Source organism: Muntiacus reevesi, chromosome 19 (assembly GCF_963930625.1).
Source record: "Muntiacus reevesi chromosome 19, mMunRee1.1, whole genome shotgun sequence".
In the NCBI taxonomy this organism is placed as follows: Eukaryota; Metazoa; Chordata; class Mammalia; order Artiodactyla; family Cervidae; genus Muntiacus; species Muntiacus reevesi.
In genome coordinates this window covers 28,180,892-28,469,249 of record NC_089267.1, presented here as the reverse complement: position 1 = coordinate 28,469,249, position 288,358 = coordinate 28,180,892, and the positions used below count along the sequence as shown (strand labels likewise).

Below are 288,358 nucleotides of genomic sequence, written 5' to 3'. Positions count from 1 at the left end.
AAACTGGTGAATGGACAGCCGGCTTTACTTATCGAGGAATAAGAAGGAAAATAACTTTTCCTATAACATACCAAGAGCCACGTGAAGCATTTTATATGTTTAATCCTACCAAGAATCCAAAAAAAAGAAGTTATCATTACTTCTATTTCTCATATGGAAATTCCAAATCATAGAACTTGCTCAAGCGTGTCTGACTCTTTGCAACCCCAAGGAATGTAACCCACCATGCTCCTCCATTCATAGAAATTTCCAGGCAAGAATACTGGAATGGGTTGTCATTTCCTTATTCCAGGAGAATCTTTCTACCTCAGGGATTGAATCTGTATCTCTTGTGGTTCCTACATTGGCAGAGGGATTCTTCACCACTGTGTCACCTGGGAAGCAACAATCTTCTAAAAATTATAGTTGCTTTATTCATATACTGTTTCACTTTCTAGTTTTGTGTTCATTCTTTAAATACTCTAAAGAGAGATCCTTCAAAAAATTCACAGCTGTTCACGTTACTCATGTATTATAAGCATTTACTGCTTTTCATAAAAGGATGAAGACCAAACTCATAACGTGATCCTAAAGCTCTCTCTACCATCTCTCCATTCCTTTCCTTTCTAATTTCCAGATAACTCCTTCTGCTTCCAGTTCTCCCAGTGTGCCTGCTCCTTCCTACCTTAGGGAGTATAGGCTGTCCATTACATTCAGGAAGATCTCTCCCATCCTCTCCACTCCCAATTCTACAGGCTAACTTTTATTCATTCTTTAATTATTGGAATAAGTAACACTTCTTCAAGGTAGTTTGAAAATACAATTTCTGTAAGATGATTGAAATTAATACTTTAATACAATGAGGTCACATACTAAACCTTGTTATACATCATAAAACAAGATGCCCTCAAAAATCCCCTAGTCTCCAGAGAATGTATTCCCATTGCAATTAATTAACATTTTAAATCATATACTTTTCATGTCACCTAAAACCATAAGATTTATTAAATGGGCATGAGTCATCTGCTTCATTCACTGCTGTGAATGACCTAGAAGAGTGTTTGGCACATAGTAGGTGCTCAGTAAATATTTATTAAATGGCCATTCCACAGAACTAGTTTTCTATTTCACTGTAAAAAAAAAAAAATCTTACATGAGTTTACTCTGACTTAACATTTCCAAAGATCTTTTTTCTTCAATTTTCTTCTATATCTTAAAAGCACTTAGATGCCTTTCAATGAAACTGGGAATTCACAAAGTTGTAACGTGCTAAAAAATAAAAGACTATTTCTCAATCTTGAGGCCCCAGATTGCATCTGCATCTGTATTTATTAATAATGATTATATAATTTAACTGACATTCAATATCATTTTGCTTCTTGACACTCTCATTTAATGTACATTTGTTGGTTATGATAAATATGTACTTTGGAGGGTTAAAAGGAAATTTGAGGTTGAGTAAAAGGAAATCCATCTACTAAAAACATAGCCTGACATTCATTCCACTACTGTTAGGAGATGTAAATAACAATGAAATACATGTATCTGAGTTTCCATACAAAAGAGCAGCACCTGTTCTGCTTTTACAGTTTCTGTCTTGTGTGACCCCTTTGCGGCATTAAACACTGTTGATAAGTCCTTTCTTAAATCTCCTCTCTGAGTTTCAATGACACCAAGCTTTCCTCCTAATCTTCCTCCTTTTTCTCTCATTGTTCCCATCACTCAACTCTGGCTTCTCTTCAACTACGTTCCTTAATCAAGCATATATTAAAAGTCAGTATGTATGTTGTGCTGAACTGTGCACTGCAAATATGAGGAGGAAGACAAATATAATCCGTATCCCCACATAAATCTTACTCGTTTCATCCCACTAAATTCCTTGAAGAGGATCAACATAATTTTTGCAAATATCTCTATGTCAGTAACTCCAAAATCTCTATGTAGCAGACTGCTCTCCTAAGCTCAAGGTTCACACAAGCACCTGTGTAACCACTTATAGTCTCAGACAGCTCAGACTCAGCATCCAAACTGAACTTATCCTTCTTCTCCTAAAGCATATTCATACTCTCATTTCTAACTGGAAAACAGTTCCTAGCACCCAATCTCCCAAGCAAGGAACATGAAATTCATTCTGAGTTTCCCTCTCCTTTATTAGTCAAATGCAACTTATCCTCAAGTCCTGCCTATCTGGTTAACCTTTCCTTATAGCCTTTCTCACTGTCAGTGACCTAATCTAAGCTCTCTTTACCTCTCTTCTGTATTACAATATTTACCTAATATCTGGTCTTCTCTTTTTCATTTATCTGTAGTCCACTTATCACACTGCTACCAAGTGGTATTTCTAAAAATTCAAACACAACCCAAAACCCACTGATCGCTCTACATTTGCTAAGCATTGTAGCAGCTTATGTCCTAATCTGATCACAAGTTCCCCAACTTCCAACTCTTTATCTATCACATTATATAAAGTTCTCTCAATGAGTCAACACTGTAGATTTCTGTACTTTTCTAATGTCTTCCCTCTGTCAGAAATACATTTCCCACCTGGGCCACCAGTCAATGCTAATTTCCAATTAGCATTTCTATGAAGCCTTCACCAAGATCTTCAAAAAATGCTTCATCGCCACAAATTTTTACAAATACAGAACTCAGTATTTTCTTCTGCAACTTAAATTTACACATTTAGCTCCTGTAACTAAATTCTGCTCAGTTCAGAATTTAGGACCTAGCATCATGAACCACAGCTGTGGCTGCAGGACTGGAAAAGGTCAGCTTCATCCCAGTCCCAAAGAAAGGCAACGCCAAAGAATGTTCAAACTACCGCACAATGGCGCTCATCTCACACTCTAGCAAAGTAATGCTCAACATTCTCCAAGCCAGGCTTCAACAGTACGTGAACTGTGAACTTCCAGATGTTCAAGCTGGATTTAGAAAAGGCAGAGGAACCAGAGATAAAATTGCCAACATCCGTTGGATCATTGAAAAAGCAAGAGAGTTTCAGAAAAACATCTACTTCTGCTTTATTGATTACGCCAAAGCGTAAGTGCAGATCACAAAAAACAGCAGAAAACTCTTAAGGGTATGGGAATACCAGACCACCTGACCTGCCTCCTGAGAAACCTGTATGCAGGTCAAGAAGAAATAGTTAGAACTGGACATGGAGCAACAGACTGGTTACAGATTGAGAAAGGAGTACATCAAGGCTTTATATATTCACCCTGCTTATTTAACTTCTATGCAGAGTATATCATGTGAAATGCCAGGCTGGGTGAAACACAAGCTGGCATCAAGATTGCCAGGAGAAATATCAATAACCTCAGATACGCAGATGACACCACCCTTATGGCAGAAAGTGAAGAAGAACTAAAGAGCCTCTTGATGAAAGTGAAAGAAGAGAGTGAAAAATTTGGCTTAAAACCCAATATTCAGAAAACTAAGATCATGGCATCTGGCGCAATCACTTCATGGCAAATAGATGGGGAAATAATGGAAACTGTGAGAGACTATTTTGGGGGGCTCCAAAATCACTGCAGATGGTGACTGCAGCCACGAAATTGAAATATGCTTGCTCCTTGGAAGAAAAGCTATGATCAACCTAGACAGCATATTAAAAATCAGAGACATTACTTCGCCAACAAAGGTCCATCTTGTCAAAGCTATGTTTTTCCAGTATTTATGTATGGATTGAGAGTTGGACTATAAAGAAAGCTTAGTACTGAAGAACTGATGCTTTTGAACTATGGTGTTGGAAAAGACTCTTGAGAGTCCCTTGGATTGCAAGATCAAACCAGTCCATCCTAAAGGAAATCAGACCTGAATATTCATTGGAAGGACTGATGCTGAAGCTACAATACTTTGGCTACCTGATGTGAAGAACTGATTCATTGCAAAAGATGCTGATGCTGGGAAAGATTGAAGGCAGGAGGAGAAGGGGACAACAGAGGATTAAGATGGTTGGATGACATCACCAATGCGATGGACATGAGTTTGAACAAGCTCTGGGAGTTGGTGATGGACAGGGAAGCCTGGCATGCTGCAGTCCATGGGGTCACAAAGAGTCAGACACGACTGAGTGACTGAACTCAACCATGAATCACAGCATCTAATGGATCCGTAAAAAATGTTTGTGAAATGAGTGAATTAATCATCATGAATAAAGTGATAAAAGATTAGAGTTCTCCTCAGACAAAATGTCCCTGCAAAGTGAAAATCAACTAGGGAAGTAAAATTGGTATCATGAAACCATATTTATGCTAATTCAAACTAATAGTTTATTGACTATTATAAACCAGAAGAGAAGCTGAGGAAAAGGTTTTTATATTTGATCAAGAGGAGAAGCAGCCATCTTTGGGTATTATAGTGTATTAAATTTTGGTGTTTTGTTTCTGAAATGCCACCTACTTTCCATCATAGTATCTGAATGATTACCTCTAACCTCCCTTGGACAGATCTTAGGTGAGCCTTTTTTTTTTTTTTTAAGACTTACTGTGTTCTTGATTGCTTATCTCTATGTTCCTTAACCCCAATATCAGCCTGATTCTTTTTTTATTCCAGTTACATTGAGATATGATTAACACACAGCACTGTAGAAGTTTCAAGTGTTCAGCATAATCTGACTTACATGCATCATGAAATGATGACCATAAGTTTAGTGAACATCCATCCATCATCCCAGATACATAATTAAAGAAATAAAAAAAATATTTTTCCTTGTGTTAAGAACTCAGGATTTACTAACTTTCATATGTGACATACAGCAGTGTCAATTATATTTATCATGTCATACATTACATTCCTGGTACTTGCTTACTTTGTAACTGTCACTTTGTACCTTTTGACTGCCTTGATTCAACTCCCCCTGCCCCTAACCCCAAGTCTGATTCTTGACTACTGCATTACTTGACCTTATGTTATAGCAGAGGATATCACTGTTTGTCTACCCAAAAATCCATCCCTCTTTCTTCTTTCTTTCAAACACGGAGCAGCTTATGGAAAAGGTTCCTTAGTGGTAAAAGTCGATATCTAGAAAGTTTTGCTCCCCCTTCTTCTAATGTAGATATATATAATATTTTTATGTAGGAGATAATTGTTTCTATATGAACATTTTTTCAAGATTCAATTTTCTAGAAGATACATATCATTTTCTGTTACTATAAATCACATTACAGTCTTTTCCATAAAGATGATGACAGCATGGTTTTAAGAATCTTTAACTCTATAAAAGAATCTAGAAAAGAACTCTGTGTTGATTTTCTTGTCCAAAAGTTATAATTAGAGTATTTTTGTTTTTGAAATTGATGTTGTTTGTATACAGAAAAAGTCATAGTGAGAAGTCATGATTTTCTACCCCCAAAAAAGTGACTTTATCTCACTTTGGGAAAACTAGGAATCATGATAGTTACACTTTGGTTTGGAACCTACTTTTCTTGGAAAATTCATTAAAGGCAATCTTATTCTGGTATGGGCGACAGGAACACAAAATGCTAAAGTTCTCAGTATTAGTGAAACTTTGTATCCCTAAGCATGAAAGTGATTTAAATTCACAAATAATTAGACCTACACTTTAAAAGATCAAGGGAATATGAGAAATAAACTTTAGCTTCTAATGTTTCAGCCTGGAGGAGATGGACCAGTGGGAAGCTGACCTTGCCCTAATGGACAGGAATGAGAGAATATGATATAAGGACTATTATGAAGTAGAATTGCTGCTACTGGCCAACACCACCTATCTTGTTTGGATGCCTCCACAGGCTCAAACCTTTTCCTCTGTTCCCAGTCTCTCTTATGGCCAGTCCAATACAACTCTAGGGGAAGAGTTCCTAGAACCTGAGAGCATCTTCCCTGGGAAACTAGGATGGGTAGATTGCTAAGGACTCTTCCTTCCTTGTGCATTGTGCTAACAAATTTGCCTTTTTTCCTTTCTTAAAGGCAAAATATAGAGTGTGCTTTATCTAGTTAGAATATCTGAATGGCTTAAGAAGGATTAAAACAGGCTGTCCTGAAAATTTCAGTATAATTTAGAAATCTGTGCAACAATGATGAAATGATGGTGAATTTCTAGGTTACTGCTTCAATCTCAGGACAGTGATTTTTCAATGTTTTAAAATATAGGTGGAAAATCCCACTATAATTTCCCCAGGAAAGGGTCCCCAGGGATTCTCATGAGTTTTTCAGTATCTTCCAAATTTCTTAGTATTGTCTGTTTATTTATTTTGATTAGTCAGATAAATTAACCTTGAATGTCTTTCTGTAAGGAAATTTCAGTTAGTTCTAGTACTCTTTTATTTTTTTAAGTATAAAAACAAAAATAGAAAATATATACCAAATAATAAAGATTTCTTCTAAAACTTAACAGGGAAATCTGCTGTTAACAGAACTCTCCAAAGCTAAGATTTAGTAATCCAGACAAGCATATTGTAGACTAGAGATCAGAGCACAGCTACCACAACATATAAAACTAAGTTTCATTATGTAAATCCATATTAAATATACTTTATCATAATAAGATCATTCTCTAAATGAACAGCATTACAAAAGGTATAAAAGAGTTACTACGCATTCAGAAAGAATCTAAGTTCAGTAGAAATCTGACAAACTTTTGTAACTTTAAATTGTCTGAGTGTATTACTAAGACACTTGAAATCTTTGTAATTCTGCTCTCATTTCTCTAGATCCCCTAAGAGCTGTCAGGTGCATCCTTGGAAACATCATTGCTTTTGTTTTCATCAGTTCACATATTCCTGGCATTTCCCCATTGCTTGTCAAAATAATTAATATCTGAAGTGGATGAGATAGGTATACTGCATTTTAATATAAACTTTTTGAGGGAAACATCGTTAAAGGAACAGTCTATTAAAAGTGAGCTTCCTGTCTTTGACCTTTTGTTGCATTGCAAAACACTTCTGATCTACTCAAAAGAATTGTAGACCTGGCTGTCATTTCTGTAGAGTTAATGAAGGGCTTATTTTCAAGAGACTATCTTGCCAAGTCTTAGAAAAGTTTAGAAATTAATTAATTTAGGGTCCATTTCACAGTCAATGAGAATAAATAAAACAAAACCATTCTATGGAATACAAGTGAAAGCTTATGAGAACTGAAGTGTCTATCTCTTTGAATTTTTGCTCATTTATCAATAAGCATATGTAAGAAATTGTATATTCTTGCCAGTCACAAGTAGACTATTGATCACTTCACTGTGTGACCGTGGAGCCAGAGCATCTTGGGAAGTCAGCCGATCTAACTTGTTCACAATCCACCATAAGGCACGATAGTTCACTCTCCTAGGGTTATGACACGTACCTGACATCTTGCATCCTTCCCTCCAGAGACAAGGTGGATTTAGCATTACTTCATGCTCCACACCTGGAGGTTTTAGGCCCTGATGCCTCTGCCATTAGTCCATGGTTAGTAACCTTTGTCCTTTTTGTAAAGTTATCTTCCGTAGTCATTGAAATCAACACGAGTACATGGTCCCATTAAATGGGTAGACATCAAAAGTACTAATGGGATAACAAATATTTGGAAAAAAGGACAGAATGTATGTTTTTCCTATTAATATACTACATTTTTCAAATCCAATCTTGTACAAATTGAAAGCAATTAAATAATGAAATGAGTTGCAAATGTCACAGATTCTTAAGTGTATGGAAGGTCTTTTCTCCATTGGAAGATCCAATGATGCAAGGATAAAAAAGGTGCTTGATGCCTTTAAAAACTCAATTTTATACAGTCTGTAAAACTTTGCTTCAGAATTTCAGATACCAAAAAGAATGTTTTATAAGAACAACCTTAATCTCTAGAATAATTAAATATAATTTATGGGTCATTTTTAAAAAAGTAATTATTAGAGTGAAAAAAATGTATATGAAAGTGTCTATGAGAGTATCCAGCACAGAGCAGACACTCAGGATTATCAGCATTCTCATTCCTTATCCCTCTCAACAAAAGAATATGGATAAAATTTTTCAATATACAAGCATAGACACTTTTCAGAGATGTTAAACTCTCTTCTTCAAATGGTAGCTTTCATACCCTGGAATTTTGTTTGTTTTTTATTTTGCTTACTGGCTATCTTTAAAATTCCTGATTGGTATTACAAATGGCAATTACCTCAAAACACACAATAATTTTATATGTGTTAATGAAAAGGTAAATCCATGTGGAATTCAAATCAGTCTTCTTTTTGGAGTACATAATTTCATATTTCTGCACAACAGCCCAAATAATAAACCTTCTTCCAGTTGCCTGTTGATGCCTAAAAATCTTTTAATGGAAGCAAATCTTTTACTCCATAATTATAGATTAGACTTAGGTATGCAAATATAAATGGGCTTCCCTGGTGGCTCAGCAGTAAAGAATCCACCTGCAAATGCAGAAAACGTGAGTTCGATCCGTGGGTCAGAAGATCCCCTGGAGAAGGAAATGGCAACCTACTCTAGTACTCTTGCCTGGAAAAATCCCATGGACAGAGGAGCCTGGTGGCCTACAGTCCATCAGACATTACTTAGAGACTAAACAAAAACAACAAAATGCAAATATAATTTGAATGGTGCAGCAATTTAGCTTCTATTCACTTCAAAGTTGAAGAGACTGATTTGTGAATCTCTCCAGAGATCAGTGTTGACAGAAGTGGGAGAGAAAAGAAGATTAAAGAATACTATGGGGGGCAGGAAGAGTACTATGGAGTCAGAAGAGAAAGCAGGTGAGGGGATGAAGGGGAATGAACTACCAAGAGAAAACTTTTGTCTTATACCAACTTTCCTCTTCTGCCCTTCCATTTTCCTCCCTCTATCTTACATCTCAGACACTCCTTTCCTAATGAGGGTGACAACCGTGTGCATATTTTCAGGATTGTGAAGTTCAAGAGACACCAAGATAGACAGTTCTCCATGCATTCTTTTCAGGTGTTTTAGACAAAAGAGTTGGTCTAGTGGTAGGATTTAAGAGACTGAAAGAAAAAGAACCACTGCAATTTCTCTCGTGTTTTATCCCTAGCCCTGGAATTACAGAAAGTGGTTCCCCATCCATCCCCCTTTTGAAAAGCTTCACTACTATGGTAACATTTTTAGTCTAGTCTTAATATATAGAATTCATAAAAAAGTGAAGTCATAGACATTGTGTCCGACTCTTATGTGACTGACCCTATGGATTGTAGCCCCCCCGACCCCTCTATCCATAGGATTTCCCGTGCATGAATACTGAAGCAGGTTGCCAAGCCCTTCTCCAAGGGATCGTTCCAACTCAGGGGTCAAACCTGTATCTCTTGCATCTTCTACACTGGCAGGTGGGTTCTTTACCACTAGGCACCACCGAGGAAACCCTTGTTTTTCAGGACTGTAACATAATTTTTTTTAACTTAAAAGCCAATTTCTTTTTATAATTCTCATTCTCTCCCTTTCCCAGTTAAAATAAGACAAAAATTACATTTATTCCTGTTATTTACAAGACATGGTCTCTATTTTATTTCCTCTCTGCATGCTCTTACCCTTCTAGTTTTCTTGCAGTTTGCTGAAGGAACATTTGCTTCTTCTGATTAGAATCGACTAACCAGTAGGTGGTAAAGTTGAGTAAAGTTCAGAAAACTGCACTGCAGCCACAAGCCAGTGATGCAAGGTGCAACAAATTTGCAGAACAGCATGGGCCTGTGTAATTTAGCATGACCTTTCTGGTTTTCTATGCGGGAGTGTGCTATTCATTGGCAATTAGAGGAGTTTGGTATGAACTGTGTGAGGCTTATTGAGTCTGAAGGTTTATACTGAATTTCTTGGCCTGATTGCATAATAGCTACAAAGTTTACTATCAAGAGATATTTAGATTTTTGTCAATAAAAAAAAAAATTATCTTAGATCCTAATCTCTCCTCTGCATCTTTCTTTTTCTGCTCCTTTCCTTACTTCCAGCACTACCACCTATGGTGGAGCCATTTAAATAATTTCCTGAAGATTAAAACTCCTTCAAGGGCATCTTAGTAGTTTATACTTATAATGAGAGAGTTCTTTCCTTTTTGGTAACAAGAAAGATCATACCTAGAAATAACTAAACATTAAAAACTATTGAAGGAAGGGAGAGATGAAGAAGAAAGAAGAGAAAGAATGTACATAATTTCAGACTTTTTTTTTTGTCTTCTAGGAAGGTAGATCATATATCTTGTAAACTAATGCTTGTAGTATAAAATATTTTGGGTTAAATTTTACCTTAACATCTATAAATACAAGTCGACTGCTTTTTAGGGTTCTCTGTGACTGACCACATTTCATTTCCTTAACATCAACAGTCTTACTTTAGCTATTCTTTTCAGTGGATATTCTCAAACTCTTTGGTATTATGAACTCATTTAAACAATGAGTTTTTCCGTTTGAAATTTGGGTATTAATTGCATTAAAACATTAATAGCAATTATTTTCTAAAGTACATATTTTTAATTTTTAAAATAAATCAAGATTCTCTAAAGAATAATTATTCCTTCTCAAAAAGTTCAAAAGTAGGTAGACAGGAGCAACTCTGTGAAGAAGTCATTTGAATGAATTTACTATAATGTCTCTTTTCTATTATTCCAAATGAAAAGTACAATGATGCTGAGTCATTCAGAGAAATACTGTGCATAAATATTTAAGAAATTTCAAAAAGAGGGAAATAATTTTTTTTCTTTCATTGATACTTCAGAAGTTGAGTCCAAAAGAACTACAGTTGTGACATGAATAACATTAGAAATGAAAATCTGTACAGTTAATTAATCTTTAAAGATGTTCAAATGATATTATAATGTACTGATACTGTGAAGGTAACATATGCAAAAGAATTAAGTGTCACTTTCCACCAATAAGTTAAATGAAAATTTGGATTACAGATTAGGATTCCATGTATGCTAACAGATCTTTATTTAAATAGTTGAAACTTTTAAATTTTTATTTCTAATATTAGAGAAAAGAGTAGCAGCATCTATCATCCTGAAATTCTAGTGATTCCTTTAATTTAACCTTGCCATCAAAAAATTAGAGACTAATTAGAATTCTGGAGCCTGGAAAGTATGATTTTTTTTTCCCAAAGCAGAAACAAAATTACTCTTTTCTAAGGTCAAATTATGAATATGGTTATTTCAACTGGTCACTCTACAGTCCATTTTGTATACTGAAATTAAAGAAAAATCTTGATTTAGGGAATGGTAGAAAATAAGTTTATAGATTCCACAGACTGTATCTAAGTTCATACTAAACTTTTATTACTAATTCAAGTAAAAAGCAATTGAGTTTTGAAATAAGTCATACAAAAAATCTGGTCTACTTTGAACGTTTCTGGACTGATTTAGCAGGGCATACTGATCAAGCAACTCAACTTAATTGTTAAAGATAGTGAACAAGAGAGTCTCAAGCAGTTGCAGGCTGATACAGCCACAGTTCTGTTTTGTTTTTTTTTTTTTTTTTTTTTTAATTTTATTTTATTAGTTGGAGGCTAATTACTTCACAACATTTCAGTGGGTTTTGTCATACATTGACACGAATCAGCCATAGAGTTACACGTATTCCCCATCCCGATCCCCCCTCCCACCTCCCTCTCTACCCAATCCCTCTGGGTCTTCCCAGTGCACCAGGCCCGAGCACTCGTCTCATGCATCCCACCTGGGCTGGTGATGTGTTTCACCATAGATAATATACATGCTGTTCTTTCGAAACATCCCACCCTCACCTTCTCCCACAGAGTCCAAAAGTCTGTTCTGTACTTCTGTGTCTCTTTTTCTGTTTTGCATATAGGGTTATCGTTACCATCTTTCTAAATTCCATATATATGTGTTAGTATGCTGTAATGATCTTTATCTTTCTGGCTTACTTCACTCTGCATAATGGGCTCCAGTTTCATCCATCTCATTAGAACTGATTCAAATGAATTCTTTTTAATGGCTGATGGAATATTATTATATTTTTTTAAAATCAGGGGTAGGGGATGTGGGGGTCATGAGAGGAGTGAATTCTGATGTAGAAACATTAATTCCTCACCTGCCTACCCAAACAGCCCTGCTTCAACAAGTTATACCCACTGTCACCGAGCAATGTTCTTTCCTCAGCACCTGGAATAAACTTCCAAGTAGTAATAAGTTAAGGCTTCACAGACGGCTCTAGTGGTAAGGAACTCACCAATGCAGGATATGTACGAGGTATGGGTTTGACCCCTGGATCAGAAAGATCCCCTGAAGGAGGGCATAACAACTCACTCCAGTATTCTTATCTGGAGAATCCCATGGACAGAGGAACCTGGAAGGCTACAGCCCACAGGGTCACATAGTTGAACATGATCGAAGTGACTTAGCACGCACACAAAATGAAGTAACAGTTGACTTCAGTAGAAAGAACACGTGTTGCAGCCATAAGGACTGCTCTTCACTTTCACCATTAAATAGCTTTACACCATTAGATAAAGGGCAACATATCTTACCCACATCTTCTCTCTCAGCTCTAAAATGAAAGTTTAGACTAAATGACTATTAGAGATTTTGCAGTTCAAATTCCTGTGACCTGTCCTAACCATACTGTTTTACTCAATTCATCCTTGTCATTTGTAAGAGTACTGGCTGGACAATATTAGAAATGAAGACAAAAGTGAAATCAACTTAATTTTTATTAGAAAAATGAAACTAGAATTTCTATTACTGTTTTATTATTATGTGATCAATGCAGAGAGACAGAGCAGGCAAACGAAACAGAAAGAAAGAAAGAGAAGTCACTCAGTCGTGTCCAACTCTTTGGGACCCCATGGACTATCGCCTACCAGGCTCCTCTGTCCGTGGGATTTTCCAGGCAAGAGTACTGCAGTGGGTTGCCATTTCCTTCTCCAGGGGACCTTCCCGACACAGGGATCAAACCCTGGTCCCCCGCATTGTAGGCAGACGCTTTAACTGTCTGAGTCACCGGGGAAGTCCCAAAGGAAACAGAGGCAGCACTTAAAAGTTAATTTTCTATATTTCTTCCTCATAATTTCTAGAAATTAACTATTTTCAAAGTCTAGTCTATAAGCATGCTCAAGAGAAAAATCAACATATAAAACGATCTTTGTAACTGTGTAACAATTTATAAGACAATTTATAAAAATTATTGGATATAAACTATTCATATATAACTGATTTTTAGTACAGATGATTGATCAAATGTGCACTTTAGTTTTTAATCCTAATTTTCCTAAAAATATTAAACTAAAATATAGACAGTCATAACTTTTATTAGGTTCAGTGTGTTCCTCATTATGTATTCCTACTAAAGACTTGAGTAGTATTTAGTTATGAGGCTTAGGGTACTTAAAAGAGCTCCATTAATTTAGGTCCGTGAACTGATGAGAACATTCTCACACCATCATTTCAAAGTGTCCTCTTATTGCTAACACTAGTTGTTTCATTACAGTTAGAATTAAAGACTAAGGAAGCTTGTTTAAGTGAGCTTAATGTGATTTTTTTCACACCCAAAGACTGCTAATTTGCCACTGCAAATATATGACTAACTACAGCAGTTATTCATCATTTTGACTCTCCAGGAAAATGAGACCATTTTGTGTTCATGCTTTCAAAAAGCACAGAAGGCATCATTTAATATCTTTTTCTCTTCTTGGACTTCCAGATACATTGAGATACTAAAGAGACACAGTCTTGTAGCTTTAGAATATGCAGTGGTTTATAAAAAACAATTCTGCGACTGTTTCATCAGAAATGATGAACAACCTATTAATAAGTCAATCACTGACATGAAAGGAAATAAGAGTTATCTTCATAATAAGCACATAGGCATTGACTCTAAAGAACAATGAGTATTAAACAATGAAACTATATAAATATTTAATTTCTCTATTTCTTGGAGTAGTAGAACTCCTAAGATTCAGTTAATATATAAAGACTTAGGAAAGCTATACCTTTTGTTGTTGCTGCTTTTCATAACAGCCGATCTTTTAAAGAGTGAAATCAGCAGGTACTATCTATTGCATGACAGATGCTTATGTTGTTTGTTTGCTAATGTTAAAAGGTAAATTAGGTTGAAAAAAGGAAAGGAACTAATCTTTACTGAGCTTCTAGTGTGAGTCTCTCCCTATACTGTGTTCTAAATGAATCCATTTACTTTGAGTTCATCAAGGTACTATGAGGTAGGATTTGGTCTTTAAATTCATAGGTCAGAGCTCTTACAATCATGTGGAATCAAAATGCCTTTGACTGATTATATGCTGACAGCAGGAATAATTTAGAAATGTCCCTTACACCACATCCTGCCATTCATGGGGTCACAAAGAGTTGGACATGACTTAGCAACTGAGCAATCTACACCATAGGCTCAAAATTGTAATGGGGAAGGTTTGGAAGAAAATACCAGGACCACATTAACTATAACTTTAGCCATTCTACATAGTTCTCCTTCACAACATGGGATTAGTCACTTTATTCTTTAGCTGTAATGAATTTTTCAGATCTTTTTTTTTTTTTTAAAAAATGACTATCTATGTCTTTTTCTGCTCTGATTGCTGTGGCCAAAACTTCCAACACTATGTTGAATAGTAGTGGTGAGAGTGGGCATCCTTGTCTTGTTCCTGATTTCAGAGGAAATGCTTTCAATTTATCACCATTGAGGGTGATGCTTGCTGTGGGTTTGTCATATATAGCTTTTATTATATTGAGGTATGTTCCTTCTAAAAGGAATCCAGATAGGAAAAGAAGAAGTGAAACTCTCGCTGTTTGCAGATGACATGATCCTCTACATAGAAAACCCTAAAGACTCTTCCAGAAAACTACTAGAGCTAATCAATGAATATAGTAAAGTTGCAGGATATAAAATTAACACACAGAAATCCCTTGCATTCCTATACACTAACAATGAAAAAACAGAAAGAGAAGTTAAGGAAACAATACCATTCACCATTGCAACAAAAAGAATAAAATACTTAGGAGTATATCTACCTAAAGAAACAAAAGACCTATACATAGAAAACTATAAAACACTGATGAAAGAAATCAAAGAGGACACAAACAGATGGAGAAACATACCGTGTTCATGGATTGGAAGAATCAATATTGTCAAAATGGCTATTCTACCCAAAGCAATCTATAGATTCAATGCAATCCCTATCAAGCTACCAACGGTATTTTTCACAGAACTAGAACAAATAATTTCACAATTTGTATGGAAATACAAAAAACCTCGAATAGCCAAAGTAATCTTGAGAAAGAAGAATGGAACTGGAGGAATCAACCTGCCTGACTTCAGACTCTACTACAAAGCCACAGTCATCAAGACAGTATGGTACTGGCACAAAGACAGAAATATAGATCAATGGAACAGAATAGAAAGCCCAGAGATAAATCCACGAACCTATGGTCACCTCATCTTTGACAAAGGAGGCAAGGATATACAATGGAAAAAAGACAATCTCTTTAACAAGTGGTGCTGGGAAAACTGGTCAACCACTTGTAAAAGAATGAAACTAGAACACTTTCTAACACCATACACAAAAATAAACTCAAAATGGATTAAAGATCTAAATGTAAGACCAGAAACTATAAAACTCCTAGAGGAGAACATAGGCAAAACACTCTCCGACATAAATCACAGCAAGATCTTCTATGACCCACCTCCCAGAATATTGGAAATAAAAGCAAAAATAAACAAATGGGACCTAATGAAAATTAAAAGCTTTTGCACAACAAAGGAAACTATAAGTAAGGTGAAAAGACAGCCCTCAGATTGGGAGAAAATAATAACAAATGAGGAAACAGACAAAGGATTAATCTCAAAAATATACAAGCAACTCCTGAAGCTCAATTCCAGAAAAATAAACGACCCAATCAAAAAATGGGCCAAAGAACTAAACAGACATTTCTCCAAAGAAGACATACAGATGGCTAACAAACACATGAAAAGATGCTCAACATCACTCATCATCAGAGAAATGCAAATCAAAACCACAATGAGGTACCATTACACGCCAGTCAGGATGGCTGCTATCCAAAAGTCTACAAGCAATAAATGCTGGAGAGGGTGTGGAGAAAAGGGAACCCTCTTACACTGTTGGTGGGAATGCAAACTAGTACAGCCACTATGGAAAACAGTATGGAGATTTCTTAAAAAACTGGAAATAGAACTGCCATATGACCCAGCAATACCACTTCTAGGCATACACACTGAGGAATCCAGATCTGAAAGAGACACGTGCACCCCAATGTTCATCGCAGCACTGTTTATAATAGCCAGGACATGGAAGCAACCCAGATGCCCATCAACAGATGAATGGATAAGGAAGCTGTGGTACATATACACCATGGAATATTACTCAGCCGTTAAAAAGAATTCATTTGAATCAGTTCTAATGAGATGGATGAAACTGGAGCCCATTATACAGAGTGAAGTAAGCCAGAAAGATAAAGAACATTACAGTATACTAACACATATATACGGAATTTAGATAGATGATGGCGATAACCCTATATGCAAAACAGAAAAAGAGACACAGAAGTACAGAACAGACTTTTGAACTCTGGGGGAGAACGTGAGGGTGGGATGTTTTGAAAGAACAGCATGTATACTATCTATGGTGAAACGGACCACCAGCCCAGGTGGGATACATGAGTCAGGTGCTCGGGCCTGGTGCACTGGGAGGACCCTGAGGAGTCGGGTGGGGAGGGAGGTGGGAGGGGGGATCGGGATGGGGAATACGTGTAACTATATGGCTGATTCATGCCAATGTATGACAAAACCCACTGAAATGTTGTAAAGTGATTGGCCTCCAACTAATAAAATAATATTTAAAAAAAATAAAAATAAAAATAAAAATAAAATTTAAAAAAAAAAAATAAAATAAAAATAAAAAAATGACTATCTAAACCAAGTGAATACACCTGATAATTATCGTCAGAATACTAACTCCTAGTGTAAGCACAACAGGTGGGTACTTCATCCATCTTGCCTTAATAAAGAAACAGTAATTTTGTTTGGTTCTACCAAAAATGCAACCATAAAATCAATCTTTTTTTTTTTTTAAGACATCAAATCCCTGGAGAATAAAGGTAGGGAGAAGGCTATGTGGGAAGAAATCAAATTAATTGTTTGAATGTACTAACAATTAATTTGATTTAGTGGCTTGACTAGTTCATATATTGATTGGTTCATTCATCAGTAAATATGAATGGAGTCCTACTCTGTGCCAAGCGCTCTGCTAACTTCTAGATAACAAGTGTGCATAAACTAATCATGTTCTTTTAGAGTTCAGAGTCTACATGAGATATAGACACTGAATAAGCACCCTCTCAAAAACTTAAACTGTGATAAGTTCTATAAAGGAAAATAAAAGGCCTATGAAGGAGTAGTCTGGAGACTGTGGGTAAACATAGCCTGAGTCAGAAATGAATAAATCAGGCATATATGTGATTTGATGTCATAGAATAATTTTTAAAGCATAACTGAGTTTTGTATTTCTTAAGAATATGTTTTACTTTTTGGAGATTTTGGTAGAAAAAGTCACTTCACTTAGCAGTTCTTTTTGTCTCTCACTGGTCTTTAAGTTTCATATGAGAGTTTGCCATTTGTCTTTTTAAAATCTTTTTCCTCAAAATCTAACAACTTAAGATTTCCCAAAGCATTTTACAGGGCAAGAGGATGATATAAATTAGTCACTTCATAATGTGTTTCTAAGAAATACTGCCAATACCAGCAGAAATATATATTTTGGAAATTCTTTTATGTCTCAGTAAAAATTAGTTTCTACCTGGAATTACATACATCATTCATAACTTACCCATAAGATAAAATGTGTTAACATTTCCAGGGTGGATGCTGAGATTATGCTTAGGTAACTAATATCTTTAAACAAGAATAATAATAATAAAGTATCTCATAAGTTAATACTTATTTGAAAATTTATATGATTATATGCTTTTAACCAAAGGAGCATATTCAGTGTAACAGTATGACCTAAATCAAATCCCTTAAGATTATACAATGGAAGTGACAAATAGATTTAAGGGATTAGATCTAATAGAGTGCCTGAAGAATTATGGAAAGAGGTTCATGACACTGTACAGGAGGCAGTGACCAAAACTATCCCCAAGAAAAAGAAATGGAAAATGGCAAAATGGTTGCCTAAGGAGGCCTTACAAATAGCTGAGAAAAGAAGGGAAGCTAAAGGCAAAGGAGAAAAGGAAAGATATACCCATCTGAATGCAGAATTCTAAGCAATAGAGAGAGAGATAAAAATACCTTCCTCAGTGATCAATGCAAAGATAGAGGAAAACAATGAAATGGCAAAGACTAGAGATCTCTTCAAGAAAATTAGAGATACCAAGAGAATATTTCATGCAAAGATGGGCTCAATAAAGGACAGAAATGGTATGGACCTAACAGAAGCAGAAGATATTAAGAAGAGGTGGCAATAAACCCACGACATCTATACAAAATAGATCTTCATAACCCAAATAACGATGATGGTGTAATCACTCACCTAGAGCCAGACATTCTGGAATGCAAAGTCAGTGGGCATTAGGAAGAATCACTATGAACAAAGCTAGTGGAGGTGAGGGAATTCCAGTTGAGCTATTTCAAACCCTAAAATATGATGCTGTGAAAATGCTGCACTCAATATGTCAGCAAATTTGGAAAACTCAGCAGTGGCCACAGGACTGGAATATATTAGTTTTCATTCCAAACCCAAAGAAAGGCAATGCCAAAGAATGCTCAAACTATGGCACAATTGCACTCATCTCATATGCCAACAAAGTAATGCTCAAAATTCTTCAAGCTAGGCATCAACAGTTCATGAATCATGAACTTGCAGATATTTAAGCTGGATTTTAAAAAGGTAGAGGAACCAGAGGTCAAATTGCCAACATCCATTGGATCATGGAAAAAGCAAGAGAGTTCCAGAAAAACATCTATTTCTGCTTTATTGACTATGCCAAAGCCTTTGACTGTGTGGATTACAACAAACTGTGGAACATTCAAGAGATGGGAATATCAGACAACCTGGCCTGCCTCCTGAGAAATCTGTTTGCAGGTCAGGAAGCAACAGTTAGAACTGGACATGGAACAACAAACTGGTTCAAAATTGGGAAAGGAGCACATCAAGCCTGTATATTGTCACCCTGCTTATTTAAATTATATGCAGAGTACATCATGAGAAACGCTGGGCTGGAAGAGGCACAAGCTAGAATCAAGATTGCCAGGAGAAATATCAATAACCTCAGATATGCAGATGGCACCATTCTTATGGTAGAAAGTGAAGAGGAACTAAAAAGCCTCTTGATGAAAGTGAAAGAGGAGAGTTTAAAAAGCTGGCTTAAAACTAAAGAGTCAAAAAACAAAGATCATGGCATTCAGTCCCATCACTTCACGGCAAATGGATGGGGAAACAGTGGAAACAGTGACTAACTTTATTTTGGGGGGCTCCAAAATCACTGCAGATAGTGACTGCAGTCATGAAATTAAAAGACGCTTGCTCCTTGGAAGAAAAGCTATGACCAACCTAGACAGCATATTAAAAAACAGAGATGTTACTTTGCCAACAAAAGTCCTTCTAGTCAAAGTTATGGTTTCCAGTAGTCATATATGGATGTGAAAGTTGGACCATGAAAAAAGCTGAGCACCAAACAATTGATTCTTTTAAACTGTGGTGTTGGAGAAGACTCTTGAGCCCATTAGACTGCAAGGAAATCCAGCCAGTCAATCCTAAAGGAGATCAGTCCTGGGTGTTCATTGGAAGGACTGATGCTGAAGCTGAAACTCCAATACTTTGGCCACTTGATACAAAGAACTGACTCATTAATAATGACCCTGTTGCTGGGAAAGACTGAAGACAGGAGAAGGGGATGGCAGAGGATGAGATGGTTGGATGGCATCACCAACTCAATAGACATGAGTTTGAACAAGCTCCAGGAGTTGGTGATGGACAGGGAAGTCTGGCTTGTTGCAGTCCATGGGGTCACAAAGAGTCGGACGGGACTGAGCAACTGAACTGACTGACTGATGGAGGCTTTTCTCGTCTGTGTGCATTGAGGATCCTGATCAAATACAGTTGATTTGTCGGTGTTTAGTCGTGTCTGACTCTTTAGTCGAGTCCGACCCCACGGATTGTAACCCACCAGATTCCTCCCTCTGTGGGATTTTCTAGGCAAGAATACTCCAGTGGGTTGTTGTTTCTTTCTCCAGGGGATCTTCCTGACCCAGGGATTTAACCTGCATCTCTTGCATCGCAGGCAGATTCTTCAGCACTGTATCTCCTGGGAAGCACACAGTTTGATTACTTGAGCTTAAAGATCTTGATTTTTCATGTGAGCAGAGTGCCAATATTTCAAGTGTATGTTTGAGTATGGCTGTATGTGTGTGTATATTTAATAGGAGAATTCTCTATAATCACATTTAGTGTAATGATTGAATATGATTGAATATTTGATTTCATTACCTCCATTTTATTTCATTTATACTTATTAGCTATTTTCAGCATTTTTTCTCTTGTTGAAAGTGAAAGTTGCTGAGTCATGTCCTACTCTGTGACCCCATGAACCATAGAGTCCGTGAAATTCTCCAGGCCAGAATATTGGGGTGGGTAGCCGTTCCCTTCTCCAGAGGATCTTCCCAACCCAGGGATCAAATCTAGGTCTCTCATACTGCAGGTGAATTCTTTATCAAGATAGCTTTTATTTCAGACTCCTGGAATACAATTTCAAGGAGATTTTATTTCAGCATTATGCAGATGGGCAATGTTAGACATACATAACTCAGTTTATCAAAAAATCAAGTAAAAATTCAATGTAAATAATTATTAAAGTGTGACGTATATTTGATAAAATTTAACATGAAATTCTAATTGAAGTATTTCTATAAATTAGAAATATATTTTATAACATAAAAATGTCAAATCATATTCAAAGATTAAGAGCTCAAAGCATTATCTTCAAAAATTAGAGTTCTTCCATTTGACAGTGGATATAATAATGCTACATTTTAGAATTGCTCAAGAGAGAAATGGAAGCACTATAGAGTCCATGGAATTCTCCAGGCCAGAATACTGGAGTGGTCAGAGTATGACAGAGTCTTGATATGAGCCATGTTTTCAACTGCATTATTTTATTAGCACTTTTATACCTATAATCATGAGAGAAGTTGGTCTTCAGTGTGCTTTTTGTTCTTTCTCCAGTTTGGATTTCAAACAAGTGGGCCCTGTAGCATCTTCAAATGAGTTCTTGCTAGCTGGCATTGTTCTGTGTAGGGCTTTCCAAATAGGTTACGAGTTATATTCAACACCCTCTCAACTCACCTCCCTGAGCAGGTGGCTCCTGGGCAGGGAACATCTGCAGGAAACTACCTGGTAACCCTGGCATCAAAGTCACATTACCTTCCTGAAAAGTTTGGCAACTGCTCTACCTTTGTGTTGACTCGTTGGAAAAGACCCTGATGCTGGGAAGGATTGGGGGCAGGAGGAGAAGGGGACGACAGAGGATGAGATGGCTGGATGGCATCACCGACTCGATGGGCATGGGTTTGGGTGGACTCCGGGAGTTGATGATGGACAGGGAGGCCTGGCGTGCTGCGATTCATGGGGTCTCAGAGTCAGACACGACTGAGCGACTGAACTGAACTACCTTTGTGTATGTTCTGAAACATTTTATATAACATTAGAGCTGTTACTTGACTTTGAATAAAAAGTGACTGTGTAACTATTTTATCCAGTGTTTTTCTTTGACTAATGCTTCCATGAGCTTTTATATTTCTTCAATGATTTGGATTTTTTAAAAAATATTTTTAGACACAGAAAATTTGCAAGAATAGTACAAAGAACACCCAAATAGCACATAAACCAGATTCAAATATTAATATTTTGCAGAATTTGCCTTGCCTTTCTCTAACTATATCATTTTTTCTGGATCTTTGAGAATAGATTACATACATCAAGCACTTTACCCCTTTAATGCTTTAGCATATATTTCATAAGAACAGGAATATTCTCTTATGTCACCCAAAAAGAGTGGGAAATTTCAGAATATTTAACACTGATACGATATTTTAATCTGATCTGTAGTCTCACTACTTCAACTGCCCCAAATCTTTATAGCACTTTCTTTTGGCACAGAGTCCAGTCAAGTAACAAGTGTTATACTTAGAATGCCCCTTTGTCTTTATTCTTTATCTTTCATGGCATTGACACTTGTGAAGAAAATGACAATTACTTTACAAATTTCTCAATGCGGTTTTTTTTTTTTTTTTTTTTTTTTTTTACTTTTCTACATGATTACATTTATATTATACAACTTGCCTGGAATAAAATGTAAGTGAAGCCATATCCTTCTCAGAATATCACATCCAGAGGCACAAGATACTAACTGCTTCTTACTGAGGATGTAAATTTTGACAATTTCTTGTTTGTCTTTTGTTTCCCAATGCATAATTACTATTTTTCTTTATTTATTAGTAAGTAATATATTGAGAGAGATTTTGGGACTATGTAAATATGTTCCTCATTAAAATGTCCCATCTGCAGAATCTACTAATTATTCTTGCCTGAATTCTTATCATTACTTTTGTCATTTTGCTCTTATCATTCTCAAAACTTAAAAAACTGAGACCTTTTATTTGATCAAGAGATCAACCTATCTATACTTTAGCTTCCTCATCTCCAGAATGATAAAGAATTTTATTTCTTAGGTTTCTGTAAAATGGAAACAAGCAAATTAACATGATGTCTAGTATAAAGTAGCATACAATAAATGTTAGTATCCCTGATTGGTTCTGTCCAGGCAATTTCTTACTTTAAAATTCCTGCCACATTTAATGCATAATAAATACTCTAATAAATGATAATATTCTAATAAAGTGATTTCTAAGTAAAAGTAATTCTGCAAATCATGCAGTTTTATCCCCTAAATTAAGCACATTATTGATATGACCATTTTACTGAGACAACTTCAATTTTGCCTGATACCAATCTGTATCTTTCTGATTAGTAGATATGGGGTTTCCATCATTCTATAATGCAGGTATTATTAGAAGCATCAATACAAAGTTCAGTTTCAATCTTGGAAGTAAATTTTATGTTTTAACTTTAGATTTTTTAAATTTCTGTCAGCCTTTCTAAAAGAAGACTCAGTTACACTTGCCTTGGTATATATTATTCCCAGTCTCAATACTTTCTGTTATTTATTTTCCAAGGATAAAACTTCATTTGTGGTAACCCTTCAGGGTCCTGGTTATCAGATATAAAAAGACTGAAAGAAATGTGTGTAAAATATTGCTCTCACATACCATCTTGGTCAGAAAACTTCAACAATGTAATAAAGGACTCTAAAGGGAACAAATGTTTTAAAGGTCCCAGAACCATTATAGATGTCAAAGACTTCCGACTCCCCTTTCAATTTGCCTTGAGCTGTATGCTAACATACCACACACACAAGTTAACACTGCACACACATCTTTGAACCTTTGCTCTTCTCTGGGTTTATAAATACGAGTCGTGACAAGCCTGTGGAAGACAGGTTTCTCCCCCAGCTATGTGTCCCTTATCTTAATAATCATACCTGTTTGAAACAGAGTGAACGCAATGCATTCTCTTTCTAGTAAAAAAAAAAAGAAAAGTATTTTGGGGAGTGACCTCAGCAAAATGGTAGCACAGGAATGTCTAGTGCTGGTTCCCCTGCCACCCCCCACTAAACATAAATCTGAACAATATATTCACATAAAGTATCCTCACAAGAACCAAGGATTCCATGTGAGGGATTACAGTACATGAATGAAGCACAGAAATAAGAAAAGATTCATTAACGAGGGTAGGAAAGATAGATTCATATTATCCCCATTACCCATCCCTCAAGCCCTGGGGGCCCAGATCACAGAAAGACACACACTGTCTGGGAAAAGGAGAGTGACGTGAGCACTGCACTTCGCCATGGACCCACATCAGGATGCCCCAAGTCCCCAGGCCTCAGGCTCACCTGAGCATTAGACTGGCCCCCACAATGTAGACTGCAGATCAGGCGCCTCAGATCCAGGCTCCTGACTCAGCCCAGTGACAACCAGGCCCCATAGACATCACTGGCACTGTGCTCCTGGCTGGCTCTGGTCTCAGATGGAACTCCAGTGGTCCCTGCATCTGGTTGGCCCCTCTGGATCCAAAATAGGTCCACCCACCCCAGACCCAAGCAACAAGTCTACTCACCTACACACTCACTCACCACACCTGCCCACCAAAGGACTCCACCAGCAAGCCCTCCCTCAAACACCACTAGACTGTCCATCTACAATCTCTGGACTGGCTGACAGGTGAAGGTTTTGTCTGCTGAAGCCAGTCTGTAAAAACAAAAAGAGGTGTCCACTCCCTCAAATGCTCTATAAAGTTGTAGGATCCAAAATCAACATATAAAAATCAATTGTGCTTCAATACACTAATATGAAGACTCTTGAGTCCTTTGGACAGCCAGGGGATCAAAGCAGTCAATCTTAACAGAAATCAACAATACATATTCATTGGAAGGACTGATGCTGAAGCTCCAATACTTTGGCTACCTGATACAAAGAGTTAACTCACTGGAAAAGACCCTGATGCTGAGAAATATTGAAGGCAGGAAGAGAAGGGGGCAACAGAGGATGAGATGGTTGGATGGCATCACCAACTCAATGGACATGAGTTTGCGTCAACTCTGGGAAATAGTGAAGGACAAGGAAGCCTGCTGTGCTGCAGGCCATGCAAAGAGTCAGATATAACTTAGCAACTGAACAACAACAATGAGCTATTTTAAAAGAAATAAAGAAAACAATCCCATTCACAATAGCATAAAAAATAATAAAATATTTAGGAATAAATTCCACCAAGGAAGGCAAAGTCTACACATAGAATATACATGTGGAACCACAAAAGATCCAAATAGCCAAAGCAATCCTGAAAAAGAAGAACAAAGCTGGAGACATCACACTTTCTGATTTCAAATTTTACTATAAAGCTATAGCAATCAAAACAGCATGATATCAGCATACAAATATAGACACAGAGACTAACGAGAAAGAATTGAGAACCCAGAAGTAAACTCTCATAAATAAACTATTCAACAAAGGAGCCACAGAATACTCCAAGGGGAAAGAGGAAGTCTCTTCAGTAACTACTATTGGGAAAACCAGATAACCATATGTAAAAGAATGAAACTGGGCCACTCTCTTACACTACTTACAAAAATCAACTTGAAATGGATTAAAACCTTAAATTCAAGACCCAAAATTGTAAAACTATTAGAAGAAAACATAGGGAAAAACTCCTTGACATAGGTCTTGGCAACAGATTTTTGGATATGACACAAAGCATAAGCAACAAAAGCAGAAATAAAAAAGTGGAGCTACTAAACTAAAAAGTCCCTGCACAGCAACAGAAGCAAAATAAAAGAGTCAACCTATAAAACAGGAGAAAATATTTAAGTTATTTATCTAATAAGGGGTTAATAGCCAAAATATACTAACTCATACAACAGCATGAGTTGTTGTTTTATACATATATATATATATATATATATATATATAGAGAGAGAGAGAGAGAGAGAGAGAGAGAGAGAATTTTAAAATGGGCAAAGGACTTGAATAGGTATTTTTTAGAAGAAGATATACAAATGGTCAACAGGTATGTAAAAAGATACTCAGTCACTAATCAGGGAAATGAAAACCAAAACCACAAGATATCATATGACATCTGTTAAACTGGCTATTATCAAAAAGATACAAAAGTCCAAAGCTGTGGAGAAAAATAACTCTTGTGCCCTGTTGCTATAAATGTAAGTTGGTTCAGCCATTATGGAAAAGAGTATGAATGTTCCTCAAAAATAGAAGCTTCGCATGATCCAGCAATCTCACTTTTGAGTATATTTCCAAAGAAAATGAAATCACTACATTGAAAAGGCTATCTGCAACCCCATGTTCCCTGCAGCATCATTCACAAGAGCCAAAACATGGAAACCACCTAAGCATCCACTGATGAAGAATGGATCAAGAATACTTCAGAGTGAGATGGATAAGAAACTGATAATCTGGTTGGAAAGAGGTTGTCCTTTGAGGTAACATGTCAGAATGTCTGTGTGGGAGGGAGCCCCTCTTATGTTTCTTTTAACAGGATATCTTAGGAAGGTATCTGATGAAATGGTCACAGGGGCATGTATTTCTTTTACTTTTAGTAATTTTAGCTTCTGTTTTTTAAAGTGTAAAATAGGAAATTTTATTTCCAACTTTATTGAGATATTGACAAGTAACATATTTGCTGTTGTTGTACAATGTGATAATTTGCTACAAGTGTATATTGTAAAATGATTACCACAATAAAGTTAGCTAACACCTCCACCTCATCACATGACCACCATTTTCTGTGTCTGGTGATAAATTTAAGCTCTATTCAACAACTCTCAAATATATGGCACAATATTGCTAATTACAATTACATGCTGTATGTTAGATTCCCAGAACTTATTCATCTAATTGCTTGAAGTTTGTACCCCCTTGAAAAATGGCTCCCCTTTTCCCCATGACCCAACCCCTGGTAATGACCACTTTACCCTGAATCTATAAGCTTGGCTTTATTTAGATTCCACATATAAATGATATCATACGTATTTGTCCTTCTCTGTCTGACTTATCTCATTTGCATAATTCCCTCAAGGTCCATCCATGCTCTTACAAATGGCAGGCTTTTCTTCTTTTATATGGCTGTATGGCTAATAAAAGCTGAAGATATCAAGAAATGGCAAGAATACACAGAAGAACTGTACAAAAGAGATCTTCATGACCCAGATAACCAGAATGGTGTAATCACTTACCTAGAGCCAGACATCCTAGAATGTGAAGTCAAGTGGGCCTTAGGAAGCATCACTATGAACAAAGATAGTGGAGGTGATGGAATTCCAGTTGAGCTATTACAAATCCTAAATGATGATGCTGTGAAAGTGTTGCACTCAACATGCCAGCAAATTTGGAAAACTCAGCCTTGGCCACAGGACTGGGAAAGGTAGTTTTCATTCCAATCCCAAAGAAGGGCAATGCCAAAGAATGCTCAAACTACCACACAACTGCACTCATCTCACTTGCTAGCAATGTAATGCTCAAATGTCTCCAAGCAAGGCTTCAAAAGTACATGAACCAAGAACTTGCAGAGGTTCAAGCTGTTTTTAGAAAAGGCAGAGGAACCAGAGATCAAATTGCCAACATCCATTGGATCATAACAGTGATCATAGCCAAAATATCATAGCCAAAGCACGAAAGTTCCAGAGAAACATCTACTTCTGCTTTATTTATTTATTCTGCTTTATTGACTTCAAGAAAGACTTTGACTGTGTGGATCACAACAAACTGTGGAAAATTCATAAAGAAATGCAAATACCAAACCACTTTATCTGCCTCCTGAGAAATTTGTATGAAGTTCAGGAAGCAACAGTTAGAACTGAACATGGGACAACAGACTGGTTCCAAATTGGTAAAGGAGCACATCAAGCCTGTATATTGTCACCCTGCTTATTTAACTTATTTGCAGAGTACATCATGAGAAATGCTGGGCTAGATGAAGCACAAGCTGGAATCAAGATTGCCAGGAGAAATATCAATAACCTCAGATATTCAGATGACAGCACCCTTATGGCAGAAAGCAAAGAAGAACTAAAAAACCTCTTTATGAAAGTGAAAGAGGAGAGTGAAAAAGTTGGCTTAAAACTCAACATTCAGAAAACTAAGATCATGGCACCTGGTCCCATCACTTCATGGCAAATAGATGGGTAAACAGTGACAGACTTTATTTTTTTGGGCTCCAAAATCACTGCAGATGGTGACTGCAGCCATGAAATTAAGACACTCCTTGGAAGAAAAGTTATGACCAACTGAGACAGCATATTAAAAAGCACAGACATTACTTTGCCAACAAATGTCCATCTAGTCAAGGCTATGGTTTTTCCAGTAGTCATGCATGGATGTGAGAGTTGGACCATAAAGAAAGCTGAGGGCCGAAGAATTGATGCTTTTGAACTGTGGTGTTGGAGAAGACTCTTGAGAGTCCGTTGGACTGCAAGGAGATCCTACCAGTCCATCCTTAAGGAGATCAGTCCTGAATACTCATTGGAAGGACTGATGCTGAAGCTGAAACTCTAATACTTTGGACACCTCATGCAAAGAACTGACTCATTTGAAAAGACCCTGATGCTGGGAAAGATTGAAGGTGGGAGGAGAAGGTGACGATGGAGGATAAGATGGTTGAATGGCAACACCGACTCAATGGATATGAGTTTGAGTAAACTCCGGGAGTTGGTGATGGACAGGAAGGCCTGGCATGCTGCAATCCATGGGGTCACAGAGAGTCAGACATGACTGAGCAACTGAAGTCACTGTGTGTGTGTGTGTGTGTGTATATATATATATATAAAATCACATCTCTTTATGCATTCATCAATGCATATCTCAGTATAGCCATAATTTCACTCCATCAATGGATACTTGAGTATGCTTAAACTATATAACTTCTTTTACTCCCTTATCCCTGCTAGCTATAAAGAGGAAAGGGAAAGCAAGGATGTAGCACTAAATTACATCTTAAAATAACAATTCTTCCCTGTGCAATAATAGGACAAAACTCAAGCCCTTCCTACAAGTGCAAATTAAGGGAGACAAACAATAATGAGACTAATTCAGTCCAATGTGTGCACACATTAAATCTGTATCTTTTAACTGGTGATAGGAACTACTTAAACAGACACTAGTTCAGCACATGTTACTTTCTACTCCAATACATTTCCTTAAAAGGATAGCAAAACATTCATCAATATATCTCAATATACATAACTCTACAATTGTCAAGTTAGTATTCTGGTCCCTAAGTTTTCTGCAGTCAGCTTCCTTTACAGCTCCAGCTTCCAACAGTGCAAATGCAAGTAGTTTACTGGCAACCTGCTAAAAATTTCCTGTGGCCTTTGCCCTAAGAAAGCAAAGTCATTAACTTTAGCCCTTGTACCAGAATATCACAAGCTGGAAGTCAGTGTCTCCCCAGGTGGAATGAGCTATTGCTTTGTGTCTATCCTTTAGGAGGAATAATGCAGCTCCCACAAAATCCATGGGAGTTAAATATTTACTAAAAATAACACTGGTATTTGGAATTCATTATTAGGAAACTGTTCTAATGGATTTCTCAGACTGTTCCTTAGATAAACCTTCTAATACCCCCTGATGAGCAGGAGAAATGCAACAACTCTTACCTTGGCATGATTAACCTGACTTTTAAGTTGACAACATGTTTTGTGCCATATCTCTTTTTCAACTTTGAAGCTAACAAACTTTTCCCATAAAAAAATGCAAGAATCTTATACATTTTACCACTTTAATATGATTATCATATCACTTCACTTGATCATCAAGAGATTTGCATACATAATTCTAGAATAATCTACAGAAACTGTAAACTGGTATACAAATATGTTAGCATCTGCATTGCTATCACCATCAACCTTAACAATGTGTCATTTTCCTCTCCAAAATTTCCCTGTGAATCATTATTTCCTCTCCTGTTTATAATCATGCTTCTAGACACTCATTGCCTTAGGCATGAATCTCACAAAGTGTTTATAAACATATGTAACTCCATGATTTCCCAGTCCCTAATCATTCTATATAAAACCACTAATTTATCTTGCTTAAAAAAAAATCATTCACTATGTTTGAAATACTCTTAATTCAAGTCAATATCCACCTATTGAAAACATAACATGTATAAACATTTGTTATGGAGAAAGCAAAGATAAACAACACAGGAAAACAAATGTATACACAAAATATTATAGTCCTAGGAAGAACTAATAGCTGACATAGCAGAATTTAAACACAGTGCTATGGAAACTCAGAGATAAGAAAGCTTACTTGGTTGAGTATATTTGGAAAGATTTAATCAAGGTGGTGAGGTATGGAGGTCGCTTCACAAAAAAAAAAAAAGGGATGAAGTTTTAAAGGTAGAGGTAGGTTGGGAAAGCTGCTGTTGCCGCTGCTGAGTCGCTTCAGTCGTGTCCGACCCTGTGCAACCCCACAGACGGCAGCACACCAGGCTTCTCCGTCCCTGGGATTTTCCAGGCAAGAGCACTGGAGTGGGTTGCCATTTCCTTCTCCAATGCATGCATGCATGCTAAGTTGCTTCAGTCATGTCCGACTCTGTGTGACCCCATGGACAGTAGCCCACCAGGCTCCTCTGTCCACCGCATTCTCCAGGCAAGAGTATTGGAGCGGTTTGCCATTTCCCTCTCCAAGAGAAAGCTAGAGGAGGAAAAAATTGTCAGCAGAAACACTCAAGCAGAAGAGTGCATGTTGTATCTTGCAAACAGTAACTGAATGTAGAGTGTGTGAGGGGCATTATCCATTTCCACTGTACATACAGAGATCAGTGTCCTCAGGCCATCTGTCATTAAGCATCCAAGTTAGATATCACAGGGGGAGAGGTGAAGAATTGAGGAAAAATTAGAGCTCCTTTACTCTTTATTTAGGTTTTCCTTTTGGGGCGGGGGGTTGGCCACAAGGCAAGTGGGATCTTAGCTCCCCACCAGGGATGAAATTTGCACATCCTTCATCAGAAACCCAAGTCTTAACCGCAGGACCACCAGGAAAGTCCCTAGCATTTCTTGACCCATAAGTGACCTGTTGGATGAGGTTTTTGTGTTGTTTTAATATTATCAGACCAAAATTGTTAACTTATCTTAAAATAGAACAAAGCAGTTTCCAAGAGAAAGACCCTCAGTTCTTGTTGAAGAAAACAAATAGTGACTCAGATAACTAATAAGGAAAATGTTGGGGATAGTTATCTTCCTTATACCTAACATATGCATAATGTAAAAGAAGAAATTCTTTCCTCCTAAAATCAGAAACAGGCAAGGTTACTGCTCTCATCATTCCTAGTCAACATTAACTGCAGTAAGATTTTTTTGAAAAAGCATATATGAGTAGAAAGGAAGAAGTGAAACTGTCTCTCTTCCCAGACAAGATAATTATTTACATTATAAATTCTAGAGAATGCACAAAAAAGTTAGCAGAACTGATAACTGGATTTAGCAAAGTCTCAGGATGCAAGGTAAATATTCCAAATCAACTGTTTTTCCATATACTAGCAACAAACAATTAAAAATTAAAATTTAACACACAATATAACTTAGAATACCATCAAAGCAATATGAAAAAGATAAATTTCACAAAATATATGCAATGCCTGTACTCTGAAAACTAAAACAATGCTGAGAGAATTTAAAAACATGAATAAGTGGAGAGAGACACTGTGTTCATAAATTACAAGACTTACTCTGCTAAGGTGATTTATCAGTTGATAGACGGTCTCTCAATTAAATGTAATCCCAATCAAAACATCAGTAAATATTTTGTTTTAGAAATTAACAAGCTAATTCTAAAACTTACATCAAAATGCAGAGTACCTGCACCTATAATATTCAGAACAATTTTGAAGAATAAGTTGGAGGCCTAAAATGCCTGTTTCAATATTTCATAAAAAGTTACAGTAACTAAGGATAGACATGGAGATCAATGAAAAAAAGGGTTCATTAAAAACACTAACATACATGACCAACTGATTTTAAATAAAGATGCTCAAGTAACTCAATGGAAAAAGGACAGTCTTTTCAACAAATAGTGTTGGAACAATTGGACATGAATATGCAAACATGAACTTCAATTCATATTTCCTAACAGAAAAATTAACCCTAAATGTATCACAGACCCAGTTGTGGTAGCTCTAACTATAAAGTTTCTGGAAGACAAGATAGAAGAAAACCTTTGTGACCTCTAGTTAGTCAAATATTTTTAAGTAAGATAAACAAATCACAAGCTGTAAAAGAATATAGATAACTTCAACTTCATCAAATTTAACAACTTTCTTGTTCGAAAACTCATTAAGGGAAAAAAGCAAACCATAAGCATGGAGAAAATATTTGCAAAATTCATGTGATAAATAGTCTGTATCCAAAATATGTCAAAAACAACTAAAAGCCTCTTATAACTCAGTAATCTAAAGTACAGAGAATAGTCTAGTACCCATCATACAGATTTGAAAACTATCAATATTTTGCTCATCTTATTTCATCTCTTTCCACATTCTTCATGCAGTCTTAAGCATCATATCATTTCCCTAAAAATATTTCAGTAGGTATTTCAATTGATGAGGACTTCTTAGCATAACCACATATCACTGTCATCTCAAACAAAATTTATGGCAAGTCCTTAATATCATCCAATAGCTAGTAAGTTTTGCTTTGTTTTTGATTTGGAGGGAATGATAGGGTGTTTCTATGATAATGAAAATAATCTAGTAGAAGAAACAATGATGATGTAAGACAGACAAAATAATATTGTTGGAGCAACATACTGGAGCAGTCAATAGAGACATGGGATTGAGTGAACAAGTAGAGGAATGAGCTTTAGATAAGAACAAGGATAGTTCATCTATTGTAATAAATGAGAAGGCATGATATTTGTTGTGATTAGAGATGATGGGTACCTTGACAAATAGTGTAGTAAGAGTGTGTGAAATTTGTCTTCCATTTGCATCTATTCCCAGTGAATAAGATTTGAGTCATTGTAGAATGGACTGGATGGTGCTGGGGAGTGACCAAGAGAAAATTGTCAAATAGCATCCAAGAAACTAAGAAAGTGAATAACAATGAGCAACCACTATGATTTTAAGAGCACCCTTGAAAGCTGTAGACATATACTTAGGATGAGACTAATCAACTTAATAGGGCGTTTTCCTTCACCACATTCAGCTCCATAATGGTGGAGCTATCCAAGAATATTACAGATTTATGTGGCTCTCTAATCCCAATAGTCAGATAAAATGCATTTTGAATGATGGAACACCAAATCTGAGTCTAAACAGTAAGTAGGGATTGTCAGAAAAATAAAAGCGTAAAAGGGTCAAACTCAAAGTGTTAGTCACTCAGTCGTGTCTGACTCTGCCGACCCCATGGATTGTAGCTTGCCAGGTTTCTCTGTCCACGGGGATTTTCCAGGCAAGAATACTGGGTTGCCATTCTGTTCTACAGAGGATCTTCCCGACTCAGGGATCGAACCCAGGTCTCCCGCATTGCAGGCGGATTCTTTACCACCTGAGCCACCAGGCTGCACTAAAAATAGACACAGAGAGGCACTAAAAATACACAAAAGAACAGAGGTGAGAAGTGAGTGAGTTAATAAAGTACTGCCCTTTGCGCTGAAGATTAAAATGCAAAGAGTGGAAAGGGTAACACATCTGGCTACAAAGGGATATAGATCATGGAAAGCTTTAAACAGAGCTTAGTTTTATTCTGTAGGTAATTAAAGGGTAATGAATGGTCTTAAGTAGTAAAGTAAAAAAGGTTTAATTGTAGAGTTTGAATATTAAAATAAAATACCACACATATAAAGATTTGAGGAAGACACATGCAGAGTCAAGAAACCACAAATTGAGTGATTTGCAGCAGTTCAGGCAAAGGGGGTCTGAACCAGAGCATGAGAAGAGGTAAGAAATGAGAGGAAACCAATTAAACAAATACTTCAGAGTCTAATTAACAGGATTTAACATTACAATATATTGGTTGTGGGCAAAAAATATTAGAACTTTTTAATTTTTATCTTAAAACATAAAAAATAGGCTTTCCTTATATTTAAGGAATAATAATACATGAATAATACATGGAAATAATATCTAAATTAACTCATTTTGGAGTGCTTGATTAGTATATTTTACTAAGTAAGAAGACCGAGAGTTTAAACACATTAATTCAGTAGATGTAAGTAGGAAGCAGAAGGGGAAAGTAATATGGAGGACTATGGTTTCTACTTAAGTGATGAGATGCCTTTGAGCTGTTGTTGTTACCAAATGTGACTGAAAACTGTCAGGAAGCATTTAACAAAAGGCTTCCAGGCTTCCTGTGTACTGTTTCAGATCTGTCAGGAACCCTCTGGCCCTTATTAATTCCTGAATATTCAGGAATTAAGAGGAGAGGCACGCCTTTCCCCGGGCTGAGGAATCCAGCCTTTTCTCATTATGGTGTTAAGTACCCTCTTCCTTTTTATGGGCCATACAGTAAAAGGTGATTGTTTGCAATTCTCTCTTTGATAGAGATCCTCTTATGTTTTGTAAGTCTGGAATTTTAATCTTTACCTTTGCTAAGAATAACCACCTTGTAAGACAGTATACATGCTCACGCCTTGTTGATTAAACACCTTTGCTCCATCAGAGCTTTGGTCCCCGTGTCATTCTTTCTTTCTTTCTATTCCTTCTTTCTCTCTTTCTCTCTCTCTCTATTTCTGGCTAATTCCTTGGAGCGCGGAGGCCCGCTGAGCTCACTTTCTTGCCCGGGCTTCTAAGACCCTCTGGAGAAGGCACACTGTGCCTTCACCCACTCGAGAGGGCACCCGGTGCCTACGTGCAGCAGCGCGAGCGGTAAGAACAGGACACTATTGGCTTTCCGTGTAAACAAGGGGATATCAGCCTCTTTCTCTCTCTTCCTTTCTTATCGTCGACTCCGGACCACCAAGTTCTGGTCCATTAAAGGACCAACAGAAAACAACAGATCAGAAGCCCGTTTTAGGCAGAAATGAAAATAGATTTCCTGGAGAAGGAAATGGCAACCCACTCCAATATTCTTGCCTGGAGAATCCCTGGTCAACTACAGTCTATGGGGTCACAGAGAGTCGGACACGACTGAGCGACTAACATACACACACAAAATAGATTTAATTTTAATGTATGTGGAGGTATCTGAAGGACACCTTAGTAGAGCTTTCCTGATAGTTGAATTAATAGACTTAAATTTCAGAAACAATATATAGATTTAGAAACTATAAGTAAGTAAGTGGAAGAACAATGGGTGGGGTTAATAACAGTATCTGGTTGCAGAGGTGGTAGCATTGTTGGTGATGAGTGGTGCATGAAAGAAAAGATGCTCAAGATAGAAACAAAAAAGAAATTAGAGACCCATGAAGAGAACTATAAGAGATGGATACACAAATGGAAAGTGTAGAGTATCTGATCAGTATACTCAGTGCAGGAAAAGGCCAATGAAAATAAGAAGTATCAATGGGTTTTTTGCAACTGGTATATTTACATCCTTTATGAGAGCAGCAATGAAGGAACAGTAATTGATAGCAGAAAGAAAACCAGTTGGCTGAGAAGTGACTGGGAGTAACAAAAGGGAGAGAGTAAATATAGACCTTTTCAGGGCATTTTGGATGAGCAGGGGAAGAGAAAGATTAATTCTACATATGCCTCCTTCATCATCTTGCCCATTAAATGTCCATGCCCATAAATCCTACTCATCTTTAACTGGATTATTGCAATAATACTATCTCCTAGCAATGAAAAAATGAAGAACATAGATAAGCAGTATCAATGATAGCAATAATAAATACAACAAAAATATTTAACATTTAATTCTCATTTAGGTAGAGAATTCTTCCACTTTTGTAGATGAACAAACTGAACAGAGTAGTGAAGTTATTTGTCGAAAGTCACACAGTGTTATAGAAATGATTGCTGAATACCCTGAGATCAAACCATGTGTAACACAGTGTCAGCTTGGTTCCCTTTACCCCCCAGAATCTAAAGATTGGACTGAAGGCCCGGGGATTTTACCAGAGCCATCTCCGGCTGAAATCTTCTATTAAGTCTACTGAATTTTTAGTCTTGGTTCTACGTCATGAAGTTGTTCTTTTCTGTCCACTGTGTGTGCTATGCTGTTACTTCAGTAGTGTCTGACTCTGTGTGACCCTATGGACTGCAGCCTGCCAGGCTCCTCTGTCCATGGGATTCTCCAGGCACAAATACTGGAGAGGGTTTTTGTGCTCTTCTCCAGGGGATCTTCCCAACCCAGGGATCAAAACTGTGTCTCTTACATCTACCTGCATTGGCAGGTGGGTTCTTTACCACTTAGTGCAACCTGGGAAGCCCTTCTGTCCTCTAGGTACTGGCTAAAAATGAGGAATTCAATCCCTCCTCTTTAGCTTCCACAAAAAAGGAATTCCATTTCATGTGTTGAAAGTCCATACTTCAGAGAAAATTCGGCTAAGTGGAGAGCAAGAAGTTCAGCAAAGAGAAGAACTTCACACTCAGTATCATTTTTTATTATGCTCCTTTGGAAAATTATTTCATGTTGCTTGATTTCATCTCTCTCCCACTCCTCTCATTGGTTCTCTCAAGACTCAAAATGTTGGCATATATATTTTTTACACAGAATAATTTTGCTCTAACATTAGAACAACAACAAAACTCCTTCAGTCCTATTTCCCTGGTATCTTTCCTTCCAATGCTCAGTTTATCAAAATCATTTATCTGTATTTCTTTTTCTAGGCAAAGAAAGTTCATTTCCTAAAAGGAACTCTATTTCCAGTGAATAAAAATATACCTTTTCCCCATTCAGCTATACATATAAAAGGTTTTGGGTGTGCATGTTTTGATCTATGATCACAGTTGATTAAGTCAGTTGTTTATGCTGAGTATAGCCATATTTAAAAATTAACAACTACAAATGTAACTTCAAAATAGCTAAAGCAAAGTTGAAAATATGCCAAGACTCATGGTTAGCCACTTAATTATTTTCTAATTTAATATGTTTGATGTTATTTCCAATGAATGATTTAGTACAAAAATGAATTTTGCAAGAATCCACCAGTTCATAATTTGAATAGAAATATACTTAATATAAACTGCACTGTAAGAAAGTAAAAATTAAAACAATACCATTTTTAAATTGTGAATCACTATTTTGTTCACCTGAAACTTTTATAATATAGCACATCAACTATACCTCAATAAATAATAAAAAAAATAATAAACTGTGGAGGAAAAAAATTTTACTAAGAGAAAGTACTTGTTAAGCAAATAACAGTATTCTCTCTTGATTATTCCATTTTTCATCATATCACATAAGGAATAAAAACAAAAAACTATAACATACCTGAGTTAAATTACAACCTACATGAAGGCAGGCATTGTACCGACAAAGTTTCAAGAAAGTTAAATAACATTCCTTAGTCACACAACTATAGATGACTGAATTTTCTGATTAACTTTGTTGTTCTAAATACCACACCTAACTTGGACATTAGTGACTGTATGAGAATTAGAATAGTCTACTAAATTTTCTACTAAAAATCTCATTTACCTACCCACTTAACAAATTGCCTTCTTTAAGCTTCTAAGAAACAGCTTAGCTGCATTTTAGTAGCATTTTCCAGGGTCCTTGACAGTACTAAATCTTAAATCAAGAGAGAGTACTTCCATATCAACTACTTGTTTAAACTTAATGTTCTATTCTTTCTTGATTCAGTTGTCCCCAGAATCCAAGCACACGCATATTCTCCAGACTCCTGCTGGTACGTGTTGGCTAAGTCCTTCCTTTTACAGAGTAAGTCCTCTGTCATCCTGCTTGGGTTATGTTGATACTTGATAAGTAGAGAAGAGGGGAGAATGCTATCTTTAAGAAGAGGTGGAGTGCTAGTTTTCAAAAAGAGGGAGTCACATTCAAAGCTTCAGAGTGCTTAGGGAATGTGAGGATTCAAAGTTTCCAATTGTGTGGGCCCAGATATCCCCACCACAAATATTAAGGTTCCACATCTTTCCAAAAAAGTCTTGACCTTGGTATGAAAGACTTGCAGGGTTGAAAAGAAAGCAGTCTCTGAAGATCTGTTTCCTTTAGTCAAGTCCTAGGCCTGATTCTCAGCGTATTCTGTGCTCCATCTGCAGAAAACGTATCTACTCCTATAGAGTTTACCATTTACCTTCACTCAACAGTGAGTGATAACCCTGAGAATCATTATTACCCTTAACATATATAGCCCACACTTCTTGAAATATTGAAATTCCCTTTTCTAAATCAACTTCCTATTCCTACAGTTGGACCTACTAATCTGTTCTAAACTCAACATAATTTAATGCTGAAACTACTATCCCTTCCAGATTTCATTTCCTTCCCTATCCTGTCTAAACTCCACTTCTCTTATAAACATTCACAAATCCCAGGTCGTTCCCAACTTGAAGCACACCAACGTTTCTAATCAGTCCTGGAGAACCACAATGTTCTTTTTTTTTCTTTATTTCCTCCAGACTATTGCACATGTTGGAGAAAATTCACATAACAGTAGAGATCAACTACAATAAAATTGTGATTTTCATCTTCCATAATCCTCAGGGTTTTCCATCTACCATTGTACTCATCAATTTCTCATTGTCAATAAAGTTGCTTCAAGCCAATCAAACAGGATTAAGCCCTCGTTCTCAATATATATTCCCTTCTTTGTTTAAAAAAAAAATAAAAGCAAAACAAAATCTGAGTTCATGTGATATTTTCTCCTTCAGTTTCAGCTTGCCTCCTAGGTGTTATCTATAACATCAGTCCCATATTCCTAAGTGAGGAGAAATGTTTCTGGTTCCACACACCACCACCTCCATCTATGATTTTTATTTAGGAGCTTCCTAACAATAACATTAATAGCTGTTACCTATTGAATGTTAATGAAGTGCCAGGCATTAGAATAAACACTTTAACTGTAAAATTTAATATTCACCATAATCCTAAATTGAGCTTCCCTGATAGCTCAGTTGGTCAAGAATCCACCTGCAATGCAGGAAACCCTGGTTCAATTCCTGGGTTGGGAAGATCCACTGGAGAAGGGATAGGCTACCCACTCCAGTATTGTTGGGTTTCCCCTGTGGCTCAGCTGGTAAAGAATCTTCCCACAATGCAGGAGACCTGAGTTCGACCCCTGGGTTGGGAAGATCCCCTGGTAGAAGGGAAAAACACTCCAGTATTCTGGTCTGGAAAATTCCATGGACTGTATAGTCCATGCAGTCGCAAAGAGCCAGACATGACTGAGCAACTTTCACTTTCAAAATCCTAAATTACCCCCACTTAATAAGTGACAAAACTGAGGCTTGTATAAGTCCACACAGCTTTTATATACACACACATACATATGCATATAAATTCAAACTCTAAGAGTCTAGTACCAAACAACATAAGATTAGCAGTGACTAACCTTGCTTCCTCTCCTACTTATCCTCACTCTATTCCTATCCTCTTATTTCTCTTGCTCTCTAAACATGCTCAGTATTTTTATCCTAAAATTACCTTTCTTTGGTCTTGATTTCCCTTCAAACTACCACTCTAGCCTCTTCCGTTCCTTTATGATCAGGCTCCTTAACAAAGTATAGCTTACCTCTAGTTTCTCCTCTCCAATCATTTATCCTCTACAGTCTGCCTTATTCTCTTATCACTCTAATAAAATTGTCATCAATCATTTCCTTGAAAACCAGTAGTCTCCTGTCAATCCAATCCTGTTCAACCTCTCTGTGGTATTTGATTCATCTCTCATTCATCTCATTCTACAGTCTTCTTTTCTTGACTCATGATATCATTCTCTTTGGCTTTCTTCTTACTTCCTAAGTCCTCTAATTCTCAGTATTATTTATTGCTTTTTTTTTTTTTTGCTAAAATATTGGCCTCTTTGCCCTTCTTTCCATTATCCCTCCCCTACATGCACCCCAATACAAACACTTTAAAGAGCCGAGCACTATCCTGAAGAAGCTCATTAACCAGTTCACTGAGCCATACTATACATAATACTCCAAATACATTTACAGAACTTGTAGTGACCAGATATAAATTACTGTACAAAGCATTATGGTACATTAAGTGTTTGAAGAAGCACAGGATAGAAGATTTGATTGTTAAGGTAATTCATTAAGGTAGATTTCTCAGAGGAGCTATATGTCGAAGCTGAGGAAAATGAATTCTCTCTCATCTACTTAACTTGGAAAAGATGATCATTCATTTTCCCACATCCTCAAAGAGAGCCAAAGAAAACAATTCAGCAAGCTGCTTTAGTAATCAATCCTGTGTGCTTAATGATCCTTCAGCTATTTAAATTCAGTCATCCATGAATTCATGAAAAAAAATGTCTGGTTAAATTCAAATTCATAGACTTTACCATCACTTTGTACATGATCCACATCATGACTAATTAAGTAAAACTGTCTCTGCTTTTATCAAATGCTGGAATGGATAAATTTGAAGATGCTGAACGTTCTTTTTATAAATGGCTTATTAATATGCTCAAAGTCACTCTATGGATTCCATTCCCCCTCCTCCAGACCCTGCAGCCACTGCATTATTATCATCCAGTCTTGGTGTCACACAGGTTAGTTCAGTTCCTTTCATGACCTTTTATTAGCAATGCAGCCTTCTGTTTAATACTTGAGTCTTTGTTCATATATGTGGTAGAGATAGTGGTATACACATACAATAATTAGAGGAGATTGTTGTAAGAATCAGTGAGATAATTTGTGTGAAAGATCTTGACCTAAAGAGAGTATTCTTTAGGATACTCTAAAGAACAGGACCCTTTCTCTTTCTTCCATTTGCATCCCATACCAGGACTATTTTTTTTTTTTTTTTTTTTTTTGCCTACTTTATGATTCATTTACAGAGAATAAAGCATTAGTTTTGAAAAAATTTCATAATCAAGTTGTTTTCCATTTGTTGGTATTATGAATGTGCAGCAATACGCTCTGCACTCTAACATACAGTGTTTGACATTCCCAAGAAGACTTAAATACATATATCTTCTGTTGAAGTCACTGTGTGCTATCACTATAAGAGTTATGATAGAAATAATTATAAAGATATTACCCATCTATCACTATGATGGCTCTGCACACTTTCCTGTTCCTTATTCTCTCCTTTCCATTCTATTTAAAGAAATATTATATGGTTCTTTTTACTATAGAGAAAGTAGTGAAAATTAGAAATCCAAATAGGAAAATATTCAAGGAAAATTATGTGAATGAGAATTTAAAGGACATTAAAATTTGAAAAAACTTGTTGTGAGTCCACAGTAAAGTTAATGTCTCTAACATGCAGTAAGAATAAGATGTTATGGAGAAGGCAGTACTGAGACTTTAAGGTAGACCAAGGTTAATTTAATGATAATCTATAGTGATTCTTGGGGGAAAAAGGTATGTACTTTTTCCTTGTCCACTAAAAATAGCTATATAGGATACACTGAAGAAATGAAGATATCTATGTTTCTAGATTAGAAAGAAATGGATTTGAAGGAGATCAATAATGCTTGAAGAGCAGAAGAAACTGTATAAAATTGTAAAATCAAGTCCATTTGGGATTCATCCCAAAGGTGAAGAAGTGGCAAATATTAGGAAAAATCTTTATCAGCTATATTTCATATCTCCCTATAAAGTGGTGAGGGAGCTACAATAAATAGGCATAGCTCTATATAGAAACACATCTTTAAAAACAGTAATGAAAGTCTTACTTTCAGAGAGCAGCAGTGTTAAAGAATGTGCTAGAATCTTTTTCTGACCCATTTTGTCTCACGGTTTTCATTTATTGGCTCTAAATGGTATGTCTCCTTCAGCAATTTCTAAATTTTTAAAGTTAAGATTGCTTTGCATTTAAGATAATTTGGCAAGGACTCTAATGAGAATTTTAAATCTGAGCAAAATCTCTTGAAGTTCTAAATGAGACCATCAAAGAGAACATTCACCAGATGGAACCAGTGATTGATCTAAAGCCTGGAGTCTTACTTTTAATCTCTTGTTTCCAAGCAAAGAGAAATTTTACAGAATCTTCTTTCTCTTAAAGATTTAAACTAAAATACATAGTTAAAATAAAGGCAGTATACTTTAGGTATATTTATAGAATGGGAGTAAAAAAATCTTGCACCACATTCCAATCAAGAGATAGGATACTCTCAAGAGAATGTGGATACTTCCAATTGGGGTCCCTGTTCTGTTCCTACTCCTAGGTTCATTTGTCATTGCTGGATAGAGGGCAGCCTCCAGAGTTCCCTTGCTCCAAGGTGATGGCCTGTGTCTGAGCCTAAGATTGCTCACCAAGATCTAGAATTACCTTGATTCCTTGCAACAGCACTAGATGGCGTTTCTTAGCTCCTTCCCACCTAGGAAGGATTTATCCTCATTTTCTCCTCTCCCCATGTACTAGCTGAGTAGAGGATGTTGAGAATGTAAAAAATGCACAGAATAGTCCAATGAGAAGGAAATTGTTAAATACAGACAGTAGCTGTCTGAGATAATTTCACAAGTAAAATTGGTTTAAAGGTTTTTAGCATTCTTAGTGAGAACAATGATAACAGTGAGATCATCATTAACATCTGTGATGGTTAATTTTTTTTTTTTTTTTTTTTTTTTAATATTATTTTATTAGTTGGAGGCCAATCACTTCACAACATTTCAGTGGGTTTTGTCATACATTGACATGAATCAGCCATATAGTTACATGTATTCCCCATCCCGATCCCCCCTCCCACCTCCCTCCCCACCCAACTCCTCAGGGTCCTCCCAGTGCACCAGGCCCGAGCACCTGACTCATGTATCCCACCTGGGCTGGTGGTCCGTTTCACCATAGATAATATACATGCTGTTCTTTCAAAACATCCCACCCTCACGTTCTCCCCCAGAGTTCAAAAGTCTGTTCTGTATTTCTGTGTCTCTTTTTCTGTTTTGCATATAGGGTTATCGCCACCATCTATCTAAATTCCGTATATATGTGTTAGTATACTGTAATGTTCTTTATCTTTCTGGCTTACTTCACTCTGTATAATGGGCTCCAGTTTCATCCATCTCATTAGAACTGATTCAAATGAATTCTTTTTAACGGCTGAGTAATATTCCATGGTGTATATGTACCACAGCTTCCTTATCCATTCATCTGCTGATGGGCATCTAGGTTGCTTCCATGTCCTGGCTATTATAAACAGTGCTGCGATGAACATTGGGGTGCACGTGTCTCTTTCAGATCTGGATTCCTCAGTGTGTATGCCCAGAAGTGGTATTGCTGGGTCATAAGGCAGTTCTATTTCCAGTTTTTTAAGAAATCTCCACACTGTTTTCCATAGTGGCTGTACTAGTTTGCATTCCCACCAACAGTGTAAGAGGGTTCCCTTTTCTCCATACCCTCTCCAGCATTTATTGCTTGTAGACTTTTGGATAGCAGCCATCCTGACTGGCGTGTAATGGTACCTCATTGTGGTTTTGATTTGCATTTCTCTGATGATGAGTGATGTTGAGCATCTTTTCATGTGTTTGTTAGCCATCTGTATGTCTTCTTTGGAGAAATGTCTGTTTAGTTCTTTGGCCCATTTTTTGATTGGGTCGTTTATTTTTCTGGAATTGAGCTTCAGGAGTTGCTTGTATATTTTTGAGATTAATCCTTTGTCTGTTTCCTCATTTGTTATTATTTTCTCCCAATCTGAGGGCTGTCTTTTCACCTTACTTATAGTTTCCTTTGTTGTGCAAAAGCTTTTAATTTTCATTAAGTCCCATTTGTTTATTTTTGCTTTTATTTCCAATATTCTGGGAGGTGGGTCATAGAAGATCTTGCTGTGATTTATGTCGGAGAGTGTTTTGCCTATGTTCTCCTCTAGGAGTTTTATAGTTTCTGGTCTTACATTTAGATCTTTAATCCATTTTGAGTTTATTTTTGTGTATGGTGTTAGGAAGTGTTCTAGTTTCATTCTTTTACAAGTGGTTAACCAGTTTTCCCAGCACCACTTGTTAAAGAGATTGTCTTTTTTCCATTGTATATCCTTGCCTCCTTTGTCAAAGATAAGCTGTCCATAGGTTCGTGGATTTATCTCTGGGCTTTCTATTCTGTTCCATTGATCTATATTTCTGTCTTTGTGCCAGTACCATACTGTCTTGATGACTGTGGCTTTGTAGTAGAGTCTGAAGTCAGGCAGGTTGATTCCTCCAGTTCCATTCTTCTTTCTCAAGATTACTTTGGCTATTCGAGGTTTTTTGTATTTCCATACAAATTGTGAAATTATTTGTTCTAATTCTGTGAAAAATACCGTTGGTAGCTTGATAGGGATTGCATTGAATCTATAGATTGCTTTGGGTAGAATAGCCATTTTGACAATACTGATTGTTCCAATCCATGAACACGGTATGTTTCTCCAACTGTTTGTGTCCTCTTTGATTTCTTTCATCAGTGTTTTATAGTTTTCTATGTATAGGTCTTTTGTTTCTTTAGGTAGATATACTCCTAAGTATTTTATTCTTTTTGTTGCAATGGTGAATGGTATTGTTTCCTTAATTTCTCTTTCTGTTTTTTCATTGTTAGTGTATAGGAATGCAAGGGATTTCTGTGTGTTAATTTTATATCCTGCAACTTTACTATATTCATTAATTAGCTCTAGTAATTTTCTGGTAGAGTCTTTAGGGTTTTCTATGTAGAGGATCATGTCATCTGCAAACAGCGAGAGTTTCACTTCTTCTTTTCCTATCTGGATTCCTTTTATGTCTTTTTCTGCTCTGATTGCTGTGGCCAAAACTTCCAACACTATGTTGAATAGTAGTGGTGAGAGTGGGCATCCTTGTCTTGTTCCTGATTTCAGAGGAAATGCTTTCAATTTTTCACCATTGAGGGTGATGCTTGCTGTGGGTTTGTCATATATAGCTTTTATTATGTTGAGGTATGTTCCTTCTATTCCTGCTTTCTGGAGAGTTTTAATCATAAATGAGTGTTGAATTTTGTCAAAGGCTTTCTCTGCATCTATTGAGATAATCATATGTTTTTTATCTTTCAATTTGTTAATGTGGTGTATTACGTTGATCGATTTGCGGATATTAAAGAATCCTTGCATTCCTGGGATAAAGCCCACTTGGTCATGGTGTATGATTTTTTTAATATGTTGTTGGATTCTGTTTGCTAGAATTTTGTTAAGGATTTTTGCATCTATGTTCATCAGTGATATTGGCCTGTAGTTTTCTTTTTTTGTGGCATCTTTGTCTGGTTTTGGAATTAGGGTGATGGTGGCCTCATAGAATGAGTTTGGAAGTTTACCTTCTTCTGCAATTTTCTGGAAGAGTTTGAGTAAGATAGGTGTTAGCTCTTCTCTAAATTTTTGGTAGAATTCAGCTGTGAAGCCATCTGGTCCTGGGCTTTTGTTTGCTGGAAGATTTCTGATTACAGTTTCGATTTCCTTGCTTGTGATGGCTCTGTTAAGATCTTCTATTTCTTCCTGGTTCAGTTTTGGAAAGTTATACTTTTCTAAGAATTTGTCCATTTCATCCAAGTTGTCCATTTTATTGGCATAGAGCTGCTGGTAGTAGTCTCTTATGATCCTTTGTATTTCAGTGTTGTCTGTTGTGATCTCACCCTTTTCATTTCTTATTTTGTTAATTTGGTTCTTCTCTCTTTGTTTCTTAATGAGTCTTGCTAATGGTTTGTCAATTTTGTTTATTTTTTCAAAAAACCAGCTTTTAGCTTTGTTGATTTTTGCTATGGTCTCTTTAGTTTCTTTTGCATTTATTTCTGCCCTAATTTTTAAGATTTCTTTCCTTCTGCTAACCCTGGGGTTCTTCATTTCTTCCTTCTCTAATTGTTTTAGGTGTAGAGTTAGGTTATTTATTTGGCTTTTTTCTTGTTTCTTGATGTGTGCCTGTAATGCTATGAACCTTCCCCTTAGCACTGCTTTTACAGTGTCCCATAGGTTTTGGGTTGTTGTGTTTTCATTTTCATTCATTTCTATACATATTTTGATTTCTTTTTTGATTTCTTCTATGATTTGTTGGTTATTCAGAAGCGTGTTATTTAGCCTCCATATGTTGGAATTTTTAACAATTTTTTTCCTGTAATTGAGATCTAATCTTACTGCACTGTGGTCAGAAAAGATGACTGGAATGATTTCAATTTTTTTGAATTTTCCAAGACCAGATTTATGGCCCAGGATGTGATCTATTCTGGAGAAGGTTCCGTGTGCACTTGAGAAAAAGGTGAAGTTGATTGTTTTGGGGTGAAATGTCCTATAGATATCAATTAGGTCTAGCTGGTCCATTGTATCATTTAAGGTTTGTGTTTCCTTGTTGATTTTCTGTTTAGTTGATCTATCCATGGTTGTGAGTGGGGTATTAAAGTCTCCCACTATTATTGTGTTACTATTAATTTCCTCTTTCATACTCGTTAGTGTTTGCCGTACATATTGCGGTGCTCCTATGTTGGGTGCATATATATTTATAATTGTTATATCTTCTTCTTGGATTGATCCTTTGATCATTATGTAGTGACCTTCTTTGTCTCTTTTCACATCCTTTATTTGAAAGTCTATTTTATCTGATATGAGTATTGCGACTCCTGCTTTCTTTTGGTCTCCGTTTGCGTGAAATATTTTTTTCCAGCCCTTCACTTTGAGTCTGTATGTGTCCCTTGTTTTGAGGTGGGTCTCTTGTAGACAGCATATATAGGGGTCTTGTTTTTGTATCCATTCAGCCAATCTTTGTCTTTTGGTTGGGGCATTCAACCCATTTACATTTAAGGTAATTATTGATAGGTGTGGTCCCGTTGTCATTTACTTTGTTGTTTTGGGTTCACGTTTATACAACCTTTCTGCATTTCCTGTCTAGAGAAGATCCTTTAGCATTTGTTGAAGAGCTGGTTTGGTGGTGCTGAATTCTCTCAGCTTTTGCTTGTCTGTAAAGCTTTTGAATTCTCCTTCATATCTGAATGAGATCCTTGCTGGGTACAGTAATCTAGGTTGTAGGTTATTCTCTTTCATTACTTTCAGTATGTCCTGCCATTCCCTTCTGGCCTGGAGGGTTTCTATTGATAGATCAGCTGTTATCCTTATAGGAATCCCTTTGTGTGTTATTTGTTGTTTCTCCCTTGCTGCTTTTAGTATTTGTTCTTTGTGTTTGATCTTTGTTAATTTGATTAATATGTGTCTTGGGGTGTTTCGCCTTGGGTTTATCCTGTTTGGGACTCTCTGGGTTTCTTGGACTTGGGTGGCTATTTCCTTCCCCATTTTAGGGAAGTTTTCAGCTATTATCTCCTCGAGTATTTTCTCATGGCCTTTCTTTTTGTCTTCTTCTTCTGGAACTCCTATGATTCGAATGTTGGGGCGTTTCACATTGTCCCAGAGGTCCCTGAGGTTGTCCTCATTTCTTTTGATCCTTTTTTCTTTTTTCCTCTCTGCTTCATTTATTTCCACCATTTTATCTTCTACCTCACTTATTCTATCTTCTGTCTCCGTTATTCTACTCTTGGTTCCCTCCAGAGTGTTTTTGATCTCATTCATTGCATTATTCATTTTCAATTGACTCTTTTTTATTTCTTCTAGATCTTTATTAAACATTTCTTGCATCTTTTCAATCTTTGTCTCCAGGCTATTTATCTGTACCTCCATTTTGCTTTCAAGATTTTGGATCATTTTTTATTATCATTATTCTAAATTCTTTTTCAGGTAGATTCCCTATCTCCTCCTCTTTTGTTTGACTTGGTGGGCCCTTTTCATGTTCCTTTACCTGTTGGGTATTTCTCTGCCTTTTCATCTTGTTTAGATTGCTGTGTCTGGAGTGGGCTTTCTGTATTCTGGAGGTCTGTGGTTCCTTTTTATTGTGGAGGTTTTACCCAGTGGGTGGGGTTAGACGATTGGCTTGTCAAGGTTTCCTGATTAGCGAAGCTTGCGTCAGTGTTCTGGTGTGCGGATCTTGATTTCTTCTCTTTGGATAGCAATGGAGTGCCCAGTAATGAGTTTTGAGATGGGTCTATGTGTTAGGTGTGACCTTGGGCAGTCTGTATGTTGACGTTCAGGGCAATGTTCCTGCGTTGCTGGAGAATTTGCGTGGTATGTCGTGCTCTAGAACTTATTGGCTCTTGGGTGGTGGTTGGTTTCGTTGCAGGTATGGAGGCTTTTGTAGGGTCACTTATTACTTAAAGATTCATGTAGTCAGGAGTTTTCTGGTGTTCTCAGGTTTTGGGCTTAAGTCTCCTGCTTCTGGATTTCAGTTTTATTCTTCCTATAGTCTCAGGACTTCTCCAACTATACAGCACTGATAATAAAACTTCTATGTTAATGGTGGAAAGTTTCTCCCCCGTTAGGGATACCCAGAGAGGTTCACCGAGTTACATGGAGAAGAGGAGAGGGAGGAGGGAGATAGAGATGGGCAGGAGGAGAAAGAGGGGGACTCAAGAGGAGAGAGACAGATCTACGAAGTTGTCTGATCCCAGAGTGTTCTCCGTAGCCCAGACACCCACAAAGATTCACAGAATTGGATTGGGAAGAGAAGGGGGAAGGAGGAAATAGAGGTGTTCTGAGGTAGAAAACAGAGTCAAGATTGGGAGAGAATAATCAACACACTCGTGAATAAAAATGGGAGCTGAATATTGGATTCTTAAATGTTCACAATTTATATCATATACTGAAAAACAAAAATTAAAAATCTAGAGTAGAGGTTAGACTCTTAAAAATACTATATTAAAAACAAAAACCAAAACACACAAAAGAAATTTTAGAAATATATATGAAGTTTGGTATAAAAATAGGGCTTCTCTTCTTTTTTTTTTTTTTTTTCTTCCCTTTCTCTTTCTTCTGTAAGGTTATAGTGGATTGAAAATGAAAATTAAGGCGTAGTAAAAGGAGTGCTAGAGGGCTTTAAAAGAAATAAGAGAAAAAGAAAAAGAAAATAGAAGAGAAGAAAAAAGAAAAGAAAAAAAGAAGAAAAAAAAAAAGAAAAAAGAATGAGAAAAAAAATTGTTTTGCGTAATTAAAAAAAATCGTAAAAATCTATGAAAATGAAAGTTAAGGAGTAATGGGGGAGTAATAAGGAATTTTTAAAGGAAAATAAAAGAGAACCAAGAAAAAAGAAAGAAAAAAAAATTTTTTTTTTTCCTTACTTAAAAAAAAAAAAAAAAAAAGAAAAAAAGAAAAAGAAAAAAAAAAAAAAAAAAGAAAAAGAAAAAATATATCTAGGAGTTTCCCTGGAGCTGTTGCGGTCAGTGTGGGTTCGGCTCAGCTTCAGATAGCTCCTCGTTCCAGCTTACACTTCTCGATATCTACAGGCCCTTCCGGTGTAGTCAGTCCGTGGTTTCTTCGGGGATTTTAATCTGTTACACCGGTCCCTTTGTTTATTTGGGTTCTGTTGCCGGTCTCTCTTCCGCGCCTAATTTCCGCCCTGACACACGGGGCGGAGGTGGATTCTTATTCAGGTAGCTAGTTCCGTCGCGCTGCGGGGAGGGGCCGTGCGGGGAGGGACCGGCGCTCCCGGGAGAGGCTTGCGCTCTTTTCTCGGTCTGCGCTGCTCAGGCTCCGGGCTGCTCCGTCTGAAGCGCGCGCCACGCTGTGCGCGGCTCCAGCCCTCTGGCGATTCACAAAAGCGCAGCACACAAAGCTGGGCCCGCGCTCCGGCCCCACGCCGCCCGAGCGGCCCAGGCAGCCAGGCGCCTGTCGGGCGCTCTCTCCCCGGGTGCGGCGCGTCCTCTGCCCCGCGCGGTCCCAGTCTCTGTCCCCGCCGGCGCCAGTCGGGCGTGCGCGCCCTCTGCCCTCCGTGTCCCCAGCCGCAATTCCCGCCCGCGCCGGTCGGGCGCCCGCGCCCTCCGTCTCGCCACGACCCTCCCGGCGGGCTTCGGCCGCCCAGAATCTCGGTCCCTTTGTTCTGCGAACGGCCGGCAGTGTGTTCGGGCCGGTTAATTTTCTGTCTCTTTTGCTGTCCCACAGTTCAAGTTGGCAACTCACAAAGGCTCCCTCTGATTGTCCTCAGGGTGCTCAGGCCCGGATCCAGCCCCAAGTAATGCCGCCCGCTCCTCTCCGTTCCGTCCCCACTTGCTGGTGGCGGATGCGGGCGTCTGGGGTACTTTTCTGCTGGGAGTTGCTTTTAGGCTCTTAATCTGTGGGTTTTATTTATTGTATCCCTCCCAGTCAGATTCAAACTCTTGAGATTCCAACACTTCCCCCAGGCCCGCCAGAGCGAGGGTTTCCCGGTGTCTGGGAACGTCCTCTATTAAGTCCCTTCCCGGGACGGATCTCCGTCCTTAGCTCTTTTGTTTCGCTTTTTATCTTTTATATTTTGTCCTACCTCCTTTCGAAGACAATGGGCTGCTTTTCTGGGCGCCTGATGACCTCAGCTAGCGATCAGAAGTTGTTTTGTGAAGTTTGCTCTGCGTTCAGTTATTTTTTTGATGAATTTCTAGGAGAGAAAGTGGTCTCTCCGTCCTACTCCTCCGCCATCTTGGCTCCTCCCCTGTTTCTCTGTGATGGTTAATTTTATGTTATCTTTGCTATGCCATAGTCCTCAGATATTTGGTCAAACACATATCAGCACATATCTGTGAAGGCATATTTTTAGATGAGATTAACATTTAAATCAGTAGAATGAGTAAAGTAAATTACCATCCATAATGTGAGAAGTCAAATCAGTTGAAGGCCTTAAGAAAAAGAATAGCCTACCCCAAATATAAGAGAATTCTGCTATCAGACTGCCTTTCAGTTCAGTTTGCATCAACTTTTCCCTGGCCAACCTTACAAATTTTGAACTTGCCAACACCTACAATCACAGAAACTAGTTCCTTAAAACTCCTCTCTTTCTGTCTTCCTCATCCCTATGTGTGTGTTAATTAGCCAATGTCAATCAGATGGCGTCTTTCATTTTGGAATTAATATACTTGTCACAGAAATGTTTAGATATTCTTCATGAGTCTTGCTACTGCTTTCTGTACAAGTGTATCTCAACTTTTCAATTACAATTATAAAAAAATAAGTTAAAATTTTAAAAAGCCTGTCCCTAACAGGTTCAAATGGGAAAATACATACATACACACAAGTAATCACTCTATTTGAAAGCTGCTTATTGGACACCTGTTCATACTGGTCACTGTTAGGCATAAGGAATATAAAACTTAAAGGAAACACAGTTCCTGCCTGTAGAAAGTCATGTTTTCCAAAAATAGCAGTAACAGCACCTTCTAACTTTCATTCTCTCCTGTGATTTTGATATTCCTCCCATTGGAAGGCAGAGTCTATGTCTCCTTCCAGTGAACCTGCGTCAGCTTTTGCGTCGACAAACATAGTATGTCAGAAGTGATATAATTTTCAAGGTAGGGCCATAACAATGCCATCATGTTCTTCTGCCTTGCTCTCTTGAGACCTGTGCTCTGGGGAAAGCCAGATGCCATGTAAATAGTCTAACAACCCTCAGATTTCTATGCTGAGGACAAAATAATTCTCATAGAGAGACCACAGAGAAACATCCTAAGAAATTTGGGGAGAGAGAGAAACTCAAACAGTTCCCATCTGCTGCAGCCCTCTGTGTTTCAGCTCCATCCACTGACTGACTAATCTCCACGAGAGACTGTTAGGAACTCAATTGTGTAATCCTTGCCCAACCTTCATATGTTGATGCTCTAAACCCCAAAGTGACTTTTAAGGAGAAAGGGCCTTTAAGAAGGTAATTAAGGTTAAATGAAGTCACAAGGGTAGACCTATAATCCAACAGAACCAGTGTCCTTAGAAGAGGAGGAAAAGGCACCAGAGGTCTCTCTCTCCACGTGTGTACAGACCATGTGAGCACAGTGAGAAGTCAATCATACGCAAGCCAGAAAAAGAGGCTCGACAAGAAACCAACTCTGCAAGCACCCTGATCTTAAACTTCTTGCTATAGCAGCCTGAGGAGAGTCAGTCAGAAACTTTGGGTCAGAACCATACAGTCAAGCCCTCCCCAAATTCCTGACCCACAAAAACCATGCAAGGCAATAAAGTGATTATCCTTATTTTAAGTCACTAAGCTTTGGTATGATTTGTTATGCTGTTACAGATAATTGGGACACTGTCCTTGAGGCACTCAGGGAGATAAAGCATATAACTAATTATACATCAAAATGTAATACCAGTTATATATGAAATTCTAAGAGCTAGGAAGTAAGCAAAGGGAGAGCAGAAGATATTTTTGAGCTGGAAGTTTTTAAATAGTAAATCATTAATCAGAGGTACACTTAGGATGATAAAAGCTTAAACAAGTTTAAACTAGAAGATGGTAGGTTTCACTGAAGGAAATATCACTCAGATATACTATGAACTGAACTATGTCCTCCAAGTTTCATATGTTGAAGCTTTAACTCCCAGGACATGTATTACAGATAGGGATTGTTAAGGAGGTGATTAACGTTAGGTGAGACCCTGAGTATGGAGCCCTGATCCAGGAGAACTAGTACCCTTATAAGAGGAGGAAGACACCTAAGGTCTCCAAGCCAAGAGACCTCATGAGAACCTGATCATTCTGGCACCCTGATCTCAGGCTTCCAGCTTCCAGAACCGTGAGAAAACAAATTTCTTTTGTTTAAGCCAACCAGTCTATGGAATTTTGTTATGGCAACTTAGCTTACCAATACAGGTACTTCATATGTTTTTCAGGACGATTAGATGAGGCATCAAACACTTTGTATATGTGGAGAATAAAAGCATGTGTATCATTTATCTGATCCACACATTAGTCTATGAACAACTCCAAAGTAGAAGTTGTGTTCCCTGAAGTATCTCCAGCACCCAGAGATGCTAGAGATACAGATACAGCACATGGCCTGCGTCTGAGCCACAGCAATTGCTAAAGCAAAGGAGGAAAAGGGGAGAAAGCTGAATGTTTTTTTAACTGAAAGTCATAGAACTGCAGTACAAAGAGTTACTTGTCAAACATGACACAAATCTCTAAAATATTGCCTTCTGTAGCCTGGCACATCTGAAGTAGTTTTCAACTTTGTTTTAGTTGGATCCTTTATGATGTCCAGGAAGAGATTAGCACACACAGTACCTGAAACTGTCCTTTCCTACAATAGGAAAGACAAATGTGGCTGTTCCTCCTGCAAAGCCAAATTTGAAAGTCTACATGTACTTCCTTTCAATCTAAATAATTACACATTTTAATCACATTGACAATAATATGGTAGTATCACTCAAAAGAACTTAACAGACCATGGAATTATAATAATGTAAACCCTCCTTCTATCAAATGTGAAGTGAGGACATGACAGATTGGAAGTGCAAGGGGGTATCACTACCTTATAAGTAGTAACTTATAACTATGATTTTTATTCAAAAGACGTTTAACCCACTGGGAAAATGTTAACATTTTCACATACTCTAAAGGAGGGAAACAAGTTCCTCACTCAGAATTTTCTGAGAAGCCAAGTAAGTGTTACAGGGTCAATACCCCATGTTATACAAATGTCATGAACTGTCAGGAAGTACTTAGACTGTGCAGGACGCTGGACCCTGAGTGGCAAGGACCGCCAGTAAAAGCTCCCTGGCTGTGGGAGTGACCACAGCACAGCTCTCCACTGGGATGCCTAGGTTTCAGCTTGAAGGTGTTTGCTCTGCTACAGTGAGGTGCAACCCTTCATTATTCCAACACTGAGGTAAAGTCGGCTACACACATAAAAACTAGATGACAGGTAGATGGAGAAAATGAATGGGAAAACAAAATGGAAGCAATATTTTGTTCTGCTTTGAAGCAGGATTTAGGATATGATATTGGTGAGATTCCTAAAAACTATATAAATTTCTCCCTCATTCCTTTCCAGATTCTGAATAAAGTCCTACATTTGAGAGACAAAAACCTAAACTCAAAGGCAATCTTTCAGATAGACTTCCATGATATCAACCTGTGATTTTCTAAATACAGAAAAATCTTCTTAACTTAGCCTTTCATTACCAAAAGCAAAAAGCAATAGATGCTAGATTATAAAACTAATGCCCCAACTGATATAGATCCACACACACACACACCACACACCCCACATTCATATACAATATAGTGCTGTGATTCAATAATTACACCAACTTCATCACACTACCGAATGTAGCTTTAAGTAGCTCAAAACTAAATTCTAATATGTAGTATATTCCTGGAGAGTAACAACTCCCAGAGCAAAACAAGAGCTCATACCTAAAGCAACAAACTCCTGAGGAACTGCTAGGTCTGACCTTGGACCATATCTTCTATCAGATTCAGTCAAGATGAATTCATCTGATAAGGTCCACACAGCTCATCAAGAAATGACTAGAAAAAGGTGAAACTGTTTTCATCTTCCCATCAGCACAAAGTTCTGTAACATAATAAGCTCTGTACTCTGTGCTCAAGTGTTTTGACTTGGTCAAAGGCTAATACACAATTTTGATGAAGAGGAAAAATTAATTTGGAATGGATTAATTGATTCAGTTCTTTTTATTCTAAGAAAAATTAAAAGAAAAAATATCACTACTTTTCCTTTATTAAGCAGGTGCGTGCTAATTCGCTTCAGTCCTATCCATCTCGTGCATTGGCAGGCGAGTTCTGTACCACTAGAGCAGCCTGGGAAGCCCCTTGTTAAGCAGGCACTTTGAGCTAATGAGTCTTCCCAGGTGGTGCTGGTTGGGGGAAGAACACCCCCACCCCACAGGTGGGGAAGATCACCTGGAGAAAGAAATGGCAACCCACTCCAATATTTCTGCCTGGGAAATTTCATGGACAGAGAAGCCTGGTGGGCTACAGTCCATGGGGTTGAAAGAGAGTCCGATATGACTAAGCACATTTTGCTAATGAGCATGCTTAACTACTAGGGCCTAAGAAAAAGAACAGATACACTTCATGTGTAAACACAAAGAGTTACACATTGCCCCTTAGAACGAAATGCAGGAAACAGCATCAGGACTCAACGAAAGTGTTTTTAAAAGAGTGTAGGGCTTCCCTGGTGGCTCAGAGGTAAAGAATCCACCTGACAATGCAGGAGATTCAGGTTTGATCCCTGATCTGAGAAGATCCCACAGGCCTCAGAGTGAGTAAGCCTATGCACCATGACAATTGAGTCTATACTCTAGAGCCCATGCATCACGACTACTGAAGCCGTCAAGTCCTAGAGCCTGTGCTCTACAAGAGGCCACCGCTAGAAGCCTCCACTTTCTAGCACTCCACAGCTAGAAAGTAGCCCCTGCTCACCACAACTACAGAAAAACCCACCAGCAACAAAGACCCAGCATAGTCATAAATAAATAAACTTTTAAAAGCTCAAAAAATGAAATTAAAAAAAAAAAAACCGTGTAACTTACTTTTACCATCAGGCTAACAGGGCTGTGTCTGGTGCTTCTTGGTCTGCACTTGGCCACCCACAGTGAGTCTTCTAGTTAAACCAATGCAGAACAAGCAAATACATTGCATCCTAGCCGCATAAAGCTCTTCAGGATACATTTCCCTTGGTCAGAAGGTGGAAATTCTTGGCAGAAGTGATTTTCTCTGCCTCTTCACAAGAAGAACATGGGACGCTTGCCTGGATGCAGCTCCATGAAGTGTAACTATGTGTGCACCACTCAAGTTCTGTTGCAGGAAGGGGGATCCTTTCCAGGACCTTGAGAGTGGGCTCTTGTCTAACACTCAGCAGTGAACTGCCCAGGGAGACACATGTGCTGATAAAGCAACAGAACATTATGGGGAAGAGGCACCCAGGCAGAGAGCAGCAAGGTAAGGCAACCCAGGAGGAGTGCTCTGCAACAGGGCTCGCAGTCCCAGGTTTAATGGTGATGGGAGTAGTTTCCGGGTTGTTTCTGGCCAATCATGCTCGTGCAATGCTCGATCAAGGTGGATTCCAGCAAACTCTTTCCAGCTGGTGGTGGCTTGCTAGTTCTGTGTTCCCCACTAAGACCTCCTGTCATAAAATAACTCAGGCAAATGGTTACTATTGTGCCTGGCCAGGGTAGGTGGTTTCAGTCAGTGTGTTTCCCCTAACAACCAGAAGAGTTTGGGAAAGGTCAAAAGGAGATGCCACATGTCCTACCACCTCCCAGAATTCTTCTCCTTGGAATCAATCTTGGCTGAGTGATGCATAAGCCACCAGGAAGGACCCTGAGTCAGGATGATTGGTCAGAGACAACCCAGAAACTAATTCAATCACTGAAAAACCCGAGACTTCAAACCCCGTGGCTGAGCAGTCCTCCTAAAAGGACTCTGTGGGAGAAGGTGAGGGTGGGATGTTTCAAGAGAACAGCATCGAAACATGTCTATTATCTAGGGTGAAACAGATCACCAGCCCAGGTTGGATGCATGAGACAAGTGCTCGGGCCTGGTGCACTGGGAAGAACCAGAGGGATCAGGTAGAGATGGAGGTGGGAGCGGGGATTGGGATGGGAAATACATGTAAATCCAAGGCTGATTCATGTCAATGTATGACAAAAACCACTACAATATTGTAAAGTAATTAGCCTCCAACTAAAAAAAATAAATGGAAAAAAGAAAAAAATTCCCTTAACCTGCTGGTCTCTGTCTGGGCACCCCTTCCCAATAAAATCTCTTGCTTTGTCAGAACATGTGTCTCCTTGGACAATTCATTTCCAAGTGTTAGCCGAGAGCCACCTCTTGGGCCCTGGAAAGGGTCCCCCTTCCTGCAACAGTTCCACCAGGGCTGCAGTCACTGCGTTTGTCCCAAGAGCACCAGCCTGTAGCTTTTCAGTTGTCTTTTGACAAGTCCATTTGCATACCTGTTTATACTCCTTAGCTTTGTATTCAGACTGATAACCTGCACCTGCATGCAATAAGACAAAGCCCCCTGGCTTCTATTTATGGGACTCCTTTGCTTCCAACTCTTCAGCTGTTATTTTAACAGCCAGAACCTGAGAATATCTGGAAGGCAGCCCTTCTCCAGAACCATCCCCTTTTCCATGGTCAATCTCCAAGATTACCATCTTCTATTGGAAAAACAGCATGCTACTGCTGCTGCTGCTAAGTCGCTTCAGGCGTGTCCGACTCTGTGCGACCCCATAGACGGCAGCCCACCAGGCTCCTCCGTCCCTGGGATTCTCCAGGCAAGAACACTGGAGTGGGCTGCCATCGCCTTCTTTGGGGTAAAGAGCATATGCTCATCCAAAAGTAACTGCAGGAAAGGAACTACCCCGAATCAGCCCCAAGCCCTCAGCACCGGAAACAGAAAACATGAAATCTTTCCATGATAGAGAACCTAATACCATCTGGTGGAATCTCTAAGAAAACTGAAAGAAAGTAACCTTCCAGAGAGAAAAAGTGGAACAGATCACTTAATGGAATGGGACCTGCCAAAACAGAGAAAACTTCCATGAATCACTGGGTTTACCAGTGTTGGCAGTATGCAAAAGGCTGATTTGATTTTTGGCCTGGGCTTTAGGCCACAGATTCTTAAAACTTTATTCCTACTTATTATTCCCTAATAATTATTCAGTGCCGGTAGAATCATTTGTTGTGACCAAACTAGGGTACATGGCCTCCTGCTAGTCTATATCTTGCTTTCTGATCTCCAACAGCTCTTTCTCTGCTGACTCCATTGTTACTCCATAGGCCTCCTCTCACTCACTGTTCAATTCCTAACTGTTAATATGCATCTAGGTTGGAACACTTTTAAATGCAAAGAGGGTATATAAACGCAAGTCATTTTAAAAAAATTTAAAATGTTTTAAAGGCTGAATGCATGCAAAATAATCATCAGGAAGGAAAAGAACATTAATTGTGTACTTAATTCAAAAGGGAGTGTAAGCAGGAAGTGAAAGATAAGCAGAAAAGGAAATTCAAATCCAAGACCTCTTAGTACAACATTTCTCTTTGTCTTTGTGATTGTAAACACTCATTTATAATAAGTGAATCTTCAGTGAATCTTTAGTGAACTTATTCTAGACTCGGTTTTCACCAGGCCTTTTTACTGTAATCAAACATGAATGTAGGAAGATAGATCAGGCCAATGCTTAATGCCTGTGGGTTCTGCTCTTTGATTCCATAACCCTAGGGCAGACTTGGATTTGCCTGTTTGATAATGTATAGGGTTTCCTAGGGGGAAATTTTTTGAACTGGAACTTCAATTTCTGTTAGACTGAATATTAATTTATAAAGGTTTGCTGCCTAATCTTAGGTGTAAATTGACCAGTTATACTCCACAGTTTCCCTCAAGGGAGCTACTTTTTATTGAGATGGGACTAGATGTCCAAATTTACTTTTTGTTTAGACGCATATATCCTACTGAATCTCTTATAGGGTAGGTCTCTGCAGCAGTGGAACCTGTTGGAATGTGGATTATGTACAAAGGATTCATATTTCTGAAAATGACCCAACACTAAATGTGTGATAAGAGTTGAGTACTGCGCTGCAAAATAAGCTAGCATATTATCATTTATTTTATTATGCGTTAACTATAAGCCACACAACAACTCTATGGTACAAACAAACCCTGAGAGAAAATAGGATTGAATCATGGATAACGAGCATTACTTTCTAGCTAGAAGGCAACACCTCTGTGTTTCAATAAAACTAAGTGACATCTATCTTATATTCCATGACAACTTGCAGAACCATTCTGATTACAGCCCATTTTCAAAAGCAACTTCAAATACAACTGGACCACACTTTGGCCATAAATTTTGACTGGTCTGAATTAAAGACCAGCAATTGGTTCAAGAGGAAAAACTTTTCTTACACAATTTTAATAGATATATGTAATAGATATAACTATAATTTTTTAAGTTTCCACAAACAAAACAGTGAAATCAATATATTACTTAGCAAGTGACATGTTGCATCATATAATTCATATTTAACATTTAAGATTTTCTAATGTTTACAGAGTACAGAATAATCCATAATATAATATCATAGATGGAATTATGATCATTTCAAAGTTTATCTCTGACAGAAATATTTTAACATGCTATTTAGCGCTGTTTCAGGTTTATAATTATTTTTGTCCTTGAGAATTTTGCAAATAAGTTGGCATGAATTTTTATTTACATCCTTAACGTAACTAGATTTTAACTTCTGGAAAACAAAATAGTTTCTGGGCTCTGACGACTTTTCATGGATTTAATCTCCGTAGCACTGATATATGCTAATTTGACAGTGACTCCTTTGCAAGTTTGTAGCCCCAGACTTCCTGTTTACCCTGCTTCAGCTAAAATTCTTACTGCACTTGGGTTTCTGGGCATGCAGCTCACTCATTCCACGTCCTCACTCCTTATCCCCTGTTCCTTGACAATCTCTGAATAATGAGTGAGTCTTTACTGGGTGATTGCTTTGTGAAGAGAAATGAATAATTTACCTGGCAATCATGGTCATCTATCAGACTATGCATTTTTTCCTAATAAGTGATTTTGCTATGTTTGCTTAAAACTTAATGTTGAATTTTTCATGAATTGGATGAGTGCTTTCCAGCATCTGTTTATAATGTCAACCAACATTTTTTATGAGATGAAACCTTGGGAGATGAGAACAGGAAGACTGGGTGTTTAAAAAGACATATTACCTTTCAGAATGGGGGCTCTCTCTACCTGAATTATAAGAAGGTCTCCAGAGGTTTCAGAGTGCTTTTGCTGTTTTCAGATCTTTTGTTCATGCCATTCAGCATATTGTGCATCATTTGCACACTTCTTGAAAGATCAGCTTGTACTTAATGCTTTGGAAAGGGGGAATCATGGGAGCTAAGTACTTATACTCAAGTATTCTTGCTGAGTAACATCTGAAGGTCTGAACACTGAAATCTTCTATTTAAAAACCTAGCTTAAAGCTTAACAAAGAAACCAATGTATCAGTTTGAGAGTATTAAAGGCATAGAAGCATATTTTATTTGCTGTTATTACTCCTTAAGAAATGAAAAATTAAATAGAATACACAGTAAAGAAACTTTAATTATCTTATAAAATAAGATACAATTTATACATCTCTAAGGAAGAATTAATATTGTAAAAGAAATCTGCATAGTACTTTATAGTTTCAAAAGTACTTTGAAAGTGATTATCACATTTAATATATTTTTAAAAATTGGAAATTCAGAATTTTACCTTATTAAAAAACATATTCAACTTAAATATCATTAATTTTAGAAGATGAGTAGAAACAAAATGCATTTAATTCTTAGTATGTACATGAGAATATATTTGGTAAATGTGTTTGTTTTTGTTGTATTAACAATCATTTTAGCTTCTTTTATTTAAAGAAAAGTAGGACACTAGAGTAATTGTATCACAATTGAGTTACTGACTAAAATATCAATATAAGGGAAGAGATAACATCTTATTTAAATTTATATCACCAATGCTTGGGGAAGTGTTTGGCATATATTAGGCATGTAACTATTTCACGAATGTTTGACAATGGCAAATGAATAGAAATACACAATTTTTCCACTACCAATGGAACATTGCTATTGATATTTTAAGAATATTTTAAGATACTTTATGATTGTAGTAAGGCTAGTCCAAAATGGACAGGATTTATGGAAAATGTGGGTCTAACTGTGTAAATAATAATGATCAAACTTAAAATATACTCTTGCTTTTAGCAAAACTTATAGAATTTACTTAGAAAATGATAATATTTGAAGTTTGTATAGTTTTATAATTAAGGGAAGAATTTCACATTATTTTATTTGCTCATCCCTCCTGAGATTTGGATATTAAGGCCTTATTTATTCTATTTAATTGAAGGATAAGATACAAGAAAATGCAAAAAGAACTCTCATCATAAGTATATAGCATGATATTTTTTAAGGTATTTATAGACCTGATTAACTAGGCTTCCCAGGTGGCTGGCTCAGTAGTAAAAGAACCTGCCTGCCAATGCAGGAGCCACAGAAGACACGAGTTCGATCCCTGTGTTAGGAAGATCCTCTGGAGGAAGAAATGGCAACCCACTCCAATGTTTTGGCTGGGATAATTCCATGGACAGAGGAGCCTGGCAGGCTACAGTCCATGGGGTCGAAAAGAGTCAGACATGGCTGAGTGACTGAGCAAGAGCAAAAACAGGAGACCTGATTAACTTACACCAACATCAAGATATAAAACATTTCCAGAATCCTATATGCTTTTCACTGTTCTTCATCTATTGTTATTGACTAGTTTTGCGTGTTCTTGTACTCTATACAGATAACCACAGAATAAATATGTCTCTGTGCTTAACTATTTTCTGTCAACATAACATCTGTAAGTTTCATCCATATTGTAGCATGTAGCAGAATTCATTAATTTTTATTGCTGCATAGCATTTCTTTGTATGAATATACAATATTCATTTAACTACTCTCCTATTGAGGTTGGTGTCATTATTAACAAAAGAGTGTATATTTTGTATATACATTTTTGCTCACATATGCACTCATATGTCTTTTGTAAGTAACTCGGAGTGGAATTGCTTGCCCATAGAGTACATGCATGTGCAGAAGATGCTAACAGTTTTCCAAAGGTTTTATACAATTTTATACTCCTACCAGTAATCTACGTTCCATTTGCTCCACATGCTTGCCAATACTTCACACTGCCAGCCATTTTTAATTATCAGGTGGACATGTAGTAAAATTTCATTGTAGATTATGCCTGTTTTAAAAATGAGGATACTAAATTCAGAGCAATTATATGGCTTATCCATAACTGCATATATAATAGAATCTATTATCTTCACCTTGGTTTCCTGATTCTATGTGCATTGCTTTTTCTGTTACACAGTTCTAGTGTTTTTACTTTTATCTTCCCATTCTGTCTTTTCTTGTCACTGTAATTTTCATTATGAAAAATTTCAAACATGCAAAAAAGTAGAGAGGAGTATAAAAAATAGCCATATACCATTGTTAGATAGAACAATTGTTTATTTACCCTCTGCCATATTTAATTAATGTATTTTTTGCTAAAAACTTAAAAGTAAATTGTATACATCATACCATTTCAGCCCTGAATATTTCATTATGAATTTTTACAATATAAGGATATTTTCTTACATGAAGTAAAAAGGTTCAGTCTCAAGCAAAATAATTAACAGTGAGTTCCTAATAATAATGAACACCTACTCCTTAATCAAATTTATCCAATTATAATAAGTACTTTCAGCAGCTGTTTTGTTCAAAGTAAGATTCAATCAAGACCACACATTTACTTGCTACAACTCTGTGATACTTTTAAGAATTCAAAGGTAAGTTTCATACTTTGAAAATAAAATAATTATTTTATTATTGTTATTATTAGGCAGAGTATATTAAGCCATACAAGTGTTTTTATCTTCATAAACCCCTTTTTATTCTAGGTAGTATATGGAACATGGCATAGCTAAACATTCTCTTATTTAACATTTATTAAAACTCTGATACATGGAGACACTGAATACAGTGAAAGACAATCAATGTATATTACTTGAGATACCAAATATTTTATCTTAAAAAAAAAAACCCAAAGATGTTCAAGTGAAAATATGAAAAATTCAAGTAATCACTGAGCTAAAGAATTAGTAAAGTCCCTGCCCAGGTTAAGCTATGACATGCAGTGCCAGTTCAACAAAGATAAAACTACAGCCAACCACAGAAAACATCAGTTACCCTTAGATGGACACCGCTATAAGGACTCTGAGGCCTGAGACTAGCAAGAGGGGGAGGCCCAATTCCCCTCGCCGTCCCAGTTCAGCAGGAAGTAGCCAGAGAGACCTCGACGCCCCTATTCCCAAAGAACTGGGCTTCCCATCTCTTGAGGGGGGAATGTTAGTTAGAATAGGGAAAAAGAGTCCAAAATGGAGGTGGCTAAAAGACCTGGAAGGGAAAGCCCACGAAAATAGAACAAAGGAAGGTCCGAGGACCAGAGTGAGAACCTCAGGTAAAACAAACAACACTCCTGCCTAAGCCCAATTTACAGAAGGCAGGCCCAGGGACAGAGAAACATATAAAAACAGGAGCCAAAGCCCTCTTCTGTCCTTTTTTGCTCCCTCTCTACCCCGGGCGATGGGGCGATCTTCTCTTCGCGTCTCTGGATCGACGTGCCCTCACGCCTCAAAGATGGATTTTCCTGCTATTATCTAAATAAATAGAGTTGTAACACTGACAAAAAAAAAAAAAAAAAAGAATTAGTAAATTAAAGAACTAATTTGGTCTTTGCTCGTTAAAATAATTACTATTAATAATTACTCCCAGTCTTTTTCTCACATATAATTTCCATTCTCAGTAGGAATTGATTAACCTTTTTTTGCTACTATTATTCCTAATGGGTAGAACACCAGATGAAAGGACTCTACATTCATTCTGAATATAAAATCAAACGAAGAATATACACCATTCTCAGTGCAAAATTGCACTAGATTTTTCTTGTTGCTTCAATTAAAATCCGAGTGTGTTTAAATACTCATGACATATCTAGAACAAATATGTGCAATATAGGTACTGTATTTTGAGGTATCTATTCTGTATAAGACCTCAAGTCAATTAGTGTGCCAGAAAGAGCAGCCCCCATGCTCATAAAATAACATGGGGTTGACCAACTGTTTTGATGTGGCTACTATTTTTTTATCCCTACTACTTTTGAAACTGCTGTCTACCACATCAGTTCTGTTCAGTTCAGTTACTCAGTCATGTCTGGCTCTTTGGACCCCTAGACTGCAGCATGCCAGGCTTCCCTGTCCATCACCAACTCCTGGAGCTTGTTCAAACTCATGCCCATCAAGTCGGTGACACCATCCAATCATCTCTACCATATGTGGTAGTAATATGTCTACCACATATTACTGCTCAGCTACTTTTGGATTATTTAGATTTGTATTACCCCCATCTTAAAAAGGAAAACAAAAAATCAAGGATTCCTACCTCCTGGATAGAGTTCCTCTAAAAAGAAGAGAAAGATGAAAATGATTTCTTCTTAAGAAGGAATTCTTCATGGCCCCTTTCACCTCGATTACATGTCTGCCACCATCTCAAAGTATTGCCAATATCAGTTCCTTCAACATTTCCTCTTTTCTAGAGGCTGTACCAAGAGCAGAACGGGAGCCAACTTGCCAACCTGAGGAAGTGAATGCCCAGCTACAGATAAGGAAGAGAGTGGGCCTCAACTTTCAAACAGCTGGTTCAGTATCTGATAGGAATACAGTCAATCCTGGTCAGACCCAAGATAGAAAGTATTCCAAGAGCTGAAGACAGGTCCAGAAAGCACATGGTTTGTTTATAAGAGTCACGGACTCTCCCCAGGTGTTCAACATGTTGAGAATTGTGGTTGATTGCTCAGTCCCTGGTTGGTTGGTTGGTTGGTTGGTTGGTTGGCTGGTTTTGAGACGGGAGGTTAGGATATGACATTCAAGGGAAATGAAGTCTCTACGAAACCAAATTTTGTTACTAAAACTTCTGCATGATAACCAACATCCAAACTGTATTTTAAGAAGAAACCAATTCAATCAAAACACACTGCTTCAGAATCAATAGCTTCTTCAAAGCCACAGTAAGTAGCATGAATTAAATGCCTATTTTTGGTTGGCTGGGAAGCAAATTACTTCCAACTTGCTCAAACAGAATTTCAAAAAACATGAAGAGTCCACCGAAATCAGCATTGGAAAGTTGTTAATATTTAATCTTGCGGTAACAAGGAACACACCCATCGTCCCACAGTCTTCTACCTGTTCTTCCTGCTTAGCTCCATAGTGTGTGGAAATAAACCAGCAATAGCAACTGTTGCCTAGATGCTGACCCAATTCTTACTCACCACGAACCGTCAGGTGCAAGTAAGGAGGGGATAACATCTCAATGTATTTTTTAACTGCTTTTTGATTTGCACAATGCCTCCACCGTGAGGGTCTCTGGGACGATGCCCAGTGCCTGCGCAGTGGCGGCTGCATGCGTCCTGCCATAACTGGGCGTCCCATGTTTCCCGTGCCCAGGACCGCGGCCCTCAGAGGGCTCCCATGGGACACCACCCGGCTTGGCTTTCAGGAGTCTGTTCCAGTCTTGCCGTCATTTCCATTTCTGCTGAAACTTCCATGAGCGAGGGAGGCAGAGAAAGCCCTCGTGGAACACCCACTGCCTCCTCCTCTGCTCCATGATTCATGCCTGTGCTCCTCTGTCTTCCTGCTCCCTTCTTCCAGAACTGAGGTTTGGGAGAAAAAGATTGCAAACTCTCCCAAAACATTATGAATAGATGAATCTGACGTATGATTCATTTATATAGAGAATCTAATATTTTCATTTCTCCATAGCAATAATATTTTAACTTACAAAGTTAATATTATGTTCCCTTTAAATTATGGAATGTGCACCAAACATGATGCAGGTCTTTTAGCTCTTGCCAAAATTTAGAAAAGGAGCACCAAAGTTTAGAAAAGTCAACTATGAGAAACCATAAAGGGAAAAAGTGTTAGTCACTTAGTCGTGTCCTATTCTTTGCAACCTCATGGACTCCAGACTCCAGCCCACCAGACTCCTCTGATCATGGGAATTTTCCAGGCAAGAATATTGGAGGGGGGTGCCATTCTCTTGTCCAGGGCATCATCCCCACTCAGGGATGGAACCTGGGTCTCCTGCGTGGCAGGCAGATTCTTTACCATCTGAACCCTCAGGGAAACCCAAAGGGAAAAAAGATATCTAGAAATGAGGATAGGGAACTCATGAAAAATCTTGAGAGAGATTAAAGGTGGATTCAACTACTAAGTGTCAAAGTAACCTCAGGTTGAGTTTGGTTTGTGGCATGACAAAATAAAGTCTTTTAAGTTTTATTTTGACTACTCCCTGCTATATTAGTTTGGAATTAGGCCTACATTTTTTCTACAGAAATAAGGGAAATTGATCATATTGATGAGGTTGTCCATCAGAATAATATGAAGGGTGTGCACAAGTTCTACTTGGGAGCTGTCCATTAAAATGACCATTAGAATTGACAATCTGGATACTCTCTTCTTCTCCTCCCTCTGTAAAGTATTAGGCTATTAGATTACAAATAATTCTCCAGGAGGGAAAAAAAAAAAACTGGTGAAAGTGTTAGGGAACATAATAAGAATGTAGTAATACGTGAGTGCTCAGTCACGTCCAGCTCGTTGCGACCCCATGGCCTGTAGCGCACCGGGCTGCTCTGTCCATGAGATTTTCCAGGCAAGAGCACTGGAGTGGGTTGCCATTTTCTATGCCAGGAGATCATCCCCACCGAGGGATCCAGCCCGAGTCTCTTGCGTCTCCTGCACTGGCAGGCAGATTCTTTACACTGTGCCACCTGGGAAGCCAGTAAGCGTGTGCTATGAGGAAGAGCAGGACAGAGAAGCCTGGTGTCCTGCAGCCCATGGGTAACAAAGAGTCGGACACGCCTGAGCGACTGAACATCAGGCAAGACACTGAGAATTGTAGGTTCAGTCTGATCCTGTGAAAGTCACCACACCTCAGAGTCCTCCTGACTCAAGGCAAGATAGGACCTTTTATAGTCACATTGTTTATGGGGAAGAAAGGAGAGGAGAAGAGCAATTTACACCTTTTCTGGATCTCCATAGGCAATGGACTCTGATATCTAATGATAATTCTCTGTAAAAGAACTGTGGGTGCTGCCTGTTAGAAAAGAAACTCGCCAAATACTAGGGGATCTGAATGGAGCTCTAACATCATCTACTTAAATCCTCCTCTTGTCTTGAATACCATTCATGCTATGTTTACTGCATCCTATTATGGATTGGATTTTTTTAATTTTTACCTCATATTAAAGTATATTTGCTTAACAATGTTTTGTTAGTTTATGTGTACAGCACAGGGATTCAGTTAAACATATACATATATCTATTCTTTTTCAAATCCTTTTCTCATTTAGATTGTTATAGAATATTGAGTAGAGTTCCCTGTTTTATACAGTAGGTCCTTGATGGTTATCTATTTTAAATATAGTAGTATGTATATGTCAATCTCAAACTCCCAAGCTAATCCTTCCCTCCAACCTTTTCCGTTGGTAACCATGTTTGTTTCCTAAGTCTGAGTCTGTGAGTTTCTGTTTTGTAAACAAGTTACTTGTATCATTTTTTAAGATTTCACATGTAAGCAATATCATATGATATTTGTCTTTCTCTGTCTGACTTACTTCACTTAGTTTGATCATCTTCTGTTCCCTCAATGTTGTTGCAAATGGCATTGTTCCATTCTTTTTAATGGCTGTGTAATAGTCTATTGTGTATATGTATATCTTCTTTATCCACTCACCTGTCGATGGACATTTACTGCTATACTTTAGCCATTGTAAATAGCACTTGGAATAAACAATGGGGTGCATGTGTTCTTTCGAACCATGGTTTTCTCTGGATATATGCCCAGGAGTGGGATTGCTGGATAATATGGTAACTCTATTTTTAGTTTTTTAAGGAACCTCCATACTGTTTTGCATAGTGGCTATACCAATTTACATTCCCACCAACCGTGTAAGAGGGTTCCCTTATCTCCACACCCACTCCAGCTTTTATTTTTTGTAGACTTTTTGATGATGGCCATTCTGACTGGTGTGAGATGATATCTCATTGTAGTTGTGATGTGCATTTCTCTAATAATTAGCTATGTTGAGCATCTTTTCATGTGCCTCTTGGCCATCTGTTCATCTTCTTTGGAGAAATATCTATTTAGGTCTTCTGCCCATTTTTTGATTGGGTTTTTTCTTTTTTTTTTTTTATATTGAGTTGTATGAACTGTATGAACTGTATACACTGTATTACTGTGTATCCAACCACACTGTAATTCAAGTTGGGTGAGATAAAGAATTATTCATTATAATAGGGGATTAAGATAAAGAATTGGCTAGTGGAAGCAAAGAGAATGCTGAATAATATAGGAATGCCAAAAATAAGGAATAACTACTACTACTAAGGCTGAGATAGAGCTCCAAAGAAAATCCTACTTAATAGAAATTCATGAGCATTTGGGAGAAGATAAGGAAGCATCGACACATTTAGAAAATGCTAAACTGCTTTTTGCTAAAAGAAATATAAATATTAATTTTCAAATAGACAAGAAAGTAGAAAAAACATTGGAAGAATGGGATAAATTAAAATAAAAATATAAGATTACAAATATGCAAATACATAATCATTGTCAACTTACATTGATTTACTTAAAAACACAAGCTCTCAGATTGTATCTTTTAAAAATATGGCTATATGCTTTTTATAAAAGATACACCTAAAACATAGATTATGTAAAGGTTGAAAGTTAAACAATGGAAAAGTATGTAACAGGAACAAATGAAAGAATGATATTGCCCAACTAACATGAGAGAAAGCAATTTCAGATCAAATAAGTTCATTTGAATCTCTAAATAATACTAAAATATTTAATTCACCAAGAAGATAAAAACTATTCTAAATATGCAGGCATAAAGTAAAATACCCTCAAAATATGGAAAGCAAAAATTGAATTCTAGGAAGAAATTAACAAATCCACCATCATGGCAGGTAGGTGATTTCAGCATAGCTCTAAATCACTGCTGTGTCATAAAAAGTTATATAAGGAAATTAAAAATACATTTATAAGCTGCTAAAAAGCATAATTTTATATACACACATTCAACAAGTACAAGTCACATTCTCTAATGACAACAATTAAAGTAGAAGTTAATAACAAGATTAATTTTAAAAAATCTCTATGCATATTTAAAATTATAAAAATTTTAAAACTCTAATCAAGCTATTATAATTTTTAAATGCATAGAAATGAATGATAATGAAATACTAACATACCAAATCTTTAAAGGTACAGCAATAGCAGACCTCCAGGGGGAAATTTTAACCGTAAATGTACATAATACACAAGAAATTCTGAAAATTAACGAATTAAGTGTTTCATATATAACTTAAAAATAGAATAAGTCTAGATAAAAAGAGAAGGAAAGAATGTAGTTTAGAGCAGAATTTTTTAAAAAACTGAAAACAAAACACATTGCAGATGATCAACAAAGTCAAAAGTTGGGTCTTTGAAAAGAATAATATACTAGACAAACATCTAGTAAAAAACATGAAAAGAGGAGAGACGGCACAGATAAAAAGAATTTTAATGCAAACAGGAAAATTTTAATGCAAATTTCACCAAATTTTCAGGTAAAGAGCATTTCAATTTTGTGCACTTCCAAAAAAAACATAAAAATACAGTTTCAATGTTTAATACGATGGGGTTGCAAAGAGTCAGACATGACTGAGCGACTAAACTGAAATGAACTGATCTAATAATTGTATATTGTCACCCTGCTTGTTTCACTTATATGCAGAGTACATCAAGAGAAATGCTGGGCTGGAAGAAGCACAAGCTGGAATCAAGATTGCCAGGAGAAATATCAATAACATCAGATATGCAGATGACACCACCCTTATGGCAGAAAGTGAAGAGGAACTAAAAAGCCTCTTGATGAAAGTGAAAGAGGAGAGTGAGAAAGTTGGCTTAAAGCTCAGCACTCAGAAAACTAAGATCATGGCATCTGGTCCCATCACTTCATGGCAAATAGATGGGGAGACAGTGGAAATAGTGGCTGATGTTACTCTTTGGGGCTCCAAAATCACTTAGATGGTGATTGCAGCCATGAAATTAAAAGAGTCTTACTCCTTGGAAGGAAAGTTATTACCAACCTAGATGGCATATTAAAAAGCAGAGACATTACATTGCCAACAAAGGTCTATGGTTTTTCCAGTGATCATATATGGATGTGAGAGTTGGACTGTGAAGAAAGCTGAGTGCCGAAGAATTGATGCTTTTGAACTGTGGTGTTGGAGAAGACTCTTGAGAGTCCCTTGGACTGCAAGGAGATCCAAGCAGTCCATCCTAAAGGAGATCAGTCCTGGGTGTTCATTGGAAGAACTGATGCTGAAGCTGAAACTCCAATACTTTGGCCACCTCATGCAAAGAGTTGACTCATTGGAAAAGACCCTGATGCTGGGAGGGATTGGGGGCAGGAGGAGAAGGGGACGACAGAGGATGAGATGGCTGGATAGCATCACCGACTCAATGGACATGAGTTTGAATAAACTCCGGGAGTTGGTGATGGACAGGGAGGCCCAGCATGCTACGATTCATGGGGCCACAAAAAGTCAGACACGAATGAGTGACTGAACTGAACTGAATCTAATAATCTTAATACTAAATTGAAAAAACATGTTATAAGAAAAAAAGTTCTGACCAATCTTTCACATAAACATAAAATCAAAATCACAAACAATATTTTGACAAAGTCCAGAAATTTATTGAAAAAATAATATGTATATAAAGTAGGATTTATTCCAGGAATTCAAAAATGATTTAATATTCAAAAAAAAATCAAAGTAGCTCACCTGATTTATAGAATTAGGGGAAAATATACATCAGTTGATGAAGAAGAACTTAATAAAATAAAATATATATTCCTGATTTTTTTCAAAAAGTTTACCAATTAGGGAAAAACTTGGACTTCTTTAAACTGAGATATATATATATATATATATATATATATATATATATATAAAATCCTATTATAAATATTATACTAAATAGTGAATGTTTAAAATATTTACTTTTATAATTTGAAGCAAGAATATCCACCATTACCAGTTTTATTCAGCATTATATGAGGTACTCTAGCAAATTATATTACATGTCCTAGCTAGAGCATAAAAAGAAAATAAATAAAAAGTACAAAGACTGGAAAGTTAAAATTGAAATTTCATTTCAAATCATATCAAAGATAATTTTATATAAAGGAAATCTCCCCAAAATACAGACAAATTGTTAGGATAGATGGTCAGACAGAAGATTGCTTTCCACAAATTATTTGCATTTTTACATACCAACAGGAAACAGAAAATTAAATTTTAAAAAGAAATTATGGTTACCATGAAAATATTAAATACCTAGAAATAAATAGACCAAAAGTAATGTGAAACCTTGATGCAGATTTTTATAAAAAGCTATTGAGATTAAAAGAAAAAAATAAAGAAGGGATTAAAAGATTCAATATAATTCTCCCTAAATTAATCTATCCATTCTGTTCAATGCCAAACACAACCTTATCAGATTTCCATGTTGGAAATGAGATAGAATTGATAAGCTTGAAATTTGTTTGTCATACAGAGAACTAAAAATATCCAAGAAACCCTTCAAGTAGAAAGTCAGATAAAATTACTTGCTCTACTCCATATTAAGATTATATTAAAGTATAATAACTAAGGCACTATGATATTGCTGCAAAAATGGGCAGATATACAAGAAAAAGCAAATAGGGAGCCCAGGAACAGAACTTAAACATACAGAACCCTTGATAATTTACAAAAATGTCACTTTAGAGCAAAATAATTTCTATAAATCAATAATAGATAGGCAACCCAATTATAAACAACAACAAAAAAGGCAAGAGGCTTTCACATGCAATTTACAAACAAAAATATACAAACAGCCAGTAAATATATGAAAAGTTTCTAACCTCAATAGTAAACAGGGAAATACAAACTAAAACCATAATATACAATTCCAGTTTGAAAGAAAAGAACCATACTCTTCTCTGTATCCTTCAATGGATACAGCTATAAAATGTTGAAAGAGTGGGTGAAACAGCAAGACACATAAAATTAAATATCAGAGGAAGATTACAGAAGACCAAATTAAAAGTGCTACTGAATTGTCAGTGACTTTGATGTTTTGTTCTTTCAGTATTCTCTGAAAGTGAAAATGAAAGTCGCTCAGTCATGTCTGACTCTTTCCGAATTCTCCAGGCCAGAATACTGGAGTGGGTAGCCTTTCCCTTCTCCAGGGAATATTCCCAACCGAGGGATTGAACCCAGGTTTCCCACACTGCAGGCAGATTCTTTACCAGCTGAGCCTCTCTAACCTGAACTCAAATCACCAACCACCCCCAAAATGGGCGCCTGCCACAGAATGCCTCTGGTTCTGGCTCAAGGAGCTGGAAAGGAAACACCTAATGCTCAGAGAGAGAGAGAGCAGAGCATTCTAGTTTCTTTCTCTTTTATCTCAAGTATTGTCTGGTATTCCAGCCCCCAAGCACTTTCCTGATGATGCTGTGGTAGCAAGGACTGGTAAAGAGAATCCACAGAAAACAAAATCTGGTAATAGGTAGCTTCCTGTCCAGTTGGTAAAGCTGGGGTTCCAAGAAGATGGAGACAACCTGCATTGTTTTTGTTTTTGTTTCTCTCTCTCTCTATTCTCCCTCCCATCTATCACTTAACCCTAGGTGTGAACACAGTTGTGAAATTACACAGTGTAGTAGAGGGGGAGTGTTAGTTAAACCCCAGACTTCTAATCAGAAGATCAAAAACAGTATTCGACTACCATAGTAAAAGTAGTAGCAATAGAGTAAAATGTGTGGCACCATTGCAGAAAGGATGGGAGGAACTGGGAATACATGGTCATAAAATTCTTATACTATATGTGAAAGCAGTATATTGTTGGAAAGTAGGTGGTGATTATGGATAAAAGGTACATATAATTGTCATATAAGTTATAATAGCTATATTATATAGTATATATACTATACATACTGTATATTGTGTATATACTATATACTATATATATATATATACATATTATATATAGTTATGATAGTTTTATCTGTTATCAATAAAGTGTTTTATCTTTTATCACTACCTACTTTCCAATAATATACTGCTTCACATACAGTATAAGAATTTTATGACCTTCTATTCCTAATTCTTCCTATCCTTTCAATGTTGCCACACATTTTACTATATTGGTACTCACTTTGTTATTGGTAGTCAAATACTGTTTTTGATCTTCCGGTTAGAAGTGTGGGATTTAAGTAACAATGCCCCTCTACTGTGTAATTTCACAGCTGTGATATATATCTAGTAATACAGCAATATTTATATACGTATCTATAACTACCTGTGTGTGTGTGTGTGTGTGTATGTGTGTGTGTGTGTGTGTGTGTGCTTTCGCTTAAGTCCTGTCTAACTCTTTGTGATGCTGTGGAGTGTAGCCCGCCAGGCTCTTCTGTCCATGGGGTTCTTTAGGCACGTATACTGGAGTGGTTTGCCATGCCCTTCTCCAGGGCATCTTTCCAACCCAGGGATCCAAACTGCATCTCCTGCATCTCCTGCATTGCAGGTGGATACATTCCTGCTAAGCCACCAGGGAAGCGCCACTGCTATGTAGATAACTAATAATGTGATGATAGTGAAATTAAATGAAACATAAAAAATATTCAGTTAACCATAAATAGCAGAAAAAGAGGTAAGTTAAAGAACAGAAATAAGAAATAGAAAAAATAGCAGGAGAGTAGGTTTCTATCAAATTATATCAATAATTCACTTCAGTTCAGTTGCTCAGTCATGTCCGACTCTGTGACCCCATGAGCCGCAGCATGCCAGGCCCCCCTGTCCATCCCAACTCCCAGAGTCCACCCAAACTCATGTCCATTGAGTAGGTGATGCCTTCCAACCATCTCATCCTCTGTCATCCCCTTCCCCTCCTGCCCTCAATCTTTCCCAGCATCAGGGTCTTTTCAAATGAGTCAGTTCTTCACATCAGGTGGCCAAAGTATTGGAATTTCAGCTTCAACATCGGTCCTTCCAATGAACACCCAGGACTGATCTCCTTTAGGATGGACTGGTTGGATCTCCTTGCAGTCCAAGTGATTCTCAAGAGTCTTCTCCAATACCACAGTTCAAAAGCATCAATTCTTTGGTGCTCAGCTTTCTTTATAGTCCAACTCTCCCATTCATACATGACTACTGGAAAAACCATAGTCTTGACTAGACAGAAAACTTTGTTGACAAAGTAATGTCTCTACTTTTTTAATATGCTGTCTAGGTTGGTCATAACTTTCCTTCCAAGGAGTAAGCATCTTTTAATTTCCTGGCTGAAATCACCATTTGCAGTGATTTTGGAGCCCCCCAAAATAAAATCAGCCACTGTTTCCACTGTTTCCACATCTATTTGCCATAAAGTGATGGCACCGGATGCGATGATCTTAGTTTTCTGAATGTTGAGTTTAAGCCAACTTTTTCACTCTTCCCTTTCACTTTCATCAAGAGACTCTAGTTCTTCTTCACTTTCTGCCATAAGGATGGTGTCATCTGCTTATCTGAAGTTATTGATATTTCTCCCAGCAATCTTGATTCCAGCTTGTGCCTGTTCCAGTCCAGCATTTCTCATGATGTACTCTGCATAGAAGTTAAATAAGCAGGGTGACAATATATACAGCCTTGACGTACTCCATTTCCTATTTGGAACCAGTCTGTTGTTCCATGTTCATTTCTAACTGTTGCTTTCTGACCTGCATGCAGGTTTCTCAAGAGGCAGGCAGGTCGTCTGGTATTTCCATTTCTTTCCGAATTTTCCACAGTTTATTGTGATCTGCACATTCAAAGGCTTTGGCATAGTCAATAAAGCAGAAATAGATGTTTTCCTGGAACTCTCTTGCTTTTTTGATGATCCAGTGTATGTTGGCAATTTGATCTCTGGTTCCTCTGCGTTTTCTAAAACCAGCTTGAACATCTGGAAGTTCATGATTCATGTATTGCTGAAGCCTGGCTTGGAGAAATTTGAGCATTACTTTACTAGCGTGTGAGATGAGTGCAATTGTGTGGTAGTTTGAGCATTCTTTGGCATTGCCTTCCTCTGGGATTGAAATGAAAACTGACCTTTCCAGTCCTGTGGCCACTGGTGAGTTTCCCAAATTTGCTGACATATTGAGTGTAGCACTTTCACAGCATCATCTTTTAGTGTTTGAAAGAGCTCAACTGGAATTCCATCACCTCCACATTGGAGATGGGAATGGCAAACCACTTCAGTCTTCTTGCCTTAGGAACCCCATGAACAGGATGAAAAGGCAAAAAGATAGGACACTGAAAGATGAACTCCCCAGGTTGGTAGGTGCCCAATATGCTACTGGAGATTAGTGGAGAAATAACTCCAGAAAGAACCAAGGGATGGAGCCAAGGCAGAAACAATACCTGGTTGTGGATGTGACTGGTGATAGAAGAAAGGTCTGATGCTGTAAAGAGCAATATTGCATAGGAACCTGGAATGTTAGGTCCACGAATCAAGGCAAATTGGAAGTGGTCAAACAGGAGATGGCAAGAGTGAATGTCGACATTCTAGGAATCAGTGAACTAAAATGGACTGGAATGGGTGAATTTAACTCAGATGACCATTATATCTACTACTGTGGGCAGGAATCCCTTAGGAGAAATGGAGTAGTCATCATAGTCAACAAAAGAACCAGAAATGCAGTACTTGGATGCAGTCTCAAAAATGACAGAATGATCTCTGTTTCCAAGGCAAACCATTCAATATCACAGTAATCCAAGTCTATGCCCCGACCAGTAATGCTGAAGAAGCTGAAGTTGAACAGTTCTATGAAGACCTACAAGACTTTCTAGAACTAACACCCAAAAAAGATGTCCTTTTCATTACAGGGGACTGGAATGCAAAAGTAGGAAGTCAAGAAACACCTGGAGTTTTAGGCAAATTTGGGCTTGGAATACAGAATGAAGCAGGGCAAAGGCTAATAGAGTTTTGCCAAGAAAACACACTGGTCATAGTAAACACCCTCTTCCAACAACACAAGAGAAGACTCTACAATGAACATCACCAGATGGTCAACACCAAAATCAAATTGATTATATTCTCTGCAGTCAAAGATGGAGAAGGTCTATACAGTCAGCAAAAACAAGACTGGGTGCTGACTGTGGCTCAGATCATGAACTCCTTATTGCCAAATTCAGACTTAAATTGAAGAAAGTGGAGAAAACCACTAGACCATTCAGGTATGACCCAAATCAAATCTCTCATGATTATACAGTGGAAGTGAGAAATAGATTTAAGGGACTAGATCTGATAGAGTGCCTGATGAACTATGGATGGAGGTTTGTGACATTGTACAGGAGACAGGGAGCAAGACTATCCCCAAGAAATGCAAAAATGCAAAATGGCTGTCTGAGGAGGCCTTACAAATAGCTGTGAAAAAAAGAGAAACAAAAAACAAAGGAGAAAAGGAAAGATATAAGCATCTGAATGCAGAGTTCCAAAGAATAGCAAGGAGAGATAAGAAAGCCTTCCTCAGTGATCAAGGCAAAGAAATAGAGGAAAACAATAGAATGGGAAAGACTAGAGATCTCTTCAAGAAAATTAGAGATATCAATAATTACATTAAATATAACAGATCTGGGGCCTCCCAGGTGATGCTAGTGATTAAGAATCCACTTGCCAATGCAGGGGATATAATGAGTCGTGGATTCAATCCTTGGGCTGAGAAGATATGGCAACCCACTCCAGTATTCTTGCCTGGAGAATCCCATGGATAGAAGAGCCTGGCGGGCTACTGTCCATGGGATTGCAAAGAGTCAGACACAACTGAAGCAACTTAGCACACATGTACATAAAATATCTGACCAGTAGCTGAAAGATTGGATCAAATGCAAGACTCACCTACATGCTGTCTACAAAAAACTCACATTAAATACAAAGATACAGGTTTAAAGTAAAAAGAGAGAATAAGATAATACCTTAAAAAACTAATTAAAAGGGAGCTGGTATTTCTATATTAATAAAAGGCAATGTAGACTGAGAACAGAGAATATTACCAGGGATAAAGTGAGATATTTCATACACATAATGGGGCTAGTTCACCAAAAAGACATAAAAATCCTAAATGTGTATGCATCTAAGAACAGAACTTCCAAATGCATGAAGCAGAAACTGATGGAATTAAAAGCAGAAATAGGTAATGTATAAGTATAGTAGATTTTACCATTCTAACTCAGTAATTCATAAAGCAGGTAGATGAAAATCAGTTAGAATATACAGTCCTAAATAAGACTATGAACCAACTTGACCTAATTAATATTTATAAGATACTTCATCAGTAACATTAGAGTACACAGTCTTAAAAACTGTACATGAAACAATCACCAAATAGTCCATACACTAGACCTTTAAAAAGGCTTAACAGATTTTAATGATTAATATTAAAGATGTTCTCTGATCATAATGGAATTAAGCTAGAAATTAATAACGAAAATATCTGGAAAATCCTCAAATATTTGGAAATTAGATAGCACAGTTCTGATTACCTCAGGGGTCAGAGAGGAAGACATGGAAATTAGAGAATACTAATTCTGTTTCTTGAGTTGAGTTGTGGTTACGCGGTGTTTCACTGTGAACACTCATAAAGTGTACATTTGGTGTTTTGCACTTTTCTGTATATATGTTATATTCTCAACAAAATGAAACAAAAATGGACAAATTCCTAGAAAAATATAATTTAACAAAACAGAGTCAAGAAGAAATAAAAAGGGAAGTTGGAGCAAGACTGCAAGCTGTAGTGGGCAGCCTATTTGGGTAAATTCTGAAACCCCACAGAATCCAAGTGAATAAGATAGCACAGAAAAACCCACAGACAAAAGCTAAAACAAACGAAATGACTTGCTTTCATCACAGACTCCAGGATACAAGTGGGTGCAGTCAAACAGCTGCAGCAAGAAGACAAGTGTGGCATTAGTGAAATCCCCAACAAAAACAAAGCTAAGGCAAAAAGACTTGTAAGAACCCCAGAAACCAGATTGTCAATATGTAGTCACTTCTAAAGCAGAGTTCCTACTCCTCATAGAAGGCTCAGCTGAGATGAGCAGACAGATCTACAGCAGAGCTGTAAGTGAGAAGGGAAAACCAAATTAAATTCAGGTGGTGGTGGGGTGATGTGGGTCATAGGAACAGTTAGCCAGGTGAAGCTCTCTTCCAGGACAGAGCCTGACAAACAGGAGAGTTTACTTAGAGAATCTAAATTGAGAAAGAGAAGGATAAAATGGCTAAGAAAATGAACATTACAGATAAAGCTGGGGAAGGAGAGGAGACACATCTCAAAAAGGTCAGACTTTTGAACAACTCAGAATAACCACAGGGGAGGAAGCTGGAGTCGTGAAGCTAGGTATGTCTCCTTGCCCACACTTCCCTGCTGAGTTCAGGAAAATCATTTTGCTTTATACTTGAGCAACAGAAAAAGATAAGTCAAATCCTGAACAGAGTTATTTAACAAAGTTATGGAAAAGCCTCCTGTTTAAGAAGACTAGAACATTATTGAACCAAGCCCTTTATTAAGTGGTAACAATTGATTTTATTAGAAGATCATATGGTATATGAGAGAAAGATGATGTTTTCTGTGGGCCTTATTTGCATTAGTTGTTCTCAAATTTTGCCAAAAAAAAAAAAAAAAAAAAAAGCTATACTAATATAACTACCACAACATACATAAAACTTAGAGAGGTGGAATTTTTTGCTTGGTGGTTTCTCATAGTTAAAATGCATCACTGGGTCAGTAAAATATCTTAAAGCTTCAAGAAACTTTTCATGATATTAGAGAAGATAGATGTTTGCACAGTGATGGATGACAACATGAACGTAGATCTATTAAATTCAGGAGCTTGCATCATTAATGCCAGTAATTATTTCAAGCAGTGACTGCCCAGGGGAAAAGTGGTCTGAGCCACTGCAAAAAAACAACTTAGCAACAGCTTTTGGGCATTGAACAGATTTACAACTCTATACACACTCATTACTTGGGCTTTTCTCTTCTTTTTTCAGACACCTATGGTGAGTATAATGAAACTGGACTAAATGGCCAAAAGAAACAGGCACACACTTGTAGTGGCAGTTACAGATAGAGTACAAGTTTTGATTAAATATGAAGCCTTTAACCCTTTTTCCAGCTGGACCCTAACTGAACTTTCATTTTTCTAGGCTCAGCTTCTGAAATTTTCAACTGACTTTTTTCTTTCCTCTTACATTTTGTTGATTGGTACATGTTTAGTGAAAAAAAAAAAGTATTTCGTTTTGTTAATTGCACCAATATGTGCCTATTTGGCATGACTGCAGCACTTATAAACTGCCAGAGACAAGCTTGTCAAAACTGACGTTTGAGATAATTATATAAATGCAGATAACAAACATATATTAAAATATTAAATATACTAATAAGTCATAACATCAACAGTAACATTTTTAACTGAGGAAGACAGATACCATTTTTACAAATAAATCCAGTGATAAAAATTCTGAATTGACACTGCACTATTAAGGTTTGGGTAAGGTAGTAAATTACTCTTTGCAACTTTGTTTTTTTACTGTTTAACTTTTTCCAACTCCAATTTTCCATGGATTTATTAAGATAAAAACTTCTGTTCAAATAAAAAAGAAAAGCAACAGAACAAAAGAAACAGAAAAGCCAACTCTGGGCTTGGATTGCTGATGTAGCCTGTTTCATCTCCTCACCTCCCCTTCTGCCTCTGCTCCATACTTGACCACCATCTATTCTGTGACCAAAATATCTTCCTGTCGCATTTATCATCCTTCCTTCCAAAGTCCCATCAAAATGTTATAGCAAATGGGTGGGAAAAAATAGCCTGCAACAGGTTTTTGCATTGGATTTGGGAATATCAGAAAACCAAAGGATCAAGATGATTTCTGCAAGATGGAAAGAAGGAACTATTGAGAGATAAGCCAGGGTTGGAAGTAGATCTTGAATAGATACAGAGAAAGGGGCCCATCAAAAATAGCTATTTGTCAGGGAATGTTTGATGGGAGGATTCCTACGTGCTGTCTCTCATGAGTCCTTTGCCCTCTTCAAGCGGAACAGCACGCTGCTCCCAGGACTGAGGTCACTGTGTGAGGCAGGCTTGGGTCTCCTTTAGTAAACATTCTCTTTAGGACAAAACTGCTTAGTCCCGTTCCCCTTTCTTGAGATTTGGATTGTCTCCTGACCTGTGACTAACATTACCCCTTGTTCCCTTGGTAACGGTTGCTGTACGCTTGGTTTTCTGATCTCTATCATTCCCGAAAGAAGTTTCTTGTACCACAGCCTATATATACTCATAGAAAAATCATTAAAGCACCTTTGCTCCATCAGAGCTTAGGTCCCCGGGTCTTCTTTTTTTATTTTGTCTCTCTCTCTCTTTCTTTCTTTTACTTTCTTATCGTCGACTCCGTACCACCAGGTTCCGGTCCATTAAAGGACCCCAACAGCTATTCCTGCTATAGTCATCAGGTATGGAGGGCAGGTTAGGCAATGGGGGCAGAGGTCAAAGCTGGGTACTTTCTGAGAACAAGGAACATTATACTCAGGAAGAGCTAGGGCTCAGATTGGGGGGTCCAAGAGTTAATATACAGTCAGTCTACCTGCTTAGTTCATACCTGCACAAAGTAAAATCTACCAGTGGACAATATGAACACATATTTGTTAAACGAATTAATAAACAAATATGGAATGATTACTTCTGTTATGATCAAAAGTAACCATAAGGAAATTCATTGACTGAACTGCATTCCTGGAAGCCCTCAATTCCAGACCCAGTTATAGAAATTTCAACTCCACTCATTCCTCAGATGCGACTGGAAAAATGAGGGGAAAATCCTCATCAACAACCTTTTTCAAGAGTTCACACTTTCTCAGCCCCCAATATCAATTCATGATTGCTCTTAAGCTTCTACTCTCCAGTCTCAATCATCATTGCAATAGTAGGTTTTGACTCCTCTCCAGCTGTTCGTAATTGTGCAGTGTTGTAAGTGCCTGCCATCCTTCTCCAGATCACATGGGAGCTTTAGCTCCTTCCACTGCAACAGAGAAATTTCTCAGTGACATTCATTTCAGTCACCTTAGACAATTGGATTTCTAAATGATGAAACTCTTTTGTTCCACCCTAAATAGCTATATTTAGGTATAGCTAAATATACCTAATATTTATATACACCTAAATTGCATGATATTGAATGTGGTATTGGAGAAGACTCTTGAGAGTCCCTTGGACTGCAAGGAGATCCAACCAGTCCATCCTAAAGGAGATCAATCCTGGGTGTTCATTGGAAGGACTGATGCTGAAGCTGACACTCCAGTACTTTGGCCACCTCCTGCGAAGAGTTGACTCATTGGAAAAGATCCTGATGCTGGGAGGGATTGGGGACAGGAGGAGAAGGGGACGACAGGGGATGAGATGGCTGGATGGCATCGCTGACTCAATGGACATAAGTCTGATAAAATCTGGGAGTTGGTGATGGACAGGGAGGCCTGGCGTGCTGCGATTCATGGGGTCGCAAAGAGTCAGACACGACTGAGCGACTGAACTGAACTAAACTGAAATAGCTATATTCTTTTAGGAAGTTATGTCACCTGCCTTAAGAACTAGGCTTGAACTCTGTTCTGGTCTTGGCCAAATTTTTTTACTCAAGACACTTCATCCTGATATTTGCACACATGATCATCAGTTTTAGTCTTGCTATCTCTTTGAACTGCTTAGTGGATCTTATGCACAGAGAATTCCAGTGGCCTACTAAGATGATTCAGATTTCCTGAAATGAATGGACCCTCTAAAATGAATAGTCATCATTGTCATTATCTACTTAAGGTGCTGGGACATTTTCTATTTGAGTAGCACACTAACTATTGAATATGTTATTTGTTAATGAAGTATTTTAGTGTCTGACAGAAGAAATTTTCACATATAGAAGTAGAGGGAAGTTATTCTGGCTTATATATGGTTTAACTTGAACTTTATGTTTATTGGAAGACTCTGTGACCTATTAAACATGTATGGTACATCTGCTTTAACCATTAAATAAAACAATATATTTAAAAATTAAAATGGATTAACTGTGGTTCAGACATTCAAAATGGATGTGAGTGGCCATTGTGGATATGGTTTTAGACACATTCCTGCATCACTGAGATTTTAATTTTCTGAAGCCTATCAGACTCAAGGGCATCACCAGCCATTCTCAAAATAGTATCTGCTAGTAGCTGCTAATGCAACCTTATGGTCTCAAGGTCCCCCTGTAACTACACAACTATTTCAGATCCCAACCAATCCTTACTTAACGTGTACCTTAATTCTTGACTGATCAAATCTTATTGACAATTTATGTAATACTGTAGGTTTTGCCTTTATAAGTTTCCCCATTTTGTAGTCTGTTGTTTAGTCTCTAAGTCATGTCTGACTCTTTGTGACCCCATGGACTACAGCATGCCAGACTTTCCTGTCCTTCACTATCTCCTGGAGTTGCTCACTCATGTGTCCAATCGTCCCATCCTCTGTCGCACCCTTCTCCTCTTGCTCTCAATCTTTCCTAGCATCAAGGTTAATGAGTCAGCTCTTCTCATCAGGGGAACAAAGTACTGGGGCTCAGCTTCAGTATTAGTCCTTCTAGTGAATATTCAGGGTTGATTTCCTTTAGGATTGACTGGTTTGATTTACTTCTGTCCAAGGGACTCTCATGAGTCTTCTCCAGCACCACAATTCAAAAGCATCAGTTCTTCAGTTCTCAGCTTGCTTTGTGGTCCAACTATCACACTGGTACACAACTACCAGAAAAACCACAGCTTTCACGAGATGGACCTTTGTTGGCAAAATGATGTCTCTTACTTTTTGATATACTGCATAGGTTGTCTTTGCTTTTTCTCCAGGAGCAAGTGTGTTTTAATTTCATGGCTGCTGTCACCATCTGCAGTGATTTTGGAGGACTCCAAAATAAAATTTGTCATTATTTCCACTTTTCCCTATCTATTTTCCATGAAGTGATGGGGCCAGATGCCATGATCTTAATTTTTTTAATGTTGAGTTTTATGCTTTTTCACTCTCCTCTTTCACTTTCATCAAGAGGTTCTTTAGTTCTTCTTCACTTTCTGCCATAAGGGTGGTATCATCTGCATATCTGAGATTGTTGATATTTCTTACGGCAATCTGATGCCAGCTTGAGCTTCATCAGCCTGGCATTTTGCATGAGGTACTCTGCATAGTACATCACTGAGGATGGTGACTGCAGCTGTAAAACAGAAGATGATTGCTTCTTGGCAGGAAAGATATGACAAACCTACATTTTGTTGAAAAGCAGAGACATTACTCTGTTGACAAGGCTCCATATATTCAAGGCTATGGTCTTCCAAGTGGTCATGTATGGTTGTTAGAGCTGGACTATAAAGAAGGCAGAGTGCCAAATAATTGACACCTTTGAGCTGTGGTACTGGAGAAGACTCCTGAAAGTCCCTTGGACAGCCAGATCAAACCAGTAAACCTTAAGAGAAATAAACCCTGAATACTCATTGAAAGGACTGATGCTGAAACTGAAGTTCAAGTATTTTGGTCATAGGATGCGAACAGCTGACTTATAGATTGCTGGGATAGATTGAGGGCAGAAGGAGAAGAGAGTGTCAGAGGATGAGATGGCTTGATGGCACCAACAATTCAATGGACCTGAACTTGGGCAAACTTCAGGAGATGGCGAAGGACATGGAGGCCTGAAGTGCCACAGTTCATGGGGTAGCAAAGAGTTGGACATGACTGAGGGACTGAACAACACTCTTCATAGAAGTTAAATAAGCAGGGGGACAATACAAAGCCTCGGATGTATTCCTTCCCCAAAATGGAATCAGTCAGTTGTTACACATCTAGTTCTCTTACTTCTTGACCTGCATACAGGTTTCTCAGGAGGCAGGTAAGATTGTCTGGTATCCCCATCTCTTTAAGGATTTTCCAGTTTGTTGTGATCCATACAGTCAAAGGCTTTAGCCAAGTCAGTGAAACAGAAGTAGATGTTTTTCTGGAATTCTCTTGCTCTATGACCCAATGGATGTTGGCAGTTTGATCTCTGGTTCCTCTGCCTTTACTAAATCCAGCTTGTACATCTGGAATTTCTTGGTCCACATACTGATGTAGCCTAGCTTGAAGGATTTTGAGCATTACCTTGCTGACATATGAAAAGAGTGCAGCTGAGTTTTGAACATTCTTTGGCATTGCCCTTCTTCGCGATTGGAATGAAAAATGACATTTTCTAGTCCTGTGGCCACTGCTGAGTTTTCCAAATTTGCTGGCATATTGAGTGCAGCACTTTCACAGCATCATCTTATAGGTTTTGAAAGAGCTCAGCTGGAATTCCACCACCTCCACTAGCTTTGTTTGTAGTGATGCTTCCTAAAGTCCCTTGACATCACACAGCAGGATGTCTGGCTCTAGGTGAGTGACCACACCGTTGTGGTTAACTGGGTCATTAAGACCTTTTTTGTATAGTTCTTCTGTATATTCTTATCACCTCTTCTTAACTTCTTCTGCTTCTGTCAGGTCCTTGCTATTACTGTCCTTTATTGTGCCCATCTTTGCATGAAATATTTCTTTGGTATCTCCAATTTTCTTGAAGAGATCTCTAGTTTTGCGATTCTACTATTTTCCTCTACTTCTCTGCATTGTTCACGTAAGACTTTATCTCTCACTATTCTCTGAAACTCTACACTCAATTGTGTATTTCTTTCCCTTTCTCCTTTGCGTTTCATGTCTCTTTGCTCAGCTCTTTGTAAGGTCTCTCAGACAACCACTTTGCCTTGTTGCATCTGTCTTTGGGATGGTTTTGGTCACTGTTGCCTGTACAATGTTATGAACTTCTGCCCATAGTTCTTCATGCACTCATCTACAAGATTTTGTAGTCTGGTGGAACACAATTCAAGTGCTTCTTGAATCTCTCTTCCAGGCTACAGTCCTCAGTGGTTTAAATAAAACTCTTTCCTATTCCTATTACAGATTAGTTTGCTGATTATTTTAATTGACATATCAATTATTTTTTACTCTTGAAAAGCAATTATATATTATGAATTTATTCACTTGAAGATGTCAGTTCACTTGGTTTACCTAGTCATACCATGTTATTTTGACCTCAGATCCCTCACTGCCTTTTTCTCACTTATCTAATTTTTTCCCACCATCTCCCAAAGGTTAAGATTGGTCTAGCCATACTGGTTGTGGCTAATTCTCAGTTGTTTAACACTGGGCAGTCAAAACAGGAATTTTTAAAACTTAAAAAGTTGCAAGAATATTTGTGAGAGAAATTTGAGCCAAAAAATTTAATTTGATGCTGTGTATTTTGTTTCTTGATCTTTTATTCCACCACTAGAGACATTTTCGTCATCTCTTTTATCCCCCGTCCATTCATATGAGAACCCCTGTACCCTCCACCACATTGGTGCTAACAACCTAATTTGTAATTTTCTGTATTTTTGTGTTCATATAACAATTTACACACACACACACACGTGTACACATATACACGTTGTTTAACAATGGAAGAAGCTCATAGATATATTTTTGGTTTTGTTTTTGTTTTTGCATTCAAGAATACTTCTTGAGAATCTTTGAGGTTAGTTGATAGATTTCTAAGCCATTCATTTTAGCGGTACAGCATGTAGATGCACTTTTTAGTTAGCCCTTCCATTGATGGACATCCACTTTGTTTCCAGTTTTTCATCATTAGAAACAATGCTGCCATAAATATCCTTGTACCAATGTCTTTCATATGGGTATCTTTATTCCTGTGAGAATCAGCTCCTAGGAGAGGAATTGCTGGGTCTGCAGGTATATATATTTCTAATTTTAATAGGTGTTGCTGAATTGCTTTCCAGGACTTTGCTTCTCTGCCAACTACACACAAAAAGTATTGCTCTAGAGGTTTACCTTCTTACCAAGTACAAAATTTTAAAGGTCTATCTTACTAAACTTCAAATGCTCAATATTTTAAAGGATGAATTGTTACCAACAATATTGCTTTTCATTAAACATGGTTCAATATAAATTTTATGAACCCAAGCACTATAGTTTCTCTTAATTTTCCAACCTTATCTGCCCTAGCAATTTAACCATCAGATTTAGAAAACAAAGGAGACTAAACAGATGTTCTTTTCTACTATTTTCCTGGGTACTCAATATCCTTGAAACTCAATTTACTGCCAAATTTACTTTAATGTTTTAAAATTTTGCCTTGCAGGATTCAAATAAAGAATTCGCTCCCCTTCCTACCTCTGTGCTTAACATGGTTTTCCTGTTGGTTAGGGATTTTGTTTAAACTGAAATTAAGGAGGATGGGAATAAGATGAGGCCACATAAGAATATCTCAGTCATAATGAATTCTCAATAAGGGATTCTAATAAGCAGAAGTTTTCCTGCTGTTGTCTCTACTGTTTTAAGACAATCTTTCTTGCTTAATACCCGGGTATAATTTCTGAAGTGTCAGATGCCCATCAAGTACTGGTTAATTATAATTATAGACCAGATTCAAAAAGTATTCACTTATTTCACTGACACATCTGTAGATAAAAGAGTAGCTCAGGATTATAATACTCTCACAACTAATCTTAAAATAATGTTTTATTTAAACTAAAAATATGTGTATTCATAAAATAGGTCGTTTCCATGACTGACTGCACAATAAAGGTATCATCTCTGACACTATTCTACATTACTTAGAACTCCTGAGTATGTTTTTAAATGAGAAAGAACAAAAGAAATTTGTATTTTAGTACTTAGTATGTTCATAACCCTTGTTGCTTTGTAATCTCATTTAACAAGTTTACTTGGAAAACGCCAGTGGAATCTGGGAATGATCACTTGAAACTTTTGGTCAGCAATCTCACTATGAATTACACTGCAGTAATATGGCACATAGTATTATAGGAAAAGTTAGAGTAGGATGACCCTAAGAAGTCATGTACCCTTGACTACACCAGAAGAAATGAGGTCTACAAACATTCAGGTGCTGAGATGACCTGGTTAGTTGTTTATGGTACCAAGGCGAGAGTACATGGTTACTGACATTCTACTCTAGTGTTCTTCACTGCACAATGTAATATATGTGAAGAAATTAAAGTTAGGTAAAGTTCTAGACTGTGAAATACAGAATAGAGGTGACTTAAGAGGAGAACTGATAGGATTAAACTAGTTGGTTCTCTTAGAAAAATTGATGGCAAATAAAGAGGTGGAGGGTGATGGAGAAGAGATATTGATAACAGGATTCCTAAGTGATAACTTTGTTCAGGGTCTATGCTGTAGACATACAACACTTTAAATCAGTAGTAAACCTATTGTCAAGACCCTCTCACAAAGTAAAAGTAGCATGGATAGTTGCTTTCAAGGTTACATCCTTTCATCGACTCTCCAAGGCTGTTTTACAGCAGTCAAGAGGATTCTGTATAGGCTTTATTTTAGTTTTTGCTCTCATTAAGGACTTATAAAATTAATTACTTAATATTCCTTAAGAAACACAGCTTGAAATAATTACTTCATTAGAAAAATTTAGCAGTGCTCATTCAGACTCTCTTTAACAGATTCTTGTTCTAGAACTGCTAAAGGTTTTATTTATCCTTTTGTTCTGAACGTAAACCTCTTAACCTTCACATGGTTTGTAGAATTGCATTTCAAATACCATTTAAGGAGAAATTTTTAAAAATCCTACATGAGGTCACTTTGAAGGATGTTCCTTATTAGCATAACTGTGTGTGTGCCCGCGCGCGTGTGCACGCTCAGTTGCTTTGCAATCCCATGGACTGTAGCCCACCAGGCTCTTCTCTCCGTGGAACTCTCCAGGCAGGAATACTGGAGGGAGCTACCATTTGCTCCTTCAGGGCAATCTTCCTGACCCCAGGACTGAATTCCCCTCTCTTGCCTCTCCTGTGCTGCCAGGCAGATTCTTAACTATTGGGCCACGTGGGAAGCCCTATTAGCATAAATCACAGCTTAAAAGTTCTAGAGATGTGAACTATTGGTAACTACTTTGAGGTATATGCTATATGGTAAAAGAATAAAGAAAAAAATGGTCTTAAATAAATGGTTTTAAGCATAGCATTTCATTCATAATGGATCAATAAAATTTGTTGAATAGATAAAATACAGAATGTTACTCTACTGCTGGAAAATTTTCAGTGTTATAACCTACAGGAGAAAGTCTGAATTATGTGGCCAATCAAGCTTATCTTCTAGTACTTTCTCCCTAAGCCAAGCCTTCATTCTGACCAGAGCTCTCTACTGAAGTCCCACCGTCCCTGCAGTCTCACTCTGCCCAGGCTGTTCCCTCTGCAGCTCCCTCCCCTGTGCTCCTGGTGCTTCTCTTTACTCCTGTCCCTTCAGATCAGAATCCTGCCCCTCCCACAATCAGCTGGAAGCATCTACTCCTCCCTCTGAATCTTCCTGTCACCAATTGCTCTTGATATTGCTCAAGATTTAAAAAGTAGGAACTTGTACATTTGCCTTTTCGGTTGTATGAGTTTTATCCCTCTCAGTCATATTATAAGCATCTTGAAGGTAGAGACTAATTGTCTTATATTTGATGTTGTAGACTCTCAAATACTCATCAGTTTGAAATGTATTTTGTTATCAAACAATCCTATAATATGGAAGTCAATAATTTCCATGTATAGCACATGAGTTTAAATATTCATCACTGCTTATATTAATAAAAATAAGCAAGAATTTTCAAATGACTATACAATATGATCACAGTTTTGTCCATACATAAAAATTATATTTCACTTCATGATAAATATTGGACATATATATATATATATATATATATATATATATGTATATGTATAATGCTAAAAGATTATATTTGGGTGGTAGAGTTGTAAAGATGAAATATGAATACAGGTATACTGAAAACAATAAATTACTATACAAAACTAATTTTGACACTTATTCCTTGCATTTATTCTGTCTTTTCAGTGATGGTATTAGATGTATTTTGTTAATTCTTCTAGATTTGTCACTTCTATTTCCTGTTTTTTCTTTTTTTTGCATTTAACTCTTTGGGTAAAATCAGGCTTTCTGAAATCCCGGTGAGCCTAAGGATGTGATGATGTTCAAGTATGCCTGAGCCCTGTTTCAGATTTTTTCCCTAGGATAGACATGTAGTTTGGGTCAAGAACCAGCAAAACCAAAGGTTGTAAATATTTCTTTAACCAGAAGAATATGAATAGTTTGAGCAAGCTCTTCCTCAATAATGATATGAGCTCCAAGAACAAAATACTGGTAATAAAAGAAATTGAACTTTTTGGAATCTTAGAACACATTTTGCAGATTCACTGGCAGGTAAGCTCCCTTTGTTATTGACTAATAAGGGGCCAAGAAAGTAGAAATAGGTTATAAATGCTTTAAAAAATATCAAAAGAATAATATTCAAAATACCTAACTCTGGTCAAATTTGAGTTCAAGGATGACACTGATACCCGAAATGGCTGTATCTTTAGATGTCCCAGCCTTCATCTATAGAAACAAGGCTTCCTTGATAGTACACCTATCTGCTAGTCAGATGGTATTATATCTAGAAAACTGTTTGCTAATTGCTAAAATATCAATGAAGGGTATGATGCAACATTCTTAATTGTATTTGTGCTAGACAATACACTCAGATTTTCAATATGAAATCTCATAAAAACTGTGCAACTAAGATTTTACCTATCTAGGGACATCAAAAATTATTGTGAAAGAGGAGCAGAAATGGGGAAATCAAAGAAGAAGCTGACAGGATATTTAATGCTAGATACAATTTAAAAAATATATATGATTTCAGTCACTTAAAACAAGGTTGATTTCTTCCTCAGGTCACTGAGGAATGTGGGCTGATAGGGAGGATTTTGCTCTTCAAAAATTTAAGCATCCAGGCTTCAGGGGCACCAGGAAAGAGAAAAGAAAGCTCACCTGCTCCTTAGGCTTTGGTTTGCTCACTTAACACTAGTTAAGCTGATTAAGTGTTCTGTAATATATTTAATCCAGGAAGTAACTGATTGGTGAACTAGTTTCTGCTATATCCATCATCTATTCTAATGAATACTTTTCAAATCAAAATAATTTGATAGTAAAATGCTTTGAAAACTTTTCTTCGAGAAAAATAAGGAAAACGTAGTTATGGAGATCATTTTGGTTTGGAGCATTTTAGTTTCCATTATTTGATGATTTCCAGTGAAACTGTTGGAGAAGGCAATGGCACCCCACTCCAGTACTCTTGCCTGGAAAATCCCATGGACGAGGAGCCTGGTGGGCTGCAGTCCATGGGGTCGCTACGAGTCGGACACGACTGAGTGACTTCACTTTCACACATTGGAGAAGGAAATGGCAACCCACTCCAGTGTTCTTGCCTGGAGAATCCCAGGGACGGGGGAGCCTGGTGGGCTGCCGTCTATGGGGTCACAGAGGGTCGGACATGATTGAAGCGACTTAGCAGCAGCAGCAGTGAAGCTGCAGTTAATTACATTTGATGTTGTAAGAGGAATCACTATATTTTAGAAAAGGCTAAATATTAAATGTGTTATTCAACAGAGAACAGCTGACACATATCATGGTAGCAGATAAATGCTTAAATCCTGGATTAGATGATCAAACAGCCAACATTTTAATAAATGTCTCCCCCAATGTATCTCAAAAGCACTCTATTAGCAAACACGACAGTCCAGTTATTTCTGTGGTGCTTAGTATTTCATGGTGGCCTATTGCTAGTGGTAGAATATGGGGTGGGAAATGTTCCAGTGGTGTTAACTGATTTTAAAAGCTAAAATATTGCTAGCACTGAAAATGCATGGCTTATGTGAGGCTAACTGCCCTGACCCAGGTTTAAATTCATCAGATAAGTAAATACATCAGCACCTACTTTAATAACTTTCTCTTAATATTCTGCTGAAAAAAAATGTAGGTAAGTTAATTTTGCTACAAAGAACATGTGAATAAAAGTTTATGTCACAAAAAAGGAAACATTTATCTATCATTGGAGAATATAAAGACAATTCAGAAACATATCAATAATTCCATATACATTCATCTGGTCTGCACTGATATATCTACAGTATAAAAAATTAACCTTTCAAAATAGAAAAGAAACATGGGAAAATTGAATAAATTACAATAAATGTCTTGCCTTGGACTGCACAGAACTTCTATTTTTTTTCCTGCCATTCTATAACTAGTAAGGAAAACATAAGTAAGAAAATATAAAATTACTCTATGAGAAGTCTGAATGAGGGACAACGTTAGAACCATACCTAACAGCGTGCCTGATCAACAGGAGGAATTTAATAAAGGTACACTGAATGACTAAATAAAGGATTAAACAATAGAGCTGAAAGAGGACTGAACTCTGAAGGACAAGGCTCAGACCATGCTATCACTAGCTAGCCACTAAGTAGCAAGTAATAATCAGTTCAGTTCAGTTGCTCAGTCATGTCCAACTCTTTGCGACCCCATGGACTGCAGCACGCCAGGCTTCCCTGTCCATCACCAAGTCTCAGAGCTTGCTCAAACTCATCCAATCGAATCAGTGATCCAACAATCTCATCCTCTGTCATCCCTGTCTCCTCCTGCCTTCAATCTTTTCCAGTATCAGGGTCTTTTCCAGTGAGTCAGTTATTGGAGTTTCAGCTTCAGCATCTGTCCTTCCAATGAACACTCAGGACTGATTTCCTTTAGGATTGACTGGTTGGAACTCCTTGCAGTCCAAGGGACCCTCAAGAGTCTTCTCCAATACCACAGTTCAAAAGCATCTATTCTTCAGCACTCAGCTTTCTTTATAGTCCAACTCTCATATTCATACATGACTACTGGAAAAACCATAGCTTTGACTATATGAACCTTTGTTGGCAAAGTAATGTCTCTGCTTTTTAATATGCTGTCTAGGTTGGTCATAGCTTTTCTTCCAAGGAGCAAGCATCTTTTTTTTTTTCAATTTATTTTTATTAGTTGGAGGCTAATTACTTTATTGATATTAATTAATTAATATTGTAGTGGTTTTTGCCATACATTGATACATTGACATGAATCAGCCATGGATTTACATGTGTTGCCCATCCTGAACCCCCCTCCCACCTCCCTCCCTATCCTATCCCTCTGGGTCTTCCCAGTGCACCAGACCCTAGCACTTGTCTCATGCAGCCAACCTGGACTGGCGATCTGTTTCACACTTGACAATATACATGTTTTGATGCTGCTCTCTCAGATCATCCCACCCTCGCCTTCTCCCATAGAGTCCAAAAGTCTGTTCTATACATCTGTGTCTCTTTTTCTGTCTTGCATATAGGGTTATCATTATCATCTTTCTAAATTCCATATATATGTGTTAGTATACTGTATTGGTGTTTATCTCTAGCTTACTTCACTGTGTATAATGGGCTGCAGTTTTATCCATCTCATTAGAATTGATTCAAATGTATTCTTTTTAATGGCTGAGTAATATTCCATTGTGTATATGTACCACAGCTTTCTTATCCATTCATCTGCTGATGGGCATCTGGGTTGCTTCCATGTCCTGGCTATTATAAACAGTGCTGCAATGAACACTGTGGTACACGCGTCTCTTTCAGTTCTGGTTTTCTCGGTGTGTATGCCCAGGAGTGGGATTGTTGGGTCATATGGCAGTTCTATGTCCAGTCTTTTAAGGAATCTCCACACGGTTCTCCATTGTGGCTGTACTAGTTTCCATTCCCACCAACAGTTTAAGAGGGTTCACTTTTCTCCACACCCTCTCCAGCATTTATTGCTTGTAGACTCTTATTTTTAAAGCAAACTTCATATATATTTCTTAAATTTGTTTTTAATATTGTATTTTTAAGCGTCTATGGCTGATTCACATCAATGTATGACAAAACCCACTGAAAAATTAAAAAAATAAAAAAATAAATAAATTTAAAAAAAAAAAAAAAGGAGTCTAACCTCTACCCTAGATTTTTAATCTTTGTTTTTCAGTATTTGATATCAATTTTGGACATTTAAGAATGCAACCTTCAGTACCTATTTTTACTCAGGAGTGTGTTGATTACTCTCTCCCCCTTTTGACTCTCCTTTTTCTCCCCCAGCTCACCTCTATTTCCTCCCTCACCCTTCTCTTCTCAATCCAATTCTGTGAATCTCTGTGGGTGTTCTGAGCTATGGAGAACACTTAGGGAACAGAGTATTGTGTAGATCTGTCTCTCTCCTCGTGAGTCCCCCTTTTTCTCCTCCTGCCCATCTCTACCTCCTTCCTCCCTCTCTTCTTCTTCATGTAACTCTGTGAACCTCTCTGGGTGTCCTTCACTGTGGAGAATCTTTTCACCATTAACCGAGAAGTTTTATTATCAGTGCTGTATAGTTGGAGAAGTCTTGAGGCTATTGGAAGAATAAGACTGAAATCCAGAGGCAGGAGATTTAAGCCCCAAACCTGAGAACACTAGAAAACTCCTGACTATAGGGAACATTAAGTAATAAGAGATCATCCAAAAGCCTCCATACCTACACTGAAACCAACCTCTACCCAAGAGCCAATAAGTTCCAGAACAAGACAAACCACACAAATTCTCCAGCAACGCAGGAACATAGCCCTGAGCGTCAACATACAGGCTGCCCAAAGTCACACCAAACACACAGACCCATCTCGAAACTCACTACTGGACACTCCATTGCACTTCAGAGAGAAGATATCCAGTTCCATGCACCAGAACACCGACACAAGCTTCCCTAACCAGGAAACCTTGACAAGCCAATTGTCCAACCCCACCCACTGGGAGAAACCTCCACAATAAAAAGGAACCACAGACCACCAGAACACAGAAAGGCCACTCCAAACGGAGCGAGCATCTTTTAATTTCATGGCTGCAGTCATCATCTGCAGTGATTTGGAGCCCAAGAAAATAAAGTCTCTCATTGTTTCCATTGTTTCCCCATCTATTTGCCATGGAGTGATGGGACCGGATGCCATGATCTTACACTTTCATCAAGAGGCTCTTTAGTTCTTCTTTGCTTTCTGCCACAAGGGTGGTGTCACCTACATATCTGAGGTTATTGATATTTCTCCCGGCAATCTTGATTCCAGTGTGTGCTTCATCCAGCCCGGCATTTCACATGATGCATTCTGCATATAACTTAAATAAGCAGGATGACAATATACAGCCTTGATGTACTCCTTTTCCTATTTGGAACCAGTCTGTTGGTTCATGTCCAGTTCTAGCTGTTGCCTCTTGGCCTGCACACAGATTTCTCAAGAGGTAGGTAGGGTGGTCAGGTATTCCCATCTCTTGAAGAATTTTCCAGTTTGTTGTGATACACAAAGGCTTTGGCATAGTCAATAAAGCAGAAGTAGGTGTTTTTCTAGAACTCTCTTGCTTTTTCTATGATCCAACAGATGTTGGCAATTTCATCCCTGGTCCCTCTGCCTTTTCTAAATCCAGCTTGATCATCTGGAATTTTGAGCATTACTTTTCTAGCGTGTGAGATGAATGGAATTATGTGGTAGTTTGAACATTCTTTGGCATTTTCCTTCTTTGGGATTGACAAAGAAAGGCAGTCCTGTGGCCTCTGCTGATTTTCCAAATTTGCTGGCATATTGAGTGCAACACTTTCACAACATTATCTTTTAGGGTTTGAAATAACTCAACTGGAATTCCATCACCTCCACTAGCTTTGTTCATAGTGATGGTTCCTAAGGCCCACTTGACTTCACATTCCAGGATGTCTGGTTCTAGGTGAGTGGTTACACCATTGTGGTTATCTGGGTCATGAAGATCTTTTTTGTACAGTTCTTCTGTGGATTCTTTCCACCTCTTCTTAATATCTTCTGCTTCTGTTATGTCCATACCATTTCTGTCTATTGTGCCCATCTTTGCGTGAAATATTCCCTTGGTATCTCAAACTTTCTGGAAAAGATCTCTAGTCTTTCCCATTCTATTATTTTCCTCTATTTCTTTGCACTGAGGAAGGCTTTCTTATCTCTGCTTGCTATTCTTTGGAACAGATATTTGAAGATGGATATAAAAATATTAAAAATTTTTCACAAATCTGTTTACATTGTAACAAAATATAATAAATCCTGTAAAATATATAAGGTCCTCCTTCACAAATAAGTCCTAGGAACTTACTTTAATTAAAAATAAAATTGAGAGGCAAGACAGGGTTATATTTATTTCTACTCTAAAGAGTAATTTTAAAGTAAAAAAGGTACAAAAGTAATTCACAACGGTAGTTACAAATAATACTGTTATTTTATGTTATTTCACCAACCTGCTGAGTCATTGTTCATAAGATATTCATCAAATAAAAACAAAAGCCTTCTGGCTTTAGCTGAAGTCACTTTTGCAAAATGTAATTACAATCTAGATCTTAAGTTTCCGATCAAAATCACCAGTGCATATAAAATTAAGTTATAGCTCCTTCTCCATTTGTATTTCCAATTACCATGTTAGAGCTTCTAAAAAGAGATGAAGCTGCAAGTTTCTCAAGACCAGTAACAGTATCTCAGAAACAGAACGGGAAGAAACATAAACATAATCATGTATTACAGGTTCTCGGGAACAGCTTTTCAAAATTAAGTTTAAAAGTAGACAAAACTTGGTGTTTTGAGTAACCTGGGGCTTTCTTACTTAATTCATTTCAGCCAGAGCTAAAGTGAGCAATATGTCAAATTAACTTGCTCAATTTTCTTTTCTCAACTTTTTCAATGCCCTTTAGGAACATCATTACTGAGAAGCTATTGTTGGCATTTACTGCACAAAACCTGATTCTGGAAGGTTGATACTGCAATAGCCTAAATATCACAAAACTGGAGAAAATTGTATGGTACCAGTTGTTTCACTATACTAAAAGGAAAAATAGTCTGGAGATAAGTCATTTTTGGTTGAAAAGAAAAAAAGCCTTTAGAATGGTTTTAATGGTTGATTTACATTTAAATATAAGCCATGAATACAAAATGACCTTTACTAATAATTTTAAAAACCTGTTGAAATTGCCAACTGAAAAATTAATATTTTTGTGTCTTATCTTTCACATATTAGATGTGATGGTTATAAGAAAAGAGACCCTAGCATACTCTATTAATCTCAATGGAGCAGAGCCTTCTATTTAAATAAAACAAAACACCGTGTTGGTAATTTAAAATAATTTACAAATCTATTCTCTTTAATGTATTTAAGTTCAGTACAAATCAAAGCTATCACTAAGGAAACCGCGTAAAAAATGAGCATTAAATGCATACCAGTATGAAATAATCTATCTTTTAAATGAACCATGTTGAGACTACATTTCACATGAAAAATTATAAATTGATATAGGTGTCAAAAGCAATTCCTAGAAAAACAATTATTTCTGATGAAAATAATTTTCCTACCACTTGCCATGATAAATATGATTTGTTCCTCTATATGTAAAATAAGCAGTTATGGTTTTGCCTATTTTCTTTTATATGTACAGACATAAAAACGAAGAAAGCAATTGTCTTGTCTCCATGGACTCTCTTTGGATGGTCAGCTATTTACAGTAATGCTGCTATTTCCAAGCTCATTGAAAAGGATATATTAATCATCCTGGGAAGAAGGAAATGTAGGTTAAGGTTAACTCTTAAACATAAAGAACTATAAGTGAGCTGGATTTGATTATAAAACAACCTTGTGTTAGTTGCTCAGTCATGTCCAACTCTGCAATCTGAAGGACTATAGCCTGCCAGGCTCCGCTGCCATGGAATTCTCCAGGCAAGAGTACTGGAATGGGTTGCCATTCCCATCTCCAGGGGATCTTCCCAACCCAGGTAAAGCCAAAACAACCTTATACGACAACAAACTTAAAAAATGAATTCACTTCAGTTGAGCCGATACCTACTTGAATATATTGTTATATTCAAAAACTCTCAGTACTGATCTATAATATTGTGTATTCACAAAGCATATGTTGTTCTGGACACAGAAAATAATCAAACCCTCGTTTCCTTTAAAAATAAACATAAAAATAAATTGTGTGTTCCATGATCTATGTGCTTTGCACTCTAATGTTCCGCATGTCTCTCAGCAACACTGGTCGGTAGTTTTGTTCCAAAATTTCCATGTATTCAAAGTAATCACTCACTCGAAATCCATGCAGTGCTTCTTCCTGTCAAAAGATATAAAAAGACATCCATTTGCTTGGGTAAAGACACACAGTTCTAAGTTAATGGGTTTTAAACAGTTGATATATCATTTTTTTCAGCAATAGATGGGGGTTTTATGTTGCTAGTAAATGCTTTTTATTTAGTAAGCTATACATATATTTGTGTGTGTACATATATGTGTGTGTGTGTGTGCATATATATATATGATAGCAAAAAATCATGTCCCTATGATAACTAGGTTGTCTGTTTTCAAAACCAAAACTGCTTTATAGCTAACAACAACAAAAAACAAACAAACTCTTAGATAATGAAACCTTCCTAATGTTTTAGATATAATAGTTCCAATTATAGAATGATTGTTTACATCTGTAATTAGTAAAGACTTTAAAGCTTTATCAAAGGACACTTACAATATTGCAAGGAATATCTATTCTACAGCTATGTTCATAAAATCTCCAGCAGTCTGCAATTCATAATGTTGGTACTATGCATATCTATACTAATTTGGAATTTAATGGTTAGTGTCCCAAATGCGGCACTCAAGAATGAAAAATAACAAAGCATCCATTTAGAATCTTATACACTTTTAGGAAATTTTAGGATTATTTATTTTAGTATCTACAAATACTAGCTGTGGAATGCCAACCTTTCAAAATAACAACAACAAAATTCTGTGAAAGAAACTTGATCCTTGATTCAATGTAACATGTTAGAAATTTTGGATGTTATGAAAAATTTTGACAATTCATGCCTTTCTGGATATAACAGCTTAAAGGCAAAAACTACTAACAATAAATAAAAACAATTCAAAAGAATAAAAGATAATATATTATCATATACCAAATACTGCGTTTAGAGACAAATCAGTTTGTAGATGAGAGACATAAATGTAGGGTACTTAGGAAAACATCACAAATTCTCAGTAAGAATGGATGTTTTTAGGGATTTCCCTAGAGTTATTAAGACTCCACGCTTCCAATCCAAGGGGTAACGGTTTGATCCCTGCTTGGGGAACTATGATCCCAAAAGCCGCATGGTACAGCCAAGAAAAGAATGCATGTTTTTACAGGCCTCGGATGTTACCAGTGATGACTAGATTAGTAATAGTTCACAGATAACTTGGGAGAAGAGTATATTACTTGCCACATGTCACCAAAAATCTGGGCAATCTGTGAGAAAAGTTAATTGGTAGCTTAAAAACAGAAATATTCTTAGTGATCTATAAAACTGATATCATAACTAAGAAATTAAATGATGTTAAGTTAGATGCATAAGATTATGCCTTTAAGACTAAGAGTTAATACCTTCGAACATAAAAATTTGAGCTACTTTTAATTTTAAAATACTTGTGACATTATCCATTTCTTCATTCATTAACCTCCTTCACTCCCTTAGTGTATGTAAGGTTCTTGGTTATATAGTGAAGACCAAAAGATGAACGAAACAGGTCTCTGTTCCAAAATATTAACAGCTAAGGTATATATTATATCTCCAGTTTTATGTACAAGCAACTGAATCAAAAGGAAGATGTTCATTTTAAAAACAGCAGAAATACTACATCTTTGTAACTTTCTCTATCAAATATATTTCACTTTTTTCTTTGGGGTAGAAGTAGGACTGAAGTAAGACTAATCTTGCTATTCAAGAATTCACTTTAACTGCTGTAGTCATGGAACTATTTAATGTGTGATCTGACATTAATCACCCCTTCACTAAAACTATACCTAAGTTGGAAAAGAATTATAGTAATGAGTTATTCTAACCAGAAGGAAAAAAAAAAAAAAAACAACTTAATGCCAGAAGAATTGTCTTTGAACATATTCATGATTTTTAAAAGAATGCTTATTGTTCATTATATGTGAATTACAATAGGAAATGACTGCATTTGAAAAACAGCACTAATAATTCTTCCTGGGCAAAAGTAAGCAAAACCTACTTTAACATCTTTTAATTATTGCTCCACTTTAGTTTAAAAATAAAACCTACCTATGGAGGACCATAGCTATTACTTTGTTTAAAAATACCTTTTCCTTAAAACATGTTTTTTGAACTTTGGCTCCCATTTTAGACATTAATATTAAAATAAAGAGAAAATACTCTGATAACTATACTGAATAGACACCCATAAAAATGGCAAATAAGTTATTAAGGCCTTATTTCATAAGAGAAATATAAAATATTCATTTTAAAAGAAAAGTTTTAAAATTATATAGATTTAAAATTCACAGGCAATTTTAACTATGAATAAAATTTCAGAACCTCTGAATTCTACTTTGTCTTCAAAGTGGAATATTTTCCATTTTATCCTAAATATTCTCTAATTGCCTTTTAGTGAATTACTTTTCTTTGTAATTATGACCACTTAGACTGCCAGCTAATCATTTACGTTTATAAAGGGGCCATTTCCTCAGACTACTGTTTTATTATCATTTTATAGACCAAAGTATATTGGACTGTGGATAAAAATAAGAATTCCCTTATTCTTTAAATAGGCAGACATATATAATTATATAAGGTAACATTATCACATTTTATACAGACAGTACTCTATTCAAGTTTTTTCTTTTTAATAAATTACTTCTGGAACAGTCTATATCTTGGTTGGGGAGTTCATTTTGAGCATATTGCATTCTCTTTTTCTATGCAGTGGATTTCCAAACAAAGTGCCTTAAATGATTTGCTCTTTTCATTAACGTTGAGTTTCAAACGTTGAACCATGAAAAAAGTACTAAAAATTACCATCCTAAACCACAGTGCTGTGTGTGTATTCAATATTCTACAATATGGCATATACACAGCTTCCCGCTCTCCTTTGTACACAGAATCTAGTTTCAAGTATGTATCCACTGGTTTCCTTTTACTAGTGAGAGCATTTAATTAGAAAGTCCACTGAATTTAGGTTTTTTTTTTTTTTTTTAAGTAAACAGACTAGTCAGTGATATACTAGAAAGAGCATAGGATTTGGAATCAGACCAAAATGGGTTCAAACTCACCTGTGTTAGTTACTAGACAAATGAACCTGGGAAAGTTTACAGATTCTCTAAGCCTCAATTTTTCATGTGTAAATATAGACAATAACAGCATAAACTGTGTTTTCTAAACTCTTTACTGGGAACTAGAAAGCCCTATGTGATCTGACTCCGGCCTCATCCCTGACCACTCTTAGCCTCTCCCCTCGTTTTGGCCACACTGGTCATCTCGACACTTTATAAGTGGGCCAGGCCCATTCTTACCTCTGAGACTTTACACTTGCCTTTCTTCTCATTGAGAAGGATTTTGCACAGAAGTCTTTGCATTGCTTTTCTTTTTCCTTTGCTTCATGTAGTCTCAGGATATCCACTCACAGCAGCCTTTACTAGACACTTTATCAAAATAGCACTTATGAACCTGACTCTCTGACTCCCCTACTGTGTTTGATTTCTTCATATTTAAGATCTATCAATACCTGAGATATTATATATTCATTCACATATTGTTATCTACTAGTAGAACTAGATGGGGAAAAAATGGCAACAGCGGCAGATTTTATTTTCTTGGTCTCCAAAATCACTGCAGTGACTGCAGCCATGATTAAAAGATGCTTGCTCCTAGGAAGAAAAGCTATTACAAACCTGGACAGCATATTAAAAAGCAGAGACATCACTTTGCCAACAAAGGTCCATATAGCCAAAGGTATAGTTTTTCCAGTAGTCCTGTATGGATGTGACAGTTGGACCATAAAGAAGGCTGACTGTCAAAGAACTGATGCTTCTGAACTGTGGTGCTGGAGAAGACTCTTGAGAGTTCCTTGGAGAGCAAGGAGATCAAACCAGTCAATCCTAAAGGAAATCAGTCCTGAATGTTCATTGGAAGGACTGATGCTGAAGCTGAAGCTCCAATACTTTGAACACCTGATGTGAAAAGCTGACTCACTGGAAAAGACCCCGATGTTGGGAAAGATTGAAGGCAGGAAGGGAAGGGAATGACAGAGGATGAGATGGTTGGATGACATCACTGACTCAACGGAGGTGAGTTTGAGCAAACTTTGGGAGAGTAGAGGGGGAAGCCTGATGTGCTGCAGTCCGTGTGGTCACAAAGACTCAGAGGTGACTTTGTGACTGAACAACAGCCATTAGTAAAACATTAAAGTCAATGTGGTAGGCCATGGCCTATCTGTAACTACAATGATGCTTGGAACACAGATGCTGGGCAAAGGTCAATGAGTGAATGAGCAATCCTTTTGCTCAGTGCCTGTCATTCAATGAGCATTCACAGTGTCAACGGTGGTCCTAATAGTTTTTTTTTTTTTTTTTTTTAATATTATTTTATTAGTTGGAGGTCAATCACTTTACAACATTTCAGTGGGTTTTGTCATACATTGACATGAATCAGCCATATAGTTACATGTATTCTAATAGTTTTGTTAAACTACATTCTCAGAAATGATTGAGCTAGATTTTCTTGATTGCACTGCAAATTTATAATGTTAAGCATGGATGGGCTCACTAAAAGGAGGATGAATAGAGATGGGGGAAACAAGTAACTACTAACTTTTTTTAAAGCACTTGCAATGTACCAGATAATGTTGTAGAAGTATTTCACAGATAGCATCTCATTTCATTCCTCCACAACTCTAAGTAATAGGTATTATTTCATACTCAATTAACATATGAGAAAAATTAGGCATACGGAGGTAAGCAACATGCCCAAACTTACACAGAGTGGCAGAATTTAACTTGAGGTGGGCTCAAATGATGTAAGGTGAAGGCAAAAAACATAACCGAAAACCACCGTTGAATAACACACTGAACATGTTGCATCTGTTCCTTCAGATGGTGAATTCTTTTTAATACTATAAACACTTCTGCCTTTTAAGAGCTACTATACAATTGGTTTTTTTTTTCTTCCTTCAGTCTGATCTCTATTTCTTATGCCAACATGTTCGAGTAACCACAGCTGCAAGTAGAAACAACAAAAAAACCCACTTGACAATTTACTGATGGGATGAAATTAATCTGATTTTTACATAATTATAAATTGATTTCTCCCTAATATGCAGGATTTACTTGAAGCATTTTAATTAAGTATTTTGAGTCTTTAATAATTTTCACTGGAAGGCAATCTTTTCCCAGCCTGGCATTTCAGTGATGTTTTTCCCCGGGTTGAATTCATAAACTAAAACTAAGATCACTGCCAGCCTATTAGCATGCAGAAAGCAATGAAATACAGTTAGTCTGCTCAAACAGTGGGTCTTCTTAAATACCATCAAAGTGAGTCTACCTAAACTTGCTTTTGTGTGTGTCTGTGTGTGTGTGTGGGGGGGGGGAGGGTGGGGGTGCATGTGAGAGAGAGAAAAAAGATAGAGATTCATTAAAAAACAAACCAACCCAACTTTAGATTTTCAAGTCTGAGATATTGAGGAAATTAATTTTGTCAGATGATGTTTTTGTTTCTGAAAGTTTGATGCCTAAAGATTTTCTGAACTATCATCTGTCACAGAAAAATGTTAGGTCCAAGGGCTAAGATTTTCAGCACACCTTCAGAAGTTGTCTTCTAGCTCAGCAGTAATTTATCCAATGCCACAGTGTGGGAATAATGCACTTAGTTGCTCTATTATCCAACCCACATTTTTGTTGTGTCTAAAAAGATACTGCAAAATACCTTGCTGATAAACTTACACCCATGGCATTCATCTAATCCTTCAGTGGTTTAATCAAATGAGGAAATATAAACAAATTATTCTGCTTGTTTTTTTTTTTAATTAGATGAAACTTAGTTAAGAAATTCCAAGTCATCTTTTTTAACATACTGATCATGAAGAATTATTCAGGGGGTTACCATAAATACAAACACTGAGTCTAGACTCTATTACTTAATTTCAAATCTTGAGCCTAAACCAAAGCGAATACAGAATAAGTTGGTATTTTCTCTATACTATATGCTTCAGAGAGATTTTTATTCCTAAAGCAATGCTTCTATCATATCTTTTTCTGTCAATACATGAAATTAAACAGGGAAAATAATTTCGTTTTATTTTCAATCTTCTGCAATTATCTCATTTTCTCAAGTTTCTCAGGATAACTGATAATACTGTAATTGAAAACATGTTTGTGGTTTTTCAATATTTTGAAAACTATTTCAATTGTGTCTAATTATTTGAACTCATTTAGCACAGTTGATGTTTGTTCTATCTATTTTATATAATGATTAATATCCTTTTAATTTTTTTATTTTTCATCTTCACACTAATTTATTCTTAAAAGAACCATAACAGGACTGAAAATTCTATGCTTTCCCATTGTGTTCTATTTAAAAAAATTTTTTTTCCATTTATTTTTATTAGTTGGAGGCTAATCACTTTACAATATTGTAGTGGTTTTTGCCATACATTAACATGAATCAGCCATGGATTTACATGTGTTCCCCATCCCTTTCCCCCCTCCCGCCTCCCTCTCCATCCCATCCCTCTGGGTCTTCCCAGTGCACCAGCCCTGAGCACTTGTCTCAGGCATCCAACCTGGGCTGGTGATCTGTTTGACCCTTGATAGTAAACTTGTTTCAATATTCTTCTCTCAGAACATCCCACCCTTGCCTTCTCCCACAGAGTCTAAAAGTCTGTTCTGTACATCTGTGTTTCTTTTTCTGTTTTGCATATAGCGTTATTGTTACTATCTTTTTAAATTCCATATATATGTGTTAGTATGCTGTAATGTTCTTTATCTTTCTGGCTTACTTCACTCTGTATAATGGGCTCCAGTTTCATCCATCTCATTAGAACTGATTCAAATGGATTCTTTTTAACGGCTGAGTAATATTCCATGGTGTATATGTACCACAGCTTCCTTATCCATTCGTCTGTTGATGGGCATCTAGGTTGCTTCCATGTCCTGGCTATTATAAACAGTGCTGCGATGAACATTGGGGTGCACGTGTCTCTTTCAGATCTGGTTTCCTCGGAGTGTATGCCCAGGAGTGGGACTGCTGGGTCATATGGCAGTTCTATTTCCAGTTTTTTAAGAAATCTCCACACTGCTCTCCATAGTGGCTGTACTAGTTTGCATTCCCACCAACAGTGTAAGAGGGTTCCCTTTTCTCCACACCCTCTCCAGCATTTATTGCTTGTAGACTTTTGGATAGCAGCCACTCTAACTGGGGTGTAATGGTACCTCATTGAGGTTTTGATTTGCATTTCTCTGATAATGAGTGATGTTGAGCATCTTTTCATGTGTTTGTTAGCCATCTGTATGTCTTCTTTGGAGAAATGTCTGCTTAGATCTTTGGCCATTTTTTGAATGGGTCATTTATTTTTCTGGAATTGAACTGCAGGACTTGCTTGTATATTTTTGAGATTAATCCTTTGTTTCTTTATTTGCTACTATTTTCTCCCATTCTGAAGGCTGTCTTCTCACCTTGTTTATAGTTTCCTTTGTTGTGCAAAAGCTTTTAAGTTTCATTAGGTCCCATTTGTTTATTTTTGCTTTTAAAAATAGCTTTGTTACAAAAGTAGGGGCTCATTCTTCAAAAATTAAAAAAAAAAAAAGAGCCCTCATAAATACATACAATAAACAGTAAAAGTCCCCTGAACTACTCTACGTCCCCTTTCTTCTCAGAAACAGTCATTACTAAATATGTAGAGTCAGGGCATAACATGTAATCTATGTAAGAATATCATTATGGCTCTGGTATGTAGTTATATTGAAAATTATTGATAAGTTTTTTTCCCCTTTGTACAAGTCTGAGCTTTTGGATCAGAAAGTATTAAACATAACTTCAAACGTTTAATCCCCATAACAACAGTTTAATGAGGACTTTTAAAGTCTTTCTGACTTGGTGGATTTTCTGAGGAAAGGAAGAATAAAATCACTTCCTTAATACAAATTTATTATTGATTAATACATGAATAACTGAAAAATAGTGTACATATGTTTACATACTTTTCAAAGAAGGCATTTTAACTGGGCTTAATGGAGTAGTTAAAGGGGTATGTAAATGCATACTTAATAGAGTACACTGGAATTTATCTCACAAGAAAAATAACTGCTCATCAAAAGAGATCAACGGCCCCAAGATCTACTTGCTGGAAATAAAACAAAAAATAACATGAAGTCATGGTATTAGAAAGGCATTTTTCCTAATACCTCAGATGAATGCAAACAGTAGGAGTAAGAAGTAAGGTTAGCTCCAGGACAACTGCTTAGATTAATTCTTTGCCAATATGCTCTTACTTTGGATTTAAACCAATTCAATTAAAATTTTAGTAATTTAAGTAGGACTTAGCAAAGATAATCTTTTATCTTTAAAAAAAAAACTCATTTTAAAATTCTTTAGTTTTAAATTGAAAGCATTATGCCTAGAGCATAACAGACTTTGGGAAATATTTAAAGAGGTCACCACTTGTAAACTCTATTATTTTTCCTGACAGTAATCGGGAAGAGGCGAGACTGCAATAATCACCAGCATCTATCAGGTTTAAAGATGATGCAATGTATGGACAACCCTCTGGTGGAAAGGAAGGTGTTTAGTAATTTTTGTTATTCAATGTGAATAAAATTAAGGCTGTTAATCTTTCCTTTTATGTTTATTAACATGCTTTGTTTACTCTAACAAGTGTTTATTGAGCACCTGTTATGTACCAGGTGCTGTTCAAAGCACTGAAAAATACACTAGTAACTGAGATAGACAAAATCACAATCCTCGTGGAGCTTACACATTATACTGCGGAAGACTGACAAAAATATATTTAAAATAATTTCAGTCAGTGACAAACACTATAAAAGAAACTAAAGTAGGATATGAGATTAGATAATTATAGGTTAGGAGGCATTCAAATGTTAAGTATTTCGGGAAATTTCAGGCCCTGAAATCTCTTTAACTGACGACTGCAACTAATGAAAATGCCCCTTAGTGAAAAGGAACCCACATTTTGTCCTCAATATAATTCTCATTTACGTAACCATCCCTGTTCTCCAAATTACCTTTAACAGATAATTTTTTTCTTTTTCTACCAAACTTTTCCTTCTGCTTGTATGACCATTGTGTTATACTTTATTTCATTAAGAATGTTTCTAAGATCATAATTCTATGATACATGTAGGAAGCTTGAGACCTTTTGGATTTAGTATTTATGAAATAAGAATGATTGACAGTTTATCAATCTTAAATGATCAATGACATTTACTTACAAAAGACATCATCAAATGACAAGTGAATCAGAAAGAGAATGAATAATACCATATTCTAACGTATATATACGAAATCTAGAAAAATGGTACTGAAAAATTTATTTACAGGGCAACAACGGAGAAAGAGACAAAGAGAATAGACTTAAGGACATGGGGAGAGGGGAGGAGAGGGTGGGATATATGGAAAGAATAACAAGGAAATTTGCACTATGATATGTAAAATAGATATCCAATGGGAATTTGCTGTATGTCTCAGGAAACTGAAACTGGCTCTGTGTCAGCCTGGAGGGGTGGGATGGGGAAGGAGATGGGAGGGAGGCTCAAAAGGGAGGGGATACATATATTCCTATGGCTGATTCATGTTGAGGTCTGACAGAAAATAGCAAAAAGAAAAATAACTGAAAAATATCTAACAATAAATAATAAAAATAAAATTAATTCACATGGAAATTATTTGTCCACCTAGAAAAAAGCTACATATGACAAATGTTGGTTCTGGGGTAAGTGTGTACATGCAAGCGTATGTATCTGAGGGTATCAGGGGGAGGGAAATATACTTTAAATTCAAGGAAATATTTCAACTTAAAGTTGGATTTATAGCAAGAATCACACATAGGGAGGTATTTATATATCTTATATTCTCTAAAGTCCAGAGTTTCAAAAGTCACATTATTGTGAGAAAGAAAGCTATTAGATCTTGCTTTAAAATATTAACTTTCGTGTAACTCTATGGCTGATTCATATCAATGTATGACAAAACCCACTGAAAAATAAAAATTTAAAAAAAAAATAAAAATAAAAAGCAGAGACATCAAAAAAAAAAATAAAAAAAATAAAAGTCAGAGGCATAAAAAAAATAAAAAAATAAAATATTAACTTCTGTACTTCTATATAATAATGACTTTAAAAATAGTGTTATGATAGATTCTTTCATGGAAACCTTTCAAAAAATATTTCAAAGTTTAGAAAAATAGAGTATGAAGGTGTAAGAAATTAATTTTTTTTAAAGTTTCAAAGCTGTGTATTAATACATAGTAACTTGACTTTTATTAGCTAAATAAGATACAGGAGTACAAAAAAAAAAAAGGCCTTTAAGCACAGCATACTGGTTAAAAGCAAAATTTTGTAGCCAGACAGCTTAACTTCATATCCCAGCCCCATCACAGTTTAGCAGCATTCACCAGCAGTAAAATCTTGGGCAATGTACTTAACACCTGTTTCCTCATATCTAAAATAAAGATAATAATACCTACCTCTCAATGTTGTTTTTAGGATTGAATGAGCATATAGAAAAATATCTGGCACTAGGCACCCCATCAAAGTTGATAACTTTCAACCAAAAGTTTTCCTCTAGAAATAAAGTCACTCACTTTTAGGAAAACCTGCAGATCTTGAGTCTGAGTGTGCTGTAGAATGTCTTGCTGAAGATGTTTGAATATAGCTATACAGATATACACTTGATAATCTGGACCAAGGAAAACACAGGTAGCAATGTAATGGCAGATTTCTACCCAATCTAAATAATTCCAAAAACACTGAGTTATCCATTGCAGGCAAATCTAGGAAAAAAAAGAAAAAGTTAGTTCATCAGAAAACTGATATAGCCATATTTGACTTTTAAAAAGCAGTACTCAGTAACTCACATAAAACCATTCAACCAAAATAGACAGTCTGACTACAAGAAGCCTAATTAAGGATATAAGGATGCTTCACCTACTTGCCTAATGTGTGAGAAAATGCTAATGGCCTTGGGACTCAGGACTTAGGGGTTAACTGATGGTGTTCATACTGTTCCTATGCTATTTGTAAATGCCTTCTTGATTCATATTGTCCTTCTCTTACCTATAAAACCAGTCTGCTCTCCTCAGATAACAAATGCTGAGACTATTTTAATTCAGAGATGGGAGCATCTTCTATCCTACCTAGAATCACAGATGTATAATTATGCAGATGACAGATTGCTAAATGTTACATTAATGCAAATGGACTCTTGCTGAATAATAAAACAATTTAAATCAACCAGAATTATATAACACAGAAACTGAGAGTTAATGTACAGAATTCAAAAATGAGACTTTTTACAAAAATCATTTGTTACTTTCTGAAAAACATTTTTCAGATTATAAAAGCAAAACATGCAAACTAAAAAACAGAAAATTTTTAAAAATGATACAGTGATTAACATTGCTAATGTTTTGGTACATTAATGCTATGGGTGGAATTGTGTCTCTCCCCTCAAAATAAGTCAAAGTCCTAACTCCCAGGACCTATGAATGTGACATTATTTGAAAACAGAGTCTTTACAGAGGTAATCAAGTGAAATGAGGTCATCAGGCTAAGCCTTATTCCAACATGACTTATATCAAAGAAACTGAAAATGTGAACACACAGCGGGAAGGCCCTGAAAAGACACACATGGAGACTCTCACGGGAAGACAGAAGATTGGAGTGATGCATCTATAAGCTAAGAAATATCAATGGCTACCAGAAGAGAGGAAAGAGGCATCAAACAGTTCTTTCTCAGTGCTGTCTAAGGGAACACTGCCCTGCCAACACTTTTATCCTCTCAAACTGTGAGATGATAAATTGCTATTGTTTTAAGCTACTGAGTTCGTGGTACTTTGATATGACAGTCCTGGGAAACTGAGACAATTACTTTCAAATATTTTAATTTTCATTTATGATTTAAAAATTACCACTGAGGAGAATTTTCTTTTATTTAACCTCTCTTCACTACAGTTTGGATTTTTAGGGGTGAGGAGCGAGGAATGGGAACAGATATAGTGTCATATCTCAATCTGTCATACAAAGATAAAGAAGACACACACAAATTTTCCTGTTTTGTTCTATTGTTTTGACCTTTAAAAAATGCATTCTCCAATAGCTTCTAAAATTTCATTTTATATCCCTGACTCAATTTGGAGGGAATGTTGATTCTGCTTTTAACTGCCTTTAACATGGGTATTAGTTTGATAAGGTTGTCATAACAAGATAACACACTGGGTGACTTAACAGAAATTGATCGTCTAATAATTCTGGAGAAGTCCAGGATCAAGGTACTGGCAGGGTTGGTTTCTTCTGAGGCCTCCCTTCTTGGCTTGTAAATGGCCATCTTCTCCCTACATTTTCACATTTCATTTCACAGAGGTCTTCCCTCTGTACATGTCTGGTATCCATATAACTTTCTGTAAGGATAATGGTAATATTGGATTCAGACCCACCCTAATGACCTCTGTGCGGTGCTTAGTCACTCAGTAGTGTCTGACTCTGTAACCCCATGGGCTGTAGCCTGCCACTGTTCTCTGTCCATGGGGATTCTCCAGGCAAAGATACTGGAGTGGGTTGCCATGTCCTCATCCAGGGGATCTTCCTGACCCTGGGACTGAAGCAGGTCTCCCTCATTGCAGGCAGATTCTTTACTGACTGAGCCATCAGGGAAGCCCATTTTAATGACCTCATAATTAAGTTCAATGACCTCATTGTAACTTAATAACCCTTTTAAAGCTTCCCAGGTGGCACCAGTGGTAAAGAATCCGCCTGCCCATGCAGGAGACGTAAGAGACATGGGTTCAATCCCTGGGTTGGGAAGATCCCCTGGAGAAGGGCATGGCAACACACTCCAGTATTTTTGCCTGCAGAATCCCACAGATAGAAGTGCCTGGCAGGCTACAGCCCATGGGATCGCAAAGAGTCGGACACGACTGAAGTAACTTAGCACACACACACTGCTTTAGACTCTATATCCAAATATAGCCTCATTCTGAGGTACTGAGGCTTAGAATTTCAACATACGATTTTTTTTTTGCAGGGAGGATACTGTGGTTTTTTTCAGTAGTCATGTACAAATGTGAGAGTTGGACCATAAGGAAAGCCGAGTGCCTCAGAACTGATGCTTTCAAATTGTGGTGCTGGAGAAGACACTTGTGAGTCCCTTGGACTATAAGGAGATCTAACCTGTCAGGAAATCAATCCTGAATACTCATTGCAAGGACTGATGCTGAAGCAGAAGCTCCAATACTTTGGCCACCTGACGCAAAGAGCTGATTCACTGGAAAAGACCCTTATGCTGAGAAAGACTGAAGGCAAAAGGAGAAGGCGGCAACAGAGGATGAGGCGGTTAGACAGCATCACCGGCTCAATGGACACGAATCTGGACAGACTGCGGGAGACAGTGGAGGACAGAGGACTGCATGCTGCAGCCCATGGGGTGGCGAAGAGTCAGACATGACTTAGTGACTGGACAACGAATCAGCCCATATCAGATGGTATTACATTTTTGTTTTCCATTCATCATTACTCAAGTCAACCATTAACATATTAACTCCAGTTATTACAGGCATATCTTTTTTTTTTCTCATCTTCTGGTCATATTTCTTATTATTGATAATGCTGACTATATATAACCAAGTATTTTTTTTAACTGTAGTTCTGTTCTCAGGATCAGAATTTTCTTTACAAATATGTTCCCTTCTATTATGCACCAAAATATTTTTATAGAGCCATGGGTTAACTCAATATTGAATTAGAATATATACATGAACATTCAATATTTGTCAGTGGAAGGATATATTTAATTTATTTTGGTCCTAACTTTAAATTTCATTTGGTAGCAAAAGGATTCTTCTCCTAAATCTCGACCTGGAGGGCAGGTTGGCATGCAAAGTTAATTACCAAACTTCCACTGCCCAATCAAGTATCTACACAGTATGGCTCTAATGCATTGGGGAGGAAGTAACCCTTGCTTGTACTTGACTAGATGGGTTGAAGCAGTCAGTGACTCTTTGATTAGAAGCAAAACTTTTAATTCCCAAATGCACTGCTGCCAGGGTTCTGTCCATACTTTGTTACAACTATAAATACTAGTCAACCAAGGGCCATGCTTTGTTAATGAAAATGAAAGACTCTAGATGAATGAATAAAGAGAAACAATTGAAGAAGGAAAATTAATGAAAATGATCTGGGTAGCCAGAGAAATCAGTTCCCATTCAGCTGTAGCTTCATGGGTGACTAGCAAGTCGATAATGATGAAGGGATAACAGTTCCCATCTTCTTTCTAGTTGGTCTGACTATTCAACAGGTTGAAAGGTATGAAACTGTTGACCACTGACTCATTTTGACCTTTAAACCTATCAATTTTATGATTCAAACAAAGACATCTGAAGTCAAAATACTTATTCATAAAGCTTTATCCATAATGGTTAAAAGAAAGCTGTCCCCAAATCTGTAATTACTTACTTACTTATACATGGTTTCTAAAACAACTGTAATTTTCTGGGATTTACACAACATTCAAGCACTATTTTCTATGTTTTTTTTTTTCTTCACCCATTAAACAGAGAATGTGCAAGTGTGCTGAGTCACTTCAGTTGCAGCTGACTCTTTGCAACCCTATGGACAGTAACCAGTCAGGCTCCTCTGTCCATGGGATTTTTCAGTCAAGTATACTGGAGTGAGTTGCCATGCCCTCCTCCAGGGGATCTTCCTGACCCAGGGATCGAACAAGCAGCTCTTACATCTCCTGAACTGGTAGGCAGGTTCTTTACTTGAACCATTTGGAAAGACTCAAATGAAGAATAATCCCAGCCTTTTCAACATGTGGGAAATTTAAGAGAGGAAAAATGAAAGATTATAATTGAAAGCATTTTGAAAATATATCAAGTGCTATGTAAATGTTATTCTATAACAAAGGTACAGATGTTTATTATTCATTTAACAAACACTTATGTACCTAATATACAACAAGCATTATTATAATTCTTAAGTGAACAAAAGACATTTAGTCCCTGTTCTCACATAATTTGCACTTAAAGAGGAGACATACACCTTTTAAATATATGAGCTTCTTCATTAGGCAGAAATGATACCAGTTACTGCTATTACATGAGCAAAATATTCCAGAATTATTCAATTGTAACAGAATTCAAAACACTATATCCCTGGAAGAATACTAAACTATGAGTTATGTCTTTTAAACCTTAAGCAAATAGCTTCTCTATTTTTATAAGATGAAATGATCTATATATTAGCTGATAGTCCAGGGTTCTAACAGGACAAAAGAAATAATATGTATCCAAACAGACATGATGAACTCTTTTCTTTAACATTTTTATTATGGAATTATTCCAAATACACATAATAGGAAGAAAGCATTATATAAACCAGAGCCATCACAGTTTCAAAATTTGGATTGATTGACATGTCTCTGAAGTCCATTTTCCTCTACAGGTTTCCCTTCTTAAAGCTTTTAAGATAAAACACATTATAAATTGCTATTTATTATATCTGTGCTTGCATTAAAACAAACTGAAGATCTGAGTTATCAATGGTATCAATTTTTTGTTTCATTTACTGAACAAGACAAAAATAAGAATCCAGAATAATAACACCAGCACTACCATAAGCAACATGAATACTTAAAACAGTAATATTTCTGTTGTTTTGTCATTTAGACAACATATCACTTGGCATGTACAGTCAAATGCCTGTGTTTTAAAGTGCCTTAAAAAAAATTTAAGTGCCTTTCAGGGTGTGGAGAAAAAGAAACCCTCCTATACTGTTGGTAGGAATGTAAACTGGTGCAGATACTCTGGAGAACAGTATAGAGGTTCTGTAAAAACTAAAAACAGAGTTACCATATGATCCAGCAATCCTACTCTTGTGCATATATGTGATGAAAACTCTAATTTAAAAAGACACATGCACCTCAATGGTCATTGCAGCACTGTTTACAATAGCCAAGACATGGAAGCATCCTAAGTGTCTATCTAGAGATAAATAGATAAAGATGATGTAGTATATATATACATAATACAATATCAATCATAAAAAAAGAATGAAATAAAAAAAAAGAATGAAATAATCCTATTTGCAGCACATGGTTGGACCTAGAGATTATCATACTAAGGGAAATCAGAGAAAGACAACCATCATATGATATCACTTATATGTGGAATATAAAAAAATGATATAAATGAAATTATTTACATAACTGAGAATCAGACATAGAAAACAAACTTTCTCTGGTTACCAGAGGACACAATAAGGGTGTGTGGGAGATAAATTAGGAGTGTGGGATTAACATATAAACACTACTATATATAAAATAGATAAATAACAAGGACCTACTAGAGAGGACACGAAACTATATTCAATGCCTTGTAATAATCTATAATAGAAAAGATTCAGAAAATAACATATGTATGCATAACTGAATCACTTTGACATACATCTGAAATTAACACATTGAAAATTTACTATATTTTGAAAATGATTTAATAATTAAAGTGTTTCTTACAAGGTTATATTGTCAAGTAGGTACTGTTCAGTCAGTCATTCAGTCAGTCAGTTCAGTCGCTCAGTCAGGTCCGACTCTTTGCGACCCCATGAATCACAGCACGCCAGGCCTCCCTGTCTGTCACAAACTCCCGGAGTTTACTCAAACTCATGCCCATCGAGTCAGTGATGCCATCCAGCCATCTCATCCTCTGTCGTCCCCTTTTCCTCCTGCCCCCAGTCCCTCCCAGCATTAGGGTCTTTTCCAATGAGTCAACTCTTCGCATGAGGTGGCCAAAGTATTGGAGTTTCAGCTTCAGCATCAGTCCTTCCAATGAACACCCAGGACTTACCTCCTTCAGGTGTTGTTAGGGTCATTTAATTATATGTACTTATAGTATGATATGAACTATTTAAATGACCCCAAAGTAAGGTATATTTCCTAACTCTTCAGCTCATTCCTTACTTATCCCTATAAGCAATCACTTAACAATATATGATACATCCTTTCATTTTTTAATACAAGCACACTTGAACTTGTATTTATATTCCCACCCTTTCCCATGTAAATAGTAACATACTAAACACTTTTTTGTTTTTGGTCTCCACCTTTTTCTCTCTTAACAAAAGATCCTGAGTATCACTCCATGGCAATATACAGAGGTATTTCTTATTCAGTTTTATAACTGCATAGTATTACCCTATAGATAAACCACAACTAACTCAATAAGTCCCTATTTTCAGACACGTGTATTATTCCTAGTCTTTTGATAGTTACTGTTGTTGTTTAGCTGTTAAGTCATGTCTGACTCTTTTGCAACTCCATAGACTGTAGCCCGTCAAGCTCCTCTGTCCATGGGATTTCCCAGGCAAGAACGCTGGAGTGGATTGCCATTTCTTTCTCCATGGAATCCTCCCGATTCAGGTATTGAACACATGTCTCCGGCATTGACAGGCGGATTCTTTACCACTGAGCCACCAGGGAAGCCCTAATCTTTATACTATATGCTCTTATATGCTATAAAACATATTTGTACACATGCATTTTCAAAATTGTTGTCAGTGTATCTCTGGGATAGATTTCTATAAATGAAATGGCTGGATGAAAGGGTAAATGCATGTGTGCTTCTGCTAGAAACTGCAAAATTCCCTCATATAAGCCTCAAAAATATACTATTAATAAAATTGCTATTAGCAATTAATGGAATAGATGACAGAGAAAGTAAAATAAACTAATTATGTTTTTATGGTAAACCAATATTCCTTACACTTAATTATATTTGAAACATTTATATGACTTTTTGAGCCACTAACACATTCACTTTAGGATAAAAAGGTAGGAAAATTCCTTACACAATATGTATCAAAATGTACCATAGCCCTCCTAAAAAGTTTGCTCCTTATACTTAAGCTTATGCCAAAGGACGCAGACTTCCCTGATAGCTCAGTTGGTAAAGAACCCACCTGCAATGCAGGAGACGCTGGTTCGATTCCTGGGTTGGGAAGATCTGGTAGAGAAGGGATAGGCTACCCACTACAGTATTCTTGGGCTTCCTTTGTGGCTCAGCTGGTAAAGAATCTGCCCTGTGGGAAACCTGGGTTCGATCCCTGGGTTGGGAAGATTGCTTGGAGAAGGGAAAAGGCTACCCATTCCAGTATTCTGGCCTGGAGAACTCCATGAACTGTATAGTCCATGGGGTTGCAAAGAGCTGGAAACAACTGAGAGACTTTCACTTTCATGACAAAGGACATATGATGCAACACTGATAAAAACATCATTATTGTATCTAAGGTACATTATTTTCAGTAAATTTACCTAAGGTAAATTTATTGTACCTAAGGTAAATAAAACATCATTATTGTACCTAAGGTAAATGTATCTAGATATAAAACAATCTTCAAAAAATGTACCTAATTCTTTAGTAAAAACATTAGTTAGAACAATTACTTAAGAATACCTGATTAAGTCAAAATAGGTATGCCCTAAATGATTAAGTTTCATGATAAAAAGAAGCTATTTTTAACAACTCTTCTGGCATTATTTTATCTATTTATCATAGAAAGAATGCTAGTAAAGTAAGATGTGGTTTCAAGTGAAGTCTTTGCTATCAGGGTTATATCAGTAAGTCAATTCACTCACTTCACTTATCCTGAATTTCCCTGAATTTCTCCATCTGTCAAATGAAGTTAAAATTTTAAATGAAATAAGATCTGAAAACACACTTTTATACTGCAAAGCATTGATATAAATAAAAAAGTATATTTATTGCACTTCTAGACAAGACACTATGTTGAGATACTTAAGACTTGAAGATATATCAGGCATACATATCTTTAACAAACTTCAACTAGTAAGAAAGAGGTAAACACACAAATAATGATTCCACAAAGCAAAAGATATATTTCTACTAGAAGAGTAACACAGAAACTGCATACAATTCAAAGCAGAATCATCTACTTGTAAGTGATCCTAAAAGTTTCCATTTGGATAGATATCAAAGATAAATAGACAAGTAAAGATGGGGCACAAAGAGGGAGAAGGTATCATTTCAAATAGCAACATCAACAACATAAAGAAAGGGGAAGCTTGGGGACATGCACATACAAGGGGCATCCTAGTCTTGAAATCTTGCTTTACATTTGTATACTTTGTGTTTTCAAAAGGCACTGTCACAAAATATGAAACAATAAAATAGTTTTCTTTAATCCTGCTTTCATGGAGGGGGGAAAAGCAGCAATGAGAAGAATCAAGACATTTTTCTGGAGTATATTTGGAGGATTATCCATGTGAGCTCACTTGCTGACACAATATAGTACAATAATCAATGATATGCAAAATGATGACTCCAAGGAATTACAAAAGTTAAGTCATTAAAGATATGGGGTACTTCTTAGGAGAGGAAAATTAGTAAAATACAATAAAGCTTTTTCTTTTAAAGAATAAAATTCAACATTTTCATTAGAATATGTGATTTTCTGTTCATTTTAAAAGTATATTTTCATTTTGATTTTCCTTCTGATCTCAAGTGCTAATCAACAAATATGTATTTCTAACTACATTTAATTTTTTGTATTCTAGTTATTATTTTTAGTCTAGAGATCTGTATATTCTATTTAGCAATCTGCTCACAAATTCTTTCATTAATCAACCAATCCCTTAATGTCTATAAGTATGCAATTTTACTCCTAATGAGATCAGAATGGGTAAACTTTGAAATACAAAATTTGATTCTAAATAATTACTTAACTACATATACCAAGTTATTTAAATGTTGTTTTCATATTTCATAATTAGCAATAAAATGGTGAATAATAACTAAGCAATGATACATACTTCTTAAGATGCACGATGATTAGCTCACATAAGGAGCCATAGAAAGGCATTTTTACATTAGATAATTTAAGAAATATAATAACATTACTACTCAGAAATAAACTGAAAGTTTTCCCCACAGTTTTTGGTCATCCATTCTTAAATGTTTGGTGCAGATGGTAAAGAATCTGTCTGCAATGCAGGAGACCCTGGTTCAGTCCCTGGGTTGGGAAGATCCCCTGTAGAAGGGAGTGGCAACCCACTCCAGTATTCTCCTCTGGAAAATCCCATGGACAGAGGAGCCTGGCGGGCTACAGTCCACAGGGTCCAAAGAGTCAGACACAACTGACTGACTGAGTACAGCACATAATCTAGAATGACAAAAGGAACTCTCCTTGGCTTTGTTAGGCAGTTAGAATAGGAAACAGGAGTCCAGAATGGTGGTGGCTAAAAGACAAGGAAGAGAAAAGCCTGCGAAAAGAGAACAAAAGAAGGTCCGAGGACCAGAGTGAGGACCTCAGGTAGAACAAACAACACTCCTGGCTAGCCCAATTTACATAGGGCAGCCCCAAGGGGAGGAAAAAACTTATAAAAAGAGGAGCCAAAGCAGGCTCTCTCTCCCCACCCCGCCCTCTTCCCCCGCAAGCTGGGGCGCTCTTCTCTTCAGTCTTTGGGTCAATGTGCCCTCACACCTTGAAGATGGATTCAAAGTATCTATATTTTAACATAAAAATCTAAATTTCAAACTCAAATGCCCACTTTGACCTGAGAAAAATCTCCTTAAAGTGCACATAAGAGGAACCAATAGGTAGAGATAGCTAAATTGACTTTTTTAGGAGAGCATTAGGAAGTAAATAATAGGTTTATTTACTCTTACCCCATATTAAGATGCAATAATAAAGTTCAATAAGCAAAACAGAATAGTAAATACAAATATAATAATAAACAAGTAGATAGGTCAAATTACAAAATAAGTAAAAAATTATTTTTCAAGAACTGAAGGGATTTGGATAGTGGAGGTTACTTTTAAAGGATAGTTACAACTCAATAGGAAGTCCACTACGACAGATGGGCAATGAATAAAAAGATACAACTAGCTAACAAAGCTGTGGAATTATAATCAACTTTATTAATGTTCAAAAAAGCCTCAAACCCTGCAAATTTTAAAAATTTAGCAATTAGTTTTGAAAAGCCCAAGTACCCAGTCCTGGAGAACAGACACTCTCTTCATTTCTATTAGAAGAATACAAAATCAAAGCAACTTAGTATGTATCAAGAACCTTAAAAGTGTTCATATCTTTTGATTAAGTATCTACCTTCTGGGACTCTGACCTACAGATTCAATTCTAAAAACAAAAGAAAGATTTAAGTTTTAATTAAATTTTAGCCTGATAACATAGTAAGGAAGCAATCCACACTCTACCACTGAAAGACTGACTAAGCATAGGAGGGAGACATCTTTGGGTACTGCAAATAACCATATGCTCAATTCCAGGCCCTCAAGACATCATTAAACCTTCCCAGACTCCAAAAGAGAGCTTACTGTAGATAAAATACAATATCTCACATATCAGGTACTCAGTGGTGGTAAGAATTCTTGCCCTCAGTTAGTCTACTTAATCCTTGCAGAAGCCTTATGAAGAAGACACTATCATCTCCATTAAAAAGTCTACATGTCATAGATTTCCAGAATGTCTATGTCTTGAATAGCTGAAACAGAACTCAAAATCTGTGAATACCAGAGATCTACTATAACGGAAATGCATATCCTGCAAGGCCTAGGGGAAAAAGCCAGCTTAAAGATTTAAACACATATAGACATATAACTTGGCGAAGGAAATGGCAACCCACTCCAGTGTTCTTGCCTGGAGAATGCCAGGGACGGTGCAGCCTGGTGGGCTGCCATCTATGGGGTCACATAAAGTCAGACACGACTGAAGAGACTTAGCAGCAGCAGCAGACATATAACTATTTACAAAATATGTGATTAATTTTAACGTATTTCCTGTATTTGATGATAATATAATTTTCTTTGCAAAGACACTGAGATCTGGGAGTTGAAGAAATAGTTTTCCATGAATTACCTGTGATGGTGCAAAACCAGACATGTGAAAAGCTGAAAATACAAGTGGCACCTCCGCTTTCAGTAGCATTTCAATATAGTGAGTGCTGCAAAAATACACTGGATGAATGCCAGATTCTATAGTGTCAACAGGTAGGTACCTCTGCATGAAAGAGAAAAATCGAGAATTAATGAATATGCAGTCAATTTAAAAACAAACTCATTTAAATTTATGCTTTAAATTACTACTTCAAAATTAACATGGTGGCATAACAACCTACTGCAAATTTTATGTAAATTTAAAAATTAGAACGTTAAACACCACAGATTCTCAATAAAGGCAGTATGATATACTTTCCTTCTGAGAAAATGAATACAATTAGCACTTTGTAATTTTGACAAATTCAATCTCTATGGAATAATGGAGATGGGTATTACATGAAACAATAAATATATAAATAAGTACATGAGTAATAAATGCTTTACATTTTAATTCTAAGCATATTTCAATATATGTATATTGTCCTTGGCTTTAGTCAATGACTCTAAAACATCAAAAGAGCTTATTTAGTTTGTCAGCTAAGATATTTGCCTAATCGGCTTTTTCTAAGCTCATGTTAAATAAACCAAAGACTTTATTTTTGGGGGCTCCAAAATCACTGCAGATGGTCATTGCAGCCATGAAACTAAAAGACACTTAGTCCTTGGAAGGAAAGTTATGAAAAACCTAGATAGCATATTAAAAAGCAGAGAAATTACTTTGCCAACAAAGGTCCATCTAGTCAAGGCTATGGTTTATCCAGTGGTCATGTATGGATGTGAGAGTTGGACTGTGAAGAAAGCTGAGCACCGAAGAATTGATGCTTTTGAACTGTGGTGTTGGAGAAGACTCTTGAGAGTCCCTTGCACTGCAAGGAGATCCAAACAGTCCTAAAGGAAATCAGTCCTGAATGTTCACTGGAAGAACTGATGCTGAAGCTGAAACTCCAGTACTTTGTCCACTTGATCTGAAGAACTGACTCATTAGAAAAGACACTGATGCTGGGAAACATTAAAGGTGGGAGGAGAAGGGGACGACAGAGGATGAGATGGCTGGATGGCATCACTGACTCCATGGACATGAGTTTGAGTAAACTCTGGGAGTTGGTGATGGACAGGAAGGCCTGGTGTGCTGTGATTCATGGGGTCGCTAAGAGTCGGATATGACTGAGCAACTGAACTGAGCTAAAACCTGAGTTACAAATAATTGAAACTGAGAAATCCATAAGAAATTCATCTCTAAAACTTGGTGCATCCTCATAAATGAATTCAAGCTATCCTATCTATCTACATATATATATATAATTTATTTCATATATTTTATATTTATATGTATATATATCATATATGTATAGATACATACACACATATATTTACAAATGCATTTTTCAGCAATTTCTTCATAAAGTAGATTATTTCAATTTAGTTCTTGGGTACAATTTATCATCATGAATGCTGTATGTTTTAATGTTACTGTAAACTCAACATCTAACCACAATACATTTTTTAAAGAAGAACAAACTTGAAGATGTAATTTTGAGTTAAGAAAAATTATTTGACTAGCAATTATATCCCATAGACTGATAAAAAATTTGATACTCAAATTGGATCTGCTCTCATAATGAATAATAAAACATGAAAACTACTGACAAATCACTGATCTCAGAAATTTTCATGTATAACTCAAATTTAAATTTACCTTTGTATCTTTATTGGGCAGCTCAAACTTCTATTAATAAAAGAAAGTTAATACTTTAAAATCAAAACAAATTGAACTCACATGTAACAATTACATGAGTTAAAATGAGAATTTTTGCAAATTTCACTGCTAAACTGTTTTTAAGAGTTTATGTTTGAGTTATATAAGAAAATCAGTGATTTACCAGTAGTTTTCAGGTTTTATCATTCATTATGATAAATAATAATTTACCATTTCATATTGGAGAAATATGTATTTGTGGAAACATATAAGTATAAATATATATTTTATGATAGGTTCTTAGGGATTTATCTCACAGCACTCACAAAAATTAATATTACTATTACATATTGATGACTGAAGACATGCATCATATTAAATGAACATCTTGTAGTCAACTTCATATGGATGTTCAGACAAAGAAAATTACTTTTTTATTAAATAGCTAAGAATAAAAATATGAACTGGATGAGAATTAGCATCCTTTGATTTATCTTCTTTTGTTGAGTACACAATGTGTTTTCACTGATTACTAGTTGCAGAGTAAAATTAATGAATCTAATAAACATATCTAAGAGCAAAAAAATCAACTCATACATATACAATACTTTAATTCTCAATGCAAATTAGATAACAATTTTCTGAATATATACATAATAAGAGTGTAAAAATAATATATTTGAGAAATATTATTACACGGTGTTCTCTAAGTTGCTTAATACAATATATTTAGGTTTGTATAGACATGGGGACAAAAGATTAATTAATTCTCTCAAAGGAAAAAAAACATTATTATGTAATGGATTCCCAAAGATAAGGCAAGAATTCTTCTACTTTTATGAATTATACACTGTTGGAAGAAATTATGCCATAAATTTTGGTAACTAACAAAACTTCTAGCACCAAGTCCTACACAGAATAGCTACTCAACAAACTGACTGAATGACAGTAAGATACTAATGATTACACCCTGTAATTACCAATAAACTCTCTTATAAGAGAAGCTTTGTAAACTGGTCTATTATCATTTCATAACTCTAACTTAAAGTTAATGATATTCATAAACCAGATCAGTGACCTCTCTGAGCCACATGAATATAACAAAGAATCTTCTGAATCATCAAATTATAAATTATATTTGTTATACTTCTAGTGTTCTGATATATTTTGGGTAGTCACAACTCTTGGAAAGGATGGTAACTCAATAAAAGGTAACTCTAAAGGAAATTTCAGAACATAGAATTAAGCAGAACACATACAGGATCACATCATTTAACAGATCACCTAAGTAACATATAAACTAGTCTAGTATCATGGAAAAAGTTATCAGTAAAATTTTTGGTTTGGGATATACTAAAATTGGCATGACATGAACCCATATGTTCATGTTATGCCGTTTCTTAGAGTATTTGGCTTTAATAAAGATTAAAATGAAAGACATGTGCTTAAAGAAAAACACAGTATGCAGTCAGTTTTTTTTTCTTTCACTACAGCCAGTTGTGATCAGTCATTTTATTTCTAACACTAAGGAAAACTTATGTATATTAAATAGAAAGACGCTAGTAGAAAGACAAACTTTCCAAACCCATGCAACTGATCCAACCCAATCCTGTCCTCCACTCTAGGGATCTGTAGGCCGAGAACAGGTCATATTTGATTGGCATTGCTGCAGTTACGCTGTCAAGCGTCTGCACCACGCACACCATGCAGAGGCCTGAATAAAAAACTCTGAATAGAAAACATTTCGATTCAATTAATTCGAAAAAACAATATTTCTCCTCTCAGACAAAAAAGAACCATGCATAGGAAAAAAGAATCTTCTAAGATTCAGTCACATATATGAAGGGAAAAAGACTTAACACTTTTCCTCTTCCCAGTAAGTGATTGGTTACATGACTTACTACTGTTAATGCCTTGCAAATAGGTTACAAGTGTGCAATGACATGCTGATGGTTATAACGTTTAAATCTAAATGAACATTTCAATGCTATTAGAATTTTTAACTTTAAACCTCCTGTGTTGGATTATTAATTTATTTTATGAAAAGGAAGATACAGATATTCACATACTTATCTATATAAAATAATTAAATGAATATAAGTGACTATCCTATTCCATGATACTTTCTTGCAGAACTATACTAGTAATTACAATGCAACATTATCCTGATTTATCATCAAGGAAGTTTTGTTTCTAAGTGAATTAAAATACTTCAGTTTTTATTTCAATTTAATTTGTTATCCTCTCTCATCTTTCAACTAACAGAGAAGGCATACATGATTATTATTTTTATTATAATTATTATTTGAGATTAGGTATTCCTCCATGGAAATAACTGATTTCTTGATCTTTATTAATCTATACTTATTAACAGCTTTGATGTTAACAATTAGTCAAACTGATTCTTGATGAAATTCCATAAAGAATGATTGTTTTATCATTCAGGAAGAATTTTCTTAAAGACAAAATAGGAAGATAATTTAACTAAATCAGTACATTAAAGGGTTCTTCTTGTCTAAATGGCTTAAGGACACATTTTTTCAAATTATTTTATCTCACAGTAATAGAGTTTATAAATTTTTAAAACTTTAATATTTCATTATTTCCTATATTGTTTCTAAGCCAAATTTTAAAATCTTTTTGATGCAATTTATTTATAACACTTTTAAGAATGTAGGGAGCTCTCTTAAACACGTTTTCTAAAGTAATAAAAGCCTACTGTCTTTTACATTTGTTGCTATTGTTCAGGCACTCAGTCCTACCTTACTCTTTGCAACCCCATGGACTGCAAAGAGTTGGACAGAACTGAAGTGACTTACTGCACATGTACACACACGGACTGAAGCACACCAGTCTTTCCTGTCCACAACCAACTCCCAGGGCTTACTCAAATTCATGTCCATTGCGTCAGTGATGCCATACAACCATCTCATCCTCTGCTGCCCCCTTCTCCTCCTGCCCTCAATCTTTCCCAGTATGAGGGCCTTTTCCTATCAGTCAGCTCATCATGTGGCCAAAGTATCGGAGCTTCAGCATCAGTCCTTCCAATGAATATTCAGGGTTGATTTTCTTTAAGATTGATTTGATCTTCTTGCAGTCCAAGGGACTCTCAAAAGTCCTCCAGCACCACAGTTCGAAAATATTATTCAGTGTTCAGCCTTCTTTATGGTTCAACCCTCACATACGTACATGACTACTGGAAAAACCAGTTTTGACTGGTTTTTTGGCAAAACCATCATTTTGTTGGCAAAATGATGTCTCTGCTTTTTAATATGCTGTCTAGGTTGATTATAGCTTTTTTTCCAAGGAGCAAGCGTTTTTTAATTTCATGGTTGCAGTCACCATCTGCAGTGATTTTGGAGCACAAGGAAATAAAGTCTGTCACTGTTTCCACATTTTCCCCATCTATTTGCCATGAAGTGATGGGACTGGATGCCACGATCTTAGTTTTTTGAATGTTGAGTTTTAAGCCAGCTTTTTCACTCTCCTCTTTCACCCTCATCAAGAGGCTCTTTAGTTCCTCTTCACTTTCTGCAATTAGGGTGGTATTCCTGAGGTTATTGATATTTCTCCCGGCCATCTTGATTTCAGCTTGTGCTTCATTCAGCCCGGAATTTCGCATGATGTACTCTGCATATAAGTTAAATAAGCAGGGTGACAATATACAACCTTGACATACCCCTTTTCCAATTCTGAACCAGTTCATTGTTTTGTTGCTTCTTGACTTGCATACAGGTTTCTCAAGACAGGTAAAGTGGTCTGGTATCGCTTTAAGAATTTTCCACAGTTTGTTGTGATTCACAAAGTCAAAGGCTTTAGCATCTTCAATGAAGCAGAAGGAGATGTTTTTCTGGAATTCCCTTACTTTTTCTATAATCCAACGGATGTTGGCAATTTGATCTCTGGTTCCTCTGCCTTTTCTAAATCCCGCTTGTACATCTGGAATTTATCAGTTCACATATTGATAAAGCCTAGTGTGAAGGATTTTGAGCATTACCCTGCTAGCATGTGAAATGAGCACAACTGTATGGCAGTCTGAACATTCTTTGGGATTGCTTGAACATTCTTTGGCATTGCCCTCCTTTGGGACTGGAAAGAAAAGTGACCTTTTCCAGTCGTGTGACCATTGCTGAATTTTTTAGATTTGCTGGCATACTGAATGCAGCACTTTAACAGCATCATCTTTTAGGGTTTAAAATAGCTCAGATGGAATTCCATCACCTCCACTAGCTTTGCATGTAGTAATGCTTCTGAAGGCTCACTTGACTTCACACTACAAATGTCTGGCTCTAGGTGAGTGATCACACCATCATGTTTATCCAGGTCGATAAGATCTTTTTTGTATAGTTCTTCTGTGTATTCTTGCCACTTCCTAATATCTTCTGCTTCTGTTAGGTCCATATCATTCCTGCCATTTATTGGGCTCATCTTGGCATGAAATGTTCCCTTGGTATCTCTCATTTTCTTAATGAGATCTCTAGTCTTTTCCCATTTATTGTTTTCCTCTATTTCTTTGCACTGTTCACTTGGGAAGGCTTATCTCTCCTTGCTATTCTTTGGAACTTTGCATTCAGATGGGTACATCTTTCCTTTTCTCCTTCGCCTTTCACTTCTTTCTTAGTGATTTTAAGGCCTCCTCAGACAACCATTGGAGAAGGCAATGGCACCCCACTCCAGTACTCTTGCCTGGAAACTCCCATGGACAGAGGAGCCTGCTAGGCTGCAGTCCATGGGGTCACTAAGACTTTTGAGACGACTGAGCGACTTCACTTTCACTTTTCCTTTCATGCATTGGAGCAGGAAATGGCAACCCACTCCAGTGTTTTTGCCTGGAGAATCCCAGGGACGGGGGAGCCTGGTGGGCTGCCGTCTATGGGGTCGCACAGAGTCAGACACGACCGAAACGACTTAGCAGCAGCAGCAGCAGCAGACAACCATTTTGCCTGACTGTATTTCTTTTTCTTGGGGATGGATGGCTTGGTCACCATTTCTTGTGCAATGTTATGAACCTCCGTCCATAGTTCCTCAGGCACTCTATCAGAACTAATCCCTTGAATCTATTTGTCACTTCAACTGTATAATCATAAGGGACTTGAATGACCTAGTAGTTTTCCCTACTGTCTTCAATTAAAGTGAATTTTACATATATGTATCTAAATATTAATTCATACATTCAGCATATTTACTGAATAATTATGGTGGGGCATGTCAGTGGACAAAACCTTGCCCCAGAGAGATTACATGTAAGTGCATAAGTAATAAATAAATACATAAATGAAGAAGCATATTCTGAACCGATATAGGCCATGGAACAAAAGGAAAAAAACAGAACAAGGGAATGGGGTTCAGGGCAAACAGGCTGAAGCTTTCCTGAGGTTAATTACATTAACACGGTCCTGTGCTAAAGATGGTGGAAAAGTTAGTGCTATTAATGGCTAAAGCTAAAGTGTCTTTAACAGGTCTTTTGGCAAATGCGATTAGCATATTTTGTCAACCTGCATAGAAAGTATCAGTATAATGTTTAGAATCAATGGAACAAATATTATAGAAAAGGGCTACTTTTAAAGTAATATATTAAGTCTTCTACCACATGCACTAACAAGTAAAGTGACACAGCAAAAAAAAAAAAAAAAAAAAAATCCAAAAGATTAAATCAAAAGTTTAAATCAAAAACATTTAAACTATGGAGTGGTGACTATACAGACATTAGTAACTGCACTTAGCTAACAGTTCTAGACAGAATCCTGGAAGAGCAATGTTAGCAGAATGTTATTTGCTTTACAAAGACAGTAAAACAAATTACTGGTAATAAAATATTCAACTTGGTATATCTGTAGTTGAAAAGAAAAAAATGATACTATAGAAGGCACGGCATGAGTCTTCACTGACAATATAGCTGCACTAACAGAAAGGTATAAAGCTTTACACTGAGTTCATTCTAAAACCCTTGAGTAATGTCACTCCATTCCATTCACAGATCTATATTACATATTATATGATGCTATCAAAATGGTTAATCTAATAAACTCAAAGTTATTAGAGTACTGCCTGATTTCAGCTGTAGGGGAAGAAATGCTATTAGAGCACATCACTCGTGTTAAAAGTAAAATAATGTGTCAGAAAAAAGGTTTAAAGAGTCAAAGCAGAAATGCAACTTTATAAAATTATAGTTAAAAGCAGTTCATTGGTGATGTCTGGCAGGGTCACAATCTGAACATTAAAGTAGAATACTTAAAACTAGTGGCATGTAGGTATCTTTTCAAAATACTTGACATGAAAGTGTGTGATGGACTTAAAGATTTTTTCTCTCTTCATTTACAAATGTAAGGTTACAAATACTTTTGATAAGCATTTTAAGATATTCTAAACCTTCATGTACAATTTAAAGAATTGTCCAAATTCTGGTTAACAGAAGGAAAATAGTTCCACTGATTGGAGAAAAGCTAGTACATACTCTTTTGTCTTTGGTTCCTCCTTTTATGTGAGCAAATTTTTAGTTACAGTTAAGTACAAGCAGGAGAAAGTCTTATGCAGGAATTGCATATAGCTATTTCAGACATAAAATTATAAAATTTTAACATTTAATGTATTCATCGGTGCTTTGCTTTTATTTTTTTTTTATCACAAATACCTATTTTAAGAGCATGTAATAAATGCTTTCATTTAACTTGACACGGATACTCTCTAGTTCCCTTAACAACTTATTCTTGGGTACTGTGTGACTCTGCTGTCCAAGTTCAGTCTGTCATGAAAAGCGTTAGCATGGCTTATAATGGACACTTGCCCCAAGTTGGAGGTCTTAAATGCAGCAAGTAAGTAAAACAAAATGCAGAATCATGAATAAATTAGTGATACACTTACCTCTAAACTAAACTTGGATCCCATACAACTAGTAAAATCTTTAAATAAAAAAATACACTATAATACCTTAACCAATACTCATCATAGATTGGCAAAATGTATATAAAATAAGTATGCTTTTCCTCTATACAATATGGATACAATTTCAACATATTATTTTCTTATACTATAATTTAACCAGAGATTATAACAAAGTAACAATAAAAATATCCATTCAAAGGTTTTCTATTTATATAAGGAATTTTCCAATTAAAAGACAAGTTTAAAATTTAATAATGCACCCATTATTATTAATCCTTCATTCAGTTATCATTAGGTAAGACAGCAAGTATTTGAGAAAATACCAAATGTGTATCTTCAAAACGAATCACTCAAAACTGCATTCAGATAGAAAATGAATATAGAGTATATAACACACTCTACAAATAAAATAATAAGATCCTATTGAATCTAAAGAGGATTATCCTTAGAATTTAAAATATTCCTATAAAACAGACTGAAAAGTCTTACAGAAATATGTAGTCTTGGCAACCAAAGGAAAGCTGAAGTCAGAAGCCTGGAGAACTGCTGAAGAAATTGGAATGTTTTCTCTTTGTCCCCCAACATTATGATGAACAAAGAAGATACAAACCAGTCATGGCCAGTGTGACTCCTCTGCAAGCAGACTGAAAGGCACAGTTAAGAAACTTCTATAATATTTCATCTTACATGGTGAAATATGAGAACTCCGTAAATATTCATTTCCAGAATCTCTATCAAGAAAGATATTAATGATACTTAGCCCTCATTTTGTCTTCAACCAGCTTATAAGCTATGTATGTAAACGCCTGTGTGCATGCGCAGTTGTGTCTGACTCTTTGCCACCCCATGGACTGTAACCTGCCAGGCTCCTCTTTTGCCATTTCCTTTTCCAGCAGATCTTCTCAACCCAGGGATCAAACTTGCATCTCTTGTGCCTCCTACATTGGCAGGCAGATTCTAAAATTAAACTTTATTAATAAAAAAACTACTTGCGCAGTAACTAATTTAATATACTATTTGTTGACACGGCCAAAATCACCAGCAACTAGAGGAAAAAACTATATGCTTTGTGGAAACAGACTGTTCAAGCCATTGACACAACAGTAACATCCTTTCTCTAGATTAGGTTATCTGTTAAATTATTAGTATAATAAAGTATTTTAAAAGTCCACATATTTTTAGAATTCAGTAATGCACATGATTTGTATAAAGTTTTTTTTTTCTTGAAGTCAAACTCTATTTCTGAAAGATAACCAATACAAATAAAATAAATGAATGTTTTATTCTTATTCTAGATTTACTAAATCTAGAGCATTATTTTGATTTACTAAACCTATTTTAAAGCTTCTCTATATATACCCAAAAATATGTTCTAATAACTAATTATTCAAGATTTAATAAGGTTGAATTTAATAATTACAACTCAAGCTAATAAAATACCTATTTAAAATAATAGAATAAAATACTATAAAAGATATAGCAAACCACTAATATAGGTTAAAGTATTATTTTCCTACAAATATTTTAAATTATTCCCTCCAAGAATTCTGAAAAGCATATGAAGAGAGTTAAAGTACTGTCAGTCATTTAGAAAGGATATGAAGAGAAGATTTTACAGAAGCTTGCTGCTGTTTCAGGAATCTCTCACAATGCTTCAAAACCAAGGTAAGATCATTTTCTGCACCATCTTTTAACAGGTTGAGGAACTTGCCATACCTAAATGTCATACATTAAATGTCCAGAAAATATACAAAATGAAAAATGTCAGGCCTTGCATAGTAAATTCATTTTTTAAAATTCATCAAACTGTAGTTCTTTTGAGATCTCATAGTTTTAAGTTTTCAAATTTCTACTTTTGGCATAACTATTATACAGGGCACTCATGAAAGAATAACACCCAATATATGGACCTGATAATTATGATATATCAGAATTTGCAGTATTCATCTGGTAAATACAATAACTTTAAAGGAAAATGAAGTAGTAGTGAAAGAATAAAACACGGATACTATAGATGAGTAGTAGAATATAAGCATTTTTTTCTTGAATTTAATCTACAACATGGAATGCTGACAGGCTAGCTTGACAGAATGCTAAGTCTAGAAGCAATTTTAGGGTTCATTTAGTCCTGATTCTACATGAGCATGGCACTATTTTGGAAGTTTATGGGAGTGTTTTTGTCTGCCACAGTGACTGGAGGACCACTGATACTTGATGAGTGAGCGTCAGGAGGTTAGACATGGGACAGTCAGCCCTGCAGAGTAAAAACTTATAAACGCCCTACCTATTATTTGTATTTTATTTTATTTACAATTATCTGAAATTAATTGCGCTTCATACAAAATCATAATATATTAGTCTTATTTATTATACACTGAACGAAACCAAGTGTAAGATAGGGAAAGACAGTTCCTTCACTTTGCCTGAAGCCTTCCTAAGACTTTTCATCATTTTGCAAAGTCACTTTTCTAGTGGCAACCCTCTTATAATATTTTAAACACCAAAATAAAATTCATCTCCATTTGTAGCTGCCCCACAGCTACAATGATTCATAGGTGCCAGCTATGTCTCATACTGTAGCTGTATATAAACATTTCATTATAAATCACTTTCTGATTATGTCTTAACAATAAGACATGATGCTGAATTAAAAAAATATGTGACTAGCTTGCTCATATTATCTATGGATTCCATTTTAGAATGGAAATAAGGTCATTACAGTATAAAAGGCAGGTATAGGGTCACAAAACATAATCAGTAGGTTATATACCCTATGTGATATAGGTGGATGTGCTAGAATCACTATCATAGTTTTTATTATAATGTTATGGATTTACAGTCTTTTTTAAAAACTTTCACATGCATCTTTTTTACATTTAATTCAGAAGATGATCCAACAGAACGGATAGAATGGGCCTGTCAAGATCCCCATTTAATTATGAAGGGCTCATAGCTTAACTCCCAGTCCGTTTAGCTTTTCCATTTCTTTTGAAAAGTATAATTTGAGTATGAAAAGTTCAAATTACTATAATTTATTTATTCTGCTTTTACTTATGCATCTGTCATTAATATACTTTTATACTCATAACTATAGTTATAACCTGAGAATAAAAACTAATCATATTTTCGCAAGTGGTATAATTGTGCTACCAATGCGCTGATACTTAAAATGTTTTTTGGAAAAAACCTGATCATCATAGAGACTTAAATATGCTGTAATTAGCCTCTGAAATAATAATGAACCATAACTGATTTACCTGCAGGGGTAATTTAACCATGTGCCAATATCCTCAAAACAAAGTTATCATTTTTTGAATGATAAACTCTGCATTTAAACCATACAAAATAGTTGATTGTTAACTTAAATATTATTAAGCACATATTAGCTAGATAAAAACAAATTCTAGAAATGCACAGGGAGATATTTCCCTATAATATACCTGACAGTCATTTTAATGCCAAGCTGTTGCACAGATGAAAGATTTTCATTCTTCACATTTGCATCAGTAGCTAAAAACAATAGAACACTGGGTTATAAAAATGTATAAAAGTCTGCATAATAATCACATTTTAATTGAAAATTTATGAAAGCAATATTTTTACATATTTTAATGTGAATCTTCAAAACACACTGATGAATCCTGTTCTTGTAAGAGCTGTCAGTTACATTTTTCAAAAAAATTAACAGGAAACCTTTTACAAAATAGTTTTTCTCCTATAAAAAAGCATCTAAAATACATTAAATACAAAACAAATAATCATAGTTTTCAAGCGATCTACTTTTACTTGGTTCTCCAAACATAAAAGTCATAACACAAAAATGGTCTAGAATATTGTATTTTCATCAAGCAATGCATATATAAGATTCTGAATTGTGTAAGTATGGCTGTTTACGTCTTAAATATTTAAATGGTCAGTGTCAGAAAGGAATAATTGGTATTATTCTACTTAAAATGTACCGCAATTTACAAAGGTGGACTGGACAAGTTTATTCCTACATGTAGATATTCTTGATAGAGTACAAATTGTGGTCATCTTCCAAAAGTGAAAAAGGGGGTGTACAGTACAGAGGACTGACTACAGGATAGGCTGAAAGTCTGGACTGGTCTTTGACAACAATGGATGACCAAATTAAAACTGAACAGTCAAAAGCATCACGAGATAGCAAGGAGGGTCTAGCTGAAACTTTCAGTTTTGGGCTGACAAAACTGTAGTGTGTACACACACACACACACACACACACACACACACACACACACTTGGGCTGACAAAACTGTAGTGTGTACACACACACACACACACGTAAGGGAACTGCCAAGAATCACAAGTGACAAATCTAGATTTTCTGAATTCTGTATCGGCAGTTGTTTTTTTTTTTCCTATTACACACTGGTACATCTTATATTAACAATACACCTACTTCACTCATGAATTTATTCCTTGCTTTTAATAAATCCCTTCTTTAAAGTAGGTGTGGAGCACCATGCTAGAATCTATAAGGGATAAGAGACAAATCATACATTATGACCTAACAGAACTTTCCATGTAGTGTCAGAGATAAAATTTGTATATAGAAAATTCAGATAAAGATGTTTTAAAGTGCAAAGTGGAACAAAAATGATACAGGTGAAGAATTATGTGAATTCATAAGAGGAAGAGATTAGGAAGAACTGGCATTCAAACTTAATTTTAAAATATAGGTAGACAAGATGTAGAGAGATAGGTACAAATAATTAAATATCACTGTTATCGAACATCTACTCTTTAAAGCAATAATAATTCATCTTTCTGCACTCCTGGTAAAGGTAACCTACTTCTAGTTTGCTAAGGACTTGCACAGAGTTAGTACTTAAGTCTCAAGCCCTTAGGAACCTCTCACAGTCCTGGGCAAACCAGACTGATAGGTCAACTACCTAGCCTAGAGGGGTAATTTCTTAAACAAAAATAAATAACAATTTTAAAAAATAAGTGCCTGTTAATTTCTTGATAAACTACATCTGACTTATACTTATTTTGATCAGAATACAGTCTCAGCAATATTGCTAAATTTCATGATAGCAATTAAGCTACAGTTTATATAGCTAGGAATCCCTTGCTACTTATAACCGTTATGGTGATGGTAGATGAACCTCTGCATCTAGGGAAGAAGGATACCACTTCTGCACTTCTCCTAGCAAGAGGCTGAGCAAGGAAGACTACTCAATGTTTTCTACAGGTATTTGAAATTAGAGTGAAAATGGTATTTACCGACAATGCTTTGCATTAATTACAGGGCTATGAGGTACTCTATGTCTCCAGTAGAGAAAAATGAAACCAATATACAAGGAGAGACATAGAACAGCATTTTAAAAATTCAGCCATAATTTAAACACAGCTTTTCTAATGTCCACTACAACACAATCAGGTTAAACTCATTTGGGTAGTTACCAGGAAGTTCTTGTTTCAGTACTTAAATCTGCTCCTGGTGAATCTACATTTCATGATTAATTATATTTTAGTTCCTTAAGTTTAAATAATGCAAAATTTAGTGCTATAGGGTTGGTGACACTGGCTGATTCTGCAAAGTTTATATAGTTTCAATAAAATAAACATTTACTTTATATATTCCTGTAGCCACGGAACGGACCTACATATCAACTATCATAATGACAAGAGTGATATACATAAACTACTACCAGAACAATTTTAATTTAGATTAGATAAAACTTAGCATTCTAGTACACAAAAAATTAGGTTATTAAGCCTAAGAAATGTTATTAACATGTAAATTTGTGTGCTTATAATATTAATACTACCGATGTTTCCCTTCTGGAAAGTATAACACATATAGATAACTTAATAATAGAGGAGGAGAGTTAGAGGGCAATCCCTCTAATGAAGGGTGCAAAGAAAGGGCATTCCCGATGTCATGAAATCTATAGGTCAGGGTACCATCTACTAGAAGACGCTAATCTCTAGTACAGTGAAGAATGGAATAAAGTTAAGAATCAAAGTGAGAGAATCTGCTCCAGAAGACTGTGCCACTGAATATTATATGATGTTTGGGTTCTAAGTCTTTCCTTATGGAAGAATAGAGTCTTTCCAGAGTGGTCAAGCTGTCAGCCTGAGATGTCAGATAAGTTTCCTGATGTTGTAGGAATAATTTTCCAGGTCTATTTCCTCTCAAAGCTTATGATTTTGTATCTTCAAAGTAAAAACTTAACTCTATATTTCAACAGATAATAGTTTCCAATTATGGCTGTAAATTAAAATCCTGAGGAGCATTTTAAACGTAAAAATAAATACTCTCTCCAGACTACTAAATGAGACTCCTGAAGGTGAATGAGACCTGAGGGTGACTGTCTAGTCATTTGTTTATTTAAAGACCTCTACAGCTTACTTCTATGCACTGAGTAGAAATCCACACTTAAAGAAGTAAAACAGAACTTTAGAGATAGTTTCAATTGGACAGTCATAGCTTGCTACACAAATTTTATTTTAAAGAAGGTACCAGTTAAATCTCCAAAAAGATTTTTAAAGGAGAATATATGAGTTATTAAGCAAAACAAACATCACATATCCACTCAAAAAATTACTAGGATGATAAATATTTAGGTGACTTCAGAGTGAATAAAATTCCACTGAACATTTCTTTTAGTAGGACGTAAGTCAGAAAATGGTTTATGGGTATATATATCTAAAAAGAAGCTTCAATTTTAATTTGTATTTCACATACAATAATGACAACCCGACAAGCAGAAATGGATCTTGGACCACAAAAGTTGAGTGAAATAATCTTTGTTACACTTAACTTGGACTAAATATGATTTATGAAGCAGGAATTAAAATGTTCAGAAATAAAATGGAGCAAAATGATTAACTGAAATTCAATGATAAAAACAGATGTATTCAGGGGTCCCTGATACACCGCTGGCAACCAGTGTTTTACTGAAGTGTGCATAATAGTGTGTGATACATAGCAATAAGTGATACATTGCTTAATAAACACCAAGAGGATGAATGAGGAGTTGAATGAAGAAATGAATGAACAAACATCTAATGAACAATAAAAACTGTGCTTTACCTATCAAACTAAAAGCAAGGTGGAGATGGAAATAGATATGAATTTAACATTTTTTTTCTGTATATTGAAACCAAGAAACAAAAGGATAATATAACTCCCATTTCCCAGAGTCACTGCAAAGCATAACAAAGTAAGTTACTGAATAAAGGTCAATCAACCAATGGCACCGATAGCATTAGACTTACCCTACTTACTCATCAATGCCTAATTCATTTTCAGCAGTAACTATTTGCAATAACCAATCATTTCAATTACAAATATAATAATCTCAGAACAAAATGAGTTGAAAAAATTAACTTAATGTTGACTGAAATTACTCACTGTGGTAATACATACTGTTCTACTTTTAATACAGAAAGCTAGCACACAGAGCAGGGGTAGACGAAATTAAATCTATTTTGTAGGGTACAGGTCCAGCGAGGCAGAAAAGGAAAGACAACATCAACAGAAGTAGGTTACCTTTACTCAGGCAAGGAGGGGAGCCAGTAGGCCTGACGACCAGGCTGAGCGCCGAGAGGGATCAGGGAGGCTTCATACTTATAGGGAGGTTTGTGTAAGCGATAAGGGAAATGTTAATCAGGCAGGATATTTTGAGTATTCTTTTGTTGAGATGACATTTGTAGTTGGGCAGGGGGTGATAAGTCTTCTGGGCAGGTGTAGGGGGTGCAAAGTTCCCGGACAGGGGGCGATAAGTCTTCTGGGCAGGTGTATGGGGTGGAAGATTGTTGGACAGGGGTTGATAAGTCCCAGATAGATGCAACCGGCCTGGAGCATCAGGGTGGAACTAAAATTCTGTTTTGTTTTCTCCAAAGTTAGATGATTCAGCAAGGGGCCTTTGAGACTGTTGTTCTCTTTTCTAGGCCCAAAAGACTCCTTCATATTTTGCTGGGCACTTGGCTAATAGTGAGAAATGAAACATATTTTCTGGAGAAGGAAAATGGCAACCCACTCCAATGTGCTTGCCTAGACAATCCCGTGGACAGGGGAGCCTGGTAGGCTGCTGTCCATAGGGTCACACAGAGTTGGATACAAGTGAAGCAACTTAACATGTATGCATGCAGTGGAGAAGGAAATGGCAACCCACTCCAGTATTCTTGCTGGAGAATCCCAGGGATGGGGGAGCCTGGTGGGTTGCCATCTATGGGGTCGCACAGAGTTGGACACGACTTGAAGTGATTTAGCAGCAACAGCAGCAAACAAACTTTCAGAAGAGTAAAGCATATCTCCACTGGATGACAAATCCAGTAACAGAAAAGCTGTTACAGTGTGACTGTTTACTGACTATCCTGAAAGCCCTGCTAAATCAATAGCAGAGCCAGAAAACTCTTACTTCTAAAGAAACCAACCTGTCCATTTCCTCCTGCCTTCTTCCTTCCCCAAAGTAAGCCTGAAGGTTCTGTTCCTTCTTTTTTAATATGGGGTTGCTATCTATCCATTTTATTCAGTTTTTACTGCCATAAAATTTAATTCCTTATGACCAGTAAGCTAGTGTGTCTCAGTCCCTAACTTAGGTGTGTTAAATCACTTCAGTCACGTCCGACTCTTTGTGACCCCATGGACTGTAGACAACCAGGCTCCTCTGTCCATGGGGATTCTCCAGGTGAAAATACTGGAGTGGATTGCCATGCCCTCCTCAGGGGATCTTCCCCACCCAGGGACTGAACCCGCATCTCCTGTGGCTCCTGCACTGAGGCAGATTCTTTACCACTGAGTTACCAGGGAAGCTCGACTAATATAGTTAGCATTATTTGGAAAAAAGTATTATTCTTTTCCATGTCATTGATTATACAATTGCCCTTGCCTGCAAGACTCTTCCCCTTTCCTATTTCTTTCAGCTGTCACACCCCAGGAGGCACTTCTATCATTGTTTTTTTCTTTAATCTTCCACTGTGATATTAGTCAGCACTGCTCACCCTTTCCACTGAATACCTATGGCATTACCACACAATCCCTCATTTGACAAATCTCAATTCAAAAAGCTAACTTAAACGTTCTGGCACATTGCCTGAAACAAACTATCCAGCTGAGAAATGTCAGTTGTCCATTTCTTTATACTTTCTATTTACCATGTGCTGCAAATTACTTTAATTCATCATTTTAGATACATGCCCTATTTCCCCCCTCCTTGTGGACAGGGTCATTCATATTATATACCTCTCCTTGCGATTATCTAGCATACTCACAAATATCCTCCATAAAAGTAAGACAGAAAAGAGCATATTTGCTGAATATCCAAAGAAAGCATAATGGACATTTAACTGTACATAATAAATTTAAAAATATTTTAATAATCAAATGGTGAAACAATGCAAAATTCCCTGATATTTTCCCAAAATTTTGTTTAACATAAAGAGAAAAAGATAAAATTGAAATATTTACCACCCTGAAAGGATTACTTAATTTATCATTTCAAAAAAGCTATTATAGAAGGAAAAATCTCCAATACGTTCCAGGAAAATGAGCTGACAAACAGTTAACGTCTGTTAGGACTTGGAAAGGCACCTGTGTGGAGTTACAAACTGCAAGTGCGCAGAACTTTTATCTGTTTGTTCTCTCCTCTTTCTTTAAGGGGATAAACAGTCAAACTAATTTGATTTTTCCAGATTTGCAAATTTTATAATGGATTGAAATCCTGAGGGAGCTAACAACAGATGGATGACTGTGTTATTCTAATTTCAGCTACCTTAGGGTTTAGCAAGCTGTCATTTTTAAAAAGCCAATCAATTTCTCATTTCAAGAAACATGAAAAAACACTAAATATATCTATCCAGCGTCTGCTTTGAAATATCTTTTATATCAAAACATGGTTTTTGTTTACTTAAAGTAAATAGAGTAAAATTTTGTAATTGCAAACTATTGTTTCACTAGCCAAAAAATTAATGATAAAGAATGAGGATATCTAAAGCCATGAGAAGAAAGCAATACTAGCAACAAGCTTAGCACATATCATAATAATAAATAGTAATCAATCAACAGGAAGCCACTTTATTTTCATTCATTCTCTAAAATACCAGTGGATAGTTGTTTACCTGGAGCCTTTTAAGAATTTAAATTCACATTCAGGGTTTATCTGCCTAGATAATAGGCTTCGCCAGTGGCTCAATGGTAAAGAATCTGCCTGCAATGCAGGAGACACAGGAGACGTGGGTTCAGTCCCTGGGTGGGGAAGATCCCCTGGAGCAGGAAATGGCAACCCACTCCAGTATTCTTGCCTGGGAAATCTCATGGACAGAGGAGCCTGGCGGGCTACAGTCCATAGGGTCACAGAGAGTTGCACACAACTTAGTGACTAAACAACAACAACTGCCTAGATAATACATTCAGTAAAGCCAACATCTGAGATCTCCCTCATCATAATTTAGAAATATAACAGAGGATAGTAAATGCTTGCACACTGAGCAATCAGCCTTGTTGAATATTTAGATAACATACACAACATAATGTTAATTTTAGATTATCTACAGAACATATAACCCAAAAGAACAATGTACCAAAGAGAGCTGTAGAATTTGAAGATTATCATACTGAAGATAGCTCCTCTGGCCATTCAAATTTCCATGATTACCACTTGTTACTTATTTCCTCTCTTACAGACTTGATCTTTAATCCCTGTATGTTTCTCATATACTTTTTCAGGTTTGTTTATAAAGTTGTAATTTCTTCACAGATGCTTTTCTTCAAAATTTTCTTCATTAGTCCTATTTTCTTCCCTCTGAATCTCAGTTTCCCGGTTTTTAAATGTGATGATTATACACCTGCTCTCAGAGAGTACAGCTGACCTTTGAACAATGCAAGGGTTAGGGCGCCAATCCCATACAGCAGGTAAAAATTCAAGTATAACTTTACAACTGGTCTTCCATATCCTCAGCTCTACATCCATGGATTCAGCAAACCATGGATTTGGTGGTACTCTAGTAGGTATTTATTGGGAAAAAAAAATCTGCATGCTGAACCTCCACAGTTCAAAATCATGTTGTTTAAGAGTAGTTAGAGGGTTGAACAATATAATGCACATCAGATGTCTCAGTGCATTACTTCATTCACAAGCAGGAATCAAGTTATCAATTCTCTTCATCTACCTTAATTTCTGTTTTATTCTACCTTGTGTTTTCCTCTAATTTCTTTGCTTTCATTTTCTTATGATCACTTTTATCCATTTCCCAAATTTGCATTAGATGTCACTATGATTTAATTAGGTGTATGTGTATTTGTAAATCCCAACAGATTTAGAATTGTTATACAGATGTACTGTGAGAACATAGATGTTATGTAACGGTATGTATAATTAATCTAACAAAATATCTCAAAAGCTATATTAAAGAGACATTTGAGACTAATGAAATCATTTAAATTAGCCATATGTGTGTTCAGTTGTTCAGCTGTGTCCAGCTCTTTGTGACCCCATGGACCCACCAGGCTCCTCTGAGCATGAAATGTCCCAGGCAAGAATACTGGAGTGGGTTGCCATTTCCTTCTCCGGGGATCTCTCCAACCCAGGGAGCAAACCCGGGTCTCCTGCACTGCAGGCGGCTTCTTTACTAACTGGGCCACCAGGGAAGCACATGTGACAAACATCAGATTGGTAGTTTAAGAGGCACGCTACAGGAGCACAGAGGAGGGACTTGCGATTGGGAGTAAGAGGGAAGGTGACATTCTAGCTGCAGCTTTACAGCACTTGGCATTATCACACGGGGGTCATGAGGAAGAAAGCTTATCCAGAACGAACACTAGGAGCACAACAGGTTCAATGATACCAATGCACAGGATGTGTTTGGGCAGTGATGAATAATAGAGTTAAAAAAAATAAGTAACCCAGACTGAGAATATATCTTTAAAATTTTCTTTCTTTCTATGGAGATTTGAAACATTATGTCTAACTTGAATAAATGCATATTTGAAGGATGGTTTCTTCAGCAAACAGAAAAATCATGTTACTTTTATGAGGAAGAGGGGCAATATCCTATGATGATCTATTACTGTGAATCTAGGCTACCTCTCTGCTTTCTTCACAGTGTTTTCACTTACTGGATATTCACCTTTGGGAAATTTCAGTTCTTATCCCTACCTCAACCTTTACATAGTTACTAAATTAATTATCCTAAGGTACAGATGAATCAAGTAAAGCTTCTGGTCCAAAATCTTATACGTTTTCATTTTTAATAGGCAATAGAGTAAATCAAATTCATTGATACAGTATACAAAGCGCTTATCCTTCATTCCATTCTTTATTTGTAAAACAATTACTGACATTGTTACTCTAGGTGCAGAGGACAAGACCAGTAAGACATGGAAGCTACCCTACAGGAGTGCGCTGCCACATGAAGAGTCAGACATTAAGTTAGAATATGAGAAAAAACAGGACAAAGAGATGTATATTAGCTTTATACAGTAAGCTGAAGATTTAGTAATTTTTATTTTCAACCCGTACCTTCCCCCTAAATTCCACATTCAAACAGCCAACATGTACAGAGCACGTCTACTTAAATGTGTAACAAGTATTCAAAATATAACAAAAAGCAAGCTCCTAGTCTCCTCTCTGAACCTCATTCTTCACACATTCTTCTCTATCTCAGTGTTTGATAATCCACCCTTCCAGTGGCTCAGAGCAATAACTTAGGTCTTTGACTCCTCTCTTTCTCACCCTATCTTCAGTCTGTTAGCCTATTCTGTTGGTCCTATTTTCAAAATATACCTAGAATCCGTGTGTGTGTTTGTGGGTGTGTGTGTGTTAGTCACTCAGTCGTGTCTGACTTTTTGCAACCCCAAGGACTATAGCCCACCAGACTCCTCTGTCCATGGGATTCTCCAGGCAAGTAAACTGGAGTGGGTTGCCATTTCCTTCTCCAGAGGATCTTCCTGATCCAGGGATCGAACTTGGGTCTCCTACATTGCAGGTGTACTGTATGCTTTACCGTCTGAGCTAGAATCCAAGTACTTCTGACCAGCTCCACTGACATCCTCATCCAAGCCATTGCCAATTCTCATCATTATCTTTTCAATAGCCTCCTAACTCATCTTCCTTGTTCTTCAGTCTTTTCCCAATACAGCAGGCACAGTGATATTTTAAAAATGTAAACCTGAGGATGTCACTCCTATGTTCAAGATTCTGCAATAACTTTAAAATTCCTCTATCAGGGTTTCCCCAGAAGTCCAGTGGTCAAGACTGTGTGCTTTCATTGCCGAGGATGCAGATTCAATGTCTGGTCAGGGAACTAAGATCCCACAAGTCATGCAGTGTGCCCCCATCTGCCCCTCACTCCCATATCATCCTCTCCTAACTTCAACACCAAAAATTCTCCCCTGTACTCTTTTTGAGCTATACCAGTCTCCTTCCTAGTCAATTGCTAGAATTTTCTTCCTCTGAAAACATTCATATATCTTGCTGCCAACTACTGCTGGCCCAAACACTATTTAACATTGGAACCCCCAGCAGCCACCAGCTCTCCCTAGATCCCTTCCCTGTTGTGTATTTCTCACTTACCACCATAACACTTGACATGCTGGATATTTTACTTATCTACTGTCTATCTTCTAATAAAAAGGTAAACTCTATCAAGGCAAGACTTTTTTTCTCTCTTTTGTTCAGATATGTCCAAGTGCTTTGAGCAATTCTATTATATAGTAGAGGAAAATATCAATTTGCTGAATAAATGAATGTGTATCTGGAAAAGAGAGGGTGAGGCTGGCAATGCTGCTAATAGTTTAGTGTTCCTGAAAAACAAATGAGGCATGGAGAAAAGAGGATGATGCTAGAGAAGAAAGAAGAAGAGTAACCTAAGGCCTTGGGTGTCATGATAAGAATCTTTAACTGTATGCAGTGGTCACTGGTAAACTTCTAAAAGGTAGAGGGAGGAATGAACAGGTCAGATTTACACTTCATATGTATGTCATTCTGAAAGCAACGTAAAGAATACTTCTGAATAAAAAAATGAGATTCCAATTAGAAAAATGAGGTAAAGACAATGTTGCAATAACCAACCAAGAAGTAACAGTGGTTTAAACTAACATAAAGAGGAGGATAGATAGAGGTAAGGGGACAAATTTGAAATATATTAAGAACATAGAATATGGTTTGCTGACTAGGTGGGAACCTGGTTTAGATGGACAGATGATTGCACTGCCCGCCACAATAGTGTAAGTGGAGGAAGTATCTCAATGAGGTATGATAAAGTAATGCTCTTGTTGGACATTTTGAGCCTGAGGGTTCTTTAGTACATTCAGGTGATGTTTACCTATCAAGCATCTGGAAATATGAAAATGAAGCTTACAGATATTTGAGTAGAAGAGATAAACTTAGAATTCATCAATATATAAGGTATGCAAAATAAAACAGCACAAACAGATGAGATCACTAGGAGACAGTGGATAAAACCTGAAGAATGGAAGATACCTCCATAAGGAAAAACAAATTTCAATGGGTAAATAGAAAAAAGAAAAAAAGAGTTAACAACTACAAAAAAGCTAGAAAGTAACTAGGAAAGCCAGACATTTGCACAGAAGAGACCAGGAGATATCTGGAATGTATGCAACACAAAGTGAGGGATTTTAAGGATGGAAAACCTTGTGTATGTTTGCATCTAATCACACTTTTCTATGAAACATTATCTATTTGCATACCAAGCACTTTCCAAAATTCAAAATGTTTAAATTGTACCTGTATATTCCACTGAAGGGAAGTAGCATTCAGATGGGCTTTCAGAAAGATGAAGTACAAATTTTTCAAGTAATTCTACTAAAGCTGTAATAAACAAGAGAATAATTAGGATATTAAAGGTCAAGAATCATACATGATACTGTATCTCTAAATCACAGACCAGTAGCTAAAAGTCATTAGAACTTCTTCAAGTTGTGCTCTTGAGGAAGGCCAATTCAAAACATATCGTTTTAATATTCACAACAATCTTTCCAATGTAAATTAAATTTTAAATAGCTTCACTGCAAACGTATTCAATGTGAAACTGGAAAAGAACCATCTGTTATCTTTAGATCCTCTAAGGATTACTTCAGAATTTTCTCATTGACTTCAATTCAGAAAAAAAATTATCACAAATTAGGCTATAATATCTTTCCATCATTATTCACACATGCAGAAAAAACATCACATGAACTTCAAGACCAGAATCAATGCATAGCTCACATCCCTTTCAAAAGCATGTTTTATATGTTTTATATACTTGACAACAGACGGTATCTGTTCAGGGTAAACAGATCAAAGGTAAGACAGGCAGGAGTTGGAAAGAGGGAGGGATGAACAGGCAGAGCAGAGAATTTCTAGGGCAGTGAAACTCTTTCGTAAGACCCTACAGTGGTGGATACACGTCATCATTATGACATTTGTCAAAATTCATAGAATGTGAAACATCAAGAGTGAACCCTAATGTAAACTGTGGATTCTTGATGACAATGACATGTCAATGCAGTCTCATCAGTTGTAACAAGTATACCACTCTGGTATGAGATGCTGTTAGTTGGGGAGGTTTTAAATGTGTAAGGAGAGACTATGCGAGAACTTTCTATATTTCCTGCTTGATTTTGCTGTGAATCTAAAACTACTCTAAAAGTTTATTAATTTAAAGAAAAGCTGAAAAAAAGATGCCTGTCAATTTAACAGTATATAAATATTTGCATATACTACCACCAAAATGGATATAACCAAGTGAATATAATTAATATGCAATTTAGAATTATTTTTGCTGGAAATAAATATATCTGAAGAATAACTGATATGCTTATAATTAGGGCAAGTAAGTTTTAGTCACTTTTTAAATTTGTGCCCTGGTTATATTCAGGATATTGACTGTGACACATATTAACTGAATGCACCCTTTTTCACATCCATGAGCATTTTAAAGATATAATTTATGAGGAAAAGTTAGTTCAACATGTCAGAAATGTAAAGTCAAAAAGGGATAACATGTGCTTTGCAACAACTACAGTTCTAACAAGCTACATCTCATGATACAGCTTAAGCAACATCTCTAGATAAAAACGAATTTTTTTTAATTTGTGGAACTGTTCATATTGATTTCAAGCTGAAATATTTAAATATTTAAACGTATGAAAATGCAATAGTTAAGGATCAGAAAGAACACTGGTATTGTAGATTATTTATAGATTAGTTCTATCTTCACACACACAAGCACAAATACTCCCACTTTTGGAGAAATCTTTCAAGTGGTTTATTTTCTAGGAATCTATATGTAAACAATAGCCCTTTAGTTAAAGCTTTCAACTTCTATGTGTTTGTTTACAAGTCACAAAATGCTGTCTCTTGAGATTATAATTTTTCAGAAATCAGGTTAAGAGAAGAGGTGTGTAACTGCTAGCATGAGGAAAGCAATGAACAGGATCAGGTTCAGCCATCAGACAGACAGAAATATGTCAGTGAAGAGAAAACACACATCTGTGAAGGTGCTAAAACACTAAAGCATTTGAAACTTGAGACACCAGACTAACTGCAGACTTTACAATGTATACTACTTTCCAGCAAGTAGTGATCCTGAAATATGAAATTATGCTATTAGATCATAATATATTGGAGGCTTATAAAGTAATTTATGCATCCTATATAAAGATGACATCACTGAATCAACCAGAGAAAGTTCATAGTTTCTACTTATTCCAATATATTTGTTTTGCCCAGCAATCCAAACAGCACTATGTACTTTCAAATATTTTGAGCGATAAACTACAGCCATGAACAATGTTAAAAACTAATTCATATGTGGTAGTTAAACCCATAGTTACAATTTATTGGTACCATCTCTCTAACAACAACAACACTGCATAATTACTAACATGGCTATCTCAGTATAACTCACTACATGTCAGTTCACTAAAAACTCCATTATCTGTAACTCCAGGAAATTAATTCACATAAAACATTTCTTAACTTTAAGAGTAAATTAACTCCAGGATATTGCTATTGAGAAAGTAAACTGCTGAATATTGTTTTAGGTGGATTTTTATTTTGAATGACAGACTTGGAATCTCTATAAAGGATTTTAAATTAAAAACCGTCGCCTTTTAATTATACTCAGTCCCTAGGGTTGGACTATGACATCAGTAGACTATAAAACCAAAGTTTATGATATTTATATGATAAAAGAGGACCTGGCTTTTACTGCTGAGGAAAAATCAAAGGCAGATTGTTCAGGGATAAGTGTTTTTTCCCTTGGCATTGTCATCACAACAGCAGCCGGTTCCAAAAAATTCAGTGTTCGTAAATATGCATGGTTTCTCAGGATTCACTCTCTAATTCTTTTATCTTTTATCACTGCTGGCACATCCTCAGATCACAAGAAAATCACACTATGTGCTCAGTTTTTTCCTGATCGTTATCCTGCATACAAACACCAGATGTTTGTTCCTTGAACACTTGCTTATTCAGAATATACCACACCTTTCATGTGTGAAACAAATACATGCATGGAGGGAAAGTAGAGTCTGTGGACTCATTACCACTGGGTGATGGTGAAAGTCCTGACTCTCTGCTGAGGTCTCCCCTGACACCATCCTGTCCAGGAGAGGCAGGGTGTCTCATAACTGGCACGTGAGAACAGAAGCCCCGCCTGCAGCCAAGTCTTATTTGCAAGACTTCTACAGTGGTGTTTGGCTGGGTTAAAGTGCTCACTTTCTGCAAGTTTTGTCTTGGTAAGTTGCCTTTATCCTGGTCCTTTGGTTAGAGGGAGCAGGCACTTATTGCCCAGGAGCCCTCATTTTTTTCCTTGCATCCACTGACATTCTTCATCACTCAGCCTAGGATATTTGAGGCAAAAACAAAACCCAAGAAATGTCATCTTTGTTCCTTGGATCCCAAGGTCCCCAGTTTGTCTTTTCAATCCAGAGTCACATATAAAACATAAGATGATGTTCACAAATCTCAGATGTACATAGTAGGAGAGAAAAGGGAAAGATCATCTACTCCATCTTTTAAAAGTAGATATCATCTCTTTTCTTTTTCATTATGAATATTTAGACCCCTTACAGGCTGGATGTAAGTTCTGCCATATAAATTAGACCACCAGACACAATTTTTAAAAAATCCTCAGCCTATTTCAAATCATTCTTTATTCTTACATTATTCACCATTAATACTGAATCTTAGAGAATTATCTGATGTATCAAGTACAGCTGCTTTACAGCCATAAGTAGATATAAGACAGGTCAATTTCAAGTCCAGGTAAGTAAGTAAGTAAGTGAAGTCGATCAGTCGTGTCCAACTCTTTGCAACCCCATGGACTGTAGCCTACCAGGCTCCTCCATCCATGGAATTTTCCAGGCAAGAGTAATAGAGTGGGTTGCCATTTCCTTCTCCAGGGGATCTTCCCAACCCAGGGTTTGAACCCGGGTCTCCCACATTGCAGGCAGATGTTTTACCATCTGAGCCACCAGGGAAGCCCTTAAGTCTATAGTTACGTAGCAATTATGAGTATTGAGTATACCAGTGCAGCTGAAGTTCAGGATTCCGAAGGTGATAGATTAGAAATTGTGCTGAATTCCTCTTCCCTTTGATTAATTATGCCAATAAGACAGTCTATGAAAAAAGGAGCTTTGGTAACAGAATCCCATGATGGGTAGATACCACTGGAAGAATACAATTAAGGCTAGCCCAGTAACGATATATGATGGTGCTGACAGCGTTAAGTGAGTGGAAAAAAACAGAATTGATGCTTTTGTCACTTTAGGGGCCATTAGTGATCCTCCTTTCAGGTCTCAGGCTTTCATCATAGCACCTCTTATGCTTTCTTTGGTGCCTTAATGTTTCTCTTTCTGCTTAGAGCAGTCTGTACTTACCTGTATGTTTCTCATTTTTTTAAGCTGATTTACTAGCACTTTGATATTATCAGATAACCTAAATTATTAAAGATTTTTGTCTCTTTCCTGTATATTTGAAATCATAACTGGCTGGGACAAAGGAAAGTGTTATAGGAATCCGATCCAGAGACAAATGAGTAGACTTTAAAATTACTTTGTCTAAGTACATTTATTGACATGGAAAATTCTATACAATATTATATTGAGACAAATGACAAAAGAAAATAGTATGCTAGGTATTAACTCTTTGGGGCTAAGAATAATTTAATGATAATCTTATCCTGCAGAGATTATAAGGCAAATTTTAGTTTCTTCATTTTGCTTATAATTTCTAATTTTCCTAGAATGATTATATAGTTCACAAAATAATTTAGTTGCTAAAAGGTTAATACCAGAATCAAAGTAGCAACTGAGGATATGGACGAGAAAGAACAGATTTTAAAAATTTAGGAATAAATCCTATAAGACATGGCAACCAAATACAAGAAAGTCAGGAGATGAAAGAAAAAGGTAAGTCAAGAAGAACTAGATTGTTCCCTTCAATTACTGTACTAGGTACAGTCTAGTGATTACAGGCAGAAAAAAATGCAAGAAGATGAACATATTTTAATACTTTCCATGGCATCTCATATGGATAAAATCTAAATGGCAGGACAAAATGAGAATACTAGATTAAATGCTCAGAGGAAAATTTTTTAGAAAGTATATCAGTTCAGTTCAGTTCAGTCGCTCAGTTGTGTCCAACTCTTTCCAACCCCATGAACCAGGCATGCCAGGCCTCCCTGTCCATCACCAACTCCCGGAGTTCACCCAAAGTCATGTCCAAAGAGTCGGTGATACCATCCAACCATCTCATCCTCTGTCGTCCTCTTCTCCTCCTGCCCTCAATCTTTCCCAGCATCAGGGTCTTTTCCAATGAGTCAGCTCTTTGTATCAGGTGGCCAAAGTATTGGAATTTCAGCTTCAGCATCAGTCCTTCCAATGAATATTCAGGACTGATCTTCTTTAGGATGGACTGGTTGGATCTCCTTGCAGTCCAAGGGACTCTCAAGAGTCTTCTCCAACACCACAGTTCAAAAGCATCAGTTCTTCAGCGCTCAGTTTTCTTTATAGTACAACTCTCACATCCACACATGACTACTGGAAAAACCATAGCTTTGACTAGATGGACCTTTGTTGGCAAAGTAATGTCTCTGCTTTTTAATACGCTGTCTAGGTTGGTCATAGCTTTTTTTCCAAGGAGCAAGCGTCTTTTAATTTCATGGCTGCAGTCACCATCTACAGTGATTCTGGAGCCCCCCAAATAATGTCGGTCACTGTTTCCATTGTTTCCCCATCTATTTGCCATGAAGTGATGGGACCAGATGCCATGATCTTAGTTTTCTGAATGTTGAGCTTTAAGCCAGCTTTTTCACTCTCCTCTTTAACTTTCATCAAGAGGTTCTTTTAGTTCTTTGCTTTCTGCCATAAGGATGGTGTCATCTGCATATCTGAGGTAATTGATAGTTCTCCTGGCAATCTTGATTCTAGTTTGTGCTTCATCCAGCCCAGCGTTTCTTATGATGCACTCTGTATGTAAGTTAAACAAGCAGGGTGACAATAATACAGCCTTGATGTACTCCTTTCCCGATTTGGAATCAGTCTGTTTTTCCATGTCCAGTTCTAAATGTTGCTTTCTCATCTGCATATAGATTTCTTAGTTTCCCCCTCGGTCAGTCTCTCCCATCAGGAAGCTTCCATAAGCCTCTTATCATTCTCCATTAGAGGGCAGACAGAATGAAAACCACAATCACAGAAAACTAACCAATCTGATCACATGGACCACGGCCTTGTCTAACTCAATGAAACTATGAGTCATGACATATAGGGCCATCCCAGAGGGGCCGGTCATGGTGGAGAGTTTTGACAAACATGGCCCACTGGAGAAGGGAATGGCAAACCACTTCAGTACTCTTGCCTTGAGAATCCCATGAACAGTATGAAAAGGCAAAAAGATAGGACACTAAAAGTGTCCTCAGGTTGGTAGGTGCCCAATATGCTACTGGAGATTAGTGGAGAAATAACTCCAGAAAGAATGAAGAGATAGAGCCAAAGCAAAAGCAACACCCAGTTGTGGATGTGACTGGTGATGGAAGTAAAGTACGATGCTGTAAAGAGCAATATTGCACAGGAACCTAGAATGTTAAGGCATTCCAGGTTAACATGTTAACATGTTAATGTTAATCTAAGGTACATTTTTGCTCAAATTCTGCTCTCAGTGCTATTCTCCCCACTAAAAGGAACCAGAATTCCTTGAACTACATTTAGGAGCCAGGAACATGAGTCCAGATGACCTCACTGCTGTTATGCCAGGATTCTTTCAGAGAAAAACAGAAAAAAATAAAGCAAAATTTAAAGGACAAAGAGGGCATCTTAAACAAAAACTCTTAAAAGTCCAAGTAGTAATACTTTGCACATTTGAAGTATAGAGTTAGACAAAATGTATTGCAGTTATAAAGCATATCAGCTTCCAATACTGTCTATAAGACATGTTATATATGTTATTTAGTGGCCAACTCAAATTAAATGAATTCTACATTGTATGCGTGTGTGTGCTTGTCATTTGACTCTTTGCAAACCAATGGACTGCAGCTGGCCAGGCTCCTCTGTCCCGGGATTCTCCGGGTAAGAATACTGGAGTGGGTTGCCATGCCCTTCTCCAGGTAATCTTCCCAACCTAGGGATCGAACTCATGACTCTTATGTTTCCTACATGGCAAGTAGTTCTTTACCACTAGCACCACCTGGGAATCCATATTATCAACACTGGAAAACAAAAACAGGAAGAATATACCTGGAACATACTTAATTGTATAATTATTAGATCACAAAAGACTAGTGGGAAATAAGGATTAGAAGATAATGTGAAAAACAGAAACATTTTTATAGGGAAATTACTCTAGGAAGATACAAGAGTAAAAAAAAATTAAACACTCAATTGATGATGGAATCTAATGTTTAGAGTGAATAAACAACAACGGCTAGTGTAATAAACTCAGCAGAAACTAGAAGTCTATCAGAACTACAGGAGCCTTCCTGACAAAAAGAAGAAAAAATAGAACTGTGGAATGATTTATATTTTAACAAAGAAAAAGAGGCAGTCCATGAATACATTTTGAAATTCAACCGAATGGAATAGAGTGTCTACCTACGTTCTCTCCTGAAGTTGAATGAAATAAACACATGAAAATGAATGAAATTTATAGAAATTCAGAGAACATGTTCTAATTAGTTCCACGTCAGGAAAAAGGTCTGGGATATAACTGAGGGTGGGGTAGAAGGTACACATAGAACAAAAATAAGGTTATGAAAAAGAAAAATGTGACTTACGTTTTAAAAAATTAACTTCAGCCTGTGGGTCTTAGGTCATATAATATATTGCTTCTGCCAATGGTTCATTACAAGTAAGTGCAGGAATATCATGCAAGTGCATATCTACATGGTCTCATTTATTCTTATAAGCTGAAAACCTGGAAAGAAAACTCTGGAAACACCAGGAGCCCAAGCCGGAGAAAGCTGGAATATCTCTCTCCTGATAGCTGTCTAGTGGCCTGAGTTTAAATCAATTTGGAAAGACTACTTATAGATTGCTCTCTCCTTCCTTATCATCACCTACAAAAGGAGAGTAGCTGCCCATAGCAGGGAGCAGGACAGGGAGTCAACAGTAGGTTCTCATTAAATTCTTGTTAACTGAATCTCCTTTGTCTACCTCCTTTTGGATTCAGAGTATATAATTTATAGAGAATTTAAGACATCCATTCACTCATTATCATAATTATGAAAAATATTAATGGAGGTACATGGTATTCATTGTGCACTGCAGGGTTTTTTATAGAGATTTGAGGGAGAAACTGCAGCATAAGTAATGGTAATTCAAAAACCTTTGGTTCTTGATAACTGTAGATTGCTTATATTTAAAACCCAAATTGAATCAGATTATAGTCATTCTGTACATGTGCATGAACATAGACAAATAAGTAAGCGTGTTTGCTTTACAAAAGCATGTATTTGGTGTTTCTCCCTTGAGCTTACCCCCTAAACTAGTTCAACTTTTAGCTTATAAAAAGAAAACCATGCCATGAGATTGGAGATATTAAAAATATTTTTCATCTTCTATCTCATCAGTATTACGCTCACCTCGGTTTATTTAATAAATGCTTACCTCCCATGCACAAAACATTAGGTGCTAATGAGAAAGTGTAAAGAGTTACTACGGTACACTAATACTGGTTTCGGTGTCAGATTGTTGGGTTAAGTTCTTGGATCTAACACTGTGGACTGAGCTCATTGCTATGAAGAGTAACTGAATTTTGTGTAACCAACTAGACCTTGCTGGGCAGAGAGGTTAAGATCTATTTTTAAAAGTAGCTCACAATCTAATTATGGACACAGTATCAGAGTAATGTATAACCAAGACCAAGACTTGTGGGAAGTGCCTGCCCCAAGATTCCAAACAGAACATGGTTTTAATGATAATGCTCTGCTCCTTTATCCTGTTTCAGAGTTGTGAATAGAACTGAAGAGGTGATTTCTCTTTTGTCTTATCACTATCCCTGTAAGAAAGAAACTCTTAGTTTCTTACACCTTTAGTTATTGTGTTTAAATAATATGCCAAGCTGCTATTTTCTCATTTTGTTCTGTACCCTTTGGCATTTGCAAAACCTATTTTAAGTATTTTCTGTTATGCAACCAGTGATAAACATATATATACATATTTTTTTTTAATAGCCATTTTTAAAGTATTTGGGAGTGTCTAAAACAGTTGAACTGCTCATTTTACACTAAAATTTTGGAGAATAATGTTTGATTTTCTTGCCCTAAAAATATAATTTCTTCAACAAAATATAAACTTATTTTTATTTCCCGTTTTTAATTTTATAGCAACTGATAGAAACATAAGAACCATAAAGCATGACTGATAAATAGGACAATTATTTTTAAATTACAGCTTTCAAGAAATCTAGCTTATATTGACATTAAAACTTAGTTCTTAGAGTATCTTTATTCAAGATAATGTTAATTAAAACAAGGTGATTTTACGAAACCAAGCACACATATAAATATATGAGTATAAAACAACTTGCTAACTGGTCTAGAAAACACAGCTGGTGAAATCAAGCAAACTATTACCTAGGCAAGGTAGATTTAGCTTAACAAGACCTCTGTGACAGTATTAAAAAAAAAATCTGCATAGTTTCTCAAATTTTAATTTCTGTTCTCTAGTATCACAAATTTCCCAGAAGTCAATGGACTTCTAGAATTAATGTTATGTATTCTCTCACAGAGTTGGACACGACTGAGCGACTGAACTGAACTGAACTGACTGATTCTAGATATGCTAGTATTAATCTTCAGAAACCACAGTTTCTGTTAATAAACTTTTCAAGCCAAAAAAAAATCCCACAAAAATTAAAAAAATACTCACCACCTCCACTGATTATATCAGGTTTGGCCTTCATTATTTTGCAGAATTGTCTTCGGCAGTTTTCTATCCATGCAGTTTGTTTATCAGACATTTTGAAGCACAATAAAAGTTTGCCAAGATCACTGTCTAATAAGAAAGATGTTATGTTATTTTAACAAAACATGCTAGATACACTGAAAAATAAGTATTAATGTTAGTAATGTAAACAGTTATAAGTTCCAGAAAAAGTATTTTATATGGGTCTCAAAAGGAAACAGGTATTTTTCTGTAATTATATCTTACACCATCAAACTGCTATCACCATGTTTATCAAAAACTCATAAAATGGACTGATTTATAACCATTACTCTTTCTTACACAAACATTATTCATTACTGAGTATTTGATTTAATACAGAGTGCGGACCTTAAGATTTCACTACAGAGACTAATATAAACATTATACTAATTCTTCATGTACATTCAGGTGCATTTTTATTCATTTCTTTCTTTTTTTTTTTTTCTAAGAGTCAACCACGCCTTTATTAGTTTCTGCAGCAGGGCAACTGGAGCCCCTACCTACAAGGGAATTTTAGCATGCTACTCTGGCTACTGGGCTTATTCATTTCTTTAGAGCAAAAAGAAAGCATAAATGTAGAAAATCTCTAGTCAGTTATTTATTTCCTCTTTTTGGTAAAAGAAAAAAAAAACTAGGCTGAAAAAGAATCATGCTAAAAAAGCATGCATGCACATGCTCAGTCCAACTCTTTGCAACCCTTTGGACTTCAGCCCATTAGGCTCCTCTGTCCATGGGATTCTCCAAGCAAGAATACTGGAGCAAGTTGCCATTGCCTCCTCCAGGGATCTTCCTGACCCAGGGATGGAACCAATGTCTCCTATGTCTCTTGCACTGGCAGGTGGATTCTTTTACCACTGAGTTATCTGGTAAGTCCCGCTCAAAGAGCACCTTTTGCTAAAATATAACTTTTCTTCTTTCTTAGCAATTTTATGAATATAGCAATATTAATTTTATCTTTTCCTTTTATTCACATGAGATTTTTCCACCTTCCATTTTAATTGTATTCCCATCAGATTTTGCATTAGAAAACATCTAATTTATTGATTTAGAAAACATCTAAATATCTTGAAGATTTAGGTGTCATTTAAAAAGGATATACAAATATGTATATATATATAAGCATATATACTATTTACTCACATATATATGTAAAAATACAAAGAGGAGGAAAAAAATCTCTTCTTTCTAGAAGAGCAGAGGGTGGGGGGATAGACAGTCACATCAACTCATACACTTTACCACTTTCCTTGAAGGAGAATTTGGGGAAAGAGGAACAAGACCATTTTCCACGTATAAAGTCAAAGGCCTGATTACTTCTACCCAAAGACATGGTTTGGAGCACTATAAAATACAGCCACCTAAGGGGCTAATGAATTTCACCAAGAAAATATCAGTAGTCAACTTAACAATAAAGAGGATTTCAACCAACTCCTGGTCCTTTGAGATGAATACAATTATAATAAAGACAGTAAGTCCTTATTCTTAGGAATTAAAAAAAAATAAACTTTTACCTTACTAAACTATTTTATTTTTCCATCTAATTTTTGTAAAAATACATTCAATAAACATGCATGGAATTCCTATGTGGCTATAACAATCTAGGCAGACAAGGTCACTGGCCCTTATGAGACTTAAATGTGTGTGTATTTGTGCATAAACAGTCAGGAGTATAACTGAGTATAATCAAGATTTATTAATACATATCATTCCAATGATCTAAGCTGGTTTTACCTAGCCCTAAAAAAGCAGCTACATATCCTCACTCAATCCTCATGGTTATCATATACAAAATTATATGACTGATTGTACAAATCATAATTCATGTAACTATTTCCACATTTGACAATTAGGTCACCAAAAAAGCCTTCTCATATAAAAACTACAGAAATATTCTTTTGTACAAACATTATGAGTAGGGCTTCCCAGATGGTGCTGGTGGTAAAAGAACCCACCTGCAAATGCAGGAGACATAAGAGACGTGGGTTCAGTCCCTCGGTTGGGAAGACCTCCTGGAGAAGGAAATGGCAACCTACACCAATGTTCTTGCCTGGAGAATCCCATGGACAGAGGAGCCTGGAGGGCTACAGCACATGGGGTTGCAAAGAGTTGGACATGACTGAAGTGACTTAGCATGCATGCACATCAGTATACAAATGTATCAAATATATGCACACTCATAAGTATCCATATAAACCAGAAAGAACTGTTCTGTTGGAAGAATGTATAATTCTGATACTTAGTAGTAATCTAATATATTCTCTTTAAATATCAAGGGCAAAATGATCCTATAATATTCCACAAATGGCCTCAATCAAAGGCAATATCTAGAGAAAAATGAAACTGATTTAATCAAAGGAGAAAATTACTATTTTTAATAAAAACTCAAAACTTTAAACAAGAAATACTATAGCTGATAATTTTGTTGGAAATTATATTATTAACAGCAGAGTATTAATGTTAAATGTATCTTGATGTAAGTTAGGTAACAGACAACTGAACAGCATTAAATGGAATTTTTATAGTTTCTATTTAGAATATCTACATTATTTATTCCCCAAGAGCAAACTATCTAGAACCTACTAAGAATCACTAATTATTTGTACCTCTTAATTCCCTTTACATATCTAGCACCACTCCATAAGTATAAAGTAAGATACAAGGATATAATTATAGAACAGGGAATGCAGTCAAGATCATATAAAAATCCTTTATATGTAGTATAATCTATAAAAGTATTGAAGCACTATGTTGTACACCTAAAACTAATATAACACTGTAAGAGTCAGACAGTTCTATAAAAATCACTAGTGGTACATGACTGAAAAGACAAAAGCAGTTTGCTTTTCATCTTTTTTTCCTTCTGTGTCAATTCTTTCTATCCATGTGTTACCCTGTCTTTTATAACCACCACCATCCCTCAAGGCGAAAATGTCCATAAAGCTCTTTTGTAAATTAGTTGCTATTTAAAAAACCTGTTATCTTTTCTTCTTCCCTCCTGCTCACACCCTCTTCTTGCTCTCCTGTCTCTCTCCTTTCACATTTGCTATTCTATTTTGCTCTTGCATTTCCTTCCAAGGAAAAAAGCACAGGCACTAGACTGTAAACAGTCCTGAAGCAATAAATGTGGTATGCATCTGAATCTACCAACTGGGAGAAAGGCTGAAAGACCCAATTTAGTACCTGGAAATTTGATTTGAGGCAATTAACAAATGCTGAGCTGGAGACAGAGTGCCTAGGAGACTCCTAGAGAGACAATTTTGTATCCTCATAATCTGGTTATGGTTTCCCCCGGATCTCAGTGGGAATGTGAGCTCTTCAATGTGCATATATCACAGCTATTAATATTTAGTGATTTGATATGTTTACTGAAAATTTGTATCTGTAATGTTAAAAAGTTTGAGGAAAACAAATCCTTTATTTCCCTCCTCCAAATCTGGAACCAAATGAAAAGTAGACAGGAGGATATAAACGCAGTTCAAAATATCAATGCTAGTACCGTAACAGCTAAATTAAGCACCTTAACTTGGATCTCCTGCCACATGGACTTAACAAATCTCTCCCCTGCACTGAAAAAATATATTCAATCATACAGTGATGAGACAACCAAAGCTCTCTCCTGATTGCTTTTGTTAGGAAAGCTATGAGTATAATGCTAACTGGGGAAAAAAAAAAAACTGGTTTAAATAAAAATTAATGAAAAGATAGGCTAACTTGGAAATATAGCCTTTAAGTAGCCTAATCCAAGATTTTTCATTCCTTCTCCAAAATTCACCTACCAAACATTTTTCTTTCCTAACTTAGTACATAATAAGTGAGGAAGTCCAGAGAGAGACCAGCAACTACTCTAGCAAAAGCCCTTGGGTATGGAGAATGAGGCAAGGAGAAATGGAATTACAGGAATGGTATCATAGGAACACAACAATTCTAAATCAGTGATTTGGGGAATAGAACAAACCTGAACGATACATAAAATTGAATGTTTACCAAAATTTCTTTGTTTATCGTCACATAAAAAATTTAAAAACCATAGTTTTGCTTCTGGTCATGATGGAGAAACTAGAAATATACTTGCCTTCCTACCATAAATAACTCAAGAAATGGTTAAAATATATCAAAACACTGTTTTCAGACACTGGTCAACAACAGGCAGTATAGGACTGTCATGTCTGAGAAAAGGGAAACTAACAAGGTACCTTTACAACTGGGCCCTAGTTTTTTCTAGAATTACTTTCAACATCATTATGCAGGAAGTGGGGCACTGAGTTAAAGACACAGAAGTCAAACTGCAGAGAGACTGAGGAGCCTAAAATTTGTGGAAGAGGGAGAACAAAGAAAGAACTCCAAAAATCTGTTTAAGTTTTTGTCTAGGTGGTTGCAAAGAATCGGCTGTGCAGATGAAGAGTGAAGCTCCACAAGACTGGGCAGAGAACATGAACAATTCTGAGTATACATACGGCAAGGAGATGTCCAAGTTACAGAAAGACCATGAAGAGTCCTCCTCAGAGTTCCACAGACCAAAAAAGTCAAACCTTCGTAAAAGAGTTAAATTCACCTTAAAGTAAAGACACGGGGCTTCCCAGGTGGCGCACTGGTAAAGAATTCGTCTGCCAATGCAGGAGCCGCAGGTTTGATCTTTGGGTTGGGAAGATCCTCCAGAGGTGGAAATGGCAACCCACTCCAGTATTCTTGCCTGGAGAATTCCATGAGCAGAGAGGCCTGGTGGGCTACAGTCCATGGGGTCACACATAGATACAACTGAGCGACTAAACACACACACACACACAAAGACGACTTTACACACACCCTAACAAAAACAATGAAAGCCCTGAATGATCAAACTGATTTCACAAGTAACTTGACTGCATGGCCCGAAATGTCCATTACTCTTTAAAGAAAACAAAATCTAGCACTCAACTATGTAAAATTAATAATGCTGAGTATTTAATTAAAAGTTACTAACCAGTAGCTAAATCAATTAATATAAAGACACAGAAAGGACTTTGGTTACACAATTACTGTGGGTAAATATTTTAAAGCAGTTGTTTTTAAGAATTTTAAGAAAATACAAACAAAAAGTGAAATTAAGTCAAACTGCAGTTAATCTATACTGGAATCCTCCTGAGTAAAATGGTACACACAAATGGTGCATGTAACAAACTAGATGAATCTTGAACTCATTATGCTTACAGAAATCAAGCACAAATAAAGTATCTTACGTGAGTCTATCTGTATGAAGTGCTAGTATGGAAAACAAATCTACAGCTATAGTTCTCAAATGGGCTAAGTTTTGCTCTGGGAGGGGTGGGTGCAGAGAGAGACTTCTATGGGTATCTAGTGAGCAGAGACCATGAAAGCTGCTAAAAAAAATACCGTACAATGCACAGAACAGTTCCCTCTGGCAATAAGCACTTTTTACCCAACCCACTTTCTCACTTACTACCACTGAGGAAATAGGAAACATCAAGTTTCATGTTTACAAAATTCAATTACAACTGATAATAGTTCGTATCTAAACCCTGAAATTCTTTATTATGGTAAGTACTACAATCTTTTCATACTTGATGATATTGTATAATTTGTTTCTCAAAAGATTTCTATATAGAAGGAAAGATTATACTTATTATCACAGATGATGTAAAAAGAAAGAACCTCCATTTCAAGGGCAAGAAAAATGTAACCACAATATAAATGCAAAGAAAATCTATGTAAAAAACTTTGAGTACTTCTTTCCAAGGGTATCAGACATTCTGAATGCCCATTTTATAAAGAATATCATAAACAGCTGCTATAAAAGAAACAAAATAAATGGAAGATTTAATAAATTAACTTGCAACAGATTCCTAGGCTTAATTTGGAAAGTCACCCATCTATCAGTTTGAAGCATATTTGTGAAATATTTGCTTCCAATTTGTGTTTCTGCTTATCTTTTCCTTTTCCATGTAGATTAATACAGTTATGCCACTTTATTCTTAAAATTTACAATATCTAAGGAAAGACTCTGGAGTGGTCTCCAAGAAGCAATTGAAAAGATGCTTAAATTCTCTATATTAGTTCTCCCTACATTTCTAAATGTGAGAGTATCTAAATTCTTACACTGTCTTTATTTGGTTTGAACTGTGAGTTCTTACACATATGACATCTATATTTTATACAGATTATATTTCACTTTAGAATTATCATATCACTTTTCATTTTAATATGTAATAGTTAAGCATGTTCTATAGGGGGCATCAGAGTTTTTTTTTAAATGAGCAATTAGTTTTCCCTTATCACTTGCACCTAAACTAGCAGGTGATTTATTTCTGCTATCTGCCACTGATGTTTGTTTCAAACATGCAAGAAGTACATGAAGAGTTTTTACCATTCAAAGGAAAACACTTATTCCGATTTTTAAACTAAGTATCTCAACAACTACAGCTCAAGATTCATGACATTGGAAAGGAACCATATTTTCTTATTCTCTCAGTTAACAGGATAATGCCAAATAAAAGCCATTTACCTTTTATCTGCAGAAAATAAATTTTAATTCCAAGGGTAGAAACAATACAGAAAAGAAAAAAAAAATGAGAAAGTGCTTGACTTGACATAAAAGCCTAGATAAATATTTGATAAAAAGGAGAATTCATCTCCAAAAATATTTATAGACTTACTATATATGTAAGACATAATACAAAGACTTTCAAAATCAGAACAAACAATACCTGTCATCATGCTGCATTACATTTTATGTAGTACATATTATTTTTCAAAGCACTTTGTTTTTCTCATGGGATTCTATTTTCAGTTGGTTGGAGGAGAAGTGGCAATCCTAAATCTTATATAATTTATCAGACTAGGAATAAAAGCAATCTAACCTACTCATTTGTTAATTTGGCAATTTTCATTCTTTTATTAAAATGTAGTTGCTATTATAAGTCATGCCATTCTCCTTTTTCTCTTAAGCTCATTTTTACTTCAGAACATTTATAGGTTTACTTGTATCAAAAGTTACTAATATGTTTGAGGCTTTCAATGAATAGCCATTTGAATTTCTAAGATCAAAAAAAAAGCAATCACTGCCAGTGGCCTGGGCATCAATGACCTTGAGAATCAATGCTGTGCTTCGGCTGGCCCTGTTAGGGATATGAGAAGCATAAAGGCAATGACAAAACAACATACTCTCTACTTTGAAGATATCAGCCCCAACAAAGCAAATGTATTTCTGAGTGATTTCTTGATAAAGATAGAAATTCTACAGTAATAAAGTAGATAGGATATAGGCATGAATTAGATTGCTGATTTTTATAATTCAGCCTGCATAAACTTTATAAAATAAAGTGAATGGAAGATGCTAGAAAGGGAAGTAAGAAGAGCTTATTTCTCATTTTACTAAGTTATGTCTTTCCAAAGACCAGACTATGCTAGCCAATGCAAGCCATTTTTATTTCTCAGTATGGAAGTACTGAATTTCCCTTTCTCCTAAAAGAAAGAAGTCACCATCCTGAACACATCAAAATGGAATGCTGAAGAGCACACTCACTGATTAGTGATGTAATAATTCCTGGGAAATCTAATTTTAGCTTAGGAAAGCAAAAACAAAACAAAACAGATTGTTGTCTCAGTCTTTCTGTTTCATACAGGAAAGGAATTATGAGTTAATCTCTAGCAGTTCACTGACATGCTAACTGGCACTTGGTTTTGACTACTGCACAACTCTTTCTCCAACTTCCCTTCCCTCTTTCCTATCTTCTACACAGGAACAATAAGCTACTGTACTAACACATTCCTTCCTACTTTTCTCAACTCTCAGATAACAGAGAGATGATATTTTGGAAGAAAACTTTTCATGTAAGTTGATTTATGATTATCCACATATGTGACATATGTACATAAATAATACTTATCAGTTTTTTTAAAGGCTTTTACATTTTAATATAGTGACCCTAAAAACGTGTACAAAGAAAAATAACTGAACCAAATGGTGCCTCAAGATTCTTATTTACAGATGAAAATAAATCGTCTAATAGCTAACACTGATGCCAGGGAACTAACAAGAGGCAATTTAACAGATGAAGAAATGCTAACTGTAGCAAGGAGGATAAATCTAAAAGTTGGGAGACAAATTAGGTGAATGTCAGCGTGTGCACACAAGTAAAGTGATTTTTTTCCACAACAATGAAATGATATCTCAAAATACTGCAGTGCAAATGACTAAAATAACACCTATCAGAATCAGTGAAACATTACCTCCAAATTGAAAAAGCAAAATGGCAAGTATATGAACTCTTGCCTTTAAAACAGCTATTTGTATCTTAAAGTATTACTAGCTTAAACAGCTTAAATGCATAATTACTAGCTTAAATGCATAATTTATGTTCAACTTATTGAACAGTGTTTAACGAGGAACATTACTTTCAATTTAGTTTTGTATCTGGTAGAAATATGTCTGGCTCCATTATTCTCACAGAGGTTACAGGGGCATCATCACTATACTCTCTTAGGTACTATGGAAATTTGGACATGCTTCTGATTTCCTCTCCCATTCTCTGCTGTTCTTCTATAAGTATAGGGTCAATGAAACATGAGCAATATCAGAATGACATAAGTGTGATTCATGTTTCACTCAGAACGTGTCTATGTAAAATCCCTTCCTGTGGTACCTCTTGGGCTATCCATTGACTGGCTAGATCATTCTGTCTTGCTTAACAGAATCACAGTAATGTCAGGACCACCATTAGTAGGAAGTATTAAGGACTGCTGTAAAATTGAGAATAATGTCTTATTCAAACACTTGTATTCTAGGCATTAACAGAAAGGTAACTAGAAGTTTCTGCCCAGTATGGTGGGAAAATATGAAATTACATAAAACAGACCTGAAATTGTATTAAACTAAAATAGGACATGTGACAGAAACTGGGCCTTGTAGATTCTAGGGAAGTCATTAGAGGGTTTCAATTAGAGGAGTAAAAATAATCCAACCCACATTTCAATAGCATTACTCTTGCTGCTGTGTTAACAAACTGAACAGATTACTATAACAGTACAGTGAGAGATGAGAGTGAGTAGTGGATGAGTGAAAAGTGGTTTTGTTTGAGGCATGAAGAATCAAGAACATTTGTGACAGAAATGGCTCAGCTGGTAAAGCGTCTGCCTGCCATGTGGGAGACTTGAGTTTGATCCCTGGGTCAGAAAGATCCCCTGCAGGACGAAATGGCAACCCATTCCAGTATTCTTGCCTGGAAAATCCCATGGATGAAGGATCCTGGAGGGCTACAGTCCATGGGGTTGCAAAGAGTCAGACATGATGAGCGATTTCACTCACAGATGTGGGTTATGAAGAGAAAAAGAGTCAGAAAAAGTCTTCAACTTTATTGCCTAAAGAAACAGAAGCATAAAGTTGTCATTTCTAAAATGAGGAAATGTACCAAAGGAATAGATTTTGAAATAGAGTATCAGAAGTTTATCTCAGAGTTGTTAAATTTGATATATTTACTAACCACCCTAGCAAAGGTATCAAGTAAACAGATATGAGTATAGAGTCAAGTAGAGACACAGGTTAAAGATATAAATCTGTGTATATTGGACAGTTATTTTAGTCATAAGACTAGATGAAATCCCCAAAAGAACATGCACACATACAAAAAAATACAACTGAGAACTGAGGGGCACTCCAAAGTTGAGAGTTTGGAGAGATCTGAAAAATCCAACAAAGATGAAGAATTTGCCAGGAATTCAAGGGGGTGGGGGGAATAATCAGATAATGTACTTTCTGAAAGCCAAATAAGAAAATGTTTCAAAAAGCAGAGGCATCAAACATGTTAAGTGATAATGCTAAGTGTAACAGGATAAGTACTGAGATCTGACCCACTGATTTAACCCTGGTAGAATGGCAGGGGTGAAAGCCTGATTAGCTTTCAAGTAGATTCAAGAGAACACAGAAAGAGAATAACTACAATACTAAGATTAGACAATTCCTTGAAGGAATTTTGCAGTAGAAGGACAGACATGGAATTGCAGAGAGGGGAAAGCAAGTTCAAAAGAAGATATTTTAAATATGGAAAAATTAATAGCATGTTTGTTGGCTTATGGAAAAGCTACAGTGGGGAGGTCTACCAAGCTCTCATCCCCTAACTCCATAATCCCATGAAAAAACAGTAAGGAAAAAGAGAGAACTGTTAGAAGCAATATCTTTGCTGAGAAAGAGAATGGAATGTACCACACAACTGAAGAAGCTGGCCTTTTAAAGTAATATTTGCAGTTTCATTCATAGTAAAGCAAAACCTAAATTGGTACAGATGCAGCTGAGTCAGCCAATATGTATCAAGAGTATATGGAAGCTGACAGCTTCTATTTCCTCAGTTTGGAAAAAAAAAGAAAAGAAAAACAGTTATCTGACAGGAAAGATTGGGAAGAGGTGAGGAAGGGTTGATTAATGAGAAGATTTGAAAATAAGTCATCTAGGAGACTAGGAGAGTAAATGGAACTGGGGACACACTATGGGCTCACTAAAGGTTAATAACCATTCTGCAAGTTATCTTCTGGGCTAGACAGAGAAGCTATTATTACTCCCTTTTCTAAATCACTTTTAAGAGTAGAACAGGGAATAAAGTTATACTCCTCTGAGCTTCTCAGGGAACTATCAATTTAATCTTATTTTCTGATTTGTCTGTCTTGGTCAGTTTCAAATAAAGCATATTTTTTATCAAACTACTTTGAAGAAACAAATTACCTAATATGGCAATCACAAAATAAGGTTGATAATGAGTGAATATGCTGTTCAAAAGAAAAGATATATTTGTTTCCGAGTGTAACTTAGCAAAAATAGCAATGTGATTTCGAGACAAGGAAAGGGGTTGAAGGGTTGAGGCAGGGAGAACAGACCATGTCTTAACACCTCATCTTATCTCCAGGGCTTAGTGAAGTAACTGATAATCAGCACTCACAAACCATGTTGAATAAAGGAATGAGTAGATGAATAAATAATGAAACCTAAAGAAAGAATGTCAGAATATTTAAGACTGGCTAAAACACTGAAAGTAGCATAGAAAACATAAGAGTAAAAGATTGGGCTCACTGAGAGCTGCAAGTCCGTGTGAAGAGTCCAAAATGATATGCTTTCAAGGGTCTCTTCTTACTTAATATTAACCCCACATCTCTGAATTAGGTCAAACAGAAAAACACACAGGCAAAATTGTAAAAGGCAATATTAAAAGCTTTTAAAATTCCCTCAGGTTCTCTTTCCCTAACCTTTAGGTAGAGAGGAAAAAAAATAGAATTTTTGCCTCTGTGCAACTGCGAGACACAGAGTGTATATATTAAACACTGGATAGAAATAAAAATATTTATCAGTTGACGGCCTCTATTAATTGATTTAAGGTAAGTAAACATAGGGAAAGTAAATGGCTTTATGAAAGAAGAAAAATGTCTTACTTGTCAATAATAACCGTGGAATCTAACCTAGTGAAATCAATTATATACGTTATTTTTTTCCAATGCAAGTTTGTTGGTAATGCAAAGATCATGTTGATATCAAGAGTTAACTTCTCAAATTAATGGTTTAATATCTTCATATTTCAACTTAGAATTCTCAAGTCTAAAAATTGCTTGGTTTTTTTATTGCTCTTATGATAAGGTCTAAATACCTGAACTTGAGGTACCTAGGCCTTATGATCAAACATGGCTTACCTGTCTAAGTCTTATCTCTGGTCACTCTTGTCCTCACATATCATATCTCACACAGTTTCCTGGAACTACTTAGAGTTCTTAATTCAATTTGCTCCTTTTAGTCTCACTGCTGGTTCCTGTCAAAAATGCTCTTTTAATATCCAGAAAATACCTACTTCATGTCATACATTAAACTTAATGTTCTTTGGAAGAGCATCTGCTTTATGAACTATCCTAGCAGGCTACACATTTTCTATTTAGTTCCTATCACACTGTAATACTATACGATTGTCTAATTACTTGACTGTGTTCTCTAAAAGGTCATGAACAGCTGACATTTAAAATTTTTTTTATTTTACTATATTTATATAACATTTATATATCAAGTCTTGAGCACACAGGACTTACATGTGGCACACAAGTATTAAAAAAATATTAATCTGTTGAATAAAGTTCTGAGGAGGGCATGGCAACCCACTCCAGTATTCTTGCTTGGAGAATGTGCAGGGACAGAGAAGCCTGGCGGGCTACTTCTACATATCTAGAATTAATTCATCAGAAATCACTAATTCCCTTTTTAAAACAAACAAAAAAAGATTCTGATAAGAATTATTCAGCATCACACAAATATTAGTTTAGTTAAGAGTATGTGAAATAAGGAAAACTTACAAAGGAATAGATATAAATCTATTCACATGTACAAACTGAAAGAAAAATAGAATTAATCTGCCTTCGAATTATGTCTTTTTTTCAAAGTATGAAAAAAAAAATCACTAAAACATGGCACTTGACGATAAGCATTTTACCTTGTTTTAGATCAGTACTTCTTGTAACACAGTCTGACAAATAGCAGTTTGGTAAAGGGTATGATGAAAACATTGGCCAAGGATATGGTTCATTACCCTAAAAAAGAAGCAAGACAGATGACTTTAGGAAGTAGTTTAATATCAAATTTTAAGACTTTTTGAAGTGACATTTAAATTGGCTTTTGTTTCATAAATTCTAAGTTGTAACATAACTAACCAAAAGCTATCGTATATTGTAGTTCAATATTCTAATGGATACTAACTAAAACGAAACATAGAAACATTAAATATTGAAAACAAATATGGTAAGTCTATAAACAGATGGCTCACAAAGCTATTTCTCTTGCACCGTAATCATTTTGACCTCACCATTCTTGGTGTGATGAGTCAAAACAAGTGCACTTAGTAACAACAACAACAAAAAACCCTTCCAGAGAAAACCAAACTCTATGGATACTGATGAAAAATGAGGTATTCAATATTGCCAATGAAAGTCAACAAAATTAGTCATCTAATAAAAATTAAGTATCTTGAAGGAGAAAAATTTTTAAAGTGAAAAAAATTCAAAGACACACAAGGAAAATGACAAGTTTTTAATAAATAATATCCTACTCTGCAACACAAACTACCACTCATGACATCTTGTCATGAAAAATACTATTTTCATTAGAAACTGTTTACTTGTATCCTGTCATTTGAGTTGGCTATCTTGCTTCAAAATACATTCAAAAAACATTCTCCCCTCCATTTATTCCACTTACCTTCTCCAGTAACCTTGGAGGCAAAATTCGTTCCATTGGCCCACCAATAAGATTTAGTCTAACAAGAACATGATTTCTTTCTACTGATAAGCTATCAATTATAAAATCCCTGAAAAATAAACATACCAATTGTCACTGCCTTAATTAAATATGATTTAATTTTAAGATCATGTCAGTGCAACGCATAAGGAAAAAAGCAATACAGTTTCTATAGAAAGGGGAGAGATAAATTCACTTTTATCTAACAGCTTTCCGACCTCAGGAGCAAAGAATTGGAGATATGATTGATATAGGAAATGAATGGTATGAAGAATATTTTCTTGACAAATGCCATGTTTTTGACATGTCAAAAAGAAATGAGATGAAGACAGGCATTATTTCCACAACAACTTTACCACATTTTTAGTCAATGTTCCCTTCAGTTCTAGTTGTTATTATTCAGTTGCTAAGTCATGTTTGACTTTTTGTGTCCCCATGGACTGTAGCACCCCAGGCTCCTCTGTCCTCCACTAAGTTCCAGAGTTTACTTAAATTCATGTCCATCAAGTCAGTGATGACGTCTAACCATCTCATTCTCTGCTGTTCCCTTCTTGTTTTGCCTTCAATCTTTCCTAGCATCAGGGTCTTTTCCAGTGAGTCAGCTCTTCGCATCAGGTGGCCAATGTATTATAGCTTCAGCTTCAGTATCAGTCTTTTCAATGAATATTCAGGTTGATTTCCTTTAGGATTGACTGGTTTGATCTTCCTGCAGTCCGAGGGACTCTCAAGAGTCTTCTCTAGCACCACAGTTCAAAACCATCAATTCTAAAGCATCAATTCTTTGGCATTCAAACTTCTTTATGGTCCAACTCTCACATCTGTACATGACTGCAGAAAAAACTATAGCTTTGACTGTACAGACCTTTGCTGGCAAAGTGATGTCTTTGCTTTCTAATACACCACCTAGGATTGTCACAGCTTTCCTTCCAAGGAGCAAGCATCTGAATTTCATGGCTGCGGTCATTGTTCACGGTGATTTTGGAGTCCAAGGAAAGGAAACCTATCATTGTTTTCACTTTTTCCCCTTCTTTTTGCGATTAAGTGATGGGACAGAATGCCATGATCTTAGTGTTCTGAATGCTGAGTTTCAAATAAGCTTTTTCATTCTCCTCTTTCACCATCATCAAGAGGCTCTTTAGTTTCTCTTTGTTTTCTGCTGTAAGTTCTAGGCCAAGCACCCTATTTCAAATTCTAAACTTTGCATCCTCCACACTTCCTGCAGCTGTTAAAACTATCCTCTATATCAAACCTAGAGTATTCAGCAATATAGCCTGATCTATACTATTTTTCCAAGGCCTAGCTAGTGTGGAGGAACACTTTTTTTAAAATTATGGACACAAAAATAATGCCAGCTAATTGAATGTGTATCCAGCACATGTCAACCAATTCAAGGCAATGTCAAGTATGTTATTTTAGTAGAAAAAAGTTTTCAAGATATTACTATAACATCATTTCATAATAATCAGAATTTATGACTGTTAACTAACATAATGAAGAAAATGAAGTAAAAATTGCCTCTACAAGAGACACAAAAATCAGACATTTTGTTTAATGAGTCATCTTTCTCATGCAATCTGAATTTAAAGGTGACACAACTTAATAAAGTCAGTACTTAACTAAACCATAAAAAGTAAACAGAAACTTAGAAAGTAGTACTCTGCAAGCCATTTCCAAAAATGTCATTCACAATCTTTTTAACTGACATTTATGCTTTAATTGCTTTTTACTCTTATTTAAATCTACTGAATTCGGATAATGGAAAACATTAAATAAACTGTACTGAAATTACTGTCTTAACAGAATATCTGTAAAGAAAGCTATTATTCTGTCTTAGTATTTTTTTTTTTTTACCTGTGACTTTCAGAGGTTTCTAAGGTATTTTCTTCTTGAGCATTTAGTAACATTTCAGATACTTGATACTGAGCCTCCAACAGAAGAAGAGCGTCTAGATCACAGCATACCACACTTAACAACCTATATAAAAAGGAACAATAAAAACAGATATTCTAAAATACATCCTAAAAGTTTAGAGAGTCTCTTGGTGTCTCAAACACCTATACATGGAAACACAAATTTTGTAAGTAAAATTAGGCAGTTATTTCACATATATTTTAAATAACTGACTTCAAAAGATTTTCTTATTGAAATACTATTTAAAGACCATGGGTAATTTCTAATCTATGTTAAAAATTGATTTAAATCTAGGAATCTTCTCAACTAATAATTTAAAAATTAAGGGGGTCTTCCCTGGTGGCTCAGCAGTAAAGAATGCACCCTGCCAATGCAAAAGATATGCCTCAGTCCCTAACCTGAGATGATTTCACACACCGTGGAAGCAACTAAGCCCGCACACCACAACTACCAAGCCTGTGGGCTGCAACTACTGAAGCCCACTCACTCTAGAGCCCATGTTCCACAGCAAAAGAAGCCACCACAAGGAGAAACCCATACACAGCAATGAGAGAGCAGCCCTTATTTGCTGCAACTAGAGAAAAACCCAAGCAGCAACGAAGACCCAGCACAGCCATAAATAAATAAATAAATAAATAAAACTATTAAAAAAGAGAGCGCTCTTAAAAAAAAATAGGGAATATTAGCAAATCTATAAAAACAACAGATTGCCATCACTTTATACCAAATTAAATATAGAAGGAATGACAGAACTTTTTTTGCTACCAATCCAGGAAATGTTCACCAAGTGAAAGTCAACGGCTAACTTTATAACAGTCAAATAGAGCTGAAAACACCTAAACACACGGATCTATCTTAACATCACTAAACATAGAAATCACGTGGCTCCTATTGTGATGCAAGAGAATGTACAGTGCACCATCTATGAAATATTCTTGCTAAGAAAACTGAACCTGAAACTAACCAATACAAGATATCTCATTATCAGTTTATAGGAGATACAAGGCTCAGAGAAATATGTAAAAAGACACCCAAGGGAGAGAGAGTCAACCCCAAAGCTAGAATTTGGAGACTTCTGCACATTATGTATTTCTTCAAGAAAAAAAGAAAAGAAAAAGAAGTTTCATTTAAAAAAGAGGAGGTAAAGGAAGTTATAAATTAAAAGAAAAATAAAACAAATGTGAAGATTCTGTCTTGACGCATAATTCAAACAAAAACTGTAAAAGTGTATTTTTGAGTTACACAGGCATTATCTCCAAGATATGTTAAGTAAAAAAGCAGAGGCACAAAATGTGTACAGCGACAGCATTTGAACAAAAAATGGAGAAACATTTAAGTATACATGTAAATACATATTTGTTTTTATATAGAATTTCTCTCCAAGAACAGAATGAAACTGGCAAGAACTGTCAGACAGGGTGGGGGTGTAATCTGACAGACTAAGGGAATATATTTCTCACAGTACATCTTTTACAGTTTTTCAATTTTAGTGCAATCACATGCTTTACCTATTTGATAGCATCTGCAGAAAAATATCTGATGGATGCATTTAAGAGCAATTCAATATCACTCCCCAGAATCTAGTGAAAATGAACAAATGCATATAAAACTAAGAAAATCTACTATCATCAATTTAGGTAAATGTTCCATATTTAGTTTATAGAAGTAAAAACATTTGTGCAAGATAAACAAACAAGAAAACTACTTAGACTTCTCGTTTAAAGATGGTAGTATAAATTGGTATTTCCCTTCTCTAAGTCTAAAAATAAGCCTAAGAAATGAGAAGGAAAGAAAAGATCATAAAAATATTAAGTTACAAAATGAGCTGAAGGACAGTCAAGGGCAGTCAAACTTGGGCAAAGGTGATTGTGGGAGGAAAGAAACTAAGAAAGGACATCATGGCTGCCAATGAAAAAAAAGGATTAATTCCCTCCCAAAATTCATAAAAACATTTTAAAAAATGAGTATACTCAGATGAAAAACCTAATCCTCTCTTTGTAACAAAGGAAACAGAATACATGAGACAGAAGCAGGAAAATCTCTGGTCCTATTATAGTTCCTATAATAAAAGGAACAGGTAGAACATGGAGTCACAGACAAATCAATTATGAGTTATTGGTTATAGGTTATAGAGATAATTATTAATAGTTAAAACTGACTACCCTCCATATTGAGATTGACAGGGACAACACAAAAACATACATAAATCCCAAAACCTGGGCCCACAGAAAGAGTTTAGCTAATTGGGAACATGACCGTAATGTCTCTTCAACACAAGCTTCCTATAATAGCTGATGAAAAAACTCACACCCCTCCAAAAAGAAATATCATAGGATGCATCCAAAGGTGCTCAAAGAAAAAGGACGAAGTAACAGGATGAGCAGATGGCAAACACAAATATACATATACACATATAGAGCTGTCATTATAACTTGAAACCTATGACCAAATAATTGTCTGTGATTTTTAAGTTAAATAAAATGTATCATATATCAACAGGCTGTATAACTTACAGAATATTATAGATCAATTATCTCTTTATTTAAAACGTTTAATATAAAGCAATAGTTTCCAGCGAGTTCTTTGCACAAAGTAGATTTGTATAAGCACAGGGAAGAAGCAGCAAAACAACCAGAAAAAATAAAACATGAACTGGCAGAACTCAGGAAAGAAGCAGAAGAAAGGAAAGTGTCGTAGGAATTAAAGCACAACTATAAATAGCAAAAAAAAAAAAAAAAAAAAAAGGACAAATGCTGCTCAAAGCAGAATAAATGTTATAGGGAATAGAAAAGTATGAAAAATATAATGAAAACAAAGAGTTTAGATTATTGTTTGAAAACACAAATAACCTAACAGGACATACCTTTAGCGATACTAGTCAAATTCTTCCCAAGAAAAAACAATCATGAATCTAAGTATATAAAGTGACAGCATGTCCATAAGTAAACTGAAATTAGAAGAGTCAACACTGAGACAGACCTAGTAAAGCTGTTACACTTAGAGAAAGAAAGCCCACTGGGGTATCTAGGAAGAGTCACTAACAGAGGTGGGGTTGGGGGCAGGTAATCAAGCTGTTCTCAGACATATCCATAGCAACATTCAACACCAGCGGGACAATGAAACCACACTGGGCGGAGGTCTAAAATCAGATATTAACACACATTACGAAACTGTGATCATTTTTAACCCATAGTAATGACATGAATAAACAAAACAAAATACAAACAGATGCAAATATACAGAGGAATTTAAAATATGTCAGGAGCAGATAGAATTTCCTGATAGACTGAATATTTGGAGCAAAAATTAAAAAAATACTAAGGATAACTCTAGATGTTTTGTTAGAAAAATAAGAATCAAGTTGTTGGAAACTAATAAGGCTTTAAGCGATAAAGATTTAGGGTGCATTTAGTAACCTTTCTACTTTCTTCAGGCTACTAAATCAGTGAACCGGTAGTGAAAATAACCTCAGCGTCCTCTAGTTTATGATTTGAAGGGAGGAGTCCATAGAATCTAGATGAACAATGAGATGATCCAAGGTGAATTAGGGTATCTGTGAAAGCAAATGCATGCCTGGAGTGAATTCTCATTAGAGAATGAATAAATAGAAACTTTAACAAATGAGGTAAGACTTTTAAAATCCTACAAATACTAGGAATAATGGAGAGTTTCACAAATTTGATCCAGCAGTAAATTAAAAGAACAGCATACTGTGATCAAATACAGTTCATTCCAGGATGTAAAGGATAGCTTAATGTTAAAACATCTCCTGAGGTAATTCATGGCATCTATATGTAACAGAAAATAATCATATAATTATCTGACCAGAGGTCTAAAAGCTACTTGATTTAAGATTCAACATTCACAGTCTACTCCATATATTCCCAAAAAATAACTAAATTAAAAAAAAAAATGATAACTAAATTTAAAAAAAGGTTACTTCTTTAAGAAGACAAACTCATTTCAATGCAAGAGCTAAAAGTATAAAGGGCAAAAGCATTCCCACTGAGGTAATGAGAAAAGCAAAACTGTCCATTATTTAGCATTGTTTTAGAAGTTTAAGCCAATGCAAAAAAGATGAGAAAAAGAATGTTACCTGAAAAGAAATAATGCTGTTCATTATCAGAAGATGATAAAACTGTTTATTTGGAAACTACTTATCCCCATGATATAAAATTCAATTTACTTAATTTTAAGAAATACTGACTGAATACCTACTAAGTGCCTGCTACTGCTTTAAGTGCTGAAGATACCTCACTGAACACAAATCGACAAAAATCCCAGTCCTTGTGGAATGCCAAAATACTAGAAGAGGGGAACACAGCATGGATACAAGTAAAGCAGGGAAATGAGTAAGGAGTATAACAAGAGAACAGTGGGGATGGATCACTGTACCCAATTTTAAATAAGGTCATTAGGAAAGACCTCATCAAGAAGGTGACACTGGGTAAAGACCTAAAAGAAATAAAGAAACAATCCATGGAGCTATCTGAGGGAAAAATGCTCTAAGACAGCAAATAGCTTGAGCTAGCAACTTAAGGTGAGCGCATACCTGCCTCTTTGAAGAACAGGAAAGGAGTCAATGTGGCACTAGTGGTAAAGAATCTGCCTGCCAAAGCAGCAGATGCAAGAGACACGAGTTCAATCCCTGGGTCGGGAAGATCCCCTGGAGTAGGAAGTGGCACCCCACTCCAGGGGTTCTTTCCTGGAAAATTTCATGGGCAGAGGAGCCTGGCTGGCCACAGTCCATGGGCCACAAAGAGTCAGAAATGACTGAGCAACTGAGCACAAGGAAGCCAATGTAGCTGAAGTGGGATAAGCAAAGGAGAAGTATTTGGAGATGAGGTTAGAGTAAAATTAGGGGTCAAGATCATACAGGACTCTAAGGTCACTGTAGGAAGTCTGCACCTTACTTTGGTGACACACAAATTCCACTGAAGTCTTGTCTCATCCTGATAATATGAGGAACGTGGTAAGTATAGAATTGAGATTACTTGATTTGTGTTTTACTGGGATCACTCTGACTGCTACATACAGAACAGGCTGAAATTAGGCAGGACAGAAGCAGGAAGCAGAGATACCAGTGTAGAAAAAGATATGGTGAAAATTTAGATAAGGCAGTAGCTTAAAACAGGGTATTGTCAGTAGAGGATGTATTTATTAGAAAAAAATGGCTCTGTGGCAGGTAGACGCTTAGGGTAGTCCTCATGATCCCACCCTCCTGTACCTATGTCTTTGTATGATTCTCTTCTCTAGAACGTACGCAGGATCTGTGTCTTGCTTCTAGTCAGAGTAGTTAAAGGTGATAGGACAGACGGAATTACCTGAATGTGATTACATAAGACTATGCCATTCTTGGTGGAGTGTCTCTTTCTTCTGTTGGCTTTGAAGAAGCAAGCAGCTATGTTGGGGAAAACCAAGTGACAAAGAACTGATGGCACATTTCAACTGGCAAGCTGCAAGGGCTTCTAGCCTCTAAGCAACAAGCAAACAAGACCCTCTGTGCTAAAATCATGAGGAACTACATTCTGTCAACAATCTATGAGTTTAGAAACAGACTGTTTCCTACTTGAGCTTCAAATGAGATCACAGCCCCATCTGACACCTTGATTGCAGCCTTGTGAGACTATGCAAAAGGACCAAGCTAGGGTGTACCTTGACAGACACTGAGATAAACGTGTGTTACTTTAAGCTACAAAGTTTCTGGTTAGAGTTCAGCAAAATGCCTCCACTAACAAGTTAAAAGCATTAACAGAATAATTAAATGAATTAATAATTTGTACATCTATACAATCTCAGACATTTATCAGATGCTTGGACTTCCCTGGTTACTCAGCTGGTAAAGAATTCTGCCTGCAATGAGGGAGACTTCGGTTCGATCCCTGGGTTGGGAAGATACCCTGGAGAAGGGAACGGCTAACCTCTCCAGTATTCTGGCCTAGAGAATTCCAAGGACTGTATAATCCATGGGGTTTCAAAGAGTCAGACACGACTGAGTGACTTTCGCTACCAGTTCTAGATTTATGTGACATATTTAGTCTCACAGTAATTCCGAGGAAGGTATAGTTACTGTCTCCATTTCACATATGAGGAAATGGAAGCATCAAGAGTTACGAATCTTGTCTAAAATCACTCTGGCAATGTTGTACCAGGGTTCAAGTTCTTAAAGGACTGGGAGATACTGCCATGCACTGTAGTATATACTAAGGAACATAAGGCTACAGATATTAACAAAATACAGATAAAATCTATGGAAAAAACCAAATGTTCTAATGAGAGTAATTAAAGTATACTTAAATGCAGATATATGCAATATTTACAGATTGGAAACTCATTATGAAGACACCAGTTCACTCACTATTGATTTAAAGATTCAATCCAATGATAATTAAAATCCCAGTGGGTTGATTTGTGTGACAAGGTGATATTAAACTTTACATGGAAAGAAAAGGACTAACTGTAGCCAAGATGTTTGAAAAAAGGAATCACCTTAAAATTACTGTAACATATTATAAAGCTATAGTAATTAAAACAATGCAATATTTGCACAAAGATGAACAAAAATCTAACTGAATAGAACAGGAAGTTCAGAAACCTCTTTGAATATTTATATATCTTTTCTGTAACACAAAAGAATTATGTATATGTATGTACAAAGAGATATGTAGCTATATGTTCCACATGGAGCAAGTTGTTTATGACAGCTAAAACTGAAGAACAGTTAATACCCTAAAAGTCTGGTAGTAGCATAAGATATAAACAAAACACAGTCTATGTCTGCTAATGGCATATTATATAGCAATGAGCATTGACCTTAGAAACATATGCTACATATAAGAGGTTAGATGTGACAGGATATAGTCTATGCTAAAACTAAAATAAAGAACAAAAAGCAATAAAATTAAAAATTTTTTTTGGAAAAATAAAAGTAAGTAGTAAAAAAAAAAGAGTAGTAAAAATAAAAATAAGTCAAAGTAGTACATAGCATAAAAGTCAGAATAGTGTTTACCCATTAGCAAGAAGGGAGGCAGTCATGATCAACAAATGCATAGTACTAGTAAGTTTTCTTTGTTTACTTGACTGGGATTTTATGTAGACATTTAATTTACAATACCTTGTTAAGCTCATGTTTTATGTAGTGTTTGTATTTGTAATATTTCATTAAAAAACTTATGTTATGCTAGGGTAGATAATGTGAAAAAGTATATCATTTTATTCATATGAAGTATAAACATATATGCAATATGAACAAATTAAAAATATCAATAAAAGAATGCATACTTTAATAATCATGCAGAAAGCCTTGACAACAAGTGCCATTTACTACTCAATCATGTAACCATCTAATAAACAGATCTTAATGGGTTCATTAACTACATCAGCATATCTGCATAAGGTAGCAGCTACAGTAAATATGGAAGAAAAAGTCACTTGAATAAGACCATCTTTTTAGCCTAACCATGACATTAATTAAAGCTAGGTTTACAAAGTGAATTGGAGTGGGCAAATGTCATATCCATTAATTTTTAAAAAGTGATCAGAAAAACATGTCTCAAAGCTTACATATTATTAGGCTTGCAAATAACAAATCGTGAAGCTTAACTTTTGTTGACTCCAACCCACATTTCCCAAAGTTAAGAAAAAAAGTGTTGCTTATTTCATACATAAAGTTGGTTATATCAAGAAGTATTTCAAAGAAAACCAACAATTATCCAAGATGAATCCAAATTCAAGAGTAAACTGGATAAATGTTTTAATGGTATATTTTCAGTTTTTTATAAATAGATAAAGTAGCAATAACAAAGTTAATGTAAAGATATCGACAGTTTCACAGAAGAAATTTCAGAAGTGTCTGAGTACATGCTTGTGTCTCTCTCAGAATACAGTTAGAAGCAGACTGATTCTACCTACTCCAGACACAAACTCCCTTAGCTTGTTACTTAGGTATTATAGATTACGTTTATCAAAATAATAGAAGTTTCTGTACACCAAAAGACAGACAATAATCACAGACCTTAGCTGTTCCTTCATTCTCTATTTCCTACAATTCTAAACAATGTGCAAATATTACCCACATTACTATAGTCTTACAGTTCCCAGGAACCCAAACAGTCTAGTATCCCAGGGATATGGTGTTGCTGGTTGAAGGCAGTGAGACTTAAGAGTTTGTTTGCCTATAGCAAAGCTTTAGCAGGGGTAACACAATTATTAAAAGTGGGGAAGGATCCAGCCCTTGCAGTAATTCCATGAAAGCATTTGTACAGCTGTGGGGATAATCAAATCTACTGCCTTATTTGAGTCCGGCTTATTGATGCTATCTAATAACGTCTTTCTCATCCTGCCTCAGGCACTGAAGACCGAGTGCCGATCTCTATTAGACGTTTTACACAGCACTGCTCAGTGTGCGTGTCTCCTGCCTTCGTGTATCTGCTCATTATATGTAACAAAAGACATAATCAAGATGAAGCCTCTTTACGTGAGTGAATTAACAAAATCTCTCACTGGTAAGTAAAAGTCACTTGGTTGTGTCCGACTCTTTGGGATCCCATGGACTATATAGCCCATGGAATTCTCCAGGCTAGAATACTGGAGTCGGTAGCCTTTCCCTTTTCCAGGGGATCTTCCCAACCCAGGGATCGAACCCAGGTCTCCCGCGTTGCAGGCAGATTCTTTACCAACTGAGCCACAAGGGAAGCCCTCTCAGTGGTAAGATACTGCTAATTTGGCTAATGTGAAAAGCAAGAGCAGCTTGCTTTCATTCAACATGGACAGTAACACATCCTTCGTTTTATCAAAATTTAGTCCTATCATCCCTCAAATTATCATGAAAAACTATTCTACTGATGATACATTGTGAAAAGGACATAGCTTGTTTTCTACATGTTTTAGCTAAGAGTAGGTGCACCAGAGAGAGGTATCCAAAAAACTCATGGCCATCTCAGTGAAGTTTCTGAGTTCTAGTAGCCTAAAATGTCAAGATATCACATGCAATATACATGATGTATTAATAAATCTTACACAATCTACCACCAAAGAAGTGACATAATGCATGACTCTGTGAATTTTAGGAACAACTCCTACAATATTTGGGTATGCTTCTCTGATTCATATCAAATAATCCCTAACTCTCAACTTTAGGTGACCTAAAGGCTAGAATAAGGTCTAAAACTTGAGGTAAAAATTCTTTCACTTGAGCTCTAATCCAGCAGATTCAATGCTGTCAAATCATATTGTCAGGAGATATCAATATATCCTTGAATCTGTATCAATAAGCATAACTAGCATAATCTAGTTATAATCAAAGATAACTAGGCCAGATTGTTTTCACTAACAATGTGATCAAGCTGTGAGGTGAACCAGCTCACGCTAATCATGCTGTGAGCCCTCTATGAGGTTCCCTGTGAGGGTTGACTCAAGGAGAGCCCATTTGCCCTAAATGAGTTGGGATAATGAGAGTAATGCAGCTGAGCCATAAACCCCGCTCTGAACAAGGAAGATACACTGTTTTGCCTCAGATGCAAAGGTAACCTCCAAACCTAGTGTGGAAATGGGTATCTTACACCACTGAGAAGTTGGATTTTCAAATGCTAAACATTATATAATTTTTCTTTCCCAAAAGTGTCCCTTCCCTTAACCTTCAGTGACTTAAAAAATTGCAAAGTTATGATGTAAGGTCTGTAATTCCTTACCCGTAAACCTTAGGACCAAGAAGTTAAATTTTTATGCATTTAGCAACAAAATACAATATGCATGGAGTCTGGAGCAATACCTTATAATCAAGCATATTAATATTTCTTTGGCAAAATATATTGATATTCAGATTAGGCAGGCTAAATAAAGACTACAAAGAATCTCATCACTTGAGGTTAAGATTAGACGCAGATAGCAAATAAATTCTTAGAATTTTAGAATTTCAAATCAGAAACTGTAGCACTTGAGCCTGGATAATGCCAAGTTAATACCCATTATAATATTTGTAAGTTTAAAAGAATGTGTGTCTATAATGCATGGTATAGAGAAATTTATTTTTAAAATCCAACCAAACATTCTGAATTTCAATTCATTTCTGGAAGTGAAAATCAGTGTCTCCTTAATATGAACGTTTATTTGAACTGTTTCAAGGAATAAAGTGGCCTCAAATTTGGGCCTAACCTTTTCACTAGGTTTGGGATATATTTTGACCATAGTCCATTCCCCCATGAACTTGCTAATAACCCAAATCAAATCTCAACACCAGAATAATTCCCTGTTCTTAATTATCACATTCTTTGTATGTCACTTTTTAATCATCACCATCGTATCATTAATGTGAGCAAATGGGCACTTGTCCAGGCTACCAGAATGGTTCTGGGCAGTTTACTATTAGCTATCATCTCTACTTGAATGAAGTCCAAAAATATTCATTGCTTTCCTCATGCTAGCAGTCACATGCCTCTTCTCCTCACCCTGCCATTTTTTCCCTAGTATTTCTTCCTTGAATACACTGAAACATCACGTTTCTAATAACATTTTAACTATTTTCAAAAATGCATCACCATAAATTACAATATCAACTTTAATCAAATGCAGTGTATATTTTACTTAACCAAACAATACAAAAATCCAATACAGAAGATTTCCTTCTGATGAGTACACACAAACTAGCTAGTAAAAATGCAATACCCAGTTCCCTGCCATTTGATCAAACCCAACAATGAGACATGAATTACAAGCACACTAACCACATCTACAAATCTGGAGCTTAAAGATTCTGATACACCAATAACCATTTATGAAGAATGAAAAAGGGGGCAAGGTCAGTTTGTCCATAAAACTAGTGAGCAGCAAAGAGAGTGAGCAAGGGCTGTGGAAAGCCTCCTCTTTTGAGCTTCGTAGCAAATTCACATCATAGTTTCAGAAAGTGCTCTGGGATCTCCTGAAGCTGTAAGTTAGTTTGGATATCCCTAAGGAAACACAGAGTATAGCTTTTGAATATGACAAGTTTGCTGAACTTGCATGGTGTGAGTTCTGTGCTTAGCTGCCCAGTCGTGTCTGACTCTATGCACTATACACCGCCAGGCTCCTTTGTCTATGGGGATTCTCCAGGCAAGAGTACTGCAGTGGGTTGCCATGCCCTCCTGCAGGGGATCTTCCCAACCGAGGGATCACATTGCAGGAGGATTCTTTACCATCTGAGTCACCAGGGAAGCCCAAGAAAAATGAAGTGAGTAGCCTATCCCTTTGCCAGGGGAACTTCCTGATCCAAGAATCGAACCAGTTACTGCATTGCAGGCAGATTCTTTACCAGCTGAGTCACCAGGGAAGACCAAACTTGTGTTTGCATATCCAAATGGTCAATAAAATCTGGACGTATGGTCAAGAGATAACATAGAGGATAGACAGATACAAGGTTAGCTAGTAAAGAAATGCAAATTGAAACCACTGTAGAAAATAAAAATAATGATAATAAAAAAAATTGGGTAAAGGACAAAAGACATACTCTAGAATTCAGTTAGAAAGGTAGGTAGTAAAAGAGGAAAAGTCACCAAAAATGATTCATAAAAAGAACTCCACAAATAGACAAAAGTCACACAATTCTCCCAAACAGAAGATATATAGTAGTGCAGCACTTAGTAGGAATTCAATAACTATTTTCTAAATGAATGAACCAAATGAAAGGAAAGTGTCAAAACTTGGTAGAATATAAAATGGTACAGAGAGGTCAAGTAAAATGAGTCATAGGAAGAGGGCATATAGAAATATACGAGGTAGGAAATATGCCTAAACTTCAATTAAGTTCAGTTGCTTAGTCCTGTCCGACTCTGTGAACCCATGAACCGCAGCACACCAGGCCTTCCTGTCCATCACCAACTCCCGGAGTTTACCCATACTCATGTCCATTGAGTCAGTGATGCCATCCAACCATCTCATCCTCTGTCATCCCCTTCTCCTCCTGCCCTCAATCTTTCCCAGCATCAGGGTCTTTTCAAATGAGTCAGTCTTTTGCAACAGGTGGCAAAAGTATTGGAGTTTCAGCTTCAACATCAGTCCTTCCAATGAACACCCAAGACTGATCTTTAGGATGGACTGGTTGGATCTCCTTGCAGTCCAAGGGACTCTTAAGAGTCTTCCCCAACACCACAGTTCAAAAGCATCAATTCTTTGGCACTCAGCTTTCTTTATAGTCCAACTCTCATATCCATACATGACCACTGGAAAAACCATAGCCTTGACTAGATGGACCTTTGTTGGCAAAGTAAGGTCTCTGCTTTTTAATATGCTGTCTAGGTTGGTCATAACTTTCTTTCCAAGGAGCAAGCATCTTTTAATTTCATGGCTGCAGTCACCATCTCTAATGATTTTGGAGACCCCCAAAATAAAATCAGCGACCGTTTCCACTGTTTCCCAACCTATTTGCCATGAAGTGATGGCACCGGATGCCATGATCTTAGTTTTCTGAATGTTGAGATTTAAGTCAATTTTTTCACTCTCCTCTTTGACTTTCATCAAGAGGCTCTTTAGTTCCTCTTCACTTTTTGCCATAAGTGTGGTGTCATCTGCATATCTGAGGTTATTGATATTTCTCTCTGAAATCTTGATTCCAGCTTGTGCTCCTTCCAGCCCAGCGTTTCTCATGATGTACTCTGCATATAAGTTAAATAAGCAGGGTGACAATATACAGCCTTGACGTACTCCTGTTCCTATTTGGAACCAGTCTGTTTTTCCATGTCCAGTTCTAACTGTTGCTTCCTGACCTGCATACAGATTTCTCAAGAGGCAGGTCAGGTGGTCTGGTATTCCCATCTCTTTCAGAATGTTCCACATTTATTGATACACACAGTCAAAGGCTTTGGCATAGTCAATAAACTTAAACTAAGCAAGCCCATTTCTAAAGGATAGTTTTAAGAAATAAATAAGGAATGAGATATTTATAAAGATGCAAAATAAAAAAAATTTAAATAAGCTACATTTATAAACAAACAGAAAGCTGGGATATGCACTGGAATATTATTTAGCCCTTTAAGGGGGCTAAATAATATAATAATTCATCATGGTATAGATGAATATTTATAGATATGAGAGAATAATTTGAAATAAGTAAAAAAGGCAGATTAAAAACAAGCCTATTGTTCAAAAAGAATTTCAATCAAAGGAACTATAGGCATGAAGAGACTAACGGTGGTTATCTTCAAAAGGTATGAGTTTTCCCTTAAGAGGATAATGAATATTGTTTTTATTATATCCTAATCATTCTATATAAAGAGGAACTCTTTGATTAAGAGAGAATTCTAAATTGGTTATTTTAATTAGTTAGGCATCATTTTATTGTTTTCTTTCTGTTCAGTTCAGTCTCTCAGTCATGTCCGGCTCTGTGATCCCATGGACTGCAGCACACCAGGCATCCCTATCTGTCACCAACTCCCAGAGCTTACTCAAACGTGTGTCCATCGAGTTAGTGATGCCATCCAACAATCTCATCCTCTGTCATCCCCTTCTCCTCCTGCCTTCAATCTTTCCCAGCGTCAGTGTCTTTTCAAATAATTCAGTTCTTAACATCGGCTGATCAAAGTATTGGAGCTTCATCTTCAACATCAGTCTTGCCAATGAATAATCAGGATTAATTTCCCTTAGGATTGACTGTTTGATATCCTTATTGTCCAAGGGACTATCAAGAGTCTTCTCCAACACCAGAGTTAAAGGCATCAATTCTTGGCACTCAGCCTTCTTTATGGTCCAACTCTCACATCCATACATGACTACTGGAAAAACCACAGCTTTGACTATATGGATCATCTTTGGCAAAGTAATCTCTCCGTTTCAAAGGAAACTATAAGTAAGGTGAAAAGACAGCCCTCAGATTGGGAGAAAATAATAGCAATGAGGAAACAAAGGATTAATCTCAAAAATATACAAGCAACTCCTGAAGCTCAATTCCAGAAAAATAAATGACCCAATCAAAAAATGGGCCAAAGAACTAAACAGACATTTCTCCAAAGAAGACATACAGATGGCTAACAAACACATGAAAAGATGCTCAACATCACTCATTATCAGAGAAATGCAAATCAAAACCACAATGAGGTACCATTACACGCCAGTCAGGATGGCTGCTATCCAAAAGTCTACAAGCAATAAATGCTGGAGAGGGTGTGGAGAAAAGGGAACCCTCTTACACTGTTGGTGGGAATGCAAACTAGTACAGCCACTATGGAAAACAGTGTGGAGATTTCTTAAAAAACTGGAAATAGAACTGCCATATGACCCAGCAATACCACTTCTGGGCATACACACTGAGGAAACCAGATCTGAAAGAGACACGTGCACCCCAATGTTCATCGCAGCACTGTTTATAATAGCCAGGACATAGAAGCAACCTAGATGCCCATCAACAGACGAATGGATAAGGAAGCTGTGGTACATATACACCATGGAATATTACTCAGCTGTTAAAAAGAATGCATTTGAATCAGTTCTAATGAGATGGATGAAACTGGAGCCCATTATACAGAGTGAAGTAAGCCAGAAAGATAAAGAACATTACAGTATACTAACACATATATATGGAATTTAGAAAGATGGTAACGATAACCCTATATGCAAAACAGAAAAAGAGACACAGAAGTACAGAACAGACTTTTGAACTCTGTGGGAGAAGGTGAGGGTGGGATGTTTCGAAAGAACAGCATGTATATTATCTATGGTGAAACAGATCACCAGCCCAGGTGGGATGCATGAATCAAGTGCTCAGGCCTGGTGGGCTGGGAAGACCCAGAGGAATCGGGTGGAGAGGGAGGTGGGAGGGGGAATCGGGATGGGGAATACGTGTAACTCTATGGCTGATTCATATCAATGTATGACAAAACCCACTGAAAAATAAAAAAAAAATAAATAAAGGAATAAAAAATAAAATAAAATAAAATAAAATGCTGTCAAGGGTGGTCATAGGTTTTCTTCCAAGGAGCAATCACCTTCTAATTTAATGGCTGCAGTCACAATCTGCAGTGATTTTAGAACCCAAGAAAATAAAGTCTCTCACTGTTTCCATTGTTTCCCCATCTATTTGCCATGAAGGGATGGGACCAGATGTCATGATCTTCAATTTTTGAATGCTAACTTTTAAGTCAGCTTTTTCACACTCCTCTTTCAGTTCCCTCAAGAGGCTCTTTAGTTCCTTTTGCTTTCTGCCATAAGGGTGGTGTCATCTACCTATCTGAGGCTATTGATATTTCTCCCAGCAACCATGATTCCAGCTTGTGCTTCATCCAGTCTGGCATTTTGCATGATGTACTTTGCATAGAAGTTTATAAGCAGGCTTATATATACAACCTTGACATACTCCTTTCCCAATTTGGAACCAGTCTGTTGGTCCATGTCCAGCTCTAACTATTGCTTCCTGACCTGCATAAAGCTATCTCAGGAGGCAAGTAAGGGGTTTGGAATTCCCATCTCTTCCACAGTTTGTTGTAACCCACACAGTCAAAAGCTTTAGCATAGTCAATGAAGCAGAAGTAGATGCTTTTCTAGAATTCTGTTGCTTTTTCTATGATTCAATAGATGTTGTCAATTTGCTCTCTGGTTTCTCTGCCTTTTCTAAATCCAGCTTGACATTCTGCAAGTTCTCAGTTCATGTACTGTTGAAGCCTTGCTTAGAGAATTTTGAGCATTACTTGCTAGCATGTGAGATGAGTGCACATGAGTTTGAACATTCTCTGGCATTAGCTTTCCTTGGGATTAGAATGAAAACTGACCTTTCCCAGTCCTGTGGCCACTGCTGAGTTTTCCAAATTTGCTGGCATATTGAGTACAGCACTTCACAGCATCACCTTTTAGGATCTGAAATAGCTCAGGTGGAATTCCATCATCTTCACTAGCTTTGTTCATAGTGATGCTTCCCTAAGGCCCACTTGACTTCACTCCAGGATATCTGGCTCTAGGTGAGTCATCACACCATCACAGTTACCTAGGGTCATGAAGACCTACTTCTGTGTATTGTTGTCACCTCTTCTAAATATTGTTTGCTTCTTTTAGGTCCATACTGTTTCTGTCCTTTCTTGTCCCATCTTTACATTAAATGTTCCCTTGGTATCTCTAATTTTCTTGAAGAGACTGCTAGTCTTTCCCATTCTATTGTTTTCCTCTATTTCTTTGCATGGATCACTTAGGAAGGCTTTCTTATATCTCTCCTTGCTATTCTTATGAACTCTCCATTCATATGGATACATCTTTCCTTTTCTCCTTTGTCTTTCACTTCTCTTCTTTTCTTAGCTAGTTGTAAGGGCTCCTCAGACAATAATTTTGCATTTCTTTTTCTTGTGGGTGGTTTTGAGCACTGCCTCCTATACAATGTTCAGAACCTCTGTCCACAGTTCTTCAGTCACTCTGTCTATCAGATCTAAACCTTTGACTCTCCTTGTCACTTCTACTGTATAATCATAAGGGATTTGATTTAGGTCATACCTGAAGAGTCTAATGGTTTTCTCCACTTTCTTCAATTTAGGTCTCAATTTGGCAATAAAAAGTTCATGATCTGAGGCACAGTCAGCTCCCGGTCTTGTTTTTGCTGACTGCATAGAGCTTCTCCATCTTTGGCTGCAAAGAATATAATCAATCTTATCTCAGTATTGACCATCTGGTGATGTCCATGTGTAGTCCTCTCTTGTATTGCTGGAAGTGGGTGTTTGCTATGACCAGTGCGTTCTCTTGGCAAAACTCTGTTAGCCTTTGCCCCGCTTCATTTTGTACTCCAAGGCCAAACTTGCCAGTTACTACAAGGATCTCTTGACTTCCTACTTTTGCATTCCAGTTCCCTTTGATGAAAACAACACCTTTTTCTGGTGTCAGTTCTAGAAGAAGGTCTTGTAGTTCTTCACAGAATCATTCAACTTCAGTTTCTTTGGCATTAGTGCCTGGGGCATAGACTTGAATTACTGTGATATTGAATGGTTTGCCTAGGAAACGAACAGAGATCATTCTGTCATTTTTGAGATGGCACCCAATTACTGCATTTTGGACTCTTTTGTTGACTATGAGGGCTACTTTATTTCTTCTTAGGGATTATTGCCCACAATAGTAGATACAGGGGTCATCTGAATTAAATTTGCCCATTCCAATCCATTTTAGTTCACTGATTCTTAAAATATTTATGTTCACTCTTGCCATCTTCTGTTTGACTTGAGCTGTTTAAAGATTACCTTCTTTAAGTTAACTTAATAGAATAAAATTATGTTTTTGATATATGCATCTATGTATACCCAGAATCCAAAATGTGGACAGTTTTGCAGTTATATTCCTATTTCTGATGTTAAAGAAAGATTACAAAAGAATTTTAAAATTATTTCTTATTACCAGTGTTAATAAGATTTAAGTTTACTTGGCACCTGGGTCACTGGAAAAAATAGTTTGGTGATTTGCTGCGATGGGATATTAACACGTTTCTATGTTCAAGATAACCAGACTGTTTCTAAACTGAAAAACAAATATGTATTTTTTACTTTTCATCTTCAAGTCATCTTCCAGGTCAAACTTTTTATAAAGAAGTTAGTTATGCAAAAAACTATTCACTATACTGTGTATAAAATTTACTATTCGTTGATGTAAAATAACTAAAATAGCAAGTGATTAATTTTAAAGGCTGTTCTTTAAATTTGGATTCTTGAGTTTTATTTTGAAGAAAATTAACAGGCCACATTAGAGTTTCAAATGAAGATGTATTATAATAGATTTTAGGAGAACTATATTAACATTTTTAACCATATTAAATTTTAATGTGTATAATTAAGAATGACTACCTAAGATTTAAGATGTTAAAAATAAGCAATTCTACAGTCAGTGACTAAAACATAATTTACAGTTTGAGATAAAGAATACTATTAACAATGATGTAATTTTTTTCTCTATAAAATACAGTTTTCATATTGAAATAAAATAGTCTAGGGAAGAGTATAACATTCCTCTAGCCTAAAGATGGTTGCTGCTTAGTCACTCAGTCGTGTCCGACTCTTGAGACCCCATGGACTGTAGCCTACCAGGCTCCTCTCTCCATGGCATTCTCCAGGCAAGAATACTGGAGTGGGTTGCCATTCCCTTCTCCAAAAAGATGGTTAAGAAAATCTTAAAACTGATAAACCTTGAACAACATCAAGTTGCTCATGGGATCTGACAACAAAAAGAAAAGACAACAAGAACAAAAATAAGCAAGTGGGACCAGATGAAACTAAGAAAATCAACAGAATGAAAAGACAACCTACATAATGAGAGAAAAAAAGCTGCACATCATATAGCTGATGAGGGGCTAATATCCAAAATGTATAAAGAACTCATCCAACTCAAAAACAAGCAAAAAAATATAATTTAAAAATGGGCAGAGGGTCTAAATATACATTTTCCCAAAGACAACAGACAAATGGCCAATAGGTACATGAAAAGATGCTCAGATTCTCTAATCATCAGGGTAATGCAAATCAAAACCACAATGAGATCACCTCACACTTGTTAGAATGGCTATTATCCAAATACCAAGAAATAATGTTAAGATACGGAGAAAAGGGAACTCTTGTGCACTGTTGGTAGAAACACAAGTTGGTACAGCCACCACAGAATATAGTACAGAGGTTCCTCAAAAAATTAAAAATATAAGTACCATATGGTGCAGCAATTTTGCTTCTCTTGAAGCAAAGAAAATGAAAACACTAATTCAAAAAGACATATGTACCCCCAAGTTCATAGCAGCATTGTTTATAAAAGGCAAGTGATTAAACAAACTAAATTTCAATTGACGTACAAATGGATAAAGAAAAAATATATATATAATGAGATTATTCAGCCATACAAAACAAAATCTTTCTATTTGCAACACGAATGGACCTTGAGAACATTAGAGTAAGTGAAATAAGTCTGAAAGACAAATACGGTATGATCACTTACATGTGGAATTAAAAAAACACAGTTCATACATAGAGAACAGACTGACTGCCAAAGGACAGTGGAAGAGCAAGATGGGTGAAGAGAATGTATACTACATTTGAAAGTTGCTAAGACAGTAAATCTTAAAAGTTCTCATTACAAGAAAAAAACGATTCCTATTAACTATGCATGCATGCTGATGATCTTAAGTAGACTTCTGTGTTGAAGTCTACTTCACACATTTATACACAATATATACAAGTATATTTCACAATATATACAAGTTATCACCTGAACTATGTCAATTATATTTCAAATTATAGACAATTATACCTCAAATTATAGAGGATAAAAACCTCACTGTGCCTTAATTAGTGTCCTTAAAAGATATGTTTAAGAAAATAATTTGCACCTAGCAAATAATAAATGCACAGCTTCTTTGAAAAAGTTTCCAGGCAACTGTCTTAATCAACAGAGTTAGCAAATAAATATTAACCCAATAACCAAAAAGTACTGGGCAATGAGGTGGCATGAAAGTATAAACGAAAATTATACCCCCTCAGGAAGTTTCAAGTTTTAGTCAGAGAGAAAAATAAAATTAAGTCCTTGTGAATGACCAAAAAGGCAGTGGACATCCAGGAAAATTATAAGGCTTCCTTTGTGGCTCAGTCGGTGAAGAATCTGCCTGTAATGTGGGAGAACTGGGTTTGATCCTTGGGTTGGGAAGATCCCCTGGAGAAGGGAAAGGCTACCCACTCCAGTATTCTGGCCTGGAGAATTCCATGGACTATGTAGTCCATGGGGTCTCAAAGAGTCAGACACGACTGAGTGACACGACTTTCACTTTATGCTATAGTTAAGTCAAGGAGAAAGTAACTCATAAAGAAAGCTTTGCCTTGAAAGAGGATGATCCAAATTTTAACAAAGATGGCAAAAGTGAAGATAACATTCAAGACAAACAGGTATAGAGGCAATAATAAACACTGTGCTTGATGGAGCTAAGTCTAACCTACATTAGTTCAGGGTGAGGAAGGTAGAAAATATGAATAATACACACAGGAAAGGTAAAGATATTACGGAGCCCCTTGAAAGCCACATAAACTGTCTGGAATTGTCAAGTTATTTAAAATAGGATGATGGAAAGCTTTATAAAGATGCTATTTTTTTCTGCATTAATTACCTCACATTTTTCATGATCAACATTCAATTTCTCACTAGGTAGCAAGGTTAAAGAGAATGTGCATCACATCACATTTACATATTATTACATCTCCTACATATAGCGCAGAGCTATATGTTCAAAGAGTTCAAAAATGCTGGTTGTTAGGTCATTTCAAAGAGGGCTAATGGGACCAAATCTAGGAACCCTTAATGCTGTGACCAAAGACTGAGTTCTTCATTGGATATTACAGTCACTCGATGGTGCTATGCTTTCCTCATGGAGATACAAGCCGCTCACAGAGGATGAGATGGTTGGATGGCATCACCGACTCAATGGACATGAGTGTGAGCAAAAAAACCTGGGGGATGGTGAAGGACAGGGAAGCCTGGTGTGCTGCAGTCCATGGGGTCACAAAGAGTCGGACAGAACTGAGCAACTGAACAACAACAACAACATATGCGCAGCTGGCAATTTGGGAAAGTATATATAAATGTGAATGTCTTCCAAGTTTAAAAAAAAATACTGGCTAAGTAAACAGAGAAAACTAAAAATTTTTAAGTCTTACTCTGTAGTCAAATATAAAAAATATTGCTCATCTTAGGTCACTACAAGAAACCCAGCTTAGCTTCCTTCCCTTACTGGGTAGAGAGGAAAATAGAGTCTCTGACTCATGAAGGTAGGTCAGGAAATGGCAGGAGTACATCCTTCTAACATAGGTGAATACAAGGAAGCTGGGAGGCCAAATCAATGAGAACATTAAATGTCCTCAGCTTTTTTACAGTAAAGAGTCAATCAATACTTTATAAAAGTGAGATATAATGCTCAGATCACTTGAAATATTTTATATAGTCTTTTTTCTTAACCTTAGAGGAAATGCTGGGGATATAATTACCTCTCAAGTGAAAAGACAGCTATTTGAAATTCAGCAATTCTTTCTGTCTCACTAGGGTTTCTTTTTCTTTTCTATGAAATTCATTTGGAATTTTAAATGGAAACAATGATTCCATTTTTATAAGCTATTTCCACATATCTATTCTTCTGTCTGTATATGCATAGAAAGACATCTAGAATGATTTTCCTCAATGTTGATAATGTCACTTTCAGAGTCAGAAGGAATTTTTGTTTATTATATTTAATTACCTGCATAGGTTAATTTCTTTATAATAAAGACAAATTATTTTTTGAAATGCAAAGAAAATTAAGATGATTCAATGAGAGTCTGGTAGCTCAGAATAATGGTTCACATTGGGGATAAAAACTGGGGCACCCACTCACATACAGATGTACTAAAAGGCAAAGGCATAAGTCAATGAACTAGGGGTAGAGTATAAAGGAAAAAAGTGGATTCAGGACCAAGCCTGAGTATTCTATCAATCAGAGGTTGCCTAGAAAATGAAGAGAAACTGCAGCCATAGGAGTATGTGCTATCACAGAAGGTAAAAGAACTCTCACATAGAAATGAATGTCCCGTTATGTCAATGTCTTGCTTACAGCAAGATGAGAATATAGAATCCACTAGATTCATCAACATAGAAGTTGCAAGTGACCTTGAGATGAACAGGATGTGCAGTTCTGACAGAGCTGTCCAAGTCAATGACAAATCTTAAGTGGGCTGAGGAGTAAACAGAGGTGAGCAAGGGGGGACAGTCTGTGCAGATACGTTTTGCTGCAAGAGTAAAAGAAATAGGACAGTGACTGCAGAGAGATGTGATATCAAGAGAAGTTTCTTTGTATATGTATTTTTGCTTCATTTCAGTATAAATTGGGACATGTAAAGGCAAGTCTGCACACTGTTGATGTGGAAACAAAAAGGATAGGAGAGCTAATCAAAGGAGCAACCTTCTTGAGTATTAGTTATTTACAATATAAGATTTATAAGAAGACCTTGGCAAATAAAAATTCAGAAACTTAAATAGGATGTGATGCTACTGAAAGTGTAAATCCACATTTCCCTAAGCCCCAAATTAGCCTTATCTAAGTGCTATGGAAAACCTAAAAAAATTGTATAAAATTTATCATTATGCTAGTCTAGATTTTTGAAGTAAGGGAAAAAAAATAAAGTGAATGGAAGAAAGCAATGCTAAAGGAAGAAATCAAACACATTAATAAGATGATCTACTGAAGGGAATGGTACAATTAGAAACAAACCAAAAAACTGTGGGAGTAAGAAAAAATGATACAGGCAAAAATCCCAAATACAAAGAAACAGGATTTATACAACACTAAGCTATGATTTAAATTATCACCATTGGACCTCAGTGACCAATGCTAGATGGAATCAGTAGAAAAACAAAAATAAACTAACTTGAGATGCATAACTTAAAAACATAACTGAGTATTATAAGGATGGACCTTAAAATACAATGAAATAAATTTCCTGTCAAAGAAAAATTTGTTAAAAGGAACATAAAATTAAAATATGAATTTTTCATCAAAAAGTTGTTTGAATGCTGACATTATAAATAGCATATTACCTGGCAGCATCTAGAAGACTACAGAGATACTGAAAAAGTGAAGTTAAAATTTATTTCCTAAGCAAAAATCAAAAATAGTATAGGGCAAGTAGACAGATATAAAGAAACACTTGAAGTACTGCTACTCTATATCTATTACTAACATTTTTTATAGTGCTTTCTATGTGTCAAGCACTGGTATGCCCTTCTAATTTCTCATATGTAAGTCTAAGGGTAACTAACTCTATGAGGAAATATACAATTATCCTCCATTTTATAGATAGTAACCGAGATATCACTTTCAGTTCAGTTTAGTCGCTCAGTCATGTCTGAATCTTTGCGACCCCATGGACTACAGCACGCGAGGTCTCCCTGTCCATCACCAACTCCCAAAGTTTACTCAAACTCATGTCCATCAGGTTGGTGATGCCATCCAACCATCTCATCCTCTGTCATCCCCTTTTCCTCCTGCCTTCAATCTTTCCCAGCATCAGGGTCTTTCCCAGTGAGTCAGTTCTTTGCATCAGGTGGCCAAAGTATTGGAGTTTCAGCTTCAGCATCAGTCTTTCCAATGAATATTCAGGACTGATGTCCTTTAGGATGGACTGGTTGAATCTTTTCTGCAGTCCAAGAGATCTCACTTTACACAACTAGCAAACAGCAGGCAGTCTGACTCCATGTTGCTAACCACTATATAGATGGTTATTATACGTATCAACAATGGAATGGCAATTTTTTTTTCATGTAGGAGAGAATGACTATATTTAAACATTATAAGAAAGCACACACACACACACACATACATCAATATACTTTATCTTCAGGAGCATTTTACTTCTTGGATTGCTTTTTATGTGACTTAAAATCCTACTGTTAAAAATTTAGCCAGAATACCAGAGAAAAATATTACTTCATAAAAGAAAGAAAACATACAGAAAAAAAATTCATTCAATGTATTAATAAGAAGAGGCTAAAATCTACGGTCTACAATTAGAAAACTCAGAAACATACTTGCTATGCAAAAGGAGGATCTACTGGTATGATTTCCCCAGAATTCCTCATCACTGCTTGCTATGTGGTTATCTGATGCTATTCACAGAAAGTTAAAATTGAGTGTGAAAACACATTTTGAGATAAAGAGCGCACTACCCAAAAAAGTATAACAGCTGTATCTTTTTTTCCTACTTTCTTTAAACTAGAAAGTCCGAAAATGAAGCTCAGCTATTAATGAATGTAATTTTAAAAAAAGGCTTAAGACTTATATACTACCATTAGAGAATTCTAATTTTAGAAAAGTAATTGCTTTACTTCTTAGGTAGAACATTGTCACTGACCTCCTCCACCATACTTGAAAAAGCTACTTTACTAGTCGAAAGGAAATCATGAACCTAAGAAAGTGAAAATTTCTTTAATTCAGCTGCTTTTAAATGTTAAGGAGTATAAATTCAACCAGAAAATATTTAAACCTTGGGTTTAAGAGTATGATAAATATTGAGGAGCAAAATCTGGGCAATATATCATCCATTTCTAGGCCTCTTTTTAAAAAGACCATATTTTGGCAGGAATTCAACCCAATACTGAGGGAGGAAAGGAACAGGCCGAGCTGACTCCATCTTGAAAAAGAAGGAAACTCCATCTTGCACTTTCAGTGAACTTTGGACTATGTGCCTGGTAGCCATGGGGATAACATACCTACTGTGGAAATGGCCTCCTGGACTGATAAACACCAGGTTCCATACCTAGATTTCCTGTCGCCAGAAAGAATGTAATAATCCCCTGTGTAGTCAGTCACCTTTGTCATCTTTATGGCACCCACTGGTGGAGGCTACAGTGTGTAACCAGCTGACTCTTCTGATTATGAATCATGGCTGTAACCTGACTGTATTTCCCTTTAACACTTTCCAGGCTAGGTTTAAGGAATTTGGGGATGTGGGCTTGAGCAGTACACTTAAGATACATAAGGTTTTCACAAAAGTCAGTCAGTTTCGTTAGCTAGGAGGAGACTCTGCCTTGGGCCTGCAGGTGTAATAAACTGCACTCCACTATCCGCATTGTCCTTCTGAGTGAGTTTGCTTCCCGGAACTCGTGGCTACAACTGAAGAAGGAATTCATAGGGCCTGGACTCCATCTCAGGCCTGCCCATGCTGACCATGCTCAGCCACCTCTCCAATGGACTCTGAACTCTGTGTTTAGTGTCTATGGAAACAACAGAAGGATAAGACCCCCTCCGGACTGGGGAATCTTGAAGATCGTATCCAGGTTACTCATCGCCTAAGAGAACACATACACTAATCACCCCTTCCTCCAGACGGGCCATAAATTTTTCTGTACCTGTCGGAGTGTAACCTTGTGCTTATTGATTATTGGCTAATTGTTTAACTGTCTGAGCACATGGCACATGAGTGATGGGGTTATTGGGATTGTATTTACCCTTCCTTAGTTTGTGTAAGTCTCAAGGAATTTGGGGTGGTGGGTTCGGACACGTACACATGGGGTATAAAAGATTTTCACAAATGCTGGATGGGGTCCTTAGCTAAGAGGAGACTCTGTCTTGGGCCCGCCAGTGTAATAAACTGCACTCCACTATCTGCATTGTCCTTCTGAGTGAGTTTTTCCCCCAGAACGCGTGGTTACGACACAACAATACCAATGCAGGGAAGCCCCAGTTGACTCCTGAAAAAACTGAATAGTGCACAAAATACCCCTAATAAATCAAGCAAAAGTGATAATAATACAGAACCTAAATGCAGCAAAGGCTATAATGTAAAAATCTAACAACTATAATTTACCCTGTAATATTACAGAAGACAAATTACCTTTAAACATGCTTTAAAAATTATTCTAAATATTATAAAATATTATATTATAAAATAATTTTAAATATTATAAAGTATAATGAATATTATAAAATTTAAAATGATAAAAAGGTAAATATTATAAAATTATTTTAAATATTATAAATATAGAACATATGCTCAACTATTTTTACAACACAGAAAACATCAAGTGAAATTCAGCATCTTACCTTAGACCAAAGATGTGTGATTGTTCGTAGTTGAATAAAGAACGAATCTTGGCTTCAGAATTCAAAATTATAAGTCTGTCAATAATATCCTATAAAACAGTCTTAGAGTTAGACTGTACTTGGTTGAAATCATTTAAAGAACATCAAACTGACAAATATTTAGATTTGTGCCTTACATGTGACTGTTCGGAGCTTTACATTTGAATGTAGAGAGCCATTTAAAAAAGGGATTTTTTAAACAAATTAATAGCTAAGTCTCACCCCTAGAGACTCTAAATTAATTGGTCTGGGTGTGATATGGACATTAAGATTTGTTAACATTCCTGAAATGAATCAAATGTTTAGCCAAAAAGGAGAATCATTAATTTATATCCCACTTTGGTACTGTGTGAGCAGCTTACTGTCACCAGTTAAATACTGTTTAAACTGCTAAAAATATAAACTACTTTTAAAAACAAATTTGAACTCTACAAATGTGAAGCAGGAACAGTGGATTTAGTTTTATCTGGAACTATTTAAGATTTTGTTAATAGGTATCTTCTTCTCATGTAAATCAGTGGTTTCCAACCCTGAACACAACCCTATGGAACTTAAAAAAGTAATAAACAGCTGCCCAGGCCCTACCCCAGAGCAATTACCTCACTATTCCTGAGGGTAGGATTCTGGCATTAACATCCCTGTAAAAGCTTCCCAAAGTTGTTGCAATGGGTAACCAGGTTTAAAAATCACTGATGCAGCAAGAACTTGATGCCTAGGTGTCATCAGCTGTCCCAAGCAATGACAATAAAAGCCCAACACAAAATTTTGAGCATTCTCTAAAAGGCTTTCTTTCTATAATGCCTGACTTTTGTGCATATCTTTGGATTTAGGCCTAAGAAATTTATTCATAGACAAACACCTTTCTCTCCCATTGCTCATTTTCCTGACCAACACATTCCATGAGTTTAAATTCAAGATACTTCTGTAACCAATATGGCAAAAGGAGGAAGGTTATACTAGGGAATAAAATCACGTAATATTTCCTGAGGTCAATGTAGATAATAGTACAAACATATCAAATAACTTAAGAGGTCAGGAAATAAATCTGTAAGAAGGAGGAAATAATAAGACTTAAAAATCACATCTGAAAAATAATAAACAAGACAATAAATACAGGATTTTGAATAAACTTACAAACTGAAATGTTTACATGGAACACTTAGGAAGGCATTTACCATTCCACAGATATCTTGAAAAATGTGTAAATAATATAAGCACAAGAATTTATAATCAGCAAATATTAAATAAACTGCCTAACAATGAAGAATGAAAGAACTGCTCTCTTAAAGAATCTGTCATTGTTGTCTGCTTCTTAGCAAGTGTTGACTTAAAAATAGTCACAACCTTAAAGTTGAGAGTTATGTTTTATTCAATGCAAATTTTTAGGACTTAAGCTAAAGAGGCAACATCTCAAGAAACCCTGAGAAAACTGCTGGGGGGGGGGGTGTGGGTCAGGTTACAAAGAAGTTTGCAACAAAAGGCTGGTAGTCTAAACATCTTTGTGAATTGAAGAAAACCAGATATTCCAAGTCAAGGAATTTAGCACTTTTCTTTGTATGGGAAGATACAAGAGTCTGGGCTCACAGAAATCATTCCTTTTATTAGCATCTCAGCTATCCTAGGGCCAGTTTCCTGAGTTCACATCCTGAGTTCTTTAGTGCTAACCACAGGCGTGGCTGGAGCATAATGGCTGCCTGATCTCACTAAGCTATTCTTCTCCTTCCTGAGTGCCCTCAGGGCTCAAGAACTTGCCTTCGGAGGCCCAGAATCACTGATGCCTGTGACATCCTTGTTTACTGATACAGCAGGAAACACTCCATTTCTCACTAGACACTCCTTGTTTCAAAACCCTACTTGACACTTCATGGCTCAAAAGTTTTAGCTCTGAATCGAAGTACTAGATACTGTAAGAATACAGGACAGAGAATGCATTTTCAATAAGCGAACTGCAGCAATCTATCAATAATAATGCATTTTTCAGAGAACAAATGTTACAGTAAATGAATTCTTCTTCAAAGAGGATTATACTGATGGATCACCACTTAGGGAAGAAAAGGAAACTCCTGAGAAGTCTGCCTTATAGAGAAATTCAGTTCCTAAGCAAAATGGGTGTTAAGAAGGCAATGTTTCCTAAATTAAGCAGTAGCTTTCTGGTAACAAATTAGTGCAAGCAAGGCTTGGGACTCGCAAAAAGGAGTCGGAAACTGTGTACTTTTTTTTTTTTTTTAAAGCATATTGTCTAGCTTGAGAATACGTTAAATGACCAAGTAAACCAGAATGGAACCAAGACTGGAAAAACAATATTCATGTTCTATAAATCAATATATGTTTGAGGGCCTATTGTGTTTACAATTGTCCCAAAGCTTGTGTTTGTGCTATTTGATGCCTTTCACTTAAGGAAGGGTCAAGTAAAGGGTAAAGAACAGATCAACCATAATGCCAATATTCCCATATTGCATTATGAGGAGTGGCTTGTGACTAGTTAGTCCATGAACATCTATAAGCAAAATTTGTGAGGCTGCCAGGGTTAATTCCATGACAGGCAGCCTGGACCTAAGTTTTAGCTTTCCCCGAAATGGTAAGATTCCCCACCCCCATCAGGTAACCTGAAGCCAGCCAATCAATATGCGCCCAGTAAGAGACAAAGGGGAAAGCTGAAAAGCCCGCGAAAGCCCAGGTTTGAGAAAGCCCGCGAAAGCCCAGGTTTGAAAAAGCCCGCGAATGTCTGTACCAATAGAATTGCTTTGTAAACATGTAACCAATCCGCTTGAGCCAGCTACTAATTGATTATGCATGTCCTATAAATTTCTGTAACAGCTTGGGCTCAGGGCTTTTCTGACCCTGCACCACTGTGATGGCGGAGGCAGAAGGCCCTGGCTCGAGTCAGTAATAAACTTCCCTTTTTTTGCGAGTTGCATTGCCTTGGAAGCCTTCTCTCTTCCCGCTCGGGGATTCGGACATCGGGCATAACAAAATTCAGTCCATTAAAAGTCCTTCCTTGTACTTTTTCAAAAAAGGGAAAGTCTTAGTCCATTCTGGACACTACAATAAAATTCCATAGACTGGGTGGTTTAGAAACAACAGAAGTTTATTTCTCACATTTCTGGAGGCTGAGAAGTACAAGATCAAGTTGCCAGATTTTGTGTCTGATGAGGATCTACTGTCTAGCTCACAGACAGTTTTTGCTGTGTCCTCAGATGGCAGAAGGGGCAAAGGTCTTTTTTTAAGACACTATTCACCCCTTAAAAGGCTTCCCCTGTGGCCCATCTGGTAAGGAATCCACCTACAATATGGGAGACCTGGGTAGAATCCCTGGGTTGGGAAGATCCCCTGGAGAAGGGAATTGCTACCCACTCCAGTATTTTGGCCTGGAGAATTCCATGTACTGTATAGTCCATGAGGTCACAAAGAGTCAGACATGACTGAGCGACTTTAACTTCCTTTCACTTCACCCCTTGAAGACCCCACCTCCAAATATCATCACACAGGGAATGAAGTTTCAATAAATGAATTTGGGAGTATACAAACATTCAGTCTATAGACAAGAGGTAGATGAAAATGCCATTCTGACGGTGTGGTGAGTTGAATGGTAACTATCCCTGAAAAAGCATGTCTATGTTCTAATCCCAAAAATCTATGATTATTACCCTATTGAGAAAAAGGGTCTTTGCAGATGTCACTAAGAACTGAAATAAGATCATCTTGGATTAGGCAAGCAGGCCCTAAATCTAATGACTAGTGTTCTTGTAAGAAAAAGACAAAGGGATATTTAAAAAAGAAAAGGAGAAAGTCTAAACCAAAAAATGTATAGAATGAGCCTGGAATATCCTATCGAATAAATCAATAAAGAAAAATACCAAATAACAAAAGGAGTCAATATACAAAGAATATTTTGACCATCTAAGCAATAGTGACTGCACTGAGTTGAAATATATGTGTAAAATCCAGAAGTTTATAATGATAATAACCATCATAAAACCTCCCTTTTACAGACTACTAGAACACAAATTCATTACTTTGCAAATTAAAATATCAAGCATTTATTTTGCTATTTCTGAAAGAACTGTATTTCAGGATTCCCTTTATTAAATAATTTCAGTTAAATATAAAAAAGAATGACAGAGTAGTATCACCATTTCACATCTCTTAATGAAACAATCAGTATAACTCATAGCAAAAGGAGCCTAGTTTCTCCAATAAGTTGCATGGAAACAAAAGGGGGAAAATGTTTTAGAAAAAGACTGAAAAGGACATAATGACTGAATGCAACATGTGTACCTTGTTTGGATCATGACTTGAGAAACTGAAAAAAAACAAAGACATCTTTGACACAACAAAGAAAACTTCTATACAGACTACACTAGATAATAGATAATGTGAAGGAGCATGGATTGTGTATGAAGACAAAGGGAATAAGGAAATAAACAGAATGACTGCATCTGGCTTTCACTTTCAAAGAATCATTGTGAGGTAAGACTGGGAGAAAAAACAGTTAACATACCACTGGAGTAATCTAGACAGGAAACTAAGGTCTAAACTAAGGAATCTTAATACAAATAGATAAAGCAAATATGATCAAGTCATAAAGGAGAGAAAAATTTATAAATAGTGAAAAATTACCAAAAAGAGGAGTCAAAAATGACTTTCCAGTTTGTAGCTCATTCAACTATGGGAATGATGCCATATGCTGAGATACAAAAATAACAAATGGAATTGATTTAAGACAGAGAAAAACCATAATATTCAGTTGTGGACATGGTTAAATCTAAGATTTCTATGAGTTTTCCTAATGTCCATTATCTGGTAGAAATATGGGTATAGTTCTGGCAGTCAAGTAAGTGACACAGTTCAGAGAGTTGTCAACGTACAACCGAAGCCACAGAACTGGATGAAATGAACCCAGAGGTGCTGAACTGTGGTGTTGGAGAAGACTCTCGAGAGTCCCTTGGACTGTAAAGAGATCAAACTAGTCAATACTAAAGGAAATCAGTCCTGAATATTCAATGGAATTACTGATGTTAAAGCTGAAACTCCCAATACTTTGGCCACCTGATGCGAAGAGATGACTCACTGGAAAAGACCCCGATTCTGGGAAGGATTGAAGTCAGGAGGAGAAGGGGATGACAGAAGATGAGATAGTTAGATAGCATCAGCGACTTGATGGACAAGAGTTTGAACAAGCTCCAGGAGTTGGTGATGGACAGGAAAGCCAGATGTGCTGCGGTTTATGCGGTCACAAAGAGTCAGACACAACTGAGTGACCGAACTGATTGAACCTAAAGGACATAAGACAGCACAAGAGAAGTCCACAGAAGAGACCACAGAAGCCGTAAGAGAACTAGAAGTAGTGCCAGGGCCACAGAAGAGAATAACAATGAGGAGGAATGAACCAACTCCACTAAATGCCACAAGGTGGTAAATTAAGTTAAATATAGGGGAAGGTTCCATTAGATTAGGGAATTACATATTTATCAGTGACTTTTGGCAGAACAATTTCAGTAGTTGGTTAGGCAGGACTCCATATTACAGTGACTTCTAGAGTTGATACAAGAGAAATAAGTTGAGAATTCAAATATAGGCAATTTTTTCAAGATACTTTTTGGCAAAGAAAAAAAAAGAAAGCTATAGGGTGATAGCTAAAAGACAACATAGATCAAGGGAGTTTTGTTTTTTGTTTTTTTAATAAGAAGAGTTTATACTTGTTTAAATGATGACTGGAAGCAGTGATTCATTTACAGGGTTAAAATGTAGTGACATTAAGAAGATGGACTATCAAAACTACATGCAGTTAAGCATTTTAAGACTACATTAAAGACAAATCCTTTACTTAAGAGGACAGGTATTTTTGACTATGCGCTGTAGCACATCCACAAAAACTTGATAATAAACACCAAAGTCATTGCTCTAGATTAAATAACAGCACATCTGTTATTTATAAAGGCAATAATATTACAAATACATTAAAAACCATTCACTGGATATCTACTATCCAGTTATTACTAGATGTAAATATGACCAAGATATTCTACTTGCTTTCAGGTCCTCACAGTGTAGTAGGGAAGACAAGCAGATAAATGGTTAATTATAAAACTACTTAAGAAGTGCCAAGATACAAGTAAGTATAAGCTAAAATTGGAACACTTCAAGAATATAAAAGTTTAAAGAGAAAAATATTTTATTTGCATTTCATTCATATAAATTACCAAAAAATTTCCAAAGTAGAGCAAATTCTTAAAAATAAAATGTTTAGGGTCACCAAGAATTAGAAGAATTCAAAATCTCAAAATGATATAAGGAAAACAACACACAGGACAAAGTGACCAGAAGATAAAATCAATGACTGAGATTTCAGAATTAAATGATTCCTTAATAATGCATATATACAGATATTTAATTTGTATTTAAATTAAATACAAATGGGTGCTTAATTCATAAACTTAACAAAAGATGAGGAACTAAATACACTTGAATGATTAAAATAAGTTAATTTTGAAATATGAATATAAAATAAGTTTCAAATTAAATAAATATGCATATACTGCCCTCATGGGGCAGTAATACACAGATCATTTAAAATATAAGCAGAAAACGCATTGGACTCTTTAGATACAATTTATTTCTAATTATCTTAGTCAATGAAGGAGCAATAATCGTGTGACTAATAACATAAGTCACCTAAAAATAATTAATACACTAACTTTTATACATGCTGGATCTCTTCCCTATTTGGGAAACCTTTCAGTTCAGTCGCTCAGTCATGTCCAACTCTTTGGGATCCCATGGACTGCAGCACGCCAGGCTTCCCTGTCTATCACCAACTCCTGGAGCTTACTCAAACTCATGTTAACCTTGTTATTTCAATAGGTGCCACCATTTTAAGCCAGCCAGGATCAAAGATTCCATTTACAAATAATTTGGAAGCTAACATTCTAAAGGTAAATAAATCAAATAGGTCTTTAAATGTGATTTATTGTACTTTTTTTTTTCCTGCAAAATTGCATTTTTACTACACATCTTAAAAAGTAGCACTATAACAGCGAAAGATTTAAAAAAAAAAAAACAGTGAAAGATTAAAAGAAAATGACTTACAATAACACTTGTTGGGACTTCACGAAGAGAATATTCTGCTTTATTAGGAAGACTTTGATTGCCAACCAGCTCAAAAACAGCAGGATAAGATAACAGGTTCACCAGTGCTAAAAAAGACTAGGTGGGAAGAAAAAACACTGTTCAAATGGTTCATTTTTTTTCTCAATCACATCCACTGAAGAGTCATTAATGCAAATGGGAGTTTTTAAAATAAGCCTAATCAACCCATATAACTGAAATATATGCTTCTATGATAAGTACAAAATAGTTAACAACAATAATCTATGTACTGACAATGCATAAAAACTATAAGAAAATGTAACTGAAGAGTTGGAAAATGTTTTAAAATATCACATATCTCTGACAGTTTGGTTCTGACAAAAATGAAATGATACATTTTTCTCATTCTTCACATTGTTATATCTGATGTATAAAAAAAGATAATACTTCAGGGCTCTGGAGCAAGGCAACAAATTCTATATATTACAGCACTCAGGTCACAAGGCTATCTTCAGCCTTTAACTGTTGATACATTCACTGGAAATTCAAGTAATCTATTAATAATTACAGTTAATTAGAAAAAGCTATGGCTTTTCCTATCAAAATCAGCTCATTTTTTTCATGCAATTTTATCAAGTTAATCTCTCCATGAAAACTTTAAGCTCCTGCTCTTCTCTCACTGACAAGAATCTGTATATTTTTCTCAGGCACAGTTCATTCTTTGGATGCAGTATGCAGTGGTTGCCCATTACTAAACATCAGATCTAAAGTCCTTAGCATGACTTTCAAGGCACTTTATTGACATTTTTCTCCTCTTCAGCCTGAAAAGCCTCAACTGCCATTAAGTTTCCTCAGCCTGAAGTCATCACTGCAGTCAATCAGATCTGTCTGCAGTCTCCTTCAAGTGACTGCCACATATACAAACTTTTCTTATCCTACTAAGGAGCTCCCTCTAGCCCTCCCATTGACTCACTATGTTACTTTAGAAGCTTTGCTCATTATTAGAGAAATGCAAATCAAAACTATGATGAGATATCATCTCATACTGGTCAGAATGGCCATCGTCAAAATGTTTACAAAACAATAAATGCTGGAGAAGGTGTGGAGAAAAGGGAACAGTCTTGCATTGTTGGTGGGAATGTAAATTGATATAGCCACTATGGAAGACAGTATGGAGATTCCTTAAAAAAACTAAGAATAAAGCCACTACAGGACCCAGCAATCCCACTACTAAGCATATACCCTGAGTAAACCAAAATTGAAAAAGACACATGTACCCCAAGGTTCACTGTGGCACTATTTACAATAGCTAGTATATGGAAGCAACCTAGATGTCCATTGACAAATCAATCAGTGAAGAAGCTGTGGTACATATATGCAATGGAATATTACTCAGCCATAAAAAGGAATCTATCTGAGTCAGTTCAAATGAAGTGGATGAACCTAGAGTCTATTAAACAGAGTGAAGTAAGTCAGAAAGAGAAAAACAAATATCATATACTAATATATGTATGGAATATAGAAATATGGTGCTGATGCAATTATTTGCAGGGCAGCAATGGAGTCACAGACATAGAAAACAGACTTATGGACATGAGGGTGGGGGGCAGTGAGTAAGGAGAGGGTGGGATCCATGGAGAGAGTAACATGGAAACTGACATTAATATATGTAAAATAGACAGCCAATGGGAATTTTCTGTATGACTCAGGGAACTCAAACCAGGGCTCTGTGACAACCTAAAGGGGTGGGATGGGGAGTGAAGTGGGGGGAAGGCTCAAAGGGAAGGGACATATGTATACCTATGGCTGATTCATGCTAATGTTTGGCAGAAACCAGCACAATTCTGTAAAACAATTATCCTTTGATTTAAAAATCAATAAATTTTAAAAAAAGGAAAGGAAAAAAAAGAATTTTCACAAAAATCAAAACACTGAGATAATTCAAAGAAGAGTTTAATTCAATTTCTCATTTAATAGATGAGAAAACTTGAGGACCAGAGAAGTGAAGTGTCCTGGTCAAAAACATATAATCAAAAAATTGAGAGCAGAACTAATTGCATTTTCTTATTTCCAGGCTAAGATTACTCACTACCAAATAAATAATCTTCAGACACTATTTAACAGTATCACCCTAGCTCCACGGTCCTGGCTGGTCAATGAAATTTTCTGTGGTGATGGAAATTTTATGTTCTAAACTGTATAATATGATAGTCACTAGCTACATGTGACTACAGATAAGCACTTAAGATATGATCTATGTAATTGAGACTGAATTTTTAATCTTAGTTTTAATTCAAATTTACACAGCTATGCAGGGCTATTGTCTAGCATACAGCAAAAACAAAGCCATACAGAGAAGGAAGGAGAAACTGGACTAACACTTTTAAATGAACCTCTTTATATATGGAAGCTACGTAATTGTTTCCTAAAATTTAAATGACAATAAAATTAAATCCCCCCAAAAAACAGAATCCACATATAAACGAAATCATATGGTATTTGTCTTTCTCCATCTGACTTCTTTCTCTTAATATAATACTTTCTGGGTCTATTCATGTCACAAATGGCAAGATTTCATTTTGTTCTATAGCTGAGTAATATTTCATTCTATACCTATACCACATTTTCTTTATCCATTCATATACTGGTGAGTGTTCAGTTTCATAAATGAATGTTGAGTTTTGTCAATTCTGTATCTACTGAGATGATGTGATTTTTATCCTTCAATTATTAACGTAGACTATCACACCAACTAATTTGCAGATACTGAACCATACTTGAAACCCAGGGATAAATCCACTTCATCATGGTCTATGACCCTCTTAATGTATGGTTGAATTTGATTTGCTAGCATTTTATTGAGGATTTTTACAACCACCTTCAGTGATACTGGCCTTTTTTTTTTTTTTTTTTTCATAGTCTTTTGTTTCTGAATCAGGGTGATATGGGCCTCACAGACTGAATTCTGAAATATTCCTTCATCTCAAACTTGCAATAGTTTGAGAAGGAGAAGCATTAACTGTTTAAATATCTGATATATTTCACCTGTGAAGCCATCTGATCCTGGATTTTTGTCTGTTGGGAGTCTTTTAAAAATTACTAACTCAATTTCACTACTGGTCATCTGACTGTTCATATTTTGTATTCCTGATTCAATCTTAAAAGATGAGCAAAATCCTAGAAATATACAATTTCTTCTAGGCTGTGCACTTAATTGGCATATAATTGTCCATAGTAATATCATGATTTCTGTGATACTGGTTGTAACTTCTTTTTCATTTCCAATCTATTTGGGTCCTCTTTTTTTTTGAGAAGTCTAGCTAAAGGTTTACTAATTTTGTTTATCTTTTCAAAAAATCAGTTCTTAGTTTTACTGATCTTTTCTGTTGGTTTTTCGGTCTCTATTTCTGTTTCAATTTTTATTATTTCTTTCCTTCTATTACATCTGGGTTTGTTCTTTTTCTGCTTTCACTTTTACTCTCTATTTCTGTTTTGATTTTTATTATTTCTTTCCTTCTATTAAATTTGGATTTATTTGTTCTTTTTCTAGCTCCTTTAAGTCCACATTTATTGTTTTGTCTGATGTCTATGATGTTTATTAATTGAGAAAAATTATAGTATAAAATATAGTAGGTATATCATAAAAAAGAATGTCCTTGCAAGACAATTCCCAAGGAACACTGGTATTTCTGTCTTTTATAAGTTTATTTTTAAAACACAAAGTCAGAAATCAAAGAAAGGAGGGAAAGGACAAACTTAGGAAAGGCTGCTGGTTGTAACTGAATATAGATTAAAGTCTGGATGAAGTAATTTGAGAGATACTTAAAATCTATACATCATTAGATAAATCATTTCTTACCTTTTGACAGCTTTGGTCAATAGGGTCCACTGGAGTATATCTGGGATGGGTTACTCTAACATCATCTCTTCCACATTCCAGATTGGCCCATAATTCAGTTATAATGGCATTAACAAACCCTAAGAAGAATTTTACATCATATTTATAGTATATTTCTTCTTTGGATTTTGGTGGAAAGATATAATTATCCTTCTGATGAGACTGCTCCACAATGACAAAAGACATACTTGAATCCTGTATAAGAAATAACCTCTAACCTTGGTAGAAATTAGAGCTGATATTGTTAATATATGCTTATGATAAAACTATGTAATGACTAAATTATGTAATGACTAAACTCTCATTATTATGAAACTATGTAATGACTAAACTCTCAAAACTATTCCCCTAGGGGACTGAATTTTGAGTCCCAGTTTTTAATCCTTTAGTCAATAATCTCTCTCAGCATGTTTTCCTGAAAAAAAAAAAAAAAAAAAAGTTTACATGTTACTCTGCAAATGAGCTAACAGTGAAATGCACCCTGAAAGTCACAGTGTACATACATGAGGAAGGAGGTATCAGGAGGCACCGTAAGCAACCGAAGAGAAAGAGTTCTCTTTCTCTAATGTAACTATCCTTTTGTATTTCCATATGCTTAGAACAGTTCTCTATTTCATACAATTTTTGGTTCTATACAGTCTTCAAATTTCCCTGAGTCAGATACTACATATCTAAATGAAAGTGACTACTGAGTTTGATTATCAGATTCCTTTATGAGGAATCAAAGCATATGGAAAAGTGTAAAACAGAACACCTAATCATAAAATCAGTAATTTAGCAGGAACACATTAGAGCAGAATGGGTTTCTAGTATAACAAAATATATAAGCTTTGAAATCAAGACTGCTGTTGCTACTGCTAAGTCACTTCAGTCATGTCCGACTCTGTGCGACCCCATAGACGGCAGCCCACCAGGCTCCCCCGTCCCTGGGATTCTCCAGGCAAGAACACTGGAGTGGGTTGCCATTTCCTTCTCCAATGCATGAAAGTGAAAAATGAAAGTGAAGTCGCTCAGTTTTGTCCGACTCTTCGCGACCCCATGGACTGCAGCCTACCAGGCTCTTCTGTCCTTGGGATTTTCCAGGCAAGAGTATGCAGTGAGTTTCCATTGCCTTCTCCGGAAATCAAGACTATCAGGGTTCAAATTACTAATCTGCCAGCTTATTAAGTTATATATCCTTGAATCTTTTGAATTCTAATAGCATCAGTTCCCAATGTGAAAACTGAATAAGTGCTATATTTGGAGGTTGCCGTAAAGTATAAATGCAATGATATACATAGAGTTCTTAATGCAGTACCTAAGAAATCATAGGAACTCAGGCAGTGTCAGTCTTCCTTCCTTTGTTCTATGAAAAACTGCATTTAATCCTTTCAAAGAAAGCTGGATACTATAAGGTTTAGAAGCTTAATGACTCGACCAACAGGGAAATCTGGGATTGAATCTAGTCTTCAAATGTTTCCTTTAATGTGCCCCTCAGTACCATAAATAATTTGGATTTTATTCTAAGTAAAGCAGTAAGTGGTTCGCTTAGGACAGCTTCTGCCAAGAAATATGCTTCATAATATAACCAGTTCAAATAAGTTCAGCCGAAAAATACTTAAGATTTAGATACACCATAGAAAAATATTTTCATTTGAGGAGAGACTCAGTAGTAACCACTGAGGTTATGATTCTTCACTTCTAAGGTTTAAATATAATCACAGCATCTCTATCAGAGACTACATCTGGTCTCTGGTGCAGGGTTCAGGTAACTTTACAATACAGTAAATCTTCAATGTTTGAACACCTAAAACTCCAATCTCTATTAGATAATACATGCCGACTATAAACTCCAGAAACAGTGGTGAAAATTAAGTGGGTGAGAATCTTTCAAGAAAAGAAGAGAAAAGGGACTAAGAAAATGATATGCATGTGTGACAACTATTATGACTGTATATCTTGATTCATATATAAATCACTGAAACTGAATATTAAAGCATATCAGATGTAACCATACCAAGAAAAGATGATACACTTTTGATTTATAAAATGAAGGGTTCTTAAAGTCATCAGGTATATCTTAGTTTAGGTCATTATGTACCATTGTTCTGAGCAAAGAAAAAAATTGTATATATTTTAACAGAAAAAAAATTCCTAGTGGGATTTCATGGAAGAGAAAAGAAGGAAATCCCATTAACATTCTTTTACCTATGACCTAACTTGGGAAGAAGAACTTCAGAGTGAAATAGCTGATACTTGATCATGGCAGCTGAATTTTGTATCAACCAGCTCATTTTATTTAAATTATACTTCTAAAGAACTTACCTGAATTTTGTAGGGCTACTGCACCTGCTGCTGTTGATGCCACTTGTGTAACCAAAACTCCATAGTCAAACTTTTTATGCCTGCTAATCTAATGTAAATAAGAAACCATGAGAAGCAGGAAAACATAGCATGCTAATATTTTATTTACATTTTATATGCAGAGTTACTGATTTCTTTATTAAAATGCTAGATAGTCTTTCAAGTAAGGATAACAAGAGCAGAAAAAAACTTACGATCAGTGAGTTAATACTAATGAATATTTTTGACAATCTTATATCAGAACTAGGCTCTGGTACCAGCCCTAAAACTAAGAAGCTTTATGACCTTAAACAAGTCACTCTGTCTCTAAGTCTCTTTATATATAAAATAAGGGACTTTGGACTAAATGAAAAGATATTCCTTCTAACTCTAATTTCTGTTATCTTACTATTTTATTCTTTAATTTGTTCTTCAATAATAAATTATCATTGATTAATCTGTATTGACTGCCAGTTTTTACACTGGGCTTTCAAATAAACAGCTTTAAAAAGAACAATGGTACCTTCTTAAAAATCATCATTTTAGAGGCAATGTGATATTTTTTCCCCAAAGGAGGAAGTTATACAAACATGCATGCACACATAATCCTCATTTAATATACATTGTAGAAAACCTGAAATAATTGCTACTTCACAGGGAATATTATACATATATTCATGGTAAAGTTTAGAAGTATCTCTTTGCAAAAATCACAATAAGGAAATAACAAAGACACTACAAAATGTTCCTCCTTCCTCAGACTTGATAGGTCAGCCTGATCTTAGCCAAAGTGTTTGACTTTTAAATAGAGCTAACCATTTAGAATTTGTATTTTTCAACATTTTATTAAAAGGATAAGCACGTTTTCATCAAATATTTAAAATATAAACTATGCATTCTGTTTTAAGGGCAAAAAAGGGGTGGGAATTAAAAGACTATGGGAAAAAAATTAGGCTTATTTCTTCAATTTTTTTGCTGCTCACATCTGTATAAATTTGCCTTCCAAATCTCATTCTCCATGTTCCTTAATTTACCATCCATTAATTCAACAGTTAGATAACATAGAAGTACAGCAAAGTAAGTGTTTATCTTTTCCCACATGCCTTTTTCCATGACAGGAAGAAAAACACCTTACTCATCAATCATCCCAAATGACCCTACTGATTCAGATACTAGTAGCCACAGGGGTCTCCCAATCAAGACTAAATACTAAAAAAGAAGAAGCAAAGAAAACCTTCCAAGAAGTTACAGGGGCTTCACTAAACAAGACTTAGATTTCATGGACCAGAATCTCAGTTCTAGAATTACTGCCATCAATAACTACATGTGTGAACACAGGCAGATCACTTATACCAGCTTGACTCTCAACATTATCTTCAGCAAAATTAAAGAAAGTCTAGCTGCTTTCTTACACGATAACTCAGAATCTAAATTTTCAAAAAACGTCTTGAATAATCGATATTAAGGTATTGTACTAAATTATATGGTTCTAATTTACTTAAGTCAAGGGAACGTCTTCTATTACAACTAAAAGCACAATACAAAGGAAGACCAGATTGCTTTAAATTTTATGAATATAAAAAAATAACATCTAATCCTAGGTGCATTATCACAATAGTAATAAGTTGTGTCTGAATGGTCTCAAGCATCCGAATGAGAAAGAAAAATGTCTTTGAACTGCTTGAGTATTTTCAGAAATGGAAGAAAAATGAAAACTCAAATGGTTAACTAGTATACAAGGAGAAATTCAAACTCACCAACAGATCAAAACACAATTTATATAAACTTAAAAGCCTGAAAACGTCTACATTTGCTATAGTATGAATGTCTGTGTCCTGCCAAAATTCCTATGTTGAAATCCCAAGCCCCAGACGTGATGGTAGCAAGTGGGGCCTTTGGGAGGCTATTTGTGAAGGCAGAGAGTGATCATGAAAGGGATTAGTGCTCTTCTATAAAAATAAATAAATAAAAGATCCCCAAGAGGCCCCAGCCCTTTCTGCTAGGCTACAAGAAGAACATCAAGAAACAGCAACTTCCAGAGATAAAAGGAAACACTTTTAAAAGCATACCTATGCTGATTCACCTCCCTGTACAGTGGAAATTGACACAACTTTGTAAAGCAACTATACTCCAATTAAAAAAAAAACACAAAGCAAACAAAAACAACAACAACAACAAAAAGTATACCTATGATCCTCTGAAGTCTAGGGATATTTACTCTAATAGCAAAAAAATGAACATACTTAATGATCTCTGTGAGAAAGGCCTAGATTTTAAATTTAAACAGTAGCAATAATAAAAGTCCTCTACAAATATATTTATTTCTTTCAAAATGTGAACCCTAAATTCTCATTGACACATTTAGACCCAAAAATGAAAATTCCATTGAGTTTTAATATAGCCAGATGTCTGATATATTTATAAAACATCTGGATGAGAGAGTTTTTCAATTTCATTCAGTTGTTTCATCCTGTAAAATAGTCATAGATACCAATATCAACTCTAATGCTTTCTTGAAAAAAATATCAAGTTAAATATTACAAAGCTATATGAGCTTTTAATTGAAGTTTAATAATCTCTTCACGCAAAGAAATCAGAATGATGTTCTTAATGGCTTTTACAGAAACAAAAGTTCCTTTTGCCTGTGGCAGATGATAATTCGCACCTGTAATTTTTTTGCATATTGGTTGAACATAAATGTCACACATTCGTTGATGGCACCTGTTCTTTGAAGAAGCAGTAGTCCTTTGGGAGTGGCAGCAAAATTTAGTAAATCATCTAACAAATTCTCTTCCCAAGCCATACTGAAAGAGATAAAAAGAAAGGTACAAATGTCTTTATTATTCTCAAAACTGGGAGAAAAAAAAAAAAAACACCTCAGTTTAATACTACCAACAATTAAACTTACAGAGAACACACTGGCTGCAAAGTATTTAACTGTTTAAAAATAAGATAAACAGCATGGATTCCTTAACAGTGAGCTGCTATTCTTTTTTCTACTATCTAATAATTTTCCTTCACTAAATGAATCAAATATTAACTGCACATATCAGCATTTTCATTACACCAAAATTCTCTCAACCAGGTCTTAATCTCATTCCACATCTCCTATTAAAATTCTGCTGTGCCTAAATTCCCCAAGCCCCAGCTCTCCACTATTTCTATACATCCTGTTCATTAAGGAGTATTTGTCTGTTGACTTTCTGAAGCATACCAGGCACTTTATTTTCACTGGTTATTAGTTTTACATTTGGAGAATGACATTTTTTTCCTTAGAATACTTCTAAAAGGCCAGTAGCATTCTCCAGAGAAAAACAAAAAAGAAAAGGAAAACAACTCAAAACATTTCAGAAGTCATACAGTAAACAGGAAAGTCACAGCTAGAAATCTGGAAACACCGGAGGGGATATGAGAACTACATCTGAAGTATCAAAGTAAGAGAAAATCGTCTACCCATCCTGTTCCTACTTGCTTGGAAAAACAAAAAAGCTGGATATTAAAATAGGTCAAAATCAAATGTTTATATGTACAATAAAACAGAGCGTGGAAATGTGTGCCCTTTTGTTGCCCAAGGAAGTTTCAGAAGTACGTTTTGAAACTGGTAAGAGATTTGAAATCCACAACTTTTCTGATTAAGAAAGAAACAATCAGTACATATTGACAGATATCCATCAGTGGTGATCACAAAGCAATGGTCAAAGAAATAACCACTTTCAAACACAAAATAAATATCTCTTGGACAAAGAAGGACAAAGAAGTAAGACTAGTTTTGAGGTAAATACAGGCAATGGAAACTAAATTTGGCTCAAACAGGATATAAAAGACTCAGGGTTACATATGAGATGTATGACCAATGGAAGGTTCACTGCTTAAGATTCATGATGGAGCAATACTACTAAAAATTGCATATATTTAACCAAAATTAAAATATAAAATTTATATAAATAAAATACTTAAATATAACTGACAAAAATTGGGACTTTTGACAAGTCATAACCCTAGGGAGACAGGAGGATACAGAAAAAGCCTCATTTCTAGAAATGTACAGATAATCAATTCACCTAACTTTTAACAGTATATGCAATACCCTCATCATCACTGACAGGAGTCTCAAGATGCCAATACAATATTTATGTAAAACATGGGGGAAAAGGAAAAAACCATAAAACTGTTGGACAGAGAAGAATGAATATAGAAAAGAAACTAGGAAAAATGGGGGAGGGAAGAAAGTAGTGAAGGAAAAAAACCCTCATTTTAAAATGAACTTGTAATCAAACTTCAAAAGACATCTAAAGCCAAGTGCCAGCAGAATCAACATTCATTAAATTAATCCATTCCAGCTGAAATAATTCAAAAGTAATGACTAACTTTATGATTCTCAAAATTTTTTACTCTTCCATTAGAACTGAAAGAAAAAAGCAGAAATGAAATAAAAATAGGTGGATATTAAAACAAAAAACTATAAAAAGTCTTGTGAGTATTTTTTTAAAAACCATTAAAAAGCAAACGGAAAAAATCCCAGCCACAAAGAATTATTGAACTGAAAGGTAGCTAGATAAGAAATAAATGTTTGAGGAAACAAGACAGAACATACTAAAAGCTTTCAAATATATATAATGAAGAGTCCAGGAGAACAGAAGAAATATTTGAAAAATACTAAGAATTTTCTAGATCAAAAAAAAGGTATCAGTCTAGTTTATTGATCAAAAAAACATTCAAAGTATTAAGCAGGAGTTAACCATATCCCTATATAAAATTAAAAAAAAAAAATGTTTTAAAGTACCAAGCAGGATAAACTTAAATCACACAGAAGTAGCAAATATCCAAAGAAAGAAATTAAAAGCGATGAGAGAAAAGATATGACCTATAAAAGTGGTTATACTAACAGATTTATCAGCTGCTACTTACTCCAGAAGACAATGGAGTAAAACCTCAAATAGCACTAAGAAAGGATGGTGATCAAAGTTTTATACCCAGATAAACTATCATTTAGAGGAGATACAATATGAGATCTCAAAGCTCTGAACAGGAGGTGGGGGTGGTTTGTGTGGGCTGGAAGGACCATAGCTATTTTCAGACACAGAAAGATCAGTTTGCCTCCCTCATCAAAGTCTTAAGAACAATTAAACAGTTTACTTCTATCACCTTAAGACCTATAGTTAGAAACTTTAAAACATCTTTCAGTGAGGGGAAAAAAAGGAGCCTATCAGAAAGAAAGGCCTACAAGCCTCAACAAATGGTGTAAAATAATAAATACCAATTTAATTTCTGTGTGAAGACATAAACAAGGTGATTAAAAATATTAAACCAAAATTCTAGATAACTATAACAAGACAGAACTATAGAGTATCTAGACGAGTTGTAATTGGTCAAGGTATGTTAAACTCCATACTACTTTTCTTTTTTTTTTTTTCCATATTGCTTTTCAAAACATGATATAAATACCCAATTACATTATACTTTCTTAGAAAAATATATGGTTAAATGAATATTAAGAATTAGGGAACAACCACTTAAAGAAACATAACAGTGATTTATAAAGTCAAAAGCAAGGGGAAGATAGGATAAAATGTACTGATCTAAGATAAGGAAGTAAAGGAGAAAGGTAAAGATAACAGAATAGAAATAGAAAATACAAAAAGTAAAATAAGACACAAACATCAGCATTGCAAAAGTGTAAAAAACTTAAAACTCATCTAATAAAAAGTAGGAATTCATATTGGATAAAAAATTCAAAATTTACTACTCTGAGTGACAGAAAATAAAGAGATGAAAAAAAATACTTTAATAGGCTGACCCAATCTCCATCTAAGTTCCTTTTTCATCAACTCCCATACAGCAAGAAATGGCCATGGGGCACATCCAGCAAGATGTTCACAAAAATGTTAATGAGAAGAGATTTCTTTCCTAAATAAAAAATAAAAAATGAAGAGAAGCCATTTGTCTCTACAACCTCTTTCCTCTTTGAAGGCTGTGAGCTCTAGAGGTTAGCCATTGTGCAACCTTGAGTGCAAAAAGAAAACATTAGTGATGTTTTCTCCTAAGAAAAGGAGACTGGATCTCAAACTGCATCAATAAGTTAATGCCTGATAATATTTCATGAGACTTTTTGCTTTATGAAAAAAAGAAAGCCTTACTGAGCTATCTGCAAATAGATATATTCTTAACTAATGTACTCTGCAAATATTAACTAAAGCAAAGTATATTTACAATACTAGTATCATATAAAACTTAATGGAAAGAAGTAATGAGATACAACAGTAAAAGTTCCCAAGAAACAGTGAATTTTTATGTTCCTAATAGCATAAAATATAAGTATGTAAAACAAAACCCCAGAATTACAGAGAAAAATGGACGAGTCAAATTTCAAAGTGAATGATTATCATAAGCTGACAATATTGGTAGTGATATTAAAAATTTGGAATATCTCTATCTACTTCCAATAAAGAACATAAAATAGTATTTTTAAGTAAAGACAGATTTTTAACCGATCCTGTACTTGAACACAAAATCTCAACCCACCCAGAACCATATATATCATACAATCCATGTTTTCTGAAAAGAACAGAAATGAATTAGAAGTCAACAGTAAAATACAGTAGTTAAAAAACTATATGTGGAAAGTTAAATGTATTCCAAATATTTCATGGATTTAAAGGGCAAAATCGAGATAACAATATTTTTAAGAGCTTAATAATGAAAGTGCTACATTTCAAAATGTATTAAAGTTAGAATGCCTGATGTAGACTTCTTCTATTGATATACATTCTCAATTGTCTTTCCACTAGCTCTCCTATCCTACTAAAGTGAGAGAAGGAGAGAAAATAGAGAAGGAAAGAGAACATCAGCAAAATCAAAACCTGGTCTTTGCATAAACTAATACAAATAAATTGGTCAGGGGAAGCAATGGCTGCAAAAAATACTAAGAATAAAAAATGAGAAATTACTACAGCTAAATTATTAAAATTATTAATAAATTTATTATTAATAAATTTATTATTTATTTTAAATTAATTTATTTAGCTAATTTATTATTATTGTTTTATTATTTAGTTAATTTTTTAACATCACAAAAATACTTTGAACAAATTAACACCAATACAGTAAATACTCAGATCAAAAAATATGCTTTTATAGAAAATATAGTTAAAAATTACTCAAGCAGAAATAAAAAATCTTGAATGAACCATTAACCATTAAAGAAATTGTGTTTTTAAAAAGTCTACTCTGACTCTCCAAAAAAGTAAAACACAGGCAAAAACTTGCAGGTTGTATCACACAATCCTGAGAAAGAGTTAATATGTTATAGTTTACTGTTTCTATTAACTTAGCATTTAACTCTTCCTTCAAATTATAATGAAAACACTCAATGTTTCAAAACAGAAGGAAGATCTAAGCTATAGAATTTGCCTCCTGTCTTTGGAGAACCCTTCCCCGAGGACAATACGTAACAATATCACTGCTTTGTTAGCTTATGCGAACTCCAGTTTTTGAATGGTCAGATATTAATAGAGGGTCAGACACTCTCATGGCACTTAAGTTTTAGGTGTTTATTCACAGGCTGTTTTTGTAGACCAAAGATCCCTGTTGCTTCCCTGTCGGAGGTTTACCAAAAGCCCTGTGGTAACTGGTCAGGGCAGGGCGGGCATCTTTGGTTTTTCTGTGACTACATTCTTCTCTACAGTCACCCTAAGGATGGTCCCTAAGTAGTCTGTGAAAGTGAAAAGTGAAAGAGTTACTCCCTCAGCCGTGTCCGACACTTCGAGACCCCATGGACTGTAGCCTGCCAGGCTCCTCTGTTCATGGGATTTCCAGGCAAGAATACCGGAGTGGGTTGCCATTCTCTTCTCCAGGGGATCTTCCCAACCCAGGGATCGAACCTATGACTCTGCACTGCAGGCAGATTCTTAACCATCTGAGCCACTGGGTAAGTCTCATATAGTCTGTATTCATTGCAATCACTGATATCAAACTAGCCTTGAGGAATCTTATTTGGGGTTGCATTTCAACATCCAGATTTAGAGACATCACTTATGATGACTACACAGTAGCTTCTACCTTCTCTATAGTACTATAAGCATCAATAAATGAAAGGATGGAGAGGAAATCTCCAACATATGCTGTGAGGAAATAAGATCAAACTACCTCACATTAGTCTGTCACAGGCTCAAAAATACATATTTTAGCAACTTTTCATTTTACCTTCTTCAGTAAGACTGAGTAAATGTTATGGTCCATGTCATTATTTAGAAACTAGTGCCTGGTGGTGGGAGAAATGTTATTCATTCTTTTACCCATTCAACCAAGCTATCAAGCACCTGCTACATGACAAAGGCTAGTCTAGTTAACTGACCAAAATGGTTCTACATTCAAGTGTTACCAAACTACAAAGGAAAAATAATCCCAACGCATATCAACGTTTCAAATAATACAAGAGATACTCAACTCCATGAGGTATTTTGATGATGAAAATGAAAACAGTTCTATTTTATCAAAAGCCATTAAACCTTTGTTTCTAAGAGTAATATCAGATGTTGAAGGAAACTTCTTTTCCTCTAGCATCAAGTTTACACATGGAGCATATTCCCCAGTTTAACACCGTTTGCCTTTCTTCACTTAATCACTCACTCTTCCCCTTGAAGAAGGGACTCAGAAGACTTGTAGGAGGACCTAAGAATGCTAGGCTAGGCGATGCCTCTCCCCAAATTCAGCACTTCCTTGCAATCTGGTACCTGTAGGAAGCACAGTCTGCTCTGTTCTACTATGCAGTTATGGTTGATCTTTGTAAGCTCTGCCTCTGAGGGTGAGGAAAGTCTATGACAGTTGATTGGGACAGATAGGTTCAGTTCAGTCGCTCAGTTATGTCCGACTCTTTGGGACCACATGGACTGCAGCACGCTAGGCCTCCCTGTCCATCACCAACTCCCGGAGTTTATTCAAACACATGTCCATTGAGTCAGTGATGCCATCCAACCATCTCATCCTCAGCCATCCCCTTCTCCTCCCACCTTCAATCTTTCCCAGGATCAGGGTCTTTTCCAATGAGTCCGTTCTTCACATCAGGTGGCCAAAGTTTAAGAGTTTCAGCTTCAGTATCAGTCCTTTTGATGAATAGTCAGGATTGATTTCCTTCAGGATTGACTCGTTAGATCTCCTTGCAGTCCAATGGACTCTCCAAGAGTCTTCTCCAACACCACAGTTCAAAAGCATCAATTCTTTGGCGCTCAGCTTCCTTTATAGTCAAACTCTTACATCCATACATGACTACTGGAAAAAACACAGCTTTGACTAGATGGACCTTTGCTGGCAAAGTAATGTCTCTGCTTTTTAAGATGCTGTCTAGGTGGTCATAGCTTTTCTTCCATGGAGCAAGCATCTTTTAATTTCATGGTTTCAGTCACCCTCTGCACTGATTTTGGAGCCCAAGAAAATAAAGTCTGTCACTGTTTCCATTGTTTCCCCATCTATTTGCCATGAAGTGATGGGACAGGATGCCATGATCTTTGTTTTTTGAATGCTGAGTTTTAAGTCAGTTTTTTCACTCTCCTCTTTCACTTTCATCAAGAGGCTCTTCAGTTCCTCTTGACTTTCTGCCAAAAGGGTGGTGTCATCTGCATATCTGAGGTTATTGATATTTCTCCCAGCAATCTTCTTTCCAGCTTGTGCTTCATCCAGCTTGGAAGCTCGCATGATATACTCTGCACATAAGGTAAATAAGCAGGGTGACAATATACAGCCTTGACGTATATTTGTTGTTTGTTGTTTTTTGTTGTTCCATGTCCAGTTCTAACTTTTGCTTCCTGACCTGCATAGTTTTCTTAGAGGGATGTAAGGCGGTCTAGTATTCCCAGCTCTTGAAGTTTTCAGTTTGTTGTGATCCACACAGTCAAAGTCTTTGGAGTAGTCAATAAAGCAGAAGTAGATGTTTCTCTGGAACTCTCTTGCTTTTTTCCAATGTTCCAACAAATGTTGGCAATTTGATCTCTGCTCCCTCTGCCTTTTCTAAATCCACCTTGAACATCTGGAAGTTCTCAGTTCATGTACTGTTGTAGACTGGCTTGGAGAATTTTGAGCATTACTTTGCTGTTGTGTGAAATGAGTGCAATTGTGCAGTATTTTGAACATTCTTTGGCATTGCCCTTCTTTGGGACTGGAATGAAAACTGACCTTTTCCAGTCCTGTGGCCACTGCTATTTTCCAATTTGCTGGCATACTGAGTGCAGCACTTTAACAGCATCATCTTTTAGGACTTGAAATAGCTCATCTGGAATTCCATTACCTCACTAGCTTTGTTTGGAGTTATGCTTCCTAAGACCCATTGGATTTCGCATTCCAGTATGTCTGGCTTTAAGTGAGTGATCACACCACTGCAGTTATCTAGGTCAGGAAGACCTTTTTTGTATAGTTCTTCTGTGTATTCTTGCCACCTTTTCTTAATATCTTCTGATAAATGAATGGATTATGGTGGCTCAGGATGTAAAGAATCTGTCTGCCATGCAGGAGACCTGGTTTGATCCCAGGGTCAGGAAGATCCCCTGGAGTAAGGAATGGCTACCCACTCCAGGATCCTTGCCTTGAAAATTCTATGCACAGAGAAGCATGTGAACTACAGTCTATGGACCACAAAGAGTCAGACATGACTGAGGGACTCACAACACTTTCATGATCCCTCTCACTTACAGCCCACTGACCACACTATGTCTTCCACCGGAAATAATGTTCTACCCTTCCAGACAATTAATATCCATGTATTCATTTTAACTTACTTTAATTATAACTTCTTCTGGAAAGATTTCCCCAAGTTAGCCTGTATGAACCCTCTATGATTTGTATCATAAATTTAGCATACAATATTGCCATACTGTATTTACTTATTTGTATTTTATACTATATAATAAGTTCTCTAAGGTATGTAGGCATCCACAGAACTTGGCAAAGCATTCAGTCCAATAAATACCTAAATACCTAAATGAGTAGAAAATGAATGCATGAATGAAGACAATAAATCATAAACCAAAGAAAACAGACATAAAAATTACCTGAAAAATTAATTTCAGCAACATTTTTTTGCAAAGAAAAACTGCAAATTTTTGCAAAGAAATTGCAAAGAAAAAATAGTAGTTGATTTAAGCTTCACAACTAGATCAGAAAAAAAATTATAGCTGACATTTAGAAAATCAACTATTTGTTAAGCATTACACCGTTAAGGAAATGCAAAAGATTTTGTTGTTTGATTGTTTTTTTTTTTTAGTTAAACAATGCCTATCTAAAGACAACTGTTTATTTTTTTTTCAATTTCTTTAGACTACCATTTAAAACTCTAATTATCTTTTCAGATTATGCCAATACTGAATTAAAAAGAGACTCCATGAATATATGACCCTAAGTAAAAAAATATATATATGTATATGTAGTTCCCATTAACCTGACTCCATATCCGACTGATAACTGTGGAAAAAAATATGAAAACATCTAAATTAATAAATTAGTATAGAGACTTCCCCGGTGGTCCAGTGGTTGAGAATCCGCCTGCCAATGCAAGGGTTCCATCCCTGCTCTGGCAAGATCCCACATGCAACGGGGCAACTAAGGCCATGGGCCACAATTACTGAGACCTGGGCCCTAGAGCCACTGCTCCACAGCAAGAGAAGTCACCAGAAAGGGAAGCCTGCGCACTGCAACGAGAGAGTAGCTCCTGGTCATGGCAACTAGGCTTTGGCTAGACTAGAGCAACAAAGGCAACAAAGACCCCGGGCAGCCAAAAATAAACAAATAAAAGTTTTTAAAAATTAGTATAAATAATGATTTAAAGAATTCTCCAATGCCAAAATCTAATTAAACGATACTCCCACACATTTTGAGGTTATACTTTAAATGTAACAGACTTCATTGGCCATTTGAAAAGTTCTACTGAATTTCCAATTTTAGTATTTGGTAATTTTCCAAGTTTTCTGAAAGCACTCTAACATGTCACATTTCCTATCTCCAAATGTAAATACAGGCTGAAATATAATAAATACTGCTAGTTTTTCCTCTTATAAAAAATACAAGTGTATATGATCTCTAAAGTTTCCCCTAGATGAACTTTTCTTTGTTTTTTTTGCCACAGTATCTACATATTTCTCATTTTAAAATTATTTCAGCAAATGTGAAAAAACAGATGAGCGTAAATCAATCATACTTACATGTTCTGGGATTCCTGGCTAACCAGAGAAACAGAATCAGAACCCTCTACTGGAGTAGGAATTCTTTCTGACAGCAGACTTGTCTAAAATATAAGAAATAACACATTTTTCTTACTTATAGCATTACTCATAAGCTGTCAAGCTACATCTTTATATTTGACTCTTACTGTAATTAAATATTAAATTACTTGCAAATTATAATTATTTGATTCTTAAATATCACGTAAAGTAATTCACAAATAAGGCACATAGATAATGTAGGGGGAAGGTATTGATTTACACTATATTTGAATATTGTTCCATTATGATCTCCAGTGTCCATAGCAAAAACCCAGCTATCTGTAAAAACTGCCCAGAAATAACTTCCAAAGAGTAAATCTATATGCTGATAAGTCGTGTCTGCCTCTGTCCGACCCCATAGGCGGCAGCCCACCAGGCTACCCCATCCCTGGGATTCTCCAGGCAAGAATACTGGAGTGGGTTGCCATTTCCTTCTCCAAAGCATGAAAGTGAAAAGTGAAAGTGAAGCTGCTCAGTCATGTCCGACTCTTTGCGACTCCATTGACTGCAGTCCACCAGGCTTCCCTGTCCATGGGATTTTCCAGGCAAGAGTACTGGAGTGGGTTGCTATTGCCTTCTCCAAATCTATATAGAGATAGTCTATTTGAAGTCCCTTTTACCTGAAGAAATGAAAGCAAGGCAAAGGCTAACAGAATTTTACCAAGACAATGTACTATTCATAGCAAACAATGCTTCCAACCACAGAAGAGAGGTCTCTACACATGAACATCATCAGAATCAATACCAAAATTAGACTGATTGATTATATTCTTTGCAGCCTGAAGACAGAAAAGCTCTATACAGTCAGCAAAAACAAGACCGGGAGCTTATTGTGGCTCAGATCATGAACTCCTTATTGCCAAACCCAGACTTAAATTGAAGAAAAGTACGGAAAACCACTAGACCATTCAGGTATGACCTAAATCAAATCTCTTATGATTATACAGTAGAATTGACAAATAGACTTAAGGGATTAGATCTGACAGAGTGCCTGAAGATCTATGGAATAAGGTTCATTAACACTGTACAGGAGGCAGTGATCAAAATCATATCCAAGAAAAAGAAGTGCACACACAAAAAAATAAAAAGGCAAACAGTTATCTGAGGAGGCTGGGAAAAGAAGAGGAGTGAAAGGCAGACGAGAAAAGGAAAGATATATCCATCTGAACACAGAGTTACAAAGAAGAGCAAGGAGAAATAAGAAAGGCTTCCCAAGTGATCAATGCAAAGAAATAGAGGAAAAAAACAGAATGGGAAGACTAGAGATCTCTTCAAGAAAATTAGAGATACAAAGGAACATTTCATGCAAAGATGGGCACAATAAAGGACAGAAATGGTATGGACATGACAGAAGCAGAAGATATTAAGAAGATGTGGCAAGAATGCACAGAGGAACTATGCAAAAAGATCTTCATGACCCACATAACCACAAAGGTGTAAGCATTCATCTAGAGCCAGACATCCTGGTGTCCAAAGTCAAGTGGGCCTTAGGAAGCATCACTACGAACAAAGCTACTGGGGGTAATGGAATTCCAGCTGAGCTATTTCAAATCTTAAAAGATCATGCTCTGAAGTGCTGCACTCAATATGCCAGCAAATTTGGAAAACTCAGCGGTGGTCACAGGACTGGAAAAGGTCAGTTTTCATTGCAATCCCAAAGAGAGATGACATCAAAGAATGCTCAAACTACTGCACAGTGCACTCATCTCACACTCTCGCAAGTAATGCTCAAAATTCTCCAAGCCAGCCTGCACCAGTACATGAACCTAGAACTTCAGGTGTTCAAGCTGGATTAAGAAAAGGCAGAGGAACCAGAGATAAAATTGCCAACATCTGTTGGATCATAAAAAAAGCAAGAGAATTCCAGAAAAACATCTACTTCTGCTTCATTGATTACACTAAAGCCTGTGACTCTGTGGATCACAACAAACTGGAAAAGTCTTCAAGAGATGGGAATACCCGACCACCTTATCTGCCTCCTGTGAAATCTGTATGCAGGTCAAGAAGCAACAGTTAGAACTGAACATGGAACAATGGACTGTTTCCAAATTCAGAAAGGAGTATATTAAGGCTATATCCTGTCACTCTGCTTATTTACTTTATATGCAAAATACATCATGAGAAATGCCAAGCTGATGAAGCACAAGCTGGAATTAAGATTGCTGGGGGAAATATCAATAACGTCAAATAGGCAGATGACACTACTCTTATGGAAGAAAGTGAAGAGGAACTAAAGAGCCTCTTGATGAAAGTGAAAGAGGAGAGTCAAAAAATCTGGCTTAAAACTCAACATTCAAAAAACGAAGATCACGGCATCTGATCCCATCACTTCATGACAAATAGATGGGAAACAATGGAAACAGTGACAGACTTTTACTTTTGGGAGCTCCCAAATGACTGTAGATGGTGACGGCAGCTATGAAATTAAAAGATGCTTATTCCTTGGAAGAAAAGCTATGACAATCCTAGACAGCATGTTAAAAAGTAGACACATTTCTTTACCAACAAAGGTCCGTCTACTCAAAGCTATGGTTTTTCCATTAGGCAAGAATGGATGTGAGATTGGACCATAAAGAAAGCTGAGTGCCAAGGAATAGATGCTTTTGAACTGTGGTGTTGGAGAAGACTCTTGAAAGTCCCTTGGACTGCAAGGAGATCCAACCAGTCAATCCAAAAGGAAATTAATCCTGAATATTCACTGGAAGGACAGATGCTGAAGCTGAAGCTCCAATACTTTGGCCACTTGATGCTTCTAATGAGAAGAGATGAATCATTAGAAAAGACAATGATGCTGGGAAAGACTGAAAGCAGGAGAAGGAGATGACAGAGGATGAGATGGTTGGATGACATCACTGACTCAATGGACATGACTTGAAAAAACTCCAGGAGATGGTGAAAGACAGGAAAGCTTGGCATGCTACAGTCTATGGGGTCTCAAAGAGTCAGACACAACTGAGCAACCAAACAACAACAACAATAACCAGAAGAAAAGACTGCAGCGCCAGTTAAGTTGTAGAGCTCTATCCTACAGGGACAGGATGTACTGAAGTCATCTTTTGACAAATTAGAAATCATTATGTCCTTTGGAGTACTGTGATGCTAAAGAAGTTCAGTAAAATATTTTAACTGCAGTATAATATTATAACACTGAACATATCCAAAATAAAGATTTTCAGGGAAGAAAAAAGATTGAAAATACTTACCTTCTTCCAAGCCTTTGCTATAGATTCATGCAAACTATAAGGAATTAACACCTGTAAGCCTTCACATGTACCGTATATTTGACGACACACAGAAGTAAAAGCTCCTTTAACCACAGGAAACATTTCTGATCCAGAAAAAATAGAAATATCTTCATCAAGAAGTTTTTTCGAAAACTGGGCAATTAGATGAGCACCTGTAGGACTAAAAGATGATACCAAAACAATGTATTTCAAGTGACCTAATTTGATTGAACTGCTTTCTCTGCATGGGTATGTCACTAACTTGACTGTTTGGTAGTAAAGCTCACTTATTTCTCCATTTGTTTTACATTTTTTTAATTCTACTTTTTAACTTTAACATTTAGTATATAAAACATATTCATGATTCCAAAGTCAAGTCTAGGTACAATCAAGGAATAATCCCAGATATTATATCTATGTCTCTTAATCCAAATATTTTTTCCTTTCCTCTAGACTATTGCTTTTCTTTCCCCTACAGCTATTACTACTCTTCTATCATTTCATTTTGAAAATAACAAATATAATTTTATTTATTCATATTCCCTTCTACTATATAAAAGGTAATATTCTATAAACTTTCTTCTGTTTTGTTTTTTCACTTTACACATATCCTGATGACAACTCTATAGCCGTACATAAAAAAAATTCTCATGCCCTTTTCCGGAGAAGGCAATGGCACCCCACTCCAGTACTCTTGCCTGGAAAATCCCATGGATGGAGGAGCCTGGTAGGCTGCAGCCCATGGGGTCGCCACGAGTTGGACACAACTGAGCGACTTCATTTTCACTTTTCACTTTCATGCATTGGAGAAGAAAATGGCAACCCACTCCAGTGTTTTTGCCTGGAGAATCCCAGGGACAGGGGAGCCTGGTGGACTGCTGTCTATGGGGTCGCACAGAGTCAGACACGACTGAAGCAACTTAGTAGCAGCAGCAGCAGCAGCAGCATCCCGTTCTCAGTGCTGCTAAGCACTCCTTTGCATAAATATAATTCAATCTATTAGTCTCTTGTGATTGAACACCTGGGATGTTTCTATTCTTTCTCTAATAAAGTTAGAAATTCTAAACCACTGCACAGTGAGGATTCAGAAGAAATTCTACCATTTTATGTCTTTTCTGTTTAACTTCAGTGTAAGGGAGATGCCTAAAAAAAAGAAACCTAGAAATCATAATGATAATAATGGGAGAAAATTAACTACATACAATTAAATGATGTCTATATAAAAGAAAAAAATAGGGAAGTGATGAACAATAAAAAGAACCTTAGAACTCATGGAAAAGAGTTAGTCTTCCTAATTTTAAAAGAATTTATATGGATAAGAAAAGGCTTCCAGGTTAAAAAGTATGTCAGACTGAACACATTACATTCACATCTACTCCCTTCTGAAATATTAAAATGCAACAGTAAACAAAATTTTCAGAAGGCTCTTGTAGCCATCAAGGACAAGGAGGAAAAAAACGGGTATGATAAGTAACAAAGTTTAGGAATGTAGGAAAAAATGAGTAATTTAGGATCCAGAAAAATTGAATAATCAAAATTAAAACAATTAGAAATAAGAATTATGCTTCTCTTCTATTACTACTGAATCACAGTTATAGAAATCCAAGCCTCAATGTTTCCATCTATATAATAGAGATAAACATAGAGGCCTCTTCCTTAGTCACTGTGAGGATTAAATGGTTACCAACCCCCCCCAACCTCATGCAGAGACTTTGATCCTGTGTGACTATTATCAGCAAGACAATATGTTCCCAGATGTAAACATATTAAAACACATGATGGAAAAAAATAATAACAAATGGCAGGAAAAGTTTGGAACACACAAAAAAAGGAAGAACAAAGGCAAAATAGAAAACAGTAATAATTATGGTAAACATTAATCCAATCATATCATACATCACTCTAAATGACAAGGATCAATTAAAAGAAAAACTATCAGAGTAGATTAAAAAAATAAGATTCAGTTATGTGGTATCTATAGAAGCCTATTAAATATAATGATAAAGATAGATTAAAAGTAAAAGGATAAAGACATCATGCTGATGATCAAGAGAAAGCTAAATTAGCTATATTAATTTCAGACATCACAGCAAGGAAAATTACCCAAACGGCATATTACATAATAAAGGGGGTCAATTTTGCAAAAAGATGTAACAATCCTTAATGTGTACCTGACAGTGTCAAAATGCATGAAGGAAAAATTAACAGAATTGCAAGGAAAAAAAGATGAATTCACTGATCCACTCTGAAATTTCAGCACTTTTCTGTCAGTCATTGACAGATCCAGCATGAGTACATAGCTGAACTGAACACCACAAACTACCAACAGCATATAATTGGTACCTACAGAATACTTCCAGTAGCAGGATATACATTTTCCTTAAGCTCATACAGAACATTCACTAAGAGAGATCACATTCTGGGCCATAAAACACATTTTAACAAATTAAAAATATCAATCATACAAAATATGCTCTCAGAACTATAAATAACTCATAGGTCAAAGAAGTCTCCAGATAAGTCTAAAAATATCTTGAACTAATGAAAATGAAAACATAACTCATTTGTTGGATGTAGCAAAAGCAGTGCTTAGAGGGGGAAGTTTACAGAACTGAATGTATATAGTAGAAAGATGCTCTAAAATTCAATAATCTAAACTTTCACCACAGAAAATGAAATTAAATCCAAAACAAAGCGGAAAATAAAAATTACAACAGAAATCAATGAAATTAAAACAGGAAATGAGTGGGGGGTAGAAAGCTAGTCTTTTAAAAGGTCAGTAAAAGTGAAAAGACTAACAAGGTTAGAGAGGAAAAAAGACACAAATTAATAATATGAGAGGCTATCTCTACTAATCCCATTGATTTTAAATGGGTAATAAAGGTAATACTGTAAATAAAGGTAATAAAGGAATACTGTAAAAAAAACAAATATATCAATAAAGGAATACTGTAAAAAAACAAATATATCAATAAGTCTATGCCCACAAATTAGAAAACTTAGATAAGTGGACCAGTTCCTCGAAAGACACAACCTGCCAAAACACAAACAAATCTGAATAAGCCTACCTACTAAAGAAATAGAATAAATAATAAACTTCCTAAATAGAAAACATTTTGCCCAAATAGGTACACTGGTGAATTCTATCCAACATTTAACAAATTATGCCAAATCTCTTCCAAAAGCTAGAAGTAGAATATTTCCTAAATTATGAGACCAGTGTTACAGTAAGGCCAGACAAGAATCCCGAAAACCACAGACTAATCTCTCTCATAAACGCAGACAAAAATCCTTAAATATTAGTAAATCAAATCTAACAATATATAAAAAGAAGTATTCTAGGTAAGCAAGGTGGTTCAATATTCAAAAAAAATCAATTAATGTAATCTACCATACCAATAGAATAAAAGGACACTCATTGTGGTGTTATTTGTGGAGGCAAAATCATGGACACAACCTAATATCCAATAATGTAGAGAAATTTGAATAAATTATGGTAAAGTCATACAAAAATGTATTATAGACCTTTTAAAAATGTTTCATTCTATATTCACCTAGGAAGTGGTTATGGTTACACACAAAAACCCAAAAAAAATTAATGTACATACCATTTTTGAAAAGAAAGAATCCTATGACTGAACATATATATTTGATGCATCATTACAGGTATAGAGAAAGTCTAGAAGCATGACCATAATGTTACCACTGGCTGACCCAGGTGATAGAACTGAATAAGGGTTAGAGAAGGGAGATGGGGAAGTAGTTAGCTTTCCTTTGTATGGTTTAACTTAAAATCAGTCATTTGTGGCTTTAGAAGTTCCAAGAAAGAGTACAGTCCAAGGGAGCAAAAACAATCCTATACAGAGTGAACCATTCTAGTTTTCTTTTGAAGTTATAGATATCAAGACCTACTCTGCCTGTAGAATTCATAATCCTGGCTATTCCTTCAAATTTCTGATGATCTAATATGTTAGTAGTTGATCAAGAAACCTAACTAGATAACTATCTAGAATAATTATCCCAATTTTCATTAATATATGACAAGATTTTTGGAAACTTTAAATCAGTTTTGAGAAAACATACTAAAAAATTCCAAAAATTATTCAAAACAGAAACATACCTTTTTTCTTCAGAAGAGTTCATATTTTCTCCATAAAGTAGTAGGGTAAGTCCTTCTTCCACAGATGCAATTCTTGCCAAAATATGAGCTATATGAATTAAAGCTGTTTCAGAGCAATTTGGAGCAGCCTGTATGTTAAAGATATCATATAATTTTATGACATGCTAACATATCACAGACTAACATTCAAGGATGGTAGTGTAATCTAATAAAGTTATATTATCACAACAAAAAAGAAAGTTAATGATTGTTAGGCTGTGAAATATGTCTGAATTAAATGCATCATTAGATTATATTCTCATACTAGCACAGTTGATAAGGCAAAAACATACATACTTTTTACCCAAAGCTATTACTGTTTATTAAGACAGCTGAAACAATTGCTGCTATTACAGTTTTATATGCATATAATTCTAGATGACAAATGCAGTAGCTCTTTTTCTTTGCCCTTTACTTCTCATTCACTGGGCTATATCTGATCTAATTTCATTGTGCATGCAATATAACATACTAACATCTTTTCTAAGGGACATCATCTTTTCCTGCAACTGATTGGGTCATGAGTTAGTTGTAGGTGTGATTAAGGACTATCAATTCATGAGTTGGCCAATAGCTAATGATGTCGACTAATGAGAAAACGTAAGTGGAACTGATCATATTTCCCCATTTTTTATTGTTAAAAATAGTAAAACTAGTTTTACCAGTATATAGCAAATTAGTACAAAGGAAATACTAAAAACTAGAGAGTTGTGTCAATGCTAGAGCCTATCTAGAAGTCTAATTCTACTAAAGTTTCTATTCTTTCTGGGACCTACTTATGCACCTGTACCTACATGGATGCAATGCACCTATTCTCTACGATAATTTTGAATATATCTATACAGTGACTGTAGTCATGAAATTAAAAGATGCTTGCTCCTTCAAAGGAAAGCTATGACAAATCTAGACAGTGTATTAATAAGCAGAGACGTCACTTTGCCAACAAAGGTCCGTATAGTCAAAGCTATGGTTTTCCAGTAGTCATGTACGGATGAGAGAGTTGGATCACAGGCTGAATGCCACAGAATTGATGCTTTTGAAGTGTAATTCTAGAGAAGACTCTTGAGACTCCCTTGGACAGCAAAGGAGATCAAACCAGTCAATCCTAAAGGAAATCAACCCTGAATATTCATTTGAAGGACTGATCTGAAGCTGAAGCTCTAATACGTTGGCCACTTGATTGTAAAGAGCCTACTCACTGGAAAAGACACTGATGCTGGGAAAAAACTGAAGGCAAAAGGAGAAAGGCGTGACAGAGGATGAGATGGCTGGATGGCATCACTGACTCAGTGGACATGAATTTGAGCAAACTCTGGGAGAATGGAGGCATGCTGTAGCCATGGGGTTGCAAAGAGTCGGACATGACTTAGTGACTGAACAAAAAACACATTGCAACCAATACATTCTACAAAATTCAGTGGGCTAGTTCAACTAATGTGGGGTCTAGATGATCTAGATGTTCTAGTTCATGATGATCTAAGGTTTAATTTGTTGCTTTCACACTAAATATCTTTCTTAAAAGAACTTCTCTACTTTCCTTCATTAATACACACGTTTTTTAAACTTTCTTTTTCCTCATTTTCAATATTTTATTTGTTTAATATTCTGTCTTTCCTATTAGAGCAGATTCCTTAAAAAGCAATGGCCATGTCTTATTCACTTCTGTATTTCAACTACCCAGCACAGAGCCAGTGATGCAGCGGTGGCTCAGTGGGTAGTGTTCGTGTCTTAAGTGAGATAATGAATGTCTATTATGTGCCAGACAGTTGTTTTTTATTCTCAAGAATCATTGCAACTTAGGTACAATTACAGAAGTACATAATGTGAGAATATAGACAAACACCTAAATCTGTCAGGGAGAACTGAGAGAAAATTTCAAGATACAATTAACTGTGGTCTGAAGAACAAATAGACCAAGTTAAAGACTTCCCATGGCAAGGAAACAGTGTTTGAACACAGGGAAACACTATAGCCTGACTTAGAAAGTGCAAATGCTCTCTTATAGCTGGAATATACAGGAAAGAAACAGGTACAATATAAAACGGAACACTCAATATGAATGTCTAGTTGAAAAGTGTGAAGTTTATCCAGCAAGCATCAAGTAGCCTTAGTTGCAAAATAGGAATAGGCTGGAAAGTGGAAAAACTGAACAAGAAAAAATGTGTACATTCCAAGCAGGAAATTATCAGGGATTAAATAAAAGTAATACCTACACTTGTTGCTCACCAGTACAGAATCCGCCTGCAATATAGGAGATTGTGGAGATGCGCATTTGATCTCTGGGTTGGGAAAATCCCACAGAGGAAGAAATGGCAACCCACTCCCAAAATCTTGCTGGGAAAATCCCATGCACAGAGGAGTCTGGCCGGTGGGCAACAGTCCCTGGGGTCACAAAAGAGTCGGAATTGACTGAGTATGCATGAGCACACGCAAACAAAAACAAAAACAGTGGGGATTAAGAGAAATACCTGGATTTTAGACATATGCAGGGGGAAAAAAAATCTATAGGTCTTAAATACAAATTGAATGTAGAGAATAAAGGCGTTCCCATTTACAAAACAGAGCAAGGGCAGAAAAATAATACTGTTTTGAAAATGCTGAGTTTGGCTCATGGAATAAATAACAAAAAAAGGTGTTCAGGAGGCACCGGAAGTTAGTAGGTAGCTAAAGAAGTCTGGAGCTGAAGAGATCTAATCATCCAGGAAAAGCATACTAAGAGAAAGGAATGTGAACCAGGTCCTGAATCACTGAACACAGCAGGGACTTGAAAAGGAAATCACAGAGGTAACAAAGAATGTCCAGAAAGGGACAGAAAAAAACAGAAAGATTGTAGGAAAGCTATGAAAACATAATTTCAGAAGTGATCTACTATGTTAAAGATCAAATCTGGAAAGTTATATGTTTTAAAATTACAGGCAACTGCAATCAAAGCTCCATCAGTGACATGACGAAGGCAAGATTATAATACAATGAGTTGAGAACCAATGGGAAGAGAAGGAGCCAAGACAAGAATGGTAACCTGACATAATTAAAAGCTTATTGTTAAAAAGACCAGATATAAGCTGGTAGTTAAAATTGTGCACTATGTAATCAAGAGTTTCCCCCATCCCAACACATTTACAGGTAAAAGAAAGATGCCAAAATAAAACAGAATGTTAAAGAGAGATAGATGAAAGCTAAGAAGTAATAGCTATGGTTCAAGATCCAGGAGTACATTTCTTAGCTCTGGTATGTGGTTTACATTTTGAAATTTATGTTATGGCATTCTATAATATTAAGTTGTATATTATGATCTATTTATTTCTTCTCTGATCATTCTGTTTTCCTGAGGCTGACTAAGATAAAAATATTTTCATTATAACCACTTACTTTCCCAGAATCCCATACTTTGTACCACATTCACAAAAATGTTTAATGCTTTCTGAATGAGCAATAAATGATGAATATGTGAGTGGGTGAACAGTTGCCCATCCCACTGAGAGGTGGGAAAAGGGAGAAGAAATCAATAAAAACACTACAAAATGCAGACCCAGAAAATCGAAAACATTTAGTCTATTGCTAAGGCTTTAAGTCATTTCCCAGAAATTTAGTCACAGGAGTGGAGAGATATATCAGACAGACTGCACTAGTGGTAATGGTATCAACTCTTCCACCTTTTTTTTTTTTTTTCTTTTTTCTTTTTCAGTGGGTTTTGTCATACACTGATATGAATTAGCCATAGAGTTACACGTATTCCCCATCCCGGTCCCCCATCCCACCTCCCTATCCACCCGATTCCTCTGGGTCTTCCCAGCCCGCCTGGTGAACTCTTCCACCTTTTAATGTCTGACATTAAGCAGTTTCTTTCAGCCTCGGGTGTGATGGATACAGTATATAATGTAAATGTAAGGTAATATATTATAGCACAAACTGCAGAGACATACATATGTTCAGAACTGGGATGGTTATAAGTTTATCTAAAATAATACTTGTTCTTCATATTTAAAAAAAGCTGACTCCAGGAAAATATTTCCAAAGGCTATACAGTTGTCATTAAAACAAACAACGAAGTACTTATGAGACTTAAAAGATTTATAAAACAAATATCTTAATAGATAACTTCAGTCCTTACAGTCATATCTAAGTCTGACCAGAAAAAAAGATTAAGATGTTATATGGACTTTTCCCTGACACTGTCATAACTAAAATCAACTAACTGTATGAAGTAGGATTTAAAAGACATTTATATGGAAAATGGTATAATACTTCAAATGATCAAATTTAGAAGTCCCATTGAATATTCACTAATACCCAATTAAGAGACTCTTTATTACCAACCTTAGTTCCTTTCATTAAATTATGAATAGGCTGAAGAAGAGCCTCAATCACAGTGTTGTTATATAAGCATTCAATTGCACATTCTTTCTGATCACAGAGTATACACAGAACTTCAGTTGCCATACTTGCAGGAGAGTAATTCTCTGATAAAGAAGAAGTATTTTTGAAAATTTAATAAGACATTACTTACATCTTTTGTTTCTCTGTTAGCTACTGCTGTTTCAAAAAGCTCATCAAGGTTAATTAAAGAGTTTAAAAATCATACAATTCAATGCTCAGAGGATGATTTATTACCAAATTATGACCTGAAACTTGAGAATATTTGCTTAATGTATCTTCAAGTTAATGAAAGTAAATGACATTATAACACCAAAAGACATCATTAGATCATTTGCTGTTTGACATTAAAGTTCTGCTTGATAGTGAGGATGTGGTTTGAAGCAAATTCACAACTTCTCCCCTCCTGGCAAACACCTTTCTTATTGCGTTCACTTTTCTTCTTTTTCTTAAAAAAAGAAGAAAGTATATTCAGGTGTCAAGCCTGGGAGAAAACTAGAATCATTAAAAAATACAAAACATAGACAAGAAGAAAGCAGAGGAGAAACTGTAATGGAAACTAGCATATTTCTTGTGTTAGCATAAAACCAATGAAATAAATGAGCATTTTTAAGACTTTTAAAAATATATATATTCAGGAAGATGCAGGTATAAATAAATATAGAGAACAGTCCCAAAATTAATGTGGTATTTTTAGTTTCATAAATTAACATTTGCAGATATTTGCCTCCTAATATACTGAACAAAATAGTGTTTTACATGAAGAAATTAAGAAACCAAAAGTTAGTAATGTAAGGTTTTCCTAGTGATATACAACATAAAAACACTAAAGTTCTTAATTTATACTTTAATATTCCATACTCCATAAATTCACTAAGCAAATACTTGACAGGACCAATGTAATTCATTATGAATAATGCTATCTTAATGAAATCTCTTTACCAAATAAGGTCTGTCAAAACATCCAGAAAATATAATATTTTTCCATGGTTTCTATTTCTCTATTTATAATAGAAGCAGATTACCTAAATGACCAGGTGATGCCATCTTTGGACAAGTTGGTGAATGATAGATAAGTTGGGTAAACAAAACCAGAAGATCTGTAAGGGATACTGAATCTCCAAAAAGGAAGAAAAAGAAAGTCATTTTCTAGCATATGTTTACAAGTTAGAAAATTTTTAACTAATCATCCATCCTCCTAATCTGAGTTCTCATAGAGACTATGGGACAATTAAGAAAAAAGGGTCTATAATACAAGGTTATATCCAGAAGAATAAATTAGACATAGTTGCTTAAAGATCACAGCTAGTTTTTAGCCGAATCAGAACAAGGACTTCTAGTTCTGAATCCAAACTTGAATCATCCAATATATCTAGGATTTTAAAAGGCAGAGAAAAAAAAATAAGGAAAACATTGAAGACAGGGGAAACAAAATTACACAAGTAGGAAGAAGTACATACTGGGGGGAAAAAAAACAATAACAACACTTTACATAAGCCTGTCAGCAGACTGAAAGGTATCTTGCTCAGTATCCTAGGAGAGACCAAACCAAATCTCTAAACTTTAAAAAATCATAGCACAAATTCTATCATACCTGAACATATTCATATCTCCTAATTGCACTTACCTTTTCTAGTCTTCAACTTTATAGGAAATAGCTTTCGGCCTTGGGTATAGATCAGTAATCTTCCCAAAAGGCTCAGTGAGTGAATGAAATAAATGTATTGTAATTCTTGTCCTGAGTAGTAGAAAGTTTTCTGCTTAATCCCTTAAAAGAAAAACAATTACAATTGTTTTAATGCTATTATATTTCATAGTACCTGTTTTTATTTCTCTCTGAATATTAAACAAGTGTCTATAATGAAGACACTTGGTATAAATTTCTTTCAAAATCCTTTACTGTTTCCCAAGATACTTTAATACATTTAAATCGGAAGAAAAGCATTCATTATAAAATTTATCAAACCTCAGAAAAGTATAATAGGCATACAGTGATCATTCTAAAACAAATACCATAAGATTGTTAGTTATCTGTCATTATAAAGAGACTTTGAATTAAGGAAGGAAGGAACTCAATATAAAACATTATTACTGCATAATTCCACCAACTAAAGGCCAGTAGCACAATCATACTTATAACCATGTTTGCAGATGAAATTAGAATTGCTAAAATAAAGGCACCTTCTAACATATATCATTTATTCACTCATTCATCCATACATTCAAGATCTACTGAGTACCTGTTTTACATAAGACCTTGAACTATTTGCTGGTGTCAAAAACCAAGAAGAGTGAAAAATCAGGCTTCTAATGGCAAACAGCCTGATGTGAACAGAGCGCCAGGAGGATAAGTAGGAAAAACAAATGGCTAGAGGATAGCAGCAACATATCAGGACTTAGCTGCAGAAAGAGTATGGGCTTTATTATAGAGGCAACCGGGATGACACTAAAGGGTTTCAAGCAGAAAAGCAACCAAATATGCTTGTGGAAAACTGACTGACAGCAAAATGGAAAGGTAAATGGAAGAAGGTCAAGGCTTAAAGCAACACTCATTCGGAAAATCATGAACAAAAGCATACATTAGAAAAAAGAATGAAGAAGATGAGACGAAAAATAAATGTTCAAGGAAATAAATCAATGTGCCTTAGCTAGAATTACATGCAGACCATGAAAAGATTAAAAAAAATTCTCAAGTTCCTGAGTACATAGTAAATTCTTCTTTTTAATTCTGAAGAAAAAAATGTTTAGAAAGATAATAATGATTTCAGTCCTTGATATTTTAATATTGATTCCCAAGGATCTTCCAAATAGAATACTAAGTATGAGTACATGGGTCTGGGACTCAGGAACCCCCAAATACAGACTTAAACATTTCAGAGTGTTCATTTATATATAAAAATATCTAATATTTGAAACCATGAGAGTGGATGGGCTCCCTTAAGAGATAACAGGTAGACTAAGCTGAAAAAAAGCAAAGATCAAAACTTTTTAAAGTACAGACATAAAAAGAGCCTTTCAAGTGACTAAGAAAAATGTGTTAGATGAGAATGAATGGTACCAGGAAGATGAGGGAAAGAGTCAAGAGAGGCAAATGCTGTAAACTGAGGGCAAGAAAGAAGAGAAAGTTAATGGGAAGACCATGGAGTAGCAGAAATAAAAGTCTCATTTCCATGGTTGAGAAGTAAACAGGAGATAAAGAAATGGGGCCTGGGTATACATTCAATAGTTAGAAGGCCTTTTCTTTTAAGGAAAGCAAAGAGAAGTAAGGTACATATGAAACTGCTCAGTTTTTAAAATGAAAAATATGAGCAGGTTTAGAGAATGCAAGGAAAGGTACCAATAGAAAGAAAGACAACAACAACAAATGAAGCAATGGTTCTTAAAAAAACAAAACACCAGATGGGAACAGAATCAAGAGCAGACAAGTAGTTCAATCTGGAACAGAAGGATTACCTCTTCATTCTAACTGGAAGAAAGGGAACACTGGTACACATAAATATGTATCCGCACGCATAAATGCAGGACAACTAGGAATTTCATGTCTAAAAACTTCCATTTTTCCCAGTGAGAAAGGATGCAAGATTTCCTCTTAGAAAAAAAGTAGGCAGGTGCAAGACAGTGGAGTTTGATGAAATTCATTGAACACTGAAGAAAGAATATCTAAAATGATTCCAAAGCAACAGAAAGAGCTGCTGAATCTAGAGAAATACATCAGTGCACTATCAATTTAATGTTACAACACTCTCTGCTCAATTTTCCTGAGGACCGGCGGTGACCTAGAGTCTCTGCTCAATTTCCTGAGGACCAGAGGTGATCTAGCATCTCTGCTCAATTTCCTGAGGACCAGAGGTGACCTAGAGCCTCTGCTTAATTTTCTGAAGACCAGAGGTGACCTAGAGTAGAGGAACTGTAGGCAGGAAACTCTGAAAGAAAAGAAAGCAAAAATTTTGAAAGAAATGTCAAAAGAATGCAGTGAAGCACCCTGAAGTCTTCAACAGGGAAAAAACCAAGGCAATGAAGGGCTGGGACAGTGGTAGGGAAAAAAGAGCTAGATACAACATTTTAATATTAATTAGAAAAATATATGAATTTACAGATTACACACACACACACACACACACACACACACACACACACACACAGGCTTCACTGGCGGCTCAGACATTAAAGAATATGCCTGCAATGCAGAAGACCTGGGTTCGATCCCTGGGTTGGTAAATATCTCCTGGAGAAGGGAATGGATACCCACTCCAGTATTCCTGCCTAGAGAATTCCATGGACAGAGAAGCCTGGTGGGCTACAGTCCATGTGGCCGCAAACTGTCGGACACGACTGAGTGACTAACACTTTTACTCTCATATGCATATAAACTTATATATCTTTGTCTTCTCTCAAAGTTCTGGCTTCTTTCTGTACTTTCTCCTTTACTACAAAACACTTATATTTTGAAACCTGTTAATAACTGGTCTTTGGCCATTTTTATTCAGTAAAGAATTTATTCAGGGATAAAGGAAATTATAAGATACCTTCATATTCTCAAAGAACTTAATATTTCCCTAAAAAAGTGACATAGAATGATAAAAGATATCAAATTCACATGCAAAGCTTTATGAAGTCATCAAGAACAATAAAAATTCACCCAAGGCAAAGAAGCCTTCCTGAAAAACTCAAAGTTTACTCTTTCACAGTAAGATTGTTATCAGGGTAGGGATTATGGATTGTGGCAGCAGGAGTAGGAATAACCAAAGTGCAGGCACTGGTATGCCTTCTAAGAGAAGATCCACTTCTATCAATAACTAGATATGAGATTAGATAGATATATAAGGGCTAGACTATGAAACATCTAGAATATTTTAGCTCAGACTGAGAATAAGCAGAGCAGAATAAAAAAATGGGGCAACGTGTTCAATAATAAAACGGTATTCCATAGAAATTTTCCTCCCAATAAAATGCACCTGATATACTTTCATTCTTTCTTCCTCTAGTGTATTACTGTAGTGTAACTCACGAGGACATACACCATGTTATGAACTAAAAAACTGCAGAATGTAAGAATCACTATGATACCTTCAAATGTAGATCTGCTATAAAAGGTCATATTATGCTGTATCTTAAATCTGGGGAAAGTATCTTGTGTTAGCAAAAGCAATCTAATTTATCATGATATTAAAAGATAAATTACAAAGCTATTTATTAAAAAAATTTACCATTTTTTAAAATGTGACAAAATATAATACTTACCACAAGACTTTGAATGTCCCAAAACTTCATCACCTTTCATGGTTTCACACAACTCAAAGTACTGAACACACTGCTGAACCGCTGTAGTTATCTAATAAAATAACAGCCTATTAATCCTAAAATTTTAAGCCCACAAGTCCATGTATTAAAAAAGTTAGTCAAGGCTGTAAAATATGTTGGGAAAATATCTAAGAAAAATATTCATAAAATTTAGAACAGCACCTTTCCACTGAAGCTCAGTCTCTGCAATTACATTTTAACTATGGCTTCATTCCAGGAAACATGGAAAATATTTGTAGATCAATAATATACTATTGTTACAATGTTAGTAATAAGACAAAAATACAAATGTATTTGACATTTTATAGTGAAAGATGAAAAAGTTCTGGTCATGACTTTAAAAATTCTCTTGTCAATATGCCCAATTTTCTTGCCTTAAGTCTTTTCTTTCTACTTAGCCAGTAAAACATGACCTGTATCTAGCTTTCATTTCCACCTTAGATACCAGAATTGCTAAAAGCTGATAAAGAATATTCTCAATACAAAGAACAGTCATAAAAAATGATTTCCAACTTCTGTATCCAGCAATTCTCTGATAGTCTTCATTCTACTGCCTTTTCCCACTCTCCACAAGCAAAGATTTCAAATCTTCTTCCTTTCCTCTGCACCTACATACTTCCTGTAGATATCATCTCATTCTAAATCTCAATAAAATAAAGGCCACCAGTGAGTTAAGGAGTAATAATTGCTAGATGTAGTAATAAAGAGGGTTTTGTTGATCTTCAAAAGATCAATTTCAAGGGAGCTTGGGGAATAGAACTAACTATAAGGAAAGGGAATAAGAACTGAAAAATTAAAGGCAGATAGTATAATTTTCAAGAAGGTTAGCCATGAAACAGAAAAAGGGTAAAACATAGGGTGAGGTCTTAGGTCAAGAATGTATTCTTCGGGTTGAAAGGATATGGTCTTGCTTAAGTAGAAAGGAAGTTAAGAGTATGTAGAAGAGAAAGGATAATTGATAGAATAGTGTCTAAGAACAGGAAGAGCTAGAACCTAAGGGAAAGGAAAGGTTAAACTTTAGATGGGAAAACCAAAGAGGCTGTGTGGACAGAGATGAGTTCATAATGATAGAATCAAGGAATTGATAGATTTCTTAGTCTCATTCATTCTTATGACCTTGTTTCATGTAGAAGAATTAGCAAGGAAGGATTACCATCATTAGAATGGCCCGCCTACAAGACCGAACCTTGACTATCATCTGAAAACTTGGATTTCAGGACTTTTCCTACCATTCTAAAAACTGTACCTGAACAAATAATGTGGTTTTTACTCTGAATGTCTGTGTTCCTTCTGGGAGTGTGGATCCCTGGTATGTAGTAGGCAGAAGGTGCCAACATGATTAATCCCTGATTTAAAAAGAAAATGGGCACTAAATCTCTAATAAGTTTCTCTGGTAGACAACATTTCACATGAGCTGTCATACTTTGACACTGGAGAAATTAAGATGAGTCCTGTGTGACTCTGTGGGAAAAAAGGCTCAGAAGTTGAAGCTCAGTATCTTCTCCAGTATGCCTTATCCTTACACCAGCTCTGTTTTGTATCTTTTTTTTTTGGTAAGAAACCATAGCTGGGAGTACAACTACATATTGAGTGCTAGAAATTCTCCCAGCAGATCATCAAATCTAGGGATGGGCTTTGGGAACCCCCTTCCATATCTATGTCTAAATCAACCTTTAGGATCCAGACCAATAAAATGAAATCTCCCCACCAGGAAATCTGGATCTCAAACTTGATATGACTAAATCTACCAAATCTAAAGTCATAACCTTTTCCAAAATCCTGTTGTCTTCCCACTGTGTTACTTATATCAATGAATGACAAATATTCAATTGAGTAAGTCCTGACCCCAAGTATGAGTCGCTAAGTCATGTCTGACTCTTTGTGACCCCATGGACTGTAGCTCACGAGGCTCCTCTGTCCATGGAATTCTCCAGGCAAGAATACTGGAGTGGGTAGCCATTTCCTTCTCCAGGGGATCTTCCCAACCCAGGGATCTAACCTGTGTCTCCTGTATTGGCAGGTGGATTCTTTACCACTGAGACACCTGGGAAATCTGTGTGTGTGTGTGTGTGTGTGTGTGTGTGTGCGTGTGTGTACATGTACGTACACCCATAAATATAACCATAAAAATATCTTTTAATATTTTGGTAAATTTATGAAAACTTTTAGAGAAAATAAGATTTAGGATGAAATCTCATGCAAGATGCAAGTTTGGTTCATTATGTATATGAGATAAAATATCTGAACAAGTTGGTAGAATATTTGTGGGCTAAGAACTGACTATAATATAATTCACTTTTCAAATAAGGGACATATTTTAAGTGTTAACCTAAAAGAAACATTTGAAATACTTCCACCAGGACCTTTCTGACAGCAAGAGTGAGATATCTGTATGTCAAATCATGTGAGGAAAACAATCATTCCTGTTTTTTCTTCTTTCTCTATTCTAGCAAGATCACTTTATGCTCACATGGCAGCAACAAATTTCCATTAAAAATGGAATGAGAGAGAAGTATAGAAAGACTTTTAGTTTCTCTAAGGATTTTTAAATACCTATTACTTCCACAAATAAAGTCCCATTTTAATAGTCAATATCTCCACCTTCGCCTTTCTGAACCCCAATTCGTTTAATTCTCAAACAGAAAACAATTTTTGTTTTCCTTTCTTCAATTTATGTCCTATCACAGTATTCTTAAAATTCACAATTCTAGGAATTTTTCTCTTCACTTCTGTTCTCAAGATTTTACTTAAGTACATAAACCATATTTATTATCTGAAAGTCATATCAGTATAACCTTAATTTCACAATTTTCATATTTGTCAATTATTCGCTAGACTGGCTGAATCCATTCCTTTCAGTGCTCTAACACACTGTTCTACCAATAGCATTAAAAGCTGAAAATTCTACTAATATATTTTACAGTTATTAGTTTGTATTTAGTATAACTTGAATCAATGTGCGAATACAAAAGCACTTACATTCTGAGTTTTTTAATGCAACTTTCAGTCAAAAGCAAGAGAAAATTTTGTAGAATGAAATTGGGGAGGGGGGGAGATGCTACAAACACCTGATCTGAATTAAACAATATGATAATACTTAACAGCTTATACCAAAGTAGCTTGTTAGCAGCTCAATTTATTAATACTATGAAGTTATATACTTCCTAGCTCTTATCTTGACTGTATTTTAAGTCTCTACTTTTATCCTTTTATGTTTCACAGAATGGTAGTTTAAAAGTCACATAAAAGGGGGATTACTTCATTATCCAACATTAATTATCACTCAACTTTGTGCATTCAAGTTATTACATCATATATCTTCTTGTGATATTATTTCTCAAGATAAGAACAAAAACAGACTTACCAGAGATTTATATTTCTTTTCCAGAAGTCTTAGTACTGCAGTTCTGCTATAATATGCATGCTAAAATTAGGAGGAAAATGACATTTAATATTCAAACTATACCATTCAAAATCTATATTTCCTGCATCATCTCTCTACAGTAACACAAATTACAGAATAACTTAGTTTAAATTATTGTAATCAAGGCAAAACAGGTTTTTCTAAGTATAATGATTTATAAGCATAGCAATCACAAGAATGCAAATCATATTAAAAACTGGAGCGTTTACTAATAGACCAGTATCCCTGATCTATCCAGGGATAGATTCTATCCTTCAGTTGTGTCCAGTTACCATACTAAGTTATTTTAAAACCAAAAAATATGCCTGACTACCAGTATATGACAGAGCATAAAGGGAAGATTAAGAAATGAGGGCATTCAGAAGCGTGTTATTTAGCCTCCATATGTTTTAATTTTTAACAATTTTTTCCCTGTAATTGAGATCTAATCTTACTGCACTGTGGTCAGAAAAGATGACTGGAATGATTTCAATTTTTCTGAATTTTCCAAGACCAGATTTATGGCCCAGGATGTGATCTATTCTGGAGAAGGTTCCGTGTGCACTTGAGAAAAACGTGAAATTGATTGTTTTGGGGTGAAATGTCCTACAGATATCAATTAGGTCTAGCTGGTCCATTGTATCATTTAAGGTTTGTGTTTCCTTGTTGATTTTCTGTTTAGTTGATCTATCCATAGTTGTGAGTGGGGTATTAAAGTCTCCCACTATTATTGTGTTACTATTAATTTCCTCTTTCATACTCACTAGCGTTTGCCGTACATATTGCGGTGCTCCTATGTTAGGTGCATATATATTTATAATTGTTATATCTTCTTCTTGGATTGATCCTTTGATCATTATGTAGTGTCCTTTGTCTCTTTTCACATCCTTTATTTGAAAGTCTATTTTATCTGATATGAGTATTGCGACTCCTGCTTTCTTTTGGTCTCCATTTGCGTGAAATATTTTTTTCCAGCCCTTCACTTTTAGTCTGTATGTGTCTCTGGTTTTGAGGTGGGTCTCTTGTAGACAGCATATATAGGGGTCTTGTTTTTGTATCCATTCAGCCAATCTTTGATTTTGGTTGGGGCATTCAACCTATTGACATTTAAGGTAATTATTGATAGGTATGGTCCCGTTACCATTTACTTTGTTGTTTTGGGTTCAAGTTTATACAACCTTTCTGCATTTCCTGTCTAGAGAAGATCTTTTAGCATTTGTTGAAGAGCTGGTTTGGTGGTGCTGAATTCTCTCAGCTTTTGCTTGTCTGTAAAGGAGGCAAGGATATACAATGGAAAAAAGACAACCTCTTTAACAAGTGGTGCTGGGAAAACTGGTCAACCACTTGTAAAAGAATGAAACTAGATCACTTTCTAACACCATACACAAAAATAAACTCAAAATGGATTAAAGATCTAAATGTAAGATCAGAAACTATAAAACTCCTAGAGGAGAACATGGGCAAAACACTCTCCGACATAAATCTCAGCAGGGTCCTCTATGACCCACCTCCCAGAATATTGGAAATAAAAGCAAACCTAAACAAATGGGACCTAATGAAACTTAGGAAACAAAGGAAACTATAAGTAAGGTGAAAAGACAGCCCTCAGATTGGGAGAAAATAATAGCAAATGAAGAAACAGACAAAGGATTAACCTCAAAAATATACAAGCAACTCCTGAAGCTCAATTCCAGAAAAATAAATGACCCAATCAAAAAATGGGCCAAAGAACTAAACAGACATTTCTCCAAAGAAGACATACAGATGGCTAACAAACACATGAAAAGATGCTCAACATCAGTCATTATCAGAGAAATGCAAATCAAAACCACAATGAGGTACCATTACACGCCAGTCAGGATGGCTGCTATCCAAAAGTCTACAAGCAATAAATGCTGGAGAGGGTGTGGAGAAAAGGGAACCCTCCTACACTGTTGGAGGGAATGCAAACTAGTACAGCCACTATGGAAAACAGTGTGGAGATTTCTTAAAAAACTGGAAGTAGAACTGCCATATGACCCAGCAATACCACTTCTGGGCATACACACCGAGGAAACCAGATCTGAAAGAGACACGTGCACCCCAATGTTCATCGCAGCACTGTTTATAATAGCCAGGACGTGGAAGCAGCCTAGATGCCCATCAGCAGATGAATGGATAAGGAAGCTGTGGTATATATACACCATGGAATATTACTCAGTGGTTAAAAAGAATTCATTTGAATCAGTTCTAATGAGATGGATGAAACTGGAGCCCATTATACAGAGTGAAGTAAGCCAGAAAGATAAAGAACATTACAGCATACTAACACATATATATGGAATTTAGAAAGATGGTAATGATAACCCTATATGCAAAACAGAAAAAGAGACACAGAAGTACAGAACAGACTTTTGAACTCTGTGGGAGAAGGTGAGGGTGGGATATTTCAAAAGAACAGCATGTATATTATCTATGGTGAAACAGATCACTAGCCCAGGTGAGATGCATGAGACGAGTGCTCGGGCCTGGTGCACTGGGAGGACCCAGAGGAGTCGGGTGGAGAGGGAGGTGGGAGGGGGGATCGGGATGGGGAATATGTGTAACTCTATGGCTGATTCGTGTCAATGTATGACAAAACCCACTGAAATGCTGTGAAGTAATTGGCCTCCAACTAATAAAATAAAATTAAAAAAAAAAAAAAAGAAATGAGGGCAAGGAGGGGTGAGGGGAGAACTCGCAATTCTCACAACAAAGAGGGAACTGTAATGTTTACATACACAGAAGTATGCCAAGGTTGAAATGCTCTCAAGGGACAATAGCTTAATCATTCCCTGCCAACCATATTTTAAAATCAATTCAAAGTGCCAAAAAAACTCTCCTTAGAACTAAGCATAAATGAGATTAAAATATGTTTTTATGCATTGTACAAAAGGGAAATTTTACATAAATGTTACTTAGGTTCAATATCATTAGCCTTTAATGCAGTTTTTCATTTTACTTTAAAAAATAATATTCTGTAAAAGCTATCAGAACTTCTGGGGAATAGAATTTAACCAAATGAGGTTTGCGTTAATTGAGAGTTAATCAAAACCGTTTGTTTTTTGGGGGCTTCTCTTGTAGCTCAGTTGGTAAAGAATCCACTTGTAATGAAGGAGACTTGGGTTCAGTCCCTGGGTTGGAAAGATCCCCCGGAGAAGGGAAAGGCTACCCACTCCAGTATTCCTGCCTGGAGAATTCCAGGGACTATATAGTCCATGGGGTCGCAACGAGTCATACACAACTGAGTGACTTTCACTCTCACTTTCTGTGTTTTAACCCTTGTAGCTTAAAATGTTTTTAAAAAATCATTAATCCACTTTTCAGGTAAAGTAAGAGAAATATGCTGCCTTACAATTAAACTATTGACCATGTTCTAAAAAGAAATCCTCATAGTACATCCCTTAGACCATAGTCCACATACCACAACCCTCAGGTCAAAGTTAGCTGCCTTCTGATATTTGGTGAAGAATGTTTTATGCTATGGCAGAGAACTGATTCATTGCATCAGAGGCAAGACACTCTACAAAGTCAGAAATATTTACTGCCTGGCTCTTAACATAAAGTATGACAACTTCTGCCTTAGATGAGTGAAGAATGTGATAAATTTTAGTAATACGAGAACACAATGGGAGCTATTTAATAATTTTCTGTTGGCTGGTTTTCCTGTGATGTGTCTCATTCTCTTTAGAATTAAGTGCTGACAATAAAAATGTTAAGTGAAAAAAGTTAATCAGAAGCACTTAGAATAAGATGTGTTAAAATTAATCTATTTAGGTCTTTTTTAAAGCATACAACTACATAAAATAAAATCTCAATAGTTGCTATGCCCATGTATACAGTTAGATTTAATTTTATTTGTGCTTTTACATATTTGGCATATGTTCTATAATAGTGGTATAATTTGATAATCAAAAAAAGAAAAAGGTCAAATATCAGATTGAGGAACAAAGTTTCAGTTTCAGTTCAGTCACTCAGTCGTGTCAGACTCTTTGAGACCCCATGAACCACAGCACGCCAGGCCTCCCTGTTCATCACCCACTCCTGGAGCCTACTCAAACTCATATCCATTGAGTCAGTGATGCCATCCAACAATCTCATCCTTTGTCATCCCCTTCTCTTCCTGCTTTCAATCTTTCCCAGCATCAGGGTCTTTTCTAATGAGTCAGTTCTTCACATCTGGTGGCCAACGTATTAAGAGTTTCCACTTCAGCGTCAGTCCTTCCAATGAATATTCAGGACTGATTTCCTTTAGGATGGATTGGTTGGATCTCCTTGCTATATGAGAAACTCTCAAAAGTCTTCTCCAACACCACAGTTCAAAAGCATCAATTCTTTGGTGCTCAGCTTTCTTTAAGTCCAACTCTCACATCCACACATGACTACTGGAAAAACCACAGCTTTCACTAGACGAACCTTTGTGAGCAAAGTAATATCTCTGCTTTTTAATATGCTATCGAGGTTGGTCATAACTTTTCTTCCAAGGAGCAAGTATCTTTTAATTTCATGGCTGTAGTCAAAATCTTCAGTCACTTTGGAGGCCAAAAAAATACTCTGTCACTGTTTTCATTGTTTCCCCATCTATTTGCCATGAAGAACAAAGAGTTCAGGCTAAATTAAGTTCAGCAAGCGTTTACCAAACATATACTATATGGAGGGCAGATAACTGTTAAGCACCAAACAGATGCTTTGGTTAACTGGGCATTATCATACAGTTGATACGATAACCATTCAATGTCACAGTAATCCAAGTCTATGCCCCGAACAGTAATGCTGAAGAAGCTTAACTTGAATGGTTCTATGAAGACCTACAAAACCCAAAAATGAGGTCCTTTTCATTATAGGGGACTGGAATGCAAAAGTAGTAAGCTAAGAGATACCTGGAGTAACAGGCAAATTTGGCCTTGGAGTACAGAATGAAGCAGGACAAAGGCTAATAGAGTTTTGCCAAGAGAACACACTGGTCATGGCAAACACCCTCTACCAACAACACAAAAGAAGACTCTACACATGGACATCATCAGATGGCCAACACTGAAATCAGGTTGATTGTACTCTTCGCAGCCAAAGATGGAGAAGTTCTATACAGTCAACAAAAATAAGACAGAGCTGACTGTGGCTCAGATAATGAACGCCTTATTGCCAAACTCAGACTTAAACTGAAGAAAGTAGGGAAAACCACTAGACCATTCAGGTATGACCTAAACCAAACCTTTTAAGATTATACAGTGGAAGCGACAAAGACATTCAAGGAATTAGATATGATAGAGTGCCTGAAGAACTATGGATGGAGGTTCGTGACACTGTACAAGAGGCAGTGACCAAGACCATCCCCAAGAAAAAGAAATGCAAAAAGGAAAAATGGTTGTCTGAGGAGGCCTTACAAGTAACTGAGAAAAGAGAAGAGGTGAAAGGGAAAGGAGAAAAGGAAAGATAGTTCCATTTGAATGCAGAGTTCCAAAGAACAGCAAGGAGAGATAAGAAAGCCTTCCTCAGTGATCAATGCAAAGAAATAGAGGAAAACAATAGAATGGGAAAGACTAGAGATCTCTTCAAGAAAATTAGAGATACCAAGGGAATATGTCATGCAAAGATGAACACAATTAAGGACAGAAATGCTATGGACCTCACAGAAGCAAAAGATACTAAGAAGAGGTGGCAACAATACACAAAAGAACTATACAAAAAAGATCTTCATGACCCAGATAACCATGATGGTGTGATCACTCACCTAGAGCCAGACATCCTGGAATGTGAAGTCAAGTGGGCCTTAGGAAGCATTACTACAAAGCTAGTGGAAGTTATGGAATCCAGTTGAGATCTTTCAAATCCTAAAAGATGATGCTGTGAAAGTGCTGCACTCAATATGCACGCAAATTTGGAAAATTCAGCAGTGACCACAGGACTGGAAAAGGTCAGTTTTCATTCCAATTCCAAGGAAAGGTAATGCCAAAGAAAGTTCAAACTACCGAACAATTGCACTCATCTCACACACTAGCGAAGTAATGCTCAAAGTTCTCCAAGCCAGGCTTCAACAGTACATGAACCGTGAACTGCAGATGTTCAAGTTGGATTTAAAAAAAGGCAGAGGAACCAGAGATTAAATTGCCAACATCCGTTGGATCATCAAAAAAAGCAAGAGAGTTCCAGAAAAACATCTACTTCTGCTCTATTGATTATGCCAAAGCCTTTGACTGTGTGGATCGCAACAAACTATGGAAAATTCTTAAAGAGATGTGAATACCAGACCACCTGACCTGCCTCCTGAGAAATCTGTATGCAGGTCAGGAAGCAACAATTAGAACTGGACATGGAACAACAGACTGGTTCCAAAATGGGACAGGAGTACGTCAAGGCTGTATATTGTCACCCTGTTTATTTAACTTATATACAGAGTACATCATGAGAAATGCCAGGCTGGAAGAATCACAAGCTGGAATGAAGATTGTGGGAGAAATATCAATAACCTCAGATATGCAGAGAACCACCACCCTTACGGCAGAAAGTGAAGAAGAACTAAAGATCCTCTTGATGAAAGTGAAAGAGGAGAGTGGAAAAGTTGGTTTAAAACTCAACATTCAGAAAACTAAAATCATGGCATTCGGTTCCATCACTTCATGGCAAACAGATGGGGAGACAATGAAAACAGCAACAGACTTTATTTTGTTTTTTTGCTCCAAAATCACTGCAGATGGTGATTGCAGCCATGAAATTAAAAGACGCTTACTCCTTGGAAGGAAAGCTATGACCAACCTAGACAGCATATTAAAAAGCAGAGACACTACTTTGCTGACAAAGATCTGTCTAGTCAAAGCTATGGTTTTTCTAGTAGTCATGTACGGATGTGAGAGTTGGACTATAAAGAAAGTTGAGTATTGGAGAATTGATGCTTTTGAACTGTGGTGTTGGAGAAGACACTTAAGAGTCACTTGGACTGGAAGGAGATCCAACTAGTCAATCCTAAAGGAAATCAGTCCTGAATATTCATTGGAAGGGCTGATGCTGAAGCTGAAATTCCAATTCTTTGGCCGCCTGATGCCAAGCACTGACGCATTTGAAAAGACCCTGATTCTGGAAAACATTGAAGGTGGGAGTAGGGGCTGACAGAGGATGAGATGGTTGGATGGCATCACCGACTCAATGGACATGAGTTTGAGTAAACTCTGGGAGTTGGTAATGAACAGGGAAGCCTGGCGTGCTGCAGTCCATGGGGTCACAAAGAGTGAGACATGATGAGCAACTGAACTGAACTGATACAGTTGAGATAAAAATTAAAAAAAAAAAAAAAGGAAAACATCAGCTAGATAACATCCAAATCATGTTAAGTAGTAATGAAGCACATTGCTGCTTTGCATGGTTTGCATGGCAAGATATGGCCCCATTCCCATCCTTCCCACTGCAACAAATACATGTTGAGAGGGACAAAGATATAAGAACACAATCCAATATAACTATGACTACTGTCAGACACAGACTACTCTTACTCAGCAGCAGAAGAGGGAAACAAAGTCTTTAACAGTCTTTTAATATTAGTACAGTTCTAAGGCAGTGGTCAGTTCCACAGGAAGTCACCAGCATTCAGGCATTAAACACATTTTCTAAACTGCAGATTCAGGAAGTGGCAAATGAAGAGATGTTTGCAGACATGTATAAGCCAGAGAAAAGTGAAATTGAACCCTTATGGTTTACCATATCTTCTTTAAAAATTCATAGCTTTAAAATTAAGATATGAGACTTCTCTGGCAGTCCAACAGTTAACTCTGCACCTCCAATGCAGGGGGCACAAGTTTCATCTCTGGTCAGGCAACTAAGATCTCATACGTGGAGTGGCAAGGCCAAAAGATTTTAAAAATTAAAAAATAAAATAAGACATGATTTGGAACAGGTCATTTGGTTTAGTAGATTCAAATGAATTACCGTTAAAATCCTATTCTGAATCTACCACCTACTAGGTAAAGAATACTGAGCAAGTTACTTCTCTATGCCTCAGATGCTGCATCTGTAAAATAGGATAGTAATACTACCTATGTCATAAACTGTTATTAGAATTAAGTGATTTAACACATGTAAATGTGATTAGAATTCTTGACACTGTAAACAAACAGCAGCTATTCTTTAAAACAATACAGCAATGCAAAGAAAGGTAGAAAAACATCCATATTTCCTTACCATCCACTTTTTGAACCACACAGCTTTGGTATCCACCAATGCAAGAAAATATATCGGATCCAAAATTTTTTGTGAGACAAGATGGCTTTGATCATGCTTAACTGATAACAAAGACAAGGTACTCTCCACAATTTCTTCCATATACCTAATAGTTTGGGAAAGAAGTGATTTTTAGAAAAAAAAAAAAACATTATATATATAATAGTGACATTTTTTATTTATGGAATGATAAAGTAATGAGTAATATTTCAAAACCTTATTTTTTAATATTTCAGTAAATGGCACAGATGAGATTCACCCCCAATTTCCTCTGCTCTAAAAACTTATGTTCTACTTCAACACTGGCTGTTCAAATTTAACTTTCCTTTTTAGACCACAGTTACCCTTACAACCTCATTAAAAATCTTAGAATTAAAAAGGGAAAAGTTTAAAGAACATTAAAGGAACTTCACTAAAGTATCAAAGATTCAAAGACCAGTAATGAAAGAACCTGAGGCTGCAGCACCCTCTTTTTACCTTGCTGTGATAATTTTATTGCTGTTTAGTCACTAAGGTGTGCCTGACTCTTTTTGCAACCCCATGGACTGTAGCCTACCAGGTTCCTCTCTTCATGGGAGTAACCAGGCAAGAATACCAAAGTGGTTACATTTACTTCTCCAGGGTATCTTTTGGACCCAGGGATCAAACCCATAATCTCCTGCATTGCAGGTGAATTTTTTTTACAGCTGAGTCACTTGGAAAACACACTGTGATAATTAAACTGTATTATATATACTGTTATAGAGTCATTCACATAGCAAAGTACAAAACATGAAAAGCTAAAAATAAACTACATAAAATCAGTTGACTATCTACTTTTTGAAATTTATGTGGCCAGTAAGACTCCTAATCTTATTACTGGTATAAATTAGGGGGCTTACTTTTCTGGGTGTCGAATCCAAAAAGATGGAGCCTCTTTCTGATATTCATTTAAAAGACGAATCTATAAAACAGTGTATAACCATTCTCAAAAGGTTAGAATTCTTAAATACAGAATTACAAAAGAGAAATAAAAGCATATTACAGAAAGTAAATACCTTTTTAAGTAAATGGGTCACATTAGGATTACTTATGTCTATGCCAGTTGAAAGAGTAGGAATATGATTTTCCCTGGAAACAAAGTATAACTCCAAATATTTAGCTAAAAAGGAAAAGTAAAAATAAGGTTATTATGCCATTCAGTTATAGTGCTTTCTAAAATGCTATTTCCTATCCATTTTTCTTAAGCACAAATTTTCAAAAGTTTTGAAAATGATATATTTAACATACCTAAGCTTGTATAAATTTCCTTAGTCATATGTAACGGTGAAAGTGTAAACGTCTGTGCATAGAATTTTAAAATCCGGTCCTATGGAAATGAAACAAAATTTGTATCCAAGATTCTTTCATCATCTATTTTTGTAAGAATCATTTTTTCACATAGCAAAAACCTTAATAAATACATGACCATTCAAAAACTTCAATAGAAATGTAACTAAAACAGCACATTCTTGTGTTGGTTGGCAAAAAGTAAAGTCAACCAAAACTAAGAGTCAATCTAATGCAGCAGAACATTGTAAAATTTGGTAATAGTGGATACAGACGTGGGGAGGCAGAGTGAGGTTCACTAAAGGAAGGAAACAATATAATTTGTTATAATCTGACATAATGTAAAGGTATCAGACAAGGAAACAGTAGGAGTACTAAATGTAAAAAACAAAAAACCCATTCCTTTCCAAATCCAGTATCTGTTTTTGTTTTAATTGCTTACATGGAAAGTTTAGACTTTTAGGACTTCAATAATTTTACCTACTCCCAAGAAAAATATTATATTGTAAAATTCTACATTATTAAAACATAAAGTAGAAACTATCACAATGTAGAAAAATTAAATGAGATAAGAGATGCAGTCAGTACATGACACTAACAGGTACTTAGAAATGACAGTTTATCATTTTAATTATACCAACTTTGATGGGATTAATCTTACAGTGAAATTCAATTTCTCATTAAAAAAAATAAAATTCCCTCAAATGTTCAACTTTGAGGGAAAAACTAATAACCTTGCCTATATCAAATATTAGATTAATAAATTTAAGAAAATGGTTACCCAAGGAGATGTACATGGCTCAGATGGTAAAGAATCTGCCCACAATGTGGGAGACCTGGGTTCAATTCCTGGGTTGGGAAGACACCCTGGAGAAGGGAATGGCAACTCACTCCAATATTCTTGCCTGGAGAACTCCATGGGCAGGGTAGCCTGGTGGGATATAGTCCATGGGGTCGCAAAGAGTCGCATGCAGCTGAATGACTAACACACGCATAAACAAGTGACTAAAAATATATTGCAATAACCTAAGAGATTCTTACTGAACAGAGGGTATTAATTAATTTGGGAAGCATGTTTTCATAGTTGCAGCAATGTGGACAACGCATAAGTTCTAGACAAAAAGAACATCATACCTTGTTTCCTACTCAAGTGATTGGTTCTATTGTCATCTCACCTCAGGTGACTGCTTCTTCCAATTTTATTGCCTTAAGTACTGACACAAACTCTTGCTGCACATAAGAGCCAAACCAAACCACTTAAATTGACCCAGCATGATCTTTACAATATTTATAATGGTAATAAAGAAAACCTATTAGAGTACTATTCTATCTTTAGAAGGGAAACTTAAACAATTGTATTTCCTGTTAGAATGCCTTGAAGCGAAAAGGTAACCCTGAAATATCCTTCCCCCTTGAATCCTTCAGAATTTTGGGGAAGTCTGCATCACCCTCTGGTGTTAGTATGGTTGAACTGCATCCAGGATTGAATAAACCATTTTCCCTCTTACAAAAAATATGAATAAACCACTTGTTTCCAAATCCCTTCTGTTTACCAGTACAATTATACTTTCATTGATGAAAGAATATTTTTAAGTAGTAAAAAGGTATTGAGATTTATTTTTATGAACTGTTTACTGTCTCATCTTCTAGAATGTAAGTTCTATGCAGGCAAAGGCTTCTGTCTTGCTCAGTGTGTTCCCAACATATGGTCTAGAATGATGTGTATTGTAAGTAAATTTATCTTTTACTAATACCTTAAAAAATTCTATATTAAAAAACCTTATATATTTTAAGGACACTTTTTTCCTTCACTGATATATCACTTATGAAGAAAAAGGCACTTTAAAAACTTAGTTTGTAGTTAAATGTGATGCTGGAACACAGTTCAGATTTTTTTTAATCCCATATAATTACTGCACTTTTTAACATAACCTTGCTTTTCATCATATACTGCTTCTGAGAAGTCATATGTGAATCATTTTTTACATAACTACCTCTTCTACTTTGCAACCTTAATTTTTGCAATTGTCTATATTTGCTGTATAAGTAATGTCTTAGCTTTACAGTTTCCTGACTTCTCTTTCTAGGCAGTTGGTGGTAGTGGTTTAGTTGCTAAGTCATGTCTGACTCTTGCGATCATGAACTGTAGCCTGCCAGGCTTCTCTGTCCATGGGATTCTCCAGGCAAGAATACTAGAGAGGGCTGTCATTTCCATTTCCAGGGGATCTTTGAGACCCAGGAACCGAACCTGGGTTGCTTGCATTGCAGGCAGATCCTTTACCAACTAAGTTAGGAGGGAAGCCCTTCTAAGCACTTAAGCAATCTCTAACACTTAAATACATAAGGAAAATGCTTATTTAAATCTTTCAGAGTAAATTTTAATCATTTCAAGTTCAAGTTTTCACATATGAATCCTTTCAAAAACACACTCTTTCTTTTAAAATAGTTTTCTTAATTGAAAAACAATGACACAGATACTTAGATGTCCCTTTAGAAGATAAAAACAAAACTCATGCTAATAAAGTCTGTCTTGGCAATGAAGTGTGATACTAACCAGACCCTGAATCTAATCATGATGCAGTAAGCTAATTCCCTAAAAAAAAAAAAAAAAAAAAAAAAAAACTTGACAACTCAAAAGTTGGAGGTGAAATTCCGTAAATATTTGAGCTACTATTAAAGAAAATCATATTCCATTTGCTTCTAGAATGGTAGGGAAAAAAAATAGAAAATGTTTATACTTCTGTAAGCATTTCCTTACACTAAATACAGGATCAGGATCTGAAAGATACACTGTCAGCTTCTCACAGAGAGTGGTCCAGTTTTCACAGTTCAGGACATCAGATGGAGGAGCTGAACACAATGTTTGCAAGGCTTCATATCTCACCTATAATTTTTTAAAAGAATTTTTATTAATAATCAGCCACCAAAGTAACAGCAATTCTCAAAATATTTAACAAACATTGAAAGGCTGAGTTTGGATAATTGCTTTAAAGAGCCAACTGAGAGTCAGATGCCCTTTCATGAAACAATTCTTGATAACTGATTTTTTTTGCTTAGCAGAGAAACAAAATAGGTTATTTTATATTATGCAAAAACTAAAAAACACTAAAGTTCACTAGGGTTTTTCCATAAGATTTTGAAGAAAAACAAATTTTTTGGCCCATCCAATATACTGGGAGATTCTGGGTCACATGTCTGAGGGGAACAGGAGAAGGTACAGTGGTCAAATCTGAAAAGCCAGAATAAAGTGTCCCAGTGTCTCCTCCCGTACACTTTCCTCACTAGAACAATCCCCAACGCGTGGTCCTGAGGTAGGAGGCAGAGGGGTTCCCTCAGGGTAAAGCAACTGGAGATTCATTCTCTATTGATGGAAACTCCAAGACAAGAATAGAGGGAAATTAAGGGAGGAGGCTGGACCCTGCAGAGAACACATACTTCTCATTTCCGCAGTCGAGACCTCCCCAACCACAAATGTGCAGAAAAGGCTCCTTGGAAACCAAACTGGAGTCAAGTCAAGGGATGTTCTACCCAGAAGTCTTTTCAGTAGGCTCCATCTTTGCTAAGATATGCATGCATACACAAGAATCCTGAGATATACCAAATATGGACGGCACACCAGGCAAATCATGATGACTGGTCAAAGGAAACCCGAAAGAACTGCTCCTTATAGTGATTCAGACTGCCACGCGGGCACAGCTCAGGGGCTCCCCCTCTGAGTCTGCCAGAATGTCTATCCACACGTGCTGTACTCTTTTTCCCAATAAATACTTCACTTGCTTCACTGCTTCCTGTCTTTGTGGAAATTCTTTTCGGCAAAGTGGAAGGGCCAGGGCCCTTGTCACTGACCACTGGTCTAGTGGCTAGGATTGGGGCTCTCACCGCCACGACCCAGCCCAATCTCTGGCTGGGAACCAAGCCCTACTCTAAGCTATTGCAGGCCAAGGCCACCCAATTGCAGTCCTACAGTTCAAGGATTCTAATTCTAAAACACTGCCCAGATGTTCCTGGTAAGGCATTCCCACTCCAAGACATACGAACAATTCTCACAAAACAATTGATTTTAATTTGCTTTTGCTTCTACATCATATTTTCTGACCTTGTAACCACTGCGGGGGCGGAGGGGGGGAATCATTCAGCAATGTGATGCAAAATTGAATTTCTGAATTTTCATATAAATCTTTTTGAGAAGAAATCCAATCAGAATTCTCAAAATCCAATCAGAATTCACTTAGGACAGTATGACCCAAGAGACAGCAGTGGCAAAAAGCTCTATTCCAATCAGAAGTGGAATAAAGCTTCTCTGCCTCTCACTCTCCAACTAGTGAGTTCCTCAAAACTTGGTTGTTTTTCGGCTGACTGAAGCCTAGTGAGAGGGAAAAAAAAAAATGAAGAGTCAAAAAGCTAAGACCTTATGATACCAGGCACTCCAAATCAGGATGTCAAGTTTTAGGTGAAAGATACAATACACATGTGTTTTTAAATGTCTATATATTCATATGAAAGACTTCTAAATACAATTTTATTTGGGATAAGGATAAGCAGGACTAGGGAGAGAATTTAAAAACATAAGTAAATTTCTCCTTTTCAGTTAATTTTTAGGACAAAACTCCATTAACAATTTACTGCGTGTTCAGAACAAAAGTTTCTGATCATGTACAGATTTCCAAACAATCCACTTAAAAACAATAATATTGTTATCATATAAAGTCAGGTCCCATTGCTGATCTGTTAAAACATTTACTAAAAATCTAGAAAATAAATCAGAATGTGAAATGCTGAGAGGAAAAAAAAGGATCAGTGAGAGTAAGTCATAGCTATTCATGTGGTTTAAAATAAAAAGTTGAAGAAAAACAATGTATTTCAAAATTGAGACCAAATGGTAAGACGTACGAGATGTCAGATACTTCAAAAACCCTATAATTTTCTATGTCAAGAGAAACAGACAGTGACAAATGAAAGAAAACTTCATAAAATTAATTTATATAATTATTACAATATAAAGAAATACATTCAGTAAAGCTGCTTTTAAAAAATCTTTTCAAATAAATAAATATATGTGTCAAAGTTGCTCATACTTTCCAAAGTAGAAAGAGCATTAAACCAAGTTTTTTTCTTCAAAGAAATCACTAAATTATCACATACAAAGCAATAGTGAAGGAACAATTTGGGGGAAAACTGCTCATAACTTCATCTCCTTGAAAATTGAAACTAGAAGTAAAAATTTTCTCTTATAAACTGTGACAATTCTCTAAGGAGACCATCTCTTATTCTGTGACTCTTCATTTCAAGACTAGAAGGTCTAGCAGGGATGAAAGTCTAGAACTGTCATGATATTAAAGGATTATCCTGAAGAGAAATAATCCAGCTGCTATTGATTCTAATATACAAAAAGTATATCTGAGTGAACTTGACAGTTGTCCTTTAAACTTACCTCTTTAGGTTGCCCAGGATCCAACTGGTCTAAAATCAATTGTAATTTTCCTTGACAAAATTTGTAACTCTGTAACACAATTAACAGGACATAACATTCCTTCACTCATTTATTAGCCTTTTAGATACATTATTATAAATTATTTTAATAAAATTCCAAGCACAAAATGTATTCTGAACAAGAGAAGGGAATGAACTAGTTTGGTTTGGCAGCAAACTTAGAATTTTTGTATCCTAAGGCATTTAAGTGAGAATTTATGTTCCACTAGGACAGTGTACCTTCCTATATAGGAAGGTTATCATTTGCTGAGCAATTGCAATGTGTAGGACATTGTAAGACTCAAAAAACACGTAAAAGTAAAAAGTATTTTACACCCAGGAATCTGAGATCTGTGAAACAAAGATAAAACAACATGAATAAATAAGAAGGCACTAACAGTGCCCAAACCATAACTATAATGCTGACTGGACTTTTTTGTTCCTTTTCATTTCTGCACTTCTCTGTAACCTTTCTTCATTCCTTCTCTTAAGCGAAGAATCCCTGAAGTAAAAACTCTCATCTAGAAAAAAAGTTTATAGTAGACCATAAACTGTTTTGGAAAAGGAAAGAATCTTTTTCTTGCCAAAGCAATTTAAATAATACCTAAAATAACCGCTTAAAAATAAAAGCTGCCATCATTATGGAGTGGCCTCATTAATATGCTTACTAACCTATATAAGATATTGGGTTCCCAGGTGGTACAGTAGTAAAGAATCCACCTGCCAATGAGGAGATGCAAGAGACTCAGGTTTCGATCCCTAGGTCGGGAAGATTCCCTGAAGTAGGAAATGGCAACCCACTGTGGAAATCCCACAGACAGAGGGGCCTGGTGGGCTACAGTCCATGGGGTTGCAACAAGTTGGACACAATTGAGCACGCATGCATTACTATACAAGATTCTTTTGTCATCTTAAACACAGTATAAATTATTCCTAAAATGTTACATAAGCAATGAAATAACTTATTACACTAGAAATCAGAATAAGTCTAAAAGTGTGGAAAGTGAGAATACCTACCTTAAAGGTTTTTTTTATTTAACATTTCCTCTAGAGTTCTTGTGTGTCAGTGGATGGGCAAATTTCCATTGCAACTAACTGCAATAATTGACTTAACTAGAGCATGCAGGTAAAGTGTTTCATTGAATACAGATTTGTTAGAAGTACTTAGAACAGCTGAAACAGTTATATTAAAAATTCCTGCCCCTCTCCCCACCAAAAAAGGGCGGTCTGGTAGTTAAGAGTCCATGCTTCCAATGCAGGGACCATGGATTTGATCCCTGGTCCAAAAACTAAGATTCCCACATGCCATACAGCACAGTCAAGAAATAAATAAATAGACAAATTCTTGAGGGAGAAGGATCTGCTAACTTCGTTGCTAAAGCAACACAACATAGATCTGTTGGTGATATCAATATAGGTAGGTAACTCCAAAAGGAAAAATATTTTTTAAACATATTTACATGTACGAAATTGTAAACCGAGCAAACAATTTCTGAGCAAACTCTACAGGGGAAAGGGCAAGAAGTAGATCAGGCTGATAATCTAAGATGAATTTTGGTCCTACTGCATGATCATACAGACACTAATTAAAGGTGGTCTTTAAATGCCAAAGTAAGATTTGTATACATTTCTGTCAAACAGAGTATACCTAAAGATAGTGCACACAAGATGCGCTCTGTAACTTTTGTTGTTTTACAGAGATGTACTCACTTTATTCAACACAAACTGAAGATTATTCACATTAGTCAATAACTGTACTAAGTACAAAATTCACACATCCATCAGAATTAATTGCCCTAGAAACCTCTTTTTAAATCTTTGGTTTGCAAATTGTATAAACCATTGAAATACAACTAGTGAAAGAAAGACAACTGTTTTGTGGTTGAAACAAATGGCTATGGGAAATAAATATATAAATATTAAACTTAATTATTCCTCAGGCTTTAATATGTCTAATTGCACAATGATTTCTTCCCTATTCTCACAAAAGAAAAAAAAAAAAAAAACACCAACCGGGGATGAGGACAGTAACAGCAAACACCTACAGAAGAGCTTAATATGAGGCAAGTTTAATGTGTGCAGAATGCTTTATGTACATTAAACCTGCAAAGCAACCTTATAAGGTAAATGTTATTACTGTCTCTTCTATAACAGTTAAGAAAATTGAGACACAGAAAGAGATTAAGAAGCCAAAGCTCACAGTTCATAAATGGCAGAGCCAGAGTCTGACTTGTTTTCAAGATTCAGAAGGAATTAGCTTCACGTAAAATAGCTTTTCAAAATTATAGTGCATCTAAAACTTCTTAAAACTATGCACCCACTCTTAATTAAGTCTTAAATATAGAACAAAGTTATTAATTCAAAACAAAAACAAGTTTTTAAAATATTTTCAAATGATAAAGTTCTTAATTTCCTAGATACTTAAGTTATGTGAAAAGTGCTACCACTGAGAAATAAAAACAAAAACCTATTAATATTTAACAGTATAAAGGAACACATATTAATGAAGGTATTAGCACTGTTAATTAAAGAAATTAGCTTTTCTGGTATCAAATTGTCTCAAGACGTTGCTTTAAAACAAGCAAGCAAGCTCACACCTGCACCTAACCAATTCTCCTCCCAATCCACCTGTCTCAAGCTTTAACTCTAGGCAGATGCACTATTGATACTACTGTATTCTTTTTTTCTAGTCTCAGATGCCTTTCCTTTTCTACATTTTTAGGATTTTAGGTTTTTATCTTTTTCTGTTTATAAGGCAAATAATAATAATAAAAGTCTGATCAATTGAGGATAGCTAGAGATGGAGGAACTTCTGAACAACAGTTTGGGCTGTGGTTATCCTATTGCTCTAGCCAATGCTACTGAACAAGAGAATCCTGTGATTCTTCAGCACTATGATATCCTCAAAAGCAGAATTCCTCACAAAAGAGCACTGTAAAACTCTAAAGATTTTAAGAGAGGCCAAAAATGGGGCTGAACTTAAGATACTCTAAGTTTTGAGAAGTTAGGGCAAAACACAAATTAAAGTGATCCAGTGCATCTGGGGAAGGGCTTCCCCAGTAGCTCAGCGGTAAAGAACCTGCCTGACAATGCAGGAGACGTAAGAGATGCAGGTTCGATCCTTAGGTCAGGAAGATTTCCTGGAAGATCCTGGGAATGGCAGTCCACTCCAGTGTTTCTGCCTGGAGAATCCCAGGGACAGAGGAGGCTGGCGGCCTACAGCCCACAAGGTTGCAAAGCATAGCACATACTCAGGGCAAAGGCCTCACACCCAATAAAAGAAAAGAGCTACTTAAGAGAAGTCTTACTGAAAGATTCAAAACCTAGTAACAAGATGGAGTTCAAATTGTTTCCAGGAGGTAGTTCAAACACAAAGTCCAAGTAATAGCTTCTTTGCCAGGAAGTAAAAAGCAGAAACAACAAACCTGACCTTCAGGTGAACAAGTAACAATGGGAAGATATTCGTTTCGGCACTGCTGCTGTAACAAGTTACCATAAACTTCATGACTTAAAAAAACACCAATTTATTTATTTATTTAACTGTTAGTTGTTCCCAGTGACCCATGTTTCCCCTTCTATAGCCACAGATATTTATTTGTTTATATTTTGACGGTGCTGGGTCTTCGCTCCTACACATGGGCTTTCTCTAGTTTCGGTGGGGTGCAGTGGCTTCTCTTGGGGCCAAGCACGGACCCTAGAGTAAGTGAGCTTCAGCAGCTGCAGCACAAGAGTTTAGCTGCCCCACTGCATGTAGCACCTTCCTGGACCAGCGACTGAACCTGTGTCCCCCACATTGGCAGGCGGATTCTTAACTACTGGACCACCAGGGAAGTTCTCAACACCAATTTACAGTTCGAGAGTTCAGAATACATCCACAGAGCTGTGTTCCTTCTGCCTTCTGGGGAGAATCTATTTCCTTGCCTTTTCCAGGTTCTAGGGACTGCCTGCATCCTGGGTTCATGGGCCACCTTCCCTCTCCAAAGCCAACAATCACTCTGATATCTACTTCAGCCTGCCCAGCACCTTCTCTGCCTCTGACCTTCCTGAGTCTCTCTCATATGGATGCCTGTGATTACATCTGGCTCATCTGAATAATCCAGAATAATCTTCCCATCTTAATTTAATCATATTTACAAGTCCCTTGGGCTACGTAAGGTAACAGTTTACAAATTCTTGGGATTAAGACATGGATTTTTTTTTAAAAGTTGTTATTATGCCTGCCATAGGGACCAAAGGATGGGCTTTAAGGAGAGGTAGCCATGAAAGCAAAGAAATGCCTTATATAGGTTCACATTACAAAAGAACAGCAGGTGACTGTTATCCTAAACTCGACTTCTCCATACAAAGTGTACATCTATCTTTTCAGCATTATTTTGCAGACTTTCCATGTTTAATCACAGTATCAAATCCTTTGACAATTCTCTGCTCACAACTAGAGTAAAAATCAGCCAACTTTATTCTTTAATATGCTAAAACTTACACAAATAGTCTCCAAGGAAGTCATGTCCAAAGTTTTTTAATAATGGTTCAATATACAATCAGGATTCAATATTTAAAATAACAATGAAATAAAGCCTATTCTATTTATAAAATACAAGTGTTCTACTAATATCAAAATAGCATCAAAATTTTGACTAAATATTATTCACAGAACAATTCAGCTTTTTTAAAGCCCAGTGCAAGTAAAATCAATTTTGAAGGCATCAATAATAACATCAATATTTAATGGAATGAATGACTGATATATCTTCAGAGACTCTTTCAATTCTGAGCATATTAATTCAGCCTCTCTTTGGTTAGTTAAAGCAAGAGAATCTTTTTTTCATTAAACAAAAGCATACCCAAACATCTCAGCCACACTAACAGACCTTTCAGGACAGTTCTGGCATTTATGTGATTTTTTCCCAAAGATCCAGGGATCACATGCCTTGTTGGTGGTGGGCATAGCTCACTTTCAATTCAATTAGTCCCTTCTGAAACAAAGTCATATAGGCACTTTAAATGAAGCAATATAAACTTAAAGCAAGATCCTTCTCAAGAATCAAAACAAAAAACAAAAATATCTTCTGAAAGTATGATTCCATTTCTATCAAAGCCTTGAATTTCTTCAAAAATCTAAGATTCTATAATGAGAAATAACTTGGCATTTGATATTAACACTCTTAACTGCCAGTTAATCAATCCTATTTAGATCTAAATACTTGTACTTCTTACAACAAATTAACATGCTCCACTTTTTTCTCTTCTGGTTTAATTTCAGTGTATATGTGCTCAGTCACGTCTGACTCTTTGTGACTCCATTAACTATAGCCCGCCAGGCTCCTCTATCCAGGCAAGAATCCTGGAGTGGGTTGCCATTTCCTCCTTCAGGAGATCTTCCCAACCCAGGGATCAAAATGGACTGATGTGTCCCCTGCATTGCAGGTGGATTCTTTACCACTGCACCATCTAGGAAACAATTTCAGTGTAGACATATGGTTTATCTAATAACTAAGAATGCAAAGATCAATGCAAAGAAATAGAGGAAAACAATAGAATGGGAAAGACTAGAGAACTCTTCAAGAAAATTAGAGATACCAAGGGAACATTTTATGCAAAGATGAACACAATTAAGGACAGAAATGGTAGGGACCTTACAGAAGCAGAATATATTAAGAAGAGGTGGCAAGAATACACTGAAGAACTGTACAAAAAAGACTTTCATGCCCCAGATAATCATGATGGTATGATCACTAAACGAGAGTCAGACATCGTGGAATGTGAAGTCAAGTGGGCCTTAGGAAGTATCACTACGAACAAAGCTAGTGGAGGCAATGGAATTCCAGGTGAGCTATTTCAAATCCTAAAAGATGATGCTGTGAAAGTGCTGCACTCAATATGTCAGCAAATTTGGGAAACTCAGCAGTGGCCACAGGATTGAAAAAGCTCCGTTTTCATTCCAATCCCAAAGGAAGGCAATCCCAAAGAATGCTCAAACTACGGCACAATTGCACTCATCTCACACACCAGTAAAGTAATGCTCAAAATTCTCCAAGCCAGGCTTCAACAGTACATGAACCGTGAACTTCCAGATGTTCAAGCTGGTTTTAGAAAAGGCAGAAGAACCACACATCAAATTGCCAACATTTGTTGGATCATCAAAAAAGCAAGAGAGTTCTATTTCTGCTTTACTGACTATGCTAAAGCCTTTGACTATGTGGATCACAATAAACTGTGGAAAATTCTGAAAGAGATGGGCATACCAGACCATCTGACCTACCTCTTGAGAAACCTGTATCAGGTCAGGAAGCAACAGTTAGAACTGGACATGGACAAACAGACTGGTTCCAAATAGGAAAAGGAGTATGTCAAGGATGTATATTGTCACCCTGCTTATTTAATTTATATGCAGAGTACATCATGAGATGCCAGGCTGGAAGAAGCACAAGCTGGAATGAAAATCACCAGGAGAAATATCAATAACCTCAGATATGCAGATGACACCTCCCTTATGGCAGAAAATGAAGAACTAAAGAGCCTCTTGATGAAAGTGAAAGAGGAGAGTGAAAAAGTTGGCTTAAAGCCGAACATTCAGAAAACTAAGATGATGACAGCCGGTTCCATCACTTCATGGCAAATAGATGGGGAAACAGTGGAAACAGTGGCTGACTATTTTTGGGGGCTCCAAAATCACTACAGATGGTGATTGCAGCCATGAAATTAAGACGATTACTCCTTGGAAGTAAAGTTATGACCAACCTAGACAGCATATTAAAAAGCAGAGACATTGCTTTGTCAACAAAGGTCTATCTAGTTGAGGCTATGGTTTTTCCAGTAGTCATGTATGGATGGGAGAGTTGGACTATAAAGAAAGCTGAATGCAGAAGAACTGATGCTTTTGAACTGTGGTGTTGGAGAAGATTCTTAAGAGTCCCTTGGACTGTAAGGAGAGCCAATCTGTCCATCCTAAAGATCAGTCCTGGGTGTTCATTGGAAGGACTGATGTTGAAGCTGAAACTCCAATACTTTGGCCACCTGATGCGAAGAACTGACTCATGTGAAAAGAGCCTGATGCTGGGAATTAGTGAGGGCAGGAGGAGAAGGGGACGACAGAGGATGAGATGGTTGGCTGGGATCACTGACTCAATGGACATGAGTTTGGGTGAACTCCGGGAGTTGGTGATGGACAAGGAGGCCTGGTGTTCTGTGGTTCATGGGGTTGCAGTTGGACATGACTGAGCGACTGAGTTGAACTGAACTGAATAACTAAGAAAGTATAATCTTATGAGTCCTCAGAGTTCTAAAGTTAGGTGTTTCTGTGCCTTTCCTTTCCAGAATCTCCTTGAAAAATAGCAGTTCTGTAAACCTATTGAATAAGCCATCTGATTGCATTAAACTGAACTAAAATCTCTATAGCCTACTCTTCTTCCAAAGAGTATATCAACAAGGGATGATTAATAGCCACAACATAAAGAAAATTCACAACCTTTGTCACTTCCTCCATCACATCAGATAATTAACTGGACTTATAAAATTTAAAACTCAGCACAATATTTCCTGCTAAATAATGCAGTGACAACTTTTACATTCTGCCTTGACTAATTCCAAAGCCATTTTTCCTTCAAAAGTGTAGTCTTAACTGCGATTAACATACATATATATATTTCACGTCTCACCCAAACTTCCCATATCCCTTTTTGGTATGCTTGATCTATGTTACAGTTATGTCTCTATGTTAAAACTAACTAGGTGAAAATGTTTCACTAAAAATATCAGATGGGATTCATACGAAGGTCAGACAGACTCCACTTGGCCTGAAAATTTCTGTATGGAAATTTATGGTACATTCACTGGCCGTACTCCAACTAGTTTCCTTTGTTTTCTATTAGGACTAATCTAGACACTGGACTCTTAGCTCTGTTGTAGCCAAATGACAAGGATTCCAAAAAATGGGAAAGATAAAATATAAAGCCTCAAATCTTTGGACATAAATAAAAAGCTTACATTTTAAAACTAACAATTCATAGCAACTTTCATCTCCAGAAGATAAGGGAAATGTCTTATCTCCATATCTCATCTATAGTGTAGTTAAAATTTGATTAATAAGGATTAATTGGGAATAAGATCTTTGTTTAGCTAAAGATTAAGCAGATTGTTTCATTATTTTTTTATCCAAAATCTACCAGTTTATTTCCTCATCTCATTAACAACTGTTCAGATATAATTTACTGAACATATAATTCTAGAAGATATTATTTCATGAATTAAATGTTTAATATCACATTATGTTATTGCTTATTCTTCTGAATCTTAAAACTAGAAAGTAAGAAAAAAATCTGGCTAATAAAGAATGCATTGAAGCTAATGATTATTAAACACTATTTCAAGACATAAAGGCAGAATTAAACAACACACCTGATTGAAGGACGAGTCACTATCAGAGCAATTGTCTGTGCAATAACTACTGCTTTTCTCCTTTTGGATTTTCTTCTGCCTCTCTTGACTTCGTATTTCATCTTCTTCAAACTTGTTAATCATAGATTCCACCACTATCATCATGATGTTCTTCAGAGATTGAATCATCTCTTTGTATCTTTAAATTCAAAGCAATCTTTGTAAGAGAAAGACTATTACCACAAATTAAAACATTCAACTAAATTAAACTGATTATTTTTTTCCATAAAGTCCCTTTAAGAATACAATCCTAAAGACAAAAGTCAGTTTTTCTGAAAGAACAAATGACATAACAGAATTCACACAACAGGAAAATAATTAATAGGAAATCTAAAATATGTTATTTCCCAAATTTTTGCATCTGGTTACATGAACCAAGGCAGTAAAATTAACAGAACCCAAGGCAAGATGTTCCAAAGGCAGACTCCAGTAATTAGCAACAAAGTCAACTGCTAATATCCAACTACCAAAACCCAGCCTATACTACGTGACACTTTCACTCCTTTTGAAAATTTCTCTTTCTCTATTCTCCCTTCCTCTATTTTTTCCTTCCCTTCTTACCTGACTATAATTTGTATCTATAGGCATCCATCAACACAACTGAGAACCAAATAAGAATTAAAATATCAGTGGATTCTTTCAAATAGAGAAACAACTAACAGAGATGTTAGGAAAAGGATTCCTGAAAATAGTAAAATTTTGAACTGGATAATTTCTAAGGTCCATTTTAGCTCTCTGGGTCTTTCTATCTCTCTCTATATATTTTTTAAACTTGTAATAAATTTCTCCATTTATTAAGGGCAAACTCTCAAGCACCCATACTAACATTTAATTAAGATCCTCCAAAATCCTACAGGTAGAATTTTAGAGCTAGATGGAAATATAAAAATAATCTAGCCTACCCTTTATTTTACAAATGAGAAATATGAGATGTGTACTACTGAAATTTCTATACTTAAAAAGGCAAAAAATAAAAGAAAAAAGGCAAAAATATTTAAATAAAGATAGTGAATAAAATGGGCTTCCCTGGTGGCTCAGATGTTAAAGTAAATAAAATACTAAATTTGAAATCAGAAAACTTGGAGTCCTCACTACTTTACCTACAAGCTCTATCATTATAAATAAGTCTCTTTTTTCTCAACTATACATGAGAAAAAGAAAATAATCTAGGACTTCCGTAGCGGTGCAGGGGATAGGAATCCTCCTCCCGATGCAGGAGACACGCGTTCAATCACTGGTCCTGGAGAATTCCATATGCTGCGGACCAACAAAGACCATGCACCACAACTTGGAGCCTGCAAGCTGCAACTACTGAACCCATGTACTACTGAAGCCTGCATGCTCTAAGGTCATGAGCCACTAACTAATGAGTGCCTATGCCACAACTACTGAAGCCCATGAGCCTAGAGCCTGTACTCCACGACAACAGAAGCGACCTCAATGGGAAGCACACTGCAACAAAGAGTAGCCCCCACTCACCGCAACTAAAGAAAGCCCAGGCGCAGCAACAAAGACTCAATGCAACCAAAAAATGAAAATAAAAAAATACAATCTAGGAGCACTCTTCTATTTACTAGATGGGATGCTGTCCAATTCATGAATCATTGAATAAACCCACTTAGAGCTTTAAATTAAAAAAAAAAAAAAAATACAATCAAGCTAATCTAGTTCACATGGCCATAGCAAGAAATAAATAAGAGCATATATCTGAAAGTTTTTTGTAAATATAGAGCATGATAAAACATATGTCCATTGCTTATCATTATAATAATGAAAATACATTAGAAAATAAGCACAGAAACTTCCATTTCTTAATATTTTGGTTAGTGGGTCATATTAACTACATAAATCTAAGAAAGGATAGGTAAGGTACTCTCCCATAGAAGTAATAAAATCATGCTGGGGGATCTGGATAAAAATAGTAGCATGAGATTTTAAAGTTTAAGAAAATTTAAAATATATTTTAAATTATATATTATATACATTATACAACATCAAATACATGATTTCTATATGTAACTTATACATTATATATTTAATCATGCTATTTAATAATGTATATTTTACACATTATATAACTATAAATAGAATATACATATAGCTATACATGTGTATATTTTTAAAGTCTCAGAAATTATGAGAAAATACAAAAACACTGTAAGAAAATAAGAATAGGAACAATACTGAGGGAAAACACATACAGAAAAGTACTATAGAAGTGAGAAGCAGCCCAGGGAAAATTCAAGCTTAAAAGTTTATAAAGAGCAAGAAGAATAACCCAACACTGTTAATCAATTATAATCCAATATAAAATAAATTTTTTAAAAAAAGGCAAGAAGAAATTGAATTCTAAGACACTCTTTAGACTAACTAGTGAGGGACATATAAGAACTGAGTGAGGAGGCCCCAGCTTCCTCCTTAACACATTCCAAGCACCAAGAAACAGGGAAGTGTAACAATATCCTGGTAGCAATCAATAGCTATCCACCACAGCTGCGCTCCCTTTCCACAGGAACTGGGCAATATAGCTGGGCGGGGGAGTAAACTACACTCCCCAGACTCCGTTCCAGTTAGGTATAGCCATGTGAACAATACAAACTGTCTCCTTAAAACTTACAATAGAGTGGAACTCCCCTGGTGGCACAGTTGATAAGGTCTGCTTGCTAATGCAGGGAACACGGGTTCGATCCCTGGTTCAGGAAGATGCCACATGCCACAGAGCAGCTAAGCCCATGTGCCACAACCAGCAAACCTGTGCTGCAGAGTCCACGAGCAGCGACCACTGGGCCCACGCGCTGCAACTACTGAAGTCTATTTGCAACAAGAGAAGCCACTGCAAGGAGAAGCCCAAGCACCACAACAAAGAGTAGTAGCCCCTGGCTTCCTGCAACTCGAGAAAGCTTGAGTGCAGCAAAGATCCAGTGTAGTCAAAAATAAATTAAACTGTTTTTTAAAAAGCCTACAACATATTGATTTAATAAAGGAATATAAAAGTAAATCCCAATAACTTACAGGGTAAGGGTAATCAAAATCCATAAAGTTTCATTTTAGACATATTTTCTCCAGAAAATATAAATTTCTTGAAAACACACAAACATGAATTCTTCTGCAAGGCATATCAGCAAACTAGCTAAAGGAAGACAGAATAAAAAACAAACAAACAAAAAAAACAAAAAAACTATAGAGTAAGACCCTCAATATCAACAGCTAAACAAATTGGAACTCAGTAGCATCTGTAGGTTTGAAAAAGACTAGGATAGAATATGGACACCACTGAGAAGATTCCTTCATAGTCCAAGAAATTAAAAAAGAAAATGCTCTAAGAGGTAGTGGAAAAACCAAATCAATTAGCAATGAAAATAAACACTGTGAGTACTTCCACTTATATATACGAGATTATATTAACGTGAAAGATCTTACAAATGAATTGTTTCATGTGCAAATACCTCTATTTAAAAAACAGATATCAAAATGTTTAATTAAGAAAGCAATTTGAATTATTACAGTAAAAATGTTTTTAATAACTGTACTATTACATTAGCCCTAAGTAGTTTCTGAAGAAACACACGCACACACACAAAAAAGAAAGTAACACTCTGTACAACTTAAAATCTTTCATCCATGGTTCACAAAGAACATTCATTAAGACATTTAAAATCTTTGTGAGGTAATTATTATTATGTTAATTTTACACATGAGTGAACTGAAATGTAGGAAAATTAAATGTCTTAACCAGAGATAAAAAGTAATTACTAAATACTTTTTTAGTAATATTTAGATATCCTAAATATCCCATGTAAAACTTTGCTTTTAGCATTAAAAAGTCTTCGTTTTCTGACTAAGAGTTTTAGTCCTCCTTTTAGAATATTTAATGATATTTCCAGAAATAGACTATTAGGAATTATAGTAAAGAGGGTTTCCCGTACCTCTGGTTTCACTTTTCACAGTTTCAGTTATTAAATGGGAAACGCCAGAAATAAAGAGTAAGTTTTAAACTGTGTGCAGTTGTGAATAGGTGATACAATCTCTCAGCCCTGCTCAGCACGTGAGCCATCCCTCTATCCAGTCCTGCCTGGGAGTCACTTAGCAGCCATTTAGCCTATCAGATCGCTGGGCAAGCCATCCTTATTTTACTTAAAGCGGAGTGGAACAGTGGCATGATCTGACTCATTGGTTTAAAGAATCGTTCTGGCAGCTAGGAGAGAAACTGCAGGAGACATGGGTTGAGGGTGCTTTCAAGGAACCCTGTTGAGAGAAAAACTACTTTAAAATACTATTGTGGGCATACTCACTCTTTAGATTCCTGAGTTCTTTTAGTAACATGCTGTACAACTGTGTCATAGCCAAATTCCTCACCCTGGTTCTGATCAGACGTCCATTTTTCCATTTCTTCTTCAATCATAGACCCCAAAGTGTTGCATATATACTGTCTAAGGTACTTTACAAATTCATAGCTGAAACAAATATTTGAAAAATAAATGCAGTAAATATCATGAATTCATCTATCAACCATACCCAGAAAAAATGTTAGCACAGAAAAGATCTGTAACATAATTAGATTTCTTACCTTACTCTAGGATTAAATTAGCTATTCATCCCAAATCACTCAGCTAACCTAAAATTGTGCTGTTGTTTTTTTTTCCTGAGAAAATTGGCAAAATTCACATTTAAAAATGACAATGGTGGATAGCACACTTCAGGACCAACACAAACTTTAACCGGTTAGGACCGTTCCATACTTTGCTATGGTTTGCATGTGATGCTTAAGCACAGGGAAAGCAGTTAGAGGCTTTTATAATTGTTCAAGTTGATGAAGAAAACCACATTAGAATAACAATAATTATAAAAGAATTAAATAGGAAAAGGTTAAGCTCCAATCATCAGAGGTTTTTTGTACATTTGGTAACTGTGTACATCTTGAACTGACCTAAATTTCACCTAATCAGCTTTTGTCTGATTATCTTCACAAAAAGGAGTATCTTAGAAAATCCAACACACTGGACATTTTCCTTCATACTCTTAGGTTGATGCAAACATTAAAATCCATTTGCTAACTCACAACAATATAGCAAATATGAGAGGGCAAGAGTTCCAAAAGTCGGCAATTATTTTATGAAACACATTTACTAAAAGTAAAGAGCAGCCCCGTCCGGAGGGCAAGAGTTCCAAAAGTCGGTAATTATTTTATGAAACACATTTACTAAAAGTAAAGAGCAGCCCCGGCCGGCTGCTCAGGAGGGAGGCAGAGATGGCAGATGAGATCGCCAAGGCTCAGGTGGCCTGACCTGGCGGCGACACGATCTTCAGGAAGATCAATCGCAAGGAAATCCCAGCCAAAATCATTTATGAGGATGACCAGTGTCTTGCTTTCCATGACATTTCCCCTCAAGCACCAACACATTTTCTGGTGATACCCAAGAAACATATATCCCAGATTTTGCAGCAGAAGATGATGATGAAAGTCTTCTTGGGCATTTGATGATTGTTGGCAAGAAATGTGCTGCTGATCTGGGCCTGAAGAAGGGCTATCGAATGGTGGTGAATGAAGGTTCAGGTGGGGGCCAGTCTGCCTATCATGTTCATCTCCATGTTCTTGGAGGTCGGCAGATGAACTGGCCTCCTGATTAAGCATGCTATAGGGATAATTTTGCCTTCTCTATGCAGTGATCAGGTTTGCAAGGTCTAATATGCTTAACAATTTTTTTTTTTTGCCTATGTAAAAAACAATTTTAAAAACTCATACATAATAAAAGACATTGTAGCATAGTTTTTTAAAAAAAGTAAAGAGCAATGAATGTAATTACTATCATGATTTAAAATGGTTTAAAAAGCTTTTTTGGTCTCTTAAATGACAAAGATAACTTAGGACAGGTCATTTTTGTAAATGCCACTATGTTTAAGACTTGTAGTTTGTATATATCCCTGTACAAACAGCCTTGCATATAATACGTAGCACAGAAGCTCAAGGAGAGCCTGAATAATTTTCTTCAACATGAGTCCATCATAGTACCCAGGATACAGTCTTCAGTTTAATATTTATGAAGTGATTGTATGTCTGCTAAGGAACAGCCATCTTACCTAGGTAGCCAAGGGATCTCATTTTCAATTTTAACTACTTTTGACTGAGATTTCCTGACCTGCCCATTTCCCCTCAGCTCTGAACACATTGCTGCTTCCTGGAATCTCCACGTCTGCCTCAGAAATGTAAGTGGCAGCCCTGCCATAGACAGTTCAGGCCCCAAAAGACAAGTAGAGATATTTATTATGAAACATGTTGTATTACAGCAAAAGTACAAGCTCAGAGTCAAAACAGCTGATAAACTCTAGCTGGAGTGACCTGGAACAAATCTGTTTTCTCATCTGAAATTTGGAAACAATCATGTCTACTTCATTCCTAGACAAGAAACCTAAAAAAAGATATTCTTCACTCCCATAGCTTCAATTTCAGATTCAACACAAACAGGTGATTGATTTCTTCAGCTCTTCCTTCAGCCAAAATGTCTCCCCAGAATAAAGGCACACCTGTTACTATAAGGCACACCCCATTTTATTGCACCTTACTGCACTGCACAGATATTTGAGTTTTTAACAGACTGAAGATCTGTGGCAACCCTGTGTCAGAGTAAGTCTATCAGCAGCAAGAGCATTTACTCACTTTGTGTCTCTGTCACATTTTGGTAATACTCACAGTATTTCAGACTTTTTCATTATTATTACATTTGTTATGGCAACCTGTCAACATAGACCTTTGATTTTACTAATACAACTTGCTAAAGGCTCAGATGACAGTACTTCTAGCAATAATACATTTTTAAATTAAGGTATGTACTTTTTTTTTTACACAACTTTACTGCACAGTTAATAGGCTACAGCATGATGTAAACATAACCTTTATATGAAAAAAGGAAACACCCAAAAAAATCCTATGACTTGTTTTACTGTAATACTTGCTTCATTTCAGTGCTCTGGAACCAAACATACAAAATGTCTGAGGTAAGCCAGTATATTAACTGCCTACTGGACAAGGCTACTTTGTTTTATCACCATATCAATCAGCACAGCCTATACCAAATCTTTCATCCTATCCACCGGCTGCAAGCCATGTTCTCCTCTGACATATCTTTGCTAATGGTACCGTACTTCAATCAGATAGCTGTGTATAGCCTCAAACAATCTTCTCCATTACATCTAAGATCTAACTAGTTAGCAAATGTTATAATTCTGTAAATTCTTCCTCTATAACTTTCCTTTCCCACTACAGATTAATGTGCATATTTTTGTAACTGTAGCTAAACAAATACAATGGCCCTCGTAAGTCATCCTATAAATCAGTGGTTCTTAAAGTATAACATGAATAAGAATCACCTGAAGGGCTTATTAAACCACAAATTGTTGGGCTCCACTCTCAGAGCCTCAATTCAGGTACATGGTGGGCACAGGGAATTCACATTCTAACGAGTTCCCAGGTGATTCTGCTGCAAACGCCAAAGCTGCTGGTCCTAGGACTGTCAGTAGAGAATCACTGATCTAGACAGATTCTGTACTCAGGTGGCTTTTAAACTAGCCTAAATTTCTTGGAGCTTCGATCAGCAAATTCCTACAATGTTGTGTTAGTTTCTGGCGTACCTGCTGCATGATAAGTCACTTAAATTGTGTCCGACTCTTTGTGACCCCATGGACTGTATGTAGCCTTCCAGGCTCCTCTGTTCATGGGATTCTCCAGGCAAGAATACTGGAGTGGGTTGCCATGCCCTTCTCCAGGGGATCTTCCTGACCCAGGGATCAAACTCCTGTATCTCCTTCATTGGCAAGCTGATTCTTTAACACTGGGCTACCTGGACTTTGCCTGAATCATGATGGACAGTTACTAAATGCATAATTAATTATTGAAGCACACATACAATTCTTAGCGGTTTCTCTGTGCAGGGATAACACTCTACATAATAGATGTTTTCCTGAAATAACCACTTAAACACACTAGAGTTCACTAATTTAGAAAGTCACTGGTAGATTCTTCTGTAAAACCAAAAATAAAGCCAATTCAATAAATATTGTGTTCCTTCTGTATCACACTAAAAATATGCCAGACTAGAGGGCCACAAAGATGAACACCTATATTAGAGACTGCTACAATCATGAGGGTTGCCAAGTATTTTATAAAGAGCTAACTAGTGAGCAATTCTCATTGAAACGCAAGTAAGTAAACTCTAACCCAGGCTCCCCAGGTGGCACTAGGGGTAAAGAATCCACTTGCCAATGCAGGAGACATAAGAGATGTGGGTTCGATCCCTGGGTTGGGAAGATCCCCTAGAGGAGGGCATGGAAACCCACTCAAGTATTCTTGCATGGAGAATCCCATGGACATTGGAGCCTGGTGGGCTATAGCCCAGAGGGTCACAAAGAGTTGGACACAGCCAAACCAACTTAGTAAGAATGCATGATCTAACTCTGAGGCTGTATATTAGAATCACCTACAGAACTTTTAAAGAGATGGGAATACCACACCACCTGACCTGCCTGAGAAATCTGTATGCAGGTCAGGAAGCAACAGTTAGAACTGGACATGGAACAACAGACTGGTTGCAAATAGGAACAGGAGTACGTCAAGGCTGTATATTATCACCCTGCTGATTTAACTTACATGCATAGTACATCATGAGAAATGCTGGGTTGGATGAAGCACAAGCTGGAATCAAAAATGCCGGGAGAAATGTCAATAATCTCAGATATGCATATGACACCACCCTTAGGACAGAAAGAGAAGAAGAAATAAAGAGCCTCTTGATGAAAGTGAAAGAGGAGAGTGAAAAAGTTGGCTTAAAGCTCAACATTCAGAAAACTAAGATCATGGCATCTGGTCCCATCACTTCACGGCAAATAGATGGGGAAGCAATGGAAACAGTGACAGACTTTATTTTCTTGGGCTCCAAAATCACTGCAGATGGTGGCTGCAGCCAGGAAATTAAAAGACCCACTTCTTGGAAGAAAAGTTATGACTAACCTAGACAGCATATTAAAAAACAGAGACATTACTTTGCCAACAAAGGCCCATCTAGTCAAAGATATGGTTTTTTCAGTAGTCATGTATTGATGGGAGAGTTGGACTATAAAGAAAGCTGAGTGCTAAAGAATTGATGCTTTTGAACTGTGGTGTTTGAGAAGACTATTGAGAGTCCCTTGGACTGCAAGGGGATCCAACCAGTCCATCCTAAAGGAAATCAGTCCTGAATATTCATTGGAAGGATTGATGTTGAAGCTGAAACTCCAATACTTTGACCACCTGATGCAAAGAACTGACTCATATGAAAAGACCCTGATGCTGGGAAAGACTGAAGCGGGGAGAAGGGGATGACAGAGGATGAGGTGGTTGGATGGCATCACTGACTCAATGGACATGAGTTTTAGTAAATTCTGGGGTAAATTCTGGGAGTTGGTGATGGACAGGGAGGCCTGGCATGCTGCAGTTCATGAGGTCACAAAGAGTCGGACATGACTGAGCAACTGAACTGAATTGAGGGAGCTTTTACGAAAAATACCTAGGCCAGGCCTCCACCATTCCCCCTCTACCAAACTCCCTGGAAATTTTGATACATTTATGGTTAAGGTTCATCATCAGTATTTTTTTTAATGAACTCCAATCAATCCTACTATAGTCAAGATTGAAAACCAGGGATTTTTTTTTTAATAGGAGGTCAATCTGAGTGTAAAAATTTATACAATACATACATGCATAATGAAAGCAATGTCTTCTTCCCTACCGTTCTCCTCTCCTGCAAGGCTCAAATCCTAGCTGCCAGTTTCAAAGAAAAGAAAGGAAGCCTGGATCTTTTAGAGAAAATGTACAGTTTTGGGATATAAGTTTTTTAAAGGCTATGGAAAGCACAGATTAGGGCAGCTGCATGTGGAGCAAATCCTCAGTAAGGCTGTTCTGCCTATACAATGACTTCTCAAATGACTGCATTTTCCCCTTGTCACTTTATTACACTACCTGAAATTCCATCATTCATGGACTCAATTCTCTTAACAATCATCATCTTACAAAAATGCTAATAGCCTAGAGATACGGGTTTCCCCTGTTAATCTATTTAATAAGATTATTTTTCTTGCTAATACATCAGGACAACATCACGCAGATTTAAGGAACTAATGTTCTGATAGTGGAGATGGGATGACATAATTCTGATATACAATATGAAACACTTTGGGTGGCAACATATACCTAAGTGACTCAAGGACATTTAAAGTTCAAGGAGAGTTTGTCAGTGAGTAGAAAGACAAATCAAGACATGAGTACCTGGACTGACAGGATCTCATCAAATTCTAAGATTATACGATGCTATGAAAACACTAAACACAAGCATCTCCTCCTCTTTGCTTCTTCATAAGGACTTCCTTCCTCCTAAGACACAGATCTTAGGCTAATGCAGCTAACACGTGAATTCTGTTATCTGTACCTTTAAGAAGACTACAAATGACTCAAACTACTTTTAGAATTATAAATTGTACTTTTAAGACTACAAACTTGTTATAATTTGATTGTGTCTGGGTTTTTCCAGGTCGGCCACAGTAAATCAAAAAGTAAACCTTAATGATGCAAGTTAATCAGCAGACATTAAATCTATCTAATAAACTGCTGAAGATGAGTTGACATTATTACAATAGTAATTGCACTGCTGAGAAGAACCATAATGATTCAATTTTAACTTGAAAAGCATTTAAAAACTGACACAGCTAAAGCAATACTTATAGGCAAATGTGTAGCGTTAAATGCTTACATTAAAAAAAAAAAAGAAAAGCTGCAAAGGAGCTAAATATTCATGTCAATGTATGGCAAAAACCAATACAATACTGTAAAGTAATTAGCCTCCAACTAATAAAAATAAATGGGAAAAGAAAAAACAACTAAAAAATCCAATTGACCATAAAAAAAAAAAAAAAGGAGCTAAATAAACATTCATCACAAATTTTAAAGTTTCCCAGGAAGGGAAAAAAGAGCAGAAATTTGACTAACTATAAAATAAATACATAATAGAAAGGAAAATCAAAGCTAACAGCTAGTTCTTTGAAAAGACTAATACAGCTGAACAAAAGAGGAAAGACAAATTGTAAAAAAAAGAAAAAAAAATGGGACATTTATGCTTCAAAAAAGTAATAGGACATTAGGGGCTTCCCTGGTGTCTCAGTGGTAAAGAATTCACCTGCAATGCAAGAGACATGGGTTCCATCCCTGGTTGGGAAGATCCCCTGGAGAAGGAAATGGTAACCCACTCCAGTATTCTTGCCTAGGAAATCCCACAGACACAGGAGCCTGGTGGGTTACAGTACACGGGGTCCCAGAAGAGTCAGACATGACTTAGCAACTAAACGTCAACAACATTAGAATATTAACAAAAACCCTTATACAGATAAGTCTGAAAATCTAGATTAAATAGACAAATTCCCAGAATATGATCCTAACAAAAACTCAATAATATAAAAACATTTTAAAGAAGTATTTGCGTGTGAACTAAGAAACAGAAATTAAACCCCATACGTAATGCTTGATGTGGTTCTCTTTGAGGCAAATCAGTATTTCTGCTGCTGCTAACTCACTTTAGTCGTGTCCGACTCTGTGCGACCTCATAGACGGCAGCCCACGAGGCTTCCCCATCCCTGGGATTCTCCAGGCAAGAGTACTGGAGTGGGTTGCCACTGCCTTCTCCAAATCAGTATTACATGAGTATAAAAGACATTAACGACCAAATCTGAATTTGATAAAGTTGCAATTTTCCTATATTCTTCTGTTTAAGTAATGAATCAATAGCTAACCAATAAAAGCTGGGTTTTGGTATCTCCAAAACAAAGAATTTTATCACGCAATATCAACTATCAGTAGTGGATTTAATGAAGAAATAAAAAATCATGGAAATACAAAAGAAACCATATGTATAACCAGAAATATTAATTAACAAAAAACTCCTCCCACACTTCTTAAAACTTCCTTGAGAATCAGAAGAAAACTGTAATGTTCTCCTCCAAAAAGTTGCAAATAAACACAAACTTTTCCACAGAATATTAAAAGGGCTCAAGGATCCCCTGATGCCCACATAAAAGCAGGTAGGAATTCCAGATAAGAATTTCAGAGCACTCAAAAGTCAGTAAACCTAACATAACAAGAAAAATGTTAAATGTCATCCTCTTGAGAGCAAATTGAATTTAAACTATCACTACTAATAATAAATTGAGGCACCTGGAGGTAAATTTTCATTGGAGAGGCTTAAATTATACATATGAATCAAATCAAAAGAAAAAAATCCACATCTCTAAAGAAACACACATGTCAAGATTTATCTCAAATGATATCTCTCTCATCAAACTTCCTACCTACTGTTCCCAACCCAGAGCACGCTGATACCTTCTCTAAATCCCTCATATCCCTGACATGTATCACAGACTTCTGAGGATGCACCTTCTCCCTTGGTAGGAACTTTCCATATCCCGTGAGCTTCCCTGGTTGGCTGAGTGGTAAAGAATCCGCCTGTCAAGCAGGAGACGCAGGTTCAATCCCTGGGTTGGGAAGATCCCGTGAAGGAAAGCGCAACCAACTCCAGTAGTCTTGCCTGGGGAACCATGGACAGGAAAGCCTTGTGGGCTACACTGTATGGTGTCGCAAAGAGTAAAAAAAACAACAAAGCTATTCCACAAGAAATTAATCTATCGCGTATTCCTGCAGTGCTCAGAAGCCAAAATTGGTGCAGCCACTGAAATATCAGATCAGCAATGAAACACGGATCTTGTGAACTCAAAGCTTTAGAGGTAGAGTGACAGAAATCACTTGTAATAGAACTATTCTTAAGCGAACAAGAATAATTTACAATAATGCTGCCCAGGAGAAAAAAAATATAATTAGGATATGTCGGTCACGTCATTAAAAACACAAGGGAAGCAGAAAGTTTGGAAAATAAGAATAAAAAATAAAATTCGGTATCTGAGTAAATAAACGAAAACGTAAACCTCCAACTTGGACGCTGTTTTGACAACAATCTTATAACATTCTTTATCCAACTGCATTTTGACCTTTTCTGGATCAGCTGATTTGTTTGCTTAAGACATCAAAAGGAATTTTACTTGTGGAAATTTTCATCCGTTTCCTCCAGATGTAACAGGATCTCCTCGGCGCACTCCAGGGAGGGAGCACCCGTGATTTTCTCCTTCACGCTCTGGAACAACTGCCTCAACATCGCCTGCAGCATCGCTTCGTCCTCACCGGAGACGCGAGCCATTCTGTCAACATCAACGTCCACGCCCGTTACCGAGGGTCCCAGGGAACGCCGCGCCCGCGCACGCGCGTCCCCACCCAGCAGCCAGCGTACAGCGCCGTTCCCAGGGAGACCGCGGCCGGCGCTCAGGGGCGGGCCCTCGGCTGCCGGCGCGTCGTTCAGGAAAGCAAATTACCTTGCGTTGGGGAAGCAAGAGTCCTTGAGGTCCCGCCTTTGGCACTCGTCGCTTCCTCACCAACAAAATTCGAGCTGCCCCGACTAACGGCAAAAAAGAGATCCCAAAGTCTCTGCGGGTGGACCTGAGGGCGGGACGTCAGCGCTACGCGTGACGTCAGCGCGTTGACGTGACGAATCCCTACATGGGACTGAGTGCGTCTGGATCACCTGAGCCGGCAGCTACAGGAAGTTTTAGGTGCGCTTGTTGAAAGAGTTGTAGGTGGGAGGGAAAAGTGCGAAGAGAAAGGGGTCAATAAAAGAAATTGAAGTGAAACTGAAAGCAGCTTGAAAAGTTTTAATTGAGTGAATGGTATTGAAGTGTTGCAATGGTTTCTCCTTCAAACAGCTAACATCCGTTGACTCCTCCTTACCAGTCACCTTGCTAAGAACTATGGAGAAGAGGACACGTCACAGTCTAACAGATAAGGAGTCAGCGATTGCTACACAGTGTAATTGTTATGCTAGAGAAATGCACCAGGTAGGTGCTGAAAAAAACCCAAATCACCTATTAACCCAAAGGAGGAGTCAAGGAAAGAACTAAAGAGAACATAAACTGGACGGGCAGAGGGTAGGAGCCTGAGAGTGCAGCATATTCCAGTACTTGAATTTGTAGAATTAGAAGGAAGAGGTGAGAAGTCTATAGAAGTAAAAGGGCCACATAGGAAAGGGTCATATTTGGCACTTTCAAGGGATTAGAGGTTTATCTTGAAAGTAGTAGAAAACAAAGGGATTCCAGAACTGCACCGTGAGATAACATATATAAAGATCACTCCGCAGGAAGTGCAATGGATAATTTGTAAAGGTGAAAATGTATAGTATTGAAAATACTGTGAACAATCCTGTGTAAGTAGGAAGTGTAATGCTAAGTTGAAGTATTCTGCAGTCCTTGAATTTTTCTAAAGGGAATTTAAGATATTAAACGTAGTTCGGTAGGAAAGGTGAAATTTCACATGTAACCATCAAAAGATTAGAGATAGAGAACTTAAATTCAAAAAGTGGAAGGAAAATCATATAAGGAGAAAAAAATAATCAATTTCAAAAAACAGTCAAGTAAGAAAACAGGAACCAAGATCATGGCATGGGTTCAAACACTTCATGGCAAATAGATGGGGAAACAATGGAAACAGGGAGAGACTTTCTTTTGGCGGCTCCAAAATCACTGTAGATGGTAACTGCAGCCAGAAAATTAAAAGATGCTTACTCCTCGGAAGAAAAGCTATGACAAACCTAGACAGCCTACTGAAAAGCAGAGACATTACTTTGTCAACAAAGGTTCATCTAGCCAAAGATACGGTTTTCCAGTAGTCATGTATGGGAGAGTTGACCTATAAAGAAAGCTGAGGGCCAAAGAATGGATGCTTTTGAACTGTGGTGTTGGAGAAGACTCGAGAGTCCCTTGGACTGCAAGAAGATCCAACCAGTCTATCTAAAGGAAATCAGTCCTGAATAGACAATGGAAGGACTGATGCTGACACTGAAGCTCAAATAGTTGGGCCACCTGATTCAAAGAGCTGACTCATTGGGAAAGACCCTGATGCTGGGAAAGATTGAAGGCGGGAGGAGAAGGGGACAACAGAGAATGAGATGGTTGGATGGCATCACTGACTGGATGGACATGAGTTTGAGTAGGCTCCGGGAGTTGGTCATGGACAGGGGCATCTGGCATGCTGCAGTCCAAGGGGTCACAAAGAGTCAGATACAACTGAACTGACTGAACTGAACTTCTTGACTTGAACTGACTGAACTGAATTGACTTTCTTCTAAGAGTCGGACATGGCCTATTGTATAGCATATGGCACTCTGCTCAATGTTATGTGCCAACCTGGATGGGAGAGGGGATTGGGCTGGGGGGAATGAATACATGTATATGTGTGGCTGAGTCCCACTCTGTTCACCTGAAACTACCACAACATTGTTAATTGGCCATATCTCAATACAAAATTAAAAGTTTGCAAAACAAATTTTTTTTTAAAAAAAAAGGCATGCTAAAGCAAGGTAACCATTTTAAATTTACAAAATTAGCAGAGTTTTAGAGCATATATACATTTAGGGTTGAACAATATGCAGTGAAATAATTACTCCTTTATTGTGTTATTATGAGTAAACATAAGCAAAATCTTGAAAATGAAACTGGCAATATATATTAAGAACTTTTGACTCAGTAATTTTATTTCTAAGACTCTACTCCAAGGATCAGAGATGTAGTTTATTATGAGAATGTTTACAGATAGATTATTTGTAGCTTTAAAAAACTGGAAAACCTAAGTATTTCATAATATGTTGAAGGTTAAATAAATTATGGCATAGGCTTATGCTGTTAGTATCAGTCATTCTAAAAAAAATGTTTCCTATGAATGTTTAATAAGGAATTATTCATATTTCAAGTGGAAAAGTTTGAACCTAAAATTGTATACATTCACTCTATTTACTGAGTGTATGTAATGTGCAGTGTGTGATTATATACTAGGCAATACACATATCTTGGGCTTCCCTGGTGGCTCAGTGGTAAGGAATCCTCCTGCCATTGCAAGAGACCCAGGAGACAGAGTTGCGATTCAACCCCTGGCTCAGGAAGATCCCCTGGAGGAGGAAATGGCAACCACTCCAGTATTCTGGCCTGGAAAATTCCATGGATAGAGGAGACTGGCGGGCTATAGTCCAAAGGGTCACAAAGAGTCAGACTTGAAAACACACACACACACATCTTACAATCTCCAATGAAATCGTCTTCACCATAATTGTGATATTAGTATATATAATGCTATCCCAAACAAATTCTTAGTCCAAGGATAGAATAAATGCACTAAATTCTCCTGCACTATAGAAGAAAGTCAATTTAGTTCAATTCAGTTCAGTCACTCAGTCATGGCTGACTCTTTGCAACCCCATGGACTGCAGCATGCCAGACCTCCCTGTCCATCACCAACTCCCAGAGTTTACTCAAACTCATGTCCATTGATCAATGATGCCATCCAACCATCTCATCCTCTGTCATCCCGTTCTCCTCCTGCCTTCAATCTTTCTCAGCATCAGGGTCTTTTAAAGTCAGTCAGTTTTTCCCATCAGGTGACCAAAGTATTGGAGTTTCAGCTTCAGCATCAGTCTTTCCGATGAATATTGAGGACTGATTTCCTTTAGGATGGACAGGTTGGATCTCCTTGCTGTCCAAAGGACTCTCAAGAATCTTCTCCAACACCACAGTTCAAAAGCGTCAGTTTTTTGGCACTCAGCTTTCTTTATAGATTAATTCTAAAGTCGGTAAGTTGCTAAATAAAAACATGGTTGAATTGTATAGAATTAATGAGAAAACTATCAAGACAAGTATTAATAAAAGCAAACATTTGAGTATGGTTGCCTCTCAAAGGTTGGAACAGCAATGGTGCTGGGGCAGCACTTGCTTTTTGTTATAAGTCCTGCTACACTGACTTTTATTAATGCATATTTTTACTTTCATTTTAAAAACAGAATGCCCTTGTAGAGTTGGTAGTACATGGAGATAAAATAAATGGCACTTTTTTTTTCCAACCAAGGTTAGAATTGAGAGGCAAACATAGGACTCCAACAGCTGGAGATAAAATAACAAATTCATTAAAAGTGTAATTCAAAAATGTGACTGATGTATGTGGCACAACAGTCTTTGCTGATGTTTCACCACTAAATTAGCATTTACCCACCCAGCCACGTGTATAACTATAAAATAATAGGCCACCCCTACTGAGGCAGATAGAAAGTAGAAAATAGTGCATGCATCCTGCACATAGGCTGAGGCTTAAAAAGAAAAAATAAGGAAAGAATTCAGCAGACATATTCTGTTTCTTTTCCCAGAGTCACTGATCATCTCTATAAAATTACTCACAGCCTATCTCTTACTCAAACACATTTATCTGCCATGTGCTAGGTACTTTGCTATACGCTATGCTCACAACAGTGAACAATAAGATATGTAAGACAAGTTTGCTGTCCTCAATAGCTCAGTCTGATAGACAGGTTACACGTAAGGGAGACATATTTACAAATAATTAGACAAGATGCTGTCTATCATCTTGAATGATTCCCTCCGGTTCTAAGCATCTGTGTTTGGAGAGTCTGTTCAGTTCATCAGTTAGTTGTCCATAGTAGTTTTATTGATTTTCTTTAACCTTGGCTTGCAACACTTGCATTATCTAAGTGAAGCTGTAATAGTTTAATTGAAAATCTTCAGTTGCCTGTGTTCATCCCTTTATTATTTTTGAAATTATTTGCTAGGCCAGTTTTCTTTCATATAGAGATTTAAAAAAGCCTTTGTGTTCTGTAGTAGTTAATATTTGTAGCTGCATACCCTTTCATTAGGATAATACACTTTAAAGATAGAAAGGAACTAAAATAATATTGAATTGCAGTAAGTAATCAATTTAATAGAATTTGGTAACTTGAGGTTTTCCCTAAAATCTGAGTTATTGTTTTTCTATTAGGTTGGTGCAAAAGTAATTGCTCCAAATCATTCAAGCTAGGCTTCAGTATTCCATGAATCTCCAGATGTACAAACTAGATTTAGAAAAGGCACAGGAACCAGAGATCAAATTGCTAACATCTGTTAGATCATAGAGAAAGCAAGGGAATTCCAGGAAAACATCTACTCTGCTTCATTGTCTACACTGAAGCCTTTGACTATGTGGATCACAACAAACTGTAGAAAATTCTTCAAGACTTGGGAATACCAGAATTCTTACCTGCCTCCTGAGAAACCTGTATGCAGGTCAAGAAACAACAGTTAGAACTGGATATGAAACTGTGGACTGGTTCAAAATTGGGAAAGGAGTACAACATAGCTATATATTGTCACCCTGCTCATTTAACTACTATGCAAAGTACACCATGTGAAATGCCAGGTTGGATGAAGCACAAGCTGAAATCAAGATTGCCAGGAGAAATATCAACAACCTCAGATATGCAGATGATACCACTCTAATGGCAGAAAGCAAAGAGAAACCAAAGAGCCTCTTGATGAGGATGAAAGAGGAGAGTGAAAAAGCTGGCCTAAAACTCAATATTCATAAAACTAAGATCTTGGCATCTGGTCACATCACTTCATGGCAAATAGAAAGGGAAAAAGTGGAAATGCAGATTTTATTTTCTTGGGCTCAAAAAAAATTGTGGATGGTGACTGCAGACAGAAAACTAAAAGACGCTTGATCTTTGGAAGAAAAGCTATGACAAACCTAGACAGCATATTAAAAAACAGAGGCATTGCTTTGTCAACAAAGATCCATCTAGTCAAAGCTAAGCTTTTTTTCAGTAGTCATGTAAAAATGTGAGAGTTGGACCATAAAGAAGGCTGAGCACCAAAGAATTTATGCTTTCAAACTGTGGTGCTGGAGAAGACTCTTGAGAATCCCTTGGACAGAAAGGAGATCAAACCAGTCAATCCTAAAGGAAATCAACCCTTCCAAAGAATTTTGGAAGGACTTATGCTGAAGCTGAAGCTCCAGTATTTTGGCCACCTGATGTGAAAAACCAACTCATTTGAAAAGACCCTGATGCTGGAAAAAACTGAGGGCAGGAGAAGGGGGCAACAGAGGGTGAGATGGTTGGATGACATCACAGACTCAATGGACATGGTTTTGAGCAAACTCTGGGAGATAGTGAAGGACAGGGAAACTGGTCATGCTACAGTCTGGTGGGTCACAAGGGTCACACATGACTTAGCAACTGAACAATTCTAGTATCCATAATTCTGCCTGGTATATAGCTTTCTAGAATATTTATTGAGTGGATGGATGAATAAATGAATGTAGAAGAGAAGTGAGGAAATGATCTGGATGATGGCAAAGACAAATGTCAGAATGGCAGACCTGATAGAGTGGAGCAAGACTCCAGCTATCCACAAACAAAAAGAGCTCTGGAGTCCAACTTTAGCAGCACAGTGAAACAACAAAGAAGAAAACCTGAGAATCACTGCACATCAAGAAAAGGAAGACAGCTTCATTTTGTCTGCGCCATTACTCAGCACCAAGAGGTAACTTCCAAGATAGGAAGAGTTCCTCTTGCCAGGAAAGGAAAAGTAAACTTCCTCAGCCTTTAGGGCACCACATGAAATTCCCTTTCTGATTTTAATTCACCTAGATTCAGCAAAGCTGAGACATATATAGAGACTACAGAGACGGCTAGGGACATGGAAGAAAATCACAGGTTACCAATTGTAGTCATGCAGTGAGAGGGACTGCAGTGTATAGCGACCCATGTTGCAGACAAATGAAGATTTTACTTCTGAAAGAAAGAAAAACAAAAAACAGACAGCACAGCTGTGGCAAACCTCCCCGCAGTGATGCTCTACTCGGGATGACAGACTGGATCGCTGCAGCTGACTCGTACCACTAGATGCACACCTGGGGTTACCTCCCCCAGCTGTGCACTTGCACACTGCCAACCTGATGTTTGTCACTAACATCCACTGCAGTGCACGTATCTGCAGACATGGGAGAGCGTGCCAATAGCCAGGGCCCCACAGCTGCCTTGGGACCTGGATCAGGCTTTCTCTTCTGTCACTGGTCTGCAAAATTGTGCTCCAGGGTCTACTCTCACCACTACTATTCAACAAAGTACTGGAAATCCTAACCAGAGAAATTGGGCAAGAAAAAGAAATAGAAGGTCTATTATTTGGAAATGAACAAAGTAAAATTCTCTTTGTTTGCAGGTAATATAATCTTAAATACAGAAAATCCTGAAGACTCCACAAAAAAAAAAAAAAAAAAAAAAAACCTGTTAGAACTAATAAACAAATTTTGTGAAGTTGTAGGATACAAAATCAATATACAGAAATTATAATAGTTATTTTTCTATACTCTAACTGCAATATATCCAAAAAATAAATTTTAAAAAAAGTCTTATTCACAGTAGCATCAAAAAGCAATAAAATACTTAGGAATAAATTTAACCAAGGAAGCGAAAGATCTATATACTAAAACAATAAGACTTCAATGAAAGAAACTGAAAAACACACAACCAAATGGAAAGATGTCCCATGTTTATGGGTCAAGAATTAATATTGTTAAAATGTTTATACTCTCCAAAGTCATCTATAGAGTCAATACAGTATCTATCAAAATTCTAATACATTTTCACAGAAATATAAAAAGCAGTTCTAAAAATTGTATGGAACCATAAAAGACCCCAAATAGCCAAAGCAATCCTAAGAAAGAGGAACAAAGGTGGAGGTATCAGACTCCTGATTTCAAAATCATATTATAAAACTATAGAAAGCAAAACAATATGGTACTGACATAAAAATAAACAGTATAGACCAATGGAAGAGAATCTAGAGCCCAGAAATAAGTCCTCCCAATACAGTCAACTCATGTTTAACAAGAGAGCTCTTCAATAAATACTGTTAGGAAATGTATAAATACATGCAAAAGAATAGCACTGACGTCTGTCTTATACCACTCACAAAAACTAACTGAAAAGTCCAGGACTTAAACATTAAAACTGAAACCATAAAACTCTTATAAAAAATATAGGTGAAAAGCTTCTTGACAAAATTGTGGCAAATTGTTTTTTTTGTGTATAACACCAAAAGCAAAAATAAATAAGTGGGAGCAAATAAAACTAAAAAGCACAACAAAAGAAACAAGAAAGTGAAAAGTTGGCCTACCAAATGGGAATAAACATTTACAAATTCTATCTAATAAGGGGCTAATATCCAAAATACATTAAAAAAAATTCATACAACTCAATAGCAAACCATCCAATTAAAAACTGAGCAAAGGAACTAATTAGATATTATTCCAAAGAAGACATACAAGTGGCCAATAGATACATGAAAAGCTGATCAACATCACTAGTCACTATGTAAATACAAGTCAGAACCACAGTGAGATATTATCTCACATCTCTTAAAATGGCAGTCATCAAAATGACAAGAGATAAAAAGTATTGGTAAATATGTGGAGAAAAGGGAACCTTCATGCACTGTTGATGGCAATGTATAAATTGGTTCATCCACTATAGAAAGCAGTATGGACGTTCCTCAAAAAATCAAAAATTGGACTTCCTTGGTAGCACAGTGGATAAGAATCCATCTGCCACTGCAGGGTACATGGATTCAATCCCTGGTCCAGGAAGATCCCATGTACGAAAGAGCAGCTGAGCCCATGTGTCACAACTACTGAACTTGCATTCTAGAACTGAACTGAACTGAACCGGAGCCTCAACTACTGAGCCTGCATGCCACAACTACTGTGTCTAGCACCTGTGTCTCACAAGAGAAGCCACCTCAAAGAGAAGCTCACACACCACAATGAAGAGTAGCCCCCCAACTCGCCACAACCAGAGAAAGCTGGAGGCCTGAGCAAAGCAATGAAGACCCAGCATAGTCAAAAGTAAATTTTAAAAAAATCACCATTGTAAAAGATCAATGTAATTCAGTCACCACATGTTAAAAATGAATTCTCTTAAACAATGTAACCTATAGTTATTTTAAAAAATCAAAAATTGCTCCAATTTTCTCATACACATATTTGTGTAAGTGTAACATATAAATCAAACAAGATCAACCCAAGGAACTACGTTGCTGCCAATAATTTTTTGTCACTGTATACTATTTGTTTTTTTCTCTATGCCACATTATTTTGTCCTAACTATTTCTCAGTGTGTGGGTTATTTCCATTATTTTTGCCATTACAAATAAAACTATCAAATCATATAGAATTGCATATGCATGTTAGTTTTATAGCCACAAACCTTATTAAAATGTCTTCTTCTGTTTGTCTTTAAATTTTTTATTGTTCTATCTATGTCTATTTATAAAATCCACAAATAATGACATCTTTGCTTCTTTTTTCCAATCCACATATCCTTTATTTTTCTTTCTTACTATACTGGACCTGTGGTACATATTGTTGAGTCTACCTATCAGACTGTGGTTCAAATTCTCAGTTACAGCATTTTATTCTTCTCAGCACAGCATTTATGTTCAAGAAAGTTGATTTTCCTTGTTACATTCTGGGGTGTGAAGTTTGGAGGAAGATTAAATCCTGGCTCACCATCCATTTGACATCATGGTTTTATGGGGGAGGCGTGTTTTTCTATTAGACTCCTTATCTTGAACAAGTCTTGGGCTCTGGTTCCTGTTGTAGTATCCTTTGGGGCCACGGAGAAACATGGCTAGAAACATTAGCCACTTCCATTTCTCAATTTACCTTTCTGAGCTCTTGACTTAACTTAGATAATTGACCTGAAATTTTCTTACATTATTACCAGTTCACTGATACATTTAAGAAAGTTTTATTAAATATATTTTATGAGAAATATTTAGTTATTTTTATTGGTAAGTCAGTCCAGGCACCCAGCCCTATTTCCAGAAAAAAAAAAAAAACAAAAAAAACAGGTGAGTGGAAGAACTATGAAAACAAACTGGGTTGCTGATTCTTCAGACAAGATGCAAGAACTAGTTTAAGCATACCCTTTAAAGTAAGGCCAGTTTTCTAAACAATTTTGAAATCCTTTCTCAAAAAGTAATAACAATGTCAACTTTTTTCCTTTTCCAGTAAAAGCCCTACACTACATATCTGACAGTAGGTAAAAATATCAGGAGAAATGTAATCATTTCACCCTGATGTCATTTCTCTCAGTGAAAACACTTTTACATTTTTATTCAGAAAAACTATCTTCATGCCAACAACGTATTATGCCAATCAGTTACACACCAACTTTTGAACTCTAAGCACCCACACAAAGTTCTTCATGATTGACTCTCACGTCTCAGAAATAAAACAGTAATGTTCCAAGATTCACGAGAGATCATAGTATTCTTTTATAGTTCATTTGATGTATGTTTCCAAAATGCCAGACAGAAACCCATAATGCCTTCAGAATTTGTGCCAAATACACATAGTTGAGATTACTCAGATAAAGTAGTGTTAATCTTAAAGACATTTACTATTTTCTTAGAATGACAAAAGGGCATTCATAAAATTTTATGTCTAACTCACTTTGTTTATTCTATGGATGTGACCCTTAATTGTTTGTTTTGCTATTTAATTCAGTGTTTGCCAAACAAAATGACAAGGATTTTGAGTCCCATTTTACTGCATCCAACATAACTGAAGTTACCAATCTTGACTCACATAATCAGAAGAGGAAAACAGTCACTAAAATAAGGAACTAAGAACTCCACTTTTGTATCCATAAAGTCACTACCCCCAGCATGTGGGAGAAGCTAAATCTTTAGGACTTAATGTTTGGATAACTTTCCAGCAGCAGCCACTTAGAATTTGTACCTCTCTCAGAGCCCTTGCTGAAGTAATGTGTTTAGGTGGTCATGCTTGTACTGTGAAGTTCCATGATTCCATGATGAGCAGATAATCTGTATATAAACCTAATCTCCACTGTGATATTTTAAATAGAATTCCCCCTTGTATCAGGAAGAAACTGACAGAGACAGAAGATAGTCTCTGGGGGTTGATAGATCTGGGTTTATATTTCAGCAAATTGCTGTTCATGAACTTTGTGGCACTAACAAGTGAACATGAGTTTCCTAATCTCCAAGGAAGGCTAGAATGCCTAATTTACAGGAGTAAATTAGGGGAGCAAGTTGTGGGGAGCAAGTGAGATGACACAGAAACAACTAGCTTACTTCCTAGCACAAAGCTGTAATTCAGTAAGCTATTTTCCTACTCATTACCCACCTTTTCAAACACTATTTAAAAATTAGCTATTTTACCTTTTGGTATTGAATATGTTGCCTATATCCGATGTCCATGATGGTGCTTTTTCTTTATAACAGCCCTTCTCTTACAGTACATATAAACCTTGTCTAGTTTCTGGCCAAATGGCAAAAGATTATTTTTAAAAGAAGGAACACTCTGTACAGGACTCCCATTTTTTTCCCACTGATTTCATCCCTGGTCATGGCTTTTTCAATGAACAATATACACAAATTTCAAACTATTTCATGTCTGTGTCCCTTGCTTCAAATTCTAAACACCAAGACTCAATGATTAGATTGTCTAGTCATCTATACATAGATTGTCTAGTCATCATGGAATCACACCGTACAAACATCACCACCCAAGCCCATCATTCCAACAAGGGCTCTGAGACGGGTTACAAATTCAAAGAAGCGGCTGCTCTGAGAACGTTACATAGACATACCTAGTTCACCTTATCTGATTCCATGCTCAACAAATTGTTTATTAGGTTTACCTTGAAGTTTGCCTATTGAGGAAATATTCACTGCCATTTGGGTGTTATATTTCTCTTTGTAAATTGATATATTGACTTCAATAATATAAGCAAAAGTAAAGAAGATAAACATAGAGGGTCAATCTATAAAAGGAAAGTAGAAAAATACATAAGGGGAAGTAAGGAAGAGGGAGAACTAGAAATTACTTGACTTTTTGTCCTTGAGCTTTGGTTCTTCATTCTGAACTTCTTTCCTTGAAATATCACTGTAGCCTGCAGATATATCACATTTTTGCTTGATCTACTTCGAAAAAGTTTTTGGTTTTTCAACTGTAGCACATTGAAAAAAAATTATTTCAATTTTAAAAGCCTGAAACTGTGTCAGGCCCGGTGTCACACTATAATAAATTCTCCAAGGTAGTGCAGTCCTGTGAGGTTTCCTACCTGTCAGTCAACTTTAGCTAGACTTCTTTAACTCAGTACTATTCATAGATTTGCATATTCAAACAAATTATCTCTAAGAAGACATCTATGGTAAAATATTTACTTGTAAAAAGAAAATCATGTGTCCTGAAGATTTTAATTAGCAGTAAAATATGAAATGTTGTCACTGAGTTTTGCTTCTTCAATTTTTTTTTAATCCAAAAAATGATAGCAAGAAGGGTGTGGGAGTGGTATGAATAAAGTTATAAACAACATTTTTGCATTTTACAGATAATAAAGACAGTGATAGAATCTAAAATCTCAATATCTTTAATATATGTAATAGGTTTCACATTGGCTTCCTGTGTGGTTTCATCTGAAACATGTTTAGACCTAACTTCAACTGTCAAGACATTGAGTAACACAATGGTTATCAATACCCATCATCACTTCAATTGCTTGCAGTAGACATAAGGAAAAGAATAACATATTACTGTAAGTACTTGCATTCAAGTACTAGCTACAAGCCATGGCATGTGGGTAGAAAAAAGTGATTTTAAGACATATAAGGTACAATATTATCCAATTACTAACTGAAGAATTAAGAATCCCAGAGAGGCAGTTAAAAAAAAATGAATTCACTGGGTTTAAGTATTAAAATAAAAGAAGAAAAATAAAAGAAAAAAGCATAAGGTAACAGAAAATGTATTCCCTCAAGTTTAATCAGTAAATGTAAACTTACACTGTTCTACCTAATGTCACATAACTAATTTATTCTATCAATGTTTCATTATTTTTCTTAGCCTGACAGGTTGGGAAAATATGTCATAATAGTTCATAAAATCTTTGCTAATGCCTCTACCTTGTCCAATAGTCAGTGATCTGAAACCAGTGGGGGAAGAAAAGGCAGATTTTATATGTTTTTCTTTCTTTTGCTTGCTAATTAACCCATGCCTACCAAAAAGCTGGTCTTACTTTCTGATATCAAGACAGAGCTGTCTCAAGGCAAATTTGTTAGGGCTAGAGATTTCTTTTTCAGTAATACTAGACTTAAAGGGTTAGAATACTGGTGAAGAAAATACCCTGCAATTAGCTTCTTCACATTTCACAGCAGACAACTCAGGGGAACTGTGGGTAAACAACAAATGACAACCAAAATTCTGCCCATTTCTTACTGTTTGCTGTTTGGTTTTCTGCAGAAACAAAACTCATAATTAGGCTAGGCAGTTGAGGACCTGCAATTGCCTCTCTCTATCTTATGTTGAACTCTTTGCTTCCCTTTGCTTTAAATATCACAGAAGAATAATTTCATATGGCTGTAAAAAGCAGCCAATAAAAGAAAGACATAAAAAAAATCACTATTGATTTGTATACTGTGTACTGTCATTCCTGTGGTAATGACTAGTTTATGACACAACTTTATAATCTGCACATGTCTTCAGAAGTTACTAAACATGACTAACAGAAATAAAGAATGGCCCTGTGGAATAAGTCTTCAAGCATTATCTGACAGCTTGGCTAAGGGTGACAGAATTTTCTCTAAATAGCTCAGATTTTACAATAGTACTTAAATGAGAACTCATCCTCTCACACAGCAATAGTTTTGTTTTGTCTTCTCGGCTAATTTTCTCACAAACATAAAACACTACTTGTACTCACTGAAAAACTGTTAATATGCATTTGTGATGGAGACAAAAAGTTATACATGGAAGAACTGAATGATTTGTTTTTCTTTCCCAAAGGTCTACACCTTAGATATACCTTAAACTGTTGTCTAAGGCAAAAAGTCAAGACAAATAATTTGTTGCCAAGCTGGTAAGGTTTATATAAAAGTGTGATTTTATGACAAAGAGTCAGACACTAAACTGAGGCTCAGAAACTCTTGCTATTGGTTGTAATCATTTTTATTTTAGAAGTTAAGTGTATTTCAGAAAAATGTTTCCTTTTGGTAGAGAGTAACAACATAGCTCATTACTTTCTTGTAAATATTCAAAGGAATGTTCAGAGAAACCTATATTTTACTCAATAAGTTGCTTGTAAACATGAATCAAAAGAAGTGTCATTCTCATTCCTAGGATGAAATTCCTAGCTTTTTTACATGAAGAATATTTTTACCTATTGATTCATCTTCATTTTAAACCTCAAACATTTTTCAAATGATCACACAGTCTATA

At 36.3% G+C, this 288,358-nt stretch overlaps 1 protein-coding gene, 1 non-coding gene and 1 pseudogene across 6 annotated transcripts; 2 read left to right on the top strand and 1 right to left on the bottom strand.

The window, feature by feature from the left end:
* Positions 1–95,136: 95,136 nt before the first annotated feature.
* TBC1D32 (TBC1 domain family member 32) lies at positions 95,137–274,550 on the bottom strand. 5 transcript variants are annotated; one of them, XM_065911547.1, is made up of 33 exons: positions 274,234–274,550; positions 265,419–265,580; positions 261,088–261,265; positions 252,656–252,724; positions 249,983–250,108; positions 247,186–247,264; positions 246,954–247,057; positions 246,798–246,859; positions 245,878–246,022; positions 237,652–237,711; positions 234,228–234,318; positions 230,614–230,754; positions 230,012–230,104; positions 228,930–229,072; positions 224,574–224,701; positions 220,433–220,634; positions 217,170–217,252; positions 207,650–207,788; positions 204,967–205,054; positions 202,624–202,742; positions 198,765–198,881; positions 191,637–191,725; positions 166,055–166,177; positions 164,165–164,273; positions 163,404–163,500; positions 150,898–151,023; positions 141,272–141,355; positions 129,995–130,064; positions 128,155–128,270; positions 127,044–127,198; positions 117,957–118,097; positions 106,658–106,846; positions 95,137–96,128 (listed from the first exon to the last, which is right to left on the bottom strand). In XM_065911547.1, exons 1-33 carry the CDS (start codon positions 274,386–274,388, stop codon positions 96,009–96,011), a joined length of 3,903 nt encoding a protein of 1,300 aa, XP_065767619.1. In that variant the 5' UTR covers positions 274,389–274,550; the 3' UTR covers positions 95,137–96,008. The 5 variants fall into 5 exon arrangements, with proteins under 5 accessions (XP_065767619.1, XP_065767620.1, XP_065767622.1 ...); XM_065911548.1 differs by having other exon boundaries at positions 230,012–230,098; XM_065911550.1 differs by lacking the exon at positions 274,234–274,550 and adding an exon at positions 264,139–264,256 and having other exon boundaries at positions 265,419–265,542.
* LOC136151001 (small nucleolar RNA SNORA25) lies at positions 186,322–186,448 on the top strand. Its single transcript, XR_010659987.1, has one exon. It is a non-coding gene; the product is annotated as a small nucleolar RNA SNORA25 (small nucleolar RNA).
* LOC136150820 (adenosine 5'-monophosphoramidase HINT1 pseudogene) lies at positions 266,375–266,839 on the top strand (annotated as a pseudogene).
* Positions 274,551–288,358: the final 13,808 nt, after the last annotated feature.

Excerpts from the sequence above, each read along its gene's own strand:
- TBC1D32 (XM_065911547.1), bottom strand. The coding sequence starts at position 274,388 with ATGGCTCGCGTCTCCGGTGAGGACGAAGCGATGCTGCAGGCGATGTTG. Across the intron at positions 237,712-245,877 it reads TGTGGTTCAAAAAGTGGATG|CATGCATATTATAGCAGAAC; the intron begins GTAAGGAAATAT and ends TCCTAATTTTAG. Across the intron at positions 151,024-163,403 it reads AAGTACTGATCTAAAACAAG|ACAGTGATCTTGGCAAACTT; the intron begins GTAAAATGCTTA and ends CTTTCTTATTAG.